At 38.8% G+C, this 288,358-nt stretch overlaps 5 protein-coding genes across 17 annotated transcripts; 3 read left to right on the top strand and 2 right to left on the bottom strand.

The window, feature by feature from the left end:
- Nucleotides 1-5,192: 5,192 nt before the first annotated feature.
- On the top strand, nt 5,193-58,816 carry LOC127422810 (inositol 1,4,5-triphosphate receptor associated 1-like). 5 transcript variants are annotated; one of them, XM_051666696.1, is made up of 25 exons: nt 5,193-5,391; nt 5,508-5,551; nt 15,378-15,483; nt 16,859-17,012; nt 17,913-18,402; nt 29,153-29,371; nt 31,426-31,532; nt 31,962-32,026; nt 32,751-32,924; nt 34,998-35,075; nt 35,182-35,237; nt 35,498-35,554; nt 39,508-39,981; nt 40,178-40,256; nt 43,104-43,227; nt 43,358-43,388; nt 45,471-45,611; nt 46,448-46,579; nt 49,378-49,531; nt 49,638-49,687; nt 50,608-50,724; nt 50,926-50,993; nt 53,509-53,625; nt 58,090-58,221; nt 58,311-58,816. In XM_051666696.1, exons 1-25 carry the CDS (start codon nt 5,208-5,210, stop codon nt 58,549-58,551), a joined length of 3,594 nt encoding a protein of 1,197 aa, XP_051522656.1. In that variant the 5' UTR covers nt 5,193-5,207; the 3' UTR covers nt 58,552-58,816. The 5 variants fall into 5 exon arrangements, with proteins under 5 accessions (XP_051522656.1, XP_051522745.1, XP_051522589.1 ...); XM_051666785.1 differs by having other exon boundaries at nt 53,506-53,625; nt 58,314-58,816; XM_051666629.1 differs by having other exon boundaries at nt 53,506-53,625.
- A 405-nt stretch (nt 58,817-59,221) lies between these two features.
- lyve1a (lymphatic vessel endothelial hyaluronic receptor 1a) lies at nt 59,222-66,452 on the top strand. The gene is made up of 6 exons (XM_051667079.1): nt 59,222-62,097; nt 62,324-62,486; nt 63,023-63,162; nt 65,247-65,516; nt 65,603-65,681; nt 66,068-66,452. Exons 1-6 carry the CDS (start codon nt 62,013-62,015, stop codon nt 66,240-66,242), a joined length of 912 nt encoding a protein of 303 aa, XP_051523039.1. The 5' UTR covers nt 59,222-62,012; the 3' UTR covers nt 66,243-66,452.
- A 1,515-nt stretch (nt 66,453-67,967) lies between these two features.
- ampd3a (adenosine monophosphate deaminase 3a) lies at nt 67,968-94,831 on the bottom strand. 6 transcript variants are annotated; one of them, XM_051705132.1, is made up of 16 exons: nt 94,711-94,831; nt 94,339-94,451; nt 86,370-86,592; nt 85,126-85,303; nt 84,413-84,578; nt 83,753-83,972; nt 82,749-82,878; nt 82,468-82,662; nt 82,252-82,383; nt 81,985-82,148; nt 81,756-81,882; nt 73,333-73,496; nt 72,811-72,931; nt 71,792-71,965; nt 68,707-68,817; nt 67,968-68,606 (listed from the first exon to the last, which is right to left on the bottom strand). In XM_051705132.1, the coding sequence occupies exons 2-16, from the start codon at nt 94,394-94,396 to the stop codon at nt 68,436-68,438; spliced, it is 2,334 nt and encodes a 777-aa protein (XP_051561092.1). In that variant the 5' UTR covers nt 94,397-94,451; nt 94,711-94,831; the 3' UTR covers nt 67,968-68,435. The 6 variants fall into 6 exon arrangements, with proteins under 6 accessions (XP_051561092.1, XP_051561112.1, XP_051561102.1 ...); XM_051705152.1 differs by having other exon boundaries at nt 94,345-94,451; XM_051705142.1 differs by having other exon boundaries at nt 94,339-94,416.
- A 5,770-nt stretch (nt 94,832-100,601) lies between these two features.
- On the bottom strand, nt 100,602-103,039 carry LOC127433658 (uncharacterized). Its single transcript, XM_051686147.1, has 4 exons — nt 102,875-103,039; nt 102,258-102,373; nt 102,050-102,163; nt 100,602-101,848 (listed from the first exon to the last, which is right to left on the bottom strand). Exons 1-4 carry the CDS (start codon nt 103,022-103,024, stop codon nt 101,539-101,541), a joined length of 690 nt encoding a protein of 229 aa, XP_051542107.1. The 5' UTR covers nt 103,025-103,039; the 3' UTR covers nt 100,602-101,538.
- Nucleotides 103,040-105,060: 2,021 nt separating this feature from the next.
- Nucleotides 105,061-263,871, top strand: LOC127443396 (myotubularin-related protein 13-like). Of its 4 annotated transcripts, XM_051705860.1 has the most exons (42): nt 105,061-105,199; nt 124,295-124,380; nt 151,281-151,418; nt 159,705-159,851; nt 162,656-162,766; nt 165,745-165,850; nt 178,327-178,459; nt 178,812-178,920; nt 179,043-179,156; nt 179,442-179,519; nt 179,837-179,950; nt 182,848-182,976; nt 184,834-184,932; nt 185,296-185,500; nt 186,291-186,400; nt 187,228-187,377; nt 203,597-203,665; nt 222,570-222,740; nt 227,647-227,918; nt 231,971-232,143; nt 232,893-232,966; nt 237,884-238,079; nt 238,310-238,437; nt 241,211-241,386; nt 241,925-242,052; nt 242,154-242,355; nt 244,406-244,602; nt 245,535-245,672; nt 246,745-246,828; nt 248,402-248,476; nt 250,007-250,185; nt 253,075-253,251; nt 255,804-255,905; nt 257,925-258,110; nt 259,298-259,424; nt 259,739-259,866; nt 260,754-260,978; nt 261,093-261,200; nt 261,341-261,531; nt 261,644-261,731; nt 261,835-261,966; nt 262,632-263,871. In XM_051705860.1, the coding sequence occupies exons 1-42, from the start codon at nt 105,145-105,147 to the stop codon at nt 262,728-262,730; spliced, it is 5,709 nt and encodes a 1,902-aa protein (XP_051561820.1). In that variant the 5' UTR covers nt 105,061-105,144; the 3' UTR covers nt 262,731-263,871. The 4 variants fall into 4 exon arrangements, with proteins under 4 accessions (XP_051561820.1, XP_051577558.1, XP_051569644.1 ...); XM_051721598.1 differs by lacking the exon at nt 151,281-151,418; XM_051713684.1 differs by lacking the exon at nt 124,295-124,380 and having other exon boundaries at nt 105,077-105,199.
- The last annotated feature ends 24,487 nt before the right edge of the window (nt 263,872-288,358 follow it).

The following is a 288,358-nucleotide window of genomic DNA, read 5'->3' as shown; positions in this document are numbered from 1 at the left end:
GTTTTGCATGAGAAAGTGATACGACGTTTGCAACGACATGAGTGTGAGTAAATTATGACTGAATTTTCATTTTTGGGTGAAATATTCCTTTCAGTAGTAAAAATTGTTTTAGGAATTAATTATTCAAAAGTTATTATTATTTTTCTTTACATGTGCAGTGTTTGTGTGTGTGTTGTCCCATGGTGTAATGTTCTTCCTGCAGTGTCTATAGGGAGCTCTGTGGCTTTGGCCTGAGTGCAGCTGCTTCTTGTGGTGCTTGCAATTCAAGGAAATTGAGATGCTAATTTTACACAAGTAGAAAAAGCTTAAAGGGACAGTTCACCCAAAAATGATTATTCTGTCATCATTTACTCACTCTTAGTTCTTAACCCATATGACTTTCTATCTTTTGTGTAACACAAAATAAGTTATCGTGCAGAATGTCCAAGCTACTTTTGTCTTTGTTTACCATTCACTTTCACGGTAGGTAAAGGAATGGCCATGAATGTTAATGGTAGCCAGGGATAAAGCAGCTTGGACTGCCTAGAAGAAAGAAAATCATTCAGGTTTGAGGGTTTGTAAATTATGACAGAAATTTCCTTTTTAGGTGAACTATCTCTTAAATCATGTAATCAGTGTAGCCTGTTGGTGGAAATGCAGGAGTTGCTGTGTTTGTTTGCTTGTGTATGTGTGCATATTCGAGAAAAACACTGTTTTCCCAGCTTATCATAACGCCCTGGTTCTCTCTGTTAATTTCTTGGGTGCTGAATAGTGTTTCATTTGCTTATCAAATTATTAGTGCACAGTGAAGTGAAACAGACATGCAATAATATGAATAAATGTGCTGGTCGCCCCTAGTGTGCTATGTTTGTTTATGGCTTCTCTTGATAACCAGTAGGTTTATAAAACAATAATTTTAATCCAACTCTCTCAGCAAAAGATCATAATACTCTAATTATTGATGTGAATTAACAGTAAATATATATATATATATATATATATATATATATATATATATATATATATATATATATATATATACACATATACAGGTATATACAGTTGTGCTCAAAAGTTTGCATACCCTGGCAGAAATTGTGAAATTTTGGCATTGATTTTGAAAATATGTAAAAACTGTCTTTAATTTAAGGATATTGATCATATGAAGCCATTTAATATCACATAATTGTTTGGCTCCTTTTTAAATCATAATGATAACAGAAATCACCCAAATGGCCCTGATCAAAAGTTTACATACCCTTGAATGTTTGGCCTTGTTACAGACACACAAGGTGACACACACACAGGTTTAAATGGCAATTAAAGTTTAATTTCCCACACCTGTGGCTTTTTAAATTGCAATTAGTGTCTGTGTATAAATAGTCAATGAGTTAGCTCTCACGTGGATGCACTGAGCAGGCTAGATACTGAGCCATGGGGAGCAGAAAAGAACTGTCAAAAGACCTGCGTAACAAGGTAATGGAACTTTATAAAGATGGAAAAGGATATAAAAAGATATCCAAAGCCTTGAAAATGCCAGTCAGTACTGTTCCATCACTTATTAAGAAGTGGAAAATTCAGGGATCTCTTGATACCAAGCCAAGGTCAGGTAGACCAAGAAAGATATCAGCCACAACTGCCAGAAGAATTGTTCGGGATACAAAGAAAAACCCACAGGTAACCTCAGGAGAAATACAGGCTGCTCTGGAAAAAGACGTGGTTGTTTCAAGGAGCACAATACGACGATACTTGAACAAAAATGAGCTGCATGTTCGAGTTGCCAGAAAGAAGCCTTTACTGCGCCAATGCAACAATAAATCCCGGTTACAATATGCCCGACAACACCTTGACATGCCTCACAGCTTCTGGCACACTGTAATTTGGAGTGACGAGACCAAAATAGAGCTTTATGGTCACAACCATAAGCGCTATGTTTGGAGAGGGGTCAACAAGGCCTATAGTGAAAAGAATACCATCCCCACTGTGAAGAATGGTGGTGGCTCACTGATGTTTTGGGGGTGTGTGAGCACTAAAGGCACAGGGAATCTTGTGAAAATTGATGGCAAGATGAATGCAGCATGTTATCAGAAAATACTGGCAGACAATTTGCATTCTTCTGCATGAAAGCTGCGCATGAGACGCTCTTGGACTTTCCAGCATGACAATGACCCTAAGCACAAGGCCAAGTTGACCCTCCAGTGGTTACAGCAGAAAAAGGTGAAGGATCTGGAGTGGCCATCACAGTCTCCTGACCTTAATATCATCGTGCCACTCTGGGGAGATCTCAAACGTGCGGTTCATGCAAGACGACCAAAGACTTTGCATGACCTGGAGGCATTTTGCCAAGATGAATGGGCAGCTATACCACCTGCAAGAATTTAGGGCCTCATAGACAACTATTACAAAAGACTGCACGCTGTCATTGATGCTAAAGGGGGCAATACACAGTATTAAGAACTAAGGGTATGCAGATTTTTGAACAGGGGTCATTTCATTTTTTTCTTTGTTGCCATGTTTTGTTTTATGATTGTGCCATTCTGTTATAACCTACAGTCGAATATGAATCCCATAAGAAATAAAAGAAATGTGTTTTGCCTGCTCACTCATGTTTTCTTTAAAAATGGTTCATATATTACCAATTCTCCAAGGGTATGCAAACTTTTGAGCACAACTGTATATATATTAGGGGCAGTGGTGGCTTGGCGGTTAAGGCTCTGGGTTAATGACTAGATGGTCAGGGGTTCGAGCCCCAACACCACCACGATGCCACCGTTGGGCCCTTGAGCAAGGCCCTTGACCCCATCTGCTCCAGGGGCACCGTATCATGGCTGACCCTGCGCTCTGACCCCAGCTTGGCTGGGATATGCGAAAATAGGGGCAGTGGTAGCTCAGCGGTTAAGGCTCTGGGTTACTGATCAGAAGGTCGGGGGTTCAAGCCCCAGCACTGCCAAGATGCCACTGTTGGGCCCTTGAGCAAGGCCCTTGACCCTATCTGCTCCAGGGGCAGGTTATATATATATATATAACATATAAATGTACATATAAAATTATATCATTTAATCAGACAAAACATAATACTGAATCAAATCAAATTGTCTGATTAAATGTTATTTTTGTGATATCAGAAATGAAGTTGTTTACTTGAGTAAAACTTGTAGAGAAGAAAAATAAAAAGATTAAATAATAACATTATAATATAATAATAATAATGCTTTAATAACTTTCATTTACACTGCATGTTTTGTCAGGTATATTAAATGTAATTACATTTAAATGATCTGATTTAAGTCAAAATAATCACATATTATTGAATGCAACTGAATCAACCAGACAACATTAAATTACACCAATGAAAATAATTTAAATGATCAGGTAGAGATGGCTTTTAAAGATAACAATTTCATGCTTTCACTGTTCACTACCAAACATTATTACATTAAATAATGGTTAATAGATCATTAGTTAACAGCTATGAAACTTTGTTCTGTACATTTTCAAAATCATATTTAGATTCATATTTGAACTGCTTATCTGTTAACAATAAGTTATATAATGTCTGTCAGTTACTTAGAAATGAACGTTATTGTCAAGTGTTTGTTAATTTTATTTCATTTTTATGATAACACTTTACAATAAGGTTCCATTTGTTAATATTAGTTAACAACATTAGTTAACATTTACTAACAATGAACAATGCTTATACAACATTTATTTTTATAAATTTATCTTGGTTCGTGTTAATTTCAAGATATTCTAATAAATGTTTTTTAATTAAAATTTGTATAAACTATTAACTTCAGTTAATGCATTATTAATTAACATTAATAATGAACAACTGCATTTTTTATAAACTATGCTGAAACTAATGTAAACAGTGTAAAAATAATTTGTTTATTTTTAGTTCATGATACCTAACGCATTAACTAATATTAATAAATGGAACCTTTTTGTAAAGTGTAACCATTATTATTCATTTTCATGTTTATTCTCAATGGGTTTTTTGTGGTTTTATGGCTTTATTCCAGCATGAAGGGCATACACAACATTGGAAAAGATAAAAAAAATACTAGCTAAGAAGAATACTTTTATAGGCCAAAAGGTTCATGCAAAGCATTTACCAGATTATTTCACCTTCCAGAAAAGCCTGTTCCACTAGGAGAACATTTGCATTTGAGTGAGCATTTAGGTCTTGTGATCTGTTTAAACCCATTTTGTATGTAAGTTTCTCTTTTTGAAAACACACAATTAATTTCATTAGATCATTAGATTAGTTCAGCTTTGCCTCTCAAAAGTGAGGAGTTACAAAAACAAGGAGGCTAAAGGCTACAGCATCTAGCGTCAATAGCTAGTGCGCCTCTTGAGGCCAGGGGAGTGATGTTTACACACACTGCACAGCACGTACCAGCTGGCTACCGTTACACTCACCCCCCTAAACCTCACTCCCATCCGGGTCATGGCACCACTGTAACTTGTCCTGCTCGACCTGCTCCGAGCGGAATTCAAACTGGGGTCTCCAGCATGGGAGGCGGGTGCACTAACAAGGAGGCTAAAGGCCACAGCCTCTAGCGTCAATCGCTAGTGTGTCACTTGAGGCTAGGGGAGTGAGGTTCACACACACTGCACAGCACATACCAGCTGGCTACCGTTACACATACATTTACTGAATCTGTTTATTTAATAAAAGCTTTTATCTAAAGTGACAGTATACAATTGGATACATATGTTCCTCATCAGACTAAGACATAAGTGAAGTAATCAAAAGTTAGATGGTACAAAAGGGCACCATTATAACTGGAAAAGTCATCATATCGGCATTATATCATCATAATCAACAGCCATTTGTTCAGTCTGTCTCTCATTTGTGAGCTGTCGATCTCAAAAGAGCAGGATGTCGTAGTCCATAATAAAGAGTCGGTATTTATCGTACTAAAGAGCTCTTCTAGCAACACTCTAAATAAATAACAGCCCCTTCCGTAAATCCTTCAGCTTGTTTTCTCTCTTAAAGCGCTAAAAGTGGAGATGTCTGAGATTAATGTTGAATAGCAATGGAGGGGCTCCTTTTTTTAGCATGACCTGGCTTTAACCCATGCCATGAATTATGAAAGCTGTTAATTTCTTTGATTGTTCTTGTGGTTAAATTCTTAGCATCAATTGATCTTCATTGATTATAGGGGAACATCACTAGGTCTGATCAACCTTGCAAGACTGCTGTATAAGGAAGTAATACAATGAGTCTATGGTTAGCCAAGTGCTTTCAACCAGAGGATCAAGCGCCTCATGTAAATGGTTGCCAGGTTATTGTTGCCCTTAGATATGGAGGCAGGTTTGGAGAAATAAAGAGAGAGGGAGGGAGATTACAGTCTAAAAGAAGTATTGAAAACTCTCTGTCAATCAAGTGCTACGCCTCCTTCGGTGCGTCATCTATTAAATGGCCAACTGTTTTATGTGCATTTTAACACATGTGCATTTGCATGACAGACCCGTGACTTGCAAATAAGCCTGAATCTCTCTGTGCTGCTTTCAAACAGGTGGCTTGCTTCCGTGCACCAGAGCAGAGGACCACAGCAACAAGGTAAAAGAAAATATGCCATTTTTCTTAGTTATTATGTTTGTTAATTATTATTATTGTCCATTTCAAATGTGATCATGGTGTATTTCTCCATGTCTCAAAAAGGATTACTTGCCTCTTTGTGTAATTAGTGGTGCTTGCTAAGGCAAGCATCACTATTAATATTGCTCATCTGCTTGTTCTGAACCCCTGACCATAAGTATTTAACTTCGGCCTGTAACTTGTCCCACACCAGTTGTGTTACTGAATGGTGTGTCAAATTGTGTGGGTTAAATTAGGGGAGCTGTGCTATTGCTTTTTTAAGAGATTGGACTTACATTTTTGGACAATAAAATGGGAAGAATGGACCCGAGCCATACCTAGAGACCAGAATATCATGGATAATTGGGAGAGTTGTGTGAAAAAACAATTAATTTGATTAGATCATTAGATTAGTTCAGCTTTGCCTCTCAAAAGTACTTTGTCTGTCAGGGACCGAAGGTGTACACATTTACTGGGACTTGATTTTCACCTGAATGGTCTACCTTTCCACTTGCTCTCCTTTTTTTTTTCAAAATACCTTTTCCTGTTACAGTGGCCCCAAAAGTATTTGGACATATGTCACGCAATCACACAGAAATGTGCTAAAAACACTCTAAACACCTTAGCAACTAACATCATGTTTTGCACCACTCAGATTTTTAAAAGAAAACATTTTAATGTATTGGTGACTTTGTTAAACATGTTTAACTTTACTTTATGGTGGCATCATTTATGCACATTTGGTGTAGCTTAAAATGTGCTTTATGCGGTAGCATCTAAATCAAATGTCTTTATTCAAGGAACAAATATTGTATTAAAGGAATATTCCGGGTTCAATACAAAGTTAAGATCAATCAACAGCATTTGTGGCATAATGTTGATTTCCACAAAAAGTTTCTTTAAAAAAAAGCAAAAATCGAGGTTACAGTGAGACACTTACAATGGAAGTGAATGGGGCAAATCTTTGGAGGTTTTAAGCTTATAATTTTATAAAAGCACTTACAGTACATTAATACATCTGTAAAAACTTGTGTTTTACCTGAGCTATAAAGTTGTTTAAATCATAATTTTTTACAGTCATTTTAGGGTTTTAGGGCTTGTTGACATTACATCGTTATGGCAATGAAGTTATAAAATTGGCTATAACTTTACACAGAAAAGGTTAATAAGTGATTTTATCACACTAAAATCATGTTTACACACATGTCCTTTATGTCTTTTGGCTATATTTTATTTGTATAGCGCCTTTCACAACACACATAGTTTCAAAGCAGCTTTACAGAAAATCAAGCATTAACAGAAAATTAAACCGTAATATCTATAAAGTCTTAGAGTCATCATTGTGTAATTTCATTAAATATGATTATGAAGTGTGTATAAAAATAAGTAATTAAATAATAATTGTATTTAGAAACCCAGTGAGCAATCTGAAGGTGACTGTGGCAAGGAACACAAAACTCCATAAGATATTGGTTAATGGAGAAAAATAACCTTGGGAGAAACGGGCCAGTTCCCCTCTGGCTAAACAACATGAATATAATGCCAATATTAGTTATTTGTGTGCAGTGCAAGTCCTGGTTTAAAATTATTAAACTGAGTAAGTGTTAAGGGCCAGCGTTTAAACAATATCTTTGTAAGAACTGTAAGATTAATGACTAATGTCTTTGAAGTTCATCCTGGATTAACTGCAGAAGTTCACATAGATGCATTGTTTTTTGTTAGTTGGCTGATGAAGGCTTTTGTTGGCAATTTATTGATAGTCTTTGTATTCCATTTTAAGAGTGTAGTCCTCATTAGACCAAGGTGATGCAGGCCGAGATCAGTGAGGTGCTTCGCAGTTCAACCGGCCGGTAGTTTCGGTGAAGTCTATCCTAAATCCAAGGTTCAGGCTGTGGCATATGAAGTATCCCATGTCTTATGGTTGGAGCTGGCATCAGTTCATCCTCTGAGGTCCATCGTAATAGACTGAAGTGATGTCTGGCTGGCACCGGCTGCATTTTGTCATCATCATTCAGAGACACGTAGCACTGGAGTCCGATACCAAGCAGGAATGGAGCCAGCCGGTTCTGGTGACCTCGGGATAGGAGTCCCAAGGTTGAGACATGGAAACAAATAGAATAATATTAGCATAGATGCCATTAAATTTTTTGCAGAGTTATAGATCATGATCAATGTTTCAGGTTCCGGCAGACCTAACTAAAGCAGCCTAACTGTGTGTGAAGAATAAATTAGGTGTATGCCTGGCTAAATAGATGAGTCTTTAGTCAAGACTTAAACTGAGTCAGTGTGTCTGCATCCCGAACAGTGTTAGGGAGACTATTCCATAGTTTTGGAGCCAAATAGGAAAAGGATCTACCTTTTTTTGTGTATTTTGATATTCTAGGAATTATTAACAGGCCAGAATTTTGCGATCATAATGAACGTAATGGAATATAGCATGGTAGAAGGTCACTTAAGTACTGTGGAGCTAGACCATTCAAAGCTTTGTATGTAGTTAACAGAATTTTAAAGTTAATACAAAATTCAACAGGTAGCCACTGTAACGATGATAAAATGGGGCTAATATGATCATATTTCTTGGTTCTAGTCAGCACTCTGGCTGCTGCATTTTGAACCAATTGAAGTTTATTTATTGAACTTGCTGGACATCCTCCCAGTAATGCATTACTATAATCTAGTCTTGATGTCATGAACGCATGAATTAGTTTTTTGGCATCAGCAACAGAGAGCATGTGTTGTAACTTAGCTATATTTCTTTGGTGGAAGAATGCTGTTCTACAAACACTGGAAATTTGATTTTAAAATGACATATTTAATTATTAAGAAGAAGGAAATTTCTGGCCATCCAATCTTTGATTTCATTGATACACTCTGCTAATTTGGAGAATTGTGAAATTTCATCGGGTTTCGAAGAAATATGAAGTTGGGTATAGTCGGCGTAACAGTGGACACTTATTCTATGATTCCTGATAATATCCCCCAGAGAAAGCATATATAAGGAGAAAAGCAGAGGCCCTAAAACTGATCCCTGTGGCACTCCATACCTAAATTTTGTTTGATTTGGCAATTCCTCATTTACACAGACGAAGTTGTAGCGGTCTGATAGGACCTAAACCATGCTAATGCAAGTCCACAAATGCCAACATAATTCTCCAGCCTATTCAAGAGAATGGCATGATCTATCGTGTCGAAGGCAGCACTTAGATCTAAAAGCACTAGAAGTGAAATGCAGCCGTGATCAGATGATAAGAGCAAGTCATTTGTAACTCTGATAAATGCAGTCTCTGTACTGTGATGATGCCTAAATCCTGACTGAAATTGTTCATATATACTGTTTCTCCGTAGAAATGAACAGAGTTGGGAGGACACTACGTTTTCAAGTATTTTCAACATAAATGGGAGATTTGAAATCGGTCTGTAATTAGCCAATTCTCCAGGATCAAGCTGTAGCTTTTTAATAAGCGTTTTGATAACTGCCATTTTAAAGTTTCTTGGGACATGTCCTAAGGATCGTGAGAAGTTGATAATATTAAGAAGAGGTTCTGAGATTACAGGGAATACCTCTTTTAAGAGCTTAGTTGGTATTGGATCTAACATTCATATTGTGGCTTTTGAATTTTTTATACGTTTTGTTAGCTCTTCATGACCTATGACAGTGAAGAATTGAAAGTTGCTCGTGAAGTTGTACTGTTTTCTGGGGTGCTGTGACAGTTGATTGCATAGTTCCAATTTTATGTCTGATTATTTCAATTTTATCAGTAAAGAAATTCTTGAAGTCATTACTATTGTGCTGCGACAGAATATCTGGTTCAGTTGAGGCTTTATTCTGAACCGATTTTGCCACAGTACTGAGTAAACACATAGGATTGTTGTGGTTATTTTCTATGAGTTTGCTAAAGTATGCTGACCTGGCAGCTTTTAGTGCCTGTCTGTAGCTACAGACACTATCCTTCCATGCACCGTGAAATACTTCTAATTTTGTATTCTTCCACTTGCGCTCCATTTTCCAAGCTGCTCTCTTGAGAGCATGAGTGTGATCATTGTGCCATGGTGCAGGGCTTTTTTTCTTTAATTTTCTTTAATCGAAGGGGGGTGACAAGAGTGCTAGAGAACACTGTATTTATATTTTCTGTTATTTCATCAAGTTCTTCTAGACTTTGGGGCTTACTGAGTGAATGAGATAGCTCTGGAAGATTATTATTGAAGCTATCTTTAGTGGTCAAAAGAATTGTTCTACCTGAACGATAGTGTGGTGTAGATTGAGTGACATTAGCTGATCGCTAATACAAGAGACTTGTATTTTAACGTTCAGAAATTGGCCCCCATTGACTTCCATTATAAGTGCCTCACTGAAACCAAGATTTGTGCTTTTTTGAAAGAAAAGGAGGGACGAGTTGAAATAATTTGTTTGTGGTAATCAACATTATTCCACAAATGCTGTCTATTGAGCTTAACTTGTATGAAACCGGGAATATTCCTTTAATCAGTCTGACGACTTCTGAGATCTTACACTAATAAAAGTCATTTTTAAGAGCCAGATGAGGTAGAAATAGGTCCTTAAAGAAATATTCCAGGTTCAATATAAGTTAAGCTCAATCAACAGCATTTGTGGCCTAATACTGATTACCACAACAATAAATTTGGGTACTTACAATGGAAGTGAATGGGGGCCAATTTTTGAATGTTAAAATACTCACTTTTTCAAAAGTATAGCCAAACAATATCTGTGTTAACATGATTTTAGATTGATAAAATCACTTACTAACCTTTTCTGTGTAAAGTTATAGCCAATTTCACAACTTTGTTGCCATGACGATGTAATGTCAACAAACCCTAAAACCCTTAAATTTCTGTAAAAATTACGATTTAAACTTCACATTTCTGTGTTTAAACCCTCCAAAAATTGGCCCCATTCACTTCCATTGTAAGTGCCTCACTGTAACCTTGAAAAGAAGGGATGATTCAAAATATTCTTTTGTGGTAATCAACATTATGCCACAAATGCTTTAAATTTAATTTAAATTGAACCCAAAATATTCCTTTAAGGGGATAGTTCACCTACTCACCCTCATGTTATTCCAAACCCATATGGCTTTTATTATTATTATTATTATTAATATTATTATTATTATTATTATTATTATTAGATTGTTAGCCTCAGTCACCATTTAATTCCACTGTTTGGAAAAAAAGATGCAATGAAAGTGAATGGTGACTGATGCTATCATTGTGCTTAACATTTCCTTTTGTGTTCCATTGAACAAAAAAGTCAAAAATATGATAGAATTTTTATTCTTGGGTAAACAAACCCTTTAAGGTAACGGCTGCACATTTTCACTTTTTACAGTGTAGTCAAAGCACTGAACCTTAACATAGTGGTTGGTTTAACATAGTCGAATATCAACCGGAATTTGCATATTTAGACAGTAACGAAAAACCTTCATCACTTCCTCTGTAGTGTCATGCTTTTCTGTGGAAGTGCAGTTTGCACAGTCTGTTTCTTGTTAAACATTTTGTGTGTATGTGCATTTGTTTCATTTAATTTATATTTAACTGCAAGAAGTCATTTTCTTCATCAGTATTTTCATCTTGCGTTCCAGTAAAAGTATCTTAACCTTCTTAAAGTGGGCTACATTATCTTGAGAAACAAAAATGCATTAGATATTAGCCATACATTTTAGTAACTAAATCAGAAAGAGGCAAAAGTCAAGAACATGCAGACTGAGCAGGACACTGTCATTCTTGTGCTGAGGCTCACTGGAGCATCAGGCAAAAACACACACACGCACACAGCAATAGCAGCTGGAGAACCACGAGAAGCCTTCTCCTTAAATGGTCAAAGCTCCCAGGAGTCACAGAGAGGCTGGTGCAGGGGGAAAAAAATCAGAGAGAGGAAAAGAGAGAACACTAAAAATTGTGGAGCATTGAGGAAACATATCAACAACACAAATACAAAGAAAGCTTTGATGGAAATAGTGGGCTGTTGAGAGAGAGAGCATCTTTCATCCTTGTTGGCCAATCAGGTAGAGTTTGAGCAGGTTTTTTACTTTGCTTTGATATGTTATCATGAGACAAGAACTTGCTGCAGAGTGAAGTACTTTAATGGATTTAGACGACATGGTATCCAGTGAGGGCTGACATATTATTTTGTGTAAGAATCTGATGAAATCTGAATGTCTGCCATGGAATTTTTTGACTTTTGGAAAGCATGCATTTTTAAAATTCATACTGGCCAAGAATACATTACAGTGTAGATGTAGATGTGAAGTTATTTTCTTACAAACTGTTCTGATAATAAAAGTGTATAAATATAAAAGTGTCCTTTAATAGTCCATGCTTTTCTATTGTGTAAATGATAAAGAAAACTAGTCACCTTGAGCTAGTTGACCTTAATGGCAGGTGGGATTTTGTTGGTGCTCACCTGATGCTCTCCAGTTCTCAAATGCTCCCTCCATTTCCTGCTACAGTGGCCTCCTAAGTATTTGAACAGTTTAGCCACACTTAAAAATGTATGAATGTCATTGCAATAAATAGTAAACTATGCAATATTTCTTTTAAAGACAGATAACACCAGTACACTTTTCAGGCAGAAAATCACACAAAGAAGTTTGTGAGGTTTTAAATGCTAAACACGAACATGTCTATAGTCAACGTGATGAACAACACCTGTGGTAACTCTGCTAGGACTCCTGTGTGAACTTGAGGGGAACTGACTTCACACATCCACTAAAAAGACTTTGAGACCAGCTGTTTGGAAGTAATGCAAAAATGGCTCAGAAAAGGTTAGTTCTGAGAAAGATCTGGCATAATTTTTTTTAAAGATGCCACTAGGTTTGATATTTTTGTCTAATGCAATGACAGTATTACGTTTTTTAAGAGTGGTTTAAATATTCAAATATTTTTGGCATCGTTGTATATTTTAAGGTGAATGTAAAACACACCACTTCCTTTGTGTCACATAACCTAACTTTATCTGTTACGTAACACAGATACAGTATGCCAGATTTGTTTAAAGAGGACGGGGTGGGGGTGGGGGTCCAAGCATTCACTTTCTCATGAAGCCGTGCCAGAGGTTATGCTATGAGGTAACACTGAAATCATTGGAGACCCCGAGGGACCTGGCACCAAGCTGACCTTCCGTCCTTTCCAAATTTTTATAGACTTCAGCTCCTCACATTAATGGCAGCCAAAGGCCACCTAAAAATAGCTCTGGTCAATGAGAAGACCATCCACACTGACCAGAGAGAGAGAGCGAGAAAGAGGGGGAGTATCGAGAGAGAAACCTCACAAGCATAGATTCATTGCCAGCAGGAAATAATCAGGGTGATTGTATTACACTGCAATATTCATCCATGTGCAATGATCAGCAGGGGAACGTGCTGCAGCACTCCTGCTGTCTGGCCTCCCTGCTATGCTCTGAAATCAAGTCATCTGTAGAGCATGATCCCATTACGTAAATTACGTGACTGTGGCGACATTTTTGTAAAATGATATTATGTGGTTCCTTACATGTATCGCAGCCGATCCGAGGTGAAATGTCCACAGAGTGGCGCTAAAAGTTAGTAAAATTTTCTCCCAAACAGATGAGTTTTTTAAGGTTAATGATCTAGTTTTAAATCAGTAAAACATACCTCCCTAACCAAAACCTTGAACCTAAACCTAACTGGTATTGCATAAAAAGCAATTATGAGATGAAAACAGAATTGCTGAAGCATCTATGTCAATTTGTGGTGCTTCTATGATACTTCTGACTCACATGTCGACTAGCGTGCTCTTTGGGATTCATACCCCGGTCCTTTGCGTCGCAAGTGCAGCTTGTGAGCAAATTGAGCAGTCAGACTAATCTCACAGTGAAATTGGAAATAGTAGGTTGACTTTCCTTCAGCTGAAATCAGTCTGTCCTTTCGGAAATGCGAAACTCTGCCCCCAGTGGACAAAGCGGTAACTTCTGTTGTTCACTGTGAAATGTCCACAGAGGGGTGCCAAAAGCAAGTTGTGAAGCAAGTTGATTTCAGCTGTACATGCTGTAATACAGTGAAACGGAATGCATATTTTATAAACTGTACCCCCCAAACCACAAAACTAAACCTAACCATCAGTGTAGTAAAACTGTAATGTAAGAGGGTAAAAAGGCAATCTCCGAATCAAGCTCATCACTGATTATGCAAACGCAATTATTCCCTGGTTTCAACACAGGATGTGAACCCGGGTCTCCCACATTGCTGACTGAAAGTGCTTCCGGTTGCATCACAGGAAAAGGTAAACATGCTGGAGCTGATGCAAACATGTCTGATAGGATATGGCGCTTGGTGTTGAGCTGGCATAATGTGGCCAATCCTAGGGTACCAGAACTCTCAGAAACGATATGCAGACTTCCCGTGTGATCATGTTGATGCGGTAGCTCGACTGATAATGTACGAACAAGTTTATAAATGTAGTTGGTTATGCAATACAAATGTTAAAATGTATCATCTTTCAAGTCATCCACTATAGTAAAAGTGCTTTGATGACATAAGATAGCATTGTGTGAGGAAAAGTGGGAAAATTAAGTGTTTATGAACTGATAATCTGCCCTTTTACTTGTGATTTATGTGAAAGGAAATAAAAGACCTTGTTGTTTTAGCGCCTCTGGTGCTCAATTCACCAGGAAACATACAGCAAACCATGTAAAAATCATTTTTCCAAAATCTCTATGAGACCAGGTAGCATCTGCTGGAAAAAAAGATCAGAAATGACTTCTCTTTTCTATATTGCAAATGTTTCTCCTACACAGCAATGAGGAGAAAATAGAAGAGCAGCTGGAGACATTTACTGAAGTAAATGTCTCCAGACTCCCATAATCTTATAGTTTCTTTTCTAGATTTTCAGGAGACATCTCAACAATGTCTCAAAATGAAATCAGATTTGCCAAAATACCAAAGTCTGCAATTATAAGTCAGAGATTTCAATATAAGCATTTTGCATCAAATTCTTTCAAGACCAAATTAGCAGAGCTGTGCTATCCACATTAATGTTATAGCATTATATTCTTACTGTGTGCCAACATTTTTTTCTAGTTTTAGGAATTTTAGGGAGAAACATCTGAGACAAAGTTGAAATTAAATGATGCATATCAGAGTACTCCATGAGACACATGTGAGATTACTAGGATCTTTTACATAAAATAAAAATCTGAAGAACATACGACTCCAATCACATTGCTGTCTAGGTGAAACAGTTGAGGAATTAAAAAGATCTCATTTGTGATTTTTCTTTTATACTGCTCATTGGCATTGTTTTTACAACACTGATGTGCAGTGGAACTCAGTTCTTGTTAACTCTTCCCATATGTGTCTTTCAACAGAATGTGCTAACAGTTTCTTTCAACAGAATAGGTAACCAATCCCACAATTTAAAAAAGGAACTAACGTCTGTGTGTTTTTATAACTTTGTCTCAAGTAAAAGCCTCAGTATGTGTCATTACAAAACATGACTCAAACAATCCAATCAAATTCATGCCAATATAAAGAGCTGTTATATGGTGCTCCAAGATTTAGCAAGTCTTGTGTAGAAGGAGGAGGATACTGTTTTGATACTGTGTGTTTTTAACATCATTATCTCTTCCACTCAGCACTAAGGAACTCTTTGAGTCAAAGTGTTAGGGAAATAATTTCGATATTATCACTTAAATGTCAGAGATGATTTGAATGGCCTGTTCTGATACAATATCAAATATATGCTCCAACAGAAGACAGATTCTTCTCTCCGGAGCTTTATCTTCTCTAAAAATCATCAATGAAGATGTGTGTATTGTGTATTTTTCTTTAAGGTCAGCAAAAGCTCAGATGCACCTTTCTTGGGTTCAAATTCTGGTTTGCCATCTGCCCTTCAGCTGAACCGTGCTGAGAGTGTGAGCTCTGAGCTTGGATCTGCAGGTAATATCTGAACGCTATCTGTTGCTACATAATGTTCTCATCTTAAAGGGATAGTGCACCCAAAAATCATTTACTCACCCACATGCCAACCCAGATGTGTATGACTTTCTTTCATTTGTAGAACACAAACCAAGATTTTTAGAAGAAAATCTCAGCTCTGTAAGTGTTTATGTCCTATTTGGACATTCTGAGTTCTGGTCACCATTTACTTGCAATGTGTGGAACTACAGAGCTGAGATATTCTTCTACAAATCTTCATTTGTGTTCTGCAGAAGAAAGGCATACACATCTGGGATTGCAATGAGAACATTTACATTTTTGGGTGAACTATCCCTTTATGTCCATCTAAAGGAATATTCTGATTCCTTTTAATAATTTTTTTTAAATTCTATTTATTCTAAGAGTAAAATAAAATTTCAAGTCTACACGAAAATGACCCTTTTTAATTTCATAATCCATATTCCAAGCCTCATTGTGCATGGTTATCACTGCATGTTACCCCCCCCCCCCCCCAAAAAAAGGGTTGCCTTCAAAATTTGTATCAAAATTGAATAACTTTCTCTACCTCTAAAATAACTTTTCTTTTCGGCTGATGTCACATAGGCTGCATGAGCATTAATCAATTGCCAAATAACTATTTGTTCGGTATCGTTTTACTTACTGTTGTAAGTAATGCAGCCTTTCTAAAATATTCTAAATATTTAACACAGTAAAGTAATACTGGTTAACGTTATGGCAATGGTTATGACAATTATAGCAAATAATGATAGATTTGAAAAAGTGAGTGAAAGCCGGTGGTGTTTTAGGAGGGTCAAACTTGTATTCAGGTCTTGGTCCATTGTGGTATTATTCAGTTTGTCCATAAAAATGTATTAGCATGAGACTTATGGGGTAGAATTGCTTATAAATTTTGTCTGTAAATTATTTTCAATCTTCCAACCTATGTCATGACAAGCTTTTTAAGTAAACCTAGTTATGTTCACTTGGAATATGCAAACAAAAATTTACTGTTCAAATTACAAAAATTGTAGCTGACAAATTCATTTAGGCCTATGTGATTTAACAATAATTCAAACTGCACATGCCTACCTCTACACCCACCGGAAAAGTTGAGTGCTAAGCCTGTTGTAAGTGTATTACGTTAAAATGTATTTTATTTTCGCACAAATTGAGGAACGATTCCAACTTTTGTATTGTAATCAAGAGCATTGATAGACCTTGAGTTGTATTTAACCTGGAATATTCCTTTAACAAATAGTTTTAGTATATCTCTTCTTTATCCTAAATAAATAAGCACCTATTTTTCTTTGAGTTCAGTTGCAATTAGAAGAGACATGTCTTTTTAACATGGTTTATACTGGTTCCTCTTTATCAGGTCTTCCTCCAGTGGGGCTGATTAGCCATCAGACCCCTGATTTGCACTGCACTGAGAGTGAGTCTGCCACCCCACACAGTCACGTACCGGAACCTTTTCTCAGCCCAGCCTGTGAGCAGCTCACACCACATCACGCACAGGAGAATGTAGTGGGGTAAGTGTTTACATTCTTTCCCTTCTTACAGGACAAGTCTTGTGTGTGTTTATGTAAAATCCTCACACAAAGACGATCCAACGTGAGATGAGAATGTGCAGAAACTCCACAGTTTATATTGTCACCCAGCATGGCCCTAATAAATCACATTGACTTGCAAATCGTGCGTGTACAAACCCTTTTAATGTGCACTGAAAGTCCTGCCTGTGGTGGTGGCGTAGTGGACTAAAGCACTGAACTAGTAAGCAAAAGGTTGTTGATTCAATCCCCACAGCCACCACCACTGTGTCCTTGAGCAAGGCACTTAACTCCAGGTTGCTCCAGGGGGATTGTCCCTGTAATAAGTACTGTCTTATTACAAATGCATAAATGTAAATGTGATGGCCTGTCACAAAATGATAAGAGGGTTAGGGGTTTGTCAAAATCCATAACCCTAAGTATTCAACATTAGCATGTCAGTCTTCCCATGCCGTTTGTGCTACGGATGTGAATGATAAATCATGGCTTGTTGAGAGTTTTTGCCTGGCAGATGATAAAACAGGCAAAAAAACAAAACAAAATCCTCTAGACTTATATTGAAAGAGGGACCCAAGCCATATCTAGGGACTTTGGGGGTGGGCTGTTTTGACTTGTTACTAAGCAACCACCTAGCAACCTCCTAGCAATGCCCTAGCAACCACTCAGAACACCCTAGCATCATGGCAGTGACTTTTCTACAGGCAAGTACCACTCACACTGTCTTCGGAAAATATACAGATCTAGTTGTATGGTATTGATATGCAGTGTAAACAGTATATTATTCTGTCGTTGTGTTCTTTAATATTTTGATTTACAGTATGGTATATTCTCTCAAGTGACGCTTTGTGTGAACTTTTTTATTTATTTATTTATTTACTTTAGGTCAGATCAGTCAGCAAGCAATGACAGCTTCCTATCAAAGTCAAATGGCAGTGGGAGCACCTTAGCCGCAAACGAGGAAACTTGTAGGAGCCAAAGTCCAAATAAAGAGGACGCCAGGCATCCAGAACCTGAGAAACAAAACAGTAGAATACAAACAGAACATCCTGCAAGGAGCCAAAATTGGAATTCAGATTATAATGGAAGGACTGAGGCCTTGAAACTTTTGAACCAAGGACGGCCATCCACGACAGAGAACGGCTGGGATAACCAAGCATCCGATACATCAGGGGGAAGCCAAGTAGAATCAAAGGATACTGGGAAGTGTCAAGAGTCAGATTGCAGAGGGAGGAGTCAAGAGGAATCTGAGCACAGTAGAAAGAGTCAAACAGGGACTGCGAACAGTAAGACTATAGAGGAACTAAAAACAAGTGACTCAGATACATCAAAGAGTCCAATTGTCCAAGCCTCTGATCTCTTCAACACTCCAAGGGTGAGTTATATCCATGATCAAACAGCTTGTTGAACCATGTCACTTTCTATGATAGTGATTCTCTGTTTACAAAAAAAACTCATATTAGATGTATTTGTTGATAAAACACAGAATTCCTTTGTTGCCATTACCCCTCTGGAAACAATTTCCTTTTTTTTTTTTTATTTTATTTTTTTTTTATTAACTATTTTTATTGATTCCATATAACAAATAAAAAAAAACACAACAGAATATTTGGAATCAAATGATTTAAATTTACAACCATTAACCCCCCCCCCCCCCCCCCCCCCACACAAACAGGCACCCCAGTGGTCAAAGGCCAACTGACAATGACACACAAACAGCCAATAAAAGAGCAGAAAATATTTAGAAACATAAAAATAAAAAACATAAAAAGTATACATTCAAAAACAAAAAGGTTGCAACACACACATTTAAAACAAGTCTCCCTCCACTGCCCCTCCCAGAGAGCCTTCTAAAAAGGCTAAATAGCTGTCCTATTTCTTGGTGAACAAATCTACACTGCTTAGCATTCTATATGGCAACACTTCAAATGCCGCTACCCTGCCCATCTCTGCATACCACTCACGAAACGAGGGCGCTCCAGCCAACTTCCATCCCCTAAGGATGACCTGTCTGCCTATCATAACACTGACCAGGACCCAGTTCTTCATGCATTTATCCCCTACATCAGTGACCGCCCCATCTTCTGATTGCCATCGCCAGCAGGTGGGTGTGCCTTTAAGACCCAGCCTATACAATCTAGAGGGGGTCCAATAGAATTGGTGTAAAATCTTAAATTGCATAAGGCGCAACCTTGCATCTCTAGATGTAGAGTTGATGTTTTTTAGAATCCTAGCCCACACTCCCTCCTCCAATACTAAGTTTAAATCTTTCTCCCATAACCTCTTGAGAGAAGTTGAAACTCTTAATTAGCAGGGAGTAATACACTGATGCCTCATGACCTTTTCCAAAAGCAGTAATCACCACTTCCAGAGTATCTGCCGCTTTTGGGGGGTGGGGGGGGTGTAAGCTACTCCCAAAAATAGTACAAAGCAGGTGGCGCAGTTGTAAATGCCGAAAGAATTGAGACCTGGGAATCGCAAAATGTTGAACCATATTTTCAAAAGATGTCAACACTCCACTCTCATATAGGTCACCGAGCGTATTAACCTCCCTCATAATCCACTCTGTCCAGCAGAAAGGGGACTTATTAATACATAACTTTGGGTTCAGCCATATGCTCGAAGCAACATTTAAATAAATGTCCGAATTAAACACTCTGGACACTTTTGTCCATACCGCATGCAAATGCGAGATTACGGGGTGTAACTTAACTTCTCCGGTTAGTTTGATAGAAAGGCTTTGCAATGGCGAAATTGGGGCAAGAACTTCATGTTCAATACAAAACCAAGAAGGGGCTCTCTCAGGTGGAAGCGACCAATGAGCTAAATGTCTGAGACCGAATGCATAATAATAAAATAAAATCTTGGGTAGGCCTAGCCCACCTTTGTCAATTGGCCTATGCAACTTACTGAAATGTAATCTGGGATGTTTACCATTCCAAATGAAAGACTTCGCTATGCTATCAAATGGCTTGAAATAAGAGAGGGGGACATCTATAGGGAGAGATTGTAGCAGGTAGTTGAATTTTGGAATACAATTAATTTCAATAACATTAACCTTCCCAATCATAGATAAATGTAATGAAGCCCATCTGCCCACATCGCTCAAAAACCTTTTTATTAAAGGGTCAAAATGAACTAAATCACACAAATTTGCTGGGAATAAAACACCCAAATACGTAATGCCCTGTTTGAGCCACTGGAAGGCGCTGGCTAAAAAGCCGTTACCGGGCAGTACGCTGTCAGAGCTAAAGCTTCAGATTTAGACCAGTTAACTCTGTATCCTGAGAACTTAGAAAAGGAATTAATAATTCTCTGGAGGCAAGGCATAGATCTAGTAGGTTCGAAGATGAATAATAAAATATCATCTGCGTAAAGCAAAAACGTATGCGCCACACCTCCCTCTATCACCCCTGGAAAATCATCCTCCTTTCTTATCGTGGCTGCTAATGGTTCCAGAGCAAGACAGAACAATAATGGGGAAAGAGGGCAACCCTGCCGGTTGCCCCTATCCAGAGTAAAATAATCTGAAATTATTTTTTTAATCCAGATTTGTTTGTACAGCTGCTACTGGGTGTCTATAAAGTAACTTAATTCACCCAATAAAAGTATTCCCGAATCTGTACATTTCCAAAATCTTAAAAAGATAATCCCATTCTACCATATCAAATGCTTTTTCGGCGTCAAGCGAGATGGCAGCGACAGGATTCTGATCGTTCACCACTACCCACATGACACTAATGAAACGCCTAATGTTATCACAAGAGTTACGGCCCCGAATAAACCCCACCTGATCTATATGTATAAGAATTGTCATAACTTTACTCAAAGGTTAGCCAAAATTTCTGACAATATTTTAACATCTAGCTGGATCAGGGGAATTGGACGGTAACTCTTACACTTGCTTGGATCTTTGTTTTTTTTAAGTATCAGACTGATCCAGGCTTGTGTCATGGTTGGTGGAAGCTTTCCATTCTTTAATGATTCCGTATAAACTTCTAGCAAAAATGGAGCCAGTTCTGTAGCATAAGATCTAAAAAATTCAGCAGCAAAGCCATCTGACTCCAGAGCCTTGCCTGTAGGCAAGGCCTTAATTACCTCGCCAAGCTCCTTCAAGGTTATCTCAGAATCAAGAGAATTTTTTTGCTCAGCTGAGAGTTTAGGAAGTTCTAATGGTTCCACAAAGTTTCTAATATCCTCTTCAGTAGACGAAGACATGGAACTATAGAGATCAAGATAGAATTCTTTAAAAGCATTATTAATATCAATGGCTGAGGTAAATATTTCACCACCAGCAGATTTCACTGAGGGAATTGTAGAAAAAGACTCTCTCTGTTTTATATATCTAGCCAGATGCTTCCCTGCTTTGTCCCCCAACTCAAAGTATGACTGTCTTACCCTGAATAGCCAAAACTCCACCTTCCGTGACAAAATAGTATTATATCTGTATTTCAGTCGGATTAATTCTCTGAGGTCATTGGACGACATTCTGTGTTTCAGCTCTGCCTCTGCACTTTTAATATTCCCTTCCAATTCCACAAGTTCTTGTGCTTTGGATTTTTTGGTGAATGCGGCATATTGTATGATCTGGCCCCTAAGAACTGCCTTAAGTGCCTCCTAAGCCACACCCACAGAGGATACTGAGGACCAGTTGGTCTTGTTGGAATTCAGGATTTTGCAAAAGGTATACATTAAAGCACCAACTATATGATTTCCTTTTCTTCATATGTGGCAACACCTCTAAACACACCAGGGTGTGATCTGAGACAAAAATGTTTCCAATTGAGCAATCAACAACAGATGGAATGAGGGACTTAGATATAAAATAAATCAAAACAAAAAAAAAAACAAGATTATAAAGACCACATTCCAACATTAGTGCAGCCATCAAACCCTGAACATCCCCCAAAACCAAACAAGCAGAAAAAAGAAAAATGTGTGCATTAACCCCGTGCACGACAGCACCAACTGGCGTCCATCCCTCCAAACTCAAACAGTCCATGCATGCCTACGAGAACCCCCACGACAACTTTGCTGTCAGATTACTCAAATCCGGTGTTTCTATACACATTTTGTGAGACAGAATTACATGGCAAAAGATAATTTATAAAACAAACTTCAGCCAATATGCAGAATAAACACAAAGAGTGTGTGGATTCATCCATAAAACTGTCCTGAAGGTGTGTTACTCTACAAAATAAACTCCAGCTGCTAGGCGGAACCAGCACAAGAAGAGCGCGCCAAATCCCCAAACAGTCAAGCGGATGTTCAGTGAGCCGGTCCATTCGGCTGCAACATGAGTGCAACAAATGACTTAATCACTCCAATGTCTTGCAAGAAATACTCCACAAAACAAACTCCAGCTAATAGGAGGAATAAGTACAAAGAGTGTGTAGATTCATACATAAACACCTGAAGGTGTTACTCAACAAAATACACTCCAGCCGCTAGGCGGAACCAGCACAATAAAAAAAAAAAAAAAAACGCTCAATTTCCTCAAAGAGTCAAATGAATGTTCAGTGAGCCGGTCCACTCGGCTGCAACGTGAGTACCACAAGATAACTTACTCACTCCATTGACTTTATGAAGGTCATCGCTTGCTGTGGACATGTGAATGTTTTACGGCCATCCTTAGCATCTATTCTCAATTTGGCTGGGAATATCAGTGCAAAAACGACCTTCCGTTGATGTAAAGTTTTCTTGCATTCCTTGAATCGATCATGTTTCCCTCTTGTCGAATTCACAAAGTCTGGGAACAAGAAAATGCTGTGGTTCTTCCAAGAAAGCCTTCCTTTACACCTCGCCTCGCGTAACACAAGATCTCATATGCGTATAAAGATGAGTGCAACAAATTACTTAATCACTCCAATGTCTTGCAAGAAATACTCCACAAAACAAACTCCAGCCAATAGGAGGAATAAGTACAAAGAGTGTGTAGATTCATACATAAAGCTGTCCTGAAGGTGTGTTACTCAACAAAATAAACACCAGTCGCTAGGCGGAACCAGCACAAAAAAAAAAAAAAAACCTGCACTCAGTTTCCTCAAAGAGTCAAGTGAATGTTCAGTGAGCCGGTCCACTCGGCTGCAACGTGAGTACCACAAGATAACTTACTCACTCCATTGACTTTATGAAGGACATCGCTTGCTGTGGGCATGTGAATATTCCTGTGGCCAGGAATATCAGTGCAAAAGCGACCTTCCGTTGGTGTAAAAGTTTCTTGCATTCTTTGAATCGATCACGTTTCTCTCTTGTCAAATTCACAAAGTCTGGGAACAAGAAAATACTGTGGTTCTTCCAAGAAAGTCTTCCTTTACTCCTCGCCTCGCATAACACAAGATCTTTATCGCATGATTTCAGAAATTTGGCCAGAATTGATCGGGGCCTGTCACCCTCCGCGGATCTCCGAGCCGGAACCCTGTGAGCTCGCTTGATTTCCAGTTTATGGCCTGCTATTTCGAGCAGATTCGGAAAGAGCCCGTCCAGGAATTTCACCATATTCTGTCCCTCTTCGCCCTCAGGAGTTCCGACGATTCAGACGTTATTCCACCGGCTTCGGTTTTCCATGTCCTCCAACTTCTCCCAAACACGCTCCAAATCCACATTGGTCGCTAGCGGATTAGCAGATAATTCCCTCTCAGATGACTCCAAAAAATCGATCCGTTTCTCGACATCCCCCACTGTTGTAACCACTTCAGAGAACTTCGTCTCCATGGCAGTGATCGATCAACATATCACAGCAAGATCCTCCAAGTCAGCAACAACCTTCGTCAGCATTGCCGACATGCCCAGCATCTCTCGACGCATCTCTCCGACCAAATCGGCTCCCTGGCTCGCGGCCCTCTCAGGGGTGTAAGCTTGAGGATTTGTCTTTTAATGTCTCCAGATTTTGAAATCTTTGACATATTGTCCTCCGAATATCACTGGTTTTATCATTAAAAGTGTTAAAACTAGCAAAGTGCGAAAGCTCGCCGTTCACATGTCTGATCCTCGCATGGCATCACATGAACCCGCCCCCCCCAACACAATTTCCTTTTCTTAAAGAAACATCAGTTAAGCTCCCTCTTCCTTTTAACCTGCCATAACTGACTCAAGAGAATGCTTTTCCAATTTAAGGAATGCATCCTTCCCAGATTTGTGGTTTTCATAGACCCCCAATTGAGAAAAGAAAAGGACATGAGCATATATGCAAGAGCAAGACCAATAAGGGTTCAAATATACGGACACGAATGATACCTCAGATCGTGTAGCTTGTTGAGAAGAGGTGTGCTATTATTTTACTAAGTGATTGTAATCAGACTTACAATGTTTGCCTGTTGTTTGATAAAACAGGTACAAGAAAATCCCATTGATTTATGGGGCATATGTATCTTTAAAACAAGTGAAGATTACTTATTACAAAATTATATAAGATATTTAGTCTTGTTTTCAGAGAAATCTATTAAAATTTAGTGAGGCTTGTAAAGCAGGAAAAAACTATTTGCCAATGGGCTAAGAAAGAAAAACTTTGTTTAAAAGGGAAAAATCAAGTTTCATATAATTATTTATTGATTTAAAGGAATATTCCAGGTTCAATACAAGTTAAGCTCAATGGACATTTGTGGCATAATATTGATTACCATAAAAATTAATTTTGACTTGTCCATCCTTTTCTTTAAAAATCTGGATTACAGTGAGACACTTACAATGGAAGTGAATGGGAGCCAATTTTTTAATGTTAAAATACTCACTTTTTCAAAAGTATAGCCACAAGACATAAACAATATGCATGTAAACATGATTTTAGTGTGATAAAATCACTTACTAACCTTTTCTGTGCAAAGTTATAGCCAATTTTCTAACTTTGTTGCCATGACAATGTAATGTCAAAAAACCCTAAAATGACTGTAAAAATAACGATTTAAACAACTTTAAAGCTCAAATAATACACAAGTTTTAACAAAAGTATTAATGTACTGTAAGTGTTTTTATAAAATTAATAGCTTCACATTTCTGCCTTTAAACCGTAAAAAAACTGACCACATTCACTTCAATTGTAAGTGTCTGATATTGTAACTCAAATGTAGCTTTTTTTTTAATGAAAACGAGGGACAAGTCGAAATAAATTTTTGTGGTAATCAGCATTATATCACAAATGCTGCTGACTGAGCATAACTTGTATTGAGCCTGGAATATTCCTTTAAGCTTAAACCTCACTAATTGATTTATCTGAAAACCGAGAATTTTTAGGTGTTAGATATTTTTACTGGAAAATAAGACAAAGATACTCATTAAGTGTACCCTTACAATGCAGTAGAAATCTCTCAGAAAACACAAATGACCACATAGCAACACACAAAAACTACTCAGAACATCTTAACAACAGCATAGCAACGCCTTGGTAACCACCCACAACACCTTTGCATCATAGCGGCAAGTTTTTACAGGCACTTCTTAAAGGAATAGTTCACCAAAAAATAAAAATTCTGTTATATTTTACTCACCCTCATGCCATCCCAGATGCGTATAAATGTTTTTCTTCTGCAGAACACAAATTAAGATTTTTAGAAGAATATCTGTATTTTTAGAAGCTTTTGGTCCTCACAATGCAAGTGAATGGTGGCCAGAATTCTGAAGGTCCAATTATCACATAAAGGCATCATAAAAGTAATCCATATAACTCCAATGGTTTTATCAATGTCTTCTGAAGTGATCCAATTGGTTTTCCAATCTAGAAGTTTCTAGGCACGATCACGATTTCAAGCTCGATTACACTTCCTAGTGTTTGACGCATGTGCAGAGCACTACATGGTGCTATAGATCCCCAAGGAGACTGCTGTCAAGATTTATAATGAAAAAGGAGTAACATTTTGGTCCGTAATGCATTTATGTGATATTTGGACCTTTAGAGTTTTCACTTGCATTAAGTGGACCTACAGAGCTACATACATACATACACATACATTTGTGTTCTGCAGAAGACAGAAAGTCAAACACATCTGGGATAGCATGAGGGTGAGTAAATGATGAGAGAATTTTCATTTTTGGGTGAACTATCCTTTTAATTTTCTTTATATCCTTTAAATTTCTAAAAATCACATTTGTGGTACAGCTCTTGATGTTGTGACATTGGCCAGCCTATCTTTTGCAAATAAGTCTTTTCCATTTAATGGAACTGTGTGAGATGACTGAGTGGTTTATCTTCTCTTGTTGATAATAAAATTAATCTATTTTCTGCCGTACAATCATGTCTTGTTTCATAAGGACTCAAATGTGAAACCTCTGTGGGCCCTTTCACAACAATAGGTATAAATACTTTTGAATTTTTTTACCTTATAAGACATTCTAAAATAAACAAGACAAAAATAGCATTCCCTCTCTGAAATTTTCTCTATTTAGTTTGGGCTAACAGGAATCCAAGGACAGCTTTTGTTGCATTCAGATAAAATGAGAATGTATTTAATGGAATACAGGCTGCGTTCCTTTGGGGGAATGAAGGAGTCTCCTTGCTTCTTTATCTGTATCTCAGACGAAGCTGTGTTAATCCAACAACTTGACATACGTATGCTTTTATGCAGTTGAAACTGCACCATTATGATTTAATTCATTAATGATGCACACATATTTTTAAATGCAGGTTTTTTTGGCAGAGATTTCTCATTAGAGGTCTTTACATGTTAACAAAGTCTTGTCTGAAGGTTTAAAGGTGATTCCTAGGTCATTGCTAAGCAGTTGCTAATGTATTCTGAGTGATTTCTAGACAGTTTCTAGACAGTTGCTAGGCGGTTGCTAGGGAGTTTTGGTTGGCTGCTACACAGACAAGTGGATGGATAGATGGATGGATGGATGGATCTTTGATTTTTTTTTTTTTACAGTTTTGCTGTCAATGGATGTCTAGAATTTTTTGAGTTCATTGTCCACTATGGGAAAACTATAAGTCTGATCAGTTAGAAAAATAAAGCATACCAGAGACTATTTATTTAGGAGAGACGGGTCACTTTGGAAACTGGAACACCCAATGGTCAATGCATGTAGAACTGAAGTCCCGCCTCACAGGTAAAAGAGCCAATCGTCTTTTAGACACAGACATCGCCTGTCAATCAACTCAAGAGCGTGTATGCGCATTAGCTATACAAGCCAGGAATTTTTTTTTTTTTTTTTTTTTTTGTAATATAAAGTAAAGAAGCACAATTTATGATACCAGTGTAGTCATATTTTACTGCTGATTTTAAATATGTTCTTTGATCATAATCCTGACCACCCATTTTGGAGATTTCGGTCTTTCCCCATTCAAGTAGATAGGAGCTGCACTTGTATGCCGCTTGTTTACATTGCGTTCCAAAGATGGCAGCTGAGTGACCTGACTATCTAAAAAGACTTTAAGCATACTAAGTCAGCTGAAAAATTGTGCCAGGTTTTGTGTAGTGGTCGATCGATACATTGCAGAGGCTGATAAATCAGCCAATATTTTGTATTTTTTAATTATCATCATCAGACGATACATTTTCCTGTTTGGCCGTTTAGTTCGCTGTGACGGTGTAACCAGTCCTGCTCGACCCGCTCCAAGCGGGATTCGAACCGGCATCAGCAGACATGCTAACGAGGATGCTAAAGGCTACAGACTCTAGCATCAGTCACTATTGTGCCTCTTGAGGCCAGGGGAGTGAGGTTTACACACACTGCAGAGCACGTACCAGCTGGCTCCCATTACACCGTTATAACGGCACAGAGAAAAACTAGCTTGCACTTGACGGAGCCATCTGAGATATGTAAATGTCCAATCACAGTTCGTCTTGTTGATATGTACCATTGTGTTACCACAGTAATAGACAGATGTGCAACACAGTCTCATTTAAACAATCCCGCATATCAGCAACAGATGCGGATGAGCTCATGATGTTAAAGTGACTGCGCGTTTCATTCTCCCTCTCTCTTCAAAACACTTCTGTAACTGTTAACTGTCTTATCTAATGATATAAAGGCAAATATCAATACAACTTCTGTCATAAACTATTAAAACCCTAACTTAAATTGGTGCAATAACAGTATCTTGGCCTTGTCAAGTCAGAATAATATTCCACTCACAGGCAGTTACACTTTTCGGTGTATTCTTCAATCTTCATCAGTATTTCATTAGATCTCAGATGTTGTTTTCTCATTATTTCTGAAAATAAGCATTCTTTTCATTCTTGGTATTTTCATAGTATTCTTTGAAGTACCATGTAAATACCATGACATTAATATGGTAATAATTCAGGACAATGGTATTACCATCTGTGTACCATGGTACCACCACAGCATTTATTTTATTTATTTATTTTGTAAGAGACTGCACAACTTCCTTGTACATTATTTCTGAAAATAATATATATATATATATATATATATATATATATATATATATATATATATATATATATATATATATATATAAAAATTTTTTTTTTTTTGGTTTTTTTTTTTGATGATGATGATGACCCTTGTAGATGTTGTTGTCAATGGTTATCACTGTAGGGTATTATATGAGATACCATCAGTAACTGTTATATTGCTGAAGGGAACCATTTCCTCTTGAACCTCTTTGACAGGCAGGAACATGAGATGGGGCTTCATGATAGGACAAATGCCAGCAGAGGACAAAACTGACAAATATATTTTACCATGATTAACTGTGCTACCATGGTTATTTTACTGCCATAGTGCTATCTTTTTTGGACATGGTACCATGGTAATAACATGTTAATTATGGACATAGTTGAATATGGTGTTACTTGCCATAGTATTCCTTGGTCTCACACCATGTCTAAGAGGTTATTTTTCCACTAACAAAAAGTACAATTGTATTACCATGGTTTTTTGGACATGGTACCATGACAAAACCATGTTTTTTTGGGCATGTACCATGGTAAATACTTTTATTTTTTGGATGTGTTTGGACATGGTCATACCATGGGATTCTTGGTATTGTTATAGTATTCTTTGACATACAATGTAAATACCATCATATGAATATGGTAATCATTTAGGACAATGGTATTATCATCTGTGTACCATGGTACAGCCTCAGCATTTATTATAATTTTTTTTACAAAAGACTGCACAATTTTCTTATACATGTATGTTATGTGTGTTTGTTCACCATACAGGTCCAAAAGGACATCACTGATGCATGTCGGTCCATACACTCACAGAGTGAACATACTCCACTAAAAAGAGCTCATAGTGTCACGACAGAGTCTGACACCCCTTTTATCTTCCCTCACACACGCCCTCGACCCCCTCTCACCCCTGCCATGCCCACCCTACCTGAGGAAGAGGAGGACTCTCCAGAAGAGCTCGACAGTACATCCAGCTCACCCTCCACTGTGAGTCAACCTCACTGATATATAATATATCAGATATAATATATCTTTCAGAATGGGCCATGGTCCAGTTCTGGCTTTTTACATTAGGAAATGTATAACAAGAATAATTCTACACTTTAAAGCTGTGTGGTATATAATTTTTTTGTCTAACTTTATGTCTTGTCGGAGACTCACTCTGTCAAATGCTGTTTGTTCTCCAATATGTTTGAGGTGAAACTTATGTGGGCAACCTAAATTCAAATCCAGCTTGTGTTTCATTTAACAAATGTAACGGGAGCCAGCTGGTACATGATAGTTGTGTGGTATGTGTAAACCTCACTCCCCTGGTCTCAAGAGGCGCACTAGTGATTTATGCTAGAGGCTGTAGCCTTTAGTTTCCTCATTTATGCACTCGCCTCCCATGCTGGCTGATGCCGATTTGAATTCCATTCGGAGCGGGTCGAGCAGGACCGGTTACAGTGGTGCCGTGACCCGAATGGGAGTGAGGTTTGGGGGTTGAGTGTAACGGTAGCCAACTGGTACATGTTAGTTGTGCGGTAAGTGTAATCCTCACTCCCCTGGCCTCAAGGGGCGCACTAGCGACTGATGCTAGAGGCTGTAGTCATTAGCCTCCTCCTTTGCTAGCTGACGCCGGTTCAGATCCCGCTCGGACCGGTTACACAAACACCAGTTTACCTATCGTTTGATCTTTTCCATTCTAACTTCTAAGAAGTTTTTTTTTTTTATTATTATTATTATTTCAAGATTCAGATATTATTCAAACCCATTTTTAATGTCAAATTTTAAAATGTGGATTGATGTCATAACATGAATGTTATGAATGTCTCTCTATCAGTGACTGAACACAAGTAAGAATAAGCTTTGGGACATGATTAAGATTTACTGTTCCGTTTTTCTTTTGGAAACCGTAGACTGTTTGAACATCAAAGCCTGTCAGGGGTTGTTGTTTCATTATAGCTATTGTGTTATTCTTGAGTTAGCAGAATCCACTCATGCAGTGACTCATAAAAGGTTGAGGCTCAGATAAGACCCCTCATTAAAATCATATTAATAACTTCAGTAATCTAATCTCATACAAAAGACCAAACAAATAAAGGCCCAACCTCCAACAGAACAGCATCAAGGAGCAGATCTGTTCTGCATGTCAGCAATTTAGGCACTTGTTGTTACTGTGCCATGTTATAAATCTCTGTCAGTGACTACTTCCTGTTGACATTTGAAGAGTTCTTTGCATTTAGAGCACTTTGCACGTTTTTACGTTTAATTATTAATTAAATATTAGTATTAATCAGCTTAAAACTCTCATTAGTTACAATATCACCTAATAATGGAACGGTAGTTCTCAATTCAAAGTTAAAGAAACCAAACTGTGTAATTGGACTATTACAAAGACGAATATTTTGCTTCCCCTCTTAAAGCGGATGTTATCACACTGTATAATTTTTCCCATGGGTTAAAACTTCACTTTGAGTTGGTATAGGTGAGATTTTCTGTCCAGGGGCTAAAACAGTAGAGCTACTGCATACTACAGTTGGGAAATTTCCAATACAGCCTCAAGTCTGATTGCAGTGGATGCAAAATTATCACAGTTTGCTCTCAGTTGATATAAAGTTTGCTATTATGTGTTTCTTATTTACAATATAAACTCATAGCTAAAGAAAATGTCTAAGTTTACTGGCTTCTTTGAAAAAAAAAAAAAAAGTATGTAATTCTGAGGAGGCTTTTATAGATATCCTTTGTCTGTCTACTGTATTCTACATGCCTCTAATCAAACCTAAAATGTAGTTCTAATTATTTTTAATCAAAACAGTGACATAACATGGAAGCAAAGAGGATTACATTTAGTTTGATGGGAACATTCCACAACTCTATTTGAATGAACATTATCACACTTAATGTGGAAATTTAGCTAGATATTTAGAGTTCTGCAGAATAAAAGTGTCAGTCTTTAAACATGTGATGCAAAATTTAAAACCGCATCCTCTATACTCTCTAAGAATGTGACCCAAACATTTCAGCTAACCAGAGAAAGCAAACTTATGTTTCTTTTGCAGTATGCACCAGCTGAAAGCACTGTGGTAACTGTAACCATGACTCCACCAGCCATTGTACTTCCAAGACAAGCCAGCAAGCAGGAGCCCTGTCCTCTAGAGAAAGCAAGGTATCGCTGTCTTAGATCCATTGTAGAGTCCTTAAAATTCAGTTGACAAATTCAAGATTTATAAATGAGTGTCGCTTTAATTATTAAGTGGATAATTCACCCAAAAATATTAAGATTCATTTACTCACCCTCATGTTGTTCCAAGTCAGTATGACTTCCTTTTTTTCCATGGAACACAAAAGATGATGTTAGGCAGTGTTCCACTGTAAAAAAGAAAGCTGTACAGGTTAAGAACAACATGAGGGTGAGTAATTGATAACATAATTGTAATTGTTGGGTTAACTATCCTTTAAATTCAAATTTTATAAAAGCAGTGCATCAAGCAAGCTTGGGGTATCTGTTAAATAACTATAAACACTTTCAGTTTAGCTGAATCTGTTCAAGTTGAGAATGTGTTGGTATAATGTTCATTTTAAATGTGTGCATCAGATCACATAGCCCAAGACCTCGTCTCTCCCGAAACTCTGCATCCTCGAGTCCGATCACCACAGTGGGTGTGTTCAACTACATCCTTCAATGTTTACACATACTGTTTTGATAGATAGTTGGTCCAAAAGTATGAGACCACTAGTGAAAATACGTCTATTTTGCATTTCTGTAATTTAATTAAAAAAAATTGCATTAGAAATGGTATTATCAGCATAGCAATTTGAGTGTAAAATTGAATATAAAAATGTGCATGTACTGTATTTCAGAATTTCTTTTTGCCTTATTGGTAGCATGCACTCAGGCAGGCAAACACAAGTTTGTGCAAATTCGGATCCAGCAATGTTTGAGAATGGTTAAAATCACAGATTTGCTTTAGAAACCTAAAAGTAGTGCTGGTGCCATAAAAAGACATCATAACTTTTCTTTGCTTTACATTTGACAAAATCCCAAAACTGTTCTGTTTGTTTCCAGATATAAATGAAATTTTAAATCACAGATTTTCAATGTGGTCCCAGACTTTTGGACCTCACTGTGTGAGATATATCTTTAGGATAAAGATGCTTTGTTAAACTCATAATTTCATGTAACTTTTGTTTACATTTGATTAATACTTTGAAGCAATTATGTGGGGTCTGCTGTAGAGGGAAGCTTAGTAAACAAAGCTTTTGCAGACATTTCCGCGTTGTTTTCTATTTATTTTCTTTTTATTGAGATGAGGCAGGGGGTTTGTGTGAGATTGTTGTATACTGTATTACAACTGTGCTTAGATTGTGTGTGTTTGTGTTTGAGATGATGAGGGACACGTGATCGATCTGGTCAAAGATCAGCTTCCTGAGCTGCAGTTATCTGAAGAAGACCGTCAGAAGAATCTAGAGCTGCTAGAGGAGGCCAAGAAAGCCAGCGATCGCTTTCTGCAACGCAGGGGCAGACGATCCACCTGTAGTCTTACTGAGTCCCCTACAGGTATTACAGCAGTCCTACAGTCTGCTAACTATCTACGACTAGTTCTACTAGTCCTACCATTTGCAAGCATCAGTTGTTGTCGCTCATACTTATTATTATTTCCCCTCTCAAAACTTTGTTGCGTAACTTAAGCACTTTGGACGTTTGTAATATGGACATGAAAGATACCTCAAATCATGTGGCTTGTTGTGTAGAAATGTGTTATTACTGTTCTAGACAAACAGATTTCTCCCTGGGGACAATAAAACAAAACCATAGACTTGCATTAAAGGAGAAATCCAAGCTATCTAGTGAACATAGACGGGTAGGCTCTTAAAGGTATAGTTCACCCAAAAATGAAAGTTCTCTTGTCATTTACTCACCCTAATGCCATCCCAGATGTGTATGCTTTTTTTCTTCAGCAGAACACAACTAAGATTTTTAAAAGAATATTTCAGATCTGTAGGTCCTCACAATGCAAGTGAATAGGTACCAAAATTTTGATGCTCCAAAATGCACATAAAAGCAGCGTAAAAGTAATCCATAAAACTGCAGTGGTTAAATTCATGTCTTCAGAAGTGATATAAGTGTGGTTGAGAAACAGATCAATATTTAAATACTTTTTACTATAAATCTCCACTTTCACTTTCACATTCTTCTTCTTTTGCTTTTGCCGATTTGCATTCTTCGTGCATACTGCCACCTACTGGGCAGGGAGGAGAATTTATAGTAATAATTTAAAGTAATAATAGGCATTTTTCAGTACAAAAAGAAATTTCTTCTAATCAGATTACTGTTACTAACTTTCAGTAAGTGAATTATTTTAAATTACTTGATTAATATTATATATGTAGAATATATTTCAAACATGAATTATGTTAATATGTACAAATGTTTGTGTTTTGTGACAGTAGAAGGGTGTGTGCCCCCTAACGAGTCAATGAACAAAGAGGAAATATAGACATCATATTGAATTCATTGAGAGGAAAAACAAAAGCTTTTCTGTGAAAAGTGTTTTAGAAAGTAACTTAAAGGTAATTAGAAAGTGATTACTTTTTGATGAAGTAATGAGTAAAGTCAGTAAACTGATTACAATTTTGGAGAAGTAATTAATCCTTTGTAGTGAATTACTTTTTTTTTTTAGTAATTTACCCCACACTGGTCGGTTGAGTAATTTACCCCACACTGGTCAGTTGCGCTTATTGTAAGGGTTTAGTAGTTTCAGTTTCATCAGCGATCTGCATCAAATAAATGAAGAAAAAGTTCTGTCTCTCCTACAATGTGCATCCGTTCCTTAATTTGTAATTATTTTTGTACAACACGAGCCCTATGCAAATACTCGGTAGCAGCTGTTGTATTTTGCATTTTCCTTTGCTGACGTAATGCTGTTTGGGCAAGTAAAGTTGACATAGCTTGAAAAACCAGATGCATTTACACTTGAGTTTCGAATGGAATGCGGATGTGATTTGAGTGATCGGATTTATACCCATCTCAAATTCATCTTGGAGGGCATTTATACTTAGTCTATTTATGATAGGACAGCTATCTGATCAGTAAAAACAGATGAAGCAACCAAGTGTAAATCCCCCCCAAAAAGACACTCAGGACCACTTAGCAACTTCATAAGAATGTCATGATAACCACCCAGAACACTACAGCATAATGGTAATGAGTTTTGCATGCGTAAACACCATTCATATTTTCTTTAGAAATGGTAAGAATATATTTTATTGTTAAAAGAATGATTTAACATTGATGGAAAATTATATTTATGTAGCAACCACCAAGAAACAATTCTTCTAGTGATATATATTGTTGTTTTTGTTGGGGTCTTGAAATGTTTATTTCAGAAGCAGCTTGTTGTTTTAGCTCTTGCGACTTCCTTGCTTATCAGACTGTAACATCGCGTCCATGTCCTCAAATCACTTGAGCACCAGCCAAAAGTCCTCCTGTATTCTGCACACTCTCTACAGCATACTGACCTGAGTGTATTCACAGCTCGGTGTAAGAGATAAAGTGAAGAGATATCCAATGTTTGAAACAGTGATGTTCTGTGCATGTCCAAAAATGGATAACAGTGTGTTTGGGTTGCAGTACTCTCACCGAACCCAACGCCATGCTCCTCCCCAAGACCATCCAGAAGCAGTTCTTTCTCTGCACTCTCGCCGCTAGGTACCATGTTGAGTGCTTTCAGTGAAATGTTTACCTCCAGAGTTTCTCTTAAATTCAGCAAATTATTGATCTAAGCTAAATGATTTGACTGTTTTTGGTCCACCAGGTCCTGAGGTCACCACAACGCCTCCTGCAAGTCCCAAAATTCCCCACACAACTCAGGTGAGTGACATTAAATAGTTTTCATAATGTGACTCAGACTACCCTGCTGAACAAAGAAATAGCTAAAACCAGCCAAATCTGGTTGGCTGGTTTTAGTTGGTCCATCTTAAGCCAGCATAGACCGGTTTAAACCAGCTTAGACCAGCAAACTTTTTTTTATCTCAGTGCAGTTTATATAAACTCTACAATATGCTGCTTGAAAAATCTGAGGGAGAGAATGTGTGGACATAAATATTGTTTGTGTTTGTGTATGTGGTTAGCATTTGGAGGTGTCTTCAACCCATGACCATGGGGACACAAGTCAAACAGAGCTGGAGGTTTGTAAAACCGCCCTTAAGGGCTTTTTTTTTCATTTTTTTTATGTTTCTCATTTTGATCCATATTCTTCCATGCACTACAGCAATAAGTCATGAGTGGCTTTGCTTTACAGTGATTTTACCATGATTCTCGGGCACAATGCGTAGCAGATTGCCTAAAACCCACTTAACTCTGGTGAAATGACTTTAACACGGTTTTGAATGGCTTATTGCTTTCGTAAAGCTGCGAAAACAGCACTATGATAAAAGACACCAATAAATAGTTACATTTGTTAATCAACAAAATCATAATAAACAATTCGGCAAGTAATGTATTTCATTAGTTTAACTAGGTTTTTTACAGTTGCCAAGCGACATAACTTGCTGCCTTAATATGAAATTTAATTAAGTTGCTGTCACAGGAGTACTTTTGATCACAGGTTTGTATACCAGCTATTTTATAACTCCTTAAAAGAGAGCTCATTCAGTCAGAATTTCAGGGGTATTCTTAGCAATTAAACAACCTTGAAGTCATGAGTCTCTGTGTTGCTGGTTGAAAGGAGGTTATGTATCAGATCACTGTGTGCACAACTAATAAAAATGCTATTGTTTTTATATTTGGAATTTGGTTTTTGGCAGCAGTGTTGTATTCAGATATCTGTAATGTGAAGAAACCTTGGTAACACTTTACAATAAAGTTCCATTTGTTAACATTAGTTAACAACATTAGTTTACATGAACTAACAATGGAAAATACTTTTACAGCATTTATTAATATTTGCTCATGTTTATTTCAACATATACCAAAAAACATTTTATTTAATAACGTTGGTTAATGCACTATGAACTAACATGAACTAACAATGAACAATTGTATTTTTATTAACTAACATTGAGAAAGATTAATAAATGCTGTAAAAAAATATATTGTTAATTGTTTTTTCATGATACCTAATGACAGGGGCATGTTTTATGTTGCGCAGTTTGTGCTGTAAAACAAGCACGGCTGGTTTCTCCTGAACACAAGCGCTGCTGCTTCGATCCATTCAGCCGCCCATGCCGCCTTTTTCCCTAATGCATTAACTAATGGAACCTTACTGTAAAGTGATACTGATATCTTTAATTACTCTTCAATTTATTAATATATGCAATCCATTTCCAGATATCTGAAATTAACATTGGCACTAGTGAAACCCAAAAATTTGCATTGTTACTAGTACACTAGTTTACTAGTAATTCAATTGCTGATATCAGGAATGGACATTTGCACTAGTAACAATGTAATTATTCATGTCAAAACAATGATTTTAACTACTACGATGTGCACAGCTAAAATGTATTTTTGAAATTCAAACTATTACAAAATTATAGATATCTGTATTTGTGTTTTAAAGGTGCACTCAGTAACCTTTTGTTTGTGTCATCTTGGACTTACAGTGACACCTAGTGGTGTGGATGCAGCATCATTCAAAATCAACAGTTTTCAGTTACAGATGCCATTTTAGAAATTCAATATTCACAATCAGCCATGATTAATTTAATCAATGAGTGAAAGTGTCCAATAACAAGACTGTTACTGAGATTAAGCAAGTACTATTCAGCTGGTCATATGATTCTAAAATGGCAGCCCCCATGAGGGCGCCCCTGCCTCATGTAGAATAAAACAGCTTTAATAAGGTTACTGATATAACTAGAGTCCTCATCACATGTGAGTGGTCATGATTTCATACATATGTTTCGAAATTACAATTCATTTCTTTAGGAGTAAAACTTTTTTTAATGGGGAACAAATTACTGAGTGCACCTTTAAGAGTTGATGACAAATCTTTATTAAATTCTGCTAGTGAAAATGCAGTCATAGATATCAGCAATTATGTTTTTTACCAGTTTAAATTCCATTTGTGATATCAAAAATGGGTATTTCTGTAATGACATCATGTTGATAACAACAATTTAGGTTTTTACGAGCGCAAATTGCAAGCCTATTTACTTACATCAACAATAAGAATTTTCGCTTGTAGTAATTCCTTGGTTGATATAAAAAATTAGCATTTTAACTAGTGAAAATGTAATTATTATATATACAGGTGCATCTCAATAAATTAGAATGTCGTGGAAAAGTTCATTTATTTCAGTAATTCAACTCAAATTGTGAAACTCGTGTATTAAATAAATTCAGTGCACACAGACTGAAGTAGTTTAAGTCTTTGGTTCTTTTAAAAGTTGTATGATTTTGGCTCACATTTAACAAAAACCCACCAATTCACCATCTCAAAAAATTAGAATACATCATAAGATTTATTCTATATTAATAAGAAACATTTTTAGTGAATTGTTGGCCTTCTGGAAAGTATGTTCATTTACTGTATATGTACTCAATACTTGGTAGGGGCTCCTTTTGCTTTAATTACTGCCTCAATTCGGCGTGGCATGGAGGTGATCAGTTTGTGGCACTGCTGAGGTGGTATGGAAGCCCAGGTTTCTTTGACAGTGGCCTTCAGCTCATCTGCATTTTTTGGTCTCTTGTTTCTCATTTTCCTCTTGACAATACCCCATAGATTCTCTATGGGGTTCAAGTCTGGTGAGTTTGCTGGCCAGTCAAGCACACCAACACCATGGTCATTTAACCAACTTTTGGTGCTTTTGGCAGTGTGGGCAGGTGCCAAATCCTGCTGGAAAATGAAATCAGCATCTTTAAAAAGCTGGTCAGCAGAAGGAAGCATGAAGTGCTCCAAAATTTCTTGGTAAATGGGTGCAGTGACTTTGGTTTTCAAAAACACAATGGACCAACCCCAGCAGATGACATTGCACCCCAAATCATCACAGACTGTGGAAACTTAACACTGGACTTCAAGCAACTTGGGCTATGAGCTTCTCCACCCTTCCTCCAGACTCTAGGACCTTGGTTTCCAAATGAAATACAAAACTTGCTCTCATCTGAAAAGAGGACTTTGGACCACTGGGCAACAGTTCAGTTCTTCTTCTCCTTAGCCCAGGTAAGACGCCTCTGACGTTGTCTGTGGTTCAGGAGTGGCTTAACAAGAGGAATACGACAACTGTAGCCAAATTCCTTGACACGTCTGTGTGTGGTGGCTCTTGATGCCTTGACCCCAGCCTCAGTCCATTCCTTGTGAAGTTCACCCAAATTCTTGAATCGATTTTGCTTGACAATCCTCATAAGACTGCAGTTCTCTCAGTTGGTTGTGCATCTTTTTCTTCCACACTTTTTCCTTCCACTCAACTTTCTGTTAACATGCTTGGATACAGCACTCTGTGAACAGCCAGCTTCTTTGGCAATGAATGTTTGTGGCTTACCCTCCTTGTGAAGGGTGTCAATGATTGTCTTCTGGACAACTGTCAGATCAGCAGTCTTCCCCATGATTGTGTAGCCTAGTGAACCAAACTGAGAGACCATTCTGAAGGTTCAGGAAACCTTTGCAGGTGTTTTGAGTTGATTAGCTGATTGGCATGTCACCATATTCTAATTTTTTGAGATAGTGAATTGGTGGGTTTTTGTTAAGTGTGAGCCAAAATCATCACAATTAAAAGAACCAAAGACTTAAACTACTTCAGTCTGTGTGCACTGAATTTATTTAATACACGAGTTTCACAATTTGAGTTGAATTACTGAAATAAATGAACTTTTCCACGACATTCTAATTTATTGAGATGCACCTGTATATATATTGAATTAATATCCTGCACATGATTAAAAGTCAATTTGGCTTGCCATACGCCAACTCTCATTGAAAATGAATGACTTCGGGCCACTTTGTCGCTACAAACTGCTGTCGCTGTGAACACCCCTTCATTTATTATATAAGACAAACTATCCATTTTCTATTAAATATTAAAGCATAAACAAATGTGTGTGGATGAGTTTATGCAATTAGAATTGTCGTTTGTCTTAAAGTTGTGCATAATCATCACATTTATCCTACAAAGACTGTTATATGTGTAAATTACAACTGCAGGGCTTTACGAGGCTCGTAGAGTGGAAGCCCGGTGACAAGCGAAAGGTGTCTTCTGGCACTTTAAGCCCGCGATATGCCACCGCTGTACCAGCCAGAGTGCCTGCTGTGGTTCAGAAAGAGAACCCAGTCCATCAGGGAAAGAACTCTGAACATGCAGCCCAGAAAAAAGAGGAGACTCCTGGCCGTGGCATCAATCAACCGCCAGCCACAGGGATAGCCAAACCCGTCCCCCGGCCACCCACTCAGCAAGCCCCATGTACGGCCGAAATCAAGACCATAGGAGCCTTCCCACCTCTGATGAGAGCCGTCTCCTGGGACACAGTGGGCTCAATGAACATGCGCAATGCAGCTCCCAAAGGAGAGGAGAGTCTCTCTTCCTCTGAAAAATCAAGGGAGTCGCTATTTAAGTCCCCCGGGTACAAGGACTTCCCTTTGCCACCCGGGAACGTTCCGAAACTGTCCAAACTGCATGAGGTAATCCTTTTTTGTTTTTGGCCAACCTGGTAACCATGCTGTTTCAGTAATTTAATGTTCCTTTTATAGTTTCCTTAAAAATGTGTGCCGATTTGGCAGCAATTGAGATGGGAATGTAACATCCTCTATTTAGTAAATGCTGTACTCATGAAAAGTAGTTAATGGTTTGCATTTGAACTTTTTCCTCGTTCTCCAGGAACACAAACTGATACGCATCCAGAGTATCTCAAGTTCAAAGCTTCCTGACCTGAGTGAAACAGCTGAGCAGGAACGAGGTGATCCTTCAATTTGATCTTCGTGATTCAAACATCAGCGCATGAGCTTATAGTTAGACTTTTGTGTTTCAGTAAACTTTGGGTAGTATACACCCATCTAATTGATTCAGGTCCACAGTGACAGATTAATATCCATAGGAAAAATAAAGGAAAATACTGGCACACTGCTTACGTTCCAGTTTAATGACAACATTTCAACCCTGAATGGGTCTTCGTCAGGTCAAATACACAAACGCTTTTTGACTTGTTTGCTTGTTGTGCCTGTGTTTTTTCTCTTTTGTGTTTTACATATTGCTGGCCAGTGCTGGGTAGATTCCTTCTGCATTGTAATCTGGTACTGATTACAAAATACATTTAAATTAAATTATACTGTAGTCAGTAATATAATCTCTTGGATTACATTTTAAAGTAATCTAATCTATTTGCTTTTGGATTACTTTTGGATTACTTCTAACCTAATTCTTGTTTATTTGTTGGCAGATGCTTTTGAGGAGAATACGTTAAAACTATTTTGACATAATGTTGCTTAAATGCATAAAAGAAAACATACTTTTTGGATCAAAATATGAGAACTGATATTATTCTTTTGTGTGGTTTACTCGCTATTTGTCTGTTTTAAAGTGAAATAAAAAAGGCACCTAAAATGTTATTAAACCAGTTATGTTTGTGAATCAACATCTCAAAAGTTGTCACAAAAGCAAAAGCGCATTCATGGAGGCTTCATATTTTAAGCAGAGTACAGAAGCTACTCATGTAACTAAAACTAACTTTACCAAACTGATACAATTGGTTCCTCATTTATGTGTGGATTACCACTCCATCTTCAGTGTAATAATGTCTGGTGGCTAGTTTCAGGTTTGTATGTGCAATTCCACCCCTCCCCCCTCCAGCTGAAAACACTTGAAGACTTACCGAATGTATATCAGCTTTAGGCTTTTTTATTTTTTTAAAGCTGCTCGTAACCGGCAAAGTTTCAAATCTTGTTTTAGCACAGCGGTTGATTGACAGGTGAGGGTTGGCGCTTCGCTGCTACTGGGATGCATTCAGGACAGACTAGCTTTTACAAATGAAATGCAATGCGGTCACATGCATTTTTGACCACATTCTTATGTGGTTTTTGTGATCCGATCACAAAACGTTTTAGACCCCATTTACACCTGTATTTAGTGCTGACCACATGTTATTGGGTCACCAAAAATGCATCTTAGGGTGTGTTCACACTTGGCAGGTTTGGTTCGATTAAAATGAACTCTGGTGCGATTGCTCTGTTAGTGCGGTTCATTTGAACAAGTGCGAACGCTGCCATCCGAACCTTGGTGCGCACCAAACAAGCAGACCGAGACCCCCTGAATAGTGGGTCTCAGTCTGCTTCAAAATGAACTCTGGTGCGGTTCGACTGATATATGAACGCGGCATGGACCAAAGACGTCTAAACGGACCAATAACAGGAAGTAATTTTCCTTTAATACTGACCTCAAGCATACCTGGTTCTTCTCATCATAGAAGCTATGTTGCCCATTACAGTTCGGTACAGCCATCCTTGCAGCATATCTTCGTTTGTGTGTGCAACAGAGGAATTCCTTGCACTGTTTTGACTCCTTTACACATTTTATTAGCTCTTCGTTTGTTCTCAGCTGGTAAAAATACCACCATATATACATATATAAATCCAACGAGCGCATTTAGCCCAGCATCCAGCATTGTTTTGGATATTCGGCAAGTTCCGTTGCAAAATATACGTCATAAAAGTTGTCCAATCAGGTTGTGACCTTATCCTTATGCCTTTTGTTTTGTATCTTTAGGTTCGGTGTTAAAAATGCCAGTGTGAACGCTAAGCGAACCAGGACTAAATGTATAATTTTCTTTTTTGGTCTGGACCAAGAGAACCAAGAGAACCGAACTACAAGTGTGAACACACCCTAAATACCAGGTGTAAACGGGGTCCTTAATTTTTTTGTAATCTGATTACGTAATCCAAACTACGTTTCCTTTACTACCCAGCACTGTTGCATGCACAGCAATCGTTAAAGAAATGTTGCAAAAAAACAAACAAACAAAAACTGACATTTACAGTGATGCATTTATAATTGAAGTCTCTTGGGCAAGAAATTACGTATGGTTTAAAAGCAGAAATGCAGATTGTTTTGTTGTTAAAGCATTTATAGTAATTATTCTGTACAAAAATGTGTGTTATCTGAGCTATAAAGTTGATCTAAATTGCTTATAGCAGTGGAACTACTGTTCTTTGATGAACTTATGGTCATGTGTAACTGAAATAATCCTTGTGTGTGGATTTTTCTTTACGTAAACTGTCCCTTTCTGGTATCCTTGCACATATCATGCAAAAGTACCAGGGTTTTCTGGGTTTGCATGGTTATGATGGTAAAAAATAAGCAAATGAATAATCAACAAAGTCTCATGTTGGCTTCAAAAAAGTGTGAAAAATTAAATCTTTCAAAAAAGTGTATGTATTTTAGCATTTATACTGGTGTGTTGCCTTTCACCATAGACTTCACTGTAAGTGCATTACTTGTAAACACAATTTTTACTTGTTTTTACAAGCCAAGGATTAAGTCATAATTATTTTCCAACAGTTCGCTATTTTCAACAGAGCTTAAGTTGTATTGAACCCTGAACATTCTTAAAATAATAACCCATTTTATATGTGTTCTACAATCTTCAAATACACTAGTTTCTGTGGCAATAATTTGAAATTTAACTACATGCATACACCACCAGGTGGCACCATGTGTATCACAATTAACAAGAAAACATAGTGCTTATAATAATTTCTTTAATAGTTATCTTGAATTTGCTGCATTAAATGTTAACATGTTTATCTCTTAGGTACACCCTCTCTGCTCACAAGTTCTCCCAGTGTAGAAGAGATTAAAGAAAAACCTGACACTATGCCCAACATTTCAGACATCATGCTTCACAAACTGAAACTGCACAGAGGTTTACCTGGCTGGTGCGCATCGTCACAAAACCATCAGTGGATTGATCAGTTCTCAATAATAATACCAGTTCTATCATAAAGACAGTCTTACAACCTTAATGTTTCTGTTTCTGTTCTCCTGTCCCCCACTTTTTTATTGCAGCGCTCCTCCGCTCTCAGAGAAGGAAATTGAGGTGTGTATTTTCTTGAGTTTCATTAAACAAATTAAGACACACTTCTTCAGAATGTGTGGTTTGTGCCAACAAAAGAGAGAAGGATAAATCGGGCCCACCTGCTAGTAAAAAGTTGGATAAACAAGTCCTCACAGAGGGGAAAGCATAGCTGTTTTTATCAGGTTAGCTTTTTAATATAAAGTATTTAGCCAAAGAATATGCAATCCAGGGGTGTTGAAATTATTAGGTTGTCATAACTGAGTCACTTTGAGCAGAACAGTGTTTTCCAGAATACGCCTGTTTTGTTATGTATGTGAAGGCCATGGCACTATCCATTCTCCTGAGCCTGGTTTAGGACATGGCAATTTGATGGGCATTAGTGAGTTCCTGTCCCCTTCGAGGAAACACAAACATGCCTTTGTGGATACAATCTGCTCCCAGGATGACGCTAGTGAGGGTCAAGGGCTGGACGGATTTTCCTCTATAATGTTCAGACAATACTTGCTGTTCTGCCACTGCACTCTTTGATCCTGACCATATAGTTCAAATGCTATTACTGCTTTCCTCATCCCTGCTCCAGTTAGGTCCAGCACTTAAAAGTACACTGTCTTCATAAGCGTAATAATAGGGAATAGGATTTGTATGTGTTACAAAGGTTTGTATTTTTAAATAAATGCCCTGCAATGTATAGCAACACATCAAGTGTATTTCTATGGACAACTATTACAGCTGGTATATCTTCTGTTAATATCCTTTATATAGACTATAACAGTTATGGGTCATTCTCAGGAAATGGTCCCATTTGTACCTGAAAGTTTTAGCTAAATATACACTGGTGGCCAAAAGTTTGGAATAATGTACAGATTTTGTTCTTATGGAAAGAAATGAGTACTTTTAAACTACTTCAAAGAGTTCTCATCAAAAAATATTCCACGTGCAGCAATGACAGCTTTGCAGATCCTTGGCATTCTAGCTGTCAGTTTGTCCAGATACTCAGGTGACATTTCACCCCACACTTCCTGTAGCACTTGCCATAGATGTGGCTGTCTTGTCGGGAACTTCTCACGCACCTTACAGTCTAGCTGATCCCACAAAAGCTCAATGGGGTTAAGATCCATAACACTCTTTTCCAATTATCTGTTGTCAAATGTCTGTGTTTCTTTGCCCACTCTAACCTTTTCTTTTTGTTTTTCTGTTTCAAAAGTGTCTTTTTCTTTGCATTTATTCCCATAAGTCCTGCACCCCTGAGTCTTCTCTTTACTGTTGTACATGAAACTGGTGTTGAGCGGGTAGAATTCAATGAAGCTGTCAGCTGAGGACATGTGAGCCATCTATTTCTCAAACTAGAGACTCTGATGTACTTATCCTCTTGTTTAGTTGTACATCTGGCCTTCCACATCTCTTTCTGTCCTTGTTAGAGCCAGTTGTCCTTTATCTTTGAAGACTGTAGTGAACACCTTTGTATGAAATCTTCAGTTTTTTGGCAATTTCAAGCATTGTATAGCTTTAATTCCTCAAAACAATGATTGACAGACAAGTTTCTGGAGAAAGCTGTTTCTTTTTTGCTTTTGGCCGCCAGTGTATATATTTTCAATACTATATCCCCAATCCTAAATATGTAGTTACAGTAAAGTACCAATGAGTAATTGGTAAAAATTGAGTAAATTATTGTAGTTGATAGTAGTTCTCATAGTTAGAGTAAAGATCAGAGAGATTAGAATGATTATTTTTAAAGCAGGAAATCAAGGGGGTTGAACAGAAATGCCTTGTGCATTTTAGAAAAAAATACATGTTCAGTGATGAAATTATAACATGATATTTAAATTTCATTCAAAGGAAAATGTAGGTTTAATTTGACTGTTTTATCCTATATAACCCATTTAAATGTAGTGGTGATGAATGAGATTTTTCTTCATGATTTCTACATGCATCTTTTCCACTTTGCCAGAGGCTTATTGACTTTATAAATTGGTGAAAACGATGACAAGCGTTTTCACATTAACAAGTATTTTCACAGTGAATTTCTGCATCTTGTCATTAATTGGCGTGTTGGTGTGTCTTAGTGTGGGTGATAAATGACATTTTTCCATCTTCTTCCTGCAGAACACATTTGTGCAGCTGTCACTGGCATTCCGCAATGACAATTACACGTTGGAGTTGCGGCTGAAACAGGCAGAAAGAGAGCGCAACCTGACTGAGGAAAACACGGAGAAGGAACTGGAAGAATTTAAATGCTCTCTAAAGGTCAGCAGGGAATGTAAACACTTTTATAATTTTATAAAAGCACTTACATTAATTTTTCTGTTAAAACTCATGTACTATTTGAGCTGTAAAGTTGTTTAAATCGTCATTTACCGGGATTAAAGGGTTTAAGCTGTCATGCCGTCAAGGCAACAAAGTTGTAAAATTAGATATAACTTTTCACAGAAAAGGTAAGTAAACAATTTTATCACACTAAAATCATGTTAACATGCATAATGTTTACGTCTTGTGACTATACTTTTGTAACAGTATTTAAACGTATACAGATTGGCCCCAATCACTTCTATTGTAAGTGCTTCACTGTAACCCAAATTTTTAATTTTTATTTTAAAGAATAGGATTTTTTAGGATACATTTTTGTGGTAATCAACATTATGGCACAAACGCTGTCGATTGAGCTTAACTTGTATTGAACCTGGAATATTTCTTTAACTTTCTAAAGGTTGCATACATTTCTATAGGTTGCATTTCAAACACTGACTATTAATATCATCTAATATTTCTAGAGATAACCCATATGTGTGAATAATAACATCTTTATGGGTGATTCATATGGAAAAATGCCATTTTAAAACTACAGTCACAGCAGTTTCATGAATTTCATTCCATTTTAATTCTACTTTCTTAAATAAAAATTCTAATCGCAATTTTGCATCCTGTTTGCTACCTCAATTCAAATCCAGATCTTAAATTGTAATTTGAAAATAGTGCACAACCCTGACGTAAACAGGGCAGGCAACCCACAGAAACAGGCTTGTTGGAATGTAACTGGAATTAACTGTACTATAACAGTTATTGTTGTTGACGTCCCATTCCAGAACACTTCATCACTGTGGCAGAATGTCGAGCAGAGGGAGTTTTACCAGCACCTCATAGAGACAATCGCTGTTCTGCGTCGCCTGACCAACCGCCTTTCCAGCAGGGCTGAGATGGTGGGAGCTGTCCGACAGGTAAGATGGACGTCATAGCTGGGATGAAATTCCTGTCAGCTACCGAGGGTCCCACTCTGCCCCCCATTTCAACTTTGCAGCGGAAACTTCTGATGAAAGTGCTCTTCATGTTGTTTCATAAAAAACTGGCCTTTGTCTCTGAGGAGTAGAGGGGGCACGAGAATGTTTATTTTCCAACAGATAAGAAATGTTTGTGATAGATTTATTGAAGTGTTATGCTTGTCCTTTGGTTAACATGCAAGCCAAAGTAAACCAAGCCAACAAAGAAGAACTCAGCGGTATGTCTGTTGCCAGTGGCGACACTATTAATTTTAGCCCTGCATGCCTTAGGAGTTTACGGCAAACATCATTACCTCAACTTACTAAGCCTTGCCCTTATATCATATAACTGGATAATAACACATTATACAAATACTTTGCATTGAGGATGGCCTTCTTAAAGGAGCAGTTCAATCACCCTCATGTTGTCCCAAACCAGTTTGACTGTCTTTTCACCATGGAGGTAGGTCTAGGGAGGGTTAGGGTGAGAACTTTAGGCAGCCTGATCTCATGAAAATTACTTGAGTGTGGCGACGTTTATGATAAAAAAAATATTACATAATTTCTCACACGTATCGCAACAGTTCCGAGGTAAAAAAGACGCTAAAAGCAAGTAAAATTTTCTCCCAAATAGAAGGTTAATGCTTTATTGAGTTTTAAATAAACTAAATCGATGTCCCTACCCTAAACCTTAAACCTAAACCTAAAAGATAGTGACATTAAAAAGCAAATGTGACATGAAAAATGCAATTCCTGAAGCAGCCACGTCATTTTCTGTTACTTGTGTAAATGTAGGGTTCGTTAAACTTGTGTGGCTTACACTCAGGAACAAAAGAAAACCAGAGAGAGAGATATTTTTCCACAACTGTTTCTTTACTTCACTTTTGTACTCTCTTCTTTTTTCCAATACAGCACTGTTCAGTTTTAATATATATATATATATATATATATATATATATATATATATATATATATATATATATATATATATATATATACAGTTCTGTGCAAAAGTCTTAAGCACATAAGATGTTTCACAAAAACATTTGTCTTAAGATGGTTTTTCAGCTTTAGTGTGTCAATAGGAAATATAAATGCCAGACATTACTTTTGCAAATAGAATAGAATAGAATAGAATAGAACAGGGAGCCCTGCAACAGATGTCATGGCCCCCACAGAGCCCCCCACTGAACATCGTGTCAGTCTGAGATTACATAAAGAGACAGAAGCAATTGAAACAGCCTAAATAGATAGAAGAACTGTGGCAAATTCTCCAAAAAGCTTGGAACATCCTATCTCCCAACAACCAAGAAAAACTGTGTCCAGGTGTACCTAGGAGAATTGGAGCTGTTAGGCAAAGGTGGTCACACCAAATATTGATTTAGCTTTTTTCCTGTTTATTGGACTTTGTATGATGGTAATTGATAAATGAAAACTATTTATGACATTATTTTTGAAGACATCCTCACTATGCAACATTTTTCACAAGTACCTAAAACTTTTGCACAGTACTGTATATATATATATATATATATATATATATATATATATATATATATATATATATATATATATATATTTTTTTTTTTTTTTTTTATTTTATATTTTTTCTTTAGTGCCTTACACTTCTATGACAATTTCGGCTCATGTGTGGACTCACGTGCTCTTCAAGACTCATACTCTTTTCCTTTGCATCGCAAGTGCAATACTCTATCAATTAAGCTACAGTGAAGTTTTATAATGCTTGAACAAGCTTGTAAATGTAGTTGGCTATGTAATGTAAGCCAGCGCTGGTACTAAGATATGATCTTTGGGGGGGGGGCATTTTGATATTTAGTGTGGGCAAGTGTCAGAAGTTTCTGGGGGCACAAGGAAAATCTGCCTTAGACACGACCATGATACATGAGGTATCAAATTGTCCTTGACCTTTTAACATGTAAGAGGTCATTGTACTATTAAAACACAAAACTTCCTCTTTACTACAAAAAGAGCATTGGTTGAAACCCAAAAATCTCTACTTCCTCCACACTGTAATGTCATACTGTGGTAGACATTTGCATCTGACCTTCTCCACAACACATCAACGCCTACTTTATCTTATCACTTCCGTAGCCCCGCCCAGTAGCGGTGAACAGGGATATGGCTAGAAGAGAGCAGGTCAGTCAAAAGCAGAGAGACAATCAAAACAGTGAGTGTTTACTGTCAAGTCTTAAAGGAGAAGTAGCACCAAAACTGAGCGTTTCTGACAAGAGGGTTAAAATGAAGGTGGAAAATGAGCATGTTCAACATATATATGACTGTTTTTTGTGCGAAAAACTTTACTAATATTATAAGTGAACCTCAAGGAACATATTAAAATAATAAAAAAGGCATGTCATGATCGCTTTAAAATGTATCGCCCTACAATTAATGCACTGTAGTAAAAGTGTTAAGATGTCAAAAGGAAGCATTGTGTGAGGAACAGGGTAAGTGGGTGTTTCTGAGCTGATAATCTGCTGTTCTACTCTTGATTTGTGTGAAAGTGAATAAAAGTCGTTGTTGGTTTAGCACCTTTAGTGTTCATTTCACCAGGAAACTGCCATGATATGTACAATAAGCCATGTAAAAATATTTTTTATCACAGTGCGTGAAAAATCCATGATATGCTGAATGTTACTATTAGTGGGATCAAAAGACACTTCAGATAAACAGTAAAATGTATACTTATTGATACTTATTTATACTTGTTGTAAAATGTAACCACTTCGTTTGCATGGCAGGAGAAGAGAATGAGCAAGGCCACTGAGGTGATGATGCAGTATGTTGAGAATCTGAAGAGGACGTATGAGAAGGACCACGCTGAGCTGATGGAGTTCAAGAAGCTTGCCAACCAAAACTCCAACCGCTGCTATGGGGGCTCAGTGGACACTGGGGGTAAATACAAGCACACACAAAACAGTTCTGAAGTCATCACCCAGGGCTTCAGAACCGCAGCTCTGTTTCCACAAGATCTGAGTGCCTGATTGCTCTTTATTTGTAGATGATGGTGTTCCACGTGCATCAAGATCCATGTCTCTGCAAATGGGAAAGGTAGGTAACCTTAGGAGAAGCCAACACTTTTCCAAAAAGGAAGTGTTTTACAGCCTATTCCCTAGAGCCTTTTTCAAGCTCCATGGTTCTGTAGAAGACTAGTGGCTAAAAACACTCAAGGCTTCTGAATAAAAAACATTCTGATCTCTTATATTGCCAGATCAAAAACCTTATGTGGCGAAAAAGGGTTCTTGATAAGCTCAATCGACAGCATTTGTGGCATAATGTTGATTACCACAGAAACTAATTTAATAAAAATCAGGGTTACAGGGAGAAAGTTACAATGGACGTGAATGGGGCCAATCCATAAACATTAAAATACTCACTGTTTCAAAAGTATAGCCACAATACGTAAACAAAATGTGTTTTAACGTGATTTTAATAAAAATCACATAATAACCTTTTCTGTGTAAAGTTATATCCAATTTTACAACTTAGTTGTAAAATTGATTTTTTTATGGTAATCAACATTCTGCCACAAATGCTTTCGATTGATCTTAACTTGAACCGGGAATATTCCATTAACTTAAAAATCTCTGTCTCTCTCTCTCTCTCTCTCTCTCATGTACAATAAGACCAGGAACATGCATTAGATATACGTAGCAATGAATGCATTCATTGGTGCATTTTATTTTGAAGAAAGAATGTTTACCTTCCTAAACTTTCATCAAAATATAATAGCTTGCTTACTCTTTCAACCACATGTCGAGGCAACTTTTAACATTGCAACAAATTCTCTCTAAATAAAATCAAGTCCTGTCGTACTTGTTTTTTCTTGTTGAATATCCTGTTTCACTCGGAAATACATCACATTATAAAAGCAACGTTTCATGTGTATGTACATATCTACAGATATGTAGATGGAGTATTACATATGATGGAGTATTTAGTTTCACAGAATGTGTTTCTGTCTGTCAAAGGCCTTGCCCAGACGAAGAGTCAGTGTGGCTGTTGTTCCTAAGTTTAATCTCTTGAACATCCCCGGGCAAACTCCAGCCACCGCTGGCCCTAACATGGCCGGTGCACTTCCTGTGGTGGTGAGTACTGCCTTGTCAGCTGTTATAATGTGTAGCCTGTCAGCAGCCATATGTTATTAATGGTGCATTATCTTTACGTTTCCTACATATGGAATTTTGTCAAGGTGACATTCCAAGACCCAAGCCATTCATCAAAATGAGACATCTTCAGTAATTTTAATTAAAGGCTGTTGTGGTTTTGATTTCCATTGTGTTTTTTAGTGCGAGGCAGGCACTATTAAGAATGGCAGTACCACAGACCCCACTCAACAAGACGTGCTTGAGAAACCGTAAGTCTACATTGTCTTTGACTATGTGCCACAGCATGTCTCCTATATTGTTTATGGGTGTTTCTTCAACAATGGGCACATTTAGTCCTGTGTAATTTTGGAAAATAAACTCTCTTAAAACACTTTTCTCAGTCACTAGTATATTTCACTTGTCTACTAACAATGTCCAACAATGTATGTGTGTTTCTTCAACTTAAGGCACTTTTGACACTGTAAAATTCTTGAAAATAAAGTCTTGTTAAAAAAAAAAATTCTATAATAACAATGTCCAACAGTCTTTGTATGTACATATACAATAGGAGATTTGTCTTTTTTTTTTTTAAGTCATAATAATTCCTGCCACCGTGTTATTTCCACCACATCTTAAATTCTGAATTGTGTTAAATAGAATTCTGTGTTAGTAATGACAGTGATAGAAATAAAAAAATTTAAATTTTTGATATAAAATGGCAGACTCTGTCTTGCTAATAGCTAACATTTTAGGCATATGCTATTTTCACACTGGTGCAAATAATGGAATATGTTATTTACACCTCAGTGAAAATAGTGGCAGATACTATTTGCACCCATATTTAAATACTAACATACAGTATATGGGCATCACTGTAGTGTGCTTTATTGTGTTTATTTAGAGTCTCACTGACACACCCTACCACTAACCTAACCTTACTTTAGAAAAAATAACCTTGGTTTTACTACAGTAACCATAGTTTCACCATGGTATTTTGTTGTAAATTTACAGTAACCACAAAATTAACCATGGTTACTATTGTAACTGGTCCTGCTTGACCTGCTCCGAGCGGGATTCAAACCAGGGTCTCCAGCATGGGAGGCAGGCGTGCTAACAAGGAGGCTAAAGGCTACAGCCCCTAGCAGCAGTCACTAGTACACCTCTTGAGGCCAGGGGAGTGAGGTTTACACACTGCACAACTACCTACCAGCTGGCTACCATTACACTCACCCCCCTAAACTTCACTCCCATCTGGGTCACGGCACCACTGTAACCAGTCCTGCTCGACCCACTCCAAGCAGGATTCAAACCAGGGTCTCTGGCATGGGAGGCAGGCACGCTAACGAGGATGCTAAAGGCTAAAGCCCCTAACATCAGTTGCATTAAAACTATGGTTTCTGCCAAAAAACTTGGTTTCTACACACAAGCGATGCCAAGCCACGGGAACAAGTGCGATCGACAGACCCCGCCTCCGGATCAAACCCTTCTCTGCACTCCCCGACATTCACAATGACCAAATCACTGCGATGAAATCAACACTTATATTAATTTTTATCTATTATTTTAAGTAGTATTAAAGTAAATGTTAAGAATGGAAACAGAAAATTGGATGGGAAAAAGAGTGGGACAAAAGGTGGAATCTAACCAAGGATGCTAGGACAACAGTGCACATTCACACTGTCTTTAAACCCCATGCCACTGCAGCAACACCTATTATCTAGTTTGTCATAGATTCCAGTGGTTTCACCAGACTATTGGGGTGCAAATAGCTTCACTGTGTGGCAGATGCTATTTACACCGGTGTGTAACATTTGATAAAACTTTATGATTATTTAACTCCTTGTTTAAATATAGTTTTAATGTGACCTTCATACAGTATATGGTAATCAAATGAAAGTTAAAGAAATCTTGAGTTTTAATAAAAATTGTCTGTTTTTGAAGAAACCCCCCATATGTGAGCACATTTATCAAGTTAAGCTGGAGATATATTCTTTGTCAACCTAGGTTATCACAGTTCCCCAAAACAATGGGTCTGATTGAGCATTATTAATGAGTTCCCTTATCAAACAGATAATTTGTGGATTACTTAGTAGACAGAAAACTCATTTAAAAATAATTATTCACCAACAACAGGATGTATGGGCCTTTTGGAAGACTAGAACTTAAGCAAGCATCTCCTTTTTTCTATGTGCTTAAAATAGCACACGTGTCCCACAAAAATCCCATTTGTAGATCATTTTACATGCTATTTTGCTATTAAATCCAAACATTTGGCCAGAATCGCTTGATAAAAACCAGGCATCAGTGTCTGAGCTTACTGTAATAATAATACAGGCATGATACAGTTTGTCGCACCAAACTCTTATATCCAAATAGTAGTTTTGAACTCAAAGCCAGACAATGTACTGTACATGATATTCTAAAGCCCACTGATGTTTAAAGACCTCCCAATATAGGTGTTGTCACTTTGGCTTTGTTGTTTAAACATTTCATTTCACACCTTTGCTGCTGTGCTTTCTGTGCCATGTTCCTTGTTCACTGGCATTTAAAGGGACAGGTCACCCAAAAGTGAAAAAGCTGTCATTCTTTACTCACACCTCATGTTGTTCCAAACCTCATGTGACCTTGATTTTTGGGTGAACTGTCCCTTTAACTGTTTCCATTAGGGCAGAGTTCCATTGTTATTAACGGAGAGAGCAGGCTCTGTAGTTCTCAAAGATCTGCGTAATGGCATTGTTTTATTGCTCCAGCACTGACTCTTTTTTCCTATCTGAAACAAAGCAGTGGAAACCCTCTGACGGAGCAGGAAAGTGAAACCACGCCAACCAAAGTTCTCTGCAGTCCAGAGAAGATCAGTGAAGAGATCAGAGCCAAGATTGAAGAAGAAGCGTTTAACAGAGGGTAACACACTTCTCACTAATGAACATGATTTTATAAAAAAAATTTAACCACACACACACAAAACAACAAACAGATGTTTAAATAGATAGTTAATTCTAAAATGAAAGATGAACAACAGGAGGTTGAGTAAATGATGACAGAATTTAGAATTTTGGGCGAAGTCTATAGAGCGCAACAGTCTGGTTCCAGAAGTAAAATCCCATTCAACTTTTCCATAGACAAACTGATTTTCACCATAACTTATAAACATTTCAAGACAGACCTACCTTGAGCTCCGAGGTTGTTCATCAATGGTATTTGCTTCTGCTGAAGCCATCAGTCTGCGTTATTTCAACTTCATTGTTTAAATAACGACTTTCATAGCAGAATTCCTGGGAAACAACTACAATAAACATGATACAGCAGAGAAAGGTTCACGGACAACAAAGCCCTTGAAATTTGCCTTGGAGTGACCACCCACTCCAAAGCGCATTGTAAGTGACGTAATCGAGTCGGTCTCCCTTTACACTTAAACTACTTATCTAATTGTACATATCAGAATATTTTGCAATATACGTAAAATATATTGTTTCTATACTTATAATCAACAACTTAAAATCAAGTTTTATAAATTCCTATCGTTTTTTATTCAATTACATCATTCGCAATGCTTCATTTTGATTGTGAAAGACGCTATTACACAGCCATGTACCTTTGTCTTTTTGTACAATTTTCAAATACTTTTTAGCCTTAAAACAAATTTTGTGATGTTTTGATTCACCTTGAAGCTGGTTGGTTTGGTTCATGGCTTGTAACTCTTTTATGGATGATTTTCTGAAAAGCCTATGCAAACAATGAATGGGAAAAATACTTCCAGAACCAAGATGCTGAATAAGTGGGCGGGGCACTGTTGCACTCTGTTCAGACAGCCTGTAACATGAGGAAGGAGGTCACAGGAGGCTGGAACTAGGTGTGGCAAACTATAATAATAAACAAAGTACAAAATAACGGGGTAAACACAGGAATGAAGAAAACAGCCACGAGGGGAAAACACAGGAGCACAGGAAACATCAACGATTGGAACTGGTCGGTATACAGGAGGTCAAAACACATATACATCTACAACAACTGACAACCAACAAGCAAACAACAGGGCGCATATATATGTATATATATATATATATATATATATATATATATATATATATATATATATATATATATATATACACACACACACATATATATACACACACACACACACACAGACTAATGACTAAATGAAACACAGGTGAGAACAATAGGGAACAGCTGGAAGTGATCAGGGCAGGAGATTATGGGAAGTGTAGTCCATGGGGAACAGATGACAGGGCAAAACACAGGGCAGACAACAGTGAATCGTGACATAGCCCCCCCTCTAATGGGTGGCTCCTGACGCCCAAGGAAGGCTGGTAAGGAAGGCAGGGCCAAGATGAAGCCGGGGACCAAAGAGACCAGAGCGGACCTGGTGAAGGGCTGGAAGACCAGGGAGACCAGAGCAGACTGGGCGAACGGCCGAGAGACCAATGAGACCAGAGCAGACCAGGCGGACGGCCAAGAGACCTAGGAGACCAGAACAGATCAGGTGGACAGCCAGGAGACCAAGGAGAACAGGGTAGATCAGGCAGGCAGCCATGAGACCAGAGCAGATCAGGTGGATGACCAGGAGACTCAGAAGACAAGAGTATATCAGGTGGACGGCCATGAGACCAGGGAGACCAGAGCAGATCAGGCAGACAGCCTTGAGACCAGGGAAACCAGAGCAGATCAGGTGGACAGCCAGAAGACCAGAGTATTTCAGGCAGACAGCCAGGGGACTCAGAAGACCAGAGCAGATCAGGTGGACAGCCAGTAGACCACCTCAGGGTAGGCACTGGATCAGGAGGCCTGTTTGGCAGCCACAGGGCTGGAACAGGGTCAGGAGGCCTGGGTGGCAACCACAGGGTAGAGACTGGAGCCGTGGAAGACTCTGAGGGTGGAGCTGTGGTAGGCAGAGCCGAGGTAGGCTCAAGGGGCAAAGCTGTGGCAGGCGGAGCTGTGGGAGGCTCGAGGGGTGGAGCCATGGAAGGCAAAGCCGTGGAAGGCTCGAGGGGTGGAGACATGGAAGGCAGAGCCGTGGCAGGTGGAGCCGTGGGAAGCTCGAGGGGCGGAGCTGTGGAAGGCGGAGCCATAGGAGGCTCGAAGCTAAGAGTCCAGGATGACTGGGAGGTGACCCCAGTGAGCGTGAACATGAGCAGAGTCTCGAGAGCAACTTCTGTGGTCATGGGCATGGACAAGGACTCGGGAAAGACCTCTGTGGTCGTGGGCATGGACAGAGACTCGGGAACGACCTCCGTGGTCGTGTACATGGGCAGAGACCTGGAAACAACCTCCGTGGTCATGTACATGGGCAGAGACTTGGAAACTACCTCCGTGGTCATGTACATGGGCAGAGACTTGGAAACGGAAGCCTTTCTCCTCCTCCTCCTCCTCCTCCTCCTCCGGGAGGCTGAAGTTGGCAACGCAGGCTCTGGGACGGACAAGACTGGCAACGCTGGCTCTGGAATGGACAAGACTGGCAACGCTGGCTCTGGGACGGTTGAGGCTTCTGGCTCGTTGGCCGTGGCAGGCGTGGGCATTGGCCGTGGCAGGCATGGGCGTTGGATCACTGGCCGTGGCAGGCATGGGCATTGGTAATTTGTGAGGAAGGGTTCTTGTGGCCCAACGCACTGATATCAATGGTGGATCATTCAACTTGGAGACAGGGGCCGTGGGAGGCTTGGCTGTGACCTGGCATGGAGCAGATTCGGAATTGACTGTGAAGTGACATGGAGCAGTCTCAGGCGTGGCTGTGACGTGGCGTGAAGCCGACTCTGGCGTGACTGTGACAGGGTATGGAGCAGACGGAGGCGTGGCTGTGACATGGCTTGGAGCAGGCTGAGGTTTGGCTGTGACATGGCATGGAGCAGGCTGAGGCGTGGCTGTGACATGGCATGGAGCGGACTCAGGCGTGGAAGACTCGGAAGCCAGAACCGGGATTGAGAGAGGAGGATCCTCTGAAGCGAGTGTTTCCAATATTAAACTCACGTATTCCTCCCAAGTGTAGTCTCCTGTCTCCGGCAAATCCCTCCACCTGTGAGCTAGGAGTCCAGTCCAGTAGATTGACTTCAGGTGGGAATCAGTAAAACTAGTGTGTCTGGCAATGATGCTGAAATTATGTGAGTATTCACTGATGGGTAAGTTTGCTCGGTTTAACTGAATAAAGTACGCCGCTAGATCCGCTAGATCCATCCCCTCGTGGAAAACAACCACGAGGGGAGAACACAGGAAACATCAACAATTGGAACTGATCGGTAAACAGGAGGTCAAAACACATACATCTACAACAACTGACAACCAACAAGCAAACAACAGGGCGCATATATATACACAAAGACTAATGACTAAATGAAACACAGGTGAGAACAATAGGGAACAGCTGGAAGTGATCAGGGCAGGAGATTATGGGAAGTGTAGTCCATGGGGAACAGATGACAGGGCAAAACACAGGGGAGACAACAGTGAATCGTGACACAGCCACTGTATAATCACTCAAAATTGCAGAAATGTGTATACAACTTATATACAATTAAAAAATAACTCTGTTTGAACTTGATTCAAACATGGACAGTGGTTCCACATGTTTCAAATTAGTTTTCTTAAATTAAAATGACCATGTAATTTCAACTTGAAGACATCAGGTAGAGGGAACATAACTGAATCAAGTAAACCCAACAAAATGTAACATGTCAAAATAACTCAAATGAAACCTGTTTAGTGATATGCTAGCTTGGGACAGTAAATGTTAGCATTCTACATACATGCTGGGAGGAAGCACTATTTAGTTCAACATGGTCACTAGTACAGCTCTTGCTCTATAAATAAAGCAATATGTAGAATACTATAAAAGTATTGGTCCTCAACCTAGGCTCAAGCTCCTCTCTTTACCATGATGGTAACCCACACAACTAAACATAACAGAAATTCTTGTAAATCTCAGCATAATAAAACATTAAACAATAACAAGTCTCCTGCTTTATATTCATCTTGCACAAAGACACATAAAATAACCTAACACTTAATTTTAACATTTACTCTCCCTGTCGAGTCCCATGCAAAGCATGTTGGGAACTACAAATCTTCTGCCCAGTTTCAGTTAACCAAGCAAAATACATTCATGTTGTCCTAATGCATATGGATTAAGTAAAGCTGACAAGATACTTATTTTAGTTGAATCAACTCACTTAATTTAACTTCCCTTGGTTACATGCATTTTTTTTATTTATTTTTTTATAATACGAACATGGGAGGGTTGTGTAAAACTGACTATAGTTAAAGTTTATTTTTCTGAGTATAAGATAAGCTACAGAACGAAAGAATATTTTTTTAGTGACTGTATATTAATTAAATAAATGTACTTCACTGTAGGTACCAAGAAGGACTTAAAAGGAGTAAAGAACTTCAGGAACTTAAGGAGGAGGAAGAGAAAGCAGAAGAGAAGCAAAAGGAGTTTGAGGAGGAAAAAAGAGAAAATGCAAAAAAAGACAGGAAGGCTAATAGGTAAATCTGATTATGAAAGTGCTTGGCTCTCAATGCAATTTACAATAATCCGAAATCCTTAGTTATGTCTCTTTTGTCCATTATTGTAGCAGGTATGAGGAGGCACTGGAAATCCTTGATTGGATATTCCCAAAGTTCTTCAGACGAAACCGGATGCTTTGGATTGTGCTCACATTATTCTTTGTTTCATTCGTGTTTGTCAATGCCATAAACTTCTTTAGTAACCGATATAGTGACAGTGGCGACACATCTGCAGAGAAGTCTGCTGTTGCAGGCAAGAATACGTTTTTTGAACTGAATGTAGGGTCCAAGACCCCAGCCCCCGAATGACATGATTCAATCCCATTGTCATGGAGAGACGAATCAAGGTAACTGAACAAACACCTTGGTTTGGCTAAGATGGTGTCCTTTTCCTTTCATCAATCATAATGTTGTTTTTGTGAGTCTTTCACTCTGCATTTAGCAAATAGCAGAATTATTTGTTAATGTTTGGGGACCAAGTGTACTTAGATGATTTGCATTGTAAACTAAATTGATAATAAGTTATACTATTTTAGGAAGAGTTGGGATTTTGTTATTGGACAAAAACATTTTAGGAGACTAATGTCACATTTGATAGATTATACCACTTAAATCTTCTTATTAAACTTCTCAGGTTTTGTGAAATATATATTTGAAATATTAGGTACAATATTTAAAATGTTTGGTAAAGTATGTTTTTAAGTTTCTGCAATTGTCTATGTTGTTTATTTGAATTTACATTCCAAGGTAGATCTTGAAGTGCAATATTTTGCAGCTGTTAGTTAACTGTGGTGTGTTTGGGCGTGCTTTAGAGCACTGATTTTAATAGTACAGAATTTGTCACAAGTTTAAAGAGCACTTTTAACCAGTATGACTGAATTCTTATTTGCACATGTGGGCTTTGGTTAATGTTCTGCCACTTCACCTTTGAATAAAGGTGTTTAAAAATCAAACGTGGTTTCACGGTAAAGTGGAAAATCTTACAAAGTAATGTCGTTTCATAATTCACCCCAAGATCAAAAGAAATAAATTATATTTTGAATTTAAAACTAAAGCCTATTTTTAAGATCATTAAATTAATATTCTGGGTTCAATATAAGTTAAGCTTAATTGGCAGAATTTGTGGCATAATATTGATTACCACAAAAATGTATTAGGACTTGTTTCTCTTTTTCTTAAAAAATTGTAAGTGCCTCACTGTTGCCTCACTGTTACCTTGATTTTGTCTTGGAGGGACAAGACAAATTATTTTTTGTGGTTGTTGAAGGCTTGTCAAAGACAAGAACGAGACCAAGATTCATGTGAGCTTTTATTGAGATTTACGGAAATGCATACAGCACAGCCTGGTCTATGCAAGAGACAACTTAGTGATTTTGAACACAGGCTTTATACCCATGAGAAACGTGGAGATGAGAAGCAAATCTAATAGAGATAACAGTTTCATTTTGCCACAGAACATTCCATTAGACTCCCTACACACAGACAACCCACATACATAGTGATAATCATAAAAACAGAAATAGCAGTTGGGTACTTTGTATTTTGTGGGAAACAGACAGAAGAACAAGAACATTATTCATTCAAATACAGCCTTGGGTCTACAGAACACAGCCTTTGTTCCATAAGCTTCTATCAGTTCCTTGCTTCCCCTCCACCTGCCCAGAGTCTGGGACACTGGAGGCCCTCTGAGGGAAAAGTGAAACAGAGGACTAACAGAAATGCTGATTGTTGTAGACTGTCCCATAACAGTGGTAATCAAGATTGTTCCACAGATTGAACCTGGAATATTCCTTTAAGATTTTCTTTACATTGTGACATTATTTTCATGACATTTTATCACATTTTCCGTCAAATTCTCATTATTGTAATCCCAAAAACTCTCATTACTTTAATAAAGTAATAAAAATCATCCTCTTCCGACACAATGATTATTTTTTTTACTCTGAATATGACCCGGAAATGTTGTTGACAGGTTTTATGTGATTCTGCGAAACAGAGTTAACCAATGAATGTAATGTAGTCCTGGCAGTGAGATGATGATGTTGTACAGTATGAGTATGTGTAGGAGAGATATTTTGCCGGAAGTGGGATTGAGCTGTGTCTGCATTCTATCACAGGAAGTTAGATGAACATCACCCTGTTAATAAGCAAGCTCTGGGAAACAGGAGGAAATTGTGCATTTGTGAGACCAAAGCCCAACAAATAGCCCTAAGTCACTGGGATCTAAACCGTCTTTATAAACCCTGGAGAATTAATTCAGAGCTACTTGGTAGTGATCGTGTAGACAGTGTTATGTTGTTCTCAATCCTGTTTTCCCACAAACTCCCCTTCTATTGTTCAGAAAGGTGAATACCACATATATAAAGAGTTATTGAAAACATTACGTACTGAAGAAAACTTTTCACAGTGTGGTTTAAAGAATGACATTCAAAAACTAGAGTGTGGCAAGAATAATGACAGTTTATCCAGATGTAATAATCAAAACATCAAACATATTGTTAGAGATATTCAAATGTGATTGGATGGATGGATGGATGGAGAATGGATGGATGGATGGATGGAAGGATGGTTGGTTGGTTGGTTGGTTGGTTGATTAGTTGATTAGTTGATTGGTTGAAAGCTTCAGGAGGAGTAATAAATGTTGGTCTCGGTTTAGGGTTTTAAAAAAAAAAAACAAAAAAAAAAACTTAACCAACTTTGTAGAATAACAGTATGTTGGATTTGTCAAACCAAACATCCTCAGACTGTTATATATCTACATTTATTTTCTTCTTTTAATAGCTTCAGTGTAATTAGCTATTTTATGTTAGTAGCTTGAAATGTAGCTAACTACTTTTTTAAAGAGTATCTTGACTGTAATTTAACTCATACTTTAACTTATGAGTAGCTTGTAGCTTTTTACAGTTTCAAAGTAGCTTCCCATTCCTTCCTTATCTACTTAAACATTTAAGGAGGTTTTCCTTGTCACTGTGGCCTTTGGATTGCTCGCTGGTGTATTTGTAAGGCAGTTTTCTTTATAAAGTGATTTTGAAACAATATAAGCAATATGCAAATAAAATGAATTGATTTGAAATCCTCCAGAGTTGTCACAAACCAAACCGTGCTCAAGATACCCAAGTCCGCAATCAAAAGTCAGAGATTTCGATATGAACAAACATTTTCCAAGTTATTCTAAGACCAAATGATTCAGACAATGCTATCCATTTTATAGGTCTGAACTTTTACTGTGTCAACAATTGACTCATTTGCATCTATATTTATTCCTCCAAAGAAATTTTAGAAGAAACATCTAAGACAAAGCTGATACTTAAATGAAGCATAACCGATAACTTCATAGTTGCTTGAGCTATTAGAGAGCAACAACTGAACAAAATGATTTTCCTCTGGGTTATGGATTTCCTGTCAACTTCTCCTGTAATCACTATGACATCAAAATATGGAAAAATTGCACTGTGTGGCACACACTCACAGTGCGTCAGCAGGTCTTCAGTCATCACGGTGTGCATTCATGATGAAAACACTCTTGCTTTGGCCTGAACCAGACTCCTGCAGAGCACTGTCCCTCATCAGAGATGCCAGCACACCTCCTGTTTCCCCTTCCCTGGTCGTGACACTTTGTACGGGTCATTTATGCAATAATCACCCCTCCACGCAATGGCCGCGCCCCTGGGGAGTGTAGCCTCCCTATAACCTCTCCACTTGGCACACAGATCACTCAGATCACTGATCACACTTTTCTCAGAAGATCCGAGAGTGCAGACTTCACCAACATGGCAAGAGTCTGGATGCTGCTGCTGCTGCTTTTGAATATTTTGTTCATGTGTAGTCTATCTATGGATATCCAGTTGATCAAAGGTACATTTTTTATGTATGTTGTGTATGTGTGTTGTTTCATTATGGTAAATAATATCTTTACAAAACTGTTTAAATATCTTGATTATCCCAACTTTCCCTGGTTTTTAAAAATAACAACTCAATGCTTGCTGCTTTTACAAAGTTTGACTGTGAAATTTAATATTTTGTAATATAAAAAGGTTATGAACTATTGTATTCCATTCATTTTTCTTTCTCTCATGAACAGTGCACCCTAAGCAAGCCATCTCTGGTGTATTTGAAGCAACCCTCGGAAATGAATATGCCTTGAACGCATCAGCAGCCAGAGATATTTGTGAGCATCTAGGTGTGACTATTGCAAACAAAGCACAGGTAGTGGAGGCACAGAAACATGGACTGGAAACATGCAGGTAAAAAACCTCACATATATGGGCATTTCTTCAACTTGGGGCAATTGCTTTTCCCAGGGGTTCATTTTTATTAAAACAAACAGATTTCAACTGAGCAGTGTACAGTATTTTTATCGGGCATCATTTCCAATCAAGCTGTAATTTATGCATACAAATTTGTATTAGGATACATAAAATGTAATTTTTGAAATTAGTCTTAGCAAGACAAAGGAGTCGGCTATTTATCACTGTCAGTGCATGATACTGTGGTTGGAATTTCAATTCTTTTTTATTTTTTTACATAAATGACATAAATCTCCTGTGATGCATGTACATACTGTTGGACATTGTTAGTAGACAAATAATAATAATAATAATAATAATAAATATTGTGAGTGTAAACAAATGTTTGTCTCAAGACTTTACTTTCTAGAAATTCATACAAGTTGAAGAAACACCCAAATGTGTTTGTTTATAATGGTTAATTGTATATAAAATTTAAACAGTAAATGCTACAAAATCTTTAACTTTTAATTTTTTAACTTTTTTAATCTCAGGTTTGGCTGGATAGATGAGCAAATTGCTGTTATTCCAAGAGTTCAGGTTAAATCAAGCTGTGGCAATGGTGAAACTGGGGTTATCGTGTGGCGTGCTGATCTCAGTAGGAAATTTGAGGTCTTTTGCTTTAATTCAACAGGTAAAATATTACTTTATACATTTTACAAATACTTAAGTACAAAAAAATTCAAATTCTTCATTGCTTTACAGTTTTTTGATATTTCTAGTTTGTATGCCAATAAAATGTGATTACCGTTTACATGTAACCAAGGTATCGTGTAACCATCAACCATGTGTGTGAATCAGTATTGATCAGATGTGCTCAGAAATATGTCTAGCAACAACATTTGCAAAACTTGCCATTTACTTGTACTCAGTGCTGGGTAGTAACTGATTACATGTAATCTGAAGTACGTAATAAATGACAAAAATCAAAGGGGGCCTGGGTAGCTCAGTGGTAAAAGACGCTGGCTACCACCCCTGGAGTTCGCTAGCTCGAATCCCAGGGCATGCTGAGTGACTCCAGCCAGGTCTCCTAAGCAACCAAACTGGCCCAGTTGCTAGGGTGGGTAGAGTCACAAGGGGTAACCTCCTCATAACCTCCAATTCTATATAAAACAATAGTGCATTTAAAATCGAAATTTAACATCTAATGTTAAAATGTACATTTTGTAATTTAATGCTGCCCCCTTAAATTCTTTGGCCAGTTCATGAATAATTTATATGATTTTATATGATTTATTTGAAAGAATTAAAAGAACAGTTTCATGTCTATCCTTGTATTTTTTTTATCTGGTCAAGGTTGATACGGGTTTTAGGAAGTAATTAGTATAAGTAATGCAATTACTTTTCAGACAGAATAATTAGTGCAGTAATCGAATTACACTGTAGAAGATGTAATTAGTAGTTATTAATGAATTACTTTTTTAGAGTAACTTACCCAGCACTGCTCACTATATATTTTTAAAGGTTATGCCCAAATACATGTCATTTAGTATTCACAGTCTAATCCACACATAAATGTCGAACCAATTGCATTAACGTGGTAAAGGTAGTTTTACTTTCACAAATTGCTTTTGTACTCAGCTTCAAAAATGTACATGAATGTGCTTTTACGATAACGTTTGAAACAATGATTTACAAATATAACTGGTCTGATCTGTTATCTCACATGGATGGCATTCATTTGTAATGCCAAAATTGCTGGATTAAGACCAAATTTGTTAAACAAGCCCTGGATAACATGTCCATAATCCTAGAAACTGTCCCATTTAAAAAATGCATGCATTTAAAATCTGCTTCTAAATATGTATGTTGATGAATAATTCTTATCAGTTAAAATGTGTTTTTGTATTTCATGACCCTTTAAGTATTTTTTATTTTATTTCAGTAAAACACACAAAAAAATATCAGTTCTCATATTTTGATTCATTAAGTTTAATTAATATATTTTAGCAACATTTTGTGAAAATGGTACAAGATTATCGTACTCAAATGCATATGACATTAAATTATCGAAAGTTAGGTCAGACATAATCCAAAAGTAATCCAAAGGAATCAGATTAGATTACAAAAACAGTAATCCACGAGATTGCAATACAAATTATAATTTAAGTCATGTAATTTGTAATCAATACTTGATTATAATTCCGAAGTAATCTACCCAGCACTGCTTGTATTTTTAATAGTTAGGTACCTTTAATATCAGTTACTTTTAATACTTTTTTCTCATGAGCTATTTTTCTCTTATGTTACTTTAACTTTTACTTAAGTCAGTTTCCATAAAGGTATTTTTACTTTTCTTTACAACTCTGAAAAAATGGAGTTAGTTTGGTTACGGCTTGAAATCATATTATTTTATGACCTAATATGAACATCTACAAAATAATACTCATGTCATCATTCATAACTGTTTAAAAGATTATAAGAATACATGCTTTTGGTTATTTTCAGATATTAGTTTTTTCTGTGCACTCCTTTCCAAGTTTATGTGTCATTTGGCATCAAATCAGAACAAAGTGTTAGTGTGCCAAAGAAATGGGAAACTGTGGATATGACATCAACATAGATTTGTTTCCTATGACTGCTACATATGTGGTGAAAAGGAAGGAAGTGAGTGGGATGAATTGGAAAATATCTGAACAAGGCAAATGACAGAACCACTGGGATTTGGTGCGATTGCCATGTCTGTTATGTTCAATCCTGAACCGGTTCTGTTTGCAGATTTCGAGGCCCAAAATCAGGCTTCCATCATGACCGCAGACCCCAAATCCACAAGGAAGCCAGTAGCAACACATTCATCTGTTTCTCCCATGACTCAAGCTGGAGTTCATCTCAGGAAAACCCCATTTTCAAAACCATCTTCTCAATCGTCTCCTCGCCAATCTTTCTCTTCCTCCGTTCCTCCTGAACTCTCCCACAGTCCCTCCCTAAACCAGATGGATGATGAAAGGAAACATTTGCCCATGAGTGGTACCCCAGCATCAATAGGCGGTAAGGACTTGCTATAATGATGCTAACTGTCTTATAATGTATGTACATAGAAATGCCTCGTTCATTTGAACTTTTCTGATCTACAGCTGTTCCAGCTGCACTACTGATCACAGTCACCTTTGCCGTCCTGCTTGCTGTATTTCTGGGACTTTACTATTTCAAAATGTAAGTGATGTTTTTTCTCTTCTGATGACAAAATGCCTAATTCATTTTGAACTAATTGTTATTTAATGTTTTGCTCAGGATGGAAACCACCTTATACATTGAGGGAGACACTCTATATACAGAATAGTAGTTGATCAATATACTGTAGGTTTTGCTTGAAAGAACATGTCTCAAATCTCAATGGCGTTTTTCTGTCTTCAAGGCTGTTGCGCTTCCAAAGAAAATCTGATTTATGCCTGCTATGGACATGACTTTAGCAGTGGTATAATATCACTTGGAAATAGAAACAGATTACAGGTTTCTGATGGGTTTGGTGACTTATTATGTGTTTGGTTTTTAATTATAAAAAGTACCTACCTTTATAAAGATTGGTCTCTGTGCTACAGGAACAGACCCCGCTGGACTCTCTATGATGCAGAGCAGCAGAAGGAGTACATTGAGACGGAGGTTTGGGAGCACTGTGATAAGAAAGACCTCCAGAAACCACAGGAGGAAAACCATGAGGAGAAGGAGGAGGATGTTCACAACAACATCAGTGACAGTTCTTCAGACAAAGACTGAAACTATTTCCTGATACCTCACCGCCTGTGCTATTTATCAGGACAGTCCACATATGATGGCTAAGAGTGAAAAAGGATGATGTTTGTGTGTCATAAATTGTAGTTCTGTAACAAAGTACAAAATGGCACAAATGTGTTTATTTATTTGTAGGCTGGATAATGATTGAAAATTATTTTTTATTACATGAAATAATAAAATAAATAGGTTTGTTTTTTGGACCTTTAATTTAAATATGTTGTTCTTAAAAAAAATAATTTAAAGTGTCCCTTTTCTTGAGAATGAACCTGACATTATACTTTGAAGAAAAACACCATCGGTTGCTGTCTGAATACTGAGCCAACAAGTGGAATAAAACAAGTAAACTAATAATAAAAATTAGCATGGAAGTACAACAACATAAACAGAACTGATTTTGTAGGTTTTGTAGGGTTCAAGCACACCACTAGATACATTTTATAGCTTGTAGATTTGTGATCATAGTTATGAATAATGACAATACAGTTGGGTGAATAGTACAGTACATGTTCATTATAGTGAAATTCATTCAAAGGAAAGCAAACAAAATATAGGACAGGAAAATCAAATAATTTTTAAAGTGCTTTATAAAATAATTTGTAAAATATGAAACATAAAGCCAAACAAAATCTATTTAAAATGGATTGTTTACCCAAAAATGAAAATTCTGTCATCATTTACTCACCCTCGTGCCATCCCAGATTTGTATGACTTTCTTTCTTCTGCAGAACACAAATGAAGATTTTTAGAAGAATATCTCAGCTCTGCAGTTCCATACAATGTGCATGAATGGTGGCCAGAACTTTCAATCTCCAAAAAGCATATAAAGGCAGCATAAACGTAAACCTTACGACTACAGTGGTTTAATCCATGTCTTCTGAAGTGATCTAATTGGATGAGAACAGACCAAAATGTAACTCCTTTTTCACTATAAACCTTGACATAAGCAGTCTCCTTGGCGATCATGATTTCAAGCTCAATTACTGTACACTTCCTATAGTGTCATCTAGTGCTCTGCGCATGCGTCAAGCCCTAGGAAGTGTAATCAAGCTTGAAATCACGATAGTGCCTAGAGACTGCAATGCCAAAATGTACAAAGAAAAAGGAGTTACATTTTGGTCTGTTCTCACCCAAAACCGATTGGATCATTTCAGAAGACATTGATTAAACCACTGGAATCATATGGATTACCATTATGCTGCCTTTTTGCACTTTTGGAGCTTCAAAGTTTTGGTCACTATTCACTTGCATTGTATGGACCTACAGAGCTGAGACATTCTTTTAAAAATCTTCATTTGTGTTCTGCAGAAGAAAAAAAGTCATACACATCTGGGATGGCATAAGGGTGAGTAAATTATGAGAGAATTTTCATTTTAGGTGAACTATTCCTTTAATATCAGTGAATAAAACTGCTACAGGCAACAAAACATTGTCTATTATATTTTACTAAGTCAACTGAAGAAAAACAAGCCTGCCTCAGAAAACATACACAGTCTGCACTGCATCAAATACAAGTAAATACATTTGCACACATAAAAATATAGTTTTGTCCTGTGTACAGATTGTATGTAACGTGCTACAGGTACATTGATTGAAATTACAACCATGTGTTCAAAAGTCTATTCATTAAATCTAATAATTGATAGGACCGTGTAGAAAGGACAGGAAAAGATGGAGATTACAGGGAGGACTGGAACAGAAGGTGAAACAGTGTGTGTGTGTGTGTGTGTGTGTGTGTGTGTGTGTGTGTGTGTGTGTGTGTGTGTGTGTGTGTGTGTGTGTGTGTGTGTGTGTATGTGTGTGTGTGTGATTTAGTGAGCGACAGAGAGAGCAGAATGTTCCAGACATCTTTCATTACCACAGAAACATCTTGTCTGCCTGACACAACTACTGCTGCACAGCCATAAATGTTTTGAGAATAGTGTTCACATATATCCAGAGGGGGGAGACAATGCTATTCTAACATACTGCAATGTGTGTCAAACCCTTCTTGAAATGCCCACTTCAAGTCTGAGAACAGCATTTGCATAAGGATACAATGGTGTTTACAGAGAGGCTTGGTAGAAATGTGAGAAACAGAGCAAGACTAAGTTAGATCCACTGTGCATCCATTCCTAAATAAAAATTGCACCCATGCATCTGCAGGCACAGAGGGTATTGCAGAGATGTACTGGACAGCTACTGTGATCCATTGACCTCTGACTTTACTGCATCTACAAGGAAGCTGAGTTCATTACACAGCGTCTCATATCTATAGGCCATGCGGATCTGGGCTACATTGGTCCGCCGAATGTCATTCCCCTCTGGTCCATCTTTCAGGTAATTAGCTCCAAGAAAGTGCTTTTTCTCCTGTGGAAGAGGAAAGGGAGGTGGCATAAATATAACATTATTGTTGAAATTAACCTCGTTAGTTATGATTTGAGGATGCTGAGGATGGACAGTGCGCTACCTCATGGGAAAGGCCGCTCTGCAGGACGCTGTTTCTAGCAATCTCACACACGTCACATGTGCTCAACTTCCAGAGTTGGATGGCAATAGCATACTCCTCCATTAAAGCTTCCTAGTACACATACATACAATTAAAATTATAATGAACACAGAGTGGCCTCAAACATATTTCAACATTCAAGCCATTCTCAAAATGTATGGATGCCACTGAACAGTATTTGATTCTTAATATCAAATCAAGTGGCATTTACAGTATTTTAAAGATAGATAGGCAAGCTCACATTTCAAGAAAAACATTAAATAAAAGAGATGTTAGGTCTTTAATGATAAAACGACATAGGTATATTGTTTCAAATTAAAACAGAAGGTATTTGTGCACTTCTGGTTGCCAAATATTAGTGGAACATATTCGTAGATTAGTTAAAGTGATTGTAGTTACTCTGCTAGGACACCTGTGTGAACTTGAGAGGAACTGACTTTATACATCCAATAATTTCATGTTTATACTGTTATTAGTATATGTCAGTCATTTAAATTTTTTAACATATTATATTATGTTTATTATTATATTTTTATATTGATATGTTGTTATCGAATTTAATAAAATGCCTTTTTACATGTACTGTAACTTACATGTCCAAGGAATGAAATTATGTATAATTAGGCCATTTAAGTATAAACATAAAAAGTCTATTTGACTTAAATATATTTACATTTAATAGAAATATTAATACAAATGTAATTAATTTAAATATAATAATGTACACAATTAAATATAAATGTATTCATAAAAAAATATATATTTATATTAAAATTATATAATATTAAAATTAAATTAAAGGGATAGTTCACCCAAAAATGAAAATTCACTTATAATTTACTCACCCTCATGTCATCCCAGATGTGTATGACTTTCTTTCTTCTGCAGAACACAAATGAAGATTTTCAGAAGAATATCTCAGCTCTGTTGGTCCACTCAGTGCAAGTGAATGAGGTTTTGAAGCTTCAAAAAGAATATAAAGGTTGCTTAAAAGTTATCCATATGACTCCAGTGGTTAACCCTCTGGGGTCTGAGGGTGTTTTGGGGCCCTGGAGAAGTTTTGACATGCCTTGAGATTTGTGCTTTTTTCAGTTGCTTAAAAACATATTAATGGCTAAAGTCTGAAAACACTGTATTCAGCACAAACTGGGCTACAATAATATGTGAGCAACATGTTTGTATTTTTGAGAAAACAATGTTTATGCATGGTTTTTGAAAAAACTAAAATTTTAAGTCACTGAACTAAGGCCATATATAACATACTAAACATTTGTTCACAAGACCTTTGAGAACTGGATCTTGTAGCCTAGAGTTTTTGCTACAAAATGATGTGAAAACCATCCTGATCACTCATTCATACAAAACAATATAGTCATTTAACTTTTGTAAGACACTTTTAGTGTTAGAAAGGCCATATGCAAGGAGGCGTGGATGATCATGAATATTGATGTGATTCACACCTGAGGAGACAAAGACCCCTCCCCTGGGAACAAAATAAAATTTAATATCTGATATAGGGCATACACACAATATATATATATTTTTTTTCAGGATTCTTTGATGAATAGAAAGTTCAAAATAACAGCATTTATCTGAAATAGAAAGCTTTTGTAACATTATAAATGTCTTTACTGTCACTTTTGATCAATATAATGCATCCTTGCTGAATAAAGGTATTAATTTCTTTCCAAAAATCAAACAAAAACAAAACAAAAACAAAACAAAATTCTTACTGACCCCAAAATTTTGAACGGTAGTGTATAATGTTACAAAAGCTTTCTATTTCAGATAAATGCTGTTATTTTGAACATTCTATTCATCAAAGAATCCTGAAAAAAAAAAAAGGTATATATTGTGTATATACCCTATATCAGATATTACAGCAAATCAGTATATTAGAATGATTTCTGAAGGATCATGAGACACTGAAGACTGGAGTAATGATACTGAAAATTCAGCTTTACATCACAGGAATAAATTGCATTTTAAAATATTTTATATATATATAAAACTTGCCTCGGGGGTGTTTACCATTTGCATTGATCGCCTCAGTACATTACCGTATGAATAGCGCGCTCTGCTGGTGGGTGTGATCACATTAGCGATAATTAGCTGAGCCAGGAGAAAATGTACATCGCTTTGTTTCATACAGATTACATTGCAGGAGAATATTTGTTTTAAATTTGAATTGTTTTATTTAAAAGTAGACATTTTAAGCTTTCTTTAGACAAATGTTTGATGTTTGTGTGATAAGAATTTGCTGAGTTTCAGTTCATTTTTGTGACGTGTTTCAGAAAGATGCTCGCGAAGACAGAGACGGCTGAAAGCGCACCCTTTTTATTTTCTTTATTTTACAAAAGCACAAGGTTTTGTTGTTATTGTGAGTGTACACAAATAAAAGTAGACCCTTTATAGTTTCTAATGATGTCTTACACTTATCTGTATGCCCAAAAATGACGGAGTATTTTAAGTTGTTTCCGCTGTTATGAGGACAAAATCCAGCAGGACGCACCAGCGTCCGTCGACCCCTGAGGGTTAATCCATGACTTCTGAAGCGATATGATAGGTGTGGGTGAGAAACAGATCAATATTTAAGTCCTTTTTACTATAAATTCCCTCCCTGCCCAGTCAGTGGCGATATGCACGAATAATGCGAATCACTAAAAACAAAAGAAGAAGAATGTGAAAGTGAAAGTGGAAATTTATAGTGAAAAAAGGACTTAAATATTGTTCTGTTTCTCACTCACATCTATCATATCGCTTTTGAAGACATGGATTAAACAACTGGAGTTTTATGGATTATTTTTATGCTGCCTTTATGTTCTTTTTGGAGATTCAAAGTTCTGGCCAACATTCACTTGCATTGTATGGACCTACAGAGCTGAGATATTCTTCTAAAAATCTTTGTTTGTGTTCTGCTGAAGAAAGAAAGTCAATACACATCTGGGATGGCATGAGGGTGGGTAAATGATGAGAGAATTTTCATATTTTGGTGGACAATCCCTTTAAGTGGCTTTTGTGAGGTCTTTGTGTGTACTAGCCTGACCTTGGTGTAGTGGAACTGCATGGGATCATCAGTGGAGAGGGACACACAGAGACCCTTGTGTAGGAACTCTCGCAATGGGTTTTTGGAGTATTCCAAGAACAGACTGTTGTTACTCAGCGGGGACATGGCAATGGGCACTTGGGCAAGATAATACAGATACTGCAGTACGGGACTCTGAAAACACACACAAAATATGTTATCTATAATGACTTCCATCTACCACTGAAAATTTTTAGCAAAGACTTTAAATCAAGTGCTCTTGGTCTCGACTGCGTCCATTTGCAGGTTTCTGTGCAGAATCACACACAGGCTCCATTTATTCTGGTCTCATCACTAACAAAGGTACACAGTCAAATGAAGTGGTCACAAGTACACATCTTCATTTACCTTTTGAAAAGAATCGTGGCCCTGATAGTCATACTGAAGAGGGATGTTAGTGAACAAACAGAGCAGGTATAAACAGGTTGTAGTTATTGAGCTCTAGGGACAGGCTAATCTACCATCATTATCACACAGGAAATCGGCATGTTGCTTCCGAATATTACGTTACCCTGAAATAATTTGCTGAAATAATGACAAGCATCATACCCTTTTAAACATTTTTGGATCAATTCAAGCATTGCGTGAGCAGCCTCAGAGACACAGCTTCTGGTCCCATAGAAACAAGGAAGTAATCATGTTCACATAAACAATGGTAAGCAGAGGTTACATTTTCACTCTAAAATAAAAATATTACTCCACTTTGGTTTGTGGTTTGGGTTAGGGTTACAAAAATGTGCTTTCCTGTTGACTGTATTACATCATTTACAACTAAAAATACAAATTGCTTTTGGCGCCACTCTGTGACCATTTTACCTGGAAACTGATGTTCACATTTGCCCATATGTTCAACAACACTTCCAGCTTTGGCCACTGGGAACATTGGTTCAAATATCGATAAGTATAGACCAATTTCAACAGCAGAACTTTCGACCTACTGTTGCTTAATTCAAAGTACGATCAGTCTGAATCTACTATACCTTCTTCAGGTTTAGTCCATGAGAGATGTTGTCTGCGGTGAGGAACGCTGAAACGAGGTGGGTGATGGAACCAGCTTCTCCACAATGTGGACGAAACTGAAAGGTGCTAAGGCCACGTTCTCTGTGAGAATATATAAATACACAAAGATGATGTCATCATTTTGTTTTTATGTACAGTGTTTCATAGGCTGTATCTCAGTTGTAATTTAATGCGCGGGTTCTACTGATACAGTTGGTATTTATAGATGTCCTGATGCATTGCGGAATACTCACACAGATTGTGATTGCAACTGGAAACCATTTTTCCTTTTATACCTTCCAGAATAAGCAATTCAAGGTATTTCAAAACCTGAGTTTAGAGTCAAAACTCTTTATTGCAAGAAAAATAATCCCCGTCTGCTTTCCCCTTCAGTGCCTAATTTTCCCTATTCTTATGGGATATTATGTAGCCTCTCCCTACACCCAATGGAATTTTACAGTGGTGGAACAGTGGAACAGAATCAGATATCATGGAGCACGTACGTCCTGAGATTGTTGAGCACCATTATGTTGGCGTACATATGGAAGAGGTAGTAGCTATAAGGTGGGTTGTCATCTGTTGTCCACTGCTCAGGCTTGGGACTCTTATAGGAGAACATGTGATCGCTGTGCTTGGATTCATCATCCACACTGTCAAAGCCAGTCACCTGAGAGAAAGGGGACATCACTGACATGAGCCTTTAGTTAAGTGTGACTGGTAAGAATCTCTTTGATCTAAATTATTTACTTAAATTATCCCCTGAGATTTCAAGTAATGGTATTTAAATTGTATCTTTCAATAATCTTTCAATCAAGTATAATGCAGGGCCGTAACCACAATATACATTGAGGGGGACAAGTCCCCCCAATAATCAGATATGGCCAGATTGCATTGTATTGTAATTGATGATATCCTTGTTGCTGTTCTGCTGTAGTTCATAATGCACTGCCATTTAATTGTCATTAAGTTGTTGCAGGAATAACATAATGGTTTAAAAAAGTTTCAATTTTACCGTGCTCAGTAGTCTAACACCGCTCGTCAATGTCATATGAGATAGCCAATCAAATCGATGAAGGCGGGACTCAAATTTAAGAAACTGAGCGGGAACCTCGTGGATTATTCCAGCACCATGCATCAGCAAGCAGTTCAGGTTAAGAGTGTTTGTGTCATGTGAGATGTAAGTATCTAACTAAACATGCAATATTTGACCACTGTTTTATGATTGAAATGTTGTACCGACCGACATTAATTTCCAAGGGTTCAAACTATTCACCATTTGGCGAAATTCAAAATGTGAAAGTTTTGAATTAAAAATATGTCACTTACAGCACGTGATTCGTATGTCATTCATAATTTTGAATGTGAAAACGTTAACGGAGCCGTTTTCAGCATAGAGAGAGAGCCACATGCAGCTGCCATGTGTGTGTTTCTCTCCCGAACTGCCGCGTTCCGCTGCACTTATCCCTGTCCTCGGCTGATTAGCCTAATTGGCCCTCCTCTTCGTCACACAGGCATAAAGGAGCAATATGTAACATTGACATAAAGCATTTAAAATGGGTACTGCAGTCCAAATTCAAAATATTGGAGAGAGTTGTCTCCCCCGCCCCCTCCTCCCCAGACTTGGAGCTCACGCGGGTTGCCTGGTTGAGGACACGCAACAGGAACGAGCAAACTGACAATGGCAAGCGACGAGCCTTACACTGTAAATTGATCAGCTAATTTATACGTTTGCAATGTTTTTATTGTTAGCAAATTATAAACCTGCTCATGTGGATTTTTTATAACTCTGTCAATATTAGCTAGATGTATTGCTGGCTTTCATGGCTGCAGTGCACTGCGTTTTCCAGCTAACTTGTTTCAAATCTGGCAAGTTGAACCGGGTGTCGAAATACTATTGGGAAATGGGCAGTGGGCGGGATCACACAGGCCAAAACACAAAAAGAAATTCCGGCCTGGAAGGGACATTTCAAAGTGGAATATACTGGCTGTAGCATTGTTTTCAGAGAAGCCAGTATTTCAACTTAGCATGTTTCCTAAATCTCTGATAACATATTAGGATAGTTTCATGCTTTAGTACAGTACATATATTACATATTGCTCCTTTAAGACAAAGAGCGAATGTGTGTATATTGTAAAGGAATTGAATGAATGTGGTTATCTGGTAAGTTTCTGAAGTACCTTTTTAGAAAATTCACTTGATATTGTCTTAGAAAATGATCTATAACACAAAGTAGAGTTTTATCACTCTCATATTAAAACTAGAACATGGTAAGACCTGTGACTTGTGGCTTCAGTTGAGTTTTTAGGTTGTGGCAAGGACAGTGTCATATATTTTTAACACAAATATTATTAGGTAATTATTTAAAATCAATTAAAGTTTTTCTGAATAATTTCTTTAAGTCTTTAATTCTGAATTTTGTACAGCATCTACCAAGAGTCTTCTTTTAAAAGAGACCATTTTATTTAGAGGATGAGCCACCAGTTAAAGGAGTAGTTCACCTAAAATTGGAAAATTTACTTTTACTCACTCATTTACTCACCCTTATATTGTTCAAAACCCATATGCTGAGTTTTTTAATAGATATTTTAAGCAGCTCTATTCCATAGAATAACAGTTTATGGTGAGCAGGAGCTGCCGAGATTCAAAAAGGACAAATACTATAAAGCACTATTAAAAGTTCAGTATAAAGACATCATCACAGTAGTCCATATGACAAGTGCACTATATTCCAAGCTTTCTGGGGCTATACAACAGCTATGTGTTATATTGACTACTTTTATGGTATTTTATAATTATATATTTTTTTCTCTTTGGACCTTGACAGCAGTGGTCAGTATGAACTGTTTTTGTATGGAAAAGAGTAGCGTTGTAATTCTTGAAGAAAATAATGTGTATATAGATTCTACTGGAAGGAAAAAACAATGAGGTACAATTTGAGGGCAGTAAATAATTTTGTGTATTTTCTTTTTGCTAGCCAGCTGTCACAGTCATGTCATTTTACTGATACATCAATGATGAAAAGAAATTCAAATTATATTCGTCTTTTCTTTGAGACAGCACAAAAAAGAAAGAAAAGATGACTGAAACAGGCAAATTGCTAGCAATGCAGACACAGGTTTTGTCTTGTACTGTATGAACTTTAAAAATACACGTATCTTTTAAAACCAAAAATTATACCATTTTGCGCCTTTATCGCAATTCAAGCCTTTATTCAGAAAATTATTGCATTCAGCACCTTTACTATATTAAAGGACCAAAGAGGACCATTATATTTGTGACCTCAACACTCGTGACCCTCCACCCCCAAAATGGTTTGGTCATCCCCAATGTTTAAGACATGGTTACAGCCTTGGTATAATGGACAGGGTTGGAGAGTAACTAACTAAAAGTAATGACATTACTAACTTAACTATGTGTTTCAGTAGCGTGTCGCTTTTTCATAAACAAACTACTTTTCTCAACAAGTAGCTGTGTAGCGTCACAAAATACAACATCTGTCACATTAGATGCATCCAAATATGCATAGTTCACTACTACATAAAGTATGCAAAAAAGAGTATGCCAATGGAGAAGTATGTTAGAAACCTCATAAAAGAGTAAGCGAGAAATTCCCAGATGACCTACTATTTCTGGTGAGATTCTGATATGCAGATCGACTGGACACTGTACTATCCAATAATACCATGGGAACTAAGGAAAATAAGTGGAAAATATGTCACATGGTCTTGCCGACCATGTGGAGAAGTCTCATGGTAGATCCTACCCAACGGGGGAGGAGTTACTACAAACATGGAGACTGTGGCAGAGGGGGCTCTGCCCAAGGAAGACACAGTTTTTCAACAGGGAAACGAATTAGCGGAAGATATACATCACATGGGGTTACCTTACAGGGAACCACCACATGCGGAGCACCTACCCCAGAACAGTGCTCTTAGTTAGCACATGTACTGGGCTGGCAGCGAGTCTCTCAGAAAACTCGACTGCCACAGGGCTCGGAGGAAGTCAACCAGGGAACATAGTTTGTGAACACTACTGGGAATTAATGGCGCATGTCTTCAGCTCAGAGGAGGTGAAAGGCGCTATGTGCAAGTGATACACCCGGCCAGCTATCCCGGGCTTATCCGCTTGTATTGCGTGCCACTACCTGGGACGAAACCGGTTCCACCCGGAGGTTGTAGAACCTTGCAAAGGTGTTGGGTGTTGCCCAGCCCACTGCTCTGCAAATGTCTGTTAGAGAGGCACCCCTGGCCAGGGCCCAGGAGGCCGCTACACCCCTGGTAGAATGGGCTTGTAGCCCTACCGGGGGCGGCACGTCCTGGGCGAGATATGCCATAGCTATGGCGTCAATGAGCCAATGGGCGATCCTCTGCTTGGAGACAGCGCTTCCTTTCCGCTGTGCACCAAAGCAGACAAAGAGCTACTCAGAGATTCTAAAGCTCTGCGTGCGATCCAAATAGATGTGTAAAGCGTGCACCGGACACAGCAATGACAGGGCTGTGTCTGCCTCCTCCTGGGGCAGCGCTTGCAGGTTCACTACCTGGTCCCTAAAAGGGGTCGTGGGAACCTTGGGCACATAGTCCGGTCAGGGTCTCAAGATCACGTGAGAGTAACCCGGACCGAACTCCAGGCACGTTTCGCTGACAGAGAACACTTGCAGGTCTCCTACCCTCTTGATGGAAGTGAGTGCAATCAGGAGGGCAGTCTTCAAGGAGAGTGCCTTAAGTTCAGCTGACTGCAAAGGCTCAAAGGGGGCTCTCTGTAGACCCTGAAGAACTACAGAGAGGTCCCATGAGGGAACGAGGCACGGCCTGGAGGGGTTCAGCCTCCTGGTGCCTCTCAGGAACCAGATGATCAGGTCATGCTTCCCTAAGGACTTACCGTCCACTGTGTCTTGGTGTGCTGCTATAGCAGCAACATACACCTTCAAGGTGGAAGGGGACAGCCGCCCTATCAACCTCTCCTGCAGGAAGGAAAGCACCGATCCGACTGCACATCTCTGGGGTCTTCCCGTTGGGAAGAACACCACTTAGCGAACAGATGCCACTTCAAGGCATACAGGCGCCTCGTAGAGGGGGCCCTAGCCTGAGTGACCGCTTAGGTCTTCCACATCCCGTCCAGGGGCCAGACATGGAGATTCCAGAGGTCTGGTCACGGGTGCCAGATGGTGCCCCATCCCTGAGAAAGAAGGTCCTTCCTCAGGGGAATTCGCCGGGGGGGCTGTCGCAAGGAGCGTGAGGTACGAGAACCACATCTGGGTGGGCCAGTAGGGTGCTACCAGGATGACCTGCTCCTCATCCTCCCTGACCTTGCACAGAGTCTGTGCAAGTAGGCTCACTGGGGGAAACGCATATTTGCGCAGGCCAGGAGGCCAGCTGTGTGCCAGCGCGTCTATGCCGAGAGGTGCCTCGGTCAGGGTGTACCAGAGCGGGCAGTGGGAGGATTCTTGGGAGGTGAACATGTCTATCTGAGCCTGTCCGAATCGACTCCAAATCAGCACGACCACCTGAGGGTGGAGTCTCCACTCTCCCCTGAGGGTAACCTGCCGTGACAGCGTGTCCACTGCAGTGTTGAGGTCGCCCGGGATGTGAGTGGCTCGCAGCGACTTGAAGTGCTGCTGACTCCAGAGGAGTAGACAGCGGGCGAGTTTTGACATACAACGAGAGCGCAGACCACCTTGGCGGTTGACATATGCTACCGTTGCCATGTTGTCTGTCCGAACTAACACGTGCTTGCCCTGGATTAATGGCCAGAACCTCCACAGGGCGAGCAGAATTGCCAACAACTCGAGGCAGTTGATGTGCCAACGCAGCCACAGGTCCATCCATAAGCCGGCGGCTGCGTGCCCATTGCAAACAGCACCCCAGCCCGTTTTGGAGGCATCTGTCGTGACCACGATGCACTTGGAGACCTGCTCTAGGGGAACACCTGCCCATAGAAACGAGAGGTCAGTCCAAGGGCTGAAGAGACTGTGACGGACCGGCGTGATGGCCACGCGATGTGTCCCGCGGTGCCATGCCCATCTCAGGACTCGAGTCTGAAGCCAGTGCTGAAGTGGTCTCATATGCATCAACCCGAGTGGGGTGGCCACCGCTGAGGATGCCATATGCCCCAGGAGCCTCTGAAAGAGTTTCAGTGGAACTGCTGTTTTCTGTTTGAACACCTTCAAATAGGTCAGCATTGACTGTGCACGCTCATTCGTGAGGCGCGCTATCAATGAGACTGAGTCCAACTCCAAACCGAGAAAAGAGATGCTTTGAACCGGGAGGAGCTTGCTCTTTTCCCATTTGACCCAAAGCCCTAATCGGCTGAGGTGCAGCATTTTCGGGGAGACCGCCACTGGAGCGCCAATCCTGCAAGGGAAAAAAGGTGGACGGTGGTCATGATGACGACCGTGCACACCAGGTAAGTGACCCAGGGAAGGAGGAAACCGCTCTTTTGCTAAACTGTTGGGTACTGCAGCCACTTGGGCATGCGGCAAAATCAAATGAAAAGGCAACAAAAGATTCTCCACCCGGCCCTCCACCGGGGGATGGAGTGGTCTTACTACCAGTTCCAATGCAGTGGGTTTCGTCGACCCTGGGTCGCCCGTCTCAGGGGCACTTTGACAACCTTTGTGGGTTCTTGGCAGCCGGCCATGAGACGGGTGGAGTCTGCTTCCTGCGGTGGGCTCCACATCAGGGCCAGGCCAAAGGGGCAGGCTGCGGAGGAGCCGGTGCAGCCACCGCAGGGGGACGCCCTTGGCGATGAGCAGACAGGGTGCGGGATCTTGAGCCGCGCCGGGGCAGGATATGCCGGATAGCCTCCGTCTGCTGCTTCACCATCGAGAACTGCTGGGCAAAGTCCTTGACGGTGTCGCCGAATAGGCCAGCCTGGGAGATGGGGGCAGCAAGGAACCATGTCTTGTCGGCCTCACCCATCTCAACCAGGTTGAGCCAAAGGTGCCGCTCCTGGACCACTAATGTGGACATCATCCGCCAGAGAGACCGCCCCATGACCTTCGTCACTCAGAGAGCGAGGTTGGTCGCCGAGCGCAGTTCCTGCATCAGATCTGGGGCGGAACTACCCTTGTGCAGTTCTTTCAGCACCTTGGCTTGGTGGACCTGCAGGAGAGCCATGTCATGCAGGGCAGAGGCGGCTTGTCCAGCAGCGCTGTAGGCTTTGGCCATCAGGGATGACGTGAACCTACAGGGCTTGGACGGGAGCTTTTGGTGTCCGCACCAGGTGGCGGCGCTCTGCGGGCATAGGCGCACCACGAGCTCCTTATCCACCATGTCCATTATCTCTGCATCAGCCTGTGACTGGGCAGTCGTCCCCGAAGGGGGGAGCCCAGCTGAGGCTTCTGCGTCTGACTGAACAAGCTGCTCTCCGATGCTGTGCTCGAGAGCTCATCAGCTTCGAGGGCTCCGAACTAGAGGTCGAACTCCCGTGAGACGAGCCGGCGGACTCATCCAGAAGCCCGATCGGGGCAGACGAGCGTGCTGGGGAATGGGAGGTCCGCGGGGATACCCGGCGGAGGCGGTCCCATTGGGGTCCCCAAATCACCCCCAGTGCTAGCCGCGCTGGCCTCAAACCCGTAGGTAGAAGGACCGAGGCGGGGTTCTTTTTTTACGAAAGCAAGCCGCGACCACAACATTGCCATGGTCATGTTCTCGCAATAAGAACATGAACCATCCACGAACGCTGCCTCCATGTGGGTCGCGCCCAGACACGAAAGACAGCGATCGTGACCATCTGAAGTTGAGAGGTAACGACAGCAACCAGGAATAACACACAATCGGAAAGTAATCTTTAAAAAGACGTGTCTTTAAAAAGACGTTCCGTGTGTGCCGCTCTTTTAGAGAAATATACTCTTTCAGGAAAATATACTCTCTTTTTTCTGCCAAAGCGCCCAGGGGCGTTCTCTGCAGTGCACCAGTGCAGAGGAGGGAGAAGCCGCTGAAATGCGCCATCAGATCCAGCAGAGGTGAATGAACAGTCGTGAGAATTCAGCTCAGTGAGCATGACCGTTCAGCTCTGAAGAGAATATCTGAATGAGTGGTTGCATACCGGCTCCTTTTATACCCATATATCCGGGGGAGTGGCATGCAAATACCACTCGCCAATTTTCATTGGCCTTTTATCAAAGACCAGAGGTGTCTCGGGCTCCCATGAATGACCCCTAGTGTCACTACATCGACACAACATCGAGTGAGTGACAGATAGGGAACATAAAAGTAATCCATAATACTCCAGTAGTTAAATCCATATCTTCAGACGTGATATGATAGGTGTGGGTGAGAAATAGATCAATATTTAAGTCCTTTTTATTCTAAATCTCCACTTTCACTTTTACATCTGACAGTCACATGTGGTGCCTGTTTAGTTTCACTTTCGCATCTGAAAGTGAAAGTGGAGATTCAGAGTAAAAAAAAGGTCTTATATATTGTTCTGTTTCTCACCCACACCTATCATATTGCTTTAGAAGATATGAATTTTACCAGTCGTATGGATTACTTTTATGATTCCTTTATGTGATTTTTGGAGCTACAAAGGTCTGATCACCATTCAATTGAATTGTGAGGACCTACAGAGCTGAGATTTTCTTCTAAAAATCTTCGTTTGTGTTCTGCAGAAGAAAGAAAGTCATACGCATCTGGGATGGCCTGAGGGTGAGTAAATGATGAGAGAATTTTCATTTTTGGGTGAACTATCCCTTTAAGTTAAGAGTAGCTTGGACCTAGGGAAACTGCAGGTTCAAAGTAGCTTTCCCAATACTGATAATAAATAGTACATTTAATGTTAATAAAATGTAATTGTTTATAAATCATATCAATGTAAATTGTTAATATTGGATTTATTTTATTCAGCATTGACATTTCTTTTACAATCTCAGAAACCAAAGTATCGAAATACTGATCTAGCAGATCGGGCCTATGTTGTACTTACATATTTTAGAAATACATGGAGCTCTTTGTGCTTCTGAGGATTCACCGTGGCCTCAAACAGAGGAAGGAAAATGTTCTCGAGCATCTTGGCAAAATTGGGAATCAACTTACGTGACTTGAAAATGTCACTGAAAGAAATAAGCAAAGAACATAACTGTAAAAACAAGCCATAACCTCTTCAATTACTAACTTTTGAAGATATTTAGAATTAACATAGAAACAGTACTTACTATATTCTAGGCACCTGAATGATCCAGCGCATGTTTGGAGAGTACACTTTGTGCTGAATGAACCAATGGGAGAGGCTTTCCCACTCCTCAGGGGAACGGCCATAAATGGACAGTCGCGGTTCAGTATGCTGATATTTACTCTCCTCCAGATCATGTGCTACTTCCTGAGACAAAGAGATGCGCAAGACTCTAATGACAAATATAAGAGTGCCTTTTGAACTGTATTTGGGCAAATTAAGTTGTCTTGTTTTGGTAAAACGACTGTACCTTGATCAAGCGAGCAAAATACTCGCCATTGATGTAGTTGTCAGTCTTCAGGTAGATTTCCCGTAGCTCACTAGCTCCTACTGGATTATATTTCGAGTTGAATTTGTCAAAGCGATGAAATGTTTGCCTGCCCTGTGAATACACTGAAAATGAAGTGACAAAAACCACCAGCAAACTCTTGGGTGGTAAAAATAAAAACAAATTAATATTACTTACGGCATGAACATCTAAAGAGTCTACAGTAAGGTCATAAGGGTCCATGTGCAAGTTGTTAAACACTTGTTTAAGAGTTAGTTTCAGCCCTGCCTTCTCCAGTACAACCCTCTCTGCATCCGTTTTATAGCTGGTTTGGATGAAATTGAGCAGATGTTTCTGGCTCATGCATGCTGCTGCATGGATATGTGTGTCGACCTGTGAATGGGCATATGGAAACTAGTTTACATTAGAAAATAAGCGAAAACACATTCTCCAATACCCTTGTGTGTATGGAATCATACCTTTCTGACATTGTAGAAGTCTCTATGAGGGACACCCTTGAGTTCCTTTAGTTCTGCCATTTCATTGAGCATTTCATGTAAGTAAAACTTTGACCCAAGGAAGTTTAGTCGTCTATGGCAGTAGGTCTTACTGTTTAAAGGGGAAAAAGCCAAAGACAAATTGCCATGTGAGTGGACAAATTAATTAAATTATTTGTTATTTTTCTATGAATGCCAGGGTAAAATAAAAAATTTAATGTATAATGATTTATGAATAATTTACTCTTAATGATTAAAAAAATTGAAAATATAAAAACGATATATAATGTAATTAAATTAAATTAAATTTAATTAAATTTAATTTAATTTAATTTAATTTAATTTGATTTAATATAATTTGATTTAATTTAATTTAATTTAATTTAATTTAATTTGATATAATTTGATTTAATATAATTTGATTTAAAATTTAATTTAATTTAATTTAATTTAATTTAATTTAATTTAATTTAATTTAAATTAATACATTCAGTATTACATCTCAGAATTTTCAGATTATAAATTGCATCTACAAGACAACACATATGGGGAATTGGTGGACGCTGTGGTGATATTGGTCTGTATGGACCCATTTCACACTGTGATGTGTCTTTTATATTTAAAATTTTTTAAATCATTAAGAGTACATTTATGACATTATTCTTTTTGTTATTTTACCTTGGCATTCATAAAAAATAACAAATAAATAGCCAACACTTCAGTGGTGTTTTCAAATTCAGCTGCTGGGGGAGTGCCAGTAAATTTGGCATATTTCTCTCTCATGACTGCCCTAATCCAATGCTTTCTTTTTGTTATGTTTTTTCCTCTTTTGAAAAGCCACTGAAACGTAACAGTGGATATTTTCTTTTGCTGTTGGAGCAAATGGGAATGTGAAAATTATATTTAATTCTGCTATAGAAGTTTAACTATCATTAATTTCCACGTTCCAAACCCTGAAATGTGAAAAGGGTCCACTAGCCACTTACGTGGGCCCATCAGCGATCATGGCAAGCACATGACTCATGTCAATGGCAAATGTTTCCAGGTCTGGGTAAGGCAGACAGCGTGGGTTGTTCATGCTCAGAGCTTCAGTGTTTTCATATACATAAATAATGCCATCCTTCATCTTCATCTGATAGTTGAGGTTCTCTGGAATATTCTCCATGCTGTAAGGGTCCTCCCCTTCACCTGGGCGGGGGCAGATATCTTTAGAGAGAAGATGAGTTCACAGAAAAAGTATTTGGGTTATTTATACTGGTTAATGCTGGTCTGCTTCTGGTCTAGCTGGTTGAGCATATTTTTTTCTGGTGAAGCTGCTTGACCATGGATCAAACCAAAGTAGCATCCCATACTGGAGACCTATCATCTATAACACAACATAGGTCTTTCAAGTTGATTTTTTCCATTCTAGCACAGCATATTAAGTATGTTTTAGCTCTGCTACATATAACTCATTTCAGCTCTCATGTCTTCTAAAATTAGTTTAATGTTGAATTCTTGGGAAAGGGCATTACGCAGCAAAAATAGTCTGAAATTCTTGTAAACAGAAGTTCCACTGAAATGTTTAGAGAGCCAAAAATAAGTCTAGAGAGAACATTGTCTCTATGTCAAGTCTGGGTATGAGCTCCAAACAAATACTGATGTACCTGGAAGAACTTCATCTTCTTCTCTCCAACTTTCATTTGCAGCACTACGTAGGAACTGTGCAGTGGCCCGAGGGAAGTGGTGATATGCCAGTTTTGAGTATTTTTCTCGAATAAAGAGAGCTTTTAGGAGACTTTTAGCTGCTTGCTCGTAGTCCTCAACTGTAATCTGCAAGTGAACAGTGGTTGTGAAATAGTACAAACATAATTCTGTGTAGTTGACAATTACATACAGTAAACGCATTTTGACATGTCCTGCCGTGTGACTTCATGCTTATCTCCATCTAAAATTATTTTAAGCAATTTGCTATTTTTTATTATTATGTTTGTTGTCTTATGTCCAAAATAATATGAATATATATATATATATATATATATATATATATATATATATATATATATATATATATATACATATATATAAACAAATATTTATATATTTTTTTTAAATAATAATAATAATTTGTCACACCACAAGAAATGTTAATGTTAGTTAAAATGAACTAATGAAGGCAAAAATAAGATTAAAATGACAAATTACTCAAGAGAAATGGTGAGCAGTCACAGCATATACAGTACAATATACACTCCTTATACATTCACATACATTGTCAATTAAAGTCTTGATCACCAGCTTTAAAACATTTTGGGGAGTTTACCTTTCAACAAATTATCAGAGAAAGTAGAAAAGGTTGGTTCATTCTAATAATACAAACCCCAGCACAGTAGTCTCCACTGATGGTGACTCTTTGGTACTCAGGGAAGTTTTGGGAGATGGAGGAGCAGGTAGAGGCAGGGGACATAAGAGGGGCCACCACACCACGGACACTATCCGTATGTAATGGGATTTGCAGTGACATAGACTGAGATCGAATAATCTTTAAACTCTTCTTCCTATGAAGGATTAAAATGAAGGTGGATCAAACTAAATAATAAATGAAATATTATTTAGTACACAAAAACAGTTTCTGATGGCAGCTGGCTTAACACATAGATGGTCCAAACTGGTCATTAGCTCGTCCAAGCTGGTCCAGATGGTCGATCAATCTGGTAGACCATTTTGGTCATTTTGGTAAACATTTTCATGAATTCATTAGAAATTCATTAGAAATTAGAATTGTGCAAGCAGACCATTTAGAAGCAGCAACAAACCAGCTACCATGTTCCACAACCAGCCTGACTGTATAATCTAGTTATTAATGTTTATTATTAACTGGTCCAAACTGGTCTAGATGACTGATCAGCTGGACTATCAGTTGGTGGACCTGGTTTCAACCTCATAGACCATTTTGGACAAACAGGTTAGAGATGGTAGACCACCTTGGACCTGCAACAAACCAGTTATTAGTAAACAAATCAGCTTGACCACCTTAAACTGGCATAATGTGGTCACTTATGTTATTAGCTTGGTTAATGCTGGTCTAGATAGATGATCAGCTAAACAATTAGCTGGTGGACCTGGTTTTGACCTTGTAGACCATCTTGGTCAAGCTGGTTAAAGATGATAGACCACTTTGGACCTGTAACGAACCTTGCTACCATGTTCCACAAACCCTTTTGACCACTTTAAACTAGTTTGGTAATTTATGGTTATTACTTTATCTGGTCCAAGGTGGTTTAGGTAGTTGATCAGATGGATAACCAGCTGGTGGACCTGGTTTAGACCGTGTAGACATTTTGGTAAGGCTGATTAAATATGATAGACTACTTTGGACCATTAACAAGCCAGCTACCATGTTCCAAAATCCAGCTTGTGCACTCTGCATTTCACACTTTTTCACTATGCAAATTTAAAACTTAAAATAATTTATTTTTGCCAGACCTTTCGAGTATGAATCTTAGTTCAGTGTGCGGACAGCATTTTGAGTTTCTTTTCCAAAAATCAGCTTGACCACCTTTGGTTGTTATGACCTGTTTTTCAAGCAAGTTGAAGCTACTAATAACATCAGTTGATACTGACCTCTTGGCACTTTCCTCTGACTGTTGTTCAGCCAATTCTCTGAGGAGCTCCCTCTGTTTGGCCTCCTGCAGGCCGATAGGACAGTCCTCGGGGACAGTGTACATAGACAGGACATTTTGAGTGTCCTCTTCCTTTAGTGCTGAAGCATACACCTTCTCTGCTAGCAGACGAACTTCCTCATCCACATCACTCAAAGCAATCTTAGGGAACTGCCGTGGCATATCTGTACGGGGACATGTTTAGAAAGAACGCATTCATATTTAGTTACTGAATTCATAAAACATCTCTCAAGCCCTACACTGCAAAAAATATTAAGAAAAAAATATTACCAGTAAAAACATCTAAACATCCTGAAAGTGTTAGTTCACCCAAAAATTTTCATTCTCTCATCATTCACTCTCCCTCATGATATCCCAGGTGTGTATGACTTTCTTTCTCCAGCAGAACACATTTGAAGAAAAACAGAAAAATATCTTAGCTCAGCAAGTGGATGTTGATCAGATTTTTGAAGCTCAAAAAAGAACAGACAGTCAGCATAAACGTCAACCATATGACTCCAGCGGTTAAAGTAATGTCTTCTAAAGCGACAAGATCGCAACCATAAACCATTGCTTCCATTTAGCAGTGGTATGTGCGTGTGGCATCATCGCGTTGTAATGTAAGACACATGAGAACTGATGCATGTGGGACACATCCGAAGTGTGCGCTGTTTACAACTGAGTAGGAGGAACACTGTACAAAAGCTTTGTTGGTTTTGGTTAAGATCTGTATTTTTATCTGATTGTTTTTCCCAATAGTGCGTTTGTGTCCTTATCCTGGATGTCTCAACCAAAAGAAGAACGTGAGATTATGTCCGTAACATGGCAATGCAAATTCGGCACACGAGTGACCACGTGAACGCAGCAGTCTCGTGAATGTGTATACTGCTGCTGACTGGAAGCGATGGTTTATAGTTAAAAAGTACTTAAATATTGATCTTTTCACACCAAAAGCAATCGTATCGCTTTAGAAGACATTAATTTAACCGCTGGATTCATTTGGATGACATTTATGCTGACTGTCTGTGATTTTTGGAGCTTCAAAAGTCTGATCACCATCCACTTGCATTTTAAGGACCTTCTGAGCTGAGATATTTTTCTGTTTTTCTTCAGATGTGTTCTGCTGAAAAAAGAAAGTCATACACACCTGGGATATCATGGGGGTGAGTAATTGATGAGATAATTTTCATTTTTGGGTGAACTATCCCTTTAAAACAAGATATGTTTACTTGAGGAGTAGTCTTGTTTTCAGAGAAATCTAATAAAATTAAGTGAGGTTTATACTCACTTAAAAAAAAAAATGTAAAAAAAAAAAAAAAAAAATATATATATATATATATATATATATATATATATATATATATATATATATATATATATATGATGCCAATGGGGTAAGATACATTAACCCCATTAAATTAAGCTAATATGTCTTCTGCCATAGGCAAAAAAAAAAAATAAAAATAAAAAATCTTGTTTTAAGCATGTAAACCTCTATAAAAATTGTGTTTGATTTCTCTGAAAACAATATTAGATATCTTATATCAGTTTGCTTCTTATGTAAATATATCATGTTTTAAAGGTTTCGTTCAACCAAAAATGAAAATTCTGTCATTTACTCATTCTTATGTCATTCCAAACCTGTAGAACTTACTTCAGTGGAACATGAAGAGAAATTCTGAAGAATGTTGACACTGTTTTTTTCCATGCAATGAAAGTAAATGGCGACTGAGGCTTTCAGTACCTATCTAACAGTCTCCCTAATATTTTGTGTTCCATAAAAGAAAGTCATAGGGGTTTGAAACAATATGAGGATTAGTACTGTAAATGATGGCAGAATTAATTTATTTGTTTATTTATTTATCTATTTATTTTTATGAACTATACTTTTTAGGATGTTCAGATATTTGTAAGTTTTTTTTTTTGTTTGTTTTTTGTTTTTTTTGCAGTGTATGTCTGTCAGTTCCATAAGCGTGTAATGTTACATACAAACTTTGGGTGTCCAAAAATGTTGTACTAGTCCCACAGTTGCTCTTGAGACTCCAAACAATGCAGTTACTTGGACAGGCCTTTGATTTATGTTTCATATCTCTTATCAACACACTAGCTGTAAATAGTCCTAGGATGCCTTATGCGTTGAGGCCATTCCTTCTGGCCTGGAAAGTCAGTCACTAGGCCAGTCCAGTGCACAGCTGCAGACACGCTGCCCTATAAAGACAGATATGTCTGTGTGAGGACAGATCAAGTGTCTGAGCCCTGGGTGTGACTTGATCCATTTTCCCTCAATAGTAAGGAACAAGGTCCACAATGGCAACATCAAAAGCTATCCTGGGCAAGAACCAAGCCCTTATGTCCTTTATCCACAGACAAATGTCAAGGTTTCCAATCCTCTAAGCATTCTCAGAAGCTCCCATAAAGGATAGAGCTTGTCCATGTCATACTGACTGTCACCAAACAGCTGTGTAACCATATCTCATTAAAATTAGATGACTGGCAACATTTGAACATGAAAAATGATATTATGTGGTTCATTACATGTATCCCGGCAGTTCCGAGGTTAAATGACCACTGTGTGGCGCTAAAAGCGAGTTTGATTTTCTCCATAACAGATGAGGATTATAAGGTTCATGCTCTATCAAGTTTAAATCAACAACACCTACGTCCCTACCCGGAACCTAACCAATAGTGTCATAAAAAGCAAATGTGACATGAAAAACACAATTGCTAAAGCAACCATGTCATTCTGTGATGCTTTTAAGACACTTTTAGCTCACGTGCCGACTTGCATGTTCTTCAGGACTTATACCCCGGTCCTTTGCTTCACAAGTGCAACACTCTGTCAGTTGAGCTACTGCACAATTTTATCAAACTTGAACAAGCTTGTACATGTAGTTGGTTATATAATACAAACCTTAAATGTACAGAGATTTGTACAAAGGCGTTATTTGCACATGTCACACAGCACGGCTATTTGCAACCCAACAATATAGTGGAAACAGAAATTTAAGATAAACTGCTTTGTAAACACCACTGCAGTGGAATGGGGCATAACGCAGATGCAAATATGCTTTTTGGTGCAGGTGACCCGGGTTCAAATCTCCCTTTGTCCCACTCTTTTTCCCATTTTCCCCATTCATTTTTTTAATACAATTTATAATAATTAATAAAAATGAATATAAAGGTAGTTTTACTAGTTATATTGTTTTTTACTAGTTATATTTATAGTTTTTTACTAGTGATATTGTAGTAACCATGTTTTTTGGTGGAAACCATAGTTTTAATGCAATTAATCATGGTGTTACTACAGTAATATGGTGTTAATATAGTAACTATGTTTAATTTTGTGCTTACCTTGATTTTACTACAAAATACCATGGTGATACTATGGTTACTGGTTTAAAAACATGGTTAATTTTTGTAAAGGAAGGTTAAGGTTAGGTTAAGGGGTAGGGGTTGGTGAGGGATATCTGTGGGACTCTAAATAAACACAATAAGCATGCTGCAGGGATGCCTCTATACCGTATGTTAGTATTTAATTAGGGGTGAAAATAGTATTTTCCACTATTTGTACCAGGGATGGGGTGCAAACAATACTTTACACTAATTGCACTGGGGTGTAAATAGCAATAGCAAATAGCAAGTGTTTATTAACTAATTACCTGCCCTTATACTCATGATTTGTGAAAGTGAATAAAAGTCAATGACATTACAATTACTGATTCTGAATTGAGCACACTCAACTCCTTTAACTGTCCATGGTGACCTGACATACTCAGCTGTGCGACTGCTGCCATTCTTACCTTCAGCCCCTGTCACGGCCATCTCAGCTCCGGCAGTTCTCAGCGGCCACACTTTCAAACGTGGGAATGTGTTTGCGTGTGTACGTGTGTGATGTGGGCCAGGTCCAGTCGCTCTCTGAGATACCGTTGTTGTCTGACTGCAGTTTTGTTTTCTTGAGTGTCTCTCTCTCTCTCTCTCTCTCTCTCTATTTTAAGAGGCCAAAAGCCTCACGTCCATTGAGCTACTAATCCTTTAAATATGTCACAGCCGCCTGTCAACAAAACAGCCGAGAAACACTTACAAACATGACTTCAATCAGTCCACCCAAACTATCTCATGGGTACATACAAACCCAAGTGTCCCCCACTCCTCAAAACCCTAAAAATCAAGTATTACATCCTCATAAATCCCCAAAGCTGAGCTCCACAACGCACCAGCTGATGTGTGCTGATTCTGTGGCCAAGAGAGAGCAGCTCCTCTGACTGATGGCTCCCGCATCCCTCTAATCCCAGCTCGACCTTGCTTTGAGCGCATATCATTTCAATCCCAGATAAACAAACCAGCTGGCCATTACCAGAGCTCTGCAAGGGGCATCATGTCACTAAGTCCAGAGGTAATCGCCTCTGAAACTGACACCTCTCTCTTACCTCAGAGCTTACGCTGGGTGTAGACAGAAACGGTGCTGTTGGTGTTGTCCCAGAACATGGCAGCTTGCCCAGCGTCTATTTGTATCACATCAATTTGAAAATTACAATCAAAAGACTCTCCCTGCCTTTATCTCCCCAGAAACACAGAGATTGTTTGAAGCATACGATATGAGTTATTTACACAAGCATACCCTGATATGGAAAGCAGACTGTAAAAAATTGTGTGAGGGGACAGAGGGAAAGCTTAGTGGTTTACCTGATCTGACTGCTGTCTTTTATGTTCCTGTAACAGCTGCTTTTATCTTACACCTTATCCAGGAGTTCCAACAGCAGAACCTGTTCAACTCTCTCTGCCAGAGCCAGTGCGGCAGTCAGCCTGACCTGAAACGTCACGGTCACGTGGATGCGTCACAAGCCTGGTGATGTGTGGGTATTATTACAGGCCGTCTGGACAAGGCTGGGGGGGAGTGGGGGAGGAACTGGAAGTGGATTTGTCAAGAAGGAGCTAAGGTGCAGCTTGAATATCTCCCCTTCTCTTCTGCTCTGTGTTATTGATCTCTTGGTCATGTGGCTGAGGGATTTGAGAGTCTTTGTGATGCAAAGCTTTATGTGAGATTAATGTGGTGCAGGAAGGTCTTAATGGCTTCAGCCCAGAGTTGATAAGTTTACGAGAAGCTAAATTGAAGCAGAATCTGTAATATAACCAGTGCATGTCTTTTTGAATGCCTTGTTACATAGAGTCTGTAAATGCTTGTGTAAATAATAAATGACTACCACTCTGTTTACTTGCACCTGAGGGTCTAATTGAATGATTGACAAAGGTACTTTGGTCAGCAGCCTCTGTACAGATTTCACCTAAAACCAGAGAATGGACAGAATGAGACGAGTCACATTTACTTATGAATAGGAGAAATCGTAATGCTTTAAAGTCCAGCTTTATAGCTTTATAGTGTGGAGGAAAATTTATATGGATTTATTTGGAGAAAATGTAAGTCCATTTAAGGATTTAGCACTAAAAAAACACATTTACTAACATGACTTATTGTTTAATGAAATGTGTTACACCATATGCTAAGTGACACGATAGCACTGACTTCCATGTAAATCTGAGTTTTTGTCTTAACCAGCCACGACTGCAACAGTCGACAAGCTGCAGGACATTTTGTCGATCACCTGGTTACTGTTCATTCGGCGTTGCTTTGGGTAACCCCGCCCACTCATTTGTCCAAAATCCTGCTCCTCATGCCGGGTTCACACATCCTCCGTGAGCGGGGTGTGAGCAGCGCGTTTTCATTTCAGTGCCCATGTTAACAGATGACACCGTTTACACTGCAAGCTTGAGTAATGAGGTGACGCTTCCCAGAAGTGTCCCAGATGCGGCAGTGAGCAGATAGCTTCGGCGTTGAACCTATTGTTGCCGCGCGGCTCATGCTGAGCTCAGTGGCTTAGGCTTAGATTATTACCACTAAAATAATCAGAAATTATTGAAAAGCCACAAAAGCAAATCAAAATTATTCAAACCGAACCTATAGTACACTACAATGTATATGTCTGCAAGCAAATAAACTCAATCAAATAACTTAATAAAGGAAAGAATTAATAAACTGTCATACCTTTTGCCATTCTGTATATATAGGTGTACAGTATAGACGCAGCATTAACCAATCACAACCAAGTATGCTGATAAAGATGAAGTGCACATGACTGCCCCCTGTTGTCCTTGAAGCACCAAAAACCTCAGCTTATTTTGGCCTTATTAAAGAAAACATTTGCCGTAGGACCCCATAGTTAACTTTATTTTCTAAGCAGAGGCACTGCTTTTTCTTTCGGAAGAGACACGGTCAGTGTGAACGTCCAATGCTCACGCCCCGCTCACGGAGGATGTGTGGACCCGGCGTCATTATTGTATATTAAACATCAACTAGACAGGTAAAGTCAAGACAAACTTTGATGTTGCCTTGTCTGAAAGTTTAAACTAGTTTGAAGTTTGATGGATATACAGACAAACAGCCAGCTTGCTAGCTAGATAGTCAGAAAGACTGTCACAAAGATAGTCAGATAAACAGTCAAATGGATAGATAGAAGAGAGACAGAGAAAGAGAGAGCAACTTAAAGGTGCTTTAAGCAATTTTTTAATGAAATGACAGACCATTGAAAGTCCCTATTCCCTGAAAGATATCAATGAAATAGGTGCAATGAAATTTACCACCTGTCTCTGTGAAAGGTGCTAGTCTCTGTAAACAGAGAAAAGAACATTGGCCGTGGGCCACGGTCAGTTTGATGGTTGTCAATACATGGTAAGTTTGAGAATGCTATTTTGCAACCGTTGCTTTTTACTGTGTGAAGGTTTAGAACTGTTAAAATAATTTAAAGCACCTTTAAAGCATAATTTAAGGCATTTTGTGGGTTTGTTTACATTTGAACTTTTGACTGATGGAGTCTGAATTAACAACCATTTCATTGGCCCATTTAAACATTCTGTCAATTTAAGTCCATTGGATTTTTCAGATTTTGGTCGTCTGTTGTTCAAAAACCATAAGTATGGTACAGATATAGGAAAGATATAGCACACTGAAGGCGTGGTCAAATTGATCTTTGCATGGCGAAATTCCACGGGTGATGAAGGCGTGGGAGGATGTTGAATGCGTGTGAAACAGAAAAAAACATATCCCTGTATACTGTGAATATTCAGTGTAGCTGTGTATGAAGCACCGCCCACACAGAGGTCACAGCCAAACCAAGTAACTTCCTATAGGTCAAAGCAGCGAATTCGCTTGTCAGAGTTCATGCAACTCCACATGAAATCCGCGAGGGGAAATTCTTCACCATGGGAAGTCCTTCGCGCGAAATTCTCAATTGTGTATTTCACCAGCGGAATTAAGTGGATAGATAACAGAGTTTAGGTTTTAGGTGGCAGATATGGTGTTGGAGGGCATGCTGTGGCTGGGATGCTGACAGGAATCACAGGGCCCAGGATGCACCTTCAGTTTGGACCACTCTTTATTTTATAGGGATAGTTCAAAATAAAACTTCTGTCAACATTTACTCACCCTCATGTAGTGACTGAGACTAACTGCCTTGCCATTAGCCGCAGCACCACTGCCTTACTGACCGATTAACATACTGCCTGGTTTTGATTGGCCGTTGCGGGCCCCCTCTAACCCCGGGCCCTAAGCCGGCTACCCACCCTGCCCTCCCTGTAGTCATGTCACTGCCTTACTCATAAGTTATTAACCTTGAAGAAGAAAAAACTGTGAAACTCATGTTTCATTGATGTTTCTCTATGTCACATCTGCGACTTTGTTTTAGCTTTTTAGTACTATTTTAGTACTTTTCTAAGAAATACTGTAATTTGAATTGAAGAAGGCAAAAAAGAAGGCATTAGTATTTATTAGCAATATTAAAAACAAGAAATATGAGACAGTGTCTTGCTGCAGGATAGGGAGAGAGAGAGAGAGAGAGAGAGAGAGAGAGAGAGAGGGAGAGAAAGAGTTAATGACTCACCCTTGCCTAAACATGGGCTGGAGAGCTGTTTCACTATGGGCGTCTGCAGTCTTCGCATAATTTCCTGTGTTCTCAGGCCTGGCAAGTGAGAGGACACAACAGCACATGCAGCACTTGGACAAGACATAGGAGCAAAAGAAGGAATGAATTGGCAGGTTTTTTCTTACATTAACATTTTTGAAAGTACCAGCTATCGGAAAATCTTTAGAATTGCCAGCAATACAAGAACCAAAGGCTTAATTCTTTTTTCTTTTTTTCTTTTCTTTCTTTTTTTTTCAATAGACACTAAACCACTTTGACTTTTGAAGAATGTATGTGCTTCATTAAGGCAAATAAAAATATCCATTTATAATTTGATGCTAAAGCACTTACCCAGCCCCAGGTCCTACAGAATCTGTGTCCTCTTTACAGCTTGACTGGAATTATAAACCTATGAAGTTCTCCCAGGAATGGGAGGGCGTCAGAACTGACATCTTGCTCAGTTCTGCCTCCCAGCGATGTTGGAGATACGACACATGTCGACACTCAATAAGCAAAGAGAGACCAGCAGGGAGTGACTGCGGTTAACCATGTAAAAAAAAAAAGAAAAAACGATATCAAAGCATATGGTATTTTGCAATACCGCCCCCCCCCCCAAATTATGTACATTATGTAAACAACACGTGTTTAAAGATATATATAAAAGAGCATTAAGTGAGTAATAGGCTATTTTTCTTTCCTTTATCGTACGTCTTTATTACCCCATTGTGGTCATGCAGACATCAACCTAAAAAAAACATTTCACGAAAAGAATCGGTTATTTGTTTATTCCTCATTGAAAAAATTTTACATTTAAAAAATGAATATTTTTTGAAAAATAGGTTTTAAAACATATAGCCTACACACATATGCATACATATCAGTTACTCAATAATCCACAGTCTTTTTATTTTATTTATTTATTTTGGCATTTCTGCGCACATTTTTGAGGGGATTTAAACAATGTAATAGATGTGTTAAAGGAGCTGAATGTTCTACTCATGGTCGGGTCTAAAGGCCTGTTCACACCAAATCCGTGACGATTTTGCGAGACGAACCTCTGAGGGAAGTCCGTAAAAAATTAAACGAAAAACGATTTCACTCCTGTACAGTAGATGGCGCTGCTGTCATACCAGTCTCCAGTACGCAACATAATGAAGGCTGGTGAAGCATTTATTTACCTAATATAGACCTTTTCAACCATCCGAGTTTTGGAAGGCGGAAGTAAACGTTTGCAGGGTAAACTTCGACAGCAGTGAATGGGAGTGAATAGGAGACCACAGCAAATATTATTTTAACTTAACGAAAAAATCCACTGTTACTTTTCAATGACTTTCCAAAAGAGGAAAAAAATAGGGAGCGGTGGATTACGACAGTCAGATGAGAGAAAATGCCAAATGTACATTCTCTCAGCAGCTGTATTAGAAACCCCCTCGCAGCTGTGGTAAATAATTTTTTTAAACTAATTCCAGGGTAATATAACACAAAGTATGATGTTATAAATTTACACTCAATATTTTAAAAATTGCTAATATAAAAAAGTTGGCTAGATTTACGCTGCCATAAAAGGCGGAAACGCGTCATCACAGTCCGTGAAAAATGTCTGTTATTTGGTAGAACTGTTTCATTCGGTTCTTTCGATGGTGTTGATGCATTTTGAGGAGTATATGATCGGTTTTTTTTAATTATTATTATTTATTTATTTATTTTAATGTGAGTGAGATGAGTAAAGAGCACTGTTGGATATTTATGTGTACGTGTATTTTGCTTCGAGTAGCCTATATTATAAACGGACACCTGAAGCCAACTTCTCTTTTTTATAATGGCTGGATCAATGCCTGGATAATATAACACTAGGTACAGTGATATAAATACACGTGGAAAAATGTACATTAAGAATAACAGGTATAAAATATGTTGCATAATATTAAAAGAATATAAAAGAATACCCTGGCTCTCAGTCTTTATTAAAATTCTTGCAATACTTTGTTATATTACATTTGCAATAAAAAATAGAAGTGTGGTTCTGCAGTTCGTTTGTCTACAGTAAAATATAGCATGTGAAGAGTCTTTTTAGGGGGTTTTTCTACGAGCACAGTCAAACGAATTGCGGAACCTCGCTGCTATTTTTAATGCCATGAAAATATAACAGGCACAGTGATATATTAAATAATGTACATTAAGAGAGAAAAAAACAGAACGGGTTTATGTTTGCAGTACAAGGGATTTATGAACGGCGACTATTTATTTTTAATTATATCATTTTCAGGGGTGTGGATCAGTGCATGTTTGCCAGTTGATGCCAACAGGCTTGATTGAGTAGCTGTAGCGACTGACAAAAAGGTCTTATCCCATTGGTCAGTCATTTTTCATCACAGTCCGAAGAAGAAAAGAATCGGAACACTCTCCGTAAAAAAACTTTCGGATTGTCGGCGGACGATTTGTCGGACTTAGTGTGCATAGCGCCATAGGAATGCATTGTTACCATACAAAAGCTAGCTCAGAACGAACATTTGTACTAAAACAAAAACAACTACTTGGTTTGGTGTGAACAGACCTTAAGAGGGGGCTAGGGTGGGGCATTTTCCTAGTGTGAAAACCACATTTCTACGTCTTTAATTAAAAACCGTTATTGCTGGAAACAGAAATGCTGTAAGACAAAAATATAATAATAATAATAATAATAATAATAATAATATATATATATATATATATATATATATATATATATATATATATATATATATATATATATTGGACATTTTCTGGTTGTCAAACTTGCATGCAAAAATGGCTTAGAAAAGTAGTTCTCTGCAAAGGTCTATGCCATTTGGGTTAATACCATTTTAAGCATGGTTTAAATGTCCAAATATTTTGGGGCCACTAAACTTAATGCACACTCTAGAGTAACCGGCAGGATTGTCGATGAGAGTGAACACATAGTACAAGTAAAATGCTGGCTTGTTTATTTGTACAGGAGGTCATTTTTAAGTGACTCACTGAACATATCCAAAAGGATTGCTGGTGAATTGTTTCATAATAGTAAATTCCATATCTACCTGGGCCCAGTGTTTTTATAGATTTTATTGTATTGTGATCTTTTGAAGCTGAATTGAGTGGTCCAGCTCTTTGGCCAGGTCTGGGTGAGCTGTAGACCAGAGATGTCAGCTCATGATGAACTTTGATTTGGCCCACATTGCAATATATGAAAAAAAAAAAAAAAAAAAAAAAAAAATATATATATATATATATATATATATATATATATATATATGCGCCGTTGAAGCAGCTCTTCATTGCATCAGCTAAGAAGATTACAGGGTAGCCTAATGTTATATATATATATATATATATATATATATATATATATATATATATATATATACTGTATATATTAGGAAATCATAAAGGAGGGTAACTTTTATATTTTAATATAATACAGTTTGAAATAATGCAACATTTACTTCAGGCCCATGGCCCTCAATCAAGTTTGATATTTAGCCCATCGTAGGAAAAATTTTTGATGCCTCTGCAGCCTATTCAACAACTCTCCCAACTCTTTCATTCTAACCATGAGGTGATTCAGCATTATTGCATTAGTGAAGAGTATAAGTCTGTGAAAATGTTATAAATTTTTTGGTTATTAGAGACTAGTTAATTGGATTTTTCCCTGATCTGGGGGTCAACCAAGAAGTGGCTTGGTGATTCAGTTGGTGCTTGAAATGCATTTGTCTTGTTTTATTCATAAAAAGGCCATATTTTGCTGGGATGAGAGAAGTCTTGTCTTTGTATTGTTGTTTGTACCCTACATCAAATTCAAATTTTCTGTGACATTGGAAATTACATGGGTTGAAATAAAGCAGTGCTTTAGGGTTAGGTTTAGGGCTAGTAGCAATAAACAACTATTGGCAGTTTGCAAGGCTGTAACCACCGATTTGAATCAGCCACTGAAAACCCCATAGATGTTTACTACTAATATCTTCTGAATTTGTAACATCTACTTCGCAAACCCCTCATACCCCAATATTTACGGTGGTTACAGCCTGAGGTAGAAAAATATTATTTCTTAAAAGTTTATCAGTAACCCATTCAAATGAAATAATAACAGTAATCGGGCACTTTCGCTTAAAGAATATATTAAAGGGATAGTTCACCCAAAAATGAAAATTCTCACATCATTTACTCACCCTCATGCCATCCCAGATGTGTATGACTTTCTTTCTTCTGCAGAACACAAACGAAGATTTTTAGAAGAATATCTCAGCTCTGTAGGTCCTCACAATTCAAGCGAATGGTGACCAGACCTTTAAAGCTCCAAAAATTACATAAAGGAAACATAAAAGTAATCCATAAGACTCCAGTGGTTAGATCCATGTCTTCAGAAGCTATATGATAGGTTTGGGTGAGAAACGGATCAATATTTAAGTCCTTTTTTACTATAAATCTCCACTTTTACTTTCAGGTTGTGAAAGAAAGTGCAAGTGGTAGTACAGTAAAAAAAGGACTTAAATATTGATCTGTTTCTCACCCATATCTATCACGTCGCTTCTGAAGATATGGATTTAACCACTGGAGTCTTATGGATTACTACTATGCTACCTTTATGTGCTTTTTTGAGCTTCAAAGGTCTGGTCACCATTCACTTGCATTGTATGGACCTACAGAGCAGAAATTCTTTAAAATATCTTCGATTGTGTTCTGCAGAAGAAAGAAAGTCATACACATCTTGGATGGCATGAGGGTGAGTGAATGATGAGAGAATTTTCATTTTCGGAAAATAACTCCCTTTAATTATGGCTGACTGCAAAAGCACATTTCTACATTGTACCTTTAAATGATAAAACAATAGATACTGCTTAGTGTTTAGATAATAGATATTGCCACCATAGACATTGGGGTACGTGGGGATGCGAAGTATATGTTACAAATAGACTTACAGTTCAAATATTCATATTAGTGATAAAAAAATAAGGGTTTTTCAGTGGTTGATTCCAATATGTGGTTACAGCCTTGCAAAGTGCCAATAGTTATGGATTGCTACTAACCCTAAGCCTATCTAAATTGCCAGAGAATGACCCTAGTAATGATGATCAACAAGTAGGCCTATGTAGGCCCTGCGGTATAAAAGATATGTGTTGATTGTAGGTCTATATTCACTGACAGGAATAAGACATTTACGAGGTGTGGATAGGTAAGGCAGAGGGCATCAGTCCCAGATCACATTTAAAAATGCTTGGCATAAGAATGCCAACTCCAATAATTGTAACCACTTGGTGGAGCTATAGCACTAATATAGGTTAAAAGAAGACTGCTTGCCAGCATGATTACCTTATCATTAGGTGTACACTTATAAATCGTAATTATACATTGGAAATTAGCCCCAGAACCAATTAATTTACCATAAATCAAACCCTAATTGCTATGAGAACCTATTTGCTACATTTTACAACAGCCAAAGAGAATGTAAAACACCCTGGCTGTTTCTGTATAGCCTTTCTAAATACAGAATGCCTGTAATAAGGACCATTTATGATTTTGATTTGTGATTATGATTTATAATATTCGAAGATCTAATGTGACTGTGGAAGTTATATTATGGATGTAAATATGTAAGATTTATGTTGACAATATTTTTTATATATATTTTTAACATTTCTGTCATCAGAATGTGCTTACAAAAATCCATTCAATGGAAACATATCTAAACCAAGAGTTTTAATTCTTTACTGGCACTAATTGTTTTCATTTGGATGCTCTGTGATGCATTGCATCAAATGGTGATTTTATATGAGGCCACATGGGTGCAACAATAAACATTTCTGAAGTTCCATCTCATTAAGAGAGGAATGGTAATTATATGTTTAGTGGAATGTGCTTCTAACACTTGCCTTCACTACAAAAAGCTCTTTGCTCTACATCCTGCAAACCCACCCCCTGCAAAGCTCCTGTTAAGCCCAGCCTTGGTCCATACCACCTTCAAATACAGACCACTGGTAACTTCAGAGCATTCTGTGGCATTGCATAAAGTTAGTATGCATGCAAAACGGAAAGAAGGAATGCACTTGGCACCCCATCTACCCTCCAGGGTCTTTAAGAAGTAATAAACCAGACCAGGTGCTGATCATGTGTCTGTCCACAAGGCAATCCGGAGGAGGAACAATGGAGAGATGCTTTCCTTTAACTAAATTCACTTCCTGTAGAACAGAACATATGAGGCTTGGAAGACATCAGCTTTAATTGTTTGCAAAAGTTTATTGAATGACAATGTTGCTTCATTACACAAACACACACACACACAAAATAAAAATAGATCCCATTTACAAATATATAACTTCATAAAAAAGTAATCCTATTACCACAGTTTAAGACATTCTTGACACAAATTAAAAATAGATATAATGCCCTTTATCTTTTCCTGTACAAAAATAGTTTTATCTCTGTAAGTAGTATAAAGTAGTATAAAACAATTAAATAATATAATGATATCTTTTACCATTTTCTTTTCAAATATACATATACTTGCAATAAAAAATGACATACAGATTGCACATATCTCTATACAAATAATAATAATAATAGTAGCAATGTTCAAGTAAGTTAGAATACAATCCTTATGGACTGGCACAGACAATTCATATAATCTAAGGCATTCATCCTTCTTACAGTGTCCGAAAATGTGATTCCAAATAGAAAAGCTTCATTTCTCAGCGTATTCCTTTTTAGAATCATGACTCTTCAGAATCTACTTGAAGTCCAGAGACGTTTCTGACTAAATAACACATATGGTTAAACTAGAGGCCATAATCCCACTGACTGGTTCACCATTAGGGCAGTCCATTTGTCCATGTAGAAGAGGTTCTGCTTTTCCCTAAAGCTAGTACACTGTGCCCAGGTTCAGTGAAATGATTCTTGCTCAAATCCAAGGCACACTGATTCAGATTTGGTGCTCCATCTCCGTATCCCTCTGTCCATCTGCTTCCCCCTCTGTTGTTTCTGCACTTTGCTTTGACAATTTCTCCTTGAGGACAGTCTTCAGGAGACAAGATTGCTCTCCCTGCCCCTGTGCTTGGAAAAGAATGTGTTGGAGAACTCTTGGCAGGAGTCTGAGGCATTTGTAGAATTTCAGAGTTGGCTGGCGAGCCTCTGTCGCCGCATCCTCCAAGAGCTCCCGCCCAGCCCCGCTCACGTCCGTCTGAGCAGTGCTTCCAACTTGTGCAGCAGTGATTGAGAGTCCGAGCTGTTCCACGCCGGCCGCAGCCTGTTGCCCTCCTGTCGCAGGGTCATGACTTTCTCTGGAACGGATCTTCGCCGCCGGCCGTAACCCAAGGGACTTATCTTGTCAGCGGGTGCATTCCCAATCTTGAGTTTGTTGTTGAGGTCATGGAGACGGTGTGCTAGGACATGCACTGAGCAGGTGCCAAGAGAGCAGCCCGGTCTCCTGGACTGGTTGACAGAGTTCTTGGAGCGTTTTGTCCTCACGCTGATGTCAGTGCTGGAAAGGCAGAGAAGAGAAGAAGACATTAATGCCTACCTGGCATTCCTGAGAATTTGCATCTGGCTCACAAATTACTGATCAAGTTTACTTTAATGTTCCTTGCTTGAGAAGCTTGATAACTCTTCTTTGTACTTCTTCGAAAAATCTCAAATGGAGAGGACAATGACCTTGTATGTCTTGGTAATGATGTTTTCTTACCTTGAATGTGGCAGCAAGTTGTCTTTCACATCATCTGCTCTGACAAATTGGCTGTTCTCTGAATTCCTCAATGCAGCAAGACTCAAATCCCTTTTTGATCTCTGCAGCCAGACACTAATTATCAATGAGAGGAATGATTTTCATTAGAAACTTTTAAAACCAATGCATAACATGATCAATTTGATTCAAAATCTACACATCAGCTCACCTTCTTTTCAAAACTTGTCTCAGGTCATGTTTTGCACTGTACACACTGGGTGCAACGGTGGCCAGCAGGCAGCAGCAGAAGACAGACTGTAGAATCAGTTGCATCGTGGCTGAAATCTTTAAGGAAAATGTGAATTAAACATCTGTTAGATAACACTTGAAAGCTCCAATCACCTGCATGTGACTCTTCTTCTCTGTGCCAACCATGCTTTGCTTTTGCTTGCACAAGAGTCCAAAAGCCAAGCTATCATACATGGACTAATCATACATTTATTTACAATGTCAAGGTGAGGTCACATTTTGTATGAAAAGCTAAACATACAACTATGTTTCAGGCCCCTAGTCAGCCATAAAAGGGACAAATTTATATGTAAAACAGTATGCCTTTATATAGAAACATTGCTTCAGCTCTGTAATGCACCCTATTTTCACCATTTAGTTATTTTTGCCTAACAAACTAAAGCAGCCACCCTGGCTTATACAGATGCAAAACTGGGGCTCAGTTTATTATAAAAATATGTAGATAAACTTTGCATGCATAAGCCTTGACCCTTTAAAGAAAAGACACTAAACTAAATGACAAACAGAAACACAAAAGTGTTCCATATGTATGCATACCTGTGGAGAAGTACAGTTCACTTGGATTGGTGTGTTCTGTGTAGTCTGTGTTGAAAGTAATCCAGAGCCTCTTTCACTTGCTGATAAAGCTGAAAAGCTGCTGTGATACTCTGCTAATAGTCTGACTCTCCACAGCAGGCGTGAGGGCATTTATACTTGACGGAGGTGGGAGGGCTCACCGTCTGACACACTCGTTCTCATCAGTCCCTCCACACCAAGCCTGTATACACTTCCTCTTTGCAGAAAATGAATCTGGAAATATTGAAGGGCCTTTATAATGAAAATGTATTGCTGACATTCTTAGTATGATGGTATGGTATTTTTATCAGTGTTTTTGGAATAATTTTTTTTTTTTTTCTTAAAACAAATTACCCTATAGTCTTTTTGTACTGTGAAAAAACAAGTGCAACATACAAAGAATTACACTCAATAACACTACTTGTGTTATATGGGTGTTGGTTGGGACATAACTACCAAAAGATTATGTCTGACTTGAGAACAATATGTAAAACTAGCCTGTTTTAGACAATAACATTTTTAGTTTGTTTAACATAAAAATAAAATAATATTCTGCAAAAATATAACTTTTACTCACAAATAATCTTTTTAAATGTGATATAAACAATGCTATTTTATATATATACTGTATATAATTTTTTTTTAGATCCTTATAATTTCCAAGCTCAAAGGGAAAACTGGTGAATATTTATCTATATATAAAGAAGAAAAATCTATTGTAACTTTGAGCTACTTCTGTCAGGTTTTAAATTTTTATATATATATATATATATATATATATATATATATATATATATATATATATATATATAAAACAAAATATAAATCAGAAAAACTTCTGCCGATTAAATGTTTTTCTTTTCTTCTAAAAATTATATCTTTTGAATGTATTGCAGTTCCATTATTTAGCTTTTTACTGTCAAATGTGAATCAGCACAGGGGAAGGTTGTATTACAAAACACCAACATTTGATAACTCTAGTTTTCAGCAGCAATTAACAGTGCAGTCCTGTGATTTATGCTTATATAGAGAATCAGAGAGTGCACAACCACAGACACAGTGACACCAACATTGAGTTGTTTGCCTCTCAGCCCATATATGGTGATTATTGTTTGCTAAACCAATCACCATATAGCAGAATCAGCCATCAGAGGGATTTCTGATATTTGATCAGTTAAAATGAGGGAACTCAGGGAGGCAAGATGAAAGAAGGTTCCCTATCAAATCAGTTCACTCGACATTATTTCGACTTTAAAAATGAAGCGCCGAATGTTTTTATACCAAAGTGAATATATTTGCTTTATACCAAAGATACCGTATAGTAACACCATGGTTTTCTGGACATGCATCATGGTACCATGTTTTCTGACAATAAACATTTAGGTTCTACAGTTTAATTCTACACACAGTATTACAAAAGTACGTTTTAACGTTTCAATAATGTTCAAACGACGATTAAAAGTTAAACAGAGTGTGATTTTTTTTTACCAGACTTCAAATAACGCTTGTGAACAACTTAGTAACCGCCGCTCGAGCGCTTTTCATTGAGTAGGCCTATCTGACGAAATGTCAGCAAGTCATTATTTATCACTTTTTTGTACATTTCTACATATAAAAAAAATGTATCACAAAAAAAAAGGGGGAAAAAATATAGAATTTACTACTTTTCTTTAAAATGATTTACGTTTGGTTGACAGTGAAAGACAATTTGGACTGCACAGACCAACGACAACAGATTGCGCCCAGAAAATTACCCGTTTAAATTTCTTTATAAATGTAGAAAATAATAATAATAATAATAATTGCACCTGTACAGCTAATTACAGTTAGCGTTCTAGAAAATAATAATTAACACTGTATTTAAAAAAAAAAAAAAAAAAAAGATTGTGTAAGAAAATAGCAATTTTAACTCTGCTTGAGCTACATGAAAGCTTCGTATTGCCATATTGTGTAGTAGAAACAGACTACCAAGTAGGCTTTTCATTCGTTTTGCAGCGAAATAACAAACATGCTTTATGATGCAATACTTGTGTACGTTGAGAATGTAGACAGAAGACATGTTTGTTTATTACTGTTGGTGTTACAGTAATAGAGAGTGTAGATTAGATGAACACAGCACCCATCCACGCCCATGCACGGGCAACCGCTAGTCCACGCATGCGCACTGGCTTCCTCTGTGTCAAACATGGCTGTGCTTTTGAAGACAGAAAAATGCTGAATTGTGTTGCAGAATTTCGCCAAAAGAGGAACCAATGGCTAGACTTGCTGATTATTTCATGGTGGTCGGATACGATCAGGAGAAGTCTGGTAAGATGTGGTGTGGGTGTGTGAGGAGTGTTGTGAATTGTTTAGGCCGTCACTGCGCGCGCGCGCGCGTGTGTGTGTGTGTTAGCAACTACTTCAGAGCTGCAATGTTTAAAGGGATTAACGGAAAGATTTCACTTTCTTTGATGCGTGATGGCAAGACGTTGCGGTTGGTATCATAATAGGTGTTATGGAACAGTTATACTTTTTCCTATTTGTATATATGAAGTAAACAGGACATGTGTGTATAAATGGGAGGTTTTGATGGTGTGGTCATTTCACTGTTGTTTTAACATATTTGTGTTACTCCAGTCAGGTAAAGGGTTTTCAAAAATAACAATAAAATAAAAAATAAAAATAGTGTATAATGTGTTTTATTTGTTATATTTGTGTTTTACACTGACTCAGTCTCAGCACCCATCTACTGTATTTCTCCGCGTGTACATGTAAACAGTGAAAATAAAGCGCGCGATGACTCGGGCAGTAACTTGTTACATAACTACTTGTTAACTATTTGTTACCACACTGCATTGATCTCTAAATGAACGATTTAAGCGCTCTATGCAGCATTGATTTCCACATTTAGCCGAGAGGTTTAGGTCAGTTGAGAGCGGTTCTGATGCTCTCAGTATGTACTGTATGTATATCTGTGTGTGTGTGTGTGTTCAGAAGAGATTTTCTGCTGGAGACCTCTTCCTGTGTTGTGGAAAGCGGATGCAGAAATCCATCGCAAGGGAAACAGGAGCTGTGCGTAATCGTGTTGAGTCTACAGGTGCTCCATTACGCGCATTGAACACTTTGACAGCACATGATCGTGTTTACATCCATAAATGGTGCAAGCAGGGAGCAGGTCACCTGTCACACCTCTAGACATATTGTTTATTCATGAAACAACACTGTAGTGGTCTTTATATTCTGTTGAAATCCCTTAATCATTCTATTCTTGTTCTTTTCCTCCTCCACAAATGTAAAACTACTTAAAGCACTCCTTTTGTTTTTCACATACTCCATTCAAAAGTAGTTTTGTTCATAATTTCGGTCTTCGTTGTGCTATCCTTTTTTCTCTTTAAACTTTATACTTTAATAGAGTGTGCTGTATTTAAAATTGAATTAGCAGTGATGCTGCTATTGTAATATTTGCATGAAGTGCAAATGGTTTCTGTCTTGTATCCATTTGAATACTGAATTCTGATGGTCTTGTCTTACATTTTATCACATTTATTTAATCAGCTATAGCCACTATACTGAAAAGACTCGTGCTTTATGTGTTGGTTCTTGTGCACAGCCAGAAAGTCATTGGACAGAAAGCCCAATGTCATTACCGCGGCAAAACGGGTCTGGAGCAGCATTGCTTTTACAAGCAATTAAAGGGATAGTTCACCCAAAAGTTAAAATTTTCATCATTTACTCACCCTCATGCCATCCCAGATGTGTATGACTTTATTTCTTCAGCAGAACACATATGAAGATTTTTAGAAAAATATCTCAGCTCTGTAGGTCCATACAATGCAAGTGAATGGTGATCAGACCTTTTGTAGTGCCAAAAATCACATAAAGGAAACATAAAAGTAATCCATAAGACTCCAGTGGTTTAATCCATGTCTTCAGAAGCGATATAATAGGTGTGGGTAAGAAACAGAACAATATTTAAGTCCTTTTTTACTCTAAATCTCCACTTTCACTTTCAGATGTGAAAGTGAAACAACATGCACCACATTTGACTTTTAGATGTAAAAGTGAAAGTGGAGATTTAGAGTTAAAAAAAAAAGGACTTACATTTTGATCTGTTTCTCACCCACATCTATTATATAGCTTCTGAAGACATTGATTTAACCACTTGAGACTTATGGATTACTTTTATGTTTCCTTTATGTGATTTTTGGTGCTACAAAGGTCTGATCATCATTCACTTGCATTGTATAGACCAACAGAGCTGAGATATTCTTTTGTTTATGTTCTGCTGAAGAAGAAAGACATACACATCTGGGATGGCATGAGGGTGAGTAAATAATGAGATAATTTTCATTTTTGTGTGAACTATCCCTTTAAAGCCAAAAACTTAAAGGAATGTTCTGGGTTAAAACAAGTTAAGCTCAATTAATGCATTTGTGGCAAAATAGTGATTTCCACAAAAAAAAAAAAAAAAAAAAACTATATTAACTCAATCCTCATTTATGAAAAAAAAAAAAAAAAGAGCAAATATTGCAGTTACAGTAAGGCACTTACAATGAAAGTGAATGGGGTCCTTTAAAGCTAAAATACACAGTTTCAAAGTTACTGTCATAAGATGTAAACGGCGTACATGTTGACATGATTTTAGTGTGATAAAATCACTTACTATCCTTATCTGTGTAAAGTTATATCCAATATTACAACTTTGTTGTCATGACAACGAAACTCTGTTATCTCAGTATTGGGAATAATTTTACATAGATAATCTTGGTAAGCCATTTTATCACTAAAATCAATGTTAACATGTATATTGTGTACATCTTGTGGCTACATTTTTGAAATAATGTGTATTTTTGTGTTTATGGTCTGGCCCTGTTCACTTCCATTGTAAATGCCTTACTGTGATCACTTTTTTTTTTATTATTATTAACAAGGGACAAGTTGAAATTAGTGGTGCACTCATCAGGAAATTTGAGGCCGATACCGATCACTGATTTTTTTACATTAAGATCGGCCGATACCTATACTGATTTTTTAAAAAGTGCCCTTAGCCACACTTTTGCAAGTTATATTCTGCAGTTATGTTTATGCCCCATACAGTAAAATTACATTAATTGTGAATTGCTAACATTTATTTGTATTGAAAACAGTTATTAACAGTTCTGTTGTCAATATCAAAGGTCATTGTGACATACTGGCAACAGTAAAAACCATGAACCTTTACAGACGTTTTTAACGGCTTGTCCAATATATGTAAGTGTTGTGTGTATGCCTCTTCACAGTTTGACATCAAAAGCAGAGAATATAGATTTTTTCATAAGCTGATTTTTGGGAGTTATCAGCGCATTGGTGTGCATGTAAACAGGCTCAGTGGTTCTGAATTATGCCATTTTTTGCCTTGTGCCACATGCTGCCATGCTTTATTTCAAAAGGAAGACTTCGTTGTTGTTGATAAAGTAGCAATGTGTTATAACACTCATAGTTTGAATTGGTAGCATCTAATCTAAAAATTCTTTGGGATTTAGGTGGCAACAAATGACAAAAACCTTTAATAAAATATCAGATAAAAATGATGAAATGGACATTGGAATGGCGACAGGGTTTATACTATTTTTCTGCCTTGCAAACATTGGTATTTTCTTTTAGGAAATGCTTTTTTTTTATTTATTTATTTTTTTTTATGAGTGCCTTTTTCTGAGACTGATATTGCAACTGTGAAATAAAAAAGTTGGCTCATTGCTGATGCTTTGCATCCATGACAGAAGGGTAATCACTGGGACAATTTTCTTTAACAGCCAAATCTGAACCATGAGCTCAGTTTAATTGCCTGTCCTCAGCATCACTGTAATCGCGCCATCAGTCTGTGTATTCAGCAACTGTGTTTCAAACAACTGTGTAGTGTGTATGTTTAGATGAATATTGGTGACCTTACAATGTCTTTCTCAGCAATGATGGAGCTTCCATAGAGCTCAAATGAGTGAGGCCTTTTTTTCAGTAACATGACTGCTTGTGCTCAGATAGCTGATCCCAGTGCAGACAAAGACAAGTCTCTTCTCTAAAGGCATCAAATAAATTTTAGAGGCTTTCTTCCAGGCCTAAATCTTCAAGGGCTCTTTTGCCAGAATTGTCTCTGTCACTTGTGGCAGACACTTATATGAATAGGTAAGCAGTGTTCTCAGTTTTTTACTCTTACAGATTGCCAGTGAATAAATGGCTGTCTTGTGTGGAGGGAACTCAGTGTTCCTAGCATTTGTGGGTGTTGCATGAATTGAGGCATCGTCCAAACGAAGAAACATAGCCAGGATTCTCATTCCCCGTAAGATAAAGATAATAAATAACAAAGCAAAGAACATTACTCATTTAGTAAATTGTTCTTGGAGCAGTTCTCAACCATAGGTTCTCATTCTGTCAGGAATTTTTTTCTTCTTGTTTTGTGTCTTCTTTTTTTTATCGAAAGGACTCCCACATTATCACCACAACTTGACCCTATATGGCTCAAGGTGAATGATGATATGACCGATATACCATATCATTCACACAGCATCCACATTAGGGCCACAACTAACGATTATTTTGATTATCGACAAATCTAACGATTATTAGAACGAATATTTAACTATTTATTGCAATGATTAATCATTGGTAACCAACTATTCAGCTTGTGCCTTGACTTAAAAGGTTGTACAATGTGCTTACTAACAATAAAGAGGACAAAATCATCTTTTAAAAATATCTCTAAATGACATTCACTGAATTATAAGGAAAAAAAAGACTAAGCTTTTTATTGTTTCAATTCATAAAAAAATTAACTGCAAAAATCCTATTGTTATCAAATGTTTTTCTATTTAAAATGATCTAAAAATCTTTAAAACAAGATAATAATAATGTAAGATATTTAGACTTGCTTTCAGAGAATGTATCTCAAATGTAAGTGTATTTTGTATATAAGTGTATTTTTTCACTTGTTCATACTTCTGCCAGTGCAGTTAAGACAAAATATACTTACACCGATCAGCCACAACATTAAAACCACCTGCCTAATTTCATGCCGCCAAAACAGCGCCAACCCACATCTCAGAATAGCATTCTGAGATGCTGTTCTTCTCACCACAATTGTACAGAGTGGTTATCTGAGTTACTGTACACTGTTAGTTCGAACCAGTCTGGCCATTCTCTGTTGACCTCTCTCACCAACAAGGCGTTTCCATCCGCAGGACTGCCGCTCACTGGATATTTTTTGTTTTTGGCACCTGTAACAATATCCTGAGGTTCAGGGAATGAGGAAGCGGGAGACAGCGGCCGGCGGATTCACCAGCTGACATTCACGGCATGCCGCACATCACCTGCGAACATCTCCGCGAATGCCCAGCCAATAGAAATGGGCCATTAGACGGTTTAATGTTTTTCTCACCCTAAGTGGCCTGCCATCAGATTATGATGAGCTGTCTGGAATAACATTTCCTGATGGCTCTTCGGTATCAACAACAGGGTTGCATCCTCTTTTGTCTGAGTGTTCTGCGTCACTTGATACAACTGATCATTTATAATTGAAAAGTATGGATATGAGTGTGCAATGTCTGGCCGGAGGCGTTGACCATCAATCACTTTCACTTGATCAAAGGTGTGCCTAAGGGTCTCATCTCATGTCTGCTCCAGAGGGAAAACCCCAGCAGGGAATCCTCTAAGGGCTGAGGAAGCCGGGACATTCCCCTCCCTTGCATCATCCTGATTCGGATCTGATGCAGACAGCCCTGGCTCTACCTCCACAGCCAACGAATCGCAAACCACACACCGAGACACTTTGGTGCAGGACCCATCCGCACATAATTTCCCCAATAGCGACTGAAATGCCGGCCAATTCGTACCCAATATCAGCGGATGGGTGAGACGAGGACTAACCGCCACCTCTACTCTATATTTTTGCCCCTGAAATTGAATAGCCACAGGCACCAAGGGATATTCTTGAACATGCAATATGCACACACCTCACCTTCACCCTACACGCTGTAACCAAAGCCTTCTGTTGAACCAAGCATTGGTGAATCGAGGTCTGATTACAACCCGAATCCACCAAGGCTTGGTATGTACTCCCTTGAATACTCACAGGTATCTGGTACGTACTTGCTCGGTCAGGGGGCGGTATGTGGCGTCGGGGACCCGGACTGAGACCCCCACATCCATCGCCGAACATTGGTCCTGGGAGTGGCCCAGCTCCCTGCAGCGCCAGCACACCGGTCCAGACTTTTCCTCCCGCACCTGCAGCCACAGATTCTCCAACCTGGCGGGAAAGGGAAGGAGACACAGAAGGTGGGGTAGAGGCCCACGGAGCGGGTTTTTGGGGAATAAACCCCCGTCTCCGAGGATCAGGGATGGGAACAGGGTGAGGTAGGGGAGGGGAAGAGACAGCAGGAGAGAGAGAGAAAAAGCTTGGCCGTCTCACAGATACACCATCAAATGGTCCTGTGGCAGCAATGCGGCAGCAAGCTCTGGAACACCCCCCGGTCCTCTGCCTGGGCTTGCAGGAGCACCTCGAAATGTTGCTCTTGTTCTGATCGAAGTTCCAGGAGGGCCTGGTGTTGGATCTGGTGGACACCAGCGAGGGTTTTGATGATGTCCGCGAATGGCGAGGACTCCATGATGGTTTCGGCACCAGTGTAGCAAGATCCTGAGGTTCAGGGAATGAGGAAGTGGGAGACGCCGATTCCAACACAGGAATGTGTTTTTATTCAACTCAAAACTTGTTTGCTTCAGAGTGCAACGGTACAGTTTCACACGCACACAAACTCAAGGTGCTTCAATATAAAAGATCAACGGCAGTGGCCAACACACATGCAGCTTCTCAGCTGGGCTCTCTCTCTTGGCTGCCGCTGTTTCCTCTCCTGAAAAACCTCGATCACTGCTCACTGAAACACAAGACAGGTGTTAAGCACAGGTGGAAATCATCCACTTTCCACAGCACGGTGCTTGGCCACGCCAGGAGATCAGCAGTTACAGAAATACTCAAACCAGCCCATCTGGCACCAACAAACATCCATGCGGTTATCTAATCAGCTAATTGTGTGGCAGCAGTGCAGTGCATAAAATCATGCATTTACGGGTCAGGAGCTTCAGCTAATGCTCACCAATGCGGCACAGTTGTAATTGGCACTGTTTTGGCAGCACGAGGGGGACCTACACAATAAAAGGCAGGTGGTTTTAATGTTGTGGCTGATTGGTGTATATTCAAGATGCATTCCCTGAAAGCAAGTCTAAATATCTTATATGTTGATTCTCAGGAAAATGTATCTGGTTTTAAGGATTTTTAGATATTTTAAAATATTTAAATATTAAATATTATATTCAATGGGATGAGTGTCTCCACACGAGACAGTATCACCCGGGAGAAGTTTGAAACTCACCTCATGCTGTTTTTCACACGACTCGTATAAGGGGCTCTGACCGCACAGAGAAATGCCAGTTTAGAAGTTTAGGCAATAAAGGCAGCCGGATGCAGCAGTTCAAGAGAGAGCCACATGCAGCTGCCGTGTGTGCATTTGTGTTTTTGTCTTTATGTTTTAATTTTACATTAAATATTACTTTGACTGTTCAGCCAGTTCCTGTCTCCTTCTTTCCCATTGTAACAACAACCCCCCTGTTACAGTCGACTAATCGTTTCAGCCCTAATCCACATTGGCAGCTGGGAATGCTGCTTGGAATTTTGTGTGTCAGAGATTCTTAGCCGCAAGCAAATAAACCAAAATAAACTATCAGTGAAAATATTGACGGTAATTCCATTATTGCCATGATAATAATATTTAGATTTTATCTGGCTATCGGTCAATAATATATCAGCCGCAGATATATCGTGCTTCCTTAGGTTTTACACTTTTTGGAGAAATCAACCTACCAAAGCCCGGGTTCACGTTGTGCAATTTTTGGCCACAATTTTCTCTCTTTCTCTTGTCGTAGGGCAAAATCGTCAGTCTATGATCACTTAGTGTGACATGTTGACAGACGGCCGATTAATTGCCTCTTAGGGGTGGGTAAAAATATTGATTTTCAGATGCACTGCTATCTTCATTTGGCCTGCTACCTCAGAGTGTGGAATAGAATTTCAAATTATTTGTTATTTATCGCTATTTATTTATTTTACTTACATTGTTAGTTTATGTGAACAGTTAGTCATGTTATTTAGTGTTCAAGTCAATCTAGGTAATTATGTTATTCATATCCTGTTCTTCTAGTGTTCCAAATTGTTGAACCTATTGGTGATTTAATAAAGAAAAACATGTTAACTGTGGGACCTTATATAGACAGGTGTGTGCCTTTCCAAATCATGTCCAGTCAACTGAATTTACCACAGGTGGACTCCAATCAAGTTGTAGAAACATCTCAAGGATAATCAGTGGAAACAGGATGCACCTGAGCTCAATTTTGAGTGTCATGGCAAAGGCTGTGAATACTTATGTACATGTGATTTTTTTCATTTTTTATTTTTAATAAATTTGCAAAGATTTCAAACAAACTTCTTTCACGTTGTCATTATGGGGTATTGTTTGTAGAATTTTGAGGAAAATAATGAATTTAATCCATTTTGGAATAAGGCTGTAACATAACAAAATGTGGAAAAAGTGAAGCGCTGTGAATACTTTCCGGATGCACTGTATCTTGAGCAAAACAGGGTGGTTCAAGCGTTTCCAAATGCAGATGCTTGTGTGATCTCTCTTTTCTTTACTTGACAGCTGTGAACCCTTGGGAATGGAGGCATGCAATGATAACATTTTGACTTGAAGCCCCTTGGACAGCCTGATGTTGGAGACTCCTGGTTTTAAATGGCCTTGTGCTATTTAATATTTTCAAAAGTCGGCAAAATTGCACACAGTTAATTGGGCATAAAAAGGCAAAAGCAACTTTTCACTGCTGCCATGGTAAGCACGGCTATAATGATTTCAACATCGGTTAGATGAGTGTGTCTAAAGCTCAAACGGGATTAGTTTTCCGGACAAATGTCCGTAAAGTAGGCTAATTATTACTGCGGACATCTGTAATATTTACCTTCAATTTGCATGCATGGGATAAGGAATGTCTTTAAAAATCACATAGATTGGTGTGTCTACAGCATTTACACACTGCTGTCACACGTAACTGACCTATTTAGAAAATGTATAATGTGCTTATTAATTATACAGGACATATTATACATGATCATATACTGCATCTGTGTTTATAAGAAGAAATTGATTGGACTATCTGGCTAAATACAACAGAACTGGTGACATTAACAAACCTGTAATCCTGTATTTCTCTCTTGAATTAAAAATATGGACAATCCCTTCACATTATTTTCCAAAACACGGGGCTCAACATAATATCCCACACTCACTCTGCTCAAATAATAATCAAAAACTGTTTTTTTCTTTTTTACATGGGTAAATATTTAATATTTAAAGGGCTCAAGGATCTGGAAAGTGCAGATTTACTGGCTATTTATTAATTCGCACTGGATTAATATTACCAGGGGTTATTTTTACAGACTGTTTCATAGTAGGTAATCACACTGTAATTTTTACCAGTGCAGGAACGCGCAGTCCGGAAAAAGTCTGGGAAAATTACTGACACTGCCGATTCGCACGGGATTAAAATGACTGAGAAGCTGTGGTAATTAGTACATTACCCCACATCCCCATAAAAAAACGAATTCCATCCGAATAGGGTTAGAAGTCAGCAGTGGTGGAACCACAAGTTTGTCGACAGGGAGTGGGTACAAAATGTATGCCTCAACAAGAGAAGCTGAGTTTTTGTGTGAGCGCCTACAGGCACGTCTGCTTTATAAGGACACGCAGTTAAGAAAAGCCAAGGGGAATCAGATATGCGTGTTTAGACGTAGGTCAGATGTCCAGATATCGGATATGTGTATGATTTAAAAACATATTTGGAAGTGGCTCAGATCGGATGCGAAAAAATCAGATCTCGTGCGGATTTTGGCGTTTACACGTGTGCAACAATATCTGATCTGTGTCAGATGTAAGAAAAAAAATCATATTTTTAGTGACAAGAGAGAGACTGAAACTGAGCCCGCAGGATTCTTTTTCTCTCGAGGATATACTGGGACTCTCTCGCGCATTTGGCACTTAATTTGGCACTAAAATAAATTTCAGATTATTCACGATCTTCATTTGAACAATCACAATATCGATTCTTAAAGTCTCAAGACCAATCTTTTACTCTATACACAACCCCCTAATGCGAGTAAATCACTTGCATATGTGATCAATTTTCGCGCCATATCACAAAATATGTCTAAATAGCCACTGGCTGGTTATTTTTCAGATTTCATTCACCAGTGATTGAGTAGTATGGTGGCAAAGAAGTTCAGCATCGAGATCCTTTCACTGCATGTTGAGAGTAAAAGTTTGGTTTCACTTGTTCCGTGTCCAATGTGTGTTCAAAGATGAGATACACGCAATCTAATAATGTCTCTTTTAAAATCCTTTTTACAGTCAGTTGTTGATCAAAAACAGCAAAAAAAAACCAAAACATTTAATTCTAATTACGCATTGCATGGATGCTGAAAAGAAGCCATTCGGATGAAAACAAGGTGCTATTCTTAAAAAGACAGTACTGTTTTTGCGCTTGTTCTACCTTATTTTCGTAATGTACGTAGTTATAAGGTCCCCTCTGTATAATTAACAGCATTAGCAGAGAGATAATTTCTTTCATATGTAAGCAAAATGGATATTATAACTGAAATGTACCCAAATGAATTGGAATCGAATCGAATGATGATATTGTGATGTATCGACTCATTTTGAAATTAATCCGAACATGAATTAGTGTAAAAATAAAATTAAATATTTTACAACATACACTATATGGCCAGAAGTTTGTGGACACCTCCTTCTAATTAACAAATTTGGTTACTCCATTAAATCCAGTAAAGAAAAATCTTAATGTTTCTTTATGTAATGGCTTGGGCTTTGTGTGCTTCCAAATCTGTGGCAACTGTTTGGGGATAGCCCTTTTCTGTTCCAGCAGGACAATGCCCCTGTGAACAAAGTGAGGTCCATAAAGAAATGGTTTACTGTGTCTGGCGTGGAAGAAATTGACTGGCCTGCACAAAGCCCAGACCTGAACCCCACTGATCACTTTTGGGGTGAACTGGAACAGCAAATGTAAGTCAGGCCCCATCGACCAACATCAGTTCCTGACCTCACTGATAGCCTTGTGTCTGAATCAGAGCAAATCCCTGCAGCCATGTTACTACATACAGTATAGTGGAAAGCCTTCCCTAAAGAGTGGAAGCTGTTATTACAGCAAAGGGGGAAATTGATGCCTAAGGTTTTGAAATCAAATGTTCATCAAACACATATGGATTCCACAAACATTTGGCCATATAGTGTAGATTCTTTTAGGATATCCCATCAGGGCTCAATGCTAAGGATTTTTTCTACTGGCCCGGTCGGGCCAGTGCTTCAGAGTTTTACTGGCCCTGCCAAAATCTTCACCGGCCCCAACACAAAAATGATAAATAGCTGTTTGTACTATCATGGCTTTAAAAATGTGTCCGAAGATAAATATTTTTTACATATATTATGTTTTTAAGACAATGTCCCGCAAAATTGAATCACATTTATAATTTGCGAGATATGATTTATGCCTTATGTAATCCCATATACGCGCTTTACAGATATAAATCATATTAACCTTAGCCGTCCTGCCATTTACCCATGAGTTTTTAAGCGAAGAGTTCTGTTGTGCAGATGATGGGTTTTCGGTCACCTATTTAGTCATGCTGTCATGCAACTTTTGGCCATGTGTAGTGTATTCACACACAGGATCAAGGATTTAATCACTGAGTTAAAGATGTGATTATTGGCTGAATGTAATAAACATATGAATTCCTGAGAAGAGACTTGCTACCAAATCGGTTGTGACGTGTAATATACATTAGGGAGATATTAGGCCTAAGCTGTGAATTAACACTGTGTTCTGTATATAACATGAAATCAGACAACATAAAGACCAACACTGACTGATGCACAAAGCACAAAAACAAAAATACCTGTACGGTCCAGAAATGAGAAATATAACAGATGTTTCATGAGGATGATATGAAGTAGACAGTTTTGAATATTCATCTTCACCCTGCAGCTAAACAGCTCTGATAATAATAGCCTAATAGCTATAGTGCTTTTGCTTCTTTTCATATCAAACGCTATTATTATGTCGAATTAATGATTACGTTTCAAAACTAACCTAATTAAATCTATACTTACATTTTGGATACTGAGCAGCTCGTGATTTCCAGGCACGTGTATAACTGGGGTTTAACAAAGTTTATTACGTTTCATTTGGCGCTTCATCTCTAAAGGCAAATTAATGAGAGAAAATGTGTTTGTTTTTTTACAGTGGGAATAAAACTAGCGCTCTTTCCCTTTACGAGAGAGCATGCATGTTAAACAGTCTATGCTGCACAGAGAGATATGATGATGAGACATATGCATGGAGAGACATGGATTTTCAGTCCTATAGAATGAAACTGTTGATTTTTTTTTGTGTTCCAATGTGTGGATAACTAATTTTCACCAACATGTAAAAACGAAAAATGTGGGGATTTCGCGCACTGTGAACACGGAATGTGCGGAGATACTTAAAATGTTGCACAAGACGTGCAATCCCGCTATGAAATTCATTAAGTGTTTTTTTTTTCCTTCTATTTTCTACACATTGGTAATAGCTGCTAAGACACTTGGAAAAGAGCGAGAACAGTGCTAGGAGAGTGCATTCGGTGTCTGCATGCGACTGTGCCTTGGCGCGTCCAGTATATTATGCACTCGCGCATCTTTGCGAGCTAAATAGAATCGCGCTCACTCGTCAGTTAGAATACTTGGTTCACTCAGTGTAATTGTTGTGCTCTCTCACTTGTTGTTTTCTTGCACTAATGTTGTAAATGCAGCACTGGCCCGATCGGGCAAGTGACAGTTCTAGCAACTGGCCCGAATCTCTCTCACACTGTCCCCGGGCCATTGGGCTGTCCTTATTGTCGAGGCCTGCACATAATATGATACAAGGTGATGTTAACATTGATTATAGTTTGTGCCAGTTGATGGCAAGATGAATTTGCACAAATTATTATGAAGCACGATTCCTGGATGCTCAAACTGTTCTGTTGTTTGTACTCTAACCAGAGAAGAAAGCAAAATTATATTCCATCCCACTTCAGAATAATAAACACAAGATTTCTGTTCCTTCATAAAAGAATGTTCTTTCTTATGGCTGTATATTTATCATTAGAAGAAGCCTATCCAAAGTAGCTTCCTGTAGGGACAAATTTAAGGGACATGTACATTTCTTATTGATATCTGCTTCCTGCTTTGATTTCCTTTTTCCTTTAAATGAAAGTGTTAATTTAAGGCAAAGACACAAATACTTATGAGTGCAATATACGGTGGAAATTTTTAATGCCACAGGACAGTGGAAAGGTGAACTGGCAAAACAAATAAATGTTTGAATATGGTCTTTGATCTAATTAAATGGACATTTGGACTGCCTTGCTTCATAGAATGATGAGTTGGTGGAATTGATTGGAATTATGTCATGGAAGTTTGACTTTGTTTTGGTCTCTGAGGCTAGACTAATTTGCAAGAATTATATTTTGACCTCGAACTAGCCCAGATCATTTGTACTTGCTATTAAGATATCAATTGTTTATAATAACAGACTAAATGAAGTTGATCAAATAGAACGAATTCAGTTTCAGTGTTCTTTCAAACTAGAAAAACAACAGTGATTGAATTTCTCAAGTGATTTGCCTGCATTATTATTTGTGCGTAATGCTTTTAACATCCTCCTTTGTTCATCAAGGAAGCTTTTATAAGGTTGTACTGATGAACTTGGGATGATCACATCCCGTTTCTGATAACGTGTACCTTTTGGGGTGTCAGATCTGTCAGCTATGCCGTAATATGGAAATATGTGGATTGGTTTGGATTAGATGACCTCTAGTCCAACTATCTGAAATTGTTAACTTGTTTCAGCATTTATTAATGCAAGCCAAAAATACGATAATCATTCAGAGCTTGAGGATCTTTGACGTTGAAATGTGGAAATCTGTTGCTTAGAGTGTTTGGTGTCGTAGCTGACTTCAGAGAGCCAAAATAAATTACACTTGTGTCATTTCAGTAGGTGTTGTATTACTCTCTGGCACATCTAATCCTTTGGAAAACCCTTTGAGCTGCGCGTCTCTTCCGCCAATAATTTTTTGAGATCCACAACTGAGCTGTTGAGCTTCCTGGAATTTCGATGTCTTGACATCACAAATTTGCCAATCTTTCGAACACTTTTCTATGCAAATGCCAGCATATTCCTTTGCATATCTCTCTCTTTTTTTTTTTTTTGGAACGTTGTGGGCCAAAAGTCCAGTTGTGAGATGACTCTGGGATTTCTGGAAAAACACACTTGTTTTAAGCTGCAAAATATTTGCTTTACATGTAGTGCATAACTCAAGCTGGGGTAAAAGACATCAAGCAAATAATTTTTCCAAAGCTTGCCTAAGATGAGATGTGGTTTGAATGGTCTAGAAGTGAATCCATCTTCCTCAGCACACCTGTGTGAAGACTAAGCCAGTTCAGGTGAGGTGTTGACGTGGTGCTGACGCATAAAGATACTTACTCCCTACTCTTGAGCTCTTAGAACTACCTGATTTATATCATGATGCCTAGCTAGAAAGATGGATGTAAGTTTACAGTGAAGATGAATAATAAGAAATCTGGTGTTTTGATTGCACAGAATAATGATTGAATATTCAAACATTAAATGTTTTCCTTTTGCCTTTTTTATGCATTTTTTGTATCTTGAGAGTATTTGAACAAACCACTAACCCTAAGTTTAGATTTTTTTTCCACGACACATCATGCACCGTTTATGTCATGGATTGGGATGGTACTTCAAAAATGGCTTGTTGAGGAGGTTTGAGTTAGTGGCTTATTGAAGAAGTTTAGTATTAAGTAATCAGACTTAGACTTGCATTGAAGGGGGTATCTGAGACCCCTTTTACACCTGGTATTTAGATGCATCTCGGGTGATCCGATAACATGTGGTCAGGTGAGACACATTGCTGTTTACACCTGGTCGCTTAAATCCGTCTCCTGTGACCATCTGTGTTCGGATTTGGAAAGGAGGGACTGTGTTTCATGATGACATCAATCACGAAATCAATCATTATATCAGTGTGTTACTGCATGGTAATAAACTGCAATAAGTTAGAAAAGACAAAAAAAGTACGTAAAAAAAAAATAAAAATATCGCGCTACTTGTCCCAGATGCAGCTGAACTTTAATCTAAGCACAAACACAACAGGATGAATTAGCATTTACACATCAAATGTGATGCAGTTACATGCGTTTTTGACCACATTCTTGTGTGTTTAGACCCCGTTTAGACCTGTATTTAATGCTAACCACATGTGATCGGTTCAGCAAAAATGCATCTTAATATCAGGTGTAAACGGGGTCTGAGTCATTTCAAAATCAACTTTTTGTTTTTACTCCAACGCATAGTAGATCACACGCATGCCAAATTTTGGATGTGCTGTTCTCTGCTGCAGGATGTGTTTTCCGGTCCGAGTGCAGATATGCACATTTCAGGACCAGATTTATTAGAATGTAAGGAGATTGCTTCATACAGCTAACCAAGTTTGATATTTGTGTCATTGACGATTGGTAAAGACTTCAGTTGCTCGAAATGTTCTTTAAACAAGTTTGATAAATGTGGATAACAGCATTTTACAGTGTTTCTCACAGGATTTTTTTTTTTTTTAAGGGGATGCTTAACATCGTGTTTCTGTTCTGTTTTGGGGTTCAGAGTCAGGGCATGTCAATGAAATGTCATGTTTTGTATCGTACAGTGATGAGCAGTGAGGGAAATACGAATCAATTAGATATTAATGTTCTGGAATGTGAGCATTTCTTGAGTGATCATTGGCTGAGAAACAGATTTCTGCTAGATTGTAAACATACAGGGAAAAAATGGCTGTTAGAAAATAATAAATGAAATAGATATTTTTAATGAGGTTTCTGTTTAATACAGGTGGAACATTTTTTACAGTTGAAGTCAGAAGTTTACATACACCTAAGCCAAATACATTTAAACTCAGTGTTTCACAATTCCTGACATTTAATCATAGAAAACATTCCGTCTTAGGTCAGTTAGGATCACTACTTTATTTTAAGAATGTGAAATGTCAGAATAATAGTAGAGTGAAGGATTTATTTCAGCTTTTATTTCTTTCATCACATTCCCAGAGGGTCAGAAGTTTACATACACTTTGTTAGTATTTGGTAGCATTGCCTTTAAATTGTTTAACTTGGGTCAAACTTTTTGGGTAGCCTTCCACAAGCTTCTCACAATAAGTTTCTGGAATTTTGGCCCATTCCTCCTGACAGAACTGGTGTAACTGAGACAGGTTTGTAGGCCTCCTTGCTCGGACACAGTTTTTCAACTCTGCCCACAAATTTTCTATCAGATTGAGGTCAGGGATTTGTGATGGCCACTCCAATACCTTGACTTTGTTGTTCTTCAGCCATTTTGCCACAACTTTGGAGGTATGCTTGGGGTCATTGTCCATTTGGAAGACCCATTTGCAACGAGCTTTAAATTCCTGGCTGATGTCTTGAGATGTTGCTTCAATATATCCATGTAATTTTCCTTCCTCATTATGCCATCTATTTTGTGAAGTGCACCAGTCCCTCCTGCAGCAAAGCACCCCCACCACATGATGCTTCCACCCCCATACTTCAAGGTTAGGATGGTGTTCTTCGGCTTACAAGCCTCACCCTTTTTCCTCCAAGCATAACGATGGTCATTATGGCCAAACAGTTCCATTTTTGTTTCATCAGGCCAGAGGACATTTCTCAAAAAAGTACGATCTTTGTACTCATGTGCACTTGCAAACTGTAGTCTGGCTTTTTTATGGTGGTTTTGGAGCAGTGGCTCTTCCTTGCTGAGCAGCCTTTCAGGTTACGTTGATATAGGACTCATTTTATTGTGGATATAGATACTTGTTTACCTGTTTCCTCCAGTATCTTCACAAGATCCTTTGCTGTTGTTCTGGGATTGATTTGCACTTTTTGCACCAAACTGCGTTCATCTCCAGAAGACAGAATGCATCTTCCTGAGCGATATGATGGCGTGGTCCCATGGTGTTTATTCTTGCGTACTATTGTTTGTACAGATGAATGTGGTATCTTCAGGCATTTGGAAATTGCTCCCAAAGGATGAACCAGATTTGTGGAGGTCCACAATTTGTTTTCTGAGATTTTGGCTGATTTCTTTTGATTTTCCCATGATGTCAAGCAAAGAGGCACTGAGTTTGAAAAGAGGTCTTAAAATACATCCACAGATACACCTCCAATTGACAGAAGTTAATTGCCTAAAGGCTTGACATCATTTTCTGGAATTTTCCAAGCTGCTTAAAGGCACCGTTAACTTAGTTTATGTAAACGTCTAACCCACTGTAATTGGCATATAGTCAATTAAAAGTGAAACAGTCTGTCTGTAAACAATTGTTGGAAAAATGACTTGTGTCATGCACAAAGTAGATGCCCTAAACGACTTGCCAAAGCTATAGTTTGCTAATAGGAAATATGTAGTGGTTAAAAAATGAGTTTTAATGACTTCAACTTAAGTGTATGTAAACTTCTGACTTCAACTGTAAATCAAGGCAAAATACACTCAAAATCAAATTACACTCTCTGAACAAGTCTCAAATATAAATTTTTCTATGATCTTCATGAAAACTTGCTGTCCTATTTAAAACTCAAAATATCCTCCCTAGTCTTAAAAGACAATTTATTGCATATGAACAGGCGGTTTAGAAGTCTTAGAGAGACTGTTTAATTCTAAAGGTTGAGAGAGAGGGGAAATGGTCATGAAAAACTAGGATTACAACTGTTTTTGACAAAATATAAATAAATATATAAATATTTGGTTTCACCCAGCTGAGACAGGCTCTGAGATTGCTCACTCCCTTTCTTCACTTAGTATCTTCCTGCAAGGTCCACATAAGGTTCTTCGTTGTGCTCTGTGTGGTGTGCCTCAAGCCCATGTTTTGACTTTAAAAAGCATTGATTTTATCTTATTTATTTATTTATTTATTTACATTTATCTAGATGCAGACTGACACACTGCACTAGCCCTGGCCACCATCAACTATCGCTGCATAGCAACACCCTAGTATTGTAGTGGCAAATCTAAAAATTGTGTTTAATTAGCTATTTTTCATTTTATTTACGGTAAACTTACAAAGGAACAGTTACGGTAAACAGCCTTGAGTTACATTCCAGAGCTTAGCTTTAACCACTTAGCTATCACCAACAAAGAAATGGTTGTTTTGCTCTCTCTTGAGCTCTTTGCTCTGTAATTTATTTTCTGAAGGCTTCATTCTTTAGAATTAGCGTTGTGTAAGCCTTCCTTTACTTTGTAAATAATATATGACAGCAAGGCAAAGCCAGTGCGACTCTTCCAGCCAATTTTCTCTTTCTGGTAATCTGCTTTGTGTTAGCTATCAGTTTCTAGCATTTAATTGTTGACCACAAACACCTTGCTGTTGCCCAAACCTGTAATTTACTTATTATCTGTGACTAATTCTAGATCTGTGTGCAATTTGAGATAAGAATAACATTTAGCTAATAGTTGAATTCACACAACTTAGCTAGCATTTTCCAAAACTGTCTAAATGTATTATTACATATGTCAGTCAAGATCTGTCTCCTAGTATTTACTTCAGTTCCCTCTAGTGCCTTCTTCCAAATATCATCAAAAACACCAGCACAAATTATGTATTCCCAAGATAAGCACATAAATAATATCTAGCCCACACTCCATTTATCTGAGTATTTGATAATGTCTAAACTTCACATCTGTATTGAGGTATGAACCCTTCAAGATGCTTTTTCAATCAAACGCCTGGGGCACATTGACCTTTTAATCACTATTCCACTAAAATGTGGTTGTCCGCCTTTGCCAATGAGAAATGTGTCCTTTGGGACCAGTATTGTCACAATGCAACATTTAGGCTAAACCTGTAAATGTTAATTGCTGAAATCCGCTTAGACCTGTAAACACAGTTCTTTCTTCCTCATCAAATACAGGGCCAGGAAAGATGGTTTTTGGACCCCAAAAAGACTTAAAGGAATGCATAGGGAGTGAATGTGCCAATTAGGATATCTGGAGATGTGATCATGCATTACTATTTTTTTTTATGGTCAAGATTGTCCTGATATGCCCCATAGCACTGTTCTTTTATAAAAACAAACTAGAGTTCCAGTTATCAATATTGAAGTTGCACAGTTAAACATTTAATCACAAACTGAAATGTTGCTCAAATGGTCAAGCTCAGTCAAAGATAAAAAAAAAGTCCAAGTCTTTTTTTCTCTATAATTTTTTTAGGAACGGGGGAAGGATGTGGTAGGATCATTCAGCGCTTCCCCAAAAAGGACTGGGATGGCACAGCATTTCCCCAGGGTGTAGAGATGGTGAGTGGTTTTTTTTTAAATTTATTTTTAATTTTTTTATTCAGAATGATAAAAGCCTTGCATGAAAACGGAAAACAGTAGGCCCAAGTTCTTTATCAATAAACAGCTGAAGATCTGAACAGCAAAAAGTGTGCATTCTATTTTATTGTTTTTCTAAATTTTCTCGTCCATGTCAAATTTAACAGCTTTTATTGGGTTTCTGATATGACTGGAGTATTCATCTCATGCAAGTGTACATCATTTTCTACATATTTCTAAAAATGCCATGTCTTTGTGTAAAACTTTTAATTAGCAAAAACTTAGTGCACCTTTAATAAAAGTGCATTTATTCATAAAATAAATACACTTACAGTACATGTATACATTTGGCACAAGCAACAAGTTATACGTGTTTTCAGTACGTGAGTTCTCTAGGAAATGAATCCAGGACCTTGCTGTTGCTTGCTCCATGTTCTACCAGTTGAGCTAGAGAAACATTTTGTCCATATTTTAGCTACATTATGCCTTAAATGCTGTAGATTGAGATTAACTTGCATTGAACTCAGAATATTACTTCAAGCTAATGTGGATCTTGATTGTTCACTTATGTGTAACTTTTTCAGGCTTTTCCCTCTAAAAATAAATTCAAGCAATCCAGCAATTGTGCTGTGTATTCTTGGACAGGTTGAGAGACTCTGTTCACTCTTGCATTTTTAAACCTCCCTAAGCTGTACATTTGTGTGTCTAGCCAGAATGGCGAATAGTTTGGAAGATATTGTATGACCAAATATGACTCTGGTGTTATATACATCAGGTTGTCCAGCATGTGGTTGAGCCTCCGGTCAGCCAACAGGTTACACAGTCTGGGTCAGTCCTAGACTTGGGTGTTGTTTTGGTTATCGTGAATTCTGACACATACACGTTTGTGATTCTGAGAAGACATGGTCGTTTTCCCCACTCAAGGAATAATGATTATTTCTTAAAGAGTCAGTGGAATTGGATTTTACTCCATTTCCAGGGTTTGAAATACACTCAATTGTCAGTTCATTTGGTACATACAGTATAATACCAGGTAGGTTGTCAGCTGCAAGAACTGCTTAAGTAAACAGAAAAGATACATTTTGGTATTCCATTTTATTCTATTTTTCATATTACAATTTAATTAGTTGTTTTATGTTTAGATATGATTTATTAAGATGTTGTTTTTTTCCATTTTGCACTTCATCTCTAGTCTTGTTTTTGAGCTGGTGCTTCAGAATAACATTCATCAAACACATTTGCATCTCTTTGAACACCGCAGGGACAGTGCAATGCATTGTGTGGGCGATTTGTTTTATTTAAAAATAGACCAGAGCTATGTGCATGTCATAGCTGGTTAGTCATTGGGTGTGCCAGTATTCCAAATGGGCTTTAGAACTGAACCAGAAAAGTCATGCATGTTTTGCTGGTCCTCAGGGAACATGGCTTGAGTTCATCCACACAGCATCATCTCAGAAGCATTCAGCAACATGCGGAGGGCCCCTGTATAGTTTCTACTTTGTGTGTTTACTCTAACATATCAGTGTGTGCACATGTTTTCACTGATGTTTCCCTCCCCATTGTGCCTCTTTGCTCTTGCCATCTCTATGGTGTTTTATTGCAGTGGCCCAACCTTGGGCAATTTCTAGATGATTGATCTTGTTGAAGGTTTCATAATGTTATACTTACAGTGCTCATGTTTACTTTTGTATCACGCCTTGTATGGTCTTATGATGCTTATTTATGGTTGTCGCCAAGCATCTGTCTGTTAATGGTGGTTTTCTGAATAATTTATAGTGAGTTACAAATTTTCCTCATATTTCGGAAAATTCTACATTTCCTTCAAATTGTATGGAGGATTCAATTGTTTTAGTTGTGGGTATCATGTTAAGTCATTTATTATGGACGAATTGTTAAATAAAGATGATAACAAGGCAAGCTCATAAAACCCACATTGCTGGGGGTTAAGTGTCCCCAGCATTCACCAGCATATTTGTGTGATGAAATTGCTCCAGTCCCAGCTTTATAGTTTTAATGAAAATGTGCCATAGTTTTTAACATACCAGCCAGGCAATTTGCATTTCTTCTGGTATGCAAATTGTTATTATTTGCAGATTTCTAGATTTCTTTTTCGCTTTGTTTTCTGTTGCGGAACACAAAATTACTTTCTTTGTTACAACCACCCCCAGCAAACTAAGTAACCACAGATGAGGAATGTTCCCAGAATAAAAGGGGTCAACCCCCCCCCCCCCCCCCATCGTGTTTACAGCTCTTGTTCCAAAGGTGTTTTTAATCTTGGAGGATGTTCGTCAGCTATTTTCTTTTTAACTCTACTCTGCTCTCTTCATGTTAATACCATCATTGCTCACTGCTTCCATAATGCTGACAACATTTTGAAACCTATGGAGACGACATTAAGGGTGTGTTCACACTTGGCAGGTTTGGTTCGATTAAAACAAACTCTGGTGCTATTGCTCTGTTAGTGCGGTTCATTTGAACAAGTGTGAACGCTGCCATCCGAACCTTGGTGCGCACCAAACAAGCAGACCGAGACCGCCTGAATAGTGGGTCTTGGTCTGCTTTCAAACGAACTCTGGTGCGGTTCGACTGATAAATGAACACAGCATGGACCAAAGACGTCTAAACGGACCAAAAACAGGAAGTAATTTGCCTTATACTGACCTCAAGCATACCTGGTTCTTCTCATCATAGGAGCTATGTTGCCCGTTACAATTCGATACAGGAGTCGGAACCGCCGTCTCCTTGCAGCATATCTTCGTTTGTGTGTGCAACGGCGGAATTCCTGGTGCTGTTTTGACTCCTTTACACATTTTATTAGCTCTTCATTTGTTCTCAGCTGGTAAAAATACCACCATATATACATAAATCCAACGAGCGCATTTAGCCCAGCGGGCAGCATTGTTTTGGATGTTCAGCAAGTTCCGTCGCAAAATATACATCATAAAAGCTGTCCAATTAGGTTGTGACCTTATCCTTATGCCTTTTGTTTTGTATCTTCGGTGTTAAAAATGCCAGTGTGTACGCTAAGCGAACCAGGACTAAATGTATCATTTTCTTTTTTGGTCCGGACCAAGAGAACCGAACTACAAATGTGAACACACCCTAAATGTCCCATTTAAAGTTGGTTGAACTAGATCAGTGCTATTAACAAATAGTTGTCAGACTGCATCCATAAACATCAATGACATTTGGCTGGACTTGTTATTGGTCTTGGGCAGTTAAGATACAGATGTTCTCTGATTCCCTTTAAACAATTAGTAATCTTTAAAGATATAATGAAATTAATTAGGGACCAACGCAAAATACTTGTTTTTCTGTGCATCTGGGTCAAAAATATCTTTGGTCGGTCAATCATCATGCGTCAATCAATCTGTTCACTCATTTAATTGATTTACTTACTCAGCTTGTGAATGTATGTTGAATGTTAAATCTTTCTAAACAAGGATATACAATACATACAGTGTCAAGTTTTAGTCACTAAGTTGTGCAAAATTCAGAATTTCAGAATGAACTCGCTTTTAATTCATGAGTTGGAATTTGAATTGAATTGGCCACGCCCCACAGGAAGTTGAATTGGAATGATATTAAGTGGAGTTTACTGAATTGCAATTAGAAAAAATTCAACAATGTCACATTACATAATTTCATTAGTCCAAGACACATTTTGTGACAATTAATTATGATTTTTTTTTTTTTTTACCAAGTATGCCTATTTATTAACTTAGAAATAACAATTTTCTCTGTAATAATTAAATAAATAAATAACTTTAAATAGCCATCATAAGATTAAGTTGTTAAAATTAAAATAGCCATCAAAAGATTTAGTTGTTGGATTAATCTACTCCATTTTAAGTAAATTAACTGAACTTAAAACATTAACCTACCATGACTTTTACATATCAGCTGTACAAATTACATATTATTAAATGTTTTTTTTTTTTTACAACTTTAACAGTTACATATTTAAATGTAGTAATTGTAAGAAGATAAATTAAACTCTGTCAACTTTGTCCTGTGACAATTGCTTCCTTTGTTTACATGGTTTTAATCTTTTCAAGATACTGAGCATCTCATTTACATATCTTTAAACATATATTTTATTAAGAGCAATGTGTTTGCTGTCTTAAACCAATAATATCACATTTTTACTCATAACATGACCACTTTTGAGAAAAAAAAAAACAAAACATAAAGGATTTTAAAATGGCAAGCACAGACCTCGACACTTGGTACATAAAACACGACAAGGTTAACAATCAACAAATTGATCATTTTATTACAGAATCAAACTCATCCTGACATTACAAAACAACAAGTTACCTACCATGACAACAAAATGAACAATGTAAACAAAACCATGGGCCAAAGGCCAAACAATGCAACCATATTATTCATGCTCAAGTGCATGCTGGGAAGAGGGTAAATGAGACTGAATCACATAAACATTTTGTTTAGGCCAGTTTAAACTCAAATAAATGCATTAACCCAACTTGCTTCTAGTTGGTTCGACTTAATCTAAGAATGTTGTAATTATAGAAAGCTGCATTGAGATGAGCTACTTGCATTCCTGAAAATTTCCAAACTGAAAAACTACAATAAGCAAGTAAATCTTTCAATGTTTTTTCAGCATTGTTTATTTGATATCATTTGTTTTTTTGTTTTTTTCAGCATAATGTTTCTGGAAATACCCCATTTGTTATCCGTATGAAAATGTGATAACATGTTTCATGTTATACTGAAAAATTAAATGTATTTAAAACAGTCATATGAATTTCATTTCATTTTAATTGTACTTATTTAAATTCAAATTTGAATTGCAATTCTGCATCCTTTTTGCTACCTCAATTCAAATTCAATTTATGCCTTTCTCTGAACTAACATCATTTCTTTAGTCATTTTACAGTCAGTTCCCCTCAAGTTTACACAGGTGTCCTAGCAGAATAACCACAAGTATATTACATCACTTTAGCTATGGACATGTTTTATATTTGACAACCAGATCTGTTCAAATTATGTTCGCCACTTTAAACAGTATTTCTGTAGTTGTATAATTTGAATACTAACAAACTTATTTCTGCAATAGTTTGTTTAAAGTGTGCTTGTATTATCGTTCTTTAAAACAAATATCACTTGGTTTGAGATTTTGTCAGGTAGCTTAAATGTCCAAGTACTTCTTAGGGTCACTTTATATTGCGGAATAATATCAAGTTTCTGTCACGCCTCCACCTGACTCTCTCTCCCCATTCACTGTTCACTATCCCTACACTTCTAATCACCTCCACCTGTAATTGATCACACACCACATTAAGAACTGCATATATACTCACCTCAGCCCAGCATTCATTGACTAGTCTAACTAAGGACTTTACAGACCGCACTACTCAGTGTTGTGTTGTTTACTCACCCGCATAGCATGTATCTTCATCATCCTTCTTATTCTCTGCCTTCGTTCATCAGTGTGCATATAGTCTACTGCAAGTTACATCCTTGTCAACTGTCAACAAGTCTTCATCCAGTTAAGTTTGCTACCTGTAGTACTTAGCAGTGTTAATCAATTTCTGGTGTGTCTGCGTCATTACAGTTTCATTCCAAAAATGGAAAAGTGTCTGTTTTAATCCTTCTCGGTTCATTCTGTCCTGTGATTTGCGGAAAGCAAATGAAATGGGTGTTTCTCAATAATTTCAGCCTGTTTTGACTGTGATCATGGCACTGCTTGTTTGGAAGTTCTTTCGGAATCTGATGGAACCATTGAATATCACAAAACTTTGTTGCAGCATGAATTTATTTTCAGAACAGCACAACAGAGGAAAGTTCACATGCTTTTCAAATTCTGTAGGGATGACTGGAATTCATTAATGGTTTTTATCTTTGATCTCCGTGTGCTGCTGTTTGCAGTGTTGTAACTTGAGATGCTTTTGGAATTTATAAATGATTTACATTCATCCTAAAATTTTCATAGAAGTTCATCAATGAATGTCAGGTTCACTTCATTACAAGCAAGCTTCACTGCTTTATGAGAATTCGTAAGAATTGTACGAGATAGCGAATTTGTGAGAAACGTACGACTGAAACACCAACCAATTACTTCCCAGGTGTCCTTGTAGACCCCAATGTTAAGTTTCTTCCTTTTTAAACTAAATGTGTGTCGAGGGAAAGGTAAACCTAACAATGAAGTGTAACACCTTACCCAGACCCTAAAACTAACCATAATAGTAATGAAAAGAGTTCTGTTGTGTTGGATAGAAGACAGAGAAACTTCTGTTTCGTGATATTTTTCATAATTTTAACCACTAACCTAAACCCCATACCTAAACTTAACCATTAAGTGTAACACCTTACCCAGACCCTTAACATAACGATTATTGTCTTGTTAAAAGCCCTGTTGTGTATGACGGAAGAAAACTAAACTTCCGGGTTCAGAACGTGCATTCGTGATGTATTTCGTAATTTTAAGCCCTAAACCTAACCATAGATTTTAACCTGTAACTGTGATTGTAATTGATAAATACATTTGTGTACGATGGACGAAAGGAAATGTGAGGGTTTTGAAGTCTTACAATTTCTAATGAATTCGCCATCTTGGATATTCTTACGAATTCTTATGAAACTGTGTTGGAGTTTGTGTCATGTTAGACTTGAAAATGTTTAGCTTCTTGAAAACAAACGTTTTTCTATAACAGAAATACATTCATATAGAACATAATTTTAGAGATTTGCACTTTTGGATCATTTTCAATTGATTTAACCAAATTTCTGTGTTTCAAACATGCAGATAGCATTTAGTATGTAGTTTATTATGTTTCTTATATTGGTTTTATTAGCAAGCCAACTGCATTTTCTGAGGATGAATTTAGTTTATAGAGGTCAATTTGATTGATTCCTGAAGGCCACATGGTTTTATTGCTTGATTTTAAAATGTCAAAGCAGATTGGATGTCCTGGTCTTTCACGTGGGGTGCAGCTTTTAACAAGCAGCTGACAAACAAGAGTTGAATTGATGCTCGCAAATGCCAGTGTGGTTGGCTCGCCATTAGGTGCGTCCCAGAGAGCTTCCAGTGTCTGTCCTATGATACTGATTCATCTGCAATAAACAGAAAATGATATAGTGACGTGTATTGTGGTAGCTGCTTTTTTGTCCCTTTATTTGAGTTTGTTGTTATAGTTGACATACAAATTATTTATTTATTTATTTTTTTTTTTCTGTCATGGATATGGCACTAACTGCTTGATGTTTTGTGACATGGTAGCTGCAATACTGTTGTCATTTATGTTGTCAAATGCTTGATTTTTAGTCACAGTCCTTTGTTATTTGATTTGCTGAGACCAAAGCAGTAGTCAATATACTATAAGATACTAAGCTAGTTTTTTGGTTGAAATCCCCCTTTGCAGTAATGGACAAGGTAGATTTTAAACCCTTGTATGGTGGGATGAGTAAGAGACTGACACAGTGGGTGTGGTGTCAGGCCTCGGAGAGGCGCTTATTTTAAATAATAATCAACATAAAATGTCCAAAAAGGGGAAGTGTTAAAGGGGAAAATTGTCCAACGTAACGGGGGAGCTGGCATCCTCATGGTGAATCAGGGCTCTGTGTAGGAAGGGGGAATGTCCATGAGTTGGTCCAGGATGTGGTTGGGGTTCGACGGCTGCATGCGCTCCCCACTTAGGGTTCCGGGGGCATGAGGTGCAGCGGCTTCTGTGGCGGCCTGTCTTCCCTGGGGCAAGTGTGAGGGGAAGGAAGCCCGGCACCCTAGCCCATTGGCTGCAACGCATATGCCACCCAGGTGACACATCTAACTGTTCCGGGGTAGCGGGTCCGGCAGCGCATCTAACTTGGCTGGTATCATCATTCGCTTGGCTCATCATTCGCTACCCAAACGAGACTTATTAAATTGCACTTCTCTTCTCTCCTGCCCACTCCGGCTGTGAGCCTGGTTGAAGGACGGCCCTCAGAGGTGGGGCGAGGATAACGAGATGGAGGGGCGGGTCGTTCCGCCACACTTAGGTTAGGTTCGACTTTATTGTCCCTTTAGGGGGAATTTTTCTTGGACTCGGCTGCTGCAACAACATATATGTACCATACACAGCAACAACATCCATGTTACATTCACAAAAATGGACGAAAAAAACAACAACGTTTACGTTATGCTATATACATACACACACACATATATATATATATATATATATATATATATATACATAAATATATAAAGAAAAAAAACCTTTCACCTGTATACCTCGTAATGCTCTATGGTCTATTGCAGGGTTCCCTAATTAGTTTTGGCCAAGAGCCAAATTCTGTCAACAATACAAAGTCTAAAGACGCTGACTACCACCTCTTGAGTTCGCGAGTTTGAATCCCAGGGCATGCTGAGTGACTTCAGCCAGGTCTCCTAAGCAACCAAATTGGGAGGGTTGCTAGGGAGGGTAGAGTCACATGGGGTAACCTCCTCGTGGTCGCTGTAATGTGGTTTGCTCTCAGTGGGGTGCGTGTTGAGTTGTGTGTGGATGCCATGGAGAATAACGTGGGCCTCCACACGCACTATGTCTCCGCAGTAACGCGCTCAACAAGCCACGTGATAAGATGCGCGGATTGAGGCGAGACACTACGCCACCACGAGGACTTAGAGTGCATTGGGAATTGGGCATTCCAAATTGGGGAGAAAAAGGGGAGAAAATAAAATCAAAACAAAAAACAATACAAAGTCAAGGGCCACGGCCGTCGATGTAATGACAGTTTTTTTGTGCAGCTGCTGTTATTATTATTATTATTATTATTATTATTATTATTATTATTATTACTATTGTTGTTTTTATTATTAAAAGAGTCACGCATAAATATTCTTATTTTTTTTATTAGTTCTTTTTCTCAGTATTATTAACCTGTTTTATATATTCAAACAATTATGAACATTTTGTTTGTATACAGATACACAAAATTACACAGCTTTGCCTGCTGGAAAAAAAAACCCTTAAATGAACAATCTGGATCTCCATGTCCTCCATGCGTGTCAACTGTTCCTGCTCATCTCTAAACAGGATCTACTCCCTGCACTTTCACTAATTGCAGATTCAAGTATTAGACCTATTAGCATTAATATTGTTATTGTTCTTAAGGATAATATAACAAAGTATTGCAATAATTTCAATAAAGAAAAGACCGTGAGCCAATGTTTTCTTATAAATTATTTTTAATATTAGGCTATTCATCATATTTTTGTTATTCTTAATGTGCACTATTCCACGTGTATTTGTATCACAGTACATTATGTTATATTATCCAGGCATTAATCCAGACATTATAAAAAAAAATAGTAGTTGGCTTCGGGAGTCTGTTTGGAATATACTCGTTGCAAAATACATGTACAAATATAAATAGGATGTATATTTATGCAACAGCACTATTTACTCATCTCACTTGCATAAAAGCACAGATTATATACTCCTCAGAATGCATCAACACCATGCAAAAGAACATAATGAAACAGTTTTGCCAAATTAGGTAAATGAATGCTTTAACAGCGTTCAATATACAGTATTAATTTCTAACAGCTGAAGGTGCGGGCATGAGACTGGTATAAATGTTTGTAGAACAGTAACAGCGGCGCCTACTGTACAGGGGTTGTTTTTCATTTTTATTTTTTATGCACTCTTGTGTGGATAGACCTTTCATCGGAAGTTTGTCTCACATAATTATCGCAGATTTGGTGTGAATAGGCCTTTAGCGCGGGCCAAACATTTGTCTCTCGCGTGCCGGATGTGACCCACGGGCCGCCCATTGAGGAACCTTGGTCTACTGTTTAAGATATGAATTGATACTGGCACAAAATATTTTTTATAGCGATTGCCCTTACACATAGGGACCCTGTAACGTCTCCCTGATGGTAAAACCTGACATTCATAGTGGAGAACATGGCTCGGATCAGCCACTTTTCTGTGCTCTCTCAAAAACCACCTGCTTGTCGACATATTGAAGGGGTGTTGTTTTTAATTGTTTAATGTTTGTCACACTGGGTGCCAAATTGACCATCCAATCAGAATTAACCTAAGGCTAAATTTTAGAAGACATTTATATTTCCCAGAGGTTTCCCATAGAGCTCTTTGCCAATTGTACAAAATAGGTGAAAGCTTTGCAACAAATGAATTGCAAGTTAATTTCAAATAAAGAGTTTTTGCAAGCATATGTTCTCAGGGGGGTTTTTTTATCCTTTTTTTTATTATTTGACATTTCCAAACAAAAAGTAAAATATTGTTTCTAAACAAAAGAATTTTGTCAACTCGTTTAGTAGATAAGCACAGAGTTAGCCTTGAAACGTCTCAAGGATGTACATAGTGTTACCCATTTACCTGTTTGTCAATGCCACAGTGATCGGTTGCCATTTATCTCTGCCTCGGGAGATATTTGCTCTTCAGTTATCTCTTCATTCTCTCGGCTGGAACACATTGAGGGTTTTGTGTTATGTCCAGAATGATGGACTAAAATGTTCCTGTTAAACCAACATCATCACCCATTCATCTACTCTCCTACGATAGCTCGAGCCACTTGGCAGACCATGCTGCATGTGTGTTAGCTTCCTCAGCATGCTGGGAATGAGATGGACAGAGACCCTTGGCACCTTGTGATGCCAGTTGGTCTTACAGCTGCTGGCTCTCAAGCTCATTTTTATGTCTTCAGCGTTTATGTGCAGAATACTCTTTTTAGATTTATTTATACTAATGGATTATGTCCCTCGTATTGTAAGCCTGAAAAAACGTACCTCCCTCATTCTTCTTAAGTCAAATGGAAAAAACAACTAACAGAAAATAACATCTGCTGATATACATCAAAATTCTTAATGTTCTGTTCATTTATAAGTCTTGATTTATTTTAGAATTAGAAAATATAAATACTGGTGGCTTGCACTGATTAAAACATAATATAGAATACACAAGCACTGAATGAAACATGCCCTCTTTTACCAAAAAAATTTTAGTTACATGTTCTTTGAAGAGTCTCTGCAGTCATTAACAGAAAGCAGTTTTAATATTCGCATGTTTGCTTTGTTTTGAGGGAGCTATGGGCCGATGGGGGGGGGGTGGGATTTGGGGGTCGTAACTGTTTGTGTCATCTGTCTCATCTGATGCTTTGACTTTTTGAACCTCTCTTTCCTTTCCTCCAAATCCCTGTTGTAATCTGGAAAGTGGTTCGTACATCTGGGAACGAAACACAAAGTATGCAGAAAATGTGTAAATAGTTTGCACATTAGTTGGTCTGTTGTTTGCGGTCCATCTAACAGAGGAGATTTCGAAGCTGGGCTTGGATATTGTGTAGTCCTATATCCCTGTACAACTTCCACTGTTTAGTACATGAAATGTCAAATTTCATCCAAAAAATCCAAATAAATAAGACATTCTAAGAAAATGAAGCCTATTTTAGGACCATTATACTTTTTCCGTTGTGACATTGTTTTATGAAAATTTAGCACATTCCCCCCCCCCAAATTTCATTATTGTAATGCAAAAAATGCACTCACTTTACTGTAATGCGGAAGAAAATATACATTATTTAATTTGTAAAATATTTATACGCACATCATGGCATTTGTATGTGTTGCACTACTAACTTAATTTGTGTCAATTTTAATAATAAAAAAAAAAACTTTAACACAGAATTTCTACAGTAAAAATGACTGAAATTACTGAGTACATTAATCAGAATTTAACAAGAATCTTCTCTGAGAATAAGAAGAATTACACAAAACTCAAAAGTATGTTGTAAAATGCCCAGAAACAGTGCGGAAATGAAAATTATTAAACCTGCACTCAGTAAGTTTTTGCTAATTAAAAAGGGCAGAGGCAGTTTGCAGTGTATATAGTGTGGCAGGGTGAACAAGAGACAGACACAGTGGTTGTGACGTCAAGCCTCGGAGAGGCATTTATTGGAAAATAATAATAAACATAAAATGTCAAAAAATGAGGGAAATAGTGTCCAGGGGGAATGGTGTTCAAAACAAAGAGGAATCGGGCATCCTCGCGCTGAAGGTCGGGGGTGTGTCCATGGAGTGGCCCAGGCTTGAGCGGGGTCCAACGGATGCACGTGCTCCCCTCGTGGATCCGTGGGGCAGCATCGGCGTCAGCGGCCTGTCCTCCCAGGCCCGCGGCAGGTATGTGGGGAAGCGGCCCGGCCTCTAGCCCGTCGGCCACACATCAAACTCTGGGTGTCTGAGGAGCGGGTCCGGGGACGCATCTAATTCGGCCGTACCCTCCCCGCTCTGGTCCTGGGCTTGCGAGGATGCCAGTGTGTGCACACATGGAGATTTGAAGCTGGCTCCACGAGAAGAGGTGCGCTCTGCTTTTTAAAGACAGTGGTGATGAAGCATTATTCACATCAGGTGGGCTTCATCCACCACTGTCGAAATGAGGCTTATTAACTATGCACCTCTTCTCGCTCTCCAGCCCAATCCCATTATGAGACTGGCTGAAGGACGACCCCAAGAGGCGGGGCTACGAAGATGAGAGGGAAGGACGAGTTGTTCTGCCACAATAGCAACAAAAAGCATCTTCTTTGCACTAAGTGTAAATAGTGGCAGATACTAGTTGCACTCTTTATTAAATAGCAGTGTGTTTATTGTGTTTATTTAGAGTCCCAAAGACACCACTACCCCTAAACCTACTAAGACTTACTTGGTTAGTTGAGAAACTTTCACAATATTTTGGGTGCTGATTTAATGCTAAAGTGTATAATTTCTGTACCACTATTGTCAGCAAACGGAATTACTAAAATTATGGTTGTTTTCAAACAAGTTTCCCGGACTTCTAGAGAGTTACAAATGGCTTACTTATAGTTTTCCCATTACAAAATGAGCTTTTTCTTTCTCTGTTCTTTGGGGTGAAATATGACTCAGACATGTTTTTGTGAGATTCACCAGCTAGATGTGATTAGGCATTTAATATTCATGTTTTATGATGTCACCTGTGTATGTGTTTGATTTGTTTTTGCTCATTTCCGGTTGTGTCACAGGAAAAAGGCGCAAGTGTGGCTGAAGCTCACGTCTCAGTTTTATGTTTTGGTTAGTGTTTGTGAAACAAAGGGGAAAAGAAAACAATACAGTGCATTCTGAATCTCAGGTTGCCTTCCAAATTATGGGAAAATAGAATTGTGTTTGTCAGAAAGATCTTTCATGAGTAATCTTGGAGTCATAGGAAAAGCAATAACGGGGAATTATCACCATCAAAAGAAGCAAGCTTTGCCCCACTGTAGGTCCAGGACTCAACAGAACTTTTCTTCAGAGAGTCTGTGTGCAGAAGAAAGCCAGAAAGTGTTAGTTGAGAAAATGTCACAATATTTTGGGTGCTGATTTAATGCTAAAGTGTACCATTTCTGTACCACTATTGTCAGCAAATTGAGCTACTAAAATGATGGTTGTTTTCAAATAAGTTTCTTGGACTTCTAGAGAGTTAACCTACAAATGGCTTACTTATAGTTTTCACAGCAAATTAATCTGGGCTAGGAGAAAGTTACGTAAAATAAATGTCATTTCATCTAATGGAAAATGTAGCCATGTTTTTGGCTAAATATGAAAAGGTAATGTACAATATTATAGTGTGCAGTGCACACAAGACCTCTAAGAGCTACGTGGCCCCTGGATTGACTAGTATCTGCAGTTGTTGGCAAAAGTTCACTCTGCTGACTCACGACTGTGCAGCAATGCGCAGCTCGAATCACATCATCAAGTTCGGCGATGACACGACCGTGGTGGGTCTCATCAGCAAGAACGACGAGTCAGCATACAGAGAGGAGGTGCAGCGGCTAATGGACTGGTACATAGCCAACAGCCTGTCTCTGAACGTAGGCAGAACAAAAGAGATGGTTGTTGACTTAAGGAGAACACGGAGTGACCACTCTCCACTGAATATAATGGCTCCTCTATGGAGATCGTCAAGAGCACCAAATTCCTTGGTGTTCACCTGGTGGAGAACCTCACCTGGTCCCTCAACACCAGCTCCATAACCAAGAAATCCCAGCAGCGTCTCTACTTTCTGCGAAGGCTGAGAAAAGTCCATCTCCCACCGCCCATCCTCACCACATTCTACAGAGGGACTATCGAGAGCATCCTGAGCAGCTGCATCACTGCCTGGTTTGGAAATTGCACCGTTTTGGATCGCAAGACCCTGCAGAGGATAGTGAGGACAGCTTAGAAAATCATCGGGGTCTCTCTTCCCTCCATCATGGACATTTCCACCACACGCTGCTTGTGGATGACCCCACGCACCCCTCACACAAACTCTTCTCCCTCCTGCCGTCTGGCAAAAGGCACCGAAGCATTTGGGCCCTCACGGTCAGACTGTGTAACAGTTTCTTCCCCCAAGGCATCAGACTCCTCAATACTCAGAGTCTGGACTGACACACACACACACACAACTGAACACCATCCGACCCCCTTTGCAATTTGCACATTTAGTAACTATTGTACCATCTTGCACTGTTTGCACACATGCATTTTATGTAGTAATGTGTAGGTCTTATTTAGTTCTGTGTAGTCTCACGTAGTTCTGTGTTTGTTTTTATGTTGTTTTATGTAGCACCATGGTCCTGGAGGAATGTTGTTTCGTTTCACTGTGTACTGTACTAGCTGTATATGGTTGAAATGACAATAAAAGCCACTTGACTTGACTTGAAAAGGGCAGGCAATGCAGAATGAAACAAAGAAGCAGGGAGCTGAGCCATAGTCCAAGAGATTTGTTATTTCCTGCTGTCTCTGTTCATCTCAGCTACTGAAGGAAAAGCTGCTAACAAAGGGCCCATACTAGACTTGGAAAACCAGCCAAACAGATGCCAGCGTTTAACAAGCTAAAGATGCACACAAACAAAAATACTTTGGTTCGTCAGCTTGAGTGTTCAAGATGGTCTGGTGTGCTCGTAATGTCTGATTCACACTGGGGTAGCATCTTAGTTAACTTTATACAGACAGAACAGAAAAGAAAAGAATAATAATTGCTGACTGCCACTCAGACAATTCCTGGTTATTCCAGTTTCTGGCAGAGGGCAGGTTTTTAAGCGGATTAGATCCTAGCTAAGGGCCACATGTGAACTGATGTGAACTCAGGTTCTGAATGTTTTAGCAGTGTTTTCAAACTAGTTTAGATTAGTTTCTTAGTCCGAGTGTGTATTTTTACCTGACCCCGCATAGATGCACATCAACAGAAGTCATGTCACCCAAGGAACAGTGGCATAATTACAAGCAGTGCGGGTGTGAGACAGCAGAATTGTTCAAGCGGGTCCCCTGGATGGCAAAATCGCTCAAACTGGAACATTATTAATCATTTTAAAATAAAGTATACATACAATTTTATAATTTGTACACTGTGCAAATTGGATGGTTACCAAGTTCCCTGTCACCATTGTGTTCTTGAGGAGGAGCTTAACCCCACAATGTCACTGAGGGGCTGTTCTTGTAATTAGTGCAAGGTAACCATGCTGTGTAAATGTTTGGACATTTCCGTTCAGTAATGTTTGCCCATTAACTGAGTGGATTTATTCTTTCCAGAGAGTAGGTCTCTCTGCACATAAGTGTCTCCTTAAACACAACATATGCTTAAGTGGTCATTAATTAATTTGGCCCAGTCTACTGCCGGTTATGCCACGTCCCTTCAATCATTTCTATGAGCACTCCTGTGAAAGCAGTGTAAAATATTAAATATATTTAATTTGATGCCTTACAAACTTGGCTAAATGTGTGATGTTTCCAGAGTAATCCAAATGGTAACCACAGTGTATTACTCCTACCTTAATTGAATTTAATTTAACAAATATTATAAATTAAAATAAAATGATTTCCTGCACCTGGTGCCACATAACACAGTCTTGCTCTGTAGTTCAGTGTCAAGGCTTTTTTGTACATCCAGTTTATTTTTCTAAAATCCCTGTCAACGGTATTAGTGCAACACCTATAGTAAAAGTGTAAGTCCGTAAGTCCTGTGTAATGGACAGCCATTGTGTCAGGGATAAAGGAAACCCTCCCTTCATTCAAAAACATGTAACTGCCCAACCTGCAGTATAAAGCTGTTGTTTAGTCAGCTGAAAAACATAAACAGAAGTCAGAGAGCTGATTGGAAGGAGGGGAAAAGTAGGCGGTGACAGGCTCTCTAAAAACCCACAGGAAACACCTGTACTCACTGCAGTATCGCTCGGCTCACAGGCAGGGGTCTGCTGTGTGACGTTTAACTGTGTTGTGCTTCGGTCCAGTCCCGGGACAAAGGTGATTACACTCATCTGGTCAAAAGCAAAAGCAACAGCACACTGGAACTGTTGTTTGTTGTTTAGTTTGTGAAGCTCAACATCCTGATGGATGTTTTACATTGATTCATTAAGAGCATCATCACATCAGGATGCATGACTGCAACAACCATTTTACCAGCCTTGTTTCAGGAGACTTAATGGCTTTGGTAGAGTTTTGTTAAGTTTAGCAACTAGCTGAAAGATTGAAAATGATTGGTTGGAGTGGATTATGACTTATGATGACACCCATAGACAGGATTTTTTTTTTGGTTTGTTTGTTGTTTTTTTAGTGTTTATGTGCTTCCTTTTTTGATCTTGCTTTGGCTCTCATTCTTAAAATGTTTGAACCTACTGTAACATGAATCTCTGGAATGCTTAATTCTGATTGGTCAATCGTTGCATTTTGTGGTCAGATATATTTGTATGATGACCATTATGTTGTAGAATTTGCCAAACGATTTCCGATATAGCAGTGCTAGATTCATGTCTCTATCACTCTGCAGACTATTTTTATCACATCATTTAATTTTAATTTAATTTAATTTTGTTTTATTTTATTTTTTAATTTTAATTTTAATTTAATTTATAACTTAACAGCTGCCAAACAGGACAAAACTATTGATGTGTTTGTTTATATATGTGCAAAAGTAAAGGAACCAATAAACATTCCATTAAACCTTAGATGACTTTTGCATTTGTAAAGAACATGGAATTACCTGTTATCATTTTTTGCACAAGTAATATTCATTACCATATTCCAGGCACTGCCGGGAAATTCAGAAGATATCTACAGTGTTTCCCCCACTGTGTTATGGGAATACAAACTGAAAGCAAAATGTTTGAGTAACACTGGAGTCTCCAAGGATTACTGAGTGTTTTGTGTCTGTGCCGTTAAGATTGTAGTATTTCAGGCTGAGATTGTCTAAGTGTCAGTGAGTTTTTAATTTATGTTTAAAAAAAAAAAAGAAGGCAGAAAAATCAACTCCAAGTGAGGACATCTCCCCAGAGCAGCACGCCAGTGAAGAGCGCAGTAGGGCCAGTGTATGAGCTACATGTGGGGAAATGTACGGCTGAACATAATTTTTCTCAGACATTTTTCTCTGCATTTCTGACATGCACGAATTGTCTTTGGCTCCATAAATTACTGGTCACGAAATGACAATGCTGTCAATATGTTGTTCATTTGGCATTTTTAGTGTCTCCACATTATTCACACTCTGGGTAAATTCTAAGCATCCCCGTTGACCAACTAAAAATATCTATCACTAAAGTGAACCGTATGTGCCGTATTGCATAACTGACCAAAAACAGAATCCTGACCATCATGGCAATCAGAACAACATCAGAACACTACATCAGTTTTGTTGTTTATTTTGTTTTTTCCCCTAAATGGAGTTACTTTTTATAAATCACACCAAATTCGTTAGCTCCCATTATAATGTGGTAGGGCCATAAAAACTCTTTTTCTATTTTCATTTGACCCTGAAGATCTTCTCAGGAAGTGTTGTTTTCATTGCAGGGATTTCGCATCAGTTCAACACATCTTGTCCCAGCTGAGAATTTCCTACCCTTGGTCTGTGTCTGAACATGGCTCAGCAGACAAATAGACTGCCCTGTTTTTAAATTCTTCATTAACCTAGACATGACATTTTTGATGGACTAATTTCATAAGAATATATTAGTCCATATGACTTGTGGTTAAATTGTGATTTAAAAGGCATTTTAAAAACTTTTAAACACCTCAAAACATTTGTTATTTATAGATTAAATTACCATGACATCACATAGTTACTTAGTGCATGCCAGCAGCCATATCACCCTGTAGCTCAAGACGAGTTGCTCACTGAAGCTAAGCAGGATTGAGCCTGGTCAGTACCTGGATGGGAGACCTCCTGGGGAAAACTAAGGTTGCTGCTGGAAGAGGTATTAGGGAGGCTAGCAGGGGGTGTTCACCCTTCGCTCTGTGTGGGTCCTAATGCCCCAGTATAGTGACGGGGACACTATACTGTAAAAAAGGCACCGTCCTTCGGATGAGATGTTAAACTGAGGTCCTGACTCTCCGTGGTCATTAAAAATCCTAGAGCACTTCTCGTAAAGAGTAGGGGTGTAACCCCAGGGGCCTGGCTAAATTCCCCCCATTGGCCCTTCTCAATCATGGCCTCCTAATACATTTACATTTTACATTTATTCATTTGGCAGACGCTTTTATCCAAAGCAACTTACGACTTAATAATCCCCATCCACTAATTGGCTCTATAACTCTACTCTCTCCTCTCACCAATAGCTGGTGTGTGGTGAGCGTACTGGCTCACTATGTCTGTTGTCGCATTATCCAGGTGGCTGCTGCACACTGGTGGTGGTTGAGGAGAGTGCCCTGTTCACTGTGTAAAGTGCTTTGAGTGTAGTGTCAGAAAAGTGCTATATAAATGTAATGTTCATTCAGTCATTCATGCATTCGAAATAAATGCAAAGACATATTTTAGAAGTAGAACATACATTTTTGCATGTCCTTTTAACAAACAGCCTAGATGTGCTGCGGTGGTGGCAAAACAGTGTACCGTTCATCACGTTAGATCCGTATGGTGGTCTTGTTCATATCATGATCATCGTTAGATGGATCATATCATGATCATCATTAGATGGATCATATTTGGCCTCATATTTGTCACAGTAGTTACACTTCGGAAATTGAAAGCAGCCATTTGCTCATGAAAAGTTCAAATCTACCCAAAGCAGCTGCGGGGCAAACCGGTCTTATCTGAACAGACATGACAACAATGAGAGTAATTTGTGGAATGTTATAATTTATGTCAAATCCTGAGTTCGTCCTGATCCAACAATCCTGATGGAAATATAAAGAAGCCCAATGTCCAATAATCTTTCGGAAGCGAGGTGTTTCAACTCCACAATCTACACTTTTGGGGCGTTTCCAGCTCAATTCAAATGAAGCGCCTATTGAAAGCAGTTTTTTATTTTTTTGGTGCTAAAAAAAACTTGAAGTGCTGCTGTCTGGTGTTTTTTGCATTTTGTAAGTGGGACCGTTTTCTGTTGGTCCTCAAACTTTACCAAAATACACTTTTTTCCCTCTTTTTCCCCCATACTGTGTTATTGTCTCTCTTTTGCTACAGAAACACATTCCAGATATTTCCAGATATGTTATTAATGATGAAATGATTTAGTATTTCTATAAATTAGCTTCTAAAACACAGTGACCTCTGGCTATAAAATGAAAATACCCAAACACCATATTCCCTCAGCAGAATTACCAGAATCTGAAAAGTGCTTGTCTCATCACAGTGTTTTAGTAGATGCATCCCTGTATTGTGGACTTCTATTGTTTTCCATGCTCTGAGCTGATTCATGAATTGGCCTGCTGCTGCATTAGTTCACAAGTGAATCACATGTGATTGAAAAATATCACTTCAAAGTTGAAGGAAACAAAGAGGAAGTGATAAAAGTTAAAGTACAGACAAATAAGCACTAAGCATAGTTCTTTGTCAAGTGTATAATCGAAAACATAGATGCTTCTAGTTACACAAGCTCGATTTTGTGCATTGTTGCATTTCAAAATGTGTCGGACTGCAATTCAAAACAACGCTAGGATGCATTGCATTCTGATGTTGCTGTAAGGGCCGTGGAAGCAGACAGTTCACACTTATGTCCGCTTTATGTCCGTGAGTTTTGTCTTTTAAGCCATGGTAGGGCATGAAACAGTTTGAAGAGAATGGTGGTGAGCAAGTAAGTTAGAATCAATATATTTACAGCAATTTACCTTTAAGGGATATGAAAATTCCCAAAAATGAAAATTCTCTCATCATTTACACACCCTAATGCCTTCCCAGATGTGGCACAGACTTTTGAAGATAACATTAACGCCCCCTTGAGGACTGAGGTTTGTTAACGCCACAGTAACTGATCTCTCATTGAAATCGGAAAGAGTAGGTTGACTTTTCTTTAGTAAAGATCACTATATGCTAACCGAAAAATGCGAGTTGTAAAGCAAGCTGTTTTCAGCTTCAGGATATAATACAGGAAAGAGAAATGCATATTTTATTAAATGTACCTCCCCAACCCAAACACCAAACCTAAACCTAACCATTAATGTAGTAAAAATGTAATGTTAGGGGGTAAAATGTTAGGGTCATCACTGATTGTGTGAACACGATTATGCGTTTCCGGTCGCACGAGGGAAGGTAAACGCGATTTAAGCTGACGCAAACATGTCTGATGGGAGATGCCGCTTGTCAGTGAGTCTGCGTAATGTCATGGATCATTGGGTACCGTAACTTTTTCGACTAAACGTGATCATGTTGCAGTGATGCAAAAATGCACGTTAAGCATGTTCAACTGGACCAGGCATTGGCAATGCGGTGGCCAAGTGCTCACATCTGCTTATGCATACTTGTGCAAAGTCCACGACATGCTGACAAGACATGATGTATTTTTATCTAGGCTTTTGTAGTTTTTCAATAAAGTAGGCAAGCTGGAAATACTACTGCAACTGCTTTCAAAATGGAAGGAAATTATGCAGTAGTGCAGCCCTCTATTTCCTTAGATAATAGCAAGTTGTTACTGTAGATGTGCAAGAAGAAAGTCTTAGAGGCTTGAAACAGCAAGAGAGTGATCAATTATGACAGGATTTTCATTTTTGAGTGAACTGGCCCTTTAAGGTGTCCCTTTATTTACAGTATGTGTGATGCTATTGATAAAAATCCCAACGAAGTTTTGAATGGAACTTTCTCATACTAGACAGTAACTGGCAGACTTACAATTTCTGTCTGAATCTCAATGAATACCAGTATGCTGTGACAGCTAATATATTGTAACTTGTAACCTGGCACTGTTACACAACCAACAGCAATCAGGCCAGCGTCTCTTGCTTTGTCCTCCTCTAACTGGGGCAGCGGGTCCTCTGCCTTTTATGGTCATCATTAAAGAGAGAAGCAACTAACGGCACACAACACAAGGGAGATGAGGATCTAATATCCTTGTTCTGTCCTCTATACACTGCCGCTGAACTGATTCTTAGCAGGTCAAGCTGAAGATCTTGTGTCTGTTGGTGGAGTGGACGTGCCACTCATTTCTCACATGATGAGGATCTCTCACTGACGGGCTAACGGTGTAACTGAGAGCCCTGTGACATCACGAGCGGTAGAACACTTGTGAGTGCCATTGTCACTTGATAGAGAGCTTATTTAAGTAAAAGGTCTGTCCTGTCTTTCATATGACTCAGCTGTTTCACGTTTGCAAGAGTGCCTACACTGAGGACAATTAAGGCCTTTTCACATGATTTGCATCAATGTTTCCCAGTGTATTCCCTTATGAACTTCATGGAGCGAAGTGTCAAGCTTTATCCCCAGTGCCACGTTACACGTATATCAAGCACTGTAAAGCTATGCTTAAAGTTTGCACAATTTTTGACCCCATTTGTCCCTGACCTTTCAAAGCGCAGCCAATGATTACCAGGGTTTTCACATGATGTATCATCACACTGGCAATGTCGGTGCAAAAATCAAAAGATGGACTGGTCTTGTGTTTCTACATACATTAAGTTGAATGACACAATGTCAAAGGCATATTGTGACATTCAGAGAATAATGTATTATACATATTTGATATTCTATGCAAATCAATAAATCATAAAATGGTAAAAATCGTCCTCCTTATGACACCACTGTAAAATCAAATTAGTTTACCTTACTTAGAAAAAGCATGCAAGCCATTTGCTTGAAAAATCTATGTACCGGTAAATATAATTATTTGGCTCAAGTAAAGTTAACTTAAATATTTAAGTACAGTTAACTAGTTACAAGTAGACTTGACTCATCTGTGATTCAAGCATAATTTTTTTTATTTAATGACTTAAAATGAGTTACAACATGTATTAATCAATCTTAGAGAAATGATGACTGGACTATAGGTCAGTCATAGAGCATATTGGATTATATCAGTACTTCTTAGTGAACATACTGTATATCTGCTCTTTTGTAAAGTACTTCCAGTTGAGTGGAGAGGACTGGGTTGAGTTAAACAGGCTCCAAGTTAACCAGAGGCAACACTAATCACCCTAATGGTGACTTCACACAAATCACAGCTACCAACCAGCTACAACATAACAACAATGGTCAAAAGATCTTAAACTAAATTAAGAGTTATTACATTTCCTCCATTGTTTTGACCATTGTTCCCTGGTTTTGTATTCAAGAGCAGGGGCTTATGGGTATTCCACATAGCTGCAATTTTGTACTTGATAATTTTAAGTTAGTAGTACTTGGTCAAAGTTTAAGGAACGTATATATCTAAGCCATGATTCAAAACATGACATTTCAAGTAATGTTAATTTAGGACCACTTGATTGTTTTGTTTTTTAAAGACAACTTTAGAGTTTACAGTGTAATGGTAGCTTGATTTAATTTAGTAAGAAAAGTACAAATTTAAGCTTAAGTTCAGTCATCAGTTTTTTTAAAATCTGAGATAGCTGTGAGTAAAAACAGTGTTGAATGCTTTTCATGTTTAACGGTGCAGAGTCAAAGCGGTGTATGATGCATGGGATAATAAAAAAGAAAAAAATGTTTTTCCGATTAATCACAATCTTCATTTGATCAATCCCAATGCCACTTCTTAAAATCACAAGATACATTTTTTACTCTGATGCACATTACGTTGATAGCAATCAACCAGTCGAACAAGAGACAACCATTGGCTGATCTCATAAACAGGGCAAAAGTAAAATATTCTTTGTTCTAACTTTATAACTGACTGTTTACTTGTCTCAAATAATTATTTGATAACTTGAAACAATGTTTACAGTATAGTTACTTGTACTTTGTATTTTTTGAGATTAACAAAATGGAGATTGCAATCAAAATATCCCCAAATTATTTGGAATAGAATCAAATCGAGTCTAAATGAAATCGAGAGCTTATGAATTGGAATAGAATCAAATCGGGAAATCTGTATTGATACCCAGCCCTTGATGAGAGTAATTTGAAAAGCCCTTTAGAGGGGAGTACTCATTTTCTTGTGTACTTTGTAACGAAGGCCTTTTTTTTTTCTCACCTTTTTTCTTTTGTAAAGTACTTCTTTACAAAAGAGTTCCCAATGCGCTCTAAGTCCTCGTGGTGGTGTAGTGACTCGCCTCAATCCGGATGGCGGAGGATGAATCTCAGTTGCCTCCGCGTCTGAGACCGTCAATCCACGCATCTTATCATGTGGCTTGTTGAGCGCGTTACCGCGGAGACATAGCGCATGTGGAGGCTTCACGCTATTCTCTGTGGCATCCACGCACAACTCGCTACGCACCCCACCGAGAGCGAGAACCACATTATAGTGGCCACGAGGAGGTTACACCATGTGACTACCCTCCCTAGTAACCAGACCAATTTGGTTGCTTAGGAGACCTGGCTGGAGTCTCTCAGCATGCCCTGGATTCGAACTTGCGACTCCAGGGGTGGTAGTCAGCGTCTTTACTTGCTGAGCTACCCAGGCCCCCCATGAAGGCCTTTTTTGAACTCATTAAAGAAATAGCCTCCTATCGGCGTCATGATTAGAGAATCGATCCCGTTTACCTGACGGTGAGCCCGTTTACATAAAAAAATCTGCTTATTTAAAACATCTGACAAAAGCAAGAAACACGCATTTACATGAGATTTGAAATCATCAAGTTATTTTCTGTTTTTGACGTCAAACCGTGAAGAGGCATGCACACAAAAAGTGCATTCATTGGATAAGCCGGTAAGAATGCCGGTAAAGGTGTTTACATGTAACGCAAAATCGGGGTAATGGGCAAGAATCTATCCATGTTGATCGGTTTATTCTTAAGCCGTTTATGACCTTACACCGGTAAAGGAAAGCCATTTAATGTGTTTACATGACCACACACGTTGTCGGTTTATTAAGCATAATCGGTGTAAGAACGTGCATGTAAACATGCTCACTGATAAAGGACCCCAGTGCAAGCCAATAAAGTATCACATATTTGCAAAATTTTTCATATCCATTGACTTTTTTTTTTATGTGACCTCCATAGTTTAAAGTCATTTTTGAAATATCTGCAATCTGATGCTTGTCGCCAAGCAGAATTCAATAACTGATCCATGATCTAATCTGGCTGAGTTTATTTTCCAGCTGTGTGAAACATTCTGATCCATCCACCAATCCTGGTCTTCTTCCACTAGACTACTTCAATGATCTAAACTGTCAAGCTTAAGCTAATATTTACTGTAAAAGAACACTCCCAATGTGATTTCAATTTTACATGTTAGGATTTATCTTGCCACGGTTGTTGTCTGTCTGTTCTTTCTTGTTCTTTCTCAACTAAACAGCACGTGCAAGAAACTTCAGACTGTGGCTTGGGTTTTGTAGTGTTTGAATTAACGCCAGACCCCAGGCTCTTTGGCTAAGGGCCTCTGGCCACTGAAATCATAACAGTCTCAGCGACAAGGGGTATTGATAAAGCTTAGGCGTAATAATACACAACCTCTTTTCCACAATTAAAGACCTTAGTCAGGTCCATATTTAATTGGACGTGAATGAAAACAAGGCTGTGAGGGATAGAAGTACAGTTCATTCAATAGTCTTGGCCTGTACTTGGCCAAGTACAACGCTTGTTTTCAAGAGTGTTTTGATTACTAGAATTTTTTTTTTTTTTTTTTAAAGACAAATGTTTTGTATGCTGAACGATTGACATCAAGGTGCACAACAGTACAACCTATGGAACGGGCAGTACATGTATCCCTCACAGGCTCATTTTCATTTATGTCTAACCAAATATGCTGTCTTCCCTGATTAAGGTCCATTTTGCATCTGTGGCACTCCTGTCCCACTACTTCAGCCCACGTACATACTCTCATTGTTTATCTGGTGTTGGCTGGATATTTATCACATACTTTGAATATTTTCATATTTTTCTGTCATTTTCCTGGAACCTGTCCCAATCTGACAAGGGAAAGGAGCATACCACTCTTCCGTCTTCGCCAGTGAGTGTTCCAGATTTCCTGCCTTCTATTGTGGCTGCAGCGGGATGCTAACATCCTGGTTCAAGCCCTGAGGTCAATCCAGAACACTCTGTATATCTCCCTCTTTTATTTTTATGGTCTCTCTCTCTCATTCCTTCTCCCTTTACTGTTTATCTTCTTTTTTCACCAACTCATCTTTTTTACATCCGTATGCTTTGTTTTTGAATTGTTTTTCTATGTTGACATGCGCTAGATGACATCTTTGATCATTGCTGCGCGTCTCGCTGTATTTTTTTTTTTTACAGAGTCTTGTGCAGTAGCTCCATATTTTTTAGACACTGTTTCAACTTTTGAAAATGTGCTTTGAGACACCTGTGTTCTGTTCTATTCGTTGTGCTGCGCCTAGCTTTTTTTTAGCGCAAGATCGCGTTTGGTCTGAACGGGCCCTAACTCTTGTCTTTGTGCATTCTGCAGGACTTTGCACATTGTTTTAAACTCCTTGATTTTTCCCAGGATTTGCTTTCATCTCTTTCCCTCACCTTTTGATCTGTTCTTCTGCTTCTCTTCCTCAACTCTCTCCTACTGGGTTGCCGATTGCGATCCAACCCCACTGCGCCTGCCAAGCCACTTTGAACTTGAGCACAACAGTGCAGATTTATTCACAGGCTTATGTCTAGTTCACTCCCCTCTTGTTACCTCTCCTCAGGAAAGTCCTTCAGGAGAGTCCTTTCATCACCTATGCTTTCACTGTGCTGAAAAAAACCTTACATAAGTTAGTTGAAAGGTTTGGATCAGAATAAATTACTTCAGCTTGATTGTTAATTTGCAAGGCTCAGGTGTCAAGTCAAGGCAGGTCAGTTCACTCAATGGCAATCATTTTCTATGTTGGCAATTGGCAAACAAGAACAGCTTCTATTTAATTGAATGGGGAAAGACCAAAATCTCCAAAACTGTCAAGATTATTTAAAAATCCTGTCAAATCAGCAGTACAGTGGGGTGACAAAGGTATCATACATTGTGCTTCTTTAGCACAAATCACCATACAAAACTGTTTTTTCCAGGCTGGTCCAGCTAATGTGCATGCACATTCTTGAGAAAAAAAAAGAATAAAACAGCCGTTGCCAGTATCAAAAAGGCTATTGACTCTTTTAAATGGAAGGTGAGACTTCCTTTTCTAAAGCTGCCATATTGAGCGTTCCTATTGTTTCCCATTAATGTTTCTCAGAGTGGGCGGTCTCTTCCTCTCTGTACTGTGTCTGGTATAATCCAGTTTGCAGCGTCGCACCTGACCGTTAGCCTGCTAATGGATATACAGATTTGTTATGCTTTGAACGGGATCTTCTTGAGTAAGGGGGGGAGGTGGAGGGACGTTTGGAATCGGCACTGAGGGAATGAAGCCAGTGGTGTTTCCTGCTCTCTGATGAGAGGATGTACTAACTGAACTGGCACATCCTGCATATGATCTGACGTACCACAACAACCTCATACTGCATTCCTTTAAGCCCTTTGAAAACACTGCAAGGCATTCTAAAGATTCCTGCATGCAAATGATGTCACCTCCTGTAGTAACCACAATTTACTGGTTGCTTTCGAGCTCATTGGATGTCCTGGTCATTTCTGGGTCTGTACTTTCAAATGTAACAGTGTTTGTTTTTTGTGGTTTTACAGTTCTGCCAGCCTGGTGGATGGAGGTTGTCTCGTGAGAGGAAGCCTCCAACATTCTTTACAGTGGTGCTGACCGATATTGATTCAGAACGACACTACTGTTCCTGTCTGACCTTCTTTGAGGCAGAGGTCAATCTGCAGGTGAGGCTAAGTCCTGGCTATACACAGCTTAAAATAATTTACTTTTGTTTGTTTTCCATTAAAAATATCTAAACATGACCCCAGTCAGGCTTCCTAAGCAACCAGTTGGCCCAGTTGCTAGGGTGGGTAGAGTCATGTTGGGTTAATCTCCTCGTGGTCGCTATAATGTGGTTCTCGCTCTCGGTGGGGCGCGTGGTGAGTTGTGCGTGGATGCTGCGGAGAATAGCGTGGGCCTCCATGTGCACTACGTCTCCGCGGTAATGCGCTCAACAAGCCACGTGATAAGATACGTGGATTGACGGTCTCAGACGCGGAGGCAACTGAGATTTGTCCTCCGCCACCCCGATTGAGGCGAGTCACTACGCCACCAAGAGGACTTAGAGCGCATTGGGAACTGGGCATGCCGAATTGGGGAGAAAATGGGAGAAAGCCCCCCCTTTTGATAAGTTTTGGTGTGCAAACACCAGAAATGTAAGTCCTTTTTCAGTGCAACTCTGTCGACGTCTGTACACATGAGATCTTGCATTGATTTTAGTGCTAAACAGTTGTTCTTGTTTAAAGGAAAAGTTCACCCAAAAATGAAAATTTGCTGATAATTTACTCCAAGATGTATCTGAGTTTCTTTCTTCATCAAAACAGAATTTAAGATTTTTAGGATTTTATTTCAGGCCTCCTACTAAACAATGCAAGTGAATGTCCTCCTTTGATGGTCCAAAATGCATATTTAGGTTGCATCAAAATAATCCACACGACTCCACTCAACAAATAAAGGTCTTGTGAATGCAAACAATTGATTATTTTTAGAAACAAAACAACACTTATATACTTTTTAACTACAAATGTTCGCTTTCGTATGAGAGGGATGACGTAAACTCGTTGGTAAGGTCACGTGTCACGTAGAGGAGGCAGGAAGCGCGTCATTGTTTATAAGAGAAGGAGTGCTGTACAAAAGTTTAATTGTCTTTGCTGTAGATTTGTAACCAAATAACCATCCTTTATTTCGGAGCAATGCCGTTGCGTTATCTACTTGTGCTTTTTCTTTAGCAGAAATATATAGGCTATAAGACAAAGTTTTCAAACATACCTGAGTTCGCTGGAAAAACAGCACGGGCACAGCCGATGAATTCAGATATTGACCCTTTGTTTCTTTTGATGGTTTGAAATCCTCAGGGGTAAAATGTTCACTGCACACCCTCCAATATTTGAGAGAGTGTAGGGGTGTACTGATATCCAGGTTCAGCACGATAAGCCAGAGCTTCAATCGCTCATGATCATGTATAGGCAATCGATGAAAAGTTAATATTTTTCCCGGTGTGCATTTTCTTTGGGGTTTCTGAAGATTGAAGCATCCAGGATACACACACCAAATGACCTTTTTGAACAATACACTTATACAAATCTACAGCAAAGACAATTCAACTTTTGTACAGCACTCCTTCTCTTGTATACAATGACACGCTTCCTGTCTTCTCCTCCACGTGATGCGTGACCTTACCAACGAGCTTACGTCATCCCTCTCATGAGCGTGCATCACAGAGATGTACAGAAGCGAACATTTGTAGTTAAAAAGTGTATAAGTATTGTTTTGTTTCTAAAAATAATCAATCGTTTGGGTTCAGAAGAACTTTATTTGTCAACTGGAGTCATGTGGATTATTTTGATGCACCCTAAATATGCATTTTGGGCCATACATTCATACATTCACTTGCATTGTTTAAAGGAGGAGGCCTGAAATGAAATCCTAAAAATCTTAAATTCTGTTTTGATGAGGAAAGAAACTCTTGGATGGCCTGAGGGTGAGTAAATTATCAGCAAATTTTCATTTTTGGGTGAACTATTCCTTTGAGGCTTATGCTTGAAATGATTATGCTAGTAGGCCATTGGTCCAGCTCACACAAAATTTGAACCGTTTCTTCCAGGGAGTCTCCTGACAAAATGTGATTCTGTGAGTATTGATCAAATCATTTGGCAGATATGAGCAAATAAATTTTTGCCCATGGCCAATATTGAATGATGGACCTTTTATCTTCTGAATGTCTTAACAAAGATACACATGAACACCAGAACACCAAACCAACTCCGGAGGCTGCTCAAATTTCTGCCATGCCACAGAGCGCCACTCGCATATTTTCCATTAAATTCGACCCAAATCATTATCAAAGGACATAGATTATTTACTCTAGCATTGTTCATTCTTGAAGAAGGGAAAAACCTTGGTAACTTTTGTGTGGACTGTCTGCCACCTGTACCGCATCGACGTGCCCTGTGTTTGATACCTGTGCCGTGTCCTACACGCGATGCGACGTAGCGCTTCTCATCCGGTGTTCAACCGCCTTTAAACCACATCAGTGTAAAGCAGCCAGCAGCCATATCATCCTGTAGCTCAAGACCGGTTGCCCACTGAAGCTAAGCAGGATTGAGCCTGGTCATTACCTGGATGGGAGACCTCCTGGGGAAATCTGAGGTTGCTGCTGGAAGAGGTATTAGAGAGGCCAGCAGTGGGTGCTCACCCTGTGGTCTGTGTGGGTCCCTAACACCCTAGTATAGTGGCAGGGGCACTATACTGTAAAAAGGCACCATCCTATGAATGAGACATTAAACCGAGTTCCTGACTCTCTATGGTCATTAAAAATCCCAGGGCACTTCTCGTAAAGATTAGGGGTGTAACCCCGGTGTCCTGGCCAAATTCCCCCCATTGGCCCTTCTCAATCATGGCCTCCTAATAATCCCCATCCATTAATTGGCTCTATAACTCTGTTCTCTCCTCTCCACCAATAGCTGGTGTGTGGTGATCATCCAGGTGGATGCTGCACATTGGTGGTGGTTGAAGAGAGTCCCCTGTTCACTGTGTAAAGCGTTTTGAGTATAGTGTCAGAAAAGCACTATATAAATGTAACATTCATTCATTCACATCCTGCAGACCAGGTCTTTGTATGCCACTGTACTGTAAAATGTAATGAGTATATCAACAGATCAAATATCTGTCTGATAGCACACAGATTTCATTGAGCACAGCTGTTCATCTCTGCAGTTACCCAAAAGCAATTTTGTATTTTATTAGGGAACAAGCACCACAGGTGCATAGCCCCTCTTATTTTCGTTGGTGTTCTTCTTATTATTACTATTATGCTTTCTTTGGCTGGGAGTCTATGGCAATCTGTTTGGAGGAAAGTTGTGAAATTTGGCACTGTCATTTAGGGGAGTGCGACTAGTCCCCAGTCCCATTTGGGCATCTATTATTCAAACCCTCTAACGCCAACATCAGCTCAAAATTATAACTTTATAGCTTATAACTTGTGAACCCTTTCAACTATAATTTTTTTTTCTCCCCTCATAACAATTTAATTGAACCCAGTCTTTTAAATTTTCACAGTCTTGAAATATAAGACTGTAAACAAATATTTTTCAATACTCGTCACCACAGTTTTCCAAAATTTGTCTCGCATGGTCTTCAGACCAAGTCGCATAAATGTGAATGTATAGATTTTTGATTAATTGATTTTTACAGTTGTTGTTGAGATGTCATAACGAATTGGCGAATTTGGTGTCACCGAAACCAGAGATCTGAGCAGGTTTTCAGAGGCCTGCCATTTGCCATTTTTTGCCATTTTGAATGTTAATGTAAGCTGTTTTTTTGAAACATCTTTTACAATGTTTATCCAATCCTCACCAAATGGAATTTTTTTTTTTTTTTGTATTAAAAACCAGTTGCCTGCAGCAGGAAGAACATTTTCTCAGAAATATTTTTTTTTTGTGGTGACGCAACTTGGTATGGCTCATTGGCAACATGTAGAAGTGGAAGTAGAAGAGGTTGAATTCCTACATATGGTGATTTCTCTCTTGCACATTTTTAGTGTTTATTTGTGCTTGTCCTATTTTCTCACCTATTGAAATCTTTTTGTTTCAGTGATATGTGCCATGTGCATAATTTTTAAAAACAAGTGCCTAAACTTGATGGTTTTCTTAAGAAGATGTTGAGATTCCACAGTCATGGTCATGTATCAAGACTCATGCTCCTCAGCTGGAGTTTGAGTTCAGTCCACTGTAGACAAATGAAATGCCATTTTGGTATTTGATTTGGACAAAAAATTAATTGATGCCTTCAAAGGATGTTTGGATGTTCAAGACAATGAGCTGCACAGCTTTTAATCATTTAGGATGTCGCAACATGCTCTTCTCAGAAAACAGGTTAGATTGGAAACATCCCTCTTTTAGACTTCCTAGTGGGACATTTGCATTTAAAAAAAAAAAAAATGTTTTGGGATAGTTTATTAATGTTCCACCTCCATGTTTCACCAAAGCAATAGGCTACTCATTCTAGAAAGTCTTTTTTTTTTTTTTTTTTTTTTTTTTTTAACCTGTGGAAATAATGATCTAATCCCCCTACGTAAGGGACGTCCTGACATTCCACATCCTTTGAGTACTGCATCCTAGTACCGGCAATGTGGCATTTTGGTAATTAACCTAATTCAGTTCTCAGGATGTGGTGGTCATCATGGAAAAAAGTGAAGCATTTCGAACCTGTGAATCACATGTATTTGATAAGCAGACCTCTCGCTGTTTAAATGCCTACAGTAGAAGGTCAATTGGTTTTCCTTTGCAGATTCACACTGATTCATCCAGTTTACCAATGGCTTCAACACGGATGCCAGTATGCCTGTCAACGTCCTGTTGCTTTACTGGACAGAATACTCATACACCAGCTCATGAGAGAATAAAGAATGTGCATTTAAATGGTCAATGAAAGCAGCAGATTTCTTTGCATTCAGAGGCTGGCGGTTCCAGAAGGTTACAAAACTGTTTGGCAAGACCTTCTGCATGTCAAGTCTGAGCTTTGAAGACCCCCAGCTGTCGGCTGACGCTGTCCTCCTTTCTGTCCTCTCTTGAGTCAAATGTGTGTCCTCTTGCTCGGTCGCTTCGCATTTTTCTCATACTGAGAGACTGTTAATCATCTTTATTTATATGGTGTCCTTTACTACTAAGCTTCATGGGAGGTTAAGGGAGAAGGCCACCCATGAAGACTACTTCACAGTGTCATCGCACATTAAGTGGGTGAAGCATCATTCTTAATAGCAGTTTGTCTTTGATACTCTTATCCAGCAGTTTGTGATGCAGGATGGCTTCTTTCACTTAATGACCTTGATAGCCCATTGTCGCTTTAGATGTCTTGGGATGGTTTTTGTGGATTTATGTGGCAGGAAGTGAAAAGGTGCTGGACAGCATCTTAGTCCAGTGAGTGTGTGTATAAAACAAGTAGGTCTGCATGCAGTATGTGCTTTCATATAAGATTTTACGCTATGTCAGAGAACTCTCCATTGTGGCATATGTTTAAAAATAAAAATGTACAGGGTTCCTGGAAATATCAGGGAATTTTAATATTGTGTTTTCCTTACCAAGAAAAGTGATGCAAAGTCTTAATTTTCTTGGAAATGACATGGAAATTTCTATAGTGCAAGACAGTTATATTCGAATTGTTGTGATCAAATCATTCTTTTGAGTTGGTCCTTGTCAATGAATTAGTTAAAATGGTTCACAAATCGGTGAAACATTGCATTGGCCAATCAGTCTAAATTAAAAAGATACAAAAATTTAATTTTCAGTAATCAGACACACCTGGGAAAGTCATGTATTGGTCAAAAAGAGTGGAAAATACAGGTAGGTCAATTTTTGCTGTCGGAAATGTTGTATTACCACTTGATTTCAAACTGAACTGGCTCTTTCCACACCCTCAAAACAAATCTTACACACTCCCATTTACATCAAATGCTCCATCAAAACTTTTTCTGTTGTGTAAGTGTCCTGAGTTTTATGTTGTAGTCCATGGAGTAAAATCATTTAAAAAATGATCTCCATTATATTTCTTGCTATTTATAGACCTCTTTTATAAGTTCATTGATTTTTAGCACATCTGCTGGGACAGAGCATTTCAGGTTTCACCATTAAGCCTAGTTAATGTAAAAAATCATGACATTGTCTGACACACTGAAAGATATTTTTCTTTTATCAGATTGGAAGAGGCAGCACTGGAATGTATTTTTCTTCATAATTGAACCAAATCCTCCCAATACGGTTGAAATGTGTTTCCCATCAATGGGGGTATTTTAATCCTGTGCTCCTACTGATAAGATGCTGTGGATCTTGTGGCATGTTTTTACTGTCTGAGCAAATCAAATGGAATCCAGTGCAGGGGTTAGACAGCAGGGTTTGAGAGGTGGGCACCGTTATGAATTCGCAGGCATGATGCAGGCTCAACCAGTCAATTAGAAGCAGATTGCGAGCAGTGGAAGATTACTCAGGGGCAAACTTAAGTCTTATCTGAGGATGATAATTAAGTCTGCAGAACTATTTACATCAAAAAGTTCTTAAATGGTATGCATCTGATATCCAAACACTTTGTTTATTTTATTTGTGGTGCTTGCTAAAGCAAGCATCATTGTTACCTTTGCTCATGCTTAATGTTAGAGATTTGAACAAACCCCTAATAATAATAATACAGTTTATTTGTATCAAGTGTGGCTCAAAGTGATTCACATATCAGAAATTAAAAGTCTTCATTAAAATTAATGAGCATATTTAAAGAATTAAGGTTTTAACTTAAGCACTTAAAGGAATATTCCGGGTTTAATACAATTTATGCTCAATCAACAGCATTTGTGGCATGATATTAATTACCACAAAAATGTACTTGACTTGCCCCTCATTGTGAATGGGGGGCAATTTTTGTTTACATTAAAATACTCACTTTTTCTAATGTATAGCCATAAGACATAAACAATATGAGTGTAAACATGAATTTAGAGTGAAAGTCACTTACTAAACTTTTCAGTGTAAAGTTAAAACCAATTTTACAACTTCGTTCCCATGACGATGCAATGTCAACAGAACCTAAAATCCTAAAACACTGCTTGTGTAACAGAACACCTTAGTACCTACATAGCAACACCCTGGCAACCATCCAACAAAGCCCTACCATCTAATTTTAAAGAAATAGTTCACCCAAAAATGAAAATTCTGTCATAATTTCTCACCCTGATGTTGTTTTAAACCTGTATGAATTTCTTCCATGCAAAACAAAAGATGTTAGGCAGAATGAATGCCTCAGTCACCATTCACATTCAATGAATGCCCCCCCCCCTTCAATGAAGGTGAATTGTGACTGAGGCTAACATTTTGGCAAACCTCTTCTTTTGTCTTCCATAGAATAAAGACAGACATATGGGTTTGAAACAAAATATTGGGTGAGTAATCGATGACAGAATTTAGATTTTTGGGTGAACTATCCCTTCTATATAGTCACATGTGTGCTTGATTTTGACCTAGCACATATTTAGAATATCTCATGATTTACTCCTTGTGTTGTTCTGTAAACTCAACTTGGGGTTGTACATGGTGTAATTACAGTGATATTTGTTTTTACACTGATTGCATCTTTTTGACATGCTTATTAAGGAAATTACATTTTTCCAAACACCCACATGGAGCCAATTTGATTGTGCACACATCGAACTCCTACTCTAAAGCAGGGCTTGTAACATGACCCTACACCGAATCAAATAACATCTCAAGATCCTTGCACAAAAACCCCACAAAACTTTTTCCACCAATTTCCAAGACCATCACCTCTTTCACTCCACTTGTGTTTTTATACGTCCAGCATTACTCACTCCCTTCTTCATGTGGCGTTTCTTGACTTTCTCCATCCTTAAGTGACACTAACTCTGTCAGCGCAATGTCACGCTTTCGACTGATAGGTATGCAGGACCCTCTAACTGAATTTGCTCCTGTTATCCTTTTTTCTTTTTTTTTTTTTGCTAGTTGGAAAAAGGCAGAACAGTTTGGCTGACCTCATATCCATGATCACATTTGATGTAGTTATTGAAGTGCCGTTCTAGAATTCTTTGAGCAAACCAGATTCTGCTTGTATACTGAGCGCCGGTCAGTTTATATTTACTAAGCCTGTCTACACACTGTAAGCTTAGTTTTATCAGTGATTGTGAGAACATGCAATCATGTGATCTTTATGCGTTGTTTCCCAATGCCCTCTCAACTCCTCAACTCAGATGATTATCAGTAGCGAAAAACAAAGAATTAAGAGAATGATCCCCGCAATCCTCTCTGTCCACCTCTGCTGAGGAAAAAGGATTTTCACTGTTTTTTTCACTGAATGGCTCTTATCTCATGCAATTGCTCCATACATGTCCACCAACACAAAGAGTAACTCAGCTGCATGGAATTTTATTTAGCCCAGGCTTTTTTAATTATTATTGTTTGTTTTTCCTTTTTCAGGGCTCAAAGACACTGGAGGCGGATGGGGACGACCAGGAGGAGGAAGAGGAGGAGGAGGAAGAAGATGGTTTGATCCAGCCAGCTCAAGTCTTTGCACCCAAAAGTCTAATTCTGGTCTCCAGGCTGGATTACCCAGAAATATTTAGGGTAATCTAAAACACAAAAGCATGGTTTCTCAGACATGAGTAATGACATCACTACTAGATTCTACTATATTTCCACATTTCTTTCGCTTTATAACTTTAGTGGATGAAACCGATGGCCTTATTTGTGAGTTGTTTTCAAAGAGTTGGCAGAATGCTATCAATGTTCCATAAACAGTTTCTGCCATGCTTTTGTGAATTTACTGTGTATGAGCATGTGTTGTTTTAACATTAGTTCATTATATTGTTTTTGTATTTTGTACATTGTATTTTTATTTATTTTATTTTATACCAATCTATAATTATTTAATCTACAGGGTCCAAAGTTAGGTTTTGGCCACACTTCCAGCCATCAAAATTTCTTACCACCTAAAATATAGGCCTATATTTATTGTCCCTGTGACAAAGGAATTATTTAGAGATTTTTCCCCTGTGTATTTGAGTTGAACAGCAGAGGTCATTGTGTCTTTTGCGGTATCACATTTTAGCTACAGTAGTCTCTCTGTGAAATTCCAACTCTCACAGAAACATCAAGATTCATTGTGAGTTTGCCCCTTGGATATGTGTTTTGGTGGCTTCACGTCAGGAATGTATAGCCACATGAAGTTCTGGAGTTACGACCAAGTCAAGTCAACAATACACATCGTTTCAAAGCAGCTTTACCAAAAATGATGCTGTAGCAGAAAATAATGCTGTCATGTCTTAAAGTCCTCATTGTGTGGTTTAAATGAATAATGTCATTGAGATTCATCCTTTAAAAATTATTTGTCTTTAGAACCAAAACTAAACTGGTCGTCTTCAGCTCTTTAATTTGATTCACTCATGTCACTTACATCAACAATATTTGGACTACTGTTCTTACATTGTATTTTGGAGCTGAAGTGTGTAATTTCTGCACTACTAGCATCACCACACGGATTTGCAAAAATAATGGTTGTTTTCAAAAATGTTTCCCAAATATTCCCCCCATTCTCCACTGGTTAGGCAGACAGTCCTGCCCCAAACTCACACCGTTGCTTGAGGCAATGTTACTCTGTCGAGCTGCAGTGTTAACACATTTTGGTGGGAATCAACCTACGAATGGCTTCAAACTTCTAGTTGTCTCTGCATATTAAGCTCGGATAAAAGTAGCCTATTTTAACAGAAAAGATTTACACACTGCAGCTTGAAATCATGCATCAGTTCTAACTCAAATTGAGTAAGTCTTTACTCGCACTGGCACTTGGCAAATGTAAATTTAGTACCCTGACTCTAACAAACTTCAGTTGAAATCTCATGGAAAACTCGATAGAATAAAGTCTGTATACGATTTCCTGTACTGTAAGGCTTAGTCATTCAGCATTATGCTGTCTAAATGGAGTTTATGATGAGAACTGGCCACTCATAACTAGAGATGCACCGATCCAATACTGGTATCAGCTCCGATACTGATGTTTTTAACTGTATCAGGTATTGGTCTGACGAGCCCAATCCAAATCTGTTACTGTGTGTAAGTAATGGTTGTTACTGTCAAGTTACAAAAATGATGGGCCTGGCTAGCTCAGCGAGTAAAGACGCTGACTACCACCCCTGGAGTCGCAAGTTCGAATCCAGGGTGTGCTGAGTGACTCCAGCCAGGTCTCCTAAGCAACCAAATTGGTCCGATTACTAGGGAGGGTAGAGTCACATGGTGTAACCTCCTCGTGGCCACTATAATGTGTGGTTCTCGCTTTCGGTGGGGCGCGTGGTGAGTTGTGCGTGGATGCCGCGGAGAATAGCGTGAAGCCTCCACATGCGCTATGTCTCCATGGTAACGCGCTCAACAAGCCACATGATAAGATGCTCGGATTGACGGTCTCAGACGCGGAGGCAACTGAGATTCATCCTCCGCCACCCGGATGGAGGCGAGTCACTACGCCACCATGAGGACTTAGAGCGCATTGGGAATTGGGCATTCCAAACTGGGGAGAAAAGGGGAGAAAAAAATAAGTTACAAAAATTACATAAAAGAACAATAAAAGCATAAGTAGTCCGTATGACTCATGCATTTTACTCAAAGTCAAGAGACTCAAAGTTTAATAAGTAAATATATAGTCTACATGTGCTCTGCATTTTAGTGAATGCACGTTACGAAAAACAACACTGATATCAGATTGGGATCTGTATCGGCTGATACCGAGAGTTCAGATATTGGATCGGTAGAGAAAAAGTGGGATCAGTCCATCTCTACTCATAACCAGGACTTTTAAAGCTGTAGTAGTAGTTGGATTTAGGTTCATTTAAACCATGAAACAGTATTGATCATCACAGCTCTTAAATGGTTGAAGTCTTAAAATTTATGTCTGCTGATGGAATAAAAACAGGGATTGGAATATCATTGGCGCTCAAACGCAGGAAATTCTCACCATCCAAAATGTTATGCAGACTGCCTGCCTCAGGTAGTTTTTTAGTGTTTGCCTAGATTCATGTATTTGGTATGAACTGTGCCCAGGATTGAGTTTGTTGTAATATTTGGGAAAGGACCAAATGTTCATAGCCACACATCGCATGTCTTTGTTTCTTAATTTGCCTACTTGATAGGGCACTATTATAACCTGTTGGTATTTCCTGTCATTTCCACAAATAATTCTAAATAATAAAGTTTTATGCTCTAAAGAACAAATCAGTAAACACTTTGAAAACATTAGCAATGGATTCGCAAATACTAGGAAACTTGTCAGGCCAATAAAAATATTTAGCTTAGAAGTGATGTGTAATTTTATGTCCAGTAAGTATTATAGAAGTGTTTGTGTGCCAGGAATTGCTGTAAGTCTTTGTGTTCTCTCCTAGGGCTGTTTGGGACTTATCTACACTGTGTACGTCGACAGTCTGAGCTTCCCTCTGGAAGGACTTGTGGCCAATCTCTTTACATGTTTGGTGCCTGTGGCTGGAGGTTCTCAGGTCAGATATTACTTTACCAAAGAATTCCTCATCTGTCTCGACCCTGACCCCTGTGGGATACTTGATCCGATAGAGGGTTAGTGGGTTAATTTGTGTGTTGATCGGTGTACCTTTAGGATGGTTTCCTAGTGAAAGATGGGTGTCTCACATTGTGTATTTTTTTCACTGGAGAATTTGAGAAGTGGAAAAGTCTTTAAGGGGCAGTGAAAGTGCTCAGTGCTGAAAAGTTAAAACATAAAAAATGTTGCTCTCGTGTCGTGGTGTAATTTCTTCTCATTTCTGTCCTCTCTGATACTCCTTATAATTCTGTCATCATTTACTACCCCTCATGTTGTTCTAAACCAGTATGACTTTCACAGAATTGAACAAAAGAAGATGTTAGGCAGAGCCTTAATTAACATTAACTTTCAAGATATGGAAAAAAATGCAAAGAAATTCAGTGATGACTGAGGTTAACATTCTACCTAACATTTCCTTTTGTGTTCCACAGAAGGAAGTCACAGGTTTGGAACGTGAGTAAATGAGGGTGAGTAAATGATTACAGAATTATCAATTTGAGGTGAACTATCCCTTTAATGTCACAGCTTTAAACGAAAAGTAAAATGTTTTCTCTTCAAACAGTTTCTAAATCATCAGTTCTTTATTGTACACTGTACTCACATAAATCAAACAGAATGAGTAAATCACAATAAAAGATATCGTTAAACAATTTAAATAGTCCTTTCAGGGGAAATAGATATATTCAGATGGGGTTTAACAGGATCCCATGTTAAATTCCCTAGCATCATATTTATTTTTGATGTCATTCACCAGTGCATTTTAAAAATCCTCCAGAAACCATTATTCTTCCCAGCTGCATTTTGGGATCATGATGGTCAAATGGAATATGAGTTTTAAACCTCAGGAGATTAACATATTCATCTTTCAGTGTGACTTTAACTCCATCCTCTTGAAATGTGCCATGGGACTTAAGGGCCACTTTGGGTAGGCCTCAACTCCAGTGTGCATCTGTCCACTAAACAGCCTTCTGCACCTTATTGGGTCTATTAATGTATGTCTGATGTGTCTTACAAGCAATACATGGCAGAGAGCCAAGATCTGAGACTCCGTTCCAAAAGCTAGTGAGCTACTTTGCTGTCAGCTGTGTCCATAGGCAGATTCCTTAAAGGGAAAGTTCACTCAAAAATAAAAATTCTTATCAGTACTTACCCTAATGCCATCACAGATATGTATGACTTTCTTTCTTCTTCTGGACACAAATGAAGATTTTTACAAGAATATCTCAGCTCTTTTGGTCCATTCAATGCAAATGATTGGTGGCCAGAAATTTAAAGCTCCAAAAAGGATGTAAAGGCAGCATCAAATTAATCCATACGACTCCAGTGGTTAAATCAATGTCTTCAGAAGCGATATGATTGGTGTGGGTGAGAAACCGATCAATATTTAAGTACTTTTTACTTTAAATTCTCCTCCCTGCCCAGTGAGTGGCGATATGCGTGAAGAATGTGAATCGCCAAAAACAAAAGAAGAATGTGAATGTGAAAGTGGAGATTTATAGTAATAAAGGACATAAACATTGAAATGTTTCTCACCCTCACCTATCTTATCACTTCTGATGACATGGATTTAACCACTGGAGTCCTTTGGATTAATTTTATGCTGCCTATACATGCTTTTTTCGCCTTCAAAGTTCTGGCCACCATTCACTTATGAGGAACTACAGAACTGAGATATTCTACTAAAAACCTTTGTGTTTTGCGGAAGGAAGAAAGTCATACACATCTGGGATGGCATGAGGGTGAGTAAATGATGAGAGAATTTTAATTTTTGGGTGAACTATCCCTTTAAGGCAGCATCTTAGCTCAAATGAAATATCTTAAGTAACGGATTTAAAAATGCTCTTCAGGGGCAGCCACTGTTTAAAATCTTGTGATGTGACCTTAGAATTTGTCCTGATCTTATGTTAGCATCACTTGGATTCAGCATAGTTTTGCCGCCTACTGTTTGGAACAGCCCTTGCTTCGGTGAGCACCCTGTTATGCCTAAAAATGTTGCCTATAGGGTGGCAGCCAACTAGGATTTGATAAAGTGCTTCTAAATAAGTGAAGGATAAACACATTTTAAAATAAAAACAATCTTTCTGTGGCTTTGCCTCAATGGTTGATGTATGATTTGGGTTTTCCTAAACATCAGTTTGAAGTGACTTTGGTTATGCAGCTGCAGCTTTGGAGTTTTCTGACCACAGGTTTGTTGATACTGGTGCATGGAATTAGATTTATGAAATTAAACTTGACACATTCTCTGACTTCCCAGGCTACCTAGATGATTTATGGAAACGAAGAACGCTTTTCCACCATCGGGCCGAGTGGTTCTCATTCTGTACAGATCCGAGTTCATTGACACTGTTACGGTTTCTTTTTGCACTGTGGAGCTGCGAAATCTGGATTAGAATGGAATTAGCGAACGATGCTGAGAATTCCGGGACAGGAATGGTTTGAGATCGAACCATACTGAAATGTGCTTAAGTGGAAATGCTACTGTAACCATTCCTCATCGTGCTCAGAACCATTCGGCCCGATGGTGGAAAAGCACTTTAAACTGCAAAAATGGGTCATTTAGAATGCATCATGAATATCAGCACACTATCGTATGACTGCCCATGTTCACATATCTAAACCTGTTCCATATTGAACATCTTGGGAGGGGCATTGTTACTCATTTCACAAACTGAGGTCATTCACTGTACATATGGAAGTATAAAGAGAGTGTAAGAATTTCAATCTAAATTAAGATTTTTCGGTGCAAGAAAACAATGTTACAAAAGTATAGAACATGGCTGTTTTAAGTTCCACCATTTATTCTACATAGTTATTTGTATAGTGATTAGCATTGGAATATTATTTGGTATTTGTTGATGTTATTTGCATCATGCATTTTTCCATTGTAAATGATCAGGAAGTTTGTATTCATGTTTTCAGAAGCTTTTTTCACTTGGAGCGGGGGACCGGCAGCTCATACAAACCCCTCTGAATGACAACCTGCCTATCACCTGTAAGAGCGTGGCTCTCCTCTTCCAACAGTTAGGTGGGTATTTGCTTGTATTGATGTAAAGTATGTATACAGTGTAGTGTACTGTATATTGTGATGTATACTGTGCATTTATTGGACAAACTACTGGATGTTTTTGATGGCAGCTCTAACTAGCTTCTGACACCTTTTTAATCTTTCCAATATTTATGCCGGAAGGTATTTATGCAGTATTATAGAGACCACTTAAAGTCTCTTCCTGTAAACTTGTTTTTATAGATATCTGGGGTGCGTTTCCCTAACAACGATGCAGTTCACTGCTTAGCCTCCACAGTATGATGCATCATTGGAGAAATTAACTAGCTAGTCACGACTGTTTCCTGAAACCATAGTAACTATTTTGCACATCCATCTTTCGAACCACGTTGGTTCAACAACATAGAGCTGTCATTAATGACATTATGCAGGGGGTGGAGTAATAACTTCAGGGAAAATTAAATTATAATAGCTCATTTGCATGCACACCAGAAAGACGTTTAATGTGAGAAAGCTGCTGAAGACACTAAATCAGACTATTTAATGCGACAGATGCATTGCGCTGCAATAGTTGTGTTTCCCTCTACATTAGACTTTGGGGTTCCCCCGACGCACTTGAGCACATACGCACATGTGCACTCTTCAGATGTGCACGTTCTATTCAGAAGAGGTCATCTCTATGCACTATTACCTTCAAAGTCCATCCACTGTGAGAGCAGTCATTTGGAATTCACTTTTTAAGCCATTTTTATTGAAAATTCAGTTTAATCTATTATGATTGTCTATTATGATTCCTTTGAGGTGCCTTCGGAGGCTGATTTATCCCATTTGGAATGCAACCAATAACGCCACTTGTGCGTTAACATGGACACAGAAGCTGTGTTCTCCAACAGAAACCGCTTGTGTTAAAGCGATTTCTCTTCTCAGCTTTTAAGCACTTAAACGACTGCATTCGCATTTGCATGACATTTCAGAAATGTTTTCTGCAAAACTCAGAATGTCTTTTTTTTAAATGCATGTAAACATGATCAGATTCTTTACAAAATGAAAGATATATATATAGAATAAAAGATATAGAAGCCTCAGTGAAGTGAAATGATGTCCACACAGCAAACCAACAAGGAACTATGCTTCTAACCACACAACTTTGCGATACTGTTTGTGAATGTTCATTGGAACTACGGTTTCGGGAAACGGCAAATCGTTGAACTATGTTGGTAACGATGGTACTTGCGACCATATCTGGCTTATGATGCTTTCGGGAATGCACCCCTGAAAATCAGTTTAATTATGAATATATTAGGGGAGACCTAGGGATATTGACATTTTTTTTTTTTTGCTCACAACTCAAAAACGACAACGATCTTTCTCCCATCTTTTAGTATAAGAAATATGTACTGTATATAGAGTACTATGCAAAAGTTTTAGGCACTTGTGAAAAATGTTGCATAGTGAGGATGTCTTCAAAAATAATGACATAAATAGTTTTCATTTATCAATTAATGTCATACAAAGTCCAGTAAACATAAAAAAGCTAAATCAGTATTCGGTGTGACCACCTTTGCCTTTAAAACAGCACCAATTCTCCTAGGTACACCTGGACACAGTTTTTCTTGGTTGTTGGCAGGTAGGATGTTCCAAGCTACTTGGAGAATTCACCACAGTTCTTCTATCTATTTAGGCTGTCTCAATTGCTTCTGTCTCTTTATGTAATCTCAGACTGACTCGATGTTCAGTGGGGGGCTTTGTGTTCTAATGTGTTCTGTTCTTCTGTTCTAATCTTTTCTGTTTGCAAAAATAATGTTTGGGAGTCTAACATTTATATTACCTATTGACGCACTAAAGTTGAAGACACAAATAACCATTTTAAGACAAATGCTTTTGTGAAACATCTTATGTGCCTTTTGCACAGTACTGTATGTGCCGGAAGTAGCATCATAAATATATTTACATTCAGGAAGACTAGATCATAGTTATGAATTTAAAAAGTCAGAGGGTGCATCCACTAAAACGTTGTGTTGAGTTGAGTTGTCACTTTTGTCTGTGTTATTTCAGCGCAAAAACCTGTGCTTTTTTTCTTCAACCACATGCAATTTAAATTAACCTGGCTCTAATTGCCATGAAAGTGCACTGTGCTGTGACTATTCATTGTATTTCTTAGTGATTGTCATTTTCTCAGAGCAAGCACACCTCCTTTCAATGTAAATTACAATAGATTGTGCCTTATTCACAAAAGTCAGTGCTATTTACCTGGCACAATTTGCATCACACTATTACCTCCCAGAGTTTTATTAAAAAGAGTTTTATTTATCATGGCAGCAGTAATTCATAAATTTTTTATCAAATGATGAAGACAATGGCTATAACCGGGCATATATCTATATGCATGGTGTAGTCCAGTGTACTTTCAGCATTTTAAAGATCCGATTTAGAGCATGGATCACAATGGTGGATTGATACTGTACAGTTCCAGTGAATATTTAAAAATCAGTTTAAAAACAGTTTAAGAACATTTTCAGTTTTCCTCTGTGCATATTACTTAATGTAAAACCGAGGTCCTGACTCTCTGTGGTCATTAAATATGCACTTCTTGAGTAGGGGTGGAACCCCGGTGTCCTGTCCAAATTTCCCACATTGGCCCTCATCAATCATGGCCTCCTAATAATCCTTGAATCCATCCATGAATTGGCTCTATCACTCTCCTATCTCCTCTCCACCAATAGCTGGTGTGTGGTGAGTGTACTGGCGCACTATGGCTGCCGTCACATCATCCAGGTGGATGCTGCACACTGGTGGTGGCTGAGGAGAACCCCTTGTTCATTAGGTAAAGCAGTTTGAGTGTAGTGTCAGAAAAGTGCTATATAAGTGTTATGTTTATTTACTTCACATTGGCTGCTTGTGTTTTGTATGCATAAGTACACAAAAACAACCCTTTCCACTTAAGGTTCTTTCACAACTCGTGAATGCTCACATGGTTTTGACAGCTGTTCAATCAAAAATAGTTTCAAGCAAAGCACATTTTTCATTCATCAAGATTAAAATAATTCGTTTATTTTGAAGAATGGTATTGCATGGCAGCCTCATTTAGTGTACAGAAGAATGTTCTGATGGTGTGAGTGCTGTCCTTGCGTTCAACTGGAGCAAAATGTGCAGCGTTTGGACATAAACGTGCAGTCGTACACATAGTTTTATGGCTTATACGTGTAATGTATTTCATGCATCCAGCTGCAAGTCAGTCATGGACAAATGACCACCACCTTGACATTATCCCAAGGCTTTTTTTCAGCCCATATGTCTAGATTTGTCAAACTGAACAAACAGAGCACATGTTGCACAGTCTGCAAGCAGGAGGCCTTTATAAAGGTCAGCCTTATAAATCTGAATCTTTAAAATGAAATTAAAGTTTTTTATGTGTTCTTCACTTTCAGTTGCAAAACTCGGAAATGTGTTTTAGTAATCTGTTTGTTTAGTTGCACATAATGCCATTTGTGATTATACTGTGCACTATTTTTAGGCTTGCAATTTTTTTTCAATTTGGCCAGAATTTGACTTGAACTATTCAACTTAGAAGTGGGCTAATTAATGTACCATTTTTCATTTCAGTACACTGAGTTTTTCATCATTTATGGATTTATGTAAATCTCTGATTAATAGTATGCTTACTAAACAATCCCTTAAGAGCCTGTTTTTAAGCCTGATGAGCCTCAAAGCAGCATTGAACATGGAACTTGGTATTTCTGTGATATTTAAATTGGATCGTTTCGATGAGACTCTTGTTAACGCTGGCAAAACTAAAATCTAAAATATATATGCATTTTGGCTTTTTGCCTAAACCCGGCAGTTGGGAGTAAGACATCACTCACGCAATATTCAAATACTGCAAAACTAAGTACTGCATAACATGACAAACCTCCGTTTACCAATACACATGTCAAGATAAAGCCTGCGATATACGCTTCTTTTACTCTTTAACCATGGTATGAAATTAACCAAAAGATGGGTACTTTTTGGACAGTCGCAGGGAAATTAAGCTTATCTTCCAAGGGTCCTGTATGTTTGGGACACCATTCGCACTTGTATTTATCGCTGTCCACTTGTGAAGGGATCTCCTGAGGTGGATGTTAATACCAGGTCTGAACAAGGCAAGAGTCACATTAGACAAGAGATGTTGCAAACGACGCACACAAAGACGCACAGTTGAAGGAACACATTTGATTATGTTTTGAAGAACAGAGAAGAAATCTCTGTTTGATGAGATACCCAATGGTGCTCTGTCACATATGAGTGGAGAGCAAGAGCTTCTCACACAATACACATATAAAAAGTTTTCTTTCTTCTTTATGTCAGTGGCCTGCGAACAGATTCGTTCTTTATGTGAGCGCTGCAAATGATCTCAGGCCATCTCAGGAGGTGCTCTGAGTTTAAATAACTTTAAATCCAGCAGTTTGCATTTGACTGTACATAGATTGTGAATAGACTACTGTACAATGTGTGCATATATATATATATATATATATATATATATATATATACACACACACACACACACACACACACACACAGTACTGTGCAAAAGTCTTAGGCACATAAGATGTTTCACAAAAGCATTTGTCTTGAGATGGTTATTTATATCTTCAGCTTTAGTGTGTCAATAGGTAATATAAATGTTAGACTCCCAAACATTACTTTTGCAAATAGAAAAGATTAGAATAGAAGAACAGGGAGCCCTGCAACAGATGCCATGGCCCACACAAAGCCCCCCACTGAACATCGTGTCAGTCTGAGGTTACATAAAGAGACAGAAGCAATTGAGACAGCCTAAATAGATAGAAGAACTGTGGTGAATTCTCCAAGAATCTTGGAACATCCTATCTGCCAACAACCAAGAAAAACTGTGTCCAGGTGTACCTAGGAGAATTGGTGCTGTTTTAAAGGCAAAGGTGGTCATATTGATTTAGCTTTTTTATGTTTACTAGACTTTGTATGACATTAAGTGATAAATGAAAACTATTTATGTCATTATTTTTGAAGACATCCTCACTATACAACATTTTTCACAAGTGCCTAAAACTTTTGCACAGTACTGTATTTATATTTATATATACGTATATACAGTATATACACAGTTGAAGTCAGAAGTTTACATACACTAAGGTTGAAGTCATTAAAATAATTTTTTTAACCACTCCACAAATTTAGTATTAGCAAACTGTCGTCGTTTAGAACATCTACTTTGTGCATGACACAAGTAATTTTTCCAACAACTGTTTACAGACAGGTTGTTTCACTTTTAATTGACTATTTCACAATTCCAGTGGGTCAGAAGTTTACATACACTAAGTTAACTGTGCCTTTAAGCAACTTGGAAAATTCCAGAAAATTATGTTAAGCCTTTAGACAATTAGCCAATTAGCTTCTGATAGGAGGTGTACTGAATTGGAGGTGTACCTGTGGATGTATTTTAAGGCCTACCTTCAAACTCAGTGCCTCTTTGCTTGACATCATGGGAAAATCTAAATAAATCAGCCAAGACCTCAGAAAAAAAACTGTGGACCTCCACATGTCTGGTTCCTTCTTTGGGAGCAATTTCCAAATGCCTGAAGGTACCACTTTCATCTGTACAAACAATAGTACACAAGTATAAACACTATTGGACCATGCATCCATCATACAGCTCAGGAAAGAGATGCATTCTGTATCCTAGAAATGAACATAGTTTGGTGCAAAAAGTGCAAATCAATTCTAGAACAACAGCAAAGGATCTTGTGAAGATGCTGGAGGAAACAGGTAGACAAGTATCTATATCCACAGTAAAATGAGTCCTATATCAACATAACCTGAAAGGCTGCTCAGCAAGGAAGAAGCGACTGCTCCAAAACCACCATAAAAAAGCCAGACTACAGTTTGCAAATGCACATGGGGACAAAGATCTTACTTTTTGGAGAAATTTCCTCTGGTCTGATGAAACAAAAATGGAACTTTTTGGCCATAATGACCATCGTTATGTTAGGAGGAAAAAGGGTGAGGCTTGCACGCTGAAGAACACCATTCCAACCGTGAAGTATGGGGGTGGCAGCATCATGTTGTGGGGGTGCTTTGCTGCAGGAGGGGCTGGTGCACTTTACAAAATTGATGGCATCATGAGGAAGGAAAATTATGTGGATATATTAAAGCAACATCTCAAGACTTCAGCCATGAAGTTAATGCCCGGTCGCAAATGGGTCTTCCAAATGGACAATGACCCCAAGCATTCCCCCAAAGTCAAAGGCAAAATGGCTTAAGGACAACAAAGTCAAGGTGTTGGAGTGGCCACAAAGCCCTGACCTCAATCTGATAGAACATTTGTGGGCAGAACTGAAAAAGAGTGTGCGAGCAAGGAGGCCTACAAACCTGTCTCAGTTACACCAGTTCTGTCAGGAGGAATGGGCCAAAATTCCAGAAACTTATTGTGAGAAGCTTGTGGAAGGCTACCCAAAACGTTTGACCCAAGTTAAACAATTTAAAGGCAATGCCACTAAATACTAACAAATTGTATGTAAACTTCTGACCCACTGGAAATGTGATGAAAGAAAACATTCTCTCTACTGTTATTCTGACATTTCACATTCTTAAAATAAAGTAGTGATCCTAATTGACCTAAGACAGGGAATGATTTTTACAATTAAATGTCAGAAATTATATATATATATATATATATATATATATATATATATATATATATATATATATATATATATATATATATATATAGATAAAGGTGGCAAATAAGATAGATAATTGGGTCATATAAGATTAACCGAGAAGATCTGCAGTGAAGGCATCATGTAAATCACATGTGAGGTTGAGTTAGCCTAACTATATTAAGAAATGCTATTCCAGGCTAAAATGTCTTTTCACTTGATTTTAGCACCGCAAATTTTGCACTGCCTATAATCTGTGACACTTTCTGTGAATTTATACATGTGGTGTAAAATATAGGCTGTATGAGATATTAAATTGACTAATTACAGTTTCATGTTATGATTATCATACAACTCTTCATTTGAGTTTGTGTTTAACTTGTGTTAAGAGGCTAGAGGCTTTGCCTTACCGGTTGCACACAATCAAACAATATTCAAAAGATATTTTAAACTACAGTACGGGTAGCAAAAAACACATTAAAATAACAAAGGGTCAATAAAAGTAATTTTCTTTTTTTTAACAGAATTATTTATTTTGCTTTTTTATCTTTATTAGCCTTGATTGTAATGCAGTTTACTACTGTACTGCACTGTAATACTAAATTATGCTCAAGAGATATTAGTTTCAAAATGAACATGTATTGCAATAGGTACCGTATCATGGTCTCGGTATCGTGATGCGTATCATATTGCGAAGTTGATGGTGAAACCAGCCCTAAATTTCATGAAGCCTTTCAAGAACATGTCCGGAACATATTTCATCCCAAAATCTAAATAAAGTAATGAGAAAGAATATTTTGCAAAAAAGAAAATGGAGTGTCTTTTTTTAGCACCATTACAGTTTTTTTCAATTCCAATTCTTAGTACTGTAAAGTGAAAAATGTTGATATGTCATTTAGATTGTAAAATATCTACCTGTATACATATTGGTAGTATTTTTTGTATTGCCTTTATATAATGAAGTTTTGCTTAGAGACCCCATGAAATGGCTTGACAAGGACAGTTATCTTTCCAGTAGTGATGCATTTTCTATTAACCCAAGTACGCATATGTGGGTCAAAAATGACCTCACTTCTAGTTTTTAGGAGATAATTTTTATCTGTCTCAATAGGCATTCCATAATTAAGGCATGTGAAGTTACTTTTTTAACATTTAGTTGAATATTTTTTATATTATAAGAGAATTTGCATCTCTACTCCTAGAATGCATATGTGGGTCCTATTTAACCATAAATGTTTCCTATGGTATTCAGTGCATTTAACACTGGTATTGTTTTTGTAAAACATTGATTGTTTTCGGTTTCCATTTGTTATGTAAATAAAAATATGTTAAATACCATGTTCGTGGTTATATTTATGTGTAGTATGGAAGTACAGAAAGTTGTCATTCAGCCGATGCTTATATCCAAAGTGCTTGACATTATACCTATTACAGGGACAGTCCTCATGGAGCAAGCAAGGACACAATGGTCATAGGTCCTGGACCATTTCTTAGTGTATATGAACTTACAACTTTTCCTTTTTCAGTACACCTCACCACTCCAAACAACAAATATAGCTTCATAGGGTAATATAGTGTAATTTGGCAATATAGAGTATAGAAGGAGGGATGTGCCCAAAGCCGAATACCTTATTTGGAAAGGCATGAATAATGACTTCAGAACAAATAACGATTTTATCAGAATAATAGAAAAAATATTCTGAAGGCTGCTCATCCAACGAGCGCAGGTATAAAGCGATATTTTAAGTAAACACATCCAAAATTACAAAGCAATGATGAGTCTGCGAAGCCAGTATTAGGCTGCTAGAGTGTAAACCTTATGAATGAACAGGCGCACTGTGATTTCAAGTTCAAATCGGATGGCCGCGGTCTCGACTCCTTTTGCAATCTCTGTTTATTATGCACGTCTCAGAAATCGAAGCTTGTCAAGAGTAACACTAAGATACTGTGTCATACACATTTTCCTCTTCTTGAAATGTCTGTTAACACATTAAAACCAAATGTTTCACATAAGGATACATAAACCTTTGAATGAACCTAAATTCTGACTTTAATCATTCAGAGGAGAGAGAAATAAAAAAACACCACTCTTTGGTTTATGTCCTTCTCAGGATGTCTCATAATGTTCTGGGAATGAGAGAAACAAGCCACCATTCCTGGATGCCTGTCAAGATCATTAGTACCTGCTCGTCCAACAGAAAGTTCACAAGTTGGGTTGAAAAAGGGCCGTAGTCTTTGACCTAACAGAGAAAAAGAAAACATCATCCCAGATCCCTTACTTTGAGCATGCTTGTGTCTCTGATAAGAGCATTGTAATTTCTTCCTCCTCCCTGCTGCGTGGTTCTTCTGGGAATGATCTTAAGATTACTTAAGCCTGTAATACCCCAGCAACATGACAACCTACATGAGCTAATAAAAATGTAATCTTGAACGCTTTTGTATAATTCATGCTCTACCTTATCTCCATTGTTTTCCACTGTGAATTTTATTTCAATAGGCTGTGTCCTCAAATGTTAATCATCTGTTATTCTTATAGAGCCATTGCCTTTGTCTGCTGCTGAATGTGCATTTACACTTGACCCTAGATTCTTGCACTTGTTTTATCGATATTGTAGGGTGAAAAAGTCTTGAACATTATGCTCTGCTCCACTATCAACAGCTTGATCAACATTGAGGTGTTCTAAAAATGTGTTCCTCACATAAAGGAGGCAGGCATCTCTTAATCAAAATAGAGTTTCCCTTCGCAGCCTGTAACAGGACTTCATTACAGATGACTTTATCCAGCGTTTCCTTTATCACAGAGAGGTGATATCAGAGTGAGGCCTGAAGAATGGCCCCTTGCCCTGTCTCTCTCCACAAGAAGTAAGGGAAAAGGAACATGTTTACCATCATAAGGCCCTTCTGTTTATTGTTTGCAGCTTTTTCTGTCCCTGTCAGAGCATGGGTCAGAAATGTGTAGATAAGTAAATACCACAAGGTCAGAAAGAGCATTAATGGATGCATCGCAAACAAGATTATGAAACGTGTTGTTGTATTTTTGGGGCAAGAGACACTGAGGAAACACAGAGATTCCAAAGCATAACCCGACCACGATTGGTCATTCATGCAGACCCCCACGTTGCACAGGAAAAAGTAGTACTTTTCTAGGCATCTACAGACCAGAATATCATTGAGACATGGGGGTGGGATCTTTTGATTTGGGCCAGAAAGCAACCACCCTGAACACCTTAGCAACCACCCAGAACACCTTAGCAACTGCTTGACAAAGCCCTGGCAACATCCTAGTATCATGTTGGTCGGCAAACACAACTCACAATTTCTTTTAATTGATGCATTCTTCTGTTAGTGTTTTCTTTGAAAATCAAGCATTGCGTCAGTTCAGGCAGGTCACGTGAGTCAAGCTCTCAATCAGCTGACGCTCAGCTGCTCATGACAATTCAGATGCTTATCAAAGCAGTCCTATTTAAGTTCTCCATTTATTCATTACCTTAGCTGCCTTTCAGTTGCATGGATGCAAGCTGCTCTTAACACCCTCCGCCATCCACAGCTCCGCATCTTGTTTGGCAGCTTTGCTGTTTAGTTTTTTCTACGTCTATCTTGCGTTCTGTGCTGTAAGGCTCAGTTTTTTTGCCAGTTGTCGAATTTCTATCCTCAATGTGTTATTGCGCCTTGTTCTTGATTTATCAACTTGATATACAGTAGTTGAAGTTCTTTTAAGTGTCCATTTAATCTATTATGCAATGAAGGATTACAACACTGTTATAATTCTGCTGGATCTGTTCTGTTACTCTTGGGGGGTTTTATTCGCTTTACTCCTGCTCTGTCCATGCATGTCTGCATGGATGGGTGGAAATTGTACCAAGAACAGAACCATACCGCCAACATCAACAGATTGCTTTAATTGTCTATAAGTGAATAAAGTATTCATTCATTTATTCAAGTCAAGTATTCATTTGATGGACATGGACCTGACTGAATTGTTGTTATTTTAAATCAAGGCTATCCGGAGTCATCAGTCTGCAAATTTAACTGGATATCTCATTTGTATGGCGATTCAGCTAGTCACACATGACTTAAGTTTCTAACCGGGATGAATGGAATGATAAATAAGCAATCTATTTTATGTTCCCAAACATATGATCCTGTATTTGCTCATTGGTTGGATTCAGGCATTCGGTCAACAGGAAAGATAATGTGAATTTTTATATCTTGTTCCTGTTTATTGGTGAGTATCAGAGTTTGACACTGACATAATGGAAACGCTGACCTTGGCAGCACTGCGGATATGTCTGTTATTGGCTGGCTGTCGAGCGTGTGATGAATAGCCTCAGTGGTATGTTGATGACAAATAAAAACAGGAACTGTAAATGTTTATCTCGCTCTCTCTTCTGACTCCCGTTGAGGAGTTTGGTGTTTAATTTTTTCAGACAGAATTTCATATTTGCCATTTCTTGGGGGGTTTTGCATTATCACATTTGATAAAGACAGATATGCACTGAGGAATTCATTGATTCACGATTGACCTCTGTGGAGACAATTGAATTTGTCCTCCTACCCTGTATTTATTAGATGTAATTATGCCCTGTTTGTGGTCATAGTTTAATTATTTTGAAATAGACATGGCCATTTTGTAGAAATGGTCATTAATGCATTTTTCAGATGCTTAAATGACAAAACACATCAGTACATGTGTTCCTGGGTATTGAACATGTGACTTTGGCATTGGTAGTGCGATGCTCTACCAGTTAAGCTACAGGAACACTGTAGTTTACAAATAAAATATCAGTAACCATTGTTGTTCTTAGCAAAGTGGAGTTTGCTCAATAAGAATGAATTGTGCACACATTTATTTGCACAGGTTGTCTCTGTACTTTGAGCACCAGTTCCACTAATGTAATTATGCAAATCAGGTAACGGCACAAATATGCTGAGAAAATTAGTGCTAATTGCAATTTGTATGTGGCAATTACCCAGCTGGTTCTGTGTAACTGATTTTGAGGATGCAGACTACCACAATCTGGCATACTTTCTGAGACTGTACAGCATCACTCCACCACTGTGATCCAAGCACCTGAATCTCTGTTTCAAATGCCGAACTACACTGTGTATGTCACTGGTCGTGCTGTAGATTTAAAAGAACCGGCTCATGAGAGTCATTCATTCGGGAATTGAAGTACACTGGTCTCGCTCTCTGTTGCATAGTGCAGATTCAAAAGAACCAGCTTATTTAAGTCAATCATTCGACAATTGGACGCATTGGTCACGCTAATTGTTTCGTGCTGTAGATTTAAAAGAACCTGCTCAAGAGTCATTTGTTCAGGAATCGGACTACACTGGTCATGCTGTATGTTTCATGCTGTAGATTCAAAAGAACCAGCTCATTAAAGTAAATCATTTGGGAATTGGACTTCATTGTTTACAGTGTTTCGCACTATAGATTCAAAAGAATCAGCTCAGTAGAATGTTCGGGAATTGGACTTCACTGGTTGCGCTATATTTTAGTGCCGCGTTCCGCCCACATAGTTGGAAATTCCATGTTCAAGAACCGGTAACGCAAGGCATGAAAATCATAGGGTTGCGTAATTTTATTTAAAAAGGAACCGGTTCTTAGTTCCGAACCCTGCTGTATATGTGAAAAAGATGCAGATATTTTTATGTATGAAAAAAGTGTTAGTAAGCTGTTGTTTAATTCGCCCATTAATATTAAAACGTTTTCTTCTCTCATACTTTAATAAATATGTAAAGTTACGAAAAAATATTTTTGGCAAGTATTTCATTAGTAATTGAGTTTGTTTCTGTTTCTTCTTCATGTTCTAGGAATTCAGAATGTTCTTAGTCTTTTTTGTGCGGTTCTGACGGAACACAAGCTTTTGTTCTACTCATCCAGCTATCAGAGACTTGGGGAGGCCTGTCGTGCCTTGGAGTCCCTCATGTTTCCACTTAAGTACAGGTGGGTCAGCATCAATTGTTACTGATATACCCACAATAATTTACCTTGATTACAGCATCTCATTTCATTAGCTATATAATAAGCAAATCTAGTTTACGTAAGCTCATTGTGCAATAACTTGGAAGCCAATGTAGAAATTAGGACACAACTGCTGTGTCAAATAAACGCCCAAGAACATCTGAATTAATGCATCCTCTTCGGATGTAATTCTTAAATGCTTCTATTTTTAGCATATAGTGCAACAGTATGTACTATTTTTGTGTTTTGTATGCAATGGGAACAGCATGATGTTAACATCTGCTGATTATTTGACGTGATGGTTATGGTTGCCTAACTCTGGTTTGTACCGTAGTTACCCCTACATTCCCATCCTCCCATCTCGACTGCTGGAGGTGTTGAGCTCCCCTACGCCCTTCATCATCGGTGTGCACTCTATGTTCCAGAATGAGATCCAAGAGCTGGTGAGATCACAGAAAGTCCTCACAGAAAGACATTTTTCTATCTGCCTTAAAACATCAGCTCAGATTCTGGTAACACTGCTCTGTGATTCAGTTTCTGATTGGGTTTTGGTTCCTGTTACCAGCTCGATGTGATCATTGCTGACCTTGATGGAGGAACGATAAAAATACCGGAGTGTATTCACCTCTCCCAGCTCCCTGAACCACTGTTGTACAATACTCAAAAAGCACTATCCATGGTAAATGATCCCAACCAGACATTTTTGTGTTAACATTTTAAAGTGTCATATCCTTTCTTTATTATTCTCCTTGGGTTTATTCCAACTAAAATATCCAAAGTGTCCAAATAGTTTTTGGGGCCACTGCACTCAACATATTCTGTAATACTGAAGTGTTGGTACTTTGCACAGGATTAAACAATGATTCTTACTGGAGGCATTCCATAGGCTATATTTGTACCATTTTCCACCTCCCAACAGATAGCAGGATATTTCCTCACTGTAAATACCTTCTTTGTCTTCCAGGTTTTGCACCCTGATCTGGAAGGAGCAGATAATGCCTTCCCTCCCCCTCGTTCTGCTCCATCCAACACCAAACTGCTAGTAAGACACTCAAAGAACTCTCAGACACCATTTGTGAGGTTCTACTTTTACAAACTCATCAAGTATCGTGTGAAAGTTGCAGAATGAGGGGCTGACTCTCATGTGGCAGATAATGGAGTCTCTTATTGGGTCTTCAGGGATCTGAAATATGCATTCAAGGAGTTTGAACTCCTTTTCACGTACAAAGTTTATTTTAATGCAAGCGAACTGTCAGAACGAAAATCTTTGCTCTGACTCAGTGCTTTCATCAGACATTTATCTGGCATTCCCCAAATGTCTCTCAACCCCTTTTATTTTGGCTTTCTTGTTTTTGACAGGATAAGGAGGTGAGAGCGGTCTTCCTGCGCTTGTTTGCACAACTCTTTCAGGGCTACAGGTCCTGTCTACAGCTCATTCGCATCCATTCCGAACCTGTGATTAACTTTCACAAGGTGACAAATACTGCACATCTGCAACTTTATGATGTTCACCCTCATTTGTAGAGCAAACAGGGCCATCAGCCAATGAGTGATTAGAGGCAGTTGGGTGTTTCACTGTGGAAGTAAAATATGTTTAAAAATTTTTATACATTTGTCTACTTACATTGTTCAACAGTGTATGTTAGAGGTGAGTGAAAAAATAAACAGGCATATCTAACTTGCTTTGCACACACGCCGTCATTCACAGACAAGCGTGAAGGGAGGGATTAGGGGCTGTTTACACTGATCGTATTTTTGCGTGCATCTGCTCTGTTGTTTTATTGTTTTACTTTGTAAACACATGCTGGACAAACGTCTTTGACTGTTGCACCTTGTCTCGCTGTTTCTACAACATCTTGCTCAGGACTGGCACATTTTTTAGTCACCTTTTCTAAAAATTCGCACCACAGTTTCATTTCCACTACATTTGAAATTCTGTATTGTGTTTGATTGACTTCTGTGGTGGAAATGACAGTGATGGAAATGTCTCATAATTCAGCTCAAGCATGCTCTTAAAGGGGTAGTTCACCAAAATATTATCTCATCATTTACTCACCCTCATGCCATCCCAGATGTGTATGGCTTTCTCTCTTCTGAAAAACACAAACAAAGATTTTTAGAAAAAATATCTCAGCTCTGTAGGTGAGAAACAGATCAAAATATGACAATCCATACCTTCAAAAGTGATATAATAGGTGTGGGAGAGAAACAGAACAAAATTTAGTCCTTTTTTTACTCTAAATCTCCACTTTCACTTTTACATCTGAAAGTCACATGTGGTGCCTGTTTAGTTTCATTTTCACATCTTGAAGTGAAAAATAAAGTGGTGATTTAGAGCAAAAAAGGAATACAATTTTGTTCTGTTTCTGTCCCACACCTATTATATCGCTTCTGAAGATATGGACTGTCACACTGATTTATACTGGAGTCTTATGGATTACTTTTATGTGATTTGTGGAGCTACAAAGGTCTGATCACCATTCACTTGCATTGTATGGACCTACAGAGCTGAGATATTCTTCTAAAAGTCTTTGTGTTCTGCAGAAGAAAGAAAGTCATACACATCTGGGATGGCATGAGGGTGAGTAAATGATGAGAGAATTTTTTGGTGGACTACCCCTTTAAGAGCATGCTTGAGCTGAATTATGACCATTTTTGGGTGAACTATCTCTTTAACTGACACTTGTCAACTTGGATGAAAAGTACACTAACGTTTTTTTATTTTTTTTTTCAAATATATTAGGGGCAAAATTGTTTGGTGTTGTGGAAATGATGCACAACTATGGGACAGTCTACATTTTTGAAAAATTGATAAAGTAGTTTCACAAAAGAAATAATGAAATGGTTTGTTTATTTTACTCTTTGATTAGATGATCATATTAATTAATGTAATAATTTGTATTTTTTTTTTAATGAATTTTCACAGATTAATATTAAATGTCTGGGTCGGGGACACGGCTAAAACTGTAAAATCAATACATAAATGACATTTTAAAAAGTACCAAAAATAAATGATGATGGACTGGTAAAAAGTTTCCAAGTCAGTTTTAATATGACCTTCATATAACAAAAAAATAAAAAGTTGAAATTTGTTCGTTTTAATAAAAATCTACCCCATGGGACATTAAAGTGCCAAAGTTAAAGAAACACCTAATTGCTGTTGGCTTGCCAGACTGGTCCAGCAAACCTGCAAAACACTTCTCGAGAAGAATCCTCTCTCTACACATGCACATCAGGAATATTTAGTTGTTATCATGCTACCTACAAAAAAAGTACTATGGTACAGTGATGGTATCAGATGGTAATACCATGGCACTTTTATATATTCTGTGGTATCGAATGATTACTATGTTCTTGTGCCATGGTATTAGCATGGTACTCCAAGGTACTTCAAAGAAGACCATGCAACTACATGGTACATGCCCAAAAACCATGGTATTACCAAGGTGTCATGCTTTTATTATTTTTGTTATTGCAGAATAATAAAGTTACATTGAAATTAGAAATGTATGCTCTGAGTTTATCGCCCCACTGTCCAAATTTCTTAAGTTCAGCCCTTATATATACTTCCAGACATGTTGCATTTATGATTTATTTACAGTACAAACAGCTCAGACTGGCTGGAAATAAAGCATTGTTTATCTTACCTTAGCCCAAGGCAGCTTGCACTTGTACAAACACCTGCTTTTACATAAACACGGTCGGTTTGGCCGAGAGCCAGAGAATGAATGAAAGAATAATCTCTTTGAACTTGCTAGATAAGCAACACGCTTTGCTTCTCTGGTCTACCCTTGGCTTCGAAGTGCTTTGGTTCAAACATAAGCACTCGTGTCGATTCTATCAGTGCTTGTTTGTTTAAATTCAGACTTCAGTCCGTCAGAGTGTCCTTGTAACGAGCCATGTGAAATGTATCAAACTTACATTTGCAAGTGTTATTTTACCCTCCAACGTGTTTTTGTTTGTGTCGGCCGATGTCTCCGTGGCAACATCTCAGTACATCCCTCTTAAAGCACCCCACATGGCTCAGATTATGGTGCAGGAATGCATCACTTCACTTGCATTAACTGAGCATCTTGCCCTGCCAAACAGTCTTTAATTACAAGTTTAGTCATGACTATAAAAGTAGGGAATCTGTTTAAAATAAACAGGCCCACCTAAAGTGATGGATCTGGTGATGCAAATAACAGGCATCTTATTTTGTTTTATCTGGAAGTTGTTTTGTTAAGTTACATATCTCTGCATTATTTGAATCAAATGTGGCTCATGGGCTTGAAATGGACTCATACTGACAGAATGGGTTTCAGCAGATGCTACAATTTGTGACTCAACACTTGTTTATGGTGATCACTGACACTCTTTTTTTACGACAGGCTGCCTTCCTAGGTCAACGGGGCCTCCTAGAAAATGACTTCTTAACCAAGGTGCTGGACGGCATGGCCTTTGCAGGATTTGTGTCTGAACGGGGACCTCCTTACAGGGCCTGCGATCTGTTTGATGAGGTGCGGACTTCTTTATCAAAGCTCATTAAGTAAAAGGGGTCTAAAATGCATCTGAAAATGAAAAGTCAATGCATTGATTGTAGATCAAATGCGAAGTTAAGGTTTCCGTGTGTCCAAATGGATACAGACACTCCCTGATGTTTCCAGATCAGTCACTTGTCATGGTCTGTTTCAGTTTGGATGCTGCCTTAAGCCCCATTCACACCGCGGGTGGCATTTTCGCATGGTGTCACTAGACTTTGCAATCTGTGTCGCTGGTGGGTGTTCCTACTGCTGCCGCCGCTCTAACGTTATTGGTGGACTGCACAACTGGCCATAGTAGCGTTTGAAATGCTGTTTACAGATGATACTGCCGATAAAACCAAGACATCATAATAATTTGACAAGGAATCAGTATTTTTTTGCCTCTAAGAATGTACATTCTGCAGGGGAGAGCTTTTTATATAACCTGCAGCAGTGCTTAATGTATCATATCATTAAACAAGACGAACGTTATATCAATATATGAATCAAACTCACTCAGAATGCCGACACGATTTACCACAGATCATTTTATTAGGCCATATCTATGTATGTGGTTACAGACAAATGATATAGAACAGTGAAATCGCTCACAGAAACTTTTAACTTCTCCTCCGTCTTGCCTGCACTCGAGTCGAATCCATCCCACACTCACCCTGCCTGGTGACAGATGACGTATGCTCCTCTGTCTTCAATCTCATTGGTAGTCGCTCGTGAATGTCGCTTATCATTTGCATAAAGATAAAATTTTCTCGTGTCTTGTGGCTCCCCATGTCGATCTCTGTCGCCAACGGTCGCTGTCACTTGTCTCACCGGAAGTCACCAGCTCTCATTGAAAGTGAATGGGATCGTGTCGCTTCGTCGCGTGATGCCGCTTGCGGTGTGAACATGGCTTTAGAAGGCAGTAGACAGCAAGGGAGGAGCCTGTATTTCCATTTGTAAAAATCCTTAAAATCCAGATAGGACAGGATAGATTGTCTCTCCAGTTACGTTTGTGTCTTTAGTATATTTTTGAAAACGATTATTATGAATCGTACCAACATAATCAAATCAAGGTGGGGGGGGGGGTTCTCCACTTTTCGCCCCAATTTGGAATGCCCAATTGCCTATGCGCTCTAAGTCCTCATGGTGGCATAGTGACTCGCCTCAATCCGGGTGGCGGAGGAAGAATCTCAGTTGCCTCTGCAACTGAGACCTTCAATCCGCGCATCTTATCACGTGGCTTGTTTAGCGCGTTACCGCGGAGACATAGCGTATGTGGAGGCTTCACGCTATTCTCCGCGGCATCCACGCACAACTCACCACGCACCCCACCGAGAGCGAGAACCACATTATAGCGACAACGAGAAGGTTACCCCATGTGACTATACCCACCTTTTATATACCAGGCCAATTGGTTGCTTAGGAAGCCTGACTGGAATCACTCAGCACGCCCTGGATTCGAACTTGTGACTCCAGGTGTGGTTGTCAGCGTCTTTACTTGCTGAGCTACCCAGGTCCCCTAAATCAAGTAGTCTTAATAAAATTAATAATTGGATTGAAATTTGTGTCCAATTTTCAGATTTAATGATGCAACACATTATTTAGATAACAATCGTTATCAAAAAAAAAAAAAAAAAACTGTTGCAAGAGCAAATATTTACACTCCGACTAAGTAACTGAGTTCATTCCACAGAAGGAAGATAATACATGACTCAGTTTAGCTGAGTGAAATTCCAGCCATTGTTCTGGGTTATGTCAAATCAATCACAGAGGGTGGAAAAATAGATCCCTTGAGCACATTTAACCGGCAATTCATTTGTTTCTGCATTAAACTGCTCTGTTTGTCTTCTGTAGCTGGTGGCCTTAGATGTGGAGTGCTTTAAGGAGGAAGAGGAGAACCTGGCCAAGTTTCTCAAGCGTTTAAGAGAGCTGTCCGAGCAACTTTACAAAAACGTAAGCACCTGACACCATCTCTTAGGCCACTTCCTTCAAGCCTTTGGACTAGGCTGAAACATGATCCTGCTATTTTTTCTGTCCTTCTGGTTGTCCTTTCATTTTTTATTATTTTATTCATCATGTGCTCTTCTGGTTTTGCCAGATTTTCTCAGTTGACACATTTGAGGCTGACATTCTAGTAAGAACTAAGGCTTCTTTAAAGGCTTAGCATGTGAAGAAATGTATAGTGACGTAGAAAGTGTTAATGCCCTTGATGAGTGATTGTAAAATTCTCCAGAATTTTGCATGGGAGAACTGTAGAAGTCGGAAAACAGTCAGATGCTGCTGTGTTGCTTTATTGTTCATTCTTGCACTCCACAGGAGAACCCGAACCCCCACATGGCCTTCCAGAAAGTGCCTCGACCCACTGAGGGTTCACACCTGCGGGTGCACGTGGTGCCCTTCCCCTTGTTGGAAGAGGAGAAGGTTGAGGGGTTGATACTGGCGGGCCAGGCCAAGCAGCACGCTGCCCCCATCACCACCCGTCCAGAGAGGAAGTGTGTGGTGCCTGCCGGACCCCCTGTGGGTAAGTGCAGCTTAGCTGGAAATACTCATGACTGTGAACACCTGAAGAGTTATAACAGAATCATAGAATGGATCTACGAATTGGTTTTTGTGTAGTAGTTATAAAATTACTGTATGTCAATAATTAATTATATTGGGTTTATCAAAAATTAAAGTTCCTGCTCTAAAATATTAATTGATGAACCAACCAAAATAGAGCTGGGCGATATGCAAGAAATATATTCAGGATATTTTTATAAAAAAAAGTTCCCATGCAAAACAAATTTAAAAAAAAAAGCTAAACTTTGAAAAATAATAGTCTTTATAATGTTATAATATGTATCCAAATGCATAACTTGAGCTCATTTATCCATAAAGTCCATCAAAATGCAAAAGAAATGTGATTATAACTATGCAAGAAGTTAGTTAAGAGGTGTGCCACACAAAATGTGTCAACATTTTTTTATTATATGTATTGCAACGAAGGTGTTACACAAAGACTGTTATGAACAGTACAAGTGTTAGCCCAGTATGAACAGAACTAAGGTTAACATCGTGCTTTTGCATGGACAAGCGTCACTCATATTTTCATCAGAAAATCTAAATCTAGTTGTGATTGTTATTTGTAATAAACTGTCTTATTTATATATCATTGGTGTAATTCATTTTGATTTTATTTTGCAACTCAAGACTGTGTTATAGTGATTTGGTTACCACTTTTATTGCCTTTTTTGCTTTTATTGCACAGTTATTGCTTTGATTTAGAAGGCCACTTTGTCATGTTTTGTTATTGGATCATCTCTTTTATGTAGTATCTATCATGGGCAAGGCCAGCTCTGTTTTTAACAGCGCTCGTAGACTGGAGGTGGTCCGGACATGCATCGGCTTCATCTTTGACAACAAGACTCTGGAAACCAAGAAGGTGATGCAGTAATTTCTGTCATTAACACAGTAGAACTAAGCCCACATGTGTTCACATGCACATCTGGAAAAGTACAGCATGTAGTTTAACATGCGTTAGTGATGGCATTCTTATTGTGATAAGTAAAACTCTCCAGATGCAAGTCATACAGACGTATTGTAGGAGGAAAGGGTTGAACAAACAGTTACACATACCCTCTTAATTTCCCTGCCCTTATCACTAATGCTAATGTTATTCTAACATTAACCATGACTGATGTTTGTCTAAGACATCTTGACATTATTTTAGGCTAAGTGGCTTTGTGCAAATTACCTGTGGCAAAGGGAAATTTGCTCACAAGGGATGCTTTTAAACTTTTTGGAGCCTGCCATCATTCGTGATCCATCCCTCCCCTCTGTGTTTGCATTGGAATGGTTGCCATCTACCTGCACACATTGACTTTTGTTTTTTTAAATTTGTTAGTTATACAATGCACGCCAGCATCCCTTTACAGTTGTAAAAATGTTGTGCTTGCAGCTTAACGGCTTCTGTGTGCCAGTAAAGACATCACCTCCACAACCTCCACTCCATCAGCTTGAGTAAACCCAACCAGAGGGTGCTGCCTCTGTCTAGACGTAAAATCTCATCAATAACAACCGTTCTGGAATTTTAACTATGGGTCAAAGGTCAGCTGGCTGGATTTGGCTAGAAAGATGGCACCCTTTGCATGCATGTATACAAGCCAAGCACTTATGCATCCAGATGAGGGCAGCTCAGTGAATGTTAAGCACTTCAAAAGCATATGTTTTAGTAATGCATTAACATTGGTAAATTGTCGGTTTCTACAGACACTCCCTGCAGCTCTTCGGGCCCTAAAAGGCAAAGCAGCACGCCGGTGTCTGACCGAAGAACTCAGCCTCCACGTGCAGCAGAACCGCGCCATTCTGGACCACCAGCAGTTTGATCATATCGTTCGCATGATGAACTGCGCTCTACAGGTGGGCATTCATATTACCAGAAATATTACTTTAGCGTCTAGCGAAAATGTATTCTTGAAGTGGTAAATATCAAAGCAGTTTTCGAGTAGTATGACTGGACAGTGCCAAGAGGATGTCCAGATCACAACACTAGCAAACACTGGTTTTTACTTATGCAGTGCAGAAGTTTACCGCACTGGTACTCAACGACCGCAGTATGGCGCTGGTGAATCTACAATGCTACTGCAATTTTGAATTGAATGTAATGGAAAAAAACTGGCCAAATAATGACAGGATGCTCATGACAATGTGTAGTTAATACTTAAAAAGTTATTGTTTAATACATAGTATTTTAATTTAAAAAACCTTTAAACTATGTTACACAAAATGGTATTGTTTTGTTTAAAATGTTATTAGTATCCATTTCTGTAGGAAACACTGCAGTGCTATAGATACATAAAAATTACGAAACATTACGAAAAGTGAAATTAAGTGTCTCAAGCACAATATTGAGACAGTTACAGTGCAGGTTATTGGGAAAGAAGAATGTTAGTTATGCATGTCGGGCAGAAGTCTCCTAAATTGTCTCCTAAAATACCATTTAGGGAGGACCTGCAGCTCTTTGCTTCCCCTTTAAAATATTGTTGAATAGACCTCTTGATAGGATCCATGACGTAAATGTTATTAAAGGGATAGTTCAACCAAAAATGAATATTCTCTCATCATACATTCACTTTCATGCTATGCCATATGTGTATGACTTTCTTTCTTCAGCAGAACACAAACAAATATATTTAGAAGTATATCTCAGCTCTGTAGGTCCATACAATGCAAGTGAATGGTGATCAGACCTTTGTAGCTCCAAAAATTACAAAGGAAACAGAGAAGTAATCCATAAGACTCCAGTGGTTTAATCCATATCTTCAGAAGCGATATAATAAGTGTGGGTGGGAAACAGATCAAAAGTCCTTTTTTTACTCTAAATCTCCACTTCCACTTTCACTTTTACATCTGAAACTCTTATGTGGTGCCTGTTCAAAAAAATAAAAGTTAAAGTGGAAATTTAGAGTAAAAAGGACTTAAATATTGTTCTGTTTCTCACCCACACCTATTATATCGCTTCTGAAGATATGGATTAAACCACTGGAGTTACTTTTATGTTTCCTTTATGTGATTTTTGGAGCTACAAAATCTCACTTGCATTGAATGGACCAACAGAGCTGAGATATTTTTCTAAAAATCTTTGTTTGTGTTCTGCAGAAGAAAGAAAGTCATATACATCTGGGATGGCATGAGGGTGAGTAAATGATAAGAGAATTTTCATTTTTGGTTGAACTTTTCCTTTAATTAAGTACAAAGCCTGTAGTTTTTCTAGAAAGGGAGCAAAACAGAGGGATACTTGTTATCAGTGCTAAACAAACATGTCTGACAAGGCAAATTGAAATGGACATAGGAGTAAGTGTATCATATTTTATGTATCATGCATTTTAGCGAGCCCAATGCATGCACACAGCCAGCTTGATTTATTTGTCCTGGCTGCTGTTTGTTTTATTATACTAAAGGCAATACAACTAGTTAATTCAGAAAGGTATGGTTTATTTTCATAATTAGAACAGCTTATTGATCTGTGAGTCCATTCAGTATCTTCAATCTCATGTAAAAGTGACATTTGAAGTTGTTTGAACTTTGCATAACTTTTATGTGTCAGCACCCCATGACTTCTTTTGTAAAATGTCACATTGCCATTAATCACACCGCAAAGCAGGGTCCCACTAGTAGTTCCTTATGTTGTACAACTTTGTTTCGGTATGGTTGGGGGGATTTTAATGATGCTACGCAGTTTAAACAGCTAGCAAGTTTTATGGAGTCACTGGACATTCCATACATACTTTCGTCAAACTAATACAGACCGGCTAGGACCATGAGTCTCAACATCTGCATTTGAGCAGAGGTGGGCCTGTGGGATAAATTAAAATAGCAAAATATTTTTGAAAACAAAATGTAAAGTAATGTATCTTTAAATTGGAGCAATGGACAATGCATGCCTGTTTTTAGAGTTGCATCATATAAAACCAGAGCTGTAACTACCTCTGTTGTGCTTAGTTTTTCGTTGAGAGAAGAGATCCATATGTGCTTTAGATTTACAAGGAATAGACATCAAAAGATGAAATGCATGTACTATCAGCCATCAGAGTCTGTTAATCAAGACGAGATGCAGAAGCAGTAAAGCATGCCGGGCCAAAGCATGAGTGATTTCATGCAGACTTACAGAGAGACTGCTCAATGACAAAGGTTGTTTTACATCAAAGTGTAGGTAACAACATGACATGGAACAGGGATGAGGATGACAAGCTTTAAATACAGGACATCATCTGGAGCTGAGAGTGCATTGTCTGGTGTCCATAACAGCACTATAGTCTTTCTAGCGGCACAAAAACGAAAAACTTCTAGATGTCGCCTGTTGTCTCCTTCAGATGACTCGCCCATGGACCACCCACTGTCCGTTCCGTGACTATCTGATGAAAAAAATTTAGCTTTTTCAAACTGTCAAGCTCCAATCTGGTTGGCTGACTTTATGCAATTTCTTAAACTGGATGCACAGAGAACAAGACGCTCTATGCCACGTCGCGGGTGTAGGACAAGGCACAGGTATCGCATATAGGACGCATTAGTGCGGTGAAGGTGGCAGTCCAAAGTTGATAATCTGGTCACCGTACAGACAAAAGTTATTAAAGTATTTGCACTTCAGCAAGACTGAACAAAGTGATGTCGATAAGTTTGCAGGTTGGTGTATGAAACCGGTGCAACTGTGCAAACTGAAATGGTGAAGTTTATTATGCAATTTTTTCTATATGTAGCATTGAAAAGGTTTCATTCAAGCTACTGCAAACTCCAAAAAAGCAAACTACAAATTGACATACTTGTAACTGAAAATACATTGTGTAGGTTATTTGAATGATACATATATTCAATGTATCTTCTAGCAATGGTTAAAGAAAATAATCTGTCACTTTATAATGATTTGTGCCTAATTTAATGGAAAACTATGTGAGTGGCACTCCATGGTGCATTTTTAGCAGTGGTAGCTGGGTACCACCAACAGACAGCAAGCAGCGGTGTGCGTACATTCATAGAAAACAATTCTTTTGAATTTTAGAACGAGCCGTGTCATCCGCCAGACGTGTATTTTGTGGGACCTCCCATTAGAATCAGGGTGCAGAGGAAACAAATTCCCATTTACAAGTTTCCAGGCTTTTACAATGAGCGCTTCCAAGGACAAGCTAATCACTGCATTTGACAAAATTTGCCATGTTTCATGGAAGCAAGTGAACAAGATCTCCTTGAGCACACCTCTATATCCCTCTTTGCTGTCTGGATTCAGTGTTGGGGAAGTTACTTAAAAAATGTAATACGTTACTGATTACAAATTACACCGCTAAAATTGTTAATAGTTGCATAATGTTTTAGATTTCACTTTTTTTGTAAAAGTAATAAATAAACACAAATTCATGTAGTTCCGAATGGTAAAAAATGGCGCTAGTCAAGCCAAGGTTATGAGTTCCATTCCCAGGGGACAAAAATTGATGTTATGTATACAGGACCTTGAATGCACTTGATTCACTTTAAATGAAAGCATCTGCCAAACCCATAAATTGAATTGTAAGTGGGCGGTACTTGGCCAGGATAAGCTGTATTGTGGACCAAACTTTATGCTTTATGCTCAAAAGCCTGTCAACGTGAGACGTCACCTAACTTGTAAACTCCAGATTTCTGAATTTTCCTTTATCTTAGATTGATCTACTATTAACTGTACATTTTAGAGTATTTTATTGAAGCTTCAATTAATTTATGAAGGTAAGATGTTGAATGTCTTCGTCCGAGCCCTCTAGAATAAACGAGGCTGAATCACATCGCTGACCTTGACCGTCACGCAGTGTGTTACGCCACTTAGACAGCTGTTACAATCCGGCTCTAAGGCTGTGACAAAAAGGGAGACCAAATGCGCAAAGTTGCCAAAAAATACATTTATTTTAACAAACTAAGGAATCATGAAAATGTAATGTAAAGCAGTATACACTGATGAGCTAAAATATTATGACCACCACCTAATATGCTGTTGGTACTCCCTGTGCCGCCAAAACTCTACAAGACTCCTGGAGGTGTCCTGTGGTATCTGGCACCAAGATATTAGCAGTAGATCCTTCAAGTCCTGTAAGTTGCAAGGTGAAGCTGCTGTGGATCGGACTTGTTGGTCCAGCACATCCCACAGATGCTCAATCTGATTTAAATTTGTGGAATTTGGAGGCCAGGGCAACACCTTGAACTCTCCATCACGTTCCTCGAACCATTCCCGAACTATGTGTGCAGTCTGGCAGAGCTGAAAGCTGAAAGAGGCCACTGCCATCAGGGAATACCAGTGCAATGAGGTGGTGTACCTGGTCTGCAATGATGTTTAGGTAGATGGCACGTGTCAAATTGATGTCCACATGAATGGCCGGACCCAGGGTTTCCCAGCAGAACAATGCCCAGAGCATCACACTTCCTCCACTGGCTTGCCGTCTTCCCACATTGCATCCTGGTGCCATCCCTTCCCCAGGTAAACGGTGCACATGTACACGGCAGTCCATGTGATTTAAAAGAAAATGGGACTCATCGGACCAGGCGCCCTTCCACTGCTCCAAGGGCCAGTTCCGACGCTCGCGTGCCCATTGTAGGCACTTTCGACAGGGGGACAGTGGTCATCATAGGCACTCTGACCGGTCTACAGCTACGCAGCCCCATACGCAGCAGGGTGCAATACGCTGTGTGTTGTGACACATTCCTCCCGTAATCATCATTAAAATTTTCTATGACTTGTGCCACAGTAGACCTTCTGTCAGTTTGGACCAGATGGGATAGCCTTCATTGCCTTGCGCATCGATGAGCCTTGGGTGCCCAACACCCTGTCGCCGGTTTGTGGTTTGTCCCTCCTCGGACCACTGTCAGTAGGTACTCATCACTGCTGACCGGGAGCACCCCACAAGCCTCAGGTTTTCAGAGATGCTCTGACCCAGTCGTCTGGCCATAACAATTTTGCCATTTAAAAGTCGCTCAGGCCTTTACTCCTGCCCATTTCTCCTGCATTCAACATGTTGACTACGAGAACTGATTGTTCACTTACCATTTAAACTACCCAGACCTTGACATGTGGCCTTGTTAGGAGATGATCAATGTTATTCGCTTCACCTGTGATAGGTCATAATGTTTTGGCTTATCGGTGTACCACCGTGTACCACTGTTAATCGGTCATCTTTGCAAGTGCATAAGGCAGATGTTTTGTGCATGTCCGAATGTGCATCAAAGAATAAGAAACTAAAGAATTAATGACCGGAGCTCTCAGATCGCTTTTAATGACGTGGCTCCATGCCCTGTGAGGACACCGCCGCTAACAACGCCCACTCCTGAACACCTCCTTGAGTATTTAAGTCAGGTGTGTCAGCCCTTCCCCACAGCCAAAATGCTACATGAAACAACCACACACACACACACATACACACACATACAGGCACAGCCTAGGCTAGGACGTCACACAGCCCTAATACAACAGGACTTTTTTACTGCAGGAATATTCTCTATAGTGGAAATCACTGTAGTAGACTTACATGGTTGCTACAATACAGTACCTGTCGGAAATTTTGAATGCTATTTTTCATCATAAATCTTCCACCACAAGTGTGCTTGAAAGCTCTATATTAGTACCATTTGTTCTGAAAAATCTGCAGAACTGCTCAGAATTTTTCACTGACGGTTAGGTATCGCCAATGGAAAGATTACGTCTACCTGGAACGCTTGGTACTAGTGTATTGTTTGTGGTGCACCCATAAATTTTGAGGTTCCTGGCAGGTATGTGCTGTTTTCGAGGAACTCGTATTACAGAACAAATATTGTGAGTTTATAGCCTAAATATCTGATGTGGTGCTGATAATCTGGCTGACAAGATCAGGGAAAACATTGCAAGAATTTGTTTTCCATTGCGTTTCTTGGTAATATAGCACTTCTGTTTGCTCTGCTGTGTTCTGCTAATTTTCCAGATATCTGGTCCTGACTTGGGCCCTTGTGATTCCAAGGTCAATGGATTTGTCTCAGATGAGCTTTTTGATTAACGAAATAGCAGATTGCTCAGCCACACTAATTGCTTTCATATACTACACTGTTATTGCTCTCAACACGTTCAATTAAGAGCCTAAAAACGCAGTGAGAAATGATAGATGGCAAAGACGGCAGTAATTGTTCCAGTGATGTTTTTTTGTCATTACGTCTGCACTAAAAATTGCTGGAAATAAAAATCAGACATTTCTGATATAGATCTTTTCTTTTTTTTTTTTTATTTACTTAAGCTCCGATATGGTCTCACACCCATGTGCTAATGCTTTGTAATGTCTTCTCAGAAGAGAGAGTGATGTCTTTTGCCTAAAAATACATTTTGAAATTAATTCTAATACATAACCTCAGGGTAAGGTCTAAAGGTAATGTATTGTGTCTTAAGTTATAACTAAATGTTAAAAGCCTTCTACTTCAAAGCCCATCATATTGAAGATGATATGATTTGAAAGGGAGGCTTGCAGTAGATAGCTCTTGGTCTGGATCAGTGGCTGGATTTAAGGTGAACTGGAGTTAATCTGTTCGGGTGTTGCCAAAAAGTGATTAGTAGCACTCTTTGCGTAGCACACCTTTTAATGTATTTGGAACTATCCAAAGAGTGCTGTCTCTTGGTCTGTGTATAGACGTAGAATACTTCGGCAAGCAGTAAAATAAACCAAGTAAAGCCATGGTTACACTACACTTTGCACTCCATTCACTCCCATTTAAACGTATGTGAATGTAGGAGACTGGAAATGCAAGCTCATGCAAAGAAATTTAATATTTTGGTGTGTATCAAAGTTCAAGCATGGTGAACTCTGACCTGCGAATCCATATGATTAGAATACTTGTGACTAACAGAAGATAGACCATCACACTCTGACCTCTTGTCTCAATACAAAGAATAGGCATACATATTTCAAAGCTGCATGTTTTTATTGTCACAGGAAAGATTGTAGTTGGTACTGTATATCTTGACATTTTGAATATAATATTCTTTTTTATTTGTGATTTATAATTTTTCAAAACAAGAAGCCTTTGAGCATGACATCATACCCTGTCCGTTGTGGTCTCTGAGATCATTTTGCATGCTTAAAGCCTAGTGTGACAGTGGCTTAAGACAATTAAAGGAATGTTCCAGGTTCAATACAAGTTAAGTTCAGTTGACAGCATTTGTGGCATAATATTGATTACCACAAAAATTTATTTCGACTCGTCCCTACTTTTCTTTAAAAAAAGCAAAAATCTAAGTTACAGTGAGGCACTTTAAATGGAAGTGAATGGGGCCAGTTTTTGGAGGGTTTAAAGGCAGAAAGTTGAAGCTTATAATTTTATAAAACCACTTATATTAATTATTCTGATAAAACTCATGTATTATTTGAGCTGTAATGTTGTTTAAATTGTCATTTTTACAGTCATTTTAGGGTTTGTTGACATTACATCATCATGGTAATGAAAAAGTGGGTATTTTAATGTTCTCAGTTTAAAAACTAATTTGTATAAACTTGCTTTTACTACCATGTAAATTTTAGTTTACTAAGTGTGTTTTGATTTCATATTTTGTGAAGCATTTTGTGTTGCATTGCAGAAAGGTGCTATATAAATAAAAGTTATTATTTTTTTTATTATTATTTAAAGAAAAGGAGGGATGAGTCAAAACACATTTTTGTGGTAATCAACATTACATTGCCACAAATGCCGTCGATCAAGCTTAACTTGTATTGAACCCGGAATATTCCTTTAATTTGTGTATTTCTGCCTTAGAACAAGCACACCAATGCTAGCCCACGCTTGTGACATCCATTTACTTTCTACTTCCTGGAATTATCACGTCACTTTAGTTTAAATGGTTAACTGCATTTATTGTTTTTCCCAAGTGTTTGTTATAATATGTACACAATTTTAATTGCAGTTCAAACATGCACATGACCTCAGGCATCTGGACTCCGGCTCCATCTGTTTGACGTCGGTAGGTTTGCGTAGTGTGTGACAGATGTGGTCATTCGCCCACTCCACGCGATGAGGTTGAAGACAGATCTGTGGCACCAACCCCCTCCTTTGCGAAGATCGCAATCCCGGTGGAGCTAGCCCAATTTTACGCAATTTCTTGGAAAATCCATGAGCTGTTAACAAACATGTTTGTTGTGCATTCTTTAGGTGTTTGCTGTTGAAAATGGCTATTAACAAAAAGGACATTACCTTGTTTTATTTCGACCAAAGAATGGTGCCAGAATGAATGCTCTTGAAATGTACTTATCTCCCCAGGCAATAAAAGATAGACCTTATCATTGTTAAACAAGCCCATAACAAGCCCATAACAAGGCCATTAATGAGCTTAATTGACATATTTACAGAGTCTTGTTTTGCTCTGGTCTGTGCTTCGTCCAGCTGTGTCCAGTTCTGGCGCTTAATATTGTGCAAGCCCAGCAGAGGTCTGGCATGCTATGAAGTGGAGATGCACTATGGCATCCCAGTCATTTCCTGTGCAGCAGGGTTATTGGCCAGCTCCAGGCTGCTTTATCTGGAGGGGGCCCTTGCAAATACTCACCCTGCCTGTCAGTCACACATTTGTTTTATGCGGTGCAGGGAAGTGGATCAGAGCCGTACATACACATTCTATAGGCTGGCGGGAGAAAAATGTGCACCAGGGTTTCACTGAAGTGAGGTACTTAAAGATGCACTGTAATAATTTGAAGACAACATGAAATAAAAATAACCATATTCTTAATACACGTTCGTAGTCTTATTAGGCTAGGGCATGGGTTTCAGCCTGGGCTCCAAAGAGTAATGGGGTGCTAGAGAGTCCGCAGAAAATCTTGAAGAAAGAAAGAGTGAAAAAAATGTGTCAAATTTGACACACTTAAGGCTAATTTATTCTTACTGGGCGAACAGGCTACCTTTAGTTTGCCTGTGAATTTTTTTTGTTCTGCTAAGGTGTTCATTTGCAGATATTTCTCCTGTTCGCACACATTTCTGACATCTCAAATTCTTGACTTAGGAGAACTCCGCTAGTGGAAGAGCGTTGATAATTCTTTAAAACTAATCATGGGTGTGGTTTGGACATGAGTTTAATTTTTTATTTTTATTTACACTCGCGCTTGACAGCTAAGGAGTAGTTACATAAGTTACAAGCGTTAAAAATTGATAACTTTGAAGCCTGCCTCAGAGACTCTGCAGAAGTACACTATATGATTCACAATACAAACTCCAGCAAGACACTGTGGCCACGACAAATGCGTGGAGAGAGATTGAGGTTTTTATAAAGACAGATCAGATAACTTGTTGCCAAAAGTGGAAGTTTAATAAGGCAAAGAAGCGATAAAACCCTAAAAGTGGTGATCCACGGACAGAAAGACCTGCATTATTGGCATTACTTCCGTGGCTTTAACAGTATTTTTAACATACGTTTTTTGACGTCACCTTCAATAAACTGATTTTATAACGACACTGCGTGTAGCATAAATGCCGGCTTCGTTCACCTAGGGTGCTTTAGTTCGTCCAGGAGAAAGAAGTTTGGCTTCTTCCATAGTATAAATTAGGCTTTACTGTTTCATTCTGCTTTCTAAGGACTAAAACTAAATTTCAGTTGAATTTTTCACTTTTGGCTTTAGTGCAATGACAATGTTAATACAAATTATTTAATTTGACAAACAACATGTTGTATTTACAATAGCACACTTACTATTTTCCCACATAGTATAAATTGGTCATTACACATGTTCTTTTATATTTTAAGATGGGGAGCCCTCATAAGGTTATCATAAGTTTTGGGAGTTCTTTGCATGAAAAAGTTTTTAAAACCCCCTGGGCTAGTGTGTACTTGCATAATGTTATATGCTTTTCCGTGTCGATGACACACAAAGACGTGCACCTAGTTTTCTTGAAAAACTAGGGTGTAGACTCTGCTGATGACTAAATTTGTGTCATGCACAAGCCTTGCAGGCTATTAAGCCATCTTTACAAGGCCAATGTGGCACAGAAGCTGCTTTTAAACTGGTCTTTCGATGCATTTACACAGACTGTTTAATGCTGCTCAGAGAAGGTATAAAAGTATTTAAGCAGAAATTACAATTTCATACATAATATGAGTTTAAAATTTTAGATATAACATTTTGAATATTGAAATATGAAATTAATGAATTAATAAATAATACCTTAAATATGAAACTAAATTATGAAATATAAGCTCTATCGTGACAAAAACAAAGTTTAAGACTGCTCTGAGGTGGGTTAAAGCAGGCTTAATTGAGACTGGCTTTTATGCTGCATTGCGTCTTTACACAGAATTTTTAGTGGTGGTAGATGACCAGCTTAATTTCACTGCACACATCTCATCAACCGCCCGGTCTTGCAGATTCACGCTTTACAACATCAGGAAAATCAGACCTTTCCTGTCTGAATATGCTACATAGCTCCTGGTCCAAGCTCTGGTCATTTCAAGACTGGACTACTGTAATGCTCTGTTGGCTGGCCTTCCAGCTAACACAATAAATCCACTGCAGATGGTCCAGAATGCAGCAGCACGTATGGTCTTCAATCAGCCAAAAAGGGCTTATGTCACCCCACTCTTGATTTCACTCCACTGTCTACCTATAGCCACCCGCATCAAATTCAAGGCTTTGACTCTGGCTTTCAGGACAGCCAATGGAACCACACCCTCGTACTTCAATTCACTTTTTCAGCTCTATCCTCCCACTCGCTCTCTGAGGTCTATGAACGAACGACACCTGGTGGTCCCATCACAAAGAGGCTCAAGTCTATTTCACGATCGTTCACTTTCTCTGCTCCTCTATGGTGGAATGAACTTCCAACCTCCACACAATCTGCTGTTACCTTCTCAAAATTCAAGAACCAGCTGAAAGCACATCTGTTCCGCGAGCACTTAATCAACCCACACTAATTGCACTTACTACTGCATTTAACCTGCACTTAATGTTAAAAAAATTCCTTGTCTGTTTCTTTCTTCTGTGCTAGCATCTTTACTATTCCAGCCACTGTGAGAACTTGGCAGTCCTATACTGCAGATGTTGTTAAACATTGTATGACAAATTGCTTGCTATGTGTCTCATTTATAAGTCGCTTTTGATAAAAGCGTCTGCTATATGACAAAATGTAAATGTTTCAGACTTGGAAAAGTCATTGAAATAAATAAAATCTTGAATGGAAATTTCTTAGTGATTATACATTTATAAAATTATACAATTATGCTCAGCTCTCAAAAAATGAAAACATGTGTGAGAACCCTGGTTAAAAGTTGCAGGAATAATATCAAATAACAATAGATATGAAGACGAAGAATTTCAATTTGGATAGTTTAAGATGCTCTCAAGGGTGAACTTGACCTTTAACCTCCACTTCCATGCCAAAAAGCCACTTAAAACCTTCCTGTGGTGTTTCAGGAGGAGAGTAGTCCCCCACAATAGACTGCAAACTTGCACACTTTTCACAAATGCTTGAATGTTTCATGATGACTTTAAGGTCAACTTGTTACCATTGCATTCAAAATTAGTCCTGTGATTGACAGGTAATGCTTTGCATGGCAAGCTGGGTTCCTCTCAGACCATCTTTTCTGGGACTAGGACTCTGGAGTGTGTGATGGGAACGCCTGCTGATTTAATTTCTTTTCCTCATTTGTCTACAGTTGCTTTTCCATCACTGATTGTGAACACTAGAATGAGTCCCACTGTGCTAAATTATTTTCCTTGAAAAAAAAAAAGAGCATTCTCTGAGTGATACCTGACTTTGTGGCCTCTGGCTAGATGAACTTACGTAATGCTCAGTGAAAGCTGCAGAAATAAATGTGCTGGGAATTTCTCTAGTGCATCATTCCCATGTTGAACAAGTGCAGCTTCCCCAGGATGCCTTCCTATGAGGCCAGGTACACAGCAGCTGCAACAGGATTTCTGTTTGGCTCAGGCTCTTTGGAATAACAAACTATGAAGATGGGAGTGCCACTTGGTGTTTTATTTTCTCCAAGTCATTAGTCATCACAACATCATATAGCTTCATGAATTGACAGCAATTAAAGTAACTAGATTTCTACGTATCTGAAGCTATATATGTATATACCAAGAAATAATACATGACTCTTAGTTGCCAGGAACAGTGAATTAGTTCAATAAATATGCAATTTTTTGATTATCATGCACAATGGACAGTCTTGTGTAATACGATTAGTGTCCTTTTTCTTTGTAATGCTACTTAGGAACCATTTGTGAAAAGCAAATAAATGTGAATTAAATTGAATTAATTATTTGTGATTCTATACTGGGCAAATCCTTCTTGAAGATGCAATTGTGACAATTTATTTTTAACTCTAGTTATTGCTCATGTGTGTATGATTTTTACAAGTGCCAATGGTGGATCAAACAATAATTTACGGACCCCCTGTTGAAGACCCTTGTCTTAAACAGTAAGTGCTGCCTCTGGCAATATTTACAAAACTGCGCCCTGCCACTTAAGACCCCCAACGCCCCCTTTTTTTTGTATGTATGTATGCATAAACAATAATGCTGTATGTATGCATAAACAATAGCCAACTAAATAATAAATAAGGTATTAAATAAGTACAAAAACAATATCTTTCTTCCACTAAAAACAGCAGTACACTGTAGCCACTAATGGTAAGTTTTATCTGGTATTTTCCTGTAGTTTTATATTATCAAAATTCATCATATTTCAGGTGTTTGAGCAATTCACCAATAATGATCTTAAATTCAGTCTGACAGACATTCGGCAACGCGTCATACACTGGTACATGATTAATGGCTGCGAATATTTCTTTTAAAATATGAAACCATATTTTGCATAGCTTTGTATTAAAAATACATGTTTGACCTTATGACAATGTAATGGTTTTTAGCCTATACAGTATTTGTGATAAACTTGCATCACATGAGCCAGTCTCCATCTCTATGTAAAACTGCACTTGTCACAAACACATGAAAATGTGTCGGCCAATATAATGTTGAACTTGTAATAATGAGTATGTCGTAAGCTCGTTCCAGCGTGTTTTCTGCATATATGCCACATGAGTTCTGGAAAACCTTTTATGCGTCCTAGAAAAACTTGTGCAGCTTACAGAGATGAAAGTTGTTAGAAGACGTGGGTCACAACAGATGTTCTTAGTTTACGATTCATGTATTATTTCATTTGTTCACATTTCTTACATCGTCAGCAAGCATCAGATTATCATTCTTACAATATGAATTTAACCATGTATTATTCTGCAGTTCCTAAAAAAGATATAATAGATTTGCAAGTGCACAGGACACGTTTTGAGTGCACGTACGCACTCTCTGAGAGAGAGCAGGGGAGTTTCATAAGAGAGCAGCGTATATTTCAGAGCGTGCATTCAGTTTTGTGTGAGAGCAAAGCGATGCACGCTCGCGCAACCGCTACATGAATGCTTTCTCGCATGACATTCAGGTGCTCTCGACATTTAACAGTATTATAAGGCTATAGAGCTACTGTCTATTAAGCTTGTATATGGTCAGTTAAGCTATTCGTTTTCATTTATCTTCACAGTTAATTTTTATAGTAGTTATCTTTTGACTACATAAATTTATCATCATTCTCTGCACCTCCCCTGACATGATCTTGCGCCCCCCAGTTTAAAATCCGTGGCTTTAAGGGTTTTTTCAAATCCTTTACCCTAAGTATCAGCAATAAAATAATAGTGATGCTTGCTGAGACCCAATTTTGTTGACCTCTTCTGTTCTTCAGAAAACCAACTTCACAATCTAAATATTGTCTTTCGCAACATGCTGTGTTAAAGCCATTCCTAGAGAATACTCAAAATAGAGCTTTTGTTTTATAGGAAGTTGACAGATAACCTCTTCCTGCCTTACAGCGAGCTATGTGTGAGTGCAGACATGTGAGTGAACAGGACGCAAAGGAGTCATATAATATGAGCTGTAGGAAACAACGTGTCACAGTCCATGTGCACATTCATAGAAAGCCTTCAAACTGCTCACACTTTTGAGGGAGCACGTACTGTATTGTGGTGAGTCACAGGTACTCAACATCCTTTTTCACTCCTCTATGACTGAGTAAAGTTGCATACGTGCTGTGTAGCAGCAGATAGCTGACACTATATAGCAGCTCTTGACCGGTAGGATTGGCCTTTCAATGACACATTAATTCACACCATTGGCAGGGATACAAGTCAGATCACAAGGGAGAGTGCAAACTGTATCTGTCTGCTTATGTCAGTAAAATGCACTTGACTTTTCTACATACTGACTTGAGTTAAATGTGTAATAACCAGAAGATCTGCACTATTTTGAAGGATTTTAGTGTTATAGATGTGCATTTTTTTGAAAGAAATATATGTGCTTTTAAGGCAGCAAAAGAATGGTGTCTTAGGCTTTGGTTCTGTATAAGTGAAATGCGGCATGAGAAGTTCCACAGTCTCCTTTCCAAATGATTACCAGTTAGAACAAAATAAAAGAACGGTTAATAACGTTCTTTTTAAAATGACAGTACTTTGTGATAATACTTTGCGAAAAATGAAACGTGTGCTTTGATCCTGAAGGAAACTGCTGCATCACAAATTTCTTTGCCTAATTTCCCATTGTGAATGAAGCATTAAAAATAAAGTTTTCACTCCAGAACAATTTGTCACTTTGTTCCCGTTTTCGGTTATGATCTGCTTAAGATTTTGTTCGTTTTCGGTTATGATCTGCTTAAGATTTTGTTCGTTTTCGGTTTTCGTTCGTGCACATCAACAGGTTAATTGTGTACAGAAGCTTTGAATGAAGGGATGATTCACCTCCCCTCTGGCAAATGAAGCAGTTGGTTCCATTCCACACCCGAATGTTTTACCACATCTGCCAGAGAAAATTTTTAAGAACTAAGAGAGAAATACCATCCATGGAGGGTTTGGCATTCAAGATTTGTGCAGGGACTGATGTTTTGAATTTGCAGCTCTCCTTACATTCACATGTTTATGCCAGGATAGAGAACAGAGATTCTGATTGGTTTATGAATTATAATGTAATCCTGGTTGAAAACACACAATTTTCTTGCATGTAATTGTGTGCCGTATAGCATTAAGATACTGTATGTCCTCACAAAAATGACTGAAATAGCCAAACTCGTTAATCAGAAGGGGTGACCAAATATATTTGGCCAAATAGTGTAGTTTATAAAAAGTATAGTTCTTGCTCATGAATATGATTAGTTGAGACATATCAAAGTTGTTGTAAAATAACAGTTGGTAATAATCGCACCCTTGTGCCCATACATCATGTTATTTACATTTTCTTCAAAAAAATATTTAAATCTTGTTGTTGACATGCATCTGTAAATGTGCCTTTCATAACAGAATTACTTTTTTTCTTCAGGTGCTTAATTCTAAACCTCCCTATCCATTCCACTGCTTTGTGTTACTGAGTGCCACATCATTTACAACAAATCATGAATTGGTGATCTTTTTTTTTTTTTTAGTTTTTTTATTATTGTGCTATAAAACCGATAGCTATTTTTTCATTAAAGTAATAGTCATCTGGCTTTGACTATTTCAAAGAACAAGTTTCTAATGAAATTTAATACACCACTCCAAAAGCAGCTGATTTTTTTATTTATTTTATTTTTTATTATTATTCAACAACTGAAGCTTTGATTTAATAGCTTGTCCATTTTAAATATGACTCGATCATGTCGGTTTGGAATGCAAAATATGAAAATACTTATAAATTGAAAATTGGAAGTCTGTCAATTGTGTCAAGATTATATAACATATTAAAAGCATATGCATTACGATTTACTGTTGGTTTTACGCTGAATGCTCTTGCCAGGATGTTATCAAAAACAGATGGAGATAGATGCTGTTTTTAACGAGGCATGATTTTTGTTTACCCTAAAAATGTGTTCATTACCAACGTGTTATGGGAATAGTGATAACCCACATTTGTTATAGGAAATATATGATGGACGGACATGCTGCGTACCAACATTATGACATTTTGTAAGAACTTGGTATCAACTGTTATAAAATGTATAAAAATGGCAAGTGATGTCATTGTGCACAATTGGCCAAAGCTCTTTTAATCACCAGCTCTAATTTGTATACTTAAGTGATATCGTGTAACATCTCCCTGTCTCTGTTTACCCGCAGGACTGTTCCAGCTCAGAGGAATACACTGTGGCAGCAGCATTACTGCCCCTGACGACAGCCTTTTACAGGGTAAGTAAGAGTGAAATGCCTCATGAAATCTCGACAAGCACAGTTTTCTACCCTTTGATGATGTATTTTCTATTGAAACAGGAAGAGGAGTATTTGATTGTATCAAAAAGTAGTGTAGTGCAATAAGAGTCACCGATTTTTTTTGGTCCATTTTCCTTGAAGAGAAACACTGTACATTTTAAATGCTTATCTCTGCTAAAAGAGAATTTTGGCAACTTCTAGAAGTAATCTAGCTTATAGATGACCTCAAAAACATATGGACTAAAAGCCACAAAACTGTCAATTTCACTGGGTTTTTAAAGCCAGGTCGGCTGCAGGCGGACTTGCATCTCCAGTTACTAGCTTTTAATCACGGCCCAATTACAGTGGCAACAGTGTTCGTTAATGCTGGAAGGAGGTTCGTTTTTACACCTGTCTCCATCTCATCCATTTATTTAAGACTGATACCTTGTCTACACCAGACACGAGAGGCATGGCATGATAAAAGCAAATCGCAACCATTATAATCAATGATGCTGTCTATGAGGGGGCCTGGGTAGCTCAGTGGTAAAGATGCTGGCTACCACCTCTGGGGTTTGCTAGTTCGAATCCCAGGGCATGCTGAGTGACTCCAGCCAGGTCTCTTAAGCAACCAAATTGGCCCGGTTGCTGGGGAGGGTAGAGTCACATGGGGTAACCTCCTCGTGATCGCTATAATGTGGTTCATTCTCGGTAGGGCACGTGGTGAGTTGGGCATGTTTGCCGCGGTGGGTGGCGTGAAGCCTTCTCATGCGCTATGTCTCCGTGGCAACACACTCAACAAGCCATGTGGTAAGATGCGCGGGTTGACGATCTCAGACGCGGAGGCAACTGGGATTCCTCCTCCACCACCCGGACTGAGGCGAATCACTACGCCACCACGAGGACTTAAAAGCACATTGGGAATTGGGCATTCCAAATTGGGAGAAAAAAAAACCAAAATGGATGCATCTGTCATGCCACGCCTTGTCAGGCCAACAGTAAAAGGATGCCCTGTTCTGCGCTGGCACTAATTAAACTGTTTAGAACGTTTTCTTTGGCACGTCCAGTGTAGACAGCCTCGAGGCGTTGCGATGCAACATTGCTCACGTCCGGTGTGTAAGGCTATGTGCAAGGCTCATTTGATGTGCCCATCGCAGAATGTAACAGCAGATAGGCGTGAACATTATTATAACCTAGTTCAGTTTACATTTGGCACAAAGGGAAAAGGGGGAGGAATCTGCATTTTTTTTTTTTTTTTTTTGCCTGCAAAAAAAACTCCAAAGGGCTGAAGGGATTTGGCTGTTGTGGGGATGCAGCTTTTAACACAAATTCATCACATACGCAGGTTTTTGTTGTCATAGGGATAGACACAACTGACTCTGTTGCTTTTTAATTGTGTATGCTCTGGCTGCTGTGCTATTTATCCACAGTGACTCACTCTGTGCACAGGGGACATGTGATGTAGTCATGAGATGATATGTTGGTGATCCTCACGTCCATTTGCCATGACAATAGCACTTGCTCAAGCCCAGTCTTAAACCCCTAACACTACATTTGGACTACATTTGCATGGTCAAAATAACCCAAACATGTAGAGATAAGATTACTTGTCCCATCCAGGAATGGGTTTAAATTCCTTTGGGATTGCAGTGTCCATCGAAAGCAACAGTTTGGGATTCTACGATCACAGTCTGCGAGTTTTGTTTATTTATTTATTTATTTATTTATTTATTTTTATTTTTTATTTTTTTTGCAGAAATATGTGAGTGGTGCTTACCAGTGCAAAAATTGCCGGCACGATGCTAAGGGTGTTGTGGGTTGTTGCTAGGGCATTGCTATGCAGTTGCTAAGGCGTTGTAAGGTATTGTTATGGTGCATTCACTCAAATTATTTACACCCTCTGAGCTTGTAATTTATTAGTTTCTATGGCAACACTAATTAAGCCAAAATGGATCCATGTGTGGCTTTGTTGTTGATTACAGCAAAATATTTAATCACATAATTTTATATCAAGCAGAAATACTGTATATGTAGACTACCTTTAACCGTTGAGGCCACTGCCATTTTTTACATGACATCACAATGGTCAAGTCAGAGCTTTGTGATCTAAATTTCTGAGTTGGCAAATTGTTCTACAAAGTCCTGCGTAGTTACTGTAATTCCGACATGACTTGAACTCACCATTAGTTGCTGTTTGCTAACTAGGGTGTTCTTTGAGCCCAAGTCTCTATAATATTCTGATCCCAAGGTATAGCTTGGGTGCTTTCTTCAATATAAGTCTGAGGGAGTTTTTTTGCACATTTTATCGTCCACCAGTCAAAAATTCTACATTTGTTTGCTAATAAAAATAATAGCACACCTCTCTTTAACTCACCTCATGATTTGAAGTGTCATGTAAGTGTTAGGGATGCACTGATACCACATTTTCTCTTCTGATCTGATACCTGGAATCTCAGTATTGGCCGATACCGATCCGATACCAGTGTTGTTGTATCAGTTTAGAATATCTATATCTTTACTCTGTGATACTAATTGGGGGTACTCTTCTATATGCAAAGAAACACAATGCTCTAACTACACATTATTTCAATATAAATGTGTTGCCTATTAAGAAAAACTTTATTGTTAACTAGTCTACTGGATTGTGTAGCAGCAAAATTAACAGTAGTTCAAGGGAAAAGAAGCCAGTTTTCTTTGCACAAATTTTTCAACTTGTATCTGGACTTCATATTCAGGTCTCAGATCTCTTTTTTGTTCACTTTAGTTGTAAGATATCTGTCCACTTTTCATTCACATTCTGGCACCAGTCAACATAATTATTGTTATAATTTGTAAACAAATAATAATTACAATAATAATAAATTATTATTATTATTATTATTATTATTATTGACTTTTAGAATTTTATAAAACAACAGTAATATATTTCAGTCGTGCACCTTTAACTTTAAAACACTGTGGCTTTTATTTTGAAGGAAGCCCTGTAAGTGTCTGTATTTGGCTAGTTCACAGTAGTTTAATTTCGCTTCCTATTTAAAAGCTGAAATCTGAAATACTCCTCTGGTGCCATTCTCAATGCATGTTATAAGCGAACGGAACTATTGAGCATCTACATATGATTGATTATTATGATTGTGTGTACATGTATTGTGGCGGAACGACCTGACCCTCCCTCTCATCATCATCGCCCCGCCTCTGAGTGCTGTCCTTCAGCCAGGCTCATGATGGGAGTTTGGCAGGAGAAGAGAAGAGGCGCATAATTAATAAGCCCCATTTGGTCAGCGGGGGAATGAGGCACACCTGATTTGTATCACCGCTGCCAAATAAACACAGAGTGTTTCTGTCTACCTCTTGCTCACCCTGCCACAATATACAGTATATATTGATATTACTTTAATGGTTCTATGTCAGTTTTTTAGCTTAACAGTAACGACCCTGATTAACACACAGTATCAGATTTAGATCGGGCTCGTCGAAATGATAACCGATCCATCTAAAAATGTCAGTATCGGAGACGATACCGATCCATGTATCGGATCAGTGCATCCAGAGTAGGTGTCACAATTTGATGGTGCAGGATGAGTTACGTGCCAAAGTTTTATAAATAGTATGAGGGGTTTGTTCAAATGCTTGACTTAAGGCTGATTTATACTTCTGCGTTGAACCTATGGCGTAGGCTCTGCGTAGTGGCCAACAGGTTGGTTTGCATTTATAGTTCTGCATTGGTGTGTCTGTGTCGTTCTGTGAGTACAGTCAAAATGCAAATTATACGTTCATTAATAAACAATGGCAATGTAAGCAACCTAATTCGAGGATTATTTTTAAAATTATTGTAGCTTTAAAACGAGTTCAAAGTATGTGGGGCTACGCCGTAACAGCCGTAGCTACGCATAGCCTATGCCATAAGTTCGACGCAGAAGTATAAATCAGACTTTAGCAAGCACCACTAATGAGTTATAGGGATGCGTAATCAGGAATGTTTTCAGTTATCGTTCATCCTTTTCATTGACGAGATCCTCCTGCCACTCAAATCATTCCCGAGAGCATGAGATTCCAGTGAACTGTTCAAGTCTTTCATTAAGACATCTGAAAGCTATTGCTCCAGCCCTTGAATTTCCTGTTTTTCAGTTGTCCCGTTTTAGATTTGCCATTTTTATATAAGAGCAAAGCCTGATTAAAGCATTACACAAAAAGAGCTTACAGACAGGTTTACAAAGCCCTAGGTGATAGCAATAAACAGTTAATTTGGCAGGAGAGATAAGTGATACCTCGTTTGTTTTTTTGCAGTGCTCCAGAAGGAAGATTTCTCCAGACTTAGCAAATATAGGCTATTGGCATTCAGTCTACTCATGCAAACCAAAGACAAATTTATTAAGGTCAGCTCTATTGATATATTTCACAGATCTCCTGTAATTAATTGTAAGAAACCACCTTGAAATGGTTCTGCTTCGCATTCAGGGCTGTCCTCAGATGATCCCTGTGTCTCACCACAATTAAATCCTTGTCTGTGAGTCAGTGCTCTACATTACCCTCCTCTACACTCCCAGTAGCATTATACACAGCATGTTATTGAGGTCGGCTTGTTAGCAGATGAAGGCTTGAATGCTGTTGTATCTGTTTGTTTCTCTCCTGCCATTCTACTTGGGGATGACCAAGCAAGTATGGACATTACTGCAGGCTCAGTAGAGCTCAATCCCTCAGCTTTTGCCATTATATAACCTCTGCATTTCCACACAATAATGAGTACAGAAGACTCAACCCCAACTAAATATAAACCTAAGCTAGATCTGCACAATTAATCGTATTTTAATCGCGATCACGATTTCTGCCTGTGACGGTTAAGCACAATTGTCTGCGATATTAGTGAGCTAGTAAACAGAAGTTTAAAGCCAGGTAAAGTTGCAAATTGTTGTTAATTTTCATGATATATCTCTGAGTTCGGTTTGTGTGTGTTGCTAACGTGCGCTGACTGGATTATTTCGAGGGGAGAGTCTCTGATTTCATGAGGACATACAGTACATCAATCATTACCTCTGTTTATTAATGAATGATAATTAAGGTCAAAAACAGTAAAAGAAGAAAAAGTGCAAAATCTGGCACACAGTTACTCTTAATTATACTTGCATTTAAACATTTTTATATCAAAGTTTTTCCCTCAAAGATCTGCTCCCTTTCCATTTACCTACAAAGCAGAACACAGCAGACTGCACTGCTGTCCGCTTTGTTGTTATTTAGAACCTAGCCATGCATTTCGACATTGATTATAGGGGAATTTTACATAACTTGAACAATCTTCTACTTGCTTAATGTTTGTGCTTAAAACATTAAAGAAATGTTTCCATGATGTGGACGCCCTTAAAGTCACCTCAAATGTAGGATGAAAAACAGTGTATAACTGGCCAACTGATTTTGTCACCTAGTGACACCTGGTACATTATTATGTACCTTGTGAGAAATCACGCGCTAACACACACACACACACCATAAATATGCAGGCTGGTTAGTTTTGCCAAAGCAGGTCAAAAGGTTTCTCACATGTAATCAGTATGCATCTCATTATTTTTGCAGAGTCTTTGAGCTCTGATTAATTCTCATTACAAACACACAGGTCTTCTGAGAAGTACTTAGCCTACAGGCTGTTAAATGATCTCTATGAAAGCAGGTCAGCTGACATTCGGAGCTTTCATTCACAAATCATCACTTATCAGCTTGTCCCCGCTCATGGAATGGTTATAGTCGACACTTACAGGCCATTTACGTGTGTGTGTGTGTTTGTTTATATTGTTGTGGAGACATTGGGTATGGAAGAAATTAGGTCAAAGCCTCACATCTTCCAAGTACTCGTATGCTGTCTACTTGTCTTGCTCAAACCCCAAATTGTTATGAAGTCTGTCCACGAATTTGTCTGCCTGTGAAAGCAAAAATATTGCAAAATGCATCACAATCACATCCAGTCAGAACATATTTGATGTTTAATACAGCTGTGTGGAGAGAGATTTGAGATTTCAGTGAGGGCGGAGCCATCCTTCACAACACTGCATTTAATGGAATGCATACAATAGTGAATATAGAACAGACTTAACTTCAGAAGTAAGAATCCCAGTTATTGTATCTACAGGGAACTGATTTTTTTGTATATAAAAACAGCCCTACTGTGAGCTCTGAGGTTTTTAATTGATGGTATATGCATCTAAATACCATACCTGTACAGTAGGCGGCGCTGTTGTTGTTCTACAAACATTTATATTGGTCTCCTGCCTGCACCTCCAGCTGTTAGAGATTAATACAGTGTTGTGAATTTCTTCTGATTTCATCTAATTTTTGTGTATTTTTCATACTAAATTGTTTTAGATCTTCAAATTACATATAAAACAACCTGAGTAAACACAAAATACAGTTTTCAAATATGTATATTTATATATATATATATATATATATATATATATATATATATATTTTATTGAAGCAAAAAGGTTATCCAACACCTATATCACCCATGTGAAAAACTAACTGCCCCCTTAAACTTAATAGCTGGTTGTGCCACCTTTAACAGCAACAACTGCAACCAAACGCTTCCGAGATCAGTCTTTCAGGACACTGTGGTGGAATTTTGGCCCACTCTTCTTTGCAGAACTGATTTAGTTCAGCCACATTGGAGGGTTTTCCAGCATGAACTGCCCATTTAAGTTCCTGCCACAGCATCTCAATTGGGTTCAAGTCAGGACTTTGACTAGGCCACTCCAAAACTTACATTTTGCTTCTTTTGGCCATTCAGAGGTGGACTTACTCCTATGCTTTGGATCATTGTCTTGCTGCATAATCCAGTTGCGATTGAGCTTCAACTCCAGGACTGATGACGGATGTTCTCATTTAGGATTTTCTGGTAGAGAGCAGAATTCACGTTTCTCTCAGTTACTGCAAGTCGCCCTGGTCCTGAAGCAGCAAATCATCCCCACACCATCACATTACCACCACCATGCTTGACCCTAGGTACGATGTTCTTTTTGTGGAATTCTGTGTTTGATTTACACCAGATGTAACGGGACCCCTGTCTTCCAAACAGTTCCACTTTCGACTCATCAGTCTACAGAACATTCTCCCAAAAGGTTTTAGGATCATCAAGGTGTGTTTTGGCAAAATTTAGACAAGCTTAATGTTCTTCTGGGTTAGCAGTGGTTTTCGCCTCGCCATTCTTCCATGGATGGCATTTTTGGCCAGTGTCTTTCTGATAGTGGAGTCATGAACAGTGACCTTTACTGATGCGAGAGAGGCCTGCAGTTCCTTGGATATTGTCCTTGGCTTTTTTGTGACTTCCTGGATGAGTTGTTGCTGTGCTCTTGGAGGAATTTTGGAAGGTCGGCCACTTCTAGGAAGGTTCACTACTGTGCCAAGTTTTCGCCATTTGGAATAGGGATGTGCAAAATGACATAATTTCAAAATCTACAAGTAGGTGGGTTATGTCGTCAGTAAAGCCCTGTATAATTAGGCTGGAGTAATTTCCACAAGACACCAGTCAGACGCGTTGCTTTATAATAGGCTGTAGACACTAAGCACACTGCCTCAAACAGATAGACTATTCAAAAAATAAATAAGCTTAATAACTATAACTTTTGTATGCACAAAACTGACAAAGTCATTAAAAAGAGGCTTACGGATTTTGTATGAAACAGCGGGAACATTGCTCCAAGCCGAAAAAGTAAAATATTGTTGTGCCGTTTTTTTTGCTACAGTGTTTTTCCCCCTTAAATGCATGTTTTGCCAACACCTTTTGTTGTTCATGTCTTCATTACATAACAAATAAAATTCATAAATGTGAATATAAATTAAGTAAAAATAATAGAACTAATAATAACACACAGAATGCCCAAAACAGCATGTGGGTAACATTATTCATCACCTCCCATAAAATCGATAGTGTTCATACACATGAATATCTATGATAGCGTTCGGGTGTATAAACTGAGCACAAAACAAGAAAATAAAGCACTAATAATAAGCCCTAACAACAGGTACTGTATTACATAGCCGTGAAATAATGTAATGTAATTTAATGAGCCGCAAATTTAGCCTACCTCTATTTCATATATGAATTCTAACAGCTAAACTCTTTTGTGTTTGACTTTATAATTTCAGCTACAGAGTATTTAAACTACACTTAATAAAAATCTAAATATAGAAATAAATGACACCTCAAATATATTAAATATCAACCTCATTAGAACAATCAAAAATGCAATTAAAAAAGGTGTCCTACCTTCCTCTTGGACGATAGGCCAAACATCAGTGTTTCAAAAATACCACGATAATAAAATAAATCTGTCGATGCATTTAAAATAAATACAGAACTGAACAGGGCATCAAATTTTAAACATTGTCCTCACCATGTTTAAATTAAATGTGTTTCAAATGCCAGCTTGTAATCCGCTGAGAGACAATATTTTTTTATTCATGAGAGAATAAAGAAAAAAAGGTAATATAAGTAAATAAATAAAAAATTGTCTAGATTTTTCACAGACAAAAATGCCGTAATCATTAATGCATTAACATGTTTTATTCAGAAACAAAAGCTGCATGTTCAGGAAAGAGACGCATGTGAAGCCTGTTGACACCTGCTGCAGAAAACACTCTCTCGGCTGGGACAGACTCGGAAGGAACAGTGTGAGAGACTCATTCATTCACCATTGGAGAGGGTTCTGGTCCAGGTCCATGCAGTGATCTTTGCCATATATCTCCAGCTCTGTAGGTCGGCTGAGCTAAGCATGTTTGATTAGTATTCCTTGGCAAAAAAAAAAAAAAAGCAATTGATGGCCGTTATCGCTTTTCCATTTTCGCTTCTTCAACACCAGATGAAGATTCTACCCCCTGACTCTGAGCTCACATCCTTGACCTTCTGAGCATTATTGACATTATCTTGACATTATTTTGCAAATATTGCATTGTACTACATCAGTTCTCACTTTTGTGAAACTTGTCCAGGCAGCGCTTGTTTTCCGCGACGTGACTCGCGCTAACAGTTTAGCGCCTGCTGCAAATATGAGGTAAACCGTCAGATTTATAAAAAGAATGTTTATACTATACTTTTTTATACTAATTGTAATAGTATTTGTGATTTTGAAAAAAATATTGAAAATATTGGTCGACCGATAAATTGGCCGATATTCTGACTTTTTTCATTATCGGGATACATTTTCCCATTTGGCCAATTTGTTTCTTGAGGGCGCTGAGAATTGGCTGCTTGCATGTGAAGCGACTGGGACATGTAAACGACCAGTCACAGTTAGTTTTGTTGTTATGTGCCATCGTGTTACTACAATAATAGATAAATAATAATGTGCAACACAGTCTCATTTAAATGGTCCGCATATCAGAGCCGTGGCAGACACGTTTGAGCTCTTCATGTTAAAGTACTCGCCTGTTTCATTCTCCCTGTCTCTCCTCAACAGTTCCCTGTAACTTTTAACTGTCTTGTCTAATGATAAAAGTCATCAGGGGGCCTTGGTAGCTCAGCGAGTAAAGACGCTGACTACCACCCCTGGAGTCGCGAGTTCGAATCCAGGGCGTGCTGAGTGACTCCAGCCAGGTCTCCTAAGCAACCAAATTGGCCTGGTTGCTAGGGAGGGTAGAGTCACGTTGGGTTAACCTCCTCGTGGTCGCCATAAATTGGTTCACTCTCGGTGGGGCACGTGGTGAGTTGTGCGTGGATGCTACGGAGAACAGCATGCCTCCACACGCGCTACGTCTCTGTGGTAATGTGCTCAACAAGCCACGTGATAAGATGCGCGGGTTGACGGTCTCATACGTCGAGGCAACTGAGATTCGTCCTCCACCACCCGGACTGAGTCACTACACCACCACAAGGACTTAGAGCACATTGGGAATTGGGCATTCCAAATTAAAAAAAAAAAAAAAAAAAAAAAAACGGAACACTCTCCGTAAAAAAAAAAAACCTACAGATTGTCGGCGGACGATTTGTCGGACTCGATGTGCATAGCACCATAGGAATGTATTGTTACCGTACAAAAGCTAGCTTTGAACGAACATTCGTACTGAAAAAAAAAAACGGGTTTGGTGTGAACAGACCTTAAATAACAAGTTTTATATATTTTCATAATTTTTTATTCAATAACGTCATTCGCAATGCTTCATGGGGTTGTAGTCCATCCCTCATTATGTACACAGTCTTGTACCTTTTATGTTGTTTTTTTTTTTTTTGTCCTTTTTCAATACTTTTTTGCTTCAAATCAAAGTTTGTAATGTTGTGGTTCAACTCGAAGCTGGTTCGAACTATTTTATGAAGGAATTTTTGAAATGGAAAAAATACTTCCGGAAACAAGATGGCTGAAAAAGTGGGTTGGCACTGTTGCACACCATATCCTGTTGCTTGTTGCGGTTGCAGCTGGTTAGGACAAAAACTCAGATTTACATTGAAGTGCTAGCTTTTAGAGTCCATTGTTTTAAATGGCTTTACCTGTAGCATGGATGAGACAAATCGGCCCTGATCGACACTTACCTGATCGGTATTTAGATTTAGTATGAAGCATATATTCGAAAATGTAGTTTGTTAGTTTATGCCACCTTCAAACCTATAGGTTTGTAGTATACTAAGTATGATATAATGGCACATACAGTATAAATATCTCCCATTTTCTGTGTGTGTTTTATGAGACTGTGAGAATACATTCACACGTGTTTTGCACTTTCACCTGGGTTAGTTGGGTCAGTGTGGCACTACTCCAGCACATTGTCGTCTTTCCCAGAGGGCTATGCTGTACTGTAGTCAAGGTCTGCATGCCATTCGACTTGGGAACATACTCAACATGCTCTGTTCACTCTCTCTGGGTGAGCGTGTCAGTCTGTGGTCTGTTTGCATTTTAGTCAATATTCAATCTCAAAACATTGCTTCGCTCTTTAACGAGGTCGTCAGGTGTCATTGTTTCTATACTGTGAAATTATGTCTGCTGTGATATGTGGGAAGGTTGTGGATTATCTCAGTAGGTGGAAGTCCTGAACTGTTGTTTAGCTGAGCAACAGTGGTGCACACTTGTAGTTTGTTTGTATGAATAATGCTTGTATAATAATTTTAGTGAATAATGCCCTGTACCTGTGTTTAGTCTGTCCGGAGATGTTGATAAGCTGGGAGTGTTTAATGGGCACATGTTCCCCTTCTCTGCTCATTCACTTGTTGAGTACTTGTTTGAGAAGTTGTAAGTTATAATTTGCATTAGTTTTGTCACAATACAAAAATTTCAGTAGCCGGTACCGATACAAGTGAAATTTCATGGCTCCCGATACCAATTTCGATACCACAACAAAAACATGGTAATGTGCTATTGAACACACTCCTTTAGCCTATTTAAAGTTAAAGTTCAATGTAATAAAAATGAAAAGAAATGCATGTTTCCTTCAAGTTTTTCTCAATTAAGTATGCATTGCTTAATTGTTTAGTAAGTGTTTGTAGTAGTGCCCTAATTATTTGTAATTTTGTTTTTAGTTTTTTAGTTTTAATTTTTCCCAAATCCTGTTTTCCTTTCTTTCTTTTTTCTTTTTTTCAGAATTCCAAAGTTTAATTTAATTTCATCATCAAAATGGGGTTTAATCAAATTTATTATTAAAAATTTTAACAAGCGAATGTAGAACTAGTACTTTTCAACACACGATTGCATGTTTAACGAACTTCTATTCAGTACAGCAGCCCTCTTGCTTGTGATATATTGCTTGATTTTTATTATTATTTATGAATCATTATTTATTATTATTATTAATATTACTACTTTGAATATTACATTTTACTATACATTAATATGCAGTTTTTCTGTTGCAATTTCTTCAAAATCAGGTTTCTAGCTTTTATTTTGAATTGTGCTTTTACAAACTTCACTTGTTCTTATAAACAGTTCGCTACATGACCCAGTGTGATCATTAAAGTGCAAATGCTGTGATTTAATTATATAAATATATAGTTTACATGTGCTGCGCGCTTCACAGTGGATGAGTGCTCTGGTTTGTCATCTCATACAATGTGAATGATTCTCAATGTCTGTGGATTTTCCAGTGTATGAGCAGTCAGCTTCACACATTAATTTTAAGCACACAGCTCATGCAGACTAAGATTGCAGCCTTTCGCGGTGTAATAAACACACTAGGACATATCACGATTTTAATTTGATTAATTGTGCATTTCAGTGTAAAAAGGAGTAACAGAGCACAACCTCAAAAACGTGAGTGAGCATTTGAAAGCAGTCGTGTGTCAGAGTACCGGTACTTTTGACCATACTAGTTTGCATGCATAATTTGCACCTACACCTGTGGTTGGCATGCATAGTTTGCAATTAGCCTACCTCTTTTTAGATGTTGCGGCACTCAACATCTAGATAGCTTTATTGAAAATGGGAGCAAAATTGTTTTGTTGTGTCGCACTGCGTAATCCTATGTGACTGTTGTAGGTAAGGGAGATGTTTTCAGTTATATTGCTCACTGAATAAATCAAATAAATAGTAATATCTGTTACATATTGAAATAAGTAATTCCGGGTTGACACTGTACGATTTGATCGCTTAGTGTGATATGTTCTCCGACGGCCAATTAATTGCCTTGGCAATGAATCTTAACCTCCTACAAAGTTCTGGCAGTGACTACTGCTACGATGGCCAGATGAGATAAAACACACAGTCAGCGCTGTCATTCGGGACGATTGGGACCAAAATCATTACTACGATGTGTATCGTTCAGTCTGACCAAATGTCACACAGTGTGCCATGGCTTTTACCCAAGATCTCACTGGGATCATACAGTATCATACAATCCGACAAGCAACAATCTTAAGAACTGTAAAAATCGCACAGTATGCACCTGATTTAACTTTCATATTATGGTGGAAACTCAAAAAGCAACGCATTACTTTGTGTTAAATCCAAAAAGTAATCTGAATATGTAACGCTTGTTACAACTAATGCGTGATCCTCATCACTGTGACTAGCTCTTAATGATCTAGGATGTGTATGTAAAATCTGTGAAATAATATTGTTTGTGCACACTTAGTTGTTTAAAATGAGTAGAAATGTATTTTTCCTCAAGATCTTAACATTTCTGGCACTATCCAAATCGCCCAAGCCATTCCTTCAGCCATAGTTTGTGCTGAAAAGAATTTGGAGGGTTAGCTATTGTCAAGCTGTAACATTAATTTCTTGTCGATCTACAAGCTAATAAAACCCCCACTAGGGCTCTAACTGGCCATAGCTTGACCTTCCCCTGTTTAGTTTGCATTGTGGGACATGATTACAGCATGTCCAGCATACCGATGGGCCAGATGGCTCTGTTTGTTCCATCATTTAACATTTTGCCCCCATGTTATTTGTTGCTCTTTTTGTTTGACATAAATCATAATTGTAAATGCAATGTTTTATTCTTGATGTCTTTTAGGTCATGTAGACACAATTACTTTACGACACAATGCGTTTATCTTTGTCACCAACATCTTGGCAGGATGCTGATGGATTGATTCACTTAAAATTAGACTATTATGATTCCACTCTTGGCTCTGCAAAAGGAATGTCTTTTAGTATTAAGTAAGAAGGGATTTGTTCCAAAATGTTGGTAAATTACTGCGTTACCCTATGCTGGTCACAGATCAAAGGGGGATAGTTCTGTGTTTTGTCCTCTGACACGACTGAACCGGTTGGTTTTTTATTACTACTGGAAAATCTGTCTGGTTTTATGCGGTTTCTAGCTGGTCCAAGCTGGTGTAGATGCTTGATGAGCTGGACTACCATCTGGTAAGGCTGAGGTCTACCTGGTTGACCATTTTAGCCAAGCTGGAGCTGGTAGACCACCAACAAACCAGCTATCACATTCCAAAAAAACAGCTTGACCATCATAAACAGGCATCTTAAAGGGTATCTAAAGGGTGACAGAGACTGTTGAGAACAGTTCAAGTTTATGCAAATGTTTAGCGATACAAGGCGGCACCTACCAATGGGGAGTAAAGACGGTGAGAACGGCTACAAGCAACCAATAGTACATCGACTTGGCGAGAGTGGGTGCTCAAGCAGGAATGAGTCACAGTAGCTTTTTGTGGTCACAGCAGTTATTGTGCATTTTAAAGGGATAGTTCACCCAAAAATTAAAATTCTCACATCATTTACTCATCCTCATGCTGTCCCAGATGTGTATGACCTTCTTTCTTCTGCTGAACACAATCAAAGATTTTTAGAAGTATTTCTTATCTCTTTAGGTCCGTACAATATTAGTGAATGGGTGGCAAAATTTTGAAGCTCCAAAATCCACATAAGGGCAAAATAAAAATCCATATATTCTGAAGTGATTTGATAGGTGACGGTGATGAACAGATCAATATTTAAGTCCTTTCTTTTTATATAAATTCTCCTCCCTTCTCAGTCAATTTCCACTACACTTTCACTTTCTCATTCTTCTTCTTCTGTTTTTGGTGATTCACATCCCTGTGGCATATTGCCCCCTAATGGGCTGGGAGGAGAATTTATGACAAAAAATGACAAATAATGATCTGTCTCACACACACCTGTCATATTGTGTCTGAACACATGGATTTAACCACTGGAGTCGTATGGATTACTTTTATGCTCCCTTTATGTGGATTTTGGAGTTTAAACATTTTGGCACCCATTCACTTGCACTGCCTACAGAGCTTAAATATTCTTCTAAATATCTTCATTTGTGTTCTGCAGAAGAAAGAAAGTCATACACATCTGGGATGGCATGAGGGTGAGTAAATCATGATCATTTTTGGGTGATCAATCTGGCACCAACAATCATGCCACACTCCAAGTAACTGAGATCACATTTTTTCACCATTCTGATGGTTGATGTGAACATTAACTGAAGTTCCTGACCCATATATGCATGATTTTATACACTGTAATGCTGCCACATGATTGGCTGATTAGATAATCGCATGGATGATTGTTGGTGCCAGACGGGCTGGTTTGAGTATTTCTGTAACCGCTGATCTCCTGGGACTTTTACACACAACAGTCTCTAGAATTTACTCAGAATGTGAGTGCCAAAAACAAAAAAACATCCAGTGAGCGGCAGTTCTGTGGATGGAAATGCCTTGTTGATGAGAGAGGTCAACAGAGAATGGCCAGACTGGTTCGAACTGACAAAGTCTATGGTAGATCAGATAACCTCTATGTACTATTGTGGTGAGAAGAATATCATCTCAGAATGCTATTAAAAAAGCATGTTAAAAACAACAACAACAAAAAAACAGCTCTGGCACTGCTCTGTTTCTCCTGCTGCATTTCTTATAACTTATAACTTTGTCTTTACAAAATGGGGTCTAGACAGACCCAGAATATATGCAATCTCTCAAAGATTCAACCTGGTCAGGTTTAGTTATCTCTATAAAAGAGAAAAGAAATTATATGAATTGAATTTGTCTCTGGAGCACAGTTTGACATGGATAAGTCAGTGTACTGGGGTCTCCTGGTGTTGAAATACATATTAGACATTCCAAGCTTTGTAGGGAAAGATAAATTTACTTAATCTAAACAAAACTTCACATTAATGTCTGTGCTGGACATTTCCCAGTGATCGAGAACCACACTTAACGAAAAATGCATATATGTCAGAGTGAAATAGACTCTAATGCTGTAGTTTAGACTACAGTGGCCAAGAGGTGCACAACACAACCAAATTTGCGAAACAAATAAAAGCTAAAAACACAACGGTAATAAGCCACAGCACAATGGAATAAAGCCACAATACAACAAAATTAAGTCACAACATAACGGAAAAGCCACAGCACAATGGAAATAAGCCACAACACAATGGAATAAAGCCAAAAACAACTAAATTAAGCCACAACACAACGGAAAAGCCACAGCACAATGGAAAAAAGCCACAACACAATAAAATTAAGCCACAACACAATGGAAAAACCACAGCACAATGGAAATAAGCCACAACACAACAAAATTAAGCCATGACACAACAGAAAAGCCACAGCACAATGGAAATAAGCCACAACACAACAAAATTAAGCCACAACACAACAAAATTAAGCCACAGCACAATGGAAATAAGCCACAACACAACGAAATTAAACCACAACACAACAGAAAAGCCACAACGCAATGAAATTAAGCCACAACAGAACAGAAAAGCCACAGCACAACAGAATAAAGCCACAAAACAACAGAAAAGCCAGAGCACAATGGAAATTAGCCATTTCAGAAAATTTATATTTATAAAAATGCTGTACTTATTTGTTCTTAAGTGCTCTGGACAATGCATTGCATACCTGGTTGGGTTTCTACCAGAACTCTTATAGCATATAATTTTATCAACATTTCCAAAGGTATCAAATCAATTTAAAATCAAAAAGACATTTCTAGCATACATGTAGTCTCTTCTGTTTAGATTTTTATGATAGAAACCCCATTACATTTGACCGGGGAACTTCTCTTGTGAGTGACTTGGAGTGGCATGGGCAGCTATCTGCTTCAACCGAGCAGCCTCATGATCTCGCTTGCATTGTCAGACTGCCTCACAATATAAATACAGTGTTTACCTTTAAATAATATTTATTTAATTTGTTTCGTTTTTTCGTGTGACTTAATTTTTTTGTGTTTTGGTTAATTTTTTTGTGTTGTGGCTTTTTTCCGTTGTGTTGTGGCTTACAGGTGCATCTCAATAAATTAGAATGTCGTGAAAAAGTTCATTTATTTCAGTAATTCAACTCAAATTGTGAAACTCGTGTATTAAATAAATTCAATGCACACAGACTGAAGTAGTTTAAGTCTTTGGTTCTTTTAATTGTGATGATTTTGGCTCACATTTAACAAAAACCCACCAATTCACTATCTCAAAAAATTAGAATATGGTGACATGCCAATCAGCTAATCAACTCAAAACACCTGCAAAGGTTTCCTGAGCCTTCAAAATGGTCTCTCAGTTTGGTTCACTAGGCTACACAATCATGGGGAAGACTGCTGATCTGACAGTTGTCCAGAAGACAATCATTGACACCCTTCACAAGGAGGGTAAGCCACAAACATTCATTGCCAAAGAAGCTGGCTGTTCACAGAGTGCTGTATCCAAGCATGTTAACAGAAAGTTGAGTGGAAGGAAAAAGTGTGGAAGAAAAAGATGCACAACCAACCGAGAGAACCGCAGCCTTACGATTGTCAAGCAAAATCGATTCAAGAATTTGGGTGAACTTCACAAGGAATGGACTGAGGCTGGGGTCAAGGCATCAAGAGCCACCACACACAGACATGTCAAGGAATTTGGCTACAGTTGTTGTATTCCTCTTGTTAAGCCACTCCTGAACCACAGACAACGTTTGAGGCGTCTTACCTGGGCTAAGGAGAAGAAGAACTGGACTGTTGCCCAGTGGTCCAAAGTCCTCTTTTCAGATGAGAGCAAGTTTTGTATTTCATTTGGAAACCAAGGTCCTAGAGTCTGGAGGAAGGGTGGAGAAGCTCATAGCCCAAGTTGCTTGAAGTCCAGTGTTATGTTTCCACAGTCTGTGATGATTTGAGGTGCAATGTCATCTGCTGGTGTTGGTCCATTGTGTTTTTTGAAAACCAAAGTCACTGCACCCATTTACCAAGAAATTTTGGAGCACTTCATGCTTCCTTCTGCTGACCAGCTTTTTAAAGATGCTGATTTCATTTTCCAGCAGGATTTGGCACCTGCCCACACTGCCAAAAGCACCAAAAGTTGGTTAAATTACACCAGTGGTGTTGGTGTGCTTGACTGGCCAGCAAACTCACCAGACCTGAACCCCATAGAGAATCTATGGGGTATTGTCAAGAGGAAAATGAGAAACAAGAGACCAAAAAATGCAGATGAGCTGAGGGCCACTGTCAAAGAAACCTGGGCTTCCATACCACCTCAGCAGTGCCACAAACTGACCACCTCCATGCCACACCGAATTGGGCAGTAATTAAAGCAAAAGGAGCCCCTGCCAAGTATTGAGTACATATACAGTAAATTAACATACTTTCCAGAAGGCCAACAATTCACTAAAAATGATTTTTTTATTGGTCTTATGATGTATTCTAATTTTTTGAGATAGTGAATTGGTGGGTTTTTGTTAAATGTGAGCCAAAATCATCACAATTAAAAGAACCAAAGACTTAAACTACTTCAGTCTGTGTACACTGAATTTATTTAATACACGAGTTTCACAATTTGAGTTGAATTACTGAAATAAATGAACTTTTCCACGACATTCTAATTTATTGAGATGCACCTGTATGTGTTCAGCTTTTCTTTTTTCTTCTTTTTATTAATTTTTTTTTGCTGTGCTAATTTGGTTGTGGAAGGAGAACTAAGTAGCAAAGACAATCTGTCATAATCCATGTTCTGAGGTTTTGAGAAGAAGAAATGAGATGGTAATCTGATCCGAGTGGGAAGCTGTAAAGAGAGGCACAAGGCAAATGGAGGGTGACAAAGACGTCATGCATGGTGTGCGATCCCCCAAGTTCTACATCTGTATGGTCAAATGCGATGCTGAGTCCTAACCTCATAGCTTTAGCAGATATCCTTTCAAAATCACAGGTGATTTGGTTCACGTTGGAGAGCACAAAATAAGGCTGTTTACAAAGTCTTGCCACATCTCTCACTGTGAGGCCTACTGTATGTGTTAAAAAAATTATAACCACTAAAATGAGTGATTGCTCCAAAAACCTTTTGCGCTAGTGTGTTATTTTCTTGTTTTCAGCATGCTTTTTAATGGACTCCTCTACAAGCGACCATACAGCCCAGTTGGTTTCATGAGCTGTGAGGACCTGAGCTGACTGAGACTTGATTTTACCTGTTATATAGTTGGTACTACCAAGCGCTCTCTGTTTACCTTAGCAGGCTGCCGTATTTAAGTTCACTTGTGATGCTCACAGGTCCATCTTTTTGCTTGCAGAAACTAGCCGCTGGTGTGGACCAGTTCGCCTACACCTGCGTACAAGACCATCCCATCTGGACCAATCAGCAGTTCTGGGAAGCCACCTTCTACTCTGAGGTGCAAAACCAGATCAGAGCTCTGTACCTCACTGCCCCTGCGGACAATCAACCCATCACTGCCAAAATCAAGGTAAAGATATGAGAAAGAGAAATCTTTCTGAATTTGTAAGTGTGCATGTCAGTAACCTAGTTTCCAACCACTTTTTGTTATCGACAAAGTGAAAATGCAAAAAAAAAGTTTTGTAAAATTTGCTGTCTTCTGCCTGTTTCCATTCAAATGGCCTTTTATCGATAAAAATGGTGTGCGTGTTGATGTCATGCTTAAAAAAACACTTTATCGCATACGTTTTGGTTTATCGCAAAATAAATCTGCCCTTAAGCCGTTTCTATACAGAAATGTGTGTATATCGCTAATTGTGTACCTTTTGCCTCCCAGATGTTCCTAAAGTTTTTGTAAAATGGGGATAGTATTGAGACAATTCACTGAAATTAGCCAGCTTACTGACCTTTTAAATTCACAAATAAGTGCAATCAGAAGACAAGGAATTGCAATCAAAAGATAGCAGTTGCCCTTCTGATAGGACTGTAATATTTGTCTTGATGTTGCACCTATCGCAGTTTGCCACCGGTTCCGACCCGAAAGTGAATCGTCATGGCCTTGTTCAAGCTGGCAATAGTGGGGAAAACTTTCGTTCTTAGTATATGGACCATCCATCGATGTGTATATGCTGTGTGCACAGCTATTAAATAAATATGTATGCGGTGTAATATTAGGGTTTACATATGATACATTCCTTATTGTAACAGGGTTCAATGGAAAGGAGGAGGCGGAAACCGAACAAAGCATCAAAGTAATATTTTTAATAAACTTAAACACAAAGACACACAAACGTAAATGCATACAGGGCAGCTGCCTGTAGCTCTCTCAAACTGCTGCATCTCATTGCCCCGCTCTCCTCCTTGTCACACTGATATTCAATAGGCTATTTTGAACAGTCATCTAATCTAAAGCATTGCCATCACAACTGCATTATGTCCTGCATTTTTGTCCAGCAACTTTTAATGACCAAGTGAACTTAATTGTCATCTAAAATTAATTTTAGCGTCATAATGCAATTTACATTTTCTGAAGAAGCTCAGCAAATGCGATCCGAGGTAAAGAGGGTTAGATTTTAAATATTTAAAAGTTTTAAAATGTTCAAAAGCTAGTTTTCTGAAAGTGAACTCGGCATTGGACAAATAGTTCTGATAGTTTATAGTCTTTTAAAAAAGTTTAGAACATTCTGAGAATGTCATTCAGCCGACTTCTTTTTCGTGTACAGAACAGGGTAAGGCTAATTTAAGTTTGTGTAAAGAAAAGGCAGTTATATAGGCCTAACAATATTATTTTATCGTTTGGTAATTTATTTAATTTAATACAGGGTATTGTGCCAGCATTTTTTCAAAAATAAGCTAAATAATAATTTTATAGAATTGGGCTATATGTTAGTGTTCCAAAAAAAGCACACTGAAGCTTTTCACCTAGTATTGTGTATTTATTTTTAATTTAAAACACTTTGTGCACAGAATTGATATGTTTTTTGTATTGTGGGCTAATTCCATGACTGGCATCTATTATTTTGAATGGTGTGGAAAAGCAGCTTTAATAAATAAACGGATGGCTGCTGTGATTAAATTAATCCCATAGAGTGGCCATTCATTTGTTCTCCATGCACTTGGCGATGACAGCTGCATGAGAGATACAGTTGTGGCCAAAAATATTGGCACCCTTGGTAAATATGAGCAAAGAAGGCTGTGAAAAATATGTCTTTATTGTTTATCCTTTTGATTTTTCATTCAGAGTATTCACAAAAATCTAACCTTTAATTGAAGTGAAGTAATTGAAGGGGGGGTCTCATAATTAAAAAAAGATTTTTCTCCAAAACTTGTTTGCCACAATTATTGGCACCCCTAGAAATTCTTATGAGTAAAATATATCTGAAGTATATTCCCATTCATATTTGACATTTTTTAGTACACCTGGGTGACTTGGAACATGAAATTGTTTAGCCATGACTTCCTTTTTCACATGGGTATAAATATGAGGTAACTCCCTTAGTCATCCATCACAATGGGTAGGACCAAAGAATATAGTTATGATGTGCTGCAAAATGTTGTTGAACTTCACAAAAAGGGAAGTGGCTATAAGAAAATAACTAAAGCATTGAAAATGCCCTATTTCCAACATCAGGGCAATAATTAACAAGTTCCAATCAACTGGAGTTGTTACGAATCAGCCTGGAAGAGCACGTGTGTCTATATTGTCTCCACACATGATGAGGAGGGTGGTTCGAGTGTCCAAAAATTCTTCAAGGATCACAGCTGGAGAATTACAGAAATTATTTGGGTCTTGGGGTCAGAAAGTCTCCAAAACTACAATCAGAAGTCACCTACATCACCACAAGTTGTTTGGGAGGGTTTCAATAAAAAGCCTCTGCTCTCATCCAACAACAAAATCAAGTGTCTTCAGTTTGCCAGACACTACTGGAACTTCTAATGGGACCAGGTTCTATGGTCAGATAAAACAAAAATAGAGCTTTTTGGCAGCAAACACCAGAGATGTGTTTGGCGCACACAGAGAGGTAGCCATATGGAAAAGTACCCCATGCCCACGGTTGAATATGTTGGTGGATCTTTAATGTTGTTGGGCTGTTTTTATGCCAGAGTTCCTGGACATCTTGTTCGGATACATGGCATCACGGACTCAAGCAAATACCAACAAATAAAAAAATCAAAACATGGCTGTCTCTGCCAGAAAGCTTAAAATGGGTCGTGGTTGGATCTTCCAGCAGGATCCAAAACAAACTTCAAAATGAACACAAAAAATGGTTCAATGACCACAAAATCAAGGTTCTGCCATGGCCATCCCAGTCCCCTGACCTGAACCTCATAGAAAACCTGTGGGGTGAACTAAAGAGGAGAATCCACCAACGTGGACCTCAGAATTTGAAGGATCTGGAGAGATTCTGTATGGAGGAATGATCTCAAATCCCTTGCCAGGTGTTCTCCAAACTCATTAGACATTATAAGAGAAGATTCAGAGCTGTTATCTTGGCAAAGGGAAGTTGCAAAAAGTATTGAATAAAAGGGTGCCAATAATTGTGCCACACATATATTTGGCAAAAATATTTGTTTTGTGATAGAACTTGTGTTGTGTTTGCAATTGTTTGATATCCATTAGAGGATAGAATTTTGTGAATATTCTGAATGAAAGATCAAAAGGATCAACAATAAAGACATTTTTCACAGCCTTTGCTCATATTTACCAATGGTGCCAATATTTTTGGCCACAACTGTATTTGTGTTGGCACTCCTGGAAGTGTCATGACGCAGATGTGTTTGCAGCATTGGATCTGTGCAAGTATGCCATTAAGACCAATTCATAACAGTAAGAGTAATGTTTCACGTACAATAAATTGGCTTTCAAGGATGAATACCTTGTTGTCATGATTAACACAGGCTAACGATTGGGGTAAATTCACGTGACACTATATTTTTGCATTAAAGCCTATTTTCTCGACCAAAAAAAAAAAGGTTTTCGCGACATTTGAAGTATCGGCTTAGAGTTTATACGCTAAAGTTAGATGGAAAAATATGTCGACACTTGTGAAATTTTAGCGTTTCATCTGCTATATCGGTAAACTTTTTGATGCAATACACTTTTTGTCGCAAAAAAAAACTTGGATGGAAATGTAGTTAGTGTAGTACACATAACTCTGTAAACACTTACCTGAACCTGTTTAAGGTGACCTTCTAAATGTTTTATAAATGTGAATGTTTTAGGAAAATGTACTAAACATCGATTTGTTTCCATCTTGTTAAATGGAACTAATGAATCTGTGCAAAATTATTATGGAATATAAGAATCCGTAGCTTTAATAATAAAACATACTGTATAGTTCCAGTCCTGGATACTGATTGGTCAATATAGCACTCCAGCCATGCTTAAAGGAATATTCTGGGTTCAATACAAGTTGTTCAATCGACAGAATTTTTAATTTTGAATCATCCCTCCTTTTCTTTAAAAGAAGCAAAAATCGAGGTTACAGTGAGGCACTTACAGTGGGAGTGAATGTGGCCAATTTTTGGAGGGTTTAAAGGCAGAAATTTGAAACTTATAATTTTATAAAAGCACTTACATTAATACTTCTGTTAAAACTCATGTATTTTGTGAGCTGTAAAGTTGTTTAAATTGTCATTTTTAAGCGTTTTAGGGTTTGTTGACATTACATGGTCATGGCAACGAAGTTGTAAAATTGGCTATAACTACACCGAAAAGGTTAGTAAGTTATGTTAACATATGTAGTGTTTAAGTCTTGTGGCTATACTTTTGAAAAAGTGAGAATTTTGATTTGAGTTTAAATTGTTTTTTTATTTTGTAAAGATCGCAGAGTGATACAAGAAGTTGGAAAGATGACTTGCAATACCTGGATGACCAGTGAAATATCACTTCACTTCATTATTTAGAAATAGCAGACTGCTGGATGGCACGATTGAGCATTCAGAATAGAGCATTCCAGAGAGTCATGTAATTAGCAATAAAAATGTGAATATAGTCACACCCTGTCAACACCGAGTATGTCCGTTGAAGCGCACCGCAACGGCTTGAGGCTGTCCAAACTGGACGCATCAAAGTGAACGTTCTAAACCGTTTATTTTTCTTGATGGCAGGAGTATCGTCAGCGTGTGCAGCACAAAATGAAACTGGGCATCCGTCTAATTTCAGTGCTACACAATGCGCTGCGACGCATCCAGTGTAGCCAGCATCATTGATTATGAGTTTCATTTGCTCTGGATGCAATGCGACCGTGACAGGGTGTCCGAGTCTTGTCTATATTCACAGTATATCATTGCTTCCTGTACCTTAGTGCTTACATATCTAACTTAGCATTCAAAATCACTACAGTATCAAATCACTACATTTGTGTTTATGTGTGATACTGAAAATTCTCCAGCAATTTAACCATCCTCTGGTTCCTCTGACCCATGTCTATTAGGGACAGGGTACTTTACTCACAGCACCCAGTGAGTCAGAACGGACCGCAATGGACCTTGCAGCCGAGCAGTTACGTGCTTGGCCCAGTCTGAGTAAAGAGAAACAGCAGGAGCTGGTGAAGAACGAGGAGAGCACAGTGTTCAGCCAGGCCATCCACTATGCCAGCCTGATGGTCTACCTGCTCGTACCACTGGACACCAGCAAAAACAAGCTGCTACGCTCTACTCCTGCAGCTGACTGGGAGAGTGGCAGTAACAGCATCCTCACTAACAGGCAAGAGGGGGTGTCTATCATTACATCCATCTAAAGCTGCTTTTCACCCTCAGGCCGAAAGGTTACTTTTGCTGAATCTTGCCTTTCTGTCCCAATCTGGGCTTGGAACAGATTGACTGATCAAGTGACCAATCGTGAGTCACTACATCACAAGCCTTTCCACCAGCATGGTTTTCTTTCAAAAGAACAGTTAGCTTCTGATTATGTAAATGCTACTAGAAACATTACTCGCTGTGCTCAGAACCTTTCGGCCCGATGATGGAAAACCGGCTATTGACATTTAGATTCTAAAGTTCCGTATAGAAATATTCAGATCTTTAACCAGCTATCTCATAGCACAGAATCACAAACTCTACATTGAAGTTCTGTTCTCTGCAGTACTTCTATTTCTAATCTCTGAAACTCTATATGAATTATTGAAAAATGACTTATGTTAGAGCATATTTTAAAACAAAAAGTTAAATAAAATAAAAAGTCAAATATGCTGTTTGCAGTACTCAGTCCTTGTTTGCACAAAAGAGTTGCCCTCAAAAGGACACATTTGCCTTACAATCAACCTCTACCTGCAGATCATTAAAATATCTTCCACATTTTCTCCACATAAAATCCCCACGGTTAATAGATCATTATTCAGGTTATGTGTCTGAAGGACAGCTGTGACAATAAAGTGAGAAATACAGTGTTTGGATGCTTCATTAGGCACAGTTGGTTCAATTATCAGGAAGTTGGAACTACATACAACCACCCAGACCCTGACATATAAAGGTCATAAATTAAAATGTATCTGTGCAGTTGAGGAGAACCCACAGAGAGGCCAGTTATCACGTATAAAGTAGATACAGAGTTAAGAAAGGAGAACAGTACCTAAGAATGGAGTAAAGGTACACCAGTCAAGCATATCAAGAGCTCTGCTGAACATTGGCCTGTATGGGAGGGTGCCACAAACAAAGCTATTGTACCAAAGAAACCATATAAAATCAGGTCTGGAGTTCGCCAGATAGTTTAATAGTGACCCTGTTGCGATATTTATTACATTTTGTGCTCAAATGAGACCAAAATGGAGCATTTTAGCCATATTTCAAAGTGAAGTGTGGTGCCAGTTTTAACACTGTCCCTACCACATTTCTACATTATGTATGATGGTATGTATATTGCTGTGTGACTGGGCGTTTTGTTTCATTTTATTTATGGGCTTTATGCCATTATTGTAAAGGAAAGTGGAGATAGACTGGAAATTGGAGGGATAGAAAGAGTTAAAACTGCTCAAAAACTGAAGTTTGGGTGAAAGTCTGTCTTTAAACAGGACAGACTATTATTGGGGTGGTGCATGAGGAAAGGGGTGAAATTTTACAGTGTTCCAGTCGTGAATTTCACGTAATGGACTTTCGGTGGTGAGTCTACAAGGTTAGCAACAAAACACCTAACACGGCGGTCCCATAGACTTCTTTTGGTGGTACACTGGCGAGGAGACCAGAATGAACTCTATGTGAAGTTTACTACGATAAAATTGCTGTTTCATAAGAGAAGACAGAAAATTTTGCGACAGGTAGGTGTCTGTTTACGGCTCTCCCCATTCATTTATATGGTATCTGCAAATGGAGACTTACTGTTGTAACACACTAGTTGACTATTACACTCTGTCCTATGGTAAAAACTCTGAGGTTGTTATCTCAGTATAAAAGATCTCTGATTTCTCCTCACGGATTTCGCGTGAAGTTCAAGTTTGGTGAACTTTGACAGGCAAATTTTCCGCATTGAGCAATTGGAAGTTGCTTGGTTTGTCAGTGACCTCTGTGTGGGCGGTACTTTGTACACAGCTGCACTGAATATTCACAATTGACAAGGATATAATTTTAGCGGTGAGTTTCTTTTTAACTTCACTCATCCAGAGTATAAAGTGCAGCATTAAAAAGAAGCCACTCAGCAATTAGTTTTTTGCTGGTCTCACGCACTAAACGTCTGCCCACGCCTTCTTCGCCCACGAAATTTCGCCGTGCAAAGGTAAATGTGACCGCGCCTTAAGCCCCGATCTCAATTAATTGAAAATTTGTGGCACTATTTGAAATTTGTTATTTGACTGATGTTAACAAAAAGTATTATTCGACAAACTTAAAATTCTAAAAGGGTCTAAATACTTCTGCAGGTCACTGGCGCTCAGTTTGGCACGGATCATTAAAGGGATAGTTCACCCAAAAATTTAAATTCTCTCATCATTTACTCACCCTCACGCCATCCCACATGTGTATAACTTTCTTTATTCTGCAGGACACAAATGAAGAATTTTAGAAGAATATTTCAGCTCTGTTGGTCCTCACAATGCATGTGAATGGTGATCAGACCTTTGAGGGTCCAAAAGGGACATAAAGGCATTATAAACGTAATCCATAAGACTCCAGGGGTTAAATCAATATGTTCTGAAGTGATATGATAGGTGTGGGATAGAAACAGATCAATATTTAAGTCCTTTTTTTTTAACTGAAAATCTACACTTTCACATTCAGCCACCTACTGGTTGGGGCTGGTCAAAGGTGGAGACTGATAGTAAAAAAGGACTTAAATATTGATCTGTTTCTCACCCACAGCTATAATATCGCTTCAGAAGAATTTGATTTTACCACTGGAGTCTTATGGATTACTGGTTTGCTGCCTTTATCTGCTTTTTGGACCTTCTGAGTTCTGGTCACCATTCACTTGCATTGTGTGAACCTACAGAGCTGAGATATTCTTCTAAAATTCTTCATTTGTGTTCTGCAGAAGAAAGAAAGTCATACACATCTGGGATGGCATGAGGGTGAGTAAATGATAAGAGAACTTTCGTTTTTGGGTGAACTATCCCTTTAAGAACGTAAAAGAAGCACAGCAGGAACTGACAATTGTCCTTTGACTGGCTTTTTGCTGGTTACGAAACACAAACCATTTTATAAATTAGCCTGAATAAGTACCCTTTACAGAAAATTGTTCAGTTCATTCAGTCAGTGAGCAAAAAAAAAATCTTCTGTTCCATACAAGAGGCCATTTTAAAAAGGCGCTGACAGCTCATGAGGCAGAGACATATAGACATAGTGTAGTCAAGAGTCCCTCAAGAGTCCCATCCAGTTGTACACCACGTCCTTCTAAGCTCCTCCAGTAGCCTGATTTTTACTCTGCTTCAAGAGAAGGATGAAATGAGTTGGCCTTTTGTGGGGAGAGCACTCAGCCATAACAGAAAAAAGGTGGTGGGATGGGGACGTAGAGCTTTGTAGTACTAATAATATGTGTGAGTTTTGGGACGCTTCGCAGTCTAAATGGGTGATGTCCGGCCAAATTAATGTCTTCAGCATTTATCTCTTCCTCCTCTTTTCCTCTTCTCTACATCTCAAAACATTTACAATTTTTCAAAGCTGGGATGGTAGACTTTACACAGAGTTTTAGGTGCTCATCTCAGACCTAAATTTATTTACTTTTTTTTCCAATTTTTATTGTTGGTGCTTGTTAAAGCAAGCATAACCATTACTCTGAACACCTTAGCAACGACATAGCAATGACCTGGCAACCACCCACAACGCGCTTGCATTGTGGCAGAGGATTTTCCACCCTCACATTTTCTTCAGAAAATTTATAAATCTAGTTAAAGATTGTTTCCCCACATCTTCCTAGACTCCTCCAGATAGCTTTCTAGCAGTTGTATTGCAAAAGTTGCTTTGATTGACAGTTTTACTCTAGACATGTTTATGTATTTTTCTGCTGGGAATGTCTGGAATTTGTCTCTCTGTTTGTAAACAGAAAAGGAGAATTACATCACTTTTCCATTTGCACATTGTGAATTAGGCCCAGGAGATATCAGACCCGCCCTCTTCCTCATGGTGGTAGTTCAAAACAATTGTATGGACAGATTAAACAAATATGGAATTGTGAAGCATTGATCATCTAGAGCACCGGAACTACATCAAAGCCTTTGTAAATAGCTGTGTTATTTTAAGAAATTGCTCCCAAGAATATTATATGGTGCCTCTGCTTTTGTTTTTGGGTTGTGATGGAGTGTGTAATATAATTAATATCTTTGGAAAAAACAGTATTGCAGGAAGTGTGGCAGAAAGCTTTGACACTGAGAGTGGATTTGAAGACTCTGAGACCAGTGACGTTGCCAACTCGGTGGGGAGGTTCATTGCACGTTTCATCGACAAAGTATGCACAGAAAGCGGAGTGACTCAGGATCATATAAAGAGCCTACATAGTATGATTCCAGGTAAAAGACAGTGTGCACGCACACAATATAATCAGTGTATTTAAACAAATATCAATAGATTGTTAAAATTAGAAAGACTGTTATATAAGTACTGCCTTAAAACCATACAGCTGTATACAATAATAGCACTACATATACCACTGTGGTAACTCTGTCTATATGTTTAAAGTAGTCAACTATTAAGGATTGGTCTGTTGCACTGAACCTTATAAAAGCTGTTTTATTGTACATGGGGGAGGGGCGCCCTCATGAGGGCTGCCTTTTTAAAATCACATGACCATCTGAATACTACTCGCTTAATCTCAGTAACAGTCTTGTTATTGGACACTTTCACTCTTGGATTAAATTAATCATGGCTGACTGTGAATATTGAATTTCTAAAATGGCATCTGTAACTGAAAACTGTTGATTTTGAATGATGCTGCATCCACACCACTAGGTGTCTCTGTAAATCCAAGATGACACAAACAAAAAGGTACTGAGTGCACCTTTAATATACAGCTTTGTGGAGTGGAATTTTGGACCAATGAGATTTCACTGTGGTTTGGTTTTTCGAGCGTGACACGTTAGAAAAAGAAACCAAGTGACAGACACAATGTCTTTGCACTTGTCGTGGTTGCAGCTCTTTTGGAAAAAAACTCAGATTAACAAAAAAGAGATTTACTACTTCGAGCACCATGTTACAGTCCTTGCATAGAATATCCTTCTAAAGGGATAGAAGGTGTGTGTAATTGCTTCTGTTTGTTCAGGTATTGTGGCAATGCAGATGGAGACACTAGAGGCAGTTCATAGAGAAAGCAGAAGACTGCCTCCCATTCAGAAGGTACTGTACATTTATATTAAATATAAACCAATAAAACTAGAAAATGCTGTATTTTATTTAAATGAGTTGAAATATGGTAATAAATAGCAGCAATTAACTAAATATTTCACCTTGAAGAAGAAGTGATTTCTGGCAGTCTCCTTGAGGCTGGGCAGGAGCTCAAGTGAATTAGTGAATCATTTATGTGAACTAGTCAATTTTCATGAACTTGTCCGAACGAACTGACTCACTAAAATAAATTGGAGTTCCCAACTCTCAAAACAAATGGGTTATCTGTTTAAACCTGTTCATATACATTAACTGTCCGGAAGAACAGATTTACTGTTCGCAATACAATGTAAATGTAGGCACTTGCTCCCCATCAGCATAAAGCTCGATGTCGTCATCAGAGGCGGACCGGAACATCTCCCAGTCCGTGTGATCAAAACAGTCTTGTAGCGTAGAGTCTGATTGGTCCGACCAGCACTGGATCGTTCTGAGGGCGGGTGCTTCCTGTTTCAGTTTCTGCCTGTAAGCGGGCAGAAGCAGAATGGAAGAGTGGTCCAATTTGCCAAATGGTGGGCGGGGAAGGGATTTGTAGCCATCCCGGAAGGGAGAGTAGCAATGGTCCAAAACCCAGTCCGTTCATGTGTTAAAACTAATGTGTTGGTGGTATTTTGGTGCGACTGATTTGAAACTGGCTTTGTTAAAGTCCCCGGTCACAATGAACACAGCCTCAGGGTGCGCGGTTTCCTGTTTGCTTATAATCCCGTACAGTTCCTTGAGTGCCCAGTCTGTGTCGGCTTGTGGCGGGATGTACACAGCAGTGATAATGACCACTGTGAATTCCCTCGGTAGCCAGAACGGTCGACACAGAAGCATGTGAAATTCCAGATCAGGAGAGCAGAAAGACTTGATAGAATGTACGTTCCTCTGATCATACCAGGATTTGTTGATCATAAAACATACACCATCACCTCTACTTTTACCTGAGAGGTCTTTCGCTCTGTCTGCTCTGTGCACGGAGAACCCCGCGGGTTCAATGGCTGAGTCTGGAATCTCCGCAGACATCCAAGTTTCTGTAAGGCAGATAATGCAGCAGTCCCTCGTCTCTCGTTGGAAAGAGATCCACGCTTTCAGCTCGCAGAGCTTGTTATCCAGAGACTGAACATTTGCCAGTAGAATACTGGGTAGCGGGGTTCGATTTGCGCAACGTCTTTGATGAGAACGTGTCGGTGATGTTGACGAAGATTCTTGCTGACTTGGAGGATCTCGCTGTAATACGTCGATCGATTACGGCGATGGAAATAAAATTCTCTGAGCTAGTTACAAGAGTGACTGATGTTGAGAGACGAATCGATTTTTTGGAATCTTCGGAGAGGGAATTAACCGCTAATCCGGCCGCAACCAAAGTTGATTTGGAACATCTCCTTGAAAAGCTTGAAGATCTTGAGAATAGAAGCCGCAGGAATAACGTTCGAATTGTTGGAATTCCTGAGCATGAGGAGGGCAGAGATATGGTGAAATTCTTAGACGAGTTTTTCCTGAGTCTGCTCGACATAACAGGCCACAAGCTGGAAATTGAGCAAGCTCACAGAGTCCCTGCTCACAGATTTGCTGAGAGAGATAGGCCCTGATCGATTCTGGCCAGATTTCTGAGATCATCCGATAAAGATCTTGTGTTGCGCCAGGTGAGGAGCAAAGGGAAGCTTTCTTGGAAGAACCATAATATTTTCTTGTTCCCGGACTTTGCGAGTTCAACAAGAGAGAAACGCGATCTGTTCAAGGAATGTAAGAAACTCTTACATCGGCAAAAGATCACTTTTGCTCTGATGTTTCCGGCCAAACTGAGAATAGAAACGAAGGACGGTCGCAAAGTATTTACATGTCCCAATCAGGCAATGTCTTTTATTGAATCAATGGGTGAGTAAACCATTGGGTGTTTCTCATGTGAGTGGGTCGACTCGCTATACTTACTCTGGCTTTTGAGGAAGCCGGGTGTCATTTTGGTTTCTTTTTTTCTTTTTGCGTTGGCTCCGCCGAGCGGCTGGAGCTTGTTTTGTGAATAACACTTTTCCTTAAAGAAATTTTGCATTGAAGTTCCCGGCCAGTTTGAGAGTGGACACTATGGATGACTGCAAAATATCTACATGCTCACACAAAGGATGTCTTTTATAAAGTTGACGGATTGTGTAAGTCATGGTATATACTTTTATGCGGCCTCCAAGTGAATTGACACGACCATTCGGGGAACCGGGGTGCCGGTTTTGTTTCTTTTTGTATTGGAGCTTGTTCTATTGAATAACACTCCTTTGGAACAGCTGTAGATTAATCTGTTCGTTCTTCATGCATATTCCTCCTGCTGGTAGTAGTTTGTTTTGTTGAGTTTTTTTACGGGACATTGGAATGATTACGTCATCCATTTAACTCATAACAGCCAGCTCACTGAACATATCTGAACAGTTTTGTGAATGAATCTACACATTCTTTGTGTTCTATTCTTCCTATTGGCTGGGTTTATTTTACAAAGTATTTTCTGTTCTGTAATTTTGCCTCACAAAGTATTTGCAAAGAGGCAGATGCTTTGGGAGAGGTGATTGCGGCTTTTGGAAAAGGTCATGAGGCATCAGTGTACTACTCCCTGTTAATTCAGAGTATAGGGGCTGGAGCTTTAATTTCTATTAAGAGATGATGGGAGAAAGATTTGAATTTGGTATTGGAGGATGGAGTGGGGACTAAGATTCTGAAAAATGTCAAGTCTGCATCTAGAGATGCAAGGTAGACAAATTATTTTAAGAGGATGGAAGTCAGATGGAGCGCCACCATTTCCGGTGTGGTGTGCGGAGATTGGGGAGTGTGGCGGCTTATGAGAAGATGATAGATGGAAGGCTGGGGCTGGAGGACTTATTTTTCAGGAAGTGGGGTAGGTATTTGGCAGTTTTGGAGGACTCTAGGGGAAGGGATGAGGAGGGAGATGTTTAGTTTAACTCTTTATGTTTATTATATATTGTATTTTTTATTTATTTTTTTATTTTTTTATTTTTATTTTATTGTTTGTGTGTGTGTATTGTTTTATGTGACCACAGGGGTGTTCTTTGAGGTAGGGTGGGGTTGGTGTTTGGGGAGGGATGTTAATGAGTGTTAAAAGTTGATGTTGATTCGGTGTGTATATGTTGCGTTTTTCTCTGTTGTGTTTTTTCTTTGAATCAATAAAAAATGTTAATTACAAAAAAACAAAAACAAAAATCCTCGCAAAAATCGAGGTTACAGGAAGGCACTTACAATGGAAGTGAATGGGGGCTAATTTTTTAATGTTTAAAATACTCACTTTTTCAAATGTATAGCTACAACACATAAACAATATGCATGTTAAAATGCTTTTAGTGTGATAAAATCACTTACTAACCTTTTCTGTGTAAAGTTATAGCCAATTTTACAACTTTGTTGCCATGACGATGTAATGTCAACAAATCCTAAAACCCTAAAATTACTGTCAAATTACGTTTTAAACAACTTTACAGCTCAAAAGATACACTGCTTTTAACAGAATAATTAATGTGCTTTTATAAAATTCTAAGCTTCACATTTCTGCCTTTAAACCCTCCAAAAAATGTCCCCATTAACTTCCATTGTAAGTGCCTCAATGTAACCTTGATTTTTGTTGCTTTTTTCTTTTTGTTTTGTTTTTTTTTTTAAGAAAAGGAGGGACGAGTCAAAATAATTTTATGTGATAACCAACATTATGCCACAAATGCTATCGATTGAGCTTAACTTGTATTGAACCTGGAATATTCCTTTAAGATTTTTGCCTGGTGGACTACAAACTGGGTTAAAGAAAAGCCATAAACGTACATTAAAGGAAGGATCCATGCTATCTGAGGACCATAATATCTATGAAAAACATCTAATAGAAAAATTTTGATATACTGTCTTGCAAAGGCAAAACACAGTTACTACACATTTAGTCAAAAATGAATTATGACCTCAGTCGGGTCTCTAAGACTATGATTGGTCCTATGACAGACAGGTTTGGCTCAACTATGCTGAGATTCGAGAAAACGTAGTGTGAAAATTTGATAATCCACATTGGGTTGGATCTTTGGATGGCAGATTACATGCACAAGATATCAATGAACATCTTGGGTAAACTTGGCATCAACTCAAACTGCTGCACTGGTGTAAAGTGATGTCTGTAGTCATGCCCTGTCCCATTGACAAAATTAGATCACAAGTGGTCACTGGAGATGCAAGTGAGACACGTTAATGTTGTAAAGATGTAAACAGTACCAGGGCTTTTTGAGATACTCAGGTTGAGGAAAGAATGCAGGGCTGGATGATGTTCTACTATCTCCACAGGGGACAGAGTTGTTTTTCAGCAAAAACAAACAAAAAAAAAACATCAGGAAAGTAACTGATTGAGAACCCAACTGGCATCCCCAGTGTGAGGTGGACTTTTGCTCAGGGTTTCTTCTGCCTGGTTTGGCTGTGTGTTCTCAATTTTCCACATTACAGATACTTGAAGTAGTTCCCATAGTACCCCTCTTTTTTCTAGTAGGCTCTGTTTCAGCTTTTCTCATACTTCTGAATCTAACTAATGAGCTAGATAATGACACCAGGACAGGGACTAGGGCAGGACACATTGTCTGGACAGTGTAAAAATTGATAGGTTCTGTCTCTGGTGGTAAACACTGAAGTTGTGAGTATGATTATTACACTTGGAACAAACTTAATTGATGTTTACTCCGCCATCAACAGAGACTCTTGTTGTTTGTTAAAAAGCAGACTAGACAGACTTGGCTTTCAATGTTTTTGGTCTTTAATTGGATAAAAATTTAGTCTTTCTGTATATAGAAGACAGCAAACATTATTTTGTCTCAGTATCACTGACCTCGTCATTTCAAATTCTGCATTTATGAAAATTCATCTGTTCATCTCCAGCCCAAGATCCTGCGGCCTGCCTTGCTGCCAGGAGAGGAACTGGTGTCAGAGGGGTTACGAGTGGTCTTAGACCCTGACGGTCGAGAAGAGGCCACTGGGGGTCTTCTGGGAGGTCCACACATCCTGCCAGCAGAGGGAGCACTCTTCCTCACCACTTACCGTATCATTTTCAAAGGCACTCCTCACGACCCTCTAGGTAAGTGCAGTCACTTACTGTTGTCTTAGTAGGTCACTAAATATAGCCATCATAATGGTAGTGTAATTTCCATTTATATTTTAGCAGAAGCTTTTGAACACCTACAGAACAACTTGAGGATGATTAGATGGTGACATCCACCATTTTCATTTGAATGAAGCTGAAGAGCTGACTGGTTTATATTTAGAGAGAGATGCTATTTGTGTGTTTTTGTCTGTATGTGTGGGCAGTGGGTGAACAGGCAGTAATCAGAAGTTTTCCAGTCTCCACTATGACCAAGGAGAAAAAGATCACTATTCAAAACCAGCTACAGCAAAACATGCAGGAGGGGCTTCAGCTGAGATCTGCTTCCTTCCAGGTACTGCACTGACTGATTGGGCAGCAAGTGAAGGGCTTCATGTGCAAGTATTATTGATTGTATCCACATTTTTCCTGAACACAGAAGTGTTCAACGATTCATAACAGAAGCCTGTTTTTGTTTTTCCTGTCTCAAGTGTTTTCACTCAAATTGGCATATGGTTTATAGTGCCGATACTTTACAAAGTCGCGATGACAGTCATTTGACAGTGCGTCATGACGCAATGGCCCAAGGTTGTTTACCTTGATATCATCACTACTTCAAGTTGTTATGACACTCAACAACTGCACAAGTTAGGTCTGAACAATTTTTACTCAAACTAACACTTAAAATGGTTGTTGTTCTCCATCTGCATTGCTTGTTTCAGTAGTTTTTACATTGCTTCTTAAAGGAATAGTTCACCCAAAAATGATAATTCTCTCATTATTTACTCACCCTCATGCCATTCCAGATGTGTATGACTTACTCTTCTGCAGAACAGAAATGAAGATTTTTAGAAGAATATCTCTGCTCTGTAGGTCCATACAATGCCAGTGAATGGGTGCCAACATTTGGAAGCTCCTAAATCCACATAAGTGCAATATATAAGTACTCCAAACAACTCTGGTGGTTAAATCCAAATTTTCAGAAGCAATTTGATAGGTGTGGTTGAGAAACTGATCAATATTTAAGTCCTTTTTTTTTTACTATGAATTTTCTTCCCTGCTCAGTCAATTCTCCTTCGGTTTTTGGTGATCCACATTCTTCGTGCATATCACCCCTTACTGGGCAGGGAGGAGAATTTATGATAAAAAAATATTTAAATATTGATCTGTTTCTCACCAACACCTATCATATCATGTCTGAACACATGGATATAACTACTGGAGTCATATGGATTACTTTTATGTTCCGTTTATGTGGATTTTTGAGCTTAAAATTTTTGGTTACCATTCACTTGCATTGTGAGGACCTACAGAGCTTAGATATTCTTTTTAAAATCTTCATTTGTGTTCTGTAGAAGAAAGTATGTCATACACATCTGGGATGCCAGGAGGGTGAGTAAATGATGAGAGAATTTTCATTTTTAGGTAAACTATCCCTTTAAGGACACCGGAACCAGAAAACAGTACAGCGACAATCAGAATCATCATGGCGCCACCCAGTGGTTGGTCGGGAAAACTGTGGATATGTTTAAACCTACATTTCTAAAGAGTTTTATCAGTAGTAAGTAGTCATTTCACAGATGCTTTAATCCAACGTGACATAAAGAATACATGCTGTAACGTGCATGTATATACATTAATCCGAAAGACAGAGGTGACGCGCAATGTGTATTTGACACTTCCTCAGCTGATTTGGGTTTGATCCAACACCCTTTTGGTTTTCACCCCATATCTCTATCCGCTGTGCAACTCTAGCTGGGTTTGCATTCACAATGTTTATGCAAATTTTGTGATATGGCATAAAACAAATTGCTGGATGGAAACACCTAAATGCAAATTAAATTTTAAAAATGTTCTTAAAAAAAAAAAAACTCATGCTTGGTTTAGGTGGATAAATGTGTTGTTTAGTAAGAAGAGATATGCGTATATAAACTATGATGGGAGCACATTTACTGAATAAATTCCTATATGTGCATCAAAAACAATCATGTGACTTTGCCTCAAGTCATGTGACTGAATTTGCTTATTACTGGACTAACCAATAAAGCAATATCATTGCAAAGCATCTCAAATGTTGCTCTGGTCATTCTGAAATACCAGTGCCAAAGCCTGTCATCAAAATCGTTGGCTAGTATTACTTCCCGGAACTGTCCATCACACTGTTGCATCCAGAATGTGTCGCCTATCACTAGCAGACATGAAGTTAATCAGAGCAAAGTAATTTAGTACATTTTATAAAAGAGCCACATTGGCTTTTACAGCTACAACATACAGCTATGTTGCAGCTACAACATACATTTTCATTTTGTGCCAGTTTCTTGGAAGTGATGATTTTATTCTCTTGAAGACATGTAATGGAAACGCTGCTTTATTCACAAATTGTTTTTGCGAAATCCTGATCTTCCACATTTATCAAAAAGTAATTCTGATTTTTTTAATCAAATAAAATCTGTTAAAATGTACTTTCTCGAAAAAAGTGCTCAAATAAAGAATCTTCCTCAAACTCTGTTAGGAGTGATGTTTGTTGAAGAGGTACAGTATATACATGCTTCAGACTGCTCTATCTGTTTGACTCATTATCACCAAGTCTCTTCATGGATGAGAAAAGAGCAAGAGAACCACATGTGTTGTGTTCTTCACTGTGCATGGACTGTAGGGCCATAAAGATTTTATGGCTCATTCCTATCGGTTTACTAACTTAAGCTATAAAATCGGGCCCTGCATGGAAGCGAGGGTCATTTGGGCTGGTCTGCCCACGTGTGGTGGCCAGCAGTCGGTGTCTGGGGTGCATTATCAGGCCCTCATTAAAGCCTGCAGTCCATGGGGGAGATCAGGTCAGAACCCTAAGGATCAGAGATAGAAGAATGCTTGGGGGAGGTGGAGTGAGGGGATATTGGGTCATGCAGACAAGCATTCATTTTGGAATGTTCTCTCCAGTAAAGTGGGACAAGATCTTGTTCCATACTCATATTCAGCTTGGAGGAGTTTATTTTGTCCCTCAAAATTTCAAATGATTCTTTGCAGATTTTCTTGCCGAAAACTATTATACTACGTAGTATACCACTTATTATGGCTAATATTGTAGTTATTTCAGAATTGATCTGATCTTATATTCTGCTTTGTCTTAGCTAATTAAGGTTGCGTTTGACGAAGAGGTGAGCTCAGATATGGTGGAGATTTTCAGGAAACACCTACAGCGAATCCGTTACCCACCATCCATCTTTAGCACTTTCGCCTTTGCAGCAGGACAGACGACACCACAGCTCATATTACCCAAACAGAAAGAGAGGAACACAGGCTTCCGGTCAGTGTCATGCAATAAATATTTGTCAGAGAAAACCCTCGTATTTTACATTTTAACATTCATTCAGTATGTTTCATTAAATCAGTCAGATTTTTTTACGAATTCAGAATAACAGACCTAGATAATGCGATTGTGGCCTTTATCCAGCATGTGTACACATTAATCGGACCACAGTTGGCCACAACGTTTTAACCTTTATCCAGCATGTCATCCAGCCTTCATCCAACATGTGAACACATTAATCAGACCTCAGTTGGCATTAAAAGACAGATGTGATGTGTCTATCCCACTTCTTCAACTGACATCCTTCCTTCAAATATTTGATTATACATTTTGTCATGTGTACTTGGACAAACATATGAAGACTGTAGCTTGACTACGCAAAACCCCACTGTAGCTCAATTATAACTGCGCATGTAAACATACTGATTGTTGAGTTGTATTATTCCTTTTATTGCTTTAATTGTTTTGTATTGTGGAGGCTGCAACAAAACCCTCAAAGAACAACATTCAATTGAACATATTCTGTTGCTCGTAGCACACTATCGAAGACCATTGTGAAAGGGGCTAAAAGGGCTGGCAAGATTACAATGGGCCGTCAATCAACTCTGAAGAAAAACGAGAAGGGCAATCGCATGACCTTGCATGAAGATGATGACATCTCCAGTAAGCAAACTTCACAAATGCATAGTGTCAGATTTACAGATGTTCTTAAAGCTGGAAAAGGTACAAATATGTTTGTTTCAGATGATGCATGTTTGTTTCAGTCTCGGATGATGGGGAGCCACCCTCCAGCAGCACACTGAAGGCCTCTGAGAAGTCCACCATGGAGCAGTTAGTGGAGCGAGCTTGTTTCCGTGACTACCAGAGGCTGGGTCTGGGTACCATTAGTGCAAGCTCTACTTGGTCTAAAAGTGGCGAGCAGTTCCGCGTTACAGCGGTCAACAGGCTCTACTCACTGTGTCGCAGGCAAGCAAAAACCTACTCTCGCAGCAGCATGATTTTGTTTTCCCTGCACAGCAAAAAAGTTCATTTCGGGGGGCCTGGGTAGCTCAGCAAGTAAAGACACTGACTACCACACCTGGAGTCGCAAGTTCGAATCCAGGGCGTGCTGAGTGACTCCAGTCAGGCTTCCTAAGCAACCAGTTGGCCCGGTTGCTTGGGTGGGTCGAGTCATGTTGGGTTAAGCTCCTCGTGGTCGCTATAATGTGGTTCTCGCTCTTGGTGGGTGCGTGGTGAGTTGTGCGTGGATGCCGTGGAGAATAGCGTGAAGCCTCCACACGTGCTAGGTCTCCATGGTTGCGTGCTCAACAAGCCATGTGATAAGATGCGTGGATTGACGGTCTCAGACATGGAGGCAACTGAGATTCGTCCTCCGCCACCTAGATTGAGGCGAGTCACTACGCCACCACGAGGACCTAAAGCGCATTGGGAAGTGGGCATGCCAAAATGGGGAGAAAAAGAAAGAAAAAAAAAGTTAATTTCATAGCTGCATTTCTGTTATTAGGTTGGAAAATTCATGAATCATTTTGGTTGGTGTTTCTCCAACTTCAGGCACTTTCTAGAAATTTAAGTCTCGTTAAACAATTTTTTACACTCTCAATATTTTTTTTTATTTGTCTGTTTGTCAATGTAAACGTGTATGTACATGCATCACAGGAGATTTATGACATTTTTGTCATTTTTTCTAAAATTCTCACAGCAATGTCATTTCCAGTGAAACGACGATGATGGAAATTATATTTTTAATGTTTTTGAAATAAAAGGCAGATTCCTTTGTCTTGCTAAGGCTAATTTCATATTTAACATTTGAGTACGATTTTCATACTTTTGCATAAATTGGCAAAATTACAGCTTGATTGGAAATTACGCCAAAGCTCAGCGGTTAAAGGCTCTGGGTTACTGACCAGAAGGTCAGGGGTTCAAACCCCAACACCGCCAAGATGCCACTGTTGGGCCCTTGAACAAGGCCCTTGACCCTATCTGCTCCAGGGGCAACATATCATGGCTGACCCTGCACCCTGACCCCAGCTTAGCTGGGATATGTGAAAACAAAGAAATTTCACTGTATATATGAAAAATGTATAATGTGTGACAATATTAAAGGCTTTCTTCTTCTACACTATCTTTTAAAAAAAAAACTATTAGGGGCAAAATTGTTTGGTGTTATGGAAATGACCCCACAACTGTGGGACAGTTGAATTTTGTATTTATTTATTTTATTTATTTATTATTGTTGATCATCATTTTCACACAATATTGTAATTGTTTTCATTTATTTCACTCTTTGTTTAAATGATTATAGTTTTAAACGTAATCTTTTGTATATTTCTTTTTTTTTTTTTTTTTGGAATGCCCAATTCCCAATGCGCTTTTTCAAGTCCTCGTGGTCGCATAGTAATTTGCCTCAATCTGAGTGGCAGAGGACGAATCCCAGCTGCCTCCGCATCTGAGACCGCCAACCTGCGCATCTTATCACGTAGCTTGTTGAGCGCGTTGCCACGGAGACATAGCGTGTGTGGAGGCTTCATGCCATCCACCGTGGCATCCACGCTCAACTCACCACGCGCCCCACCGAGAACTAACCACATTATAGCGACTGCGAGGAGGTTACCCCATGTGACTCTACCCTCCCTAGCGACCAGGCCAATTTGGTTGCTTAGGAGACCTGGCTGGAGTCACTCAGCACGCCCTGGGATTCGAACTAGCGAACTCCAGGGGTGGTAGATAATTTGTATATTTCTAATGGATTTTCATAGTTTAATATTGAAAGTCAAATCTGTACAAAAAGGCATTTGAAAAAAAAAAAAAAATGATTATGCCCTGGTAAAAGTTTTAGTCAGTTTTAATGTGACCTTCATATTGAAATCTGTACGTTTTAATAAAAATCAACCCCTGGAATATGACATTTCTCGAGGTTGTAGAAACACCCTTGTAGAAGCAGTCTCTTTCAGCCATGACTTCTGATCAGAATCACAAGACCTGTTCTAAATGGTGATATTGTCTATGAATTGTGCAGTTACCCTGGCCTCCTAGTGGTTCCTCAGAACGTGCAGGACAGCAGTCTTCAAAAGGTGTCCCGCTGCTATCGGCACAATCGTCTGCCAGTGGTGTGCTGGAAACACCCTCACACCAAAGCTGTGCTGCTTTGTTCGGGAGGTTTTCATAGCAAGACTGTGGTTGGGCTTTTCAAGTCTCAAAACCCATCCACAGCAGGTAGGTTTGCGCAACTAAACATGCAAATTACACCAACCAGTCTTGGGAAACATTTACAATTAAACATAACTAGTGGTGTAAGTGACGATGATTTGATTATGATTCTTCACTAGGGATGGGAATCATAAAGGATTTAAACTATTCCGGTTCCGATAATGATTTTGCTTAATGGTTCCAGTCCTTTAATAGTTCCATTAACGATTCCTTTTGTACTTTTGAGGAAGAAATATTTGGAAGTAAGAAATGCAATTCATATGTGATTTACTGCCCTCAGCAGCCTGTTATGACAAATGATGACTACATATTTTAACAGAACAAATTCTTGCTAGATGTGTTCACATAGACTTTTTTAATTACGAAATGTTTATTAAAGGAATATTCAGGGTTCAATACTAGTTAAGCTCAATTGGCAGCATTGGTGGCATAATATTGATTACCACAAAAATTTATTTGGAGTTGCCCCTCCTTTTCTTTAAATGAAGCAAAAATCTGGGTTACAGTGAGGCACTTACAATGAAAGTGAATGGGGCAGAAGTACAGAAATACTCAAACCAGCCCATCTGGCACCAGCAATCATGCCATGGTCGAAATCACTGAGATCAAACTTTTTTCCCCATTCTGATGGTTGAAATGAACATTAACTCAAGCTCCCGACTTGAATCTGAATGATTTTATGCACATGATTGGCTGATTAGATAATCTCATGAATAAGTACTGTAGGTGTTCCTAATAAAGTGCTCGGTGAGTGTATAAAATTTGTTTATGATTCAGTTTGATTATTTTGGTACGATTTATATTTATATAAAACATACTGTATATCAAAATATCAACGTAACTGGATGGAGAACGGAACAGCGTCTGAGTGTTGCCGACAGATTTGAGTTAGTCGTTAATAGTTGGAATCACTGATGATTTTCTCTTGGTGTCTCCAGCTCCTGCATCCTCAGAGTCTTCCAGCAGTCTGGAACAAGAGAAATACCTGCAGGCCATCCTCAGCTCCATCCCCATCTACTTCAATCCCAATGGCAGCAACACCCTCACCAACCGCTCCCTAATTGGTTTGTCCCCAGGTACTGCATAGATATATCCACTTATCCAAGATTCCTGTCTGTTGTAGTGATGAGTCCTTCCATGTTTGTCATGTTCTTGTTTAGGCTTGTTTTTGCCCATTTTTCTGTGTTCTCCAAGGGTCTTATCTCCTCCTGGTTTCCTCTTGGTTGCGCAAATTGTTATTTATGTTTCGAGGCTGATCTCCAAAGGAACTGGAGCACAATTGTGTGGTTATGTAAGGAGAGCAGGATGTGAAGAGGTCACCATCCATTCCTCTCCTCATACTCACTGCTCCCAACAGCCATATTACAGATGGCTGAGACCACACAGATCCTGCCCCATCAGCGAAGCTATCCATATCTTCCCCACCTGCTGGGTAAAAGGCAGTCTCCTCTCACCAGTAAATGGCTTATCTTAGCTCTGATGATAGTGCTGCATGGAGGTTTAAAGAGGTTCTCAATACAAAACAGACCTTCTGTCTTGATACTGAAGTTCATGAAATGGGTTGCAACAAGACTCTTCTCTGCAGCCCGACCCAGCGTTTGACTCAGGGTTTTGTCCTGGAACCTAACCTTGACTCTTACTTCATTAAAAGCATGAGGGCATCCCCACACTTTCTACCCTAAAGTAGACTTAGCCATACTGATCAATATCTAATAAAGTCTGTGGAAGAGGGTTAAAGTGTGTCTCAATGTTGAGAAGTCATGTTGACTAATTTCAATGTCTTGTATTGGGGCCATTCAGACCAAACACATTCTTGCACTTAAAAAAGATATCAGCGGAAAAAAAATAAAACAGAATGCAGGTGTCTCAAGATGCGTTTTTAAAAGTGGAATGCTTTAAAAAATGCGTATTTAACTTGACATGGTGTCTGAAAAAAACGCGGTGCTCCCGCATGCAGCGCTGAATAAACAGCGAGACACGCCAGTTCACATAAAAAAAGAATTAGCAAATATGAACGAAAAATACTTTGGTGTGAACAACCCCTTACTCATTTCTTGTACTGATGTCTAGGGTTTGAAACAGAGCTTTGTTGTCTTGTTTGTTTGTTCATGATGCATGGTGTATGATTGTGTATCTTTATCTATTTAGCTAGTGAAAGAAGGGTGTCAAGAATCCCAAAGATGGCCCCTGTCCATTTGGACATTTCCTTCTCCAATAGCTTCACCAGAGGAGGTGAGTGGGACTCTATTCTTCATTTCCATTGACTCCGAGTAGCTACTTAGCATCACACAAATTCCCCATCTTTCATTTGATGTCATTATTTGACTTCTCTCTTGATATCTCATTTTCTGTGTACTGTCACAGACAGCAAATTCTCCTCCCACACACATACACTCTTGCAGCTTTGACTTTGGCTTGCTCTTCAATTATAGAAGGTGGTTCTGCTGAACTTGAATAAATTTGTCACCATAATTTTCCAAAGTCCAGAGTGTTTCTTCAAATCCAAAAAGCAAGCCATTTAGACACTTGGCCACATTTTAAACACTCGTGATAAATGATATCTTAATGTGGTGCAGAAGTAATCGCCTCCCCCAGGAATGCACAAGTGCATGTTTGTGAAAAGGTGCGTCTCCCTCTCCTGGTGCTCCTTGTATTACATTCGCTTTTCTGTTTCAGTTTTCACAGTTTCAGTCAAACTCAACATACAACTCCTGTTGCTGCTAGTGTGCACTCATATTTTAGAGCTCCTTGTGTGCAATAAACCGATTTCCATTTGTATGCCCACTTTACATAGGTGCGTATTGGATAGAATAGACGCTAAAATAATAAAAAAAAATGTCCACAATGCACATCGTCACAGTTTTGAACCACGATATATCGTGACACGGTAAATTGTTACACCCCTAATCACCAGTGAACCGTACCCCAGACCACCTTTTCAAGCTTTCTCGGTGTGGTTTGCAGGTGCGCACCTGAGTTCGGAAAACAACATTCACATCATCCATACGAACCTAACTTTGACATCAAACGAACCCGGGTGCGCACCAAGTGCTATTGTGAAAGCACCCTACAACTATGTGAAATTAGAACTAGTTTATGCTAGAGGAGCAGATGCAAGCAAAGACATTACCCATCATGAGCACTTCACAGAAATGGAACTGATTTCTTCCTCATTTTTGGGCTCTGTTACTTTATCATTAGTGATGCTTGCTAAGGCAACCGTCACTATCACTATTACTATTGCAGAAAAAATAATTAAAATTCCCATAGATTTGCATTGAAGGAGAGACCCGAGCAATATCTAAGGACCATAATATCATAAACTTTTTGGGCTTTTTGATTTGGGTCATTAAACATCAATCAGAACATCCTACCAACTGCATATCAATCCTTGGGAACCGCCCTCAACACCCTAGCCTCATAGCTGCCATTTTTGCAAGGCCAAGCACCACCATTTTCTTCAGAAAATCGAAAAATCTAGTTTTCCATACATTCTTCGAATCTCATTGATATAATATTCCTTTCATTCATGTAAACTTTCCACTTATATCTGTCCACCAAACCATTCTCATTGTCTTCAGTGGTGTCCCATCTTTGCATTGACATCAGTGTCAAAGATTGTGATCTTGTATGCCTGATCTTATATATAGACTCTTACCTGTCTATCTCTGTAAGCTGAGGTGCTAATGACTGTCCTCTCTGTCTTCAGAGAGGCTGTTTTTTGCATGTATGTGAATTTTTGTTTTCTGTTTTATTTCCTGTTTCTCCGTGCCACCACCAACTTCTGCACCCTTAACTCTACCAGTACTCGGGTACAGGGGTAAACTATTCACTCACTCAAACCAAAAAGCTTCAGCTAAGGGGAGAATTCACAATCAAGGTATAGTTGCTCTGTTTTGCTCTTACTAACCAAATCCATACTTGACTTACTATACATGTTCTAACCTTTTGTTAACCTCTGTAGTGTCTGAAATGTGTACCACAGTGAGGTTACCACAAATTGTTCTGGTTTCCTGAAGTGTGTAGGGAGATTTTAGTGTGGCAAGACTAGTTCCTGTTGTGGTTAGAAAAGGCAGGTATGTACTGCCTACAGCTTTGAGGTTCAGTAGTATCTTGATTCATGATTAGTGTGTTGTATTAGCTGATGACAGAGCTTTTAGCCAGCACTGAAATACTGCATTGACCCCATTTACTGCAGGGGCTGAGTCAGCCACAACTGACCTCTGCAGCACAGTTGCACAAATATTAGAAGAAAGGTCAGTAAACTATACAATCATGTCTTTGCTGAAGAAACAAATGGCAGTATGTTGCATACTATTGAGATTCTTACTTTGAAGTGTAAATTGGCCAATTCATAGGCTAGATATTAGCAGGCACGCTTGGAATCTGCACCTGTTGAACTCTGCATAGTTCTGCAAAATGGTTTACAAATGGTTCCGGAAGTAAAAATCCCATACATTTTTTTCCGTAAGGGAATTGATTATTAATAGTAACTTATAAAACGTTAAAGAGAGACCGACTGTGAGCTCTAAGGGTTGTTCATCGATGATGTATGCTTCTGCTGAAGCCATCAGCCTGTGTTCTAGCAGCTTCATTTAAAAAAAAAAAAAAAAAACAGACATGTTTAATAGAGGACATCCTGCTGAAGAACTATACTACCCATGATCCTAAGGAAGAAAATCCACCAGTCAGAAAATGTTGGCAAACAAACCGCAGCAAAATAGCCCAGCAGCGACCGTCTACTACCATGACGCTGCGAATGACGCAGCCATGTCGTCCCCATACACTCTCGAACTTCTTATGTATTTATCTGAATATATTGCAATATACTTTAAACATATTGATTCTATACTTATAATCAACAACTTGAAATCAATAGTTTTAAATGTTTCCATCATTTTTTTTTTTTTTTTTATGTCCTTCCCAATGTGTCATGGGATTGTAGTTCTTTCCCTCATTAAAGACATTAAGTACAAAGTCTTGTACCTTTGTCTTGTTGTCCGATATTCAAAGACTTCTTTGGATTAAATCAAAGTTTGTAGTGTTGTGATTCACCTCAGAGCTGGTTGGTTTGGTTCATGGCTTAGAACTCTTTAATGAAGGATTTTATGAAATCCCTATGGAAAAAAATCAATGGTAAAAATACTTCTGGAACCAGGATGGCTGAAAAGGGGGGCAGGCACTGTTGCACTCTATTTTGGCTAATTTGGTAACGCTTGTATCTACCCATAAGAGTGCAGGACTCTCAGCTACATTTAACACTTTTAAATCCATTCTGCAAATTTTCCCCAAAATCAGCGCAGAAAATGCAAAAACGTTAGCTGATTCTGTCAGGGCTTAGATGCTTTATTTTTGTAATCCTGCTTAACCTGTGTTCACATGAATTTGTCTTATTCCCTCTCTCTGAAAGGTGTGTTGGCTAGTCTGCGCTCTAGCAGCAGATTCAGCCAGCATCCCGCTGTTCCCGATGTGGGCGCACGGTTGGCTGGCAAGGATCTGGCGCCCCCTACAGGCATTGAGAACCTCCAGGCCCAACTTCTCAAGCATCAAGCAGCTCTCTACATCTTTGGTGAAAAGTCACACCACAGGGTAAAGGCATAACACTCACTCAGTCAGTACTTAGAAAGAAGAAGCCAGAGATTTGATGCTTACCCTGCATTCTGAACCGTTAGATTTTTTTAAATAAGGAGGCCAATTGTTGTTACTCAAGAAGTGTTCATTTCTAAAAGGCTTTTTCATTTGTGCACTGAAGTGTACCAGGTCATTTTACCCTGAAATACTTGGACAGTGTTCTCCCTAGTGCATAATAAATTTGTGAATAGATAAGGACCTCCTAATAGCCATGTATAAAAGCTATGATTTATTGATACAGTTTGTCTGTTTTGGCTAAAATTGTATTACATTTGGACATTTGAAGGAACTTTGAGCTGCTTTTTACTTTATTGATAATGTGTTTCTTTAATGTTCAACTGAAAATGAAAATTAATAGAATAAATTATCACTGTTTTTTTTTTTTTGTTTTTTTTTTTGGCTGGTCCCACTTATTGTATACTGTGTTTTGAATTCTTGTGGCCTGTGAAGTGGATGTTTAATTTAAAGGGATAGTTCACCCAAAAATGAAAATTCTCTCATCATTTACTCACCCTAATGCCATCCCAGATGTGTATGACTTACTTTCTTCTGCAGAACACAAACAAGGGTTTTTAGAAGAATATTTCAGCTCTGTAGGTCCACCAATGCAAGTGAAAGGGTGCCAAAATTTTGAAACTCCAAAAAGCACATAAAGGCATCATAAAAGTAATACATACGACTCCAGTGTTTTAATCCATATTTTCAAAAGTGATATGATAAGTGTGGGTGAGAAACAGATCAATATTTAAGTCTTTTTTTGCTTGAAATTCTTCTCCCTGCCCAGTAGGGGGCGGTATGCATGAAGAATGTGAATCACCAAAAACACAAGAAGAATTTGAAAGTGATCTGTTTCTCACCCACACCTATCATATTGCTTCTGGAGATATTCATTTAACCACTGGAGTCGTATGGATTACTTTTATGCTGATTTATGTACTTTTTGGAGCTTCAAAATTTTGGCACCCATTCACTTGCATTGTGTGGACCTAAAGAGCTGAAATATTCTTCTAAATATCTTCATTTGAGTTCAGCAGATGATAGAATGTCATACACATCTGGGATGGCATGAGGGTGAGTAAATGATGAGAGAAAATTCTTTTTTGGGTGAACTGTTCCTTTAATCTGTATTATTAAGATAGTTGGTCAGCTCAAATGTATGGTATTGGATAAAACACAAAAAAAGCTTTTTATGGAATTAAGCGAACCTTCTACTTTATAATCTACCTAGACTATCCCAAATTTTTATATCTGTGCTTTGATTTTTGCTTGTTTTTCTTGAAATCAAACAAAATGAATATAGAGTTGTGCTCAAAAGTTTGTATACCCTGGCAGAAATTGTGAAATTTTGGCATTGATTTTGAAAATATGACTGATCATGCAAAAAAAAAAAAACTATCTTTTATTTAAGGATAGTGATCATATGAAGCCATTTATTATCACATAGTTGTTTGGCTCCTTTTTAAATCATAATGATAACAGAAATCACCCAAATGCCCTGATCAAAAGTTTACATACCCTTGAATGTTTGGCCTTGTTACAGACACACAAGATGACACACACATTTTAAATGGCAATTAAAGGTTAATTTCCCACACCTGTGGCTTTTTAAATTGCAATTAGTGTCTGTGTATAAATAGTCAATGAGTTTGTTAGCTCTCACATGGATGCACTGAGCAGGCTAGATACTGAACCATGGGGAGCAGAAAAGAACTGTCAAAAGACCTGCGTAACAAGGTAATGGAAATTTATAAAGATGGAAAAGGGTATAAAAAGATATCCAAAGCCTTGAAAATGCCAGTCAGTACTGTTCAATCACTTATTAAGAAGTGGAAAATTCAGGGATCTCTTGATACCAAGCCAAGGTTAGGTAGACCAAGAAAGATTTCAGCCACAACTGCCAGAAGAATTGTTCAGGATACAAAGAAAACCCACAGGTGACCTCAGGAGAAATACAGGCTGCTCTGGAAAAAGATGGTGTGGTTGTTTCAAGGAGCACAATACGACGATACTTGAACAAAAATGAGCTGCATGGTCGATTTGCCAGAAAGAAGCCGATGCCACAAAAAAGCCTGGTTACAGTATGCCCGACAACACCTTGACACATCTCACAGCTTCTGGCACACTGTAATTTGGAGTGACAAGACCAAAATAGAGCTTTATGGTCACAACCATAAGCGCTATGTTTGGAGAGGGGTCAACAAGTATTGTGCTCCTTGAAACAACCACACCGTTGTGGCTGAAATCTTTCTTGGTCTACCTGACCTTGGCTTGGTATCAAGAGATCCCCGAATTTTCCACTTCTTAATAAGTGATTGAACAGTACTGACTGGCATTTTCAAGGCTTTAGATATCTTTTTATATCCTTTTCCATCTTTATAAAGTTCCATTACCTTGTTACACAGGTCTTTTGATAGTTCTTTTCTGCTCCCCATGGTTCAGTATCTAGCCTGCTCAGTGCATCCATGTGAGAGCTAACAAACTCATTGACTATTTATACACAGACACTAATTGCAATTTAAAAAGCCACAGGTGTGGAAAGTTAACCTTTAATTGCCATTTAAACCTGTGTGTGTCACCTTGTATGTCTGTAACAAGGCCAAACATTTAAGGGTATGTAAACTTTTGATCAGGGCCATTTGGGTGATTTCTGTTACCATTATGAATTAAAAAAGGAGCCAAACAACTATGTGATAATAAATGGCTTCATATGATCACTATCCTTAAATAAAAGATAGTTTTTTTTTGCATGATCAGTCATATTTTCAAACTCAATGCCAAAATTTCACAATTTCTGCCAGGGTATGCAAACTTTTGAGCACAACTGTATTTGTGCCGAATACTTGGCAGGGCTTAAAACTGGACTCTGCACTCAACTGTGAACTGGTACCAGTGGAGTTTGCAGACACAAGACAGGTGAAGGGCTCCTTCAAGAAGCTTCTGAGGGCGTGTGCACCCAGTTCCATGTCCTCAGACACAGAGGACTCGTTTCTAAAGGCTCTGGAGGAGAGTGAATGGATGCTGCAGGTCAGCATTCAGTTGACATACCCTTCTTTCTTTCATTTCCATCTATACCAGCGGTTCTCATCCTATTTTTTTGATGACGCCCCCCTACATCATTAATTATATTCCCTCACTCCCCTAATGTAGCCTATGACAAATTGAATAGAGCTTAGGTAGTGATGTGATAATATTTTATTATCAATGTATTTCTGCCTAAAGTACAGTTAGTGTTACTATAGTAAGTTCAAGGGTGGTGATGTAGAATTCTGTGCCAAATTCAAATGGTTTCCGCTTCTTGTGCCTTGCTTCTCACTGATTATTGCAAAGCTGCAAGTTTAAGAGCTCGAGCTTTAAGAGCTTTGTGCTCGCGCTGCTCTGTCCATTGAGCCGTATCCATCTACAGAGCCATACAGGTGCTAAAGCCGAGTTTGTGCCTCCACCTGTGTCAAACTAGATACTTCAGATGCGTCGCTAGACTTCAAAATAAGATGAACCGCAGTACAAATGCATACCAACCCATATAATTGAGAACCAACTGATATACTTCAAGTCTAGATAAACGTTTTAATGCAAAGAGAAACTTGACGATAGATTTTATTATTATGACTGATAAACGACCCCCATTTGTAACCTAATGCCCGCCTCTCTACTAATTTGCTCTCAGCGTCCGCTGGCATCCTTTGAATCCCCACTGGGGTGGGGGGGTGATACCACCCCCGTTGAGAACCCCTGATCTATACCAAAGTTTTAGTTAGATTTTACTCTGTGATTGTTAGTTTTAGATGAGTTTTTTCAGTGTTTTAGTTGCAGTATATTTAGTTTTTGTGTGAGTATTTTAGGGTTGCCATAAATTGCTGGTTGCCATCTGGTCGAACGGTTCGAGTAGCATTATACACTTGAGCGTAGTTCGTCACAGTACTATTACAAAGTTCTCGGCCTAGATTTCTCAGCGTAGTTAGCTAAACGTGCTCAACCGTGCTAGTGGAGTGGTTTAAGTACCTGGCGACTGGCAATTGTCAGTTTGCTAATGCCAGGTTAACTCAGTTGTGTCTGTGTAGCTGACAAAGTTCGCTAATATTTGAAATACAATTTTAATTAAAAAAAAAAAAATGCGTGTTTGGATTTTACGATTTGGATTTTACGATTGTACTTTTATTTTCCTCATGCTTTTTTCGATTATGCTAGCTTATTAAAACTCATGTAATATATCAATATTTTACTTGTATAATATTTAGTCAATAAATGTCATTTTTAGCTAGTCTGGATCTTTTACCTTTTTTGTGTGTTCGTGTCCAGTGGCATACACATACTCAGCATCTGGTGGTAGAACTCTAGTCTTCATCTCTTTGCTTTCCTTTTTGTGACATGGGACGTATCTTTTCTGTGCTTTAGCAGAGTAAAAAACAAGGGAAAAGAAGTCCTAAAAACTGGAATATGCGATTATCCTCCATAGCGCTTGGCTCTAATGTTTACCTCTCATGGCATCAGCAACTGACTTATCTGTTATGCGCATTTTAATATTGATTTTGCAGCACCATAGTGGAAAAAGAAACCATAACCGTGCCAACTCGCCTTGATTGGCACGGTCTCACAACGAGAACTGTTTGGCCCAATTGTGGAAAAGCAGCTGCAGTTAACAATTTCAGTATGGTTAACAATGCTACATTTCTCATGGCTGTCTAGTTTATTGTATCTAGTACCATTTTCATGTTTAATGAAGGTGGGTGGTAAAAGTTGAAATTATGATAATGTGCTAAGTATCAAAAGCTAAAATTAATTTGATGTAATTTTTATTTTATTTTAGTTTTGGAATCATGAAAATGTATATTAATTTAGTTTATTTTCCCAGTGTTTTAATTTTTATTTCAGTTTATTTCAGATATTTTTATTTAGTTTTCATTACCAATAATACTGGTCTATATTGGCTACAAAGACATACTGCAAAGATTTGGGAGTGACAACGGCATTTAGACAATTTACAAATGAGGCAACTGCATTAACAACCAGTTGGTCATTTTGGTTCTCTACATACTAAGTGCAGGTAATTTTTCGGAGTGAATTCAGTTCCACTCCCAAAAATAATCAAAGTCTGTGTGTACAGAAAGGGACTAAGCACTCAAAAGGGGAGTGACAACTGTATTTTGCTGCAGTGTGTAAATGGCCTGTGACCTCTCTTCATTCATTCTGTGTCATGCACCTTCCGTCACTGTTACTCAGAGTGACCTATATATTGCAAAGTCACCAGCAGCAATGTGAGAAAACCAGAGAGGTGTTGGCCTCTGTGACTTTGACCTGTCTAACATTCTTCCTCAAGCCGGACTCCTCTGGGAAATTGTACAACACAAAGATGGGAAAATTGCATGACACAATTAAAAGCAAAACTAAAGTTGCTTACCAAGCTTAAAAGCCATATATCCACAAGCCCCTTTGCCCTTACAAGCCACCGTCTCTCATACACTAGAACAATATTATCTAGACGGAACTCTGCCAAGATAATTCAAGGCTCTTAGTCAGCAGTAAACATTACAATAAATGCACAGGAACAGTTAAACTTAGAATGTGTGTGTGTTTTACAGCTGCACAAGCTTCTGCAGCTGGCTCTGGTTGTGGTAGAGTTGCTGGACAGTGGATCATCTGCGCTAGTTAGTCTTGAGGATGGCTGGGACATCACCACTCAGGTAAGCATTATCTCACACACGTATCCTGCAGCACACCACCATTCAACAGTTCAGCTCATTCAGCTTTGTAGATGTGCATTTTAGAGCCTTGTATTTGCCCCCTCATCTGCTCTAATTCAAATAGTAATCAGATTTTAAAGATTGCAATCTTTATTTAATGTCTGCGCCACTAGCAGTACCAGAAGTAACAACCTAGTTAATTCCCCGCTAAACAGCTTATTAAAGGCAGTCTAACCCCAAACTCATAGCATAGGTTGAACCAGCAGTTGACATGTTGGACCACTCAGTGTTTACACTCTTTTCAGTCTCAGTTCAAACATTTCATACAAAAGTCTCTGCACATTAAACTGGGATAGGAGAAAATATTTTAAAATAGAAAAGATTAAACACTTCGCCTTTAAGGATTATTTTAAATGCTCCCGAAGACTCCCTGTCTGTTGCAGAAGAGCATAGTTGTTACATTTTTGTTGTCACAGCTCACATTTTCCATGCCATTTGAAGGCGGAATGTCATTAGAAACAGAATTGTTTTTGAATGTCAACTGAGCTTGTAAAGTTGAGCTATGCTGTGGTCAGAGCCAGATTTAGGCACGTGTCTGAACAACGCCATCTTGACCATTCTGCCATTCTCTCTGTATGCCTGAATAGCCAAAATAGGCTCCATATGTCTGGCTCTGTAGGGGAGAAAAAAAAGTGCTCTTAATTCACGTGGCCATGCCTTCAATCTTGGAAGGTGTTTGTCTACCCTCTGATATTGCTCAAGGTAATAATCTTTATTCAACTCCTGGTAAACAGGTTCCATGGTAAGAGTGAAGCTGTATTCATGCTTACTTTTAGGTACCATTAAAGGTGATTTCACATGACTCATGTCAGCATTGCCCAATAAAATGATATCTATGGAGTGAAGAATGATTGCGCTTCCAACAGGCAGTGTAATTCAGCACTCAATTTTAACTTTGACCCCATTGCTTTTCTGCAAATACATGTTTTGAATGTTAACGGTGCACACCTCCCACCTTCTAGCCTGGCAGAGTGGATTCGCCCTTCCACTCTACAACACTTTTCTTGTTGAGGTCAATGTGACGCTTGATGCTGGCGTTGAGTTCCGCGTTGACGCCCTGACAGAAGCCATGTGGAAGCCCCATCCCACAAAGATACTGGAGGCCTTCCAGTTAGAAAGACTGGCTTGTAAACAAGGTCCAGAATACATATTCATATTTGTGAGAAACATTACAGGTCATTGTGTCAAGATGAGCCAGTCTCAGAATCTTGATTTTGTTCCTCATATTTTCAAGGAGTTCTGGAGAAAAAAAAAACTTTAGGCATCTTTTTTTTCTTTTTTCTCCCAATTTGGAATGCCCAATTCCCAATATGCTTTTTTTTCGTGGTCACGTAGTGATTCGCCTCCGCGTTCCCAGTTGCCTCCACATCTGAGACCGCCAACCCACGCATCTTATCACGTGGCTTGTTGAGCGCGTTGTCACGGAGACATAGCGCATGTGGAGGCTTCACGCTCAACTCACCACATGCCCCACCGAGAACGAACCACATTATAGCGATCACGAGGAGGTTACCCCATGTGACTCTACCCTCCCTAGCAACCGGGCCAATTTGGTTGCTTAGGAGACCTGGCTGGAGTCACTCAGCACACCCTGGGATTCGAACTAGCGAACTCCAGGGGTGGTAGCCAGCATCTTTACCACTGAGCTACCCAGACCCCGCAACTTTAGGCATCTTGAATAAACTTTTGATGGTAAATTTTTAACTTATGGAAAAATAATTAAAAGATGTGCGAATTGCGACAGTCTATATGTCTTTGATTGCTCAGATGCTCAACTTACTTTAGCGACGGTCAGATTATCATTCCTACAATTAAATGGTGCAATTCCAGCCAACTTCGAGGTTACACCGTTATATTTACTCAAAAAAAAAAAAAAAAAAAAAAATGTACTTGCCTTTGGCGCTCGTGGTTGGAACTCATGGTTATCTGCCTTCCTCCTCTCTCTCAATGTTGCTGTAGGTGGTTTCCCTTGTGCAGCTGCTCAGTGATCCATTCTACAGGACCCTTGAGGGATTTCAGGTGCTGCTGGAGAAAGAGTGGCTATCTTTTGGCCACAAATTCAGCCAACGTAGCAACTTGACCCCCAGCAGCCAGGGAAGCGGCTTCACCCCCATCTTCCTGCAGTTTCTCGACTGCGTCCACCAGGCAAGCTGGCCATATAAATAGCAGTTTAACTGACACTTTTATCCAAAGTAATTACAGTACACACTACAGAAACAATCACCATGGACCAACATGAGTAAAGTGCTTTTTTTCAAGGGCACAATAGGGATGGGTCATGGTTTGGACCTAGGAAGGGTATATCCAGCAACCTTCCATTTTTTCCAGTATTTAGTAGTGGTGATAGGTAGGCATCTAGGTTTGGAACCAAAAAGTTGTAGGTTCAAGTAGGGACGACTTATGAACTCTATCATCCTTGTGCAACATACCTTAGGTTGAGAAGGATAAGAAGTGTCTGCTTTAATAACAAATAACCAATTACTCCATCTCTCTCACACACACACCCCTCTCTTGTTCCCACCATGCTTAGTCCATGAGCTCACAGCATTCTTGCAGTGTCCAGCCAGTTGAGGAGGAGGAAGAGAAAGACTCAGCTGTCATAATGCATGCACTAGCTTTCTTTTTGTAATCCCTGTGGCAGCACATTTTGCCCCTCTACCTACCTCCCAGCCCCATTTGAACTGATCTTACACAGATGGTATTTCAACCTACAGCCAGCATTTCCCATGCTAGAGTTTTTTGCCATCACCTCACAACATCAGCACATGTTTAGCGCAGCCGGTGAGAAACTGCAATTTTGGGAGTTCCTGTTCAGTCCAGTTTTGGACAGAAGTTGTGTGAAGGTTAAGCTGTGCTGCATTAGGATATGTCAAGGAGAGGAAAAGTCTTTGCTCCCTCCAGAGACATGCGCACCACTCCCATGCTCTTACAGAAACACATTGTTTCGTAGCATCTGTGATGAAACCAAGGCGTGGAGGATCTGAATGACCCAGCGGAGGTCCTGCAATGCCACGGACCACTGAAAAATAGCCAAACCATCTGAAAATAGAAATGCTTCATCTTAGAGGCAGCCATTGTTTTTGCCAGGAAGTCCAGGTGGCTCAGAGTGTAAGAACTTCACAAGCCCTTTTTTGAGGTCCTGCTGGCTGCACATCATCATGCTCACATCATGTCCCTTTTGCTGTTATTTTTACTTTTTAAGTCCCCTTCAAGTAATAATTTCCTGGACCTTTACTAAATCATTTCCAACAATGTCATCTCAGTGATTATCTGCTCATGCTGTTGAGACCAAAAATCTGCTCCAATGTGATATGCTGACTTTTTCATTCCAGGTTCATAACCAGTACCCCCTTGAGTTTGAATTTAATCAATACTATCTGAAGTTTCTGGCATACCACTACATCTCCAATCGCTTCAAAAACTTCCTTCTGGACTCAGACTATGAGCGCCTAGAGCACGGTGTGTATTCATCCTTGAAGGACAAACATGCATTCCTCCACAATACAGTATTTATCTTGTTTTATTGACGTAATTAAGTTATTGTGCAAATGTTTTTCAAATAAACTTGGATTTTCACACATAAAGGATTACAACAGACACTCAACAAATGCAAAGTTTACCTACCTGTTATAGCCTTAATGACCTTTGGAAGCACTTTGCTCAGTAGTGCTAGTTTTATTAGACTTAGCTTCTGATATTATGTTTCACACCTGATCAGATTACTGTCTGCAGTGTGTGATTAACAAGTGCTTCTTTGTATCTCCTCACTAAAGGCACATTGTTTGAGGACAAAGGAGAAAAACAATCCAAGAAAGGAATCTGTATCTGGGAGTATATCAACCAAATGCACCGCAAGAGTCCTCTCTTCTTCAACTACCTGTACAACCCATCGGAGACAGAGGTAAATAGTTTGTCTGGGTGTGTGTGGAGGTACTTGAACACTCCAGCTGCCTTTACCCCAGTGCTCTCTGCTGGAAGGTTGAATACCATCCCCAAATATTTTGATGTCTTCCCCCAGTTCAAACTCACAGTGAAGGATAGTTCACCACAATGCAAAACAGCCTCTTTGACCTTATAACCCAGTCTTGTTTCATCTTCATCAGATTGTGAATGTATGTAAAAACAAATAAAAAATCTGAGGTATTTTGTTTAGTCATAAAAAGAGGCATCATCTTCCAACGGGTCCAGTTTTATGTTAAGACTTGATTCTGGTGCATGTGAGGTCATGTTGATGTGTTTACTACTCTCCAGGCACATGGTATTTTATTTTCAAATTCAGGCTAAAAGTTAAAAGAATGATGTGTGAGAGGCATCTTCTCATTGGCAGTGTTTTCTTCACATTGTTCCAGTATGGGTGAATCAGTTTAATGAGACTGGTTCACCCACATTTCAAAATAAAACATATCTGATAAACTAGGTAGAGTAAAGGGCCCTGAGGGCTGTTTCTCCTTCTTCCCCATTCCTGTTTTCAAACAAACAATGGACAGAGGGCAGTGCATTGTAATGTCTGATGTTGTCAAGTCTGCAACGAGATTTCTTCAAGATTGGAGAGTAACAGTGCCAGTACTAGGATGCAGTCTTTGGTGGGGCACTTGCATGTTTTGCTGTCAGTCAGGGTGAGGGAATCAGTAATTCCTGAGGGGGCTCGAGGAAAATCTACGGGGGCAGTGCCCCACCTAGCACCCCCTTAGACCCAGCCATGGAGAGGGACCGGCAACATGCCATTTCTTGCAAGTTGAAGTTTGAACTCAGAAACTCAACAAATTGCATTCTGTATTTTCCTCTTAGACGGTATTAAAACCATTGATCTCCATCCCCAATCTCACAACATGGGAGTTCTACACAGGGGAGACTCTGTCCACGGGCCCCTCATATGACTGGTGTATGCTGGCTCTTTGCTCAGAGAGCACAGAAGAGACAGACACCATCGCAACAACCAAGAGGAGGATCGTCTGGCCATGTTATAGCAGTGTTAGCCGTGCCCAGCCTGATGCCATCACCAAACTACTGGCTGTGAGTCCATATGCCCTTTCTAAGTTTTTAATACTGGCAAGAACTGTAGATTTCCTGGTTGTTCTATGGACCCAGAGAGATGGAAGGCCTTGAAACGAATGCATGTTTTTGCAGAAGATTGAGAGGCTAGAGGGGGAACTGGGACAACCTACTGAGCCCTGGCACACAACACTGGAAAAGGTGCGAGATAGCATCCAAGAAGACCTCAAAAAGGAGGGCAATGTGAGTGCTGATTCTACACCTGTTTTGCTCCTCTTTCCACAAAAGTAGTCTCACAAATGAACTAACAATCTTGCCTGTCAATGCACCTGTTTTGTTTTACCCGATAACCTCACCTATTCTGTTTTTGTTTTGTCCCATAGCTGCGGAAGCAGTCAGTGTCCATTTCCGGACTGGTCCCCACCTCCAACCTGCAGGCCTATCAGCGACGCTCTATGTTGCACTTACCTGACAGCGGTCTTGGAGAGGACAGTAGCCCCAATGCAGTCAATGGAGTTAATCGAAGGGCAGCCACACTCTACAATCAGTTTACCCCAAAGAATGATGACAATAGGTAACAAAGATTAAAAACTTCTAAAGACAGATTGAATCTACTTTAATGGAAAGGTCAACAAGCCATCATTTCAATTCAGGTAGTCAAGTCAGTATCTTCTTTGTTCAAACAGATCATTTGAGGGAATTCTGTACAAGCGAGGGGCATTACTCAAAGCTTGGAAATCTAAGTGGTTTGTTTTGGATATAACAAAACATCAGGTCAGTGATTTATAAAACTTTTGGTATTTTGCTCTTTATCTCTATTTTATCTCTTCATTCAGTCATTCCTTTCTTTGTTACATATTTTAAATCCTCATTCTAGCTAAGGTATTATGAGACTGATGAGGACACGATCTGTAGGGGCTACATAGACCTGGCTGAAGTGGAGTCTGTTTTGATTGCCACACCAACCATAGGAGCCCCCAAACACATCAGTGAAAAGGCTTTCTTTGATGTAAGTATGGTATACAACAGTACAGAGACTATAGTTCACACAAAAAAATTTAAATTCTGTCCTCATTTAGTCACCACAACATTATTCTAAACCTGCATGGAACACAAGAGCGGTGCTTGTTTATAAAATGACATTGAATGAGCATAAACATTGTCGAATTTCAAAAGGGACAAAAAAGTACCATAAAATTTGTGCATACAATTTGTCATTATTTGCTGAAAGTCTTCCCCTCCGCAGTAGCTCTCAAATTTTATTCATGTTTCCACAAACTTAAACTGGCACGATAATGAGCTATGCAAGAACCAATGCCATTTGGCATCACTGACATCGAACCTGGTTTTCAGGGAATAGCAACATACACAAAGCTATTGTATGACTTCAGAGACTTGATATATACATATGTATAGCACACTCAAACTACTTTAAGGTGCTTTTATGGTGCTTTTTGTTATTTTTGAAGCTGGACAACATCCATGCAAAAACTGCATAAACATTCTGCATAAACATGCTCCACGTAAGAATAAAAGCCTTGTAGGTTTAGAATGATAGGAGGGTGTGTAAATGATGACAGAATATTCATTTTTGGGTAAACTATTCCATTCATCTCTCATCTGTATAAACTACAGATTAACACAACATATATCTCTTTTTCTTTGGCCATGCAGCTGAAGACAATTAAACGGGTGTACAACTTCTGTGCAGCGGATGCTCCGAGTGCCCAGCTATGGATTGATAAGATCCAAAACTGCATCTCAGATGCATGAAGCCCTTTTTCCTTACATGACTCATCAGTACCACCTCTCTCACTGCAGGGAGATTCACTGTGCAATTAGTAGGACCATAGTAAATCCTTCAGTGCCTGTTGAAAATCCAAGAGACTCCTGAGAGACATTACACCTGAGTAGTGCCATACAAAAACACTGCCCTAAACAGCATTCAGTGGAGCTGCATTTACAGTGTCCCACTATTTGGGCTGAAATTTTTCACTGAGATCCTGAGCACAAAGGTAGGAGTTTATGGATGATGATGATGATGATGCATTACAATACGTTGAGGCTAGTTGAGTACATTGCAAAATGCAACTGACATGAAGCAATAGCACTAGTCCTTAAAAACTCGGGGGTTCAGTATAGTCATAACAAGAAAACTAATTGCTGCTGATGAAATTCAATAGTAAGAACCACCAAAACCTGATGAATAGATTTAGAAAGATGAACAACATGTAAAAGATAAATGATTTGCACTTAATGATAAGCACTCTGGACAAAAAAAAAAAAAAAAAAGATTTTTAATGGATAAACTAACTAGGCATATAAGGCATTACGTTTTAACTACAAATAAAAATCTCTGAGCAGACAACTTTATTCTCTAGTATTTTTGCTATGTTTGCAAAAAAAAAAATTTCCGTATGAATGTTATACCTACGTGTAACAGTTATTGTCATTATATAAATTATTCTTTTTTTATCATTAAAAGAGTAACCTGTGTGTGTTGAATGGCAGTTGTTTTATGTAAATATCTGTCCCAGATTTTTATACTCTGTTGAATATGCTTTTGATATGTTGTTCCTAACACTCATATTTATACTTGCGCCAAGCAAAGCACTTCCTGTCTTAGATGGTTGTCAATAAGCTGTTTTATTCGATTTGATGGGGAGAACACTATATTTCTCCATTATCCATGAGGCGTTATCTGGGACAGTAGGGTTTTTTGTATTTGTTTTGTTTGTGTATCTGTAAAGTTTAAAGAGGCAAAACTGAAAAATATCAGACTTACAAGATGTCTGTTACTGAACCTAAAAATATGTTACATACAGTATAATACTTTGTGGTGCCGCTAATGTTTTTGTTTTGTTTACGTTTTTTTTTTTTTTTTGCTTTATTTTAAAATAAATAAAGACTGTAAGACTCCGTATCTTCATTTATGCATGAATGGGCCCTAAAATGCGATTGGATGTTCTCCTTTGTCATACATATTTATATTATGCAAATATGTAAACGCAAACACTTCTAGATACCCAGTCGTGGTTTCATATGTTGTTACATTCCGAAATGTTTCAAAACGCAGTTCGTAATATAACGCATTAATGCACTCTCACGGCACCTACACACTAGAACAGGGGCATCGGACTGTGAGTAATGATGTACCTGAGTAATGGGAACTCAATGGAGGAGGGCCCACAAAAAGGTTACATTGATATTCCATTGTATATTATTGGTTGGTTGGAATAAAACATCGCTAGACTCTGTTTTCCACCTGTAAAAATGGGGAGTAATAATCTCCCTTGTATCCTCCAATGTTAGTGACCCCCACCCCCCTCAACAAAAGCGATAGTGGTCTGGTCTATCAGCCAGCGTGTGGTCCAAACTGAGAATACATCATTATGTACATTGCATAGTCCATTAATGTATCAATAGAAATTAATCCGAAATTGGACATTCAAAAGAAAAAGGTGCTGAGAAAGAGCGGTAGGTAACAGACTATTTATGAGTTTCTTATGGAAGAAAAGTGAGCCATACCTGTCAACTTAGGTAAATAGGCCTATTTGTTTGATATCCATTTAAATATGCTCTAAAATTAACACTTGGCATGCCACAGATGTGAGAAAAAAAAATAGCTTTTGGCGAGAAAATATAACGGAAATATGGCAGCGCACGATCCACGCAGTCATCAATATGCGGAAACGGAAAACAATTGGCTATTGTGACAGCATTAATTGTACAATATTCCATGCAAAAGCAGTAGGTACCATCAGGTTTATTTACAATAACTGAGAATCCCTGAGATACAGGGAGAGCTCCAGGCACTTGAGCTGGGTTCAGCGATGTTATTTGCCAACATGTACTCTCCCTTTGAAGGATTTTATGCTTCTCTGGATTAATGCGATACGCATGCTGCTTTATTTGTGCAGTAAAGCCAACATCAATGTCATGCTGAATTACAGTAGTTTGGGACAGTACATCTCCAAACAATCCAGGAAACCTATTAACTACTGACAAAATATCAGCTCTTTCTGAAAGTGTGAGATGCAGAAGCCGCTCATAAAGCACTTGTAACATTTCATTTTTGAACCGCCCTTCAACAACAGTATATGATGGACCAATCACATCATCTTCCTTGGTTTTAACAATCACGGAAAACATTACAGGAGACTTTTCAATTTTCTCAGTAGAATCATCAGATGTGTCAGGTTTCAGCACCATGGACAGTGACGCATTATCATGTTCTACATCTCTCACATAATATGGCTTGTGCATATTAACATGGCACAGACACCTGTCAGGGATGGCAATGGCACAGTCTCATTCGGAAACTTTTCATTCTGCTTCATAAGGACCCTCATAACGAGCATGAAGAGCTGATCCGGGAATGGGTAGAATCACCGAAACTTTATCATCGGTCTTAAAATAACGATCCTTCGCCTTGTGATCATACCAACTCTTCATTCTACTTTGAGCACCCTTGAGAATTTGTTTAGCCAATTCACGGGCGCGATGTAATTTGGTACCAAAATCACTCACGTAATTTAGCAAATTGCAGGATGTTCACTTATTCAACCACCGGTCCTTCAGTAGAGCTAGTGGTCTGCAGACAGTATGTCCAAAGACCAGCTCTGCGGGGCTAAAACCCAGGGACTCCTGCACTACTTCCCTAGAAGCAAAGAGCAACCAGGTATCTCCCTCCTCCCACTCTTTCCCAATTCCAGGTAGTAGGCACGCAACATGAACTTTAACGTCTGGTGATATCGCTCTAACACCCCCTGACTCTCCGGGTGGTATGCACTAGATACTGTGAAATTGTGCTTTATTTTTAGTTGTGTTCACTCATGTTTTAAAACACAAGACATGAAATTAGCCCCCTGATCTCTTTGGACCACTTTTGGTAGATCAAGCATGGAGAAAATTTTCAACTGCGCTTTAGTACAGTTGCAGTGATCTTCCGTAACGGAAAAGCCTCTGGGTATCGGGTAGCTGCACACATCACAGTTACCAGATACTGACATCCATTTTTATAGCACAGAAGGGGCCCAACACAGTCTATCAACAAGTGCTCAAACGGCGTACAAATTACAGGTATTGGATAGAGTGAAGCAGTCGGAATAACCTGATTAGGTTGTCTGCCAATTTGTCATGTATGGCATGTCTTACAATAATACGCTACGTCTCGTTTCAATCCAGGCCAAAAGAAATAGGTGAAGAACATGATCATGCATTTTCGTGATACACATCAGCTAACTTTATGAGCTGGTCTTTAGTAATCTCCTCTAAATGATCCTTGGAAGGATATTTTACAAAGTCATCTCTAGATGACATCTTGACTCTAACAAGAAGGTCAACACAGATGAGAAACTTTTTCTAATTACCCAAGCAGCCTAGATGCAGCACTAATTTTACAAAGTGGTCACTAAATTACTCAAACTTGACCACAAAACAAGTATACACTTACGGCAATACTCTACACATAAGTGACTCAAGCATCTTTGACTTAACCAGCTATAACGTTAACCACTCTCCGCAAATAAATTATGCAGCACAAACAACAAAACAATTTTATAAAAATGTTATGGTGCTGGGGGGAATAAAAACAACGTTACACCCCAAAATCCTACAGCAGCAGCAAACCCTTAATTATTCCAACAGGCAAAGTGCAAACAGTCTGGGTAATTAAGATGAAAATAAACGAAGAGGGGAAAAAATCCTGGACAAGTCCCCAATTATGTTACAGCTGGCCTCGCAACCAAACCACATCATAAAGAAAACAAACAATCAGTTGCCTCCCAACCAGTCCGCGACAATGGGTATATATACAGTTGAAGTCAGAAGTTTACATACGCTTTGGTTGAAGTACACATACACCTGAAGGTACCACATTCATTTGTACAAACAATAGTACGCAAGTATAAACACCATGGCACAACGCAGCCATCATACTGCTCAGGAAGGAGACACATTCTGTCTCCTAGAGATGAACGTAATTTGGTGTGAAAAGTGCAAATCAATCCCAGAACACAACCAAAGGACCTTGTGAAGATGCTGGAGGAAACAGGTAGACAAGTATCTATATCCACAGTAAAACGAGTCCTATATCAACATAACTTGAAAGGCTGCTCAGCAAGGAAGAAGCCACTGCTCCAAAACTGCCATAAAAAAGCCAGACTACAGTTTGCAAGTGCACATGGGGACAAAGATCTTACTTTTTGGAGCAATGTCCTCTGGTCTAATGAAACAAAAATTTAACTGTTTGGCTATAATTACCATCGTTATGTTTGGAGGAAAAAGTCAATTACCTTGACACCAATAAGAACTTTTGATGGGTCCAGTTTGGAAATTAAATTTGCTTTAGTCCTGCTTGATTTCAAACTGACATGGCTATGTTTCATGACATGTGTCATTAATGAGGCCGATAAAACATTTTAGTCGTGTGAGGTTATCCCCCTAAAAAATAGCCTAACTGTTCATCTTTAGTCACAATCACAAATACAGCCTTTTACAGAAAATTAACTGGAATTTTCAGTAAAGAGGTTATATGTGAACACGACCTGTTCAAAAATACCAGTAAATTTTTCACTGCAGGAAAAAGCGGGAAATCGTTGCATGTGTGAATAGCGAATATGCTACATTTACAGGCATTTCAACAATTTTACTGCAATTTATCAAGTTACTTGTGTGAAAGTGGCTATTAATAAACCATACATTATCTACTCAGTAGAATATCTGTGATGAGTACATGGCAAATTTAGCGCACCCTGCAAAATATTTCTATACATACAGGGTTTTTTTTACAGTCTTATAGATGTTACTGTAAAGGAATGCAAAATGTCAATAATTTATTTTCTCTTCAGACCTCAACAGACAAAAATGTTTCTGTAGAGGCCAGGACTGTTCAATTTCCACAAGCATGTCATAATTTGGCCTTCAGCATGTCAGCTTGTATAATTTGATACATGGTGTAGTTCAGAGCCAATTCATTTGTAAAGTGTGTCCTCATTAAGGAAAACATGGAAACAACAAATCTTTCCTTTCTTCCGGGGCTCTGAATGAGACTTTAATGAAGAGTAAGATGACACATCTAGAGGTCCTCATCTAATGGGCTGATCACAGCCAAGCATTCTCATTTGCGATAATGAATGAGAATGATATGTTAGGCCATAGGCACTTCTGAGACAGCTCAGAGGGGAAAAAGCGGATGGGATTGGGGGTTGCAAGAGCAATGGGGACATGCATTTTGGCTCGTTGCTCCCTACTGACTTGTATTGAAAGCAGGTGGTGGCCTGGCTAAACATCTGGACACAATTCTCTCCAAATATAGATGCCTCCTCAAGTGGAGGATTAAAGAGGGGAGAAGCGGAAGAGGGAATCCCTCCAGAATGCTTGGAATGGGACAAATGGGATGTTTGGGAGACCATGTGGTTAACTGGTCATCGCAAGAGACTTATGAATTTTGTTAGATATGTATCTATGGATGATAGTGTGTCCTCCAGAGATGGTTTAAAATGTATCCCATTTTCATGCAGATGATTAAGAATTAGTATGTTATATATATTCATTAAAATATAAATCTTTCATAAAATAGAGCAACACTTGATTTGAATGTGTTAAATGAAAGAGGAAAGGAAATATTAGAGATTGAACTATTTACTTTAGGTCAGCAGTGTTTATATTATCACAAGTGATCATTGTTCTTTCTGGGCAGTAGTGTTGAAACTGGGGTTTCAGAGCATATTTGGATGTCTAAGATATTTCAAACTCTTGCTGGCATCAGGCACACATAGCAGATGTTCTTGTCTAAACTCTAAAGTGCTTGATGCCTGGCAAATCAGCAATCTGAACAATGCGAGTGTGCTATAAGCATGCCGAATGGGGATTACATGTAGGCTGCATGCAGGAGGCACTGGTGTGAAAAATACACATGCTCTAAAGATAGGTCATATTCATTCCACTTCCTGTTTCCGAAAAAGAATCAGTCAAACCACTAATAAAGTACTAACGAAACGTGTCAAAAGAAATTATTTTAATGCAAGATGTGAAGGCGAAGAACCACCCGCCGTGAAGTGCATTTAAATCATTTAATGCACAGCTAGCTGTGGATTATCCCTCTTATACCGTGGTCACTTGCATATTGCAAATTTGCATATTGCAAATTTTTACTCGAAGAATAACGATAAAGGTTAACTTTTTACGGGTTGTTCTACCCATTCTAAATTAGACACAGAGATAAAGTAGTGTGATAATATCACATTTATTTGAATGAATTAAATAAAAAGCTGTATTAATAATTGGGAAAATATAGTTTTATTGAGACCAAACACTCTCTTAAAAACTGTGAATTTAAATACTCAGTCCAGAAGTTTTAATAGTCACATGATGTAGAAAGGTTGGCACTCCTAAGAACATGTAATATTTCATTCCTATTCTTTGTAATTTTCACATTAATGAGGAAAAACCAGTGTTGCTGACATGACAGTTGTAAAAGTGACACTTAATATGCATGATGAGGTAAAACCATCCATAACGCTCTAAACCTGCAATCTTTGACCTCTGAGACATCCATATGGTATCCATTAAGGCTGCACAATTGATTGAATTAAGAATGAATCATGATGTCGCCTTGCACGATTACAAAACCACAAAAGGCTGCATTTTATAAAACAGTATCCATTCAGAGCTTCAGTAAGTAATGTGTGATTGCAGAGCTCCCTCTAGCAGCTATAGGTGCCCATGTTGAGCAGGCCAGCAATATTAGATGATGTTTATCATATTACAATTTAAATTGTCTTGCTGAACAGCGAAAGATGCATTTGATGGGTCCCGGTTACCTTCTCTCCCCCTCTGTGCAAAACAGCTGAATGTCAAACCATACTTTCCTCATAAATACTTTTTGAGTCAAATGGGGCTGATGAACACTGTTGTCTTTTCCATGTTTCCTGTAGCTTCACAGCTGATTTAAAGACGGCACTGCATGACTTGATGACGTTGTTTCGTGATGTGATGGTTATCACAAAAAGTCAAATTTTTGAGACTATATTCGGAGGTCATTTGAACAGAGGTATAAAACTTTTACAGTGTCTCATTACGGAGGACAGTAGAGTTGGCGCATTAATATAGAAGAGTGATTACAACTGACTGGAACTACCTGTGCATTAAACAGTTTTAACGCACACATTACAGCCAATCAGAATTGAGTATTCGAACAGACCATGGTATAAATTTCAATGATGTGATGCTCATTAAGCTTTTCAAAAATACATTAAAAATGCTATTTACACAAAAATAAGAAGTGAAAGCATTTTGTTTAAAAAAAAATTATATTTGAAAAACTTTTGTCCACCACATCAAAGTAAGGTAGTGTAACCAACCTTTAGGTTGCCATTTTGTCATCATGTGACACCCAACCTCACCCACCTTATGCTGAAACTTTTGAGAAGTTACAACAAAATTCATCGTCTGTTGACCACCAGTGCAAAAGGCATTAAAGCAGCACTTTTGTAACAAATTTATTGCTTTCAAAAATAAATTTCAAGATAACATCTGCCGGACTTCAAATCGCCTGCTGTAAGTGATTTGTAAGGACTAAGATCATTTTGTGCAATATAAAGTTTAAAATATTTTTAAATATGGGTTTATGTACATGCAGACAGATGTCTTTGGCCATCGCTTTTCAGTGTTTTGCACAATGAGAATTGTGTTTTTAAGACATGTCAAGTTAAAAACAGTTAAACTTTCATAAACACATCTTAAGACTGCTGAGTTCTGTTCCAGTTTTGTTGCACTTCATCCAGCTGTTTTTGAACATAAGAACTATGTGAATGTCCCATAAGAAACGCATCTGATCAGAGTGTGGTGGGTCCTAAATCAGCCTAATTACACAGGTCCGAGTTGTCAATTATGAAAATATGTAGATTTGCACATCCTTGGTTAATTTTCAATACAATGGAGCAGCTATTCCCTCTGGGACAGACTGTTAGAGCAGATGGACTGCTGGCTTTCAATAGCCCACTTAGTGCCATTTATCTGTGAAGGCCCATGTGCTGATATAATTTACCAGCATTTTTGCTGACCGTAACATCCCCCCATACCAAGATGAGCACAAACAAGCACAAAACAATGAGCTCATCAAGAAAACCTCAGAAAATAGGCATTTGCTCAAAGATTCATTCAATTCACATATCTTACTCAAAGAATGCCCCAAAGTCCAGCCAAGGTTTCAAAACCCGGGAGGGGGGGGGGGGGGGTCTGAACAATTGTTTATGGAAAAAGATAAGCAACATGGCAATCAAAAAGTTAATGTCTGAAACAAACCCTTAAGGTATATAAATTGAATGACAGCCAATCATGCAAACAAACAAGCCCATAAAAAAGCTGATTCCCTTATGATTCAGTACACTTGACATTGCGTTCTGCTAACACATATGGGGAGTGTCCTTCTACACAACCTAGTTGAAACCTCTCTACAATAACAGCAATTCTAATATTGGCTATGGTGTTTGAGCCCCGGCCTTTTAGGCGTGAAGCTATAAAAGCAGGCACGCAAAAACCTTTCCTCAGAATTTTCTTCTTTCACAACAGCGATTCATCTCTCGTCTAGATGCCCTCTACTACATGAGTCAGTGGGCGGGATCTTCATGGCAACAAGAAGACTCTCCACTCCCCTGCTGTGTTCCAGCGAACATTTTCTCCGCCTTGACGCTTCGCTGGTGAACGGGCCACTTCAGCTTCCTGATTCCCCGCAGCACTTCGGCAGGAGTTTTGCATCCCTATAAGGCTATTATTGTATATATATATATATATATATGTATGTATATATGTGTGTGTGTGTGTGTGTGTGTGCGTGTGTATATATATATATATATATAAAACTTAAAGAGGCGCTTACGTGTTCACGTCTTTTTAAAGATGTCGTTCCGTAAGTGATTTCTTATGCGAGGGACACATCCCACTGTCAGATCAGTGAGTGCATGAGTCTCAAGATGCTTCGCTCGCGAATCGTTCTCATTCTGAGGGACGATTCAGCTTCACGCGCCCTCCCACCCGCCTCTTTTGTGACACTCGAGGGATCACACGAGGAAGCACGGCGGGCCGCGAGGTCGAGCAGGATGAATTTGAGGTGGACCTCATGCCAGCACACGTCCTACGAGCCCCTCAATCTCCATGTACTGCGTCTATGCCAATACATTATGTGCATGATGAGGCCATGTGCTCCTACAGAGGGCTGCAGCTTGTCACGCACATAATGTATCGGCATAGACGTTCAGCGGTTCTGATGCTGGGGATGATTTTAGGTGTCTCACTGCATCTGGAAAGTAGTCAGTAGATGACGCTGCCATCCCTTCCTCCAGTGAGGGCGAGGAGCGTGCAAGCGCCACTGACAAGGAGATGCTTTGCATCCTTTCAAGGGCAGTCGAAGAGCTCGGTCTCGAGTAATCTCCAGAAAATCTTGCCTTGATGAATGGTTCATGCAGTCCAGATGCCGTCAAGCAACCGCGTTCTGCAGATCTGCCCCGCTCTTCCCAGAAGTTCATAACGAAATGGCAAAATCCTGACATGCATCATATTCAGCTCGCTTGCACAGTGATTCCTCTCTTCTCAATAAAGTGGACCACAGGGAACACAAAAGCTATGCCCAAATACCCCCACTGAAAGAGGCGATAGCGGCACATCTATGCCCGGTGAGTAGCAGGATCACTCACAACGGGATTTACAGCTGTTATTTCCTCATTCTGGAGAAGGATGGTGGGCTTCAACCCATTCTAGTTCTGTTAACTCAGAAACAGATCTTATCGCACATCCGTCCTCGAGACTGATTTGTGTCAATATATCTGAAGTACGCGTACTTCATGTACCGATTGCACCACGTTACAGGCGGCTTTTAAGATTTGCATTCAAGGGAACTGTGTATCAATTTAAAGTCCTTCATTTCAGTATGGTTCCCCTCACGTTCACGAAATGTACCGATGCCGCGCTTGTCCCATTGAAAATGAACGGTGTGCGTGTTTTGAATTACCACAGCGATTGGTTATTACTAGCCAATCGGAGGCACTACTGAGCAAACACAGAGACTTGCTGCTTTGCCATATGGAAAATCTGGTCTAATGTCAACTGGGCAAAAGCACACTTTTCCCCAGGCAGTTAATCCTCTTTTTTAGGAGTTCATGCGTGCGCACCTCATGAACGAGCGTGAACAGACCATTCTTCAGTGTCTGTTTCAGTTAAAACTGAAAAAACATTGCCACTGAAGTCATTTCATTTTCATGCGCATCGCAGTGACTCACAACTGTCTGGCTGCTCTAGCACCATGGACAGCGCCAGCCTTCTACCAACAGGATATTATGCTGGGTCAAGTTTTCAGAAAGAAAGTGCTGACCACAAATGCATTCAACACAGGTTGGGGTATGGTGTGTAATGGACGCCAGACTTTCGACACCTGGATAGGTGCGAAACAGCCTTGACATCAGCCGCCTAGAGCTACTGGTTGTCTTTTTAGCTCTGTGAGCTTTTCATTACTATATTGTGAATCACCACATTCTGATTCGTTCAGACAGCACAAAAGTATTGCCGTATATATGTCGCCATGATGTGCTGGCCAATGTATGGCCGGCGAAACGCAAGTATGCATTTCCCTCGGTGCGCCTCCTTCATTCTGTCATCAGCAAAGTCCGAGTGGACATGAAAACAGTTCTGTTAATTCTTGCAAAATGGCCCAATCAGTCCTGGTTTCTGGAGATGGTAGAAATTGGAAATACCTCTGAAGAAAGATCTTCTCTCTCAAAAACAAGGCACAGTTTGGCATCCCCAGCCAGAGCTGCAAAGCCTACACATATGGCCTTTGAACGGAGCACAGTGGTTATGAACACCATATTACAGGCTAGAGCGCTGTCCATGAGATGCCTTTACACACTGAAATGGAATGTGTTCACTAATTGGTGCTTTTCACACAGCAAAGACCCAGTGAACTGCCCCATACCTGAACTTTGTAAATTTTTTAAGAGCGGTCAGACGCAGGGCTCACTCCATCTATGCTCAAAGTTTATGTGGTGATTATATCTGTGTATCACGCACCTGAAACCGGCACCTCTATAGGAAAGCATGATTTAATCATAATTCCTAGGGGGCAGGGCAGCTAAATCCCCCTCGCCTGGCTACAGCCCCGACTTGGGTACCTAACTTGGTCCTAAAAGTGCTCGCGGGGCCTCCCTTCGAGCGTCTTGACTATGTTGAATTGTGTGTGCTTTCTCTTAAGATCGCATCACTGCTGACTTTGGCCTCAGTAATACGGGTTGGTGATTTGCAAGCACCGTCAGTTGACAGTTCATGTCTGGAGTTTGGTCCGGGTCTTTCAAAACCACTGTAAAACCCAGAAAAGACATTGCGAATGCTGGCCGCAGTACACGACTCAGAGTTCTTTGAGGTGTGAGCAATGCGCTCTTTGTCCTTCAGTCAGAAAATTCTTGAGGAATGGTGCTTGCGTGCCTGCTTGCAGACAGCTTTGTGCCTAGAAGGGCGGGGCTCAAACACCATAACCAATATTAGAATTACCGTTATTGTAGAGAGGTTTCAACTAGGTCGTGTAGAAGGACACTCCCCATATGCATTAGCAGAATGCAATGTTTCCTTCCCTTCGTCTCAGGGAACCTAGGTTACGTACGTAACTGAGACGTTTTGCTGCATTGTGTTGTGATCCACCACATTGCAAATCGATGTCAGAAAGCATGACTTAAAAAAGCATGAAATGAAGTTTCAGTTTGTGTAACATCAAGGTCCTTAATCACACATTGTGTGTTTGTCCTATGTCTTTATAAAGGCGATGACCTCAGCACAAGCAAAACTGTCATGAGAGCTTCCTATGAGCTGTTTCCTGTTCCAGTTGCTGCCGCCACGCTGCACAAGTCTGTTTGTTTGTAGCTTGCTAGCCTGCTAAGCATTGCTTATTCCTCTACGCTCATCGTTTTATCCTTTGCCATTTTATTGCTTGCTTCTGTTTTTTCACGCTTTTCTACTGTTTCAACTGCGTGTATATTACCGCACGCACAGTTTTCTTTTATATTTTTTTGCTTGTTTACATCTCGCATTTTGATTGCGAGCATTCGTTTTCTCCTCTGTGTTTTACACTGATTATTGCATCAATCTCAAACATCTGCTGATCAGGAATGCACAACAACAACAAACAATTGCATGAGGGATTCACATTGATCTCAAACTCTTGCCACTCAAGAACAACCATAACAACAATAACAAACAATTGCGGTAAGTCATGGCATCTGCTCATTTTATTGCTTCCTGCATTGCATGCCACATGTTTACTATAGCTTCTTGCATCAGCAGTGAGGGATTTACATGTGATAAATGTAAGGAATTAGTCAGGCTCCCTTACAAAAAATCTAAACTAGCCGCAAACTTGAAATTTGAAGCAAATTTGAAGCTCGTCATTTTCACATGCAAATAAGCTGTTGATTCACCGCAAATGTTTGCCATATGTTTGCAGATCTTCGCCGTAGTGGTGAATCTCCGGCAAATCTTTTGCAATAATTAAACATTTGCCACAAAGCTAATTTGCATGTGAAAATGATCAGTGGTGAATTTGTGGCAAGTTTGCGGCAAATTTGCCATGAACTCTCAATTTTCGTAAGGGCTGACGGAGAAGGTTAGTGAGTTAGAGACATGCATCCGAATGCTAGTGGAGGTCAGTGAGAAAGAGAAGCTTGTAGATACTGTTTCGGATGCAGGTAGAACAGTGAGCAACACACACACTTTGGTTCCGGCTGTAGAGCCCCAGCAGCAGAGTGTTTGGGTGACGTCTCGGCAGCATACCTGCTCAGCAAAGCGACACCACTCTCCCGTTCCTGTTAGGGTTTCCAATCGATTCTCCCCACTCAGTGATGCACACATTGAGAATCATGTTGAAAGAGCCCTGGTTATGGGAAATTTTATTGTAAGGAATGTGTAAATAGAGACTCCAGCCTTTATTGTTAAATGTATTTCGGGGGCTCGGGCATCTGATATCAGATCAAATTTACAAGTGCTGGCTAATGCTAAACATAGATTTTCTAAAATTGTTATTCATGTCGGCACTAACGCTGTCCGGCTTTGCCAGATGGAGATCATTAGAGATAATGTTTAAGAGGTGTTTAAACTTGCAAAAACGATGTCAGACACTGTAATATGCTCTGGCCCCTTCCCTGCTCTTCATGGTAACAAGGTTTATTCACCTTATTCAGCCACGCCCCTTTTCAGTGCTCCGCTCTTCCGAATTTTATCATCTAACTTCCTGTTTGTATTGAAGCTACTGAGAAGAGTTGATTAAAATGAATTACGTGTGAGAGCACTTGATGGTGTGAGTCTACAGCACCCCTTTACTACGTGAAAATGCTAGTGAGGTGTTTTATTCTGTCACTGTAAATGTTCGTTTTTACCACACCCGTTGAGGTAAACTGGATCTGGCAGATCACATTCAGACAGCTATGACATACTGCACTTTTTTATAATAAAAGCATTTAATTGTTGTACGTGTAATTCTGTTTAATATTTTAGGGTTTCAACTTGTTAATTTGTATTAGAATGTCCAGTTGAAATGAAATTTCAAACAGGACAGGTTGTATTATTTTACATGCAAGTTTATGACATTAAAGGAAATAATTTGTACTTTTTAAAATTAATTTTTCACCCCATATTTTTAAGAGGCTTAAATGTGATTAAAATAGTTGTAAACACAATATAAAATAAAGCATACACTTAGGGTTAGGTGTGTGTGTGTGTGTGTGTGTGTGTGTGTGTGATAAATTAGCATTTATCGACATTCTCTTGTAGTCAGACAAAATTTAACAGTACCAACTCATCGCCACAATCATATGCTAGATTTAATTCTGTCATATGGAGTTGATGTTGATATTATAGAAATTCTGCCACAGAGCGATGACATCTCAGATCATTACCTCGCTTCTTGTATGCTGCGATCAGCTAATGTTACTCAATCTACACCACGCTATCGTTCAGGTAGAACTATTCTTTCAACCACTAAAGATAGCTTCACTAATAATCTTCCAGATTTATCTCATATACACTACCGTTCAAAAGTTTAGGGTCACTTAATCATACTTTATTTTATTTTTCACATTTTAGAATAATAGTAAAGTCATCACAACTATGGAATAACATAAATGGAACTATGGGAATTATGTTGTGAAAAATCCAAAATAAATCAAAACTATTATATTTTAGCATCTTCAGAGTGGTCACACTTTGCCTAGATTTTGCAGAAATGCATTCTTGGCATTTTCTCAACCAACTTCTTGAGGTATCACCCTGGGATGCTTATTAAACAGTATTGAAGGAGTTCCCATCTATATGCTGGGCACTTAGTGGCTGCTTTTCTTAATTATTCGGTCCAAGTCATCCATTTCAAAAACATTTTTTTTTTAAATAAATTAATATGTTGGCACAATTATATTTTTGTCTACAAAACTAATTTCTAACATTTAAGCATACGCCTTCAGATCAAAAGATTTTTAAGATCATGAGAAACATTTCAGGCAAGTGACCCCAAACTTTTGAACAGTAGTGTACTTAGTAAGCCAAAAAGTCTAGAAGAACTTGAAGTAATAACAAAAAATATAAATAGTCTTCTCAAGCACTCTTGATAGTGTCGCACCCCTTCGATTAAAGAAAATTCAATAATAAAGCCCCGCACCATGTACAATGATCACACTCATGCTAACAAGAGCTTGGAAGGATAGTGTCTGTAGCTACAGACAGGCACTAAAGGTCAGCATACTTTAGCAAACTCATATAAAACAACCACAACAATCCTAGGTGTTTACTCAGTACTGTGGCTAAATTGGTTAGGAATAAAGCCTCAACTGAACCAGATATTCTGTCGCAGCAGAATAGTAATGAATTTTTTTAATGAATTTCTTTACTGATAAAATTGAAATAATCAGAAATAAAATTGGAATTATGTAATCATCTGTCACAGTACCTCAGAAAAAAAGTGTCTTATAATTTTCCTCACAAGCAAAATCCTTCGCTGTCAGGTCATGAAGAGCTAACAAAACTTATTGAAACATCAAAAGCCACAACATGTATGTTAGATCCAATACCAATTAAGCTCTTTAAAGAGATATTCCCTGTAATCTCAGAACCCCTTCTTAATATTATTAACTCCTCACACTGTTCGGGACACAAACACACTCAGTTTAAGTCTAGACTAAAGACTCATCAATCATCTCACAATTAGGGTGCTTTAGTTAGGTCTGCCAGAACCAGAAACATTTATCATGATCTATAACTCTGCAAAAAAATGTATGGCATCTACACTAATATTATTCTATTTGTTTCCCTGCCTGGATTCATATCCTGAGGTTACCAGAGCTGGCCAGATTCAGCTCCGTTCTTGCTTGGTATCAGACTCCAGTGCTACGCGTCTCTGAGTGATGATGACTAAATGCAGCCAGTGCCAGCCAGACATAACTTCAGTCTATTACGATGGACTTCAGGGGATGAACTGATACCAACTCCAACCATACGACATGGGATACTTCATATGCCACTGCCTGAACCTTGGACTTAGGATAGACTTCACCGAAATGACCTGCCGGTTGAACTGCGATACACCTCACTGATCTCTGCCTGCATCACCTTGGTCTAATGATGGACTAGACTACTAAAATGGAATACAAAGACTATCAGTTAATTGCCAACATAAGCCTTCATCAGCCAACTAACAAGGACAATTGCATCTATGTGAACTTCTGCAGTTAATCCAGGATTAACTTCAAAGACATTAGTCATTAATCTTACAGTTCATACAAAATCTTTGTTTAAACACTGACCCTTAACACTTACTTAGTTTAATAATTTTAAACCATGACTTGCACTGAACATAAATAACTAATATTGGCATTATATTCATGCTGTTTAGCCAGAGGGGAACTGGCCCCCACAATGATCCTGGTTTCTCCCAAGGTTATTTTTCTCCATTAACCAACATCTTATGCAGTTTTGTGTTCCTTGCCACAGTCGCCCTCGGCTTGCTTATTGGGGTTCTAAATACAATTATTATTTAATTATTTTTATACACAATTTACAACCATATAAGTTAATCAAGTTAATCAAACTAATAATGATGACTCTAAGACTTTACAGATTTTACAGTTTCATTTTCTGTTAATGCATGATTTCTGTAAAGCTGCTTTGAAATGATGTATGTTGTGAAAAGCGCTATACAAATAAAATACTTGACTCATGTTAAGGCCAGTTATCCATACCATCTCTGGCTCTGAACTGTTGCACTAAGTATGAAATTTTCCATTTGATTTAATTTTAGTGACGGGTCATTCTTCCCATCACTATTTAATTTGCACCAAAACACTCCTTAGTGTGTATATGGTTTCAAGGCGTCTAGCATTTGTTTTATTAAAGCCCACAGATGATCATCTGTGATAATGCAACAGTCTCTGCTGGCAGCACACGTTAGCGGGTACATTTGGGCTATCTTTTTCTGCCCAGCGCCAGGAACACAGACATGGCGTCACGTAGTTCTGTTTATTTTGACACTCATATGTGAAGACTGGTGTCTATTGTATGCTGTAAGGACATGTTTTTGGGAATAGGGTTTCTGAAATGTTCCAGTTTATCAGCCTTCGTGGCATGAGTTTCTTTTCAGGAACAATGAGTACAGATGGAGTTCAGCACAATGGTTCACTTATTGCAGATGTGAATTTGCAGATTTATCAGTCACATAGGACTAATTTTAAAATTGTAATTATTATATGTAATTTAAAATGTCTTAGCCTTGAATATGAAGCACATTTAAGCACATGTAGCCTCACCAAAGGATGGAGATTGTATTTGAGACCCTCTTTAATACATGGGGATGAATGTATACATAGCTAGATTGTTACATTTTATCAGCATTTCTTTTTTTTTAATCCCCTTTTCTCCCAATTTAGAATGCCCATTTCCCACTACTTAGTAGGTTCGCGGTGGCACGGTTACCTCAATCCAGGTGGTGGAGGACAAGTCCCAGTTGCCTCAGCTTCTGAGACTGTCAATCCGCGCATCTAATCACGTGGCTCGTTGTGCATGACACCACAGAGACTCCGCATGTGGAGGCTCATGCTATTCTCCGCAATAAACGCACAATTTACCACACACCCCATTGAGAGCGAGAACCACTAATCGTGACCACGAGGAGGTTACCCCATGTGACTCTACCCTCCCTAGCAACCGGGCCAATTTGGTTGCTTAGGAGACCTGGCTGGAGTCACTCAGCACACCCTGGATTCGAACTCACGACTCCAGAGATGGTAGTCAATACTTGCTGAGCTACCCAGGACCCTTTATCAGCATTTTTTGTAAAGTGGTGCTTGCCCATTAAAAACTTGCCACTGCTCAGGGTTTTGTGGGTCGATTTTGCTTTTCGGCTGCTAATGTGTTCTGAGTAGTTTTAGTGTGTTGCTATGCAGTTGCTAGAGTGTTCTGGTTGGTTCCTACCCCAAGTCCTGACTATCCTTAGGACATGTCCCAAGAAACTTTAAAATGGCAATTATCAAACCGCTTATTAAGAAGCCACAGCTTGATCCTGGAGAATTGGCTAATTACAGACCGATTTCAAATATACCATTTATGTCGAAAAGACTAGAAAATGTAGTGTCCTCCCAACTTTGTTCATTTCTTCAGAGAAATGGTATATATGAACAATTTCAGTTAGGATTTAGGCCCCATCACAGTACAGAGACTGCACTTATCAGAGTTACAAATGACTTGCTCTTATCATCTGATCACGGCTGCATTTCTCTTCTAGTGCTTTTAGATCTAAGTGCTGACTTCAATACGATAGATCACAACATTCTCTTGAATAGGCTGGAGAATTATGTTGGCATTAGTGGACTTGCATTAGGATGGTTTAGGTCCTATTTATCAGGCCGCTACCTTTTTGTATGTGTAAATGAGGAATTGTCAAATCAAAAAAAAGTTAAGTATAGAGTGCCACAGGGATCAGTTTTAGGGCCTCTGCTTTTCTCCTTATACATGCTTCCCCTAGGAGATATTATCAGGAATCATGGAATAAGTTTTTACTGTAATGCCGGCGATACCCAAATTTATTTTTCTGCTAAACCCAACGAAAATTCACAATTCTCCAAATTAGCAGAGTGTATCAATGAAATTAAAGATTGGATGGCCAGACATTTCCTTCTACTCAATTCCAACAAAACAGAGGTACTAATTATTGGACCAAAAACCTCTAAAAATAAGCCGCTAAAATATAATTTGACTCTCCATGGATGTACTGTTACGTCGTTTTCTACAGCGAAGAACTTGGGTGTTATATTTGATACCAATCTGTCCTTTGAAAATCAAATTTCCAATGTTTGTATAACAGCATTCTTCCACCTCAGAAATATAGCTAAGTTACGACATATGCTTTCTGTTGCTGATGCCGAAAAACGAATTAATGCGTTCATGACCTCAAGACTAGATTATTGAAATGCATTACTGGCAAATGCTGAAATGCATGTCCAGCAAGTTCAATAAATAAACTTCAGTTGGTCCAAAATGCAGCTGCCAGAGTGCTGACTAGAATCAAGAAATATGATCATATTAGCCTCATTTTATCATTGTTACATTGGCTGTCTGTTAAATTTTATATTCATTTTAAAAATCTGTTAACTACATACCAAGCTTTGAATGGTCTAGCTCCACAGTACTTAAGTGACCTTCAGATATGCTATATTTCATCACGTTCATAACAATCAAAAAATTCTGGCTTGTTAATAGTTCCTAGAATATCAAAATCCACAAAAGGAGGTTGATCCTTTTCCTCTTTGGCTCCTAAACTATGGAATAGTCTCCCTAACACTGTTCGTGACGCAGACACACTCACTCAGTTTAAGTCTAGACTAAAGACTCATCTATTTAGCCAGGCATACACCAAATTTATCCATCAACTCACAATTAGGCTGCTTTAGTTAGGTCTGCCAGAACCAGAAACATCTATCATGATCTATAACTCTGCATAAAATTGAATGATATCTACGTGAATATTATGATTCATATCCTGAGGGTACCAGAGCTGGCCAGATCCAGCTCCATTCCTGCTTGGTGTCAGACTCCACTGCTATGTGTCTCTGAGTGATGATGACTAAATGCAGCCGGTGTTAGCCAGACATTACTTCAGTCTTTTATAATGGACTTCTGAGGTTGAACTGATGCCAACTCCAACTGTAAGACATCGAATACTTCATATGCCACTGCCTGAACCTTGGATTTAGGATGGACCCCTCCGAACCTTACCAAAATGACCTGCCAGTTGAACTGCGATGCACCTCATTGATCTCTGCCTGCATCACCTATGTCTATTGATGGACTACACTCTTGAAATGGCATGCATTGAATATCATTTAATTGCCAACAAAAGCCTTCATCGGACAACTAACAAAAGACAATGCATTTCTGTAAACTTCTGCAGTTAATCCAGAATGAATTTAGTCATTAATCTTACAGTTACATAAAAAAATCTCTTTTTTTAAACACTGGACCTTAACACTTAGTTTACTAATCTTAAACTATGACCTGCACTGCATATAAATAACTAATATTGGCATTATATTCATGCTGGTTAGCCAGAGGGGAACTGGCCCCCTCAGTGAGCCTGGTTTCTTCCAAGGTTATTTTTCTCCTTTGAAAGAGTAATAAAAATACTCACATTGTCTGTTCACTGTGTAAGGGAGAGGCCACCCAAAGGCCCAAGGATGGTATCCAGTGGCGTGGCTGAAGGTCTTCTGCATGTTCTGTCTTATCGTGCACATTAAGTTTAAGTTATTTCGTTCCGATTAAATAACAATATTATTCATTTTACGTTTATTTTATCTGACTCCAATTATAAAAGATTACAAGGATATATTCATGTTCCAATCTTAATTATTATTACGTTTGGTTTAACATTTGATCATCGTATTTAACTCTTTATTTGATATTGTACTCGTTCATTCGGATTCCTGTGTCGCTTAGAGAGACTCGCTCCGGCCATGTACGCGGATCTCACAATCACAAACACGCCAGTCTTGGTCATTAGACAGAGGTAATTGACTAAATACTATTTAGATAGCTGCTCATGCTTGCTCTTTTATCTAAAAGTATTTTGTTTTGTCCCCTTAGATAGTAGACACTTAATTAGAGTAACATTATTTCTACTCAGAGGTCATGACTGATAAATTTACAAATATAGACCAACATTACCTAAGTTAAAAATAGCTTTATATAATCATGCCATAGTTTCCTATGTACACTTAACTAGAAAAATATTACAATAACCAGAGTTATTTTAGGTTTAGACTTCACCCTATTTAGGTTGGTCGATCAGCTTCATGTTGTCCTAAATGGAAATTCCATATCGAGCCTGTACACTCTAAGTACACTTGAACTAATGCCAATTTGTTAGTCGGAGCTCCAAAGTCTCAGTCGGTGTGCCCCATGCTCCACTCAGAACTGAGCATTAGTCCGCTACTAACCTGGTCGTAGATTTGTGGAAACATGGATTTAACGTAATCTACTAAAGACAATAATTTCAGAGTAAATCAGAATAAACTCAAATGTAACAATTTATTTACCAGGTAAAATAATACATTCATCAATTCCAGTTAGACCTTAATAAGTCAAATTCAAACATTTATCAAAACATAGGAAATAAGAATTGCATACCTGGTAGAGAAAACTACACAGCAATTGTGTGGGAGATCTGACTACAGATTCCCTGTCTCCTTTGCCATCTCTCCTTAAGTACCAAACGATTCTATTATTACTTCAGATGTGTTTGTTTGATGTTATTCAGGATTTGGTTTACAATTTAGGGGGTTGTAAGTAGACCTTTGAAACTTGTAATTTTGAGTAGGTCATTTGATGTTTACAAAGAAAACACCTAATCTGCATACAGCATATGGTTCCTGTGGGAGACCTGGGAGGGGCATGCCCCTGATAGAATACAGTATTTTACTAAGTTCTTAAATCTTACTTGTGATTTAACCTTGCTGAAAGGGAATGAGACCATTTTACCAGTTGTACGGAGACCTCTTGAATGATACCAAACATGTATGATCAGAAAACCTTTTACATTACAGAACAGGATAAGTCATAACTTAGTTTTTGGTGACTCTAAAGTGACTGGAGGTGTGAGAGAGGGAGCAGATGTGAGTAAAATTTGCATTTTATGGTCCATACTCAGTAGGGTGTGTTGTCTCAGGTGGAGATGCTCTTCTGTGTGAGTTTTCTTTGACTTTTACTGGAAATGGCGCCTTTTGGGTATAGACATACTGGTGCCAGCCTTACAGCTGTCTCCTGACTCCTCCATTGCCCACGAACTCAAAAGTTACCACAGTGGTAACTCCGGCTTTGGAGGATTACGCCGTTATGGAGTCTTCACCGCTGGGCGAAGTTGTCAAGTCTCTCACCAGCATCCAGGAAAACCAACATCGAGCCAACAGCGTTTCCAAGTACTGCTCCAGGCACAAACAGAGGACCGGCAGGTGTTCCGGAGCCTGATCACCAGTCAGGGGGCTGGTGCTGCGACCCACCCGGAGCCCACCCCACCCGTGACCCTGATGAAGATGGGTCCAAATGATGATCTGGAGGCCTTCGTCTATCTATTCGAGAAAACCGCTGAGATATGGAGGTGGTCTCCCGACCAGTGGGCAGCCCGCTTAGTGCCCTTACTCTCCAGGGAGGCGCAGCTTGCAGCACAACAACTCCCCGCCGCCAGCCTCCTTGATTACCAACACCCGAGGAAAGTCAGTCACTGCCAGGATCAATGTCCAGTGATGGAGTTGGGGACACTGATCTGGATCCCCGACGCTCTGCAGACCGCCCCCGATTGGGTAGAGGCGTATCGGATACCTCTATCCACCAACACATTGTGCAAGGTGGGGCATTGGAATTATTTATCTATGATTGGGAAAGTTAACGTTATTAAAATGAATTGTATTCCAAAATTCAGTTAATTACTGCAGTCTCTCCCTGTAGATGTCCCCCTCTCTTATTTCAAGCAATTTGATAGCATAGCAAAGTCCTTCATTTGGAATGGTACGCATCCCAAATTACATTTCAATAAGTTACATAGGCTGATTGAAAAAGGTGGGCTAGGCCTACCCAAGATTTTATTTTATTATTATGCATTCAGTCTCAGACATTTGGCTCATTGGTCGCTTCCACCTGAGAGAGCCCCTCCCTGGTTCTGTATAGAACAGGAAGTTCTTGCCCCTATTTCGCCATTGCAGAGCCTCTCTATCAAATTAATCGGTGAGGTTAAGTTACATCCCATTAACTTGCATTTGCACTCGGTATGGACAAAAGTGTCCAGACTGTTTAATTCAGAAATTTTTTTAAATGTTGCCTCGAGCATATGGCTGAACCCCAAATTATGCATCAACAAGTCCCCTTTTTGCTGGTCGGAGTGGATTGGGAGGGGGGTTACTACACTCGGTGACCTGTATGAGAATGGAGTATTGAGATCCTTTCAAAATTTGGTTCAACTGTTTGGGATTCCTAGATCTCAGTTCTATAAGTATTTACATTTACACCCCCCTAAAAGAGCAGATACTCTGGGAGTGGTGATTACTGCTTTTGGAAAAGGTCATGAGGCATCGGTGTATTACTCCCTGCTAATTCAGAGTCTGGGGGACGGAACTTCAACTTCTCTTAAGAGACTATGGGAGAAAGATCTAAACTTGGCATTGGAGGAGGGAGTGTGGGCTAGGATTCTAAAAAATGTCAAATCTACATCTAGAGATGCAAAGGTTATGCAATTTAAGATTTTACATAGAACCCCCTCTAGATTGCATAGGCTTGGTCTTAAAGACACACCCACCTGCTGGCAATGTCAATCAGAAGGTGGAGACACAACTCATGTCTTTTGGGGATGAGAGTTTTATGGGTTACGTATTAGGTACTCAAATCTCAGTTTGCCCCAGACTCTGTATTTTAGATGATGGGGTGGTCATTGATGTAGGGGATAAGTACATGAAGAATTGGATCCTGGCTGGTGTTATGATAGGCAGACAGGTTATCCTTAGAGGATGGAAGTCAGCTGGAGCCCCCTCGTTTCGTGAGTGGTAAGAGGAGATGGGCAACTTTGGAAGAGTTGTCATATAGAAGGCTAGGCAACATGGATATGTTCATCAGGAGGTGGGGCAGCTATCTGGCCTTTTTTTGGAGGGCTCTCGTTGAGGGGCAGTGGAGGGAGACATGTTGTTTTAAATGTGTGTGTTGTAGCCTTTTTGTTTTTGAATGTATATTTTCCATTATGTATTTCTAAATATCTTCTACTGTTTTATGGTCTTTTTTGTGTGTTTTTGTCAATTATATTTGACCACTGGGGTATCTGTTTTTGTTGGGGGGGGGGGGGGGGGTTAATGTTCAGGAGGAAGGGTTGTAAATAATATAATGTGATTCTAAATATTTTGATATTTTGGTATTTATTTTATATATATATATGTTATATGGAATCAATAAAACTGTTAATAGCAAAAAGGTGGGGTATTGGATAAGAATAAATGGGTGAGGGTGAGGTGTGTGCATGGTGACATTCACAAGTATCCGGTGGTTACCATTGAGATACGATTCAGGGGAAAAAGGCATAGAGTTGAGGCCGCGGTTCATTCCCACCTCACCCATCCACTAATTCTGGGAACCAATTGGCCTGGTTTTAAAAATGTATTGAGGGTAATGTGTGTGGATGGGTCCTGCAAAGTGGTGTCGCGATGTGTGACGTGCAACGCTATGGCTGGAGAGGCGGTGCCAGGGCTGACATCTGCTCTGCCTCATGATGACGCAGACAAGGGAATTCCTGTACTCAGGGACTTCCCTGAGGGGTATATCCCTCTGGAGCAGTCGCGTGACCAGTCCCTCAGTCTTTTTTGATTTTCTCCCCTTTTTCTCCCCAATTTGGAATGCCAAATTCCCAGTGTGCTATACCATTTACCTACAGACTTGCTTGTGCCTGGGTATAATGCTGCACTGGGTTTCTGAGAACTTCTTCATGTGTTGAAGAAAGGGAGCGCATCTATGTTCCCAGGGTCCTAAGTTCCCAGGGTCCTAAGTTCCCAATTTCACATTAACTCTCCTATTGTGTTCGGGTCAAATTTGACAAGTTTCAAGCTAAAATATTTCATAAATATTATCCATATTATATATATTTCATAAATATATATATTTTTTTGTTTGTTGATTTTCTCCCCTTTTCTCCACAATTTGTAATACCCAATTCCCAATGCGCTCTAAGTCCTCATGGTGGCGTAGTGACTCACCTCAATCTGGGTGGCGGAGGACATATCTCAGTTGCCTCCGCGTCTGAGACTGTCAACCTACGCATCTTCACATGGCTTGTTGAGCGTGCTACCACGGAGACATAACGCATGTGGAGGCTTTACGCCATCCACCGCAGCATCCACGCACAACTCATCACGTGCCCCACCAAGAGCGAACCACATTATAGCGACCACAAGGAGGTTACCCCTTGTGACTCTACCCTCCCTAGCAATCGGGACATTTGGGTGCTTAGGAGACCTGGCTGGAGTCACTCAGCATGCCCTGGGATTCTAACTCGTGAACTCCAGGGGTGGTAGTCAGCGTCTTCACTCACTGAGCTACCCAGACCCCCCCCCCCCCCAAGCACGCCTTTGACCAAGTGAAAGTAATTGATTGTCAACAGCTCCAGCCTAATGTTGCGTTCACATATCCATACTTTTCTATTATTAAAGAGTGGTTGTATCGAGTGACACAGGACACTCAGACCAAAGACAATACAACTCAGCTATTAGTACCAAAGAGCCACTGAGGAACACTCTTCCAGGCTCACTATAACCCAATGACTGTATAATTGCCCGTTTCTTTTGGCCGGGCATTCACAATGACGTACGCAAATGGTGTACGGCATGCCGTGAATATCAGTTGGTGAATCCACCGGCCACCCCAAAAGCGCCATTGCGCCCTCTACCATTGATCGAGGTCCCCTTCGAGAGAATTGGCATGGACCTCTTCGGACTATTAGAGCAGACTGCACACGGCCAGCACTTTGTATTAGTTCTGGTGGATTATGCAACGCAATATCCGGAAGCAGTGCCTCTACGCAACATCTCAGCATGTAATGTTGCGGAGGCACTCTTCAAAATTATCTCTTGAGTGGGGATTCCAAAGGAAATCTTCACTAACCAATGCACAATATTCATGTCCTGTACACTACATGAACTGTACGAATTATTAGGCGTTAAATAGATTCGCACCAGCGTTTATCACCCGCAAACTGATGGGTGGTCGAACGATTTAACAAGACCTTGAAAAAAATGATTCATAAGTTTGTACACAACGACGCTAAAAATTGGGATAAGTGGCTTGAACCCCTGTTGTTTGCA

This window comes from Myxocyprinus asiaticus, chromosome 1 (assembly GCF_019703515.2).
Source record: "Myxocyprinus asiaticus isolate MX2 ecotype Aquarium Trade chromosome 1, UBuf_Myxa_2, whole genome shotgun sequence".
Lineage (NCBI taxonomy): Eukaryota > Metazoa > Chordata > Actinopteri > Cypriniformes > Catostomidae > Myxocyprinus > Myxocyprinus asiaticus.
This window is presented reverse-complemented; position numbering and strand designations above follow the sequence as displayed.

Bases quoted from the DNA above. Each gene is read 5' to 3' on its own strand.
- lyve1a (XM_051667079.1), top strand. From the start codon at position 62,013: ATGGCAAGAGTCTGGATGCTGCTGCTGCTGCTTTTGAATATTTTGTTC. The intron at 62,098-62,323 runs GTACATTTTTTA...TCTCATGAACAG, and splicing joins GGATATCCAGTTGATCAAAG to TGCACCCTAAGCAAGCCATC. The intron at 65,517-65,602 runs GTAAGGACTTGC...TCTGATCTACAG, and splicing joins TACCCCAGCATCAATAGGCG to CTGTTCCAGCTGCACTACTG.
- ampd3a (XM_051705132.1), bottom strand. From the start codon at position 94,396: ATGCGAAGACTGCAGACGCCCATAGTGAAACAGCTCTCCAGCCCATGT. The intron at 72,932-73,332 runs GTACGTGCTCCA...ATATTCTCACAG, and splicing joins GTGCTCAACAATCTCAGGAC to AGAACGTGGCCTTAGCACCT. The intron at 68,607-68,706 runs GTAGCGCACTGT...CCTCTTCCACAG, and splicing joins AGAGCGGCCTTTCCCATGAG to GAGAAAAAGCACTTTCTTGG.
- LOC127443396 (XM_051705860.1), top strand. From the start codon at position 105,145: ATGGCTAGACTTGCTGATTATTTCATGGTGGTCGGATACGATCAGGAG. The intron at 232,144-232,892 runs GTAAAAGACAGT...CTGTTTGTTCAG, and splicing joins CCTACATAGTATGATTCCAG to GTATTGTGGCAATGCAGATG. The intron at 250,186-253,074 runs GTAAAGGCATAA...AATACTTGGCAG, and splicing joins GTGAAAAGTCACACCACAGG to GGCTTAAAACTGGACTCTGC.
- LOC127433658 (XM_051686147.1), bottom strand. From the start codon at position 103,024: ATGCCCTCACGCCTGCTGTGGAGAGTCAGACTATTAGCAGAGTATCAC. The intron at 102,374-102,874 runs GTATGCATACAT...TTTTCCTTAAAG, and splicing joins TGAACTGTACTTCTCCACAG to ATTTCAGCCACGATGCAACT. The intron at 101,849-102,049 runs GTAAGAAAACAT...CTGCCTTTCCAG, and splicing joins AACTTGCTGCCACATTCAAG to CACTGACATCAGCGTGAGGA.
- LOC127422810 (XM_051666629.1), top strand. From the start codon at position 5,208: ATGAGTCTATGGTTAGCCAAGTGCTTTCAACCAGAGGATCAAGCGCCT. The intron at 5,552-15,377 runs GTAAAAGAAAAT...TTTTTCTTTAAG, and splicing joins CAGAGGACCACAGCAACAAG to GTCAGCAAAAGCTCAGATGC. The intron at 50,725-50,925 runs GTGAGTACTGCC...TGTGTTTTTTAG, and splicing joins CCGGTGCACTTCCTGTGGTG to TGCGAGGCAGGCACTATTAA.